The 288,358-nt window shown below is 34.9% G+C and overlaps 9 protein-coding genes across 10 annotated transcripts in view; 2 read left to right on the top strand and 7 right to left on the bottom strand.

The window, feature by feature from the left end:
* LOC127553168 (gamma-crystallin D) overlaps window positions 1–1,303 on the bottom strand; it is a 1,991-nt gene extending 688 nt beyond the window's left edge. Inside the window, exons 1-2 of the mRNA XM_051983672.1 lie at window positions 1,295–1,303; window positions 953–1,195 (exon numbers count right to left, since the gene is read on the bottom strand). Of these exons, the coding sequence (XP_051839632.1) occupies window positions 953–1,195; window positions 1,295–1,303 (252 nt within the window). The remainder of the gene's footprint in view (window positions 1–952; window positions 1,196–1,294) is intronic.
* A 15,071-nt stretch (window positions 1,304–16,374) lies between these two features.
* LOC127553166 (gamma-crystallin D-like) lies at window positions 16,375–18,353 on the bottom strand. Its single transcript, XM_051983670.1, has 3 exons — window positions 18,201–18,353; window positions 17,844–18,086; window positions 16,375–16,705 (listed from the first exon to the last, which is right to left on the bottom strand). Exons 1-3 carry the CDS (start codon window positions 18,207–18,209, stop codon window positions 16,433–16,435), a joined length of 525 nt encoding a protein of 174 aa, XP_051839630.1. The 5' UTR covers window positions 18,210–18,353; the 3' UTR covers window positions 16,375–16,432.
* Window positions 18,354–26,205: 7,852 nt separating this feature from the next.
* Window positions 26,206–28,544, bottom strand: LOC127557033 (gamma-crystallin B). The gene is made up of 3 exons (XM_051990517.1): window positions 28,536–28,544; window positions 28,207–28,449; window positions 26,206–26,533 (listed from the first exon to the last, which is right to left on the bottom strand). Exons 1-3 carry the CDS (start codon window positions 28,542–28,544, stop codon window positions 26,258–26,260), a joined length of 528 nt encoding a protein of 175 aa, XP_051846477.1. The 3' UTR covers window positions 26,206–26,257.
* Window positions 28,545–39,361: 10,817 nt separating this feature from the next.
* On the bottom strand, window positions 39,362–41,433 carry LOC127553167 (gamma-crystallin D-like). Its single transcript, XM_051983671.1, has 3 exons — window positions 41,425–41,433; window positions 41,092–41,334; window positions 39,362–39,654 (listed from the first exon to the last, which is right to left on the bottom strand). The coding sequence occupies exons 1-3, from the start codon at window positions 41,431–41,433 to the stop codon at window positions 39,379–39,381; spliced, it is 528 nt and encodes a 175-aa protein (XP_051839631.1). The 3' UTR covers window positions 39,362–39,378.
* Window positions 41,434–49,872: 8,439 nt separating this feature from the next.
* On the bottom strand, window positions 49,873–52,776 carry LOC127557032 (gamma-crystallin D). The gene is made up of 3 exons (XM_051990516.1): window positions 52,639–52,776; window positions 52,298–52,540; window positions 49,873–50,206 (listed from the first exon to the last, which is right to left on the bottom strand). The coding sequence occupies exons 1-3, from the start codon at window positions 52,774–52,776 to the stop codon at window positions 49,934–49,936; spliced, it is 654 nt and encodes a 217-aa protein (XP_051846476.1). The 3' UTR covers window positions 49,873–49,933.
* A 6,313-nt stretch (window positions 52,777–59,089) lies between these two features.
* Window positions 59,090–96,133, bottom strand: C3H2orf80 (chromosome 3 C2orf80 homolog). Its single transcript, XM_051983669.1, is given in 11 exon segments — window positions 59,090–59,624; window positions 61,740–61,852; window positions 63,498–63,585; window positions 74,662–74,739; window positions 75,828–75,915; window positions 78,816–78,898; window positions 82,987–83,042; window positions 83,045–83,067; window positions 85,800–85,978; window positions 95,836–95,961; window positions 96,038–96,133. Coding segments are annotated over 9 exon segments (684 nt in total). The 5' UTR covers window positions 85,841–85,978; window positions 95,836–95,961; window positions 96,038–96,133; the 3' UTR covers window positions 59,090–59,510.
* Window positions 96,134–115,887: 19,754 nt separating this feature from the next.
* Window positions 115,888–127,310, top strand: LOC127553162 (shugoshin 1-like). 2 transcript variants are annotated; one of them, XM_051983664.1, is made up of 5 exons: window positions 115,888–116,135; window positions 117,452–117,528; window positions 120,628–120,686; window positions 125,260–125,407; window positions 127,008–127,310. In XM_051983664.1, the coding sequence occupies exons 1-5, from the start codon at window positions 116,052–116,054 to the stop codon at window positions 127,105–127,107; spliced, it is 468 nt and encodes a 155-aa protein (XP_051839624.1). In that variant the 5' UTR covers window positions 115,888–116,051; the 3' UTR covers window positions 127,108–127,310. The 2 variants fall into 2 exon arrangements, with proteins under 2 accessions (XP_051839624.1, XP_051839623.1); XM_051983663.1 differs by lacking the exons at window positions 115,888–116,135; window positions 117,452–117,528; window positions 120,628–120,686 and adding an exon at window positions 122,057–124,129.
* Window positions 127,311–130,427: 3,117 nt separating this feature from the next.
* IDH1 (isocitrate dehydrogenase (NADP(+)) 1) lies at window positions 130,428–153,786 on the bottom strand. The gene is made up of 9 exons (XM_051983668.1): window positions 153,526–153,786; window positions 149,778–149,915; window positions 144,852–145,143; window positions 143,001–143,106; window positions 140,160–140,337; window positions 135,965–136,116; window positions 134,176–134,316; window positions 133,259–133,421; window positions 130,428–131,262 (listed from the first exon to the last, which is right to left on the bottom strand). Exons 2-9 carry the CDS (start codon window positions 149,897–149,899, stop codon window positions 131,172–131,174), a joined length of 1,245 nt encoding a protein of 414 aa, XP_051839628.1. The 5' UTR covers window positions 149,900–149,915; window positions 153,526–153,786; the 3' UTR covers window positions 130,428–131,171.
* A 22,870-nt stretch (window positions 153,787–176,656) lies between these two features.
* PIKFYVE (phosphoinositide kinase, FYVE-type zinc finger containing) lies at window positions 176,657–286,363 on the top strand. The gene is made up of 42 exons (XM_051983674.1): window positions 176,657–176,844; window positions 180,923–181,103; window positions 182,118–182,270; window positions 185,898–186,016; window positions 191,389–191,560; window positions 195,085–195,292; window positions 199,495–199,584; window positions 208,509–208,647; window positions 211,436–211,593; window positions 213,204–213,315; window positions 214,531–214,678; window positions 215,193–215,360; window positions 220,796–220,855; window positions 222,330–222,459; window positions 222,823–223,003; window positions 223,623–223,697; window positions 224,711–224,818; window positions 225,731–225,871; window positions 226,646–226,772; window positions 227,027–228,192; window positions 241,804–241,904; window positions 244,362–244,433; window positions 246,816–246,987; window positions 256,029–256,207; window positions 261,319–261,432; window positions 262,354–262,462; window positions 262,578–262,732; window positions 264,218–264,308; window positions 265,676–265,736; window positions 266,589–266,726; window positions 266,935–267,055; window positions 268,816–268,911; window positions 270,013–270,096; window positions 271,489–271,586; window positions 274,202–274,366; window positions 275,462–275,521; window positions 276,142–276,318; window positions 279,222–279,325; window positions 280,354–280,482; window positions 281,035–281,296; window positions 281,509–281,583; window positions 282,473–286,363. The coding sequence occupies exons 2-42, from the start codon at window positions 180,932–180,934 to the stop codon at window positions 282,586–282,588; spliced, it is 6,306 nt and encodes a 2,101-aa protein (XP_051839634.1). The 5' UTR covers window positions 176,657–176,844; window positions 180,923–180,931; the 3' UTR covers window positions 282,589–286,363.
* Window positions 286,364–288,358: the final 1,995 nt, after the last annotated feature.

The following is a 288,358-nucleotide window of genomic DNA, read 5'->3' as shown; positions in this document are numbered from 1 at the left end:
CTATGTAGTCTTCAATCTGTTCATCTCATGGTTGAAAGGACTGCCTTTTTAATTTATTAGCTTAGTAATATTTTTGATCCTTGGCTTAGTTTGGTAGGAAAACCAAGTAAAGCTAAGTTTAATCTATTAAGGCTATCTCCAAAATGAATGATTCAACATTGATTTGAAACTTAAATCTTAGAAAATATTTAGAATGTTTGCATTTATCGAGAGAGTAGGATTCTATGGTATTCTGACAGTGTATATCTAAGTCCCTGTCATTTTTTATTGGGACATCTCAGACTCAAAATACAGATCTTCTTGAATTTAAATATATATATTTCCAAGAACACCAAAGTAAAAAATGCAATGTATTTTAGTGTACACATTGCCTGAAGGAAAGAGAGTGGACTAGTTTAAGGAAAAATTTGACTTCTCTCTTCCAATTTTCTGGTGTGGTGACTACCTTCTTTAGCACTTTTTTTTCTTTCATGTGTTTTGTCTCTTGAGTACTTTTTAAATTCCTTGAAAATAAGGATCATGTCATATATTTTGTAACTACTATGGCATCTATTGTGTGTAGTGCATATACCATGTTTTTGATCAACACTTGTTAATATATTAGCTATTGATCACTCTCTTATTTATTGAAAAACCTTTATTAAATTTGAGTAAAATAACTTCTTTTTAAACTTCTTCTGAACTCTGCCAGATATTCTGAATATTTGCTTGTCAACTCCCCATACAGTTTTTACATGGTTTGAAAATTTCAATTTGAAGTCCACTGGCCTTTTCTTGGTATTATAGTGTTCTAGATTTAGAAATGAAAGGGATCTTTGGGTCCACTGAATCTCATTTACAAATGAAAATACTGAGGACTGTGAAGGTAAAATGAATTGCTCAAAATTTAACTTTTGCCCCAAAATGGCAAGTCTATGATTTGAACCTTTTGAGTCCAAATCTATACACTCACATGAGGGATGATTCTGCAGGACCTGATGGAGTCATTGAAACCCATCCACTCCTGGTAGTCAGGATACTCTCCCCTCCTCAGGTAGTACTGACAGCCTGAATAATTGGGCTGCTCATAGATCATCCAGTTGCCACTGTCAACCCTCACAGAGTTGCAGCGACTGAAGTAGGACTGGAGGTTGGAGTGGTCGCTGCTGCACTCATAGTAACGGCCCTGGAAGCCACGATCTTCGTAGAAGGTGATCTGAAACAGAAGAAAAAGGATCATGGGCCGGATTCCTCACAAATTACATGTGGGCCAATTCCCCAAAGACATTCTGTGGGATCTTCAAGCTTTGCTCACCTTTCCCATGTCTGTGTGATGGCTGATGCTGAATCCCGTGCTAGGGGCAACAGCAGCGACAGTCCCTATATATATAGCAGGTTTGCTGCTGCGTCGGCAAGAACAATACAAAAGAGGCCCAGCGTGGCTAGTAAGGGGATTTTCACGTTCTCTTTTTCCTGTTCTGTATCATCATCCGTAGGGGTTCATTGTATGTTTTGCTCTCATTCTCTCTCGTACATTCGAGTTGTTGTCCTTGGTCAATACAGGGATTCCTATTGAGGTCTTTTAAAGAATTATAATTTGGGACATTGTCTACTTAATAATAGAGGTAGAGCTTCAGCTGTTTCATATAGTCTCTGCTTTTGGAAAATGGCCTTGTGTCAATCACATTATATAGGATAGGAAGAATGGAAAATGTGCAATTAGAAGAAGAATATAAAAAGTTATTTAATATGGGAAATGTGTGTTAACCAGGGGAAACTATTCAATTACCTCTATGTATTAATATTTAATAGTGGATTCCAACAAGAGAAAATGTTAGATTTTGTGAGGGATTTAGGTTAGCTATTAAAAAGAGATTCCTGATACAAAATTATATAAAATATTGCAATGTACTAGTAAGGAAATCCGAAGAATTTCCTCCTTTAAAAAAGGGTAAGAGAGGCAAGTAGGTGTCCCAGAAGACAGAGTACCACCCCATGGGAACAAGAGAATCTGCATTTAAACCCATTCTCATGTCTTTGAAGTTATTAGCTATGTGACTCTGGGAAAGTCATTTAACTCCAATTGTCTAGCCAAAAAAGAAAAAAAAAAGGAAGGAAATTAGGAAGGAAAGAAGGAAGGAAGGAAGGAAAAAGAAAGACAAAGAAAAAAGGCTGAAGAGTAGAACAAACACCTATGTATCTGTTTGATATTGGATCATTTTAGTAAGAATTTTATTAAGAATCAGATGGACTTTTCAAGGTTCTTTCAGATTTCAACAATCCTAGGATTAAAAAGGAAAATGATTTTAAATCAATGCAGAAATAATGGATTTTCTATTTTTCCAGAGTGAGCAATAATTTAAGCAGGCCAGGTCAATAACAATGTTGATTTTATTCATTTAACTTTGCCATATTTGCCTTCACACTGGTCACCCTTCATATCTGCAATGTACTTCCTAATTATGTCAACCTCAGAGAATCCTCATACTTCAAAACTCAACTTTAGCATCCATCTTCTACACCTGATTCCTTCAATTACTGTCTTCCCTCTTAAACTACCTTGTATTTATTCTCTCTATATTTATTCTATATATGCTTAGATAATGTAGTCATCTGCCTGGTAAAATATAAGCAAGAATAGGGATTGTTTCAGTCTTTATATTTGTTATCTTCAATGCTTACTACTCTGCCCAATATGTAATGGGTGCTTAATCAATACTTATTAATTGATTGATTGATTGATTGACTGAATATAGTTTCAATGTCATTCCTTGTGTCTGGAATATACTCCCTGTTCATCTCAGTTTCACAGAATCCATTTGCTTTTTAGTATTGTTATAGAATAGATATATAAAATATATAGAATAGCAGCATATATGGTTCTGTTAATTTTGCTTTTTTTACTTTGTATCACTTCATACAAGTTTTCCTATGTAATAATAAATAGCAAGGATTTACATGATGTCTTATTATTTGCTTTACCAATATTGTCTCTTTTTATCCTAGGATATAGGTGCTATTATAATCCTCATTTTGTAGATTAAGAGACTGAGGCAAATAGGTTAAAAGATTTGTCCAGGGTCACACAACTAGTAAATGTCTGAAGACAGATTTGATCTTTAGTACTAAAGTCCTTGACTCTACATTCAATGCTTTATCCAGTGGGCCAACTAGCAATCTATGTTTCTTTGAATTTCTTAAATTCTTTTTTATATAAAGCAAAACTATTCTGTTACACTCAGACATTATAATTTGTTAGCCATTCTTCAACCATTAGGCCTCCATTTGGTTTCTACTTTCTTTGATATTGTGAAATAGTGCTACAGTGAATATTTTGTTATAAAAATACAAATCTTTAATTCTATCTTACATGAGAGGCATATGGTGTGAATACAGCATCTGAACAGTTTGGGATGCATTTTAATCTGACATATGGGGTTTCTAAGCTGATCAAGTTATAAAATCAAGATACTTTTATGTAGTGAGCCCAATAAGAAGAATATTCTTGGTTGATTATATATTTATCACAGTTCTTATGCCTGTAACCCTCAAGGACTTTAAATGAAGATGAAACAAAACTGGGGTTGGCCAATACCAAGAAGCAATAATTAGAAGCTGAGTATCCAATTATATCACAGATTTATTAGGCTGGAATGAAGACTAAGGGACAGAGAACCAGCCTGGAAATCAGTAGATTTGTGTTCTAAAATTGTCTGTATTATCAACAAGCTCTATAAAATAGCTTGTGCTCTCCTCATGTGCAAAGTGAAGAACCGAGATCGAAAGCCTAAGAAACACTTTAGTTCTAAAATATCCTTTCCAACTTGCAAGGTCATTTAATACACTGAAGACTGGGGGAGGAAGAAAGGGATAGAACATTTAATAAACATCTACCATGTGCTAAGACTTTAAAAAACATTTGATTTGATTCTTGTATCAACTCTGGTAGGTAGACATTATTATTCTCATTTTACATTTGAAGAAATTGAGTCAAAGAGATTAAATGAGTTGACCAGGATCACATACCTATTAGAAAATAGATTTGAACACAGGACTTCCTAACTTCAGACCAGTTTCTCTGTCATTTAGTCGTTTTTAGAATATAGATCAATTGGAATCCATGGAAGTTTTTCAGTGTTTTTGTATCTAGTTTTTTATCATATTAATATACAAGAAACAATTCAACGAGTGTTCATTAAACACCTACTATTTGCAATGCTTATTTCCTTTGTTTCTGTCCGTGACAAATAATTACGACAAAAAAAATGTTCCAGTATATAATGTCCTTAGATTTTCCATAGATAGGAGATCACTAGTTGTGTATGCTAAGAAAGTATATGGTATAAATATTGTAATGTCTGAATCAATAGTCAGTAGGCTCCTTGGAATAAAATTCAACAATGGATTAAAGACAAGTATGGAGGGGAGGGGGAAAAGGAGAACAATGAATAATAGCTAGAGAAACGGAATAGGAAACAAGTGTGTCTAAATCAGAGGCAGAGTGGGCAGAATTTCTCAGTGGATGTGTAGTGGAAATGTTCCAGGAATATCTAAGTAGGAATTGGAAGAGGCAAGTGTTTCATGTAGCTAAAATGGTCAGTTACTAAAAGCTTGGGAATCAATTTACCCTGAATCTGAGGATAAATCCTGTAGAGTTGCAAAGATAAGACTTTGCTTCCTTAAGCATTATAAAAGCTGGTTGACAAGCCCCAGACTATTATTTTGTTGGTGGAATTTAGAAAGAAAAATTAAGCTCCTCAGTGAGTATAGAAAAAGAAAAACCAGGCAACTGAACAGAGGAATCTGGTACTGAGCCATTTAAAGAATTTGTTTTCTCAATATTATTTTCCTAATAAATGTAAAGATAGTTTTCAATATTCTTTTTTTTTCTTCCTGGAATTTAGATTTTATTTTTTGTAAAAACTTTTTATTTTCAAAATACATACAAAGATAGTTTTCAACATTCACCTTTACAAAACCTTGTGTTCCAACTCTTTCTCCCTCCTTTCCTCCCTTGCCCCTCCCCTACACAGCAAGTAATCTAAGGTTAAACATGTGCAATTCTTCTAAACATATTTCCACATTTATCATACTGCACAGGAAAAATCAAATTAAAAAGGGAAAAATGAGAAAGAAAAAAAGCAAGCAAACAACAACAAAAAGGGTGAAAATGCTATGCTGTGAACCACATTCATTTCCTACACTCTTCTCTCTGGGTGTAGATGGCTCTCTTCATCACAAGATCATTGGAACTGGTCTGAATCATCTCATTATTGAAGATGGCCATGTCCAACAGAATTGATTATTGTATAGTTGTTGCCGTGTATAATGATATCCTAGTTCTGCTCATTTCACTTAGTATCAGTTCATGTAAATCTCTCCAGGTGTCTCTGAAATCATCCTGCTGGTCGTTTCTTACAGACAATAATATTCCATAACATTCATATGCCATAACTTATTCAATCATTCTCCAACTGATGGCCATCCACTTAGTTTCCAGTTCTTTGTGACTACAAAAAGGGATGCTACAAACATTTTTGCACGTGTGGGTTCTTTTCCCTTCTTTAAGATCTCTTTGGGATATAAGCCCAGTAGAAACACTGCTGACTCAAAAGGTATGCACAGTTTGATAGCCCTTTGGGCATAGTTCCAAATTGCTCTTCAAAGTGGTTGGATTAGTTCACAACTCCATCAACAAGGCATTAGTGTCCTAGTTTTCACACATCCCCACTAGGATTTGTCATTATATTTTCCTTTCATATTAGCCAATCTGAGAGGTGTGTAGTGGCATCTCAGAGTTGCCTTAATTTGCATTTCTTTAATCAATAGTGATTTAGAATATTTTTTTCATATGACTAGAAATGATTTTCATTTCCTCATCTGAAAATTATCTGTTCATATCCTTTGACCATTTATTAATTAAGGAATTTCTTTCAACCTTCATTTTTATAAGTTTTCTCCCTCCTTCCCTTACTTCCCCGCCTCCCAAAGACAGCAGTTTGATATAGATTATATATGTGCAATCCTTTTAAACATATTCCCATATTTGTCATGTTTGTGAGAAAAATCCAAAAGGAAAAAAAAAGACAAGAAAGAAGAAGCAAACAAGCAAAAAAAATGAAATTATTTTGCTTCCATCCACATTCAGTCTTCATAGTTCTCTCTCTGGTTACAGGTGGCATTTTCCATCACAAGTCTATTGGAATTAGTGTGGCTCATTGTATTGCTGAGAAAAACTAAATCTATCATAGTTGATCATCACACAACCTTGCTATTACTGTGTACAAAGTTTTCCTGATTCTGCGCACTTTACTCAGTATCAGTTCATGTATTTCCAGGCTTTTCTGAAATCAGCCTGTTCATCATTTCTTATAGAACAATAATATTCCATCACTGTTATATAGCTTATTCAGCTATTCCCCAACTTCTGGGAATCCACTCAATTTCCAGTTCCTTGACACTACAAAAAAGAGTTTAAACCATTCTTAAGTCGAACAAAATTAGACTTTGTGTTTACATTGGGTACCTGAGTCATAGTCAAGGTGTTATTTTGGAGTCCCAGTAGTCAGACAGTTAGGATTTATTAAATGCTCACCGTGTGCCAAAATCTAGTCTAAGCAAATTGAACAGATTAGTGGGGCAATATGGCCTCCAAAACCATTTTTATAGCAAGCAGTTACAGAAATAATAGAATTGAACTTCAATGTTTCCCTTGGTTTTATTAATCCTCACCCATGTTACTTGAACATATTTCAGGTTTTTTTTGTATACAAAAGAAATACACATACATTGTGATACAATGTATCACAATGGGGATACAAAGAAAAGGAAAAGCCAGTATCTGCCCTCAAGAAGTTTACATTCTAATGGGGGAAAGACAAAATACTTATGTACATACCACATATATAGTAAGTATGTTTATGTGTAGAAAGAGGAGAGAGAGAAACAGGGAGAGGAGAGAAACACATACACACACACACACACACACACACACACAGAGAGAGAGAGAGAGACAGAGAGAGAGACAGAGAGAGAGAGAGAGAGACAGAGAGAGAGAGACAGAGAGAGAGAGAGAGAGAGAGAGAGAGAGAGAGAGAGAGAGAGAGAGAGAGAGAGAGAGAGAGAGACAAACAAGAGTATAGATTATCCCCAAAGTTTTGGCACAGTTTTGAGTTACTAAAGTTTAGGGAAAGGCACTAATAGCTAGAAGGATTGGGAAAGTCCCCTCAAAGGTAGGATATGAGGATTTGAACGGAGGAGAATAAGAATTCTATTCAAAAGTAAGGAACAAGTAGAGTCAAGCCATTGCTTCCCAATTTTTTGTGTCCCCTTGATTCACTAGATAATTCTATGCTGTGACTAGTAAGCTTTTATGGATTTGCCTAGTAACCAAGAATTTATTTGAATTGAAATAGATATTAGATAATAAAGAAATATAATTTACAGATGAAACATCACGAGCTGTTCTAACAATATAGTAAGAATATTTGGCTTTTTAAAAATTCAGCCTGTCTTCCAGAGAAATACTTTTTTTTTTTTTGCCTAATTTTCAGACTGTTAGTGTGGCACATTCCTTTAGGACCAATTTAAAGATGACCCAGAAGTTAATCATATATTTGACTGATTGGTTTAGTATTCTCTTAGATCAGTTTTTCCTCCTTCTGTATAGTTTTAAAAAATTGAAATATGTTCAAGTAACATAGATGCAGACTAATAAAACCAAGGAAAATATTGAAGTTCAATTCTATTACTTCTGTAACTGCTTGCTATAAAAATGGTTTTGGAGGCCATATTACCCCACTAATCTGTTCAGGCACTTTTTGTTGGTGGGAATAAATTGCAGAACACAGGCACAAAGAATATACATTGAATTATCAATGATATTCACATGTCTACTCTTTCTGCCTTGTTCTTCTGTCTAGTGAATGGTGATATTTAGTTGTGGGAAAGTCTCATAGCCAATTTGACAATTTATTAACCACATAATAACAATAAATCTCTAATTTAAAAAAGCTTGTTATAGAATCTATCTAATCAGATCTCTTATGGATCCAGCTCCAATATGCTTAGAAAAACTTTAATCCTCACCTCATTATTTTTGGGCTTGGATATATCACTAATTTACCACCTCCAAATCTTCCTTTTTCTCTCTCCTCAGTTAAAGGTTAAAAAAGAATCTGAGTTAAAAGAGCATTTTGCTCACATGACTGCAGTGACTGAAGTTTGATTTCCCATCAACCCGGAGTAAACTTAAATCCCTCTACGAGTCATTTCTAGACTAGCTTGGAAAGAAAGGTTGTTATGTAATCAGTCAAAGAGCATTCATCTTCATAATCCTACCACAGAAAATTTGGACTTTGCCTCTGAGATCCTGGGCTTTGATAAGTAAACTTTTGTCTTTCCATGCCACTTCCCAGTCATTTCTATCCTGGTTTCTCCACATTCAGTCATTATATTGGTAAATAAATATTTATTAAGTGCCTACTCTGAGCTGTTCTGGGATACAAAGAAAAGCAAAAAATATAAAAACACTCTCTTATGAGGAGCCAATATTTAGATAACTAGGTACAAATTAGTTAAATATGGGATAAATAGAAAATAATTGACTGAGGGAAGGGACTGGAATTAAAACGGATGAAAGGTTTCCTGAAAAAGATGTGATTTTTGCTGAGACTTGAAGGAAGAGAGGGAAAGAAAGAGAGAAAGAGAGAGAGAGAGATGAGAAAGGAGAACATTTACAGACAGCAAAAATGCCCAGTTTTGTTGAATGGATACTTAGAAAGTAAATGGTAAAAGGATTCAGCCCAGAAAGGGGACCATCTCTAGTGACAGAAGTATAGCATAAGAGGTAACTTGAGATTAAGCCATACAGATGAATTAATTTGTCCTCATATATGTTCATTGCTAGTAAAATCAGTGCTCTGGAGAAGGAACTGGCTAAGCACTGCAATATTTTTGCCAAGAAAATTCCATTTGGGGTCATAAAGAGTCAGACAGGACTGAAATTTATTGAACAACAAAATCAACACTCAATTCCCATTTGTTCTAGTGAGATTTGTTTCAGCTTTAAGTAGGAGCAAGTAAAATAAGTTAGGAGGATCTTGTTTTCTTGAAGGAGGCTGAACAAGCTTGATAGACATTGATCATCTCTTTTCTCTTTCTTTATATAAGAATATTAACCAGTTTACACAGATAAAAAAATCTGTCTGGTTTTTAAAGATCTTTCAAATACAGTTGAATGAACCTTCCAGCTATACTTTTCCAATGTATAAAAATTCACAGCATAAGGAAATGTGTCCTAATTTACAATCCAAATTATTCTTGGTTGCAACTTAAGCACACTTGCTGTTCTGTAGGCTTCAGGGAAAATGGATAATTGCCAGCTGTCATCTTTTGTCGACATTCTTTACACATTCAAATAATGTTGCTAAGTCAACCAGAAACTTTTGGCCTGTGAGTAAGATAGTATCGTTTCCTCTAAGCTTTTAATAATTTTTATATCTTTAAATATTTTTTACGATTCTTGTATTGATGTTTTCTCTCATACTACACTGAAAACGATAAAAGTTTCAAAGTTTATGTCTATGACATTTTACTGAAAGTCTGATTGGTTTGGGCTTTTGGTCTTTGGGTAGCTAATTTCTTCAAGTAGAAGAAAGATCTAAAAATAGAGAATAAGATGAGTGTGAAATCTCTTGCTCCTTCATGAAAAAAAGTCGTAACTTTGTTCATAGAGATTCAAGGTGGTTGGATGACAAATCTCAGTCATGGTAAAATGCTATTGCAATCAGTTAGTCAACCAGCATTTATTAAGTGCCTACTATGCGCCAGGCATTATGATAAGCTCTGGGGACACAAAGAAAGACAACAGCACCTGACCTCAATGAATTAATAGCTTTACAATGAAGATAAATGCTTACCTGCACCATAAACCACATCTTTGGAGGTTTAATTCTACCATCTTTTCAGATTCTCTTCTGAGATCTTGCTATCCTGATTGATGAGCTTATTTGGCTCACTAATTTTTTTTGATAGATCTATTTTTCTTTTTATTTAAATTATAGCTTTTTATTTTCAAAATACATACAAAGATAGTTTTCATCATTTACCCTTGCAAAATCTTATGTTCCAAATTTGTCTCCCTTCCTTCCCTCTACTCTCTCCCATAGACAGCAATATATATTAAACATGTGCAGTTCTTCTATATATATTTCCACATTTATCATGCTGCACAACAAAAGTCAGATAAAAAAGAAAAAATGAGAAAGAAACAAATAAGCAAACAACAACAATTCGTATTCATTCCCCATAATTTCTCTCAGGATGAAGATGACTCTCTCCATCATTAGTCTGTTAGAATTGACCTGAGTCACCTCATTATAGAAAAGAGCCACATCCTTCACAGTTGATCATCACATAATATTGTTGCTGTGTACAATGACCTCCTTGTTCTGCTCACTTCACTTAGCATCAGTTCCTGCAAGTCTCTCTAGGCGTCTCTAAAATCATCCTGCTGATCATTTCTTATAGAGCCATAATATTCTATTACACTCAAATACCATAACTTATTCAGCCATTCCCCAGATGATGGGCATCCATTCAGTTTCCAATTCTTTGTCTGGATGCTATTTCAAACAGGTCCTGGTAATACTTTACTATACTCTGTACTCTTAAGCCATCTCAACAGCCAACTTGATGCCCACTGTGTACTTTCAGCTAGTTAGTGGGGTGATTCAATAGATAGAGGACAGGTCGCAGAAGCAAGAAGACCTGAATTTAAATTTGACTTCATTCACTTATGAGCTAGCTGTGTAAGCGTGGGCAAGTCATTTAATCTAAAGTTCCTCATTTGTAATAGGGTTGTTTTAAAGCACTTAGCACAGTATTTGACACATAATAGATAATATATAAATATTTATTCCTTTTTCTCATTTGCCCCTTTTTATGTCCTGAATTCAATCAACTCTGTCCTTGTTCATGATATATCAAACTACACTCCTATAACTGTCCAATTCACCATCTTTATAAGGAAACATCTCTTCTTGATTGCCACTCTTCTTTGTAAATAGTTTCCCCACTGGAATATAAGCTTGTTGAAGGTAGCACTTGATTTTTTTTTGGTAGCACAGAATAATTAAAAATGCTCCAGATGTGTAAGGCTATAAATCCCATAGGATCTTGAAACTTCATAAACTTTTCTACATGAGACAGATGGAAGAATGAATAAATTGAACAGGAAATATTTCCAAGATCAAATAGATAAACTACTTCTTCAACCCAAATATGATATTGCTTTAAAAAAAGATTTTATATTTTCTTCCATAGTGGAGATGATAATATATTAGAATTTGAAAAATGTGTGGTAGTAAATTTAAAATAAAGTGACCTGAATTTTCACATAACTGTTTTGAGTTAAACAAAGTAAGATCATGAGTGACTATTCAAGCAGGCATTGATTGAATTTCTAAGCTATCAACTCTACTTTCATCTTAACCTGTTCTCTCCTTCAGTGGAAACATTCAGAATTGTAAAGAGAGATTTGGAATTTTGTTTCTCCATTTACTTAGAGTTTCATCAAGGAGTACAGGTATACCTCTATTAATGTTTATGATTGGTTCTATGGAAATAAAAGTGATAGGATATTGTGGTCAAAAGAAGTCACACCACTGTCTGAATTGGGTCCCCAATTCTTTTTTCATGATGGAGTCCTCACTCACTGGCCCATTGGCACAAAATTTCCTTGATTCATATTTTATGTTTATTCTCCTCAGATGCTATTTTAAGCCTTCTCTTCTCTTCTCAAATACCCAATGCTTCCTCCACTTTCTCTGCTCTCAGCAGATGCCCTTGCCTTCCATACTATTGAGAACATAGACTGCTCTGTTATCAGCATCTTCCTCTTTATTTTATCCTACATAACTCCTTAACATCTTCACCTATCCATTTTCTCCAGCCTCTTTAGAGGCCCCTTTCTTCTTTCTTCTTTCTTCTTTAGAAATTCCTTTCCCTGTTCTCTTCATTCTATCTACTCCCAATTCATCTAGAAACATACTCCATCAATTATCCTTCTGTAAATCATTTTTTTGCTAGCCTTATCTACTGATTTTCCCTTTGCTGCCTACAAACATACTTAGTTCTTCCCAAACTTAAAAACAAAACCAAGCATCATTTGATCCTACTGTCTTTTTGACATATCATTCTGATTTTTCCATTTCTTTTCTAAATTTCTGAAAAGAATTTACTTTTGCTACTACTAGGTTATTATTTTTTAAAATCACATTCTAACTTTTCCTCTTCTTGGAATCTACAATGGTTTCCCTTTCACATGCTTGAAACTGATCTCTCAATTGCTAGCTCTGATAAGTCTTTCTCAGATTTCATTATTGTCCTTCCTGAAAATTTTGAAGCTGTTGGTCAGCCCATATTCTTTTCTTCCTGGGCTTCTCAAGCATTCCTTTTCAGGTTCTCAGTCTGTTTGCATGACCACATCTACTCCTTCTTTGTTGGAGATGGAGATTTTCCAACTGCTGCATCCTTAGTGTTTGTCAAGACCTTGTCCAGAAGTTTATTCTTTCATTGAATTCTATGACTTTTCTCTCTTTTTTCTCTTGACTCTCCAAGAAAATTACCAGACGCTCAAGTATCATCTCTAAGCAAATGACTCATAAATTTATCTAAGATACCCTGACCTATAAACCCAAACACACACTGGCTGATTGCTGGATATCTTCTCTCTTACAACTATCTCTAACTCATCATCTTCATTCTATAGCAGAATGGGTAACTGAGTGTTTCATTGATGTGTAGGATTCCAACACCATTGACTAAAGTATTTTGACCCATCAGGACTATCACTCAAAGAAATTGATGAAATGAGTAGTTGGAGTGTAAATTTTCAAGTTCTTTTTCCTAGTAGTGATTTTTTAAAATAGTTTTTTATGTTTGTAAGGGAAACAAAAGCCATTTGCAAAGTGCTTGAAAGGCATAATTTGCATTTACAATTTCCATTCCTTAGAAGTCTTAGTCATAAAGTTTTTGGTCCAGGGAAAAAAGAACCAGGTAATCACAACTGTGGACTGGGCATATATTAGAAAATCCAACAGAAGATGGAGATAAAAGAGGAAGGGAAAGATAAGAAGCAAAAAAATAGGAATAAGGTTAGGAATGAAAGAAAGGGAAAAGATGATGGAGTGATGATCTTAGAAAAGTGGTAACAAGTTCTCATCTATCAATCCCTACTCTAGTCAAGAAGAAAGTTTCTTGATGGTAATTCACTATTTGTATGCTCTGGCTGATAGGGAGCTAGATATGAAGTTGGGAAGAAATGGCTTTGCATCCTGTCTCAGATATTCACTTGCTGTGCGACTCTTAATGTGTCTCAGTTTCCTCATCAGTGAATTGAAGGAGTTGGACTCAATGACTCCTAAGGTCTCTTCCAACTCTAAATCTATAATCCTATGATCTGCTTTAGCAAGGACAAAATATATTTCTTTTCCCTAATAATGGGATAATTTTTAAATGGGGGAGGAGAGAAATAGGATGGCTAGAAGGAGCATATATGTGTCTGAAGATTATTTAGGGAAATATATTAAAACATTTTTATTTTCAAAATATGAAATGAAGAAAAAGCCAGAAGAAATCTGAAAAGTAAATATTATGGCAGCAATATTATTTTTTACAAGCTTTCTGTTAGGAAGAATTTTAATTTCACTACTTAATAAATGTAATGTTTCAATATTTTCAATCATGCCCTGGAGCTAAAAGGTAAATCAGAGTTATTTAGTCCAACTCCCTCATTTAAAAAAATTATAAAAATAAGTTTTATCAATTTTTTTGTCTTGCATCATAGTTATTTGTGGATATAGCATTCCCTCCTCCAAATTGAATTTTCCCTGAAAAAATGAAGAAAAATTATTAAGTAAAACCAATTGGTAAAATGATCACTGGCATTGTATGCAATGTCTTGTCTTTGTAATATCCCATATACCTCCCTAGAAAAGACTTGCTCCTTGAAGAAGACACCCAAGTGTTTTAAAAAGATATTTTGTGCACTTATTTTGCTTGTATTTCTGAGTGATTGTGATGAACTGTTGTTTTCAACAATGTCAGCTGATCCCTGGTGAAAAATATTCACCTTTATCCCTGAAGTCTCCCTAAAATTTCAATAAAGCCTTCCTCTGATTTCCACCAATTGTGACCCCCAAATACTTCACACATACTAAGGATTCTTTTAAAATAAGACATTCATATTAGTTTTTTCTCCTTAGAATATAAGCTCTTTCACAAATAGAAATTTCTTAATTTTTCATACCTATATCTCTAGTATTTAGTACAGTATGTAACTATATCATGATAAAAACAAATTGATTTATTCTTTGGCTTTGCGGAATCTTACTTGTCAACAAGAAAAATCTAATCTAAAATCAGTTACTTTTTAAACAAAGCACTAAGGAATAGAGAAAGATTCCTTCCGTATGTCTTCAATTTTAGGTCTTACCCTTCAACCTTCCATATTAAGGCATATTTGTAATATGTCAGTATATAATAAAGGGGACTGTAGCTTTTTAATTAACTTTTCTCATTATATTGCCTATTTATATTCATCAAGTGAGAGAGATTATGGTAGATTAGACAGAGGCCTGAACTTGGAGTCAAAAAGACTGAGTTTCAAAAACTGCCTCTGATGTGTTCACAATTCAATTCAACAAACATTTATTAAAAGCCTACTGTGTGCCAGGTAGGTGCACAAGGCAAAAATAACAGCAAACCTTGACCTCAAGAAATTTATAATTAATTTTGACGCTTTTTTTGAAGAATTCATTTACTAACTGCCCATGCATGAGAGAATAATTGAACTTTTCTACACTTGCAGTAAGTCTTAAACATATCTCTTACAAGAAACTTTTCTGCATCTTTCTGGTTGTTAAAGCTCACTTGTCACCTTCTCCATTTATCATGTTTATATTTACCTGTGTAGTGTCTTTTATGAAGTCCTTAATTACAAGGATTTATTTCATTTTTTAAAAAATGCTTAGCCAAATGTCTCAAATGCCACAAATGCTTATCAAATTGGGTTAGGTCTTTGGGCATTTACTAAATTAGAAATGAGTTACAATCTGCAATGTTAGAAAGAGGTCTCCATACTTGGAAAATATTAGATTTTTGATGTAGTTTGTATTATACTATGTTTCAAAGTGAGAGGTGCCATGGTGGAGAGGATAGAGAGCCAGTCTCAAAGCCAGGACAAGCTGAGCTCAAGTCCTGTCTCTGATATATATGTTTTCTATATAATCCTGGGCAAATTATTTAAACTCTCAGTTTTCTTGTCAAGACAAGACCTAGATGCAATCTAGGTGCTAAAGTAGAAAGAATGCTAGCCTGAATCAGGAGCATTCATCTTTCTGAATTAAAATCTGGCTTCAGATATTCTATGTCACACTATAACTGTGTGACCCTGGGTAAGTCACTTAATCTTGTTTGCTCAGTTTCCTCATATGTAAAATTATCTGGAGAAGGAAATGAAAAACTATTAAAGTATCTTTGCCAGGAAAACCTCAAATGGGGTCATGAAGAATCAACATGACTTGAAATGGCTCAACAATAGCAACATAAATTGCAGAAAAGAGCTGACCTACATTGATTGGTTTCCCCTTTGGGTATTCCTCACATAAATGAAATCATAGGTTCAAACCCTATTCTCAGTACTTGTAAGTACAATACAAGACTTGGAGTCAAGAAGACCTGAGTTCAAATTCTGCCTTGGACACTTCCTAGCTATGTGACTATGCAAATCTCTTAATCTCCAGTTGACCCAGTTTGGTCTTCTGTGAAATGGGAATAAAAATAGCACCAACCTCAAAAGACTCCTGTTAGGATAAAATGTTTGTAAAGCATCTTGTAAATTCTAAAGTGCTAGCCATTATTTTTATTGTTATTCATGTTATTATTTTAAATAAAATAATCTCTAAAAATTCTCACTACATTCAACTTCTTTTCTTGTTCTGCATCCTGTAATCAAATTTAATAGATTTTGTTAAAATTCAGGTGCCTAATATCCCAAATACTTTTAACATCAAAACTAAATTTCCTAGCACATGTTTCAAGGTTAGCCATCTGCTTCTCATCTAACTATCAGCATCTAATTCATTAGTATATTTCAGTAGAATATACCTACTTCTTATCTTATACTCAAAGTCCCTTGATTATAACCTTCTGCTTTGGCCCGAGATTCAATCTCCTTCTCTTTCTCCTTCTAAACGTTACCCAAGCTTGATGAACCCTCCAAAAGGCAAGTTACCTCCATTCACCCCATAGCTTTTTAGTGCTAAAACATTTACAACTCTATTTTTTTCATAAATAATGTAAAATAAACACCAGAGACATTATATGCCAATAATACAAACTAAATACTTTATTAGGTTCCAAAATGAGAAGATGGTAGCATAGGCATATTTTAGTATAAATCTATAACCCGCCTTAAAGAGCCTGCCTTGGCATTCATGGCTCCCCAGTCCAGGTATCTCCTGTACTCTCCAGGTCTCAACAGGAACTGCCTTCCTCTATAGTTGGGCATCTCATACAGGACCCAGCAGCCTTCTAGCACATTGAAGGAGTGGATTTCATTCAATCGGAAACGGTCATGGATACAAGAGCAGTCATCGGTGAGCTCTGACATCAGACCTTTGTATTCTTCTCTCTCATACAGCCTCATTCTATGGGAGCCAGTCTGCTTGGGCAACAAAGCAGGGAAGGAAACAAAACCCAACAAATTGAGTCCTTTTTAGAATTCAGTTCATTGATAGTTTAGCATGTTAATATATATTAATGGATGAATAGATAAAAGTTAAAATAGAAATTCCAAAATCAGTCTGTGTATTTCTGATATTCCTTCTTTCTTTTTTTTTTGGCCTGGCAATTGGGGGTAAGTGACTTACTCAGAGTCACAGAGCTCGCAAGTGGTAAGTGTCTGAGGCCAGATTTCAACTCAAGTTCTCCTGATTCAAAAGTGAATGTTCTATCCACTACACCACTTAGCTTCCCCTCTAATATTCCTTTGATCCATAAATGCTAAATCATTAAATATTTCTTCTTATGATTTTCTTCTATTTGTTGTATGAGATAAAGAAGCTTGATAGGGGTCACATATAATACAGGAGCAAATAAGAATATATCCTTCTTGAAATTGTGGTTGAAGGTTATCATTTTTAACTTCAACCAATTGACACAGTAGATAAAGTACTGGGCTTGAAATTAGGAAGACCTAAATTCAAATTTAACCTCAGACACTTACTAGCTGTGAGATGCTAGACAAGTCACTTAACCCATCTTTGCCTCAACTTATTCAGCTGTAAAATGGAAATAATAATAGTATCCATCTTTTGGATTGCTTGTAAAGATCAAATGAGATAACATTTGTATCTGGTACTTAGCAGGCTACTATATAAATATTTATTCCCTCGCCCTTATTTCCAAAATGATCCATAGAGTAATTTGTCTACTTTTTACTTTCTCAATTCCTTTACTTCTTTATTTTCTCAACTTCTCACAGTTATTCTATATGTTATTGAATAATTTTTTTTTTGCTTTTCATTTCTGAAAAATTCCTAAAAACTTTTGAAATTATTTCTGGACCACAAAATAATGCTAGCAGATATAACAAAAGCAACTGATTATTTTCTATAGTTATTAACTCCTCCCTAGAATGAACTCAGCATTTGGGGGCATTTTTGCTGTATTTATCAGTTTGGGGACCAAAATTCGAAACTCACTAAACATTTATCTTCTTTTAAAAAAAACTTTCTAGCTCCACAATTTTTAGCTCATGGAGAATATTTCATAAATATATAACTGGAGGCAGAACTCACTTGAGGTATCAGACAACAGGACCGAATCATTTCATTAAAGCCCATCCATTGCTGGTAATCAGGATATTCTCCCCTTCTCAGATAATATTGATGTCCTGAGTAGTTAGGATGCTCATAAATCATCCAGCAGCCACTGTCCACACGGATGGAGTTACAGCGACTGAAGTAGGACTGCAAGTTGGGGTAGTCGCTGGTACATTCATAGCAGCGGCCCTGGAAGCCTCTGTCCTCAAAGAAAGTGATCTGCAAAGGAAGACAAACTTAGGGGTGTTTGTTATTTCCTCCCATTCTGCCCCTTCAACAGTGGCAACTTTCTTTTTGGGACCCTTCTCTTGTCCCCAACAATACTTTACTCACCTTTCCCATGTTTGGTTGGCGAATGATGCAGTGTCCTAATGATAGCGACAACGGCCGCTCCTATATATAGAGCATTTCTGCTGCTGCATTGGCAAGAACAACAAAAAAGGGGCCCAGTTTGGTGTGTAAGGGGATTTTGTGGTCTGCTTTTTTATTCTGCCTTTAGTGGAGAGGGTGCTATGTTTAGCTTTCTTTCTGGTGCATTCTAGTTCTGTACTATACTTGCATCAGGGGAGGAACATAATCATTGGGACAAAGACAATTCATTGTTAACTGACTTTATTTGAATCCTTCTTTATTCTGAGTCATGCAACTCTGCCCCATAAGACAGCAAATTCTCATTTCTTGTTTTTCCTTGATACTTTGACACAATATATGCAATGTGTCTTCTGGAAGTTTTCTCAGGAAAGCCGACATAGTTTGAATGTTGGAGATCTGAATTAAAATCCTGACTTCTAGTTGTGTAACCCAGTGCAAATCACTTAATCTATCTCTGCCTCATTTTCCCAATCTGTAAAATGCAGATATCAAGAGCACCTATTTTCTAGGATTGCTATGAGGATTGAATGAGATAACATTTATAAAGCATTTTGTTCTATATAAGTGCTAACAATGATTATTATTATTAGATTAGATCAAAAGAAAAACAAACTGTGATAAATCTATGTGAAAACATCAAAGAGCTTCTCTGAGAGGCTCCTTATGTACTCCAGAGCAATGGGCCCTATTCTCAGAGTTGTTCTGAATACCAGCTCCCAGTTCTAGTGGACAGAGTGTTGGGCTTGGAATCAGAGAACTTGTTTAAATCCGGGTCTGCCACTTAGTATTATCTCTGTGACACTGGGCAAAACACTCGAGTCAGCAAGATCTGAGTTCAAATTTGACTATGGACAGTTAATAGCTATATAATTCACTGACAAGTCATTTAACTTCTTTCTGCCTCAGTTTCCTCATCCGTAAAAAGAAGATAATAAAATCAAAGTCAGCTAATAACAAACTTGTAATGTTCTTCTCCAAATTATTATATTCTCTGGGAGCAGTTTTCTTGGGGGGTTACTGGAGGCAGCCTTAGTTTCAGTTCAATGTAATAATCACCTCAAATGCAGCCAGTTGTTAAAATCCAAATCCTTTATTGTCTCTTCCAAAATCTTATCTCCTTCACCTGGGGCTCGGCTAATTTTCTGGAGGTCTTCTGAACCTTGATTTCAGTATTCTCCACAGGATAGCCTGCCACCACTTCTCTGTCTGCCTTTGTTCTTCCCAACTGCCTTCTCTGGCTTGTAAATCTCCTCAGTTGAATCCTGCCTGAGGCTCTTAGATTAATATATGCTCTCTTAAAGGTGTAAATCTTATGGAACTGTAGTAAGTACTAAGTACATTTAGAGAACTGTTAAGCACCCTGCTAAACAACCATTGTCTCTATCAATTCCACTGACTTAGCACTTTGTAAGAATTCTAACACAAACTGTCTTTGTCCCAATGCTTGTATTCTTTCCCCAATAGCAAATCTAAAAAATGCTATCATCATCATCATCATCTACTTTCTTTGGGACTCAGTTTCTTCTATTGTAAAATTCCCTCTGAAATTCTTTCCAGTCTAAATCTATGAGTCTATGAGTTCAGTGTTAGAGTGAAATCCAGTTCTGAAGTCCTAAGAACCCCCCAAAAATCAGCTAATAAACTTCTATGGTGGCAGGTGTTAGAGAAAGAGGGTTACAGATAGTATGAAACCACTGGAGACATTTCTTAGATCTAGGTTACTAGTCCTATCCTATTTTTTTTCTTTCACACAGGCCAAGGTTTGAGCTGACTGATCTTTTGGTATCATGGTAACCACACTTTCTTCTAGTTTCTTTCTGCTGAGATCCCCAGAGAGAGGAATAAAAATAATAATAGCTAGAATTTGCATATCACTTTTAGCTTTACAAAGTATTTTATACCTATTATCTCATATGAACCTACAATATCACTGAGGTGCTGTTATTACCCCCATTTTACAGATGAGAATACTAAAAGAAATTAAGTGATTTGTTTAGGGTCGCACTGCTAAATGGAATTTGAAACTCAGGTATTCCTTATTTAAGGACTTGTGCTCCTTCTATTTCCCTACCTACTACTACATATTTCTTGCTTCTCTTTTACTCTTCTTTTTATTTATTTATTTTGCTGAGGCAATTGGGGTTAAGTGACTTGCCCAGGGTCACACAGCTAGAAAGTGTTAAGTGTCTGAGACTAGATTTGAACTCAAGTTCTCCTGACTTCAAAGCTGGTGCTTTATCCACTGCGCCACCTAGAAGCCCTGAAATGTGTTCTCAATATAGAAATACAGAAATAGTAATAGGAAAATTAAGAAATGGATGGGATTGGGGAGAAAGATGAGTCCTACTTTTAAATAGTTTTTATTTTATTTTTCCAATTACATACAAAGTAGTTTTCAACATTCATCTTTGTAAAACCTTGTGTTCCAGATTTTTCTCCCTTTCTATCTTCTCCTTCCCAGGACAGCAAGCAATCCAATATGAGTTAAACATGTGCAATTCTTCTAAATATATTTCCATATTCATCATGTGCACAAGAAAAATCAGATCAAAAGGGAAAAAACACAAGTAAGAAAAAAACAAGTAAATAAATAAACAATAACAACAACAACAAAGCAGAAGTACTTTCCTTTCATCCGTGTTCAATCTCTACCATTCTTCTTCTGGATATAGATGGCACTTTCCATCACAAGTCTATTGGAATTTCTTTGAATCACCTCATTGTTGAAAAGAACCAAGTCCATCATAGTGATCATCACATAATCTTGTGGTTACAATGTTTTGAGTTCTCTTTTAGAATGACTGTAGGACATCTATTAGGCAGGCAATTGGTGATGTGGGACAGGAGCTTGCAAGAGAATCGAGGGCTGGAAATATAGTTCTGGTATTCATCACTATAGATATCTCCTCTCTATACCAAGCTTAGATATGGAACTCAATAGCAAGGAATTGGAAATTAAGTGAATGCCTATCAGTGGGAAATGGCTGAATAAGTTAGGATATGTGAATGTAATGGAACATTACTGTTCTATCAGAAATGATGAGCAAACTGATTTCAGAAAATCCTGGAAAGACTTATATGATGTGATGCTGAGTGAAAGTGAGCAGAAGCAGGAAAATATTGTACACAGTAACAGTAAGATTGTGTGGTGATCAACTATGATAGACTTGACTTTTCTCTGCAATACAATGATCCAAGACAATTCCAATAAATTTGGATTGAAAAATGCCATCTGCATCCAGAAAGAAAACTATGGAGACTGAACGCGAATTGAAGCATACTATTTTTACTTCTTTTTTCTCATGGTTTTTCCCTTTTGGTCTGATTTTTCTTTCACAATATGACTAATTTGGAAATGTGTTTAAAATGATTGTATGTCTAAAACCTATTGTTTGCTGTATTGGGGAGGAGGGAGGTAAGGGAAAGAGGGAGAAAAAATATGGAACTCAAAAATCTTATAAAAATGAAGGTTAAAAATTATCTTTATATGAAACTGGAAAAATAAAACAGGTTTAAATGAAAAAAAGAGATATGAATCCCAAGGTAAGAGTGATATAGAGTGACTGAATCAGAAGCAGATATTGTAGCTTAAACTCACAAAGGTGACAAAAAGGAAGGGCTAAAGTTTGGGGAACCTTGCTGAAGTCCCTTGTATTCTGCCTCTTGATTACATTCTTCCCTTTCAGTTTGGATGCTTGCATTAGATGCTCAGGATTCTACCTTGCTTTGATATCGAGCACTTTTGATCTGTCTGCACTCCAGAGAAACTGTAGCTCTTCACTGGACCAACTTTTGGCTTTGCTTCTTTGGCTGGTGGTTCAGATTTTAGCCTTCAATCTGCAATGAGAGAGCTTCCTCTGGTTCCCTTGCCCCACCCCCCAGACTCCAAAGATAGCAAAAGTTGACTCTAATTAGGGAGATATGACAGTAATAAGTATGGAAAGGAGATACTTAGCTCAAACTCTTATTTCCACAATGAGAACAACAGCAGGTTGAAGAGTCAAATTTTGAAGGTCTCATTTTAATTTTATTTTTTTCCATCCAGGAAGAGATCTTTCAAAGGACTTTTCAGATAGGAAAAGAGAAGGAGCAACAAAAAATGTGAGACATAATTTATTGTAATAAATTTGAAGGATACAAATTAAAGAGCTTGTAAATTGTAAATTATTTCTTTCTATGTATATCTTCCTCCTTCCTTCATTACTCTCAATCTTCCTATTTATGTTTCCCTGTTTACTCCATAGTAAATCTTTTTGTACCTGAGAAAGTTGTGTAATTTTTTTCTCTGAGGCAATTGGAGTTAAATGACTTGCCCAGAGTCACACAGCTAGGAAGTGTTGTGTCTGTGGCTAGATTTGAACTCAGGTCCTCCTGACTTCAGGACTGGTGCTCTACCTACTGCATCACCTAATTGTCCCAGTTGTGTATTGCTTTGAGAAGCAACTGGAAAGGAGGTTAAGAAGACAAGGAATTTTCCCCCTTGAATATAAATCAGATATTAGGAAACTCAAGAAAAGAAATGAGAGCATTACAGACCAACAGGAGTGAAGCTGAAACAAATTCTGTGGCTTTCTGATGCAAAAGAAAAGCAATGGTAATGAGAAAGAAATGGTGTCACTTTCCTGCTAAGGTTCTGACTTTCTTCAGGGTACCACCTTTGTCATTCACATTCCAAGAGTCTTTAGAGCTTAGGATATTTTGTCTTGGCAGATTTTTTTGAAAGAAATGGGAATATTTATTTTATTTTATATTTTTTTGTTTTTGTATTTTTCTCAGTAGTATTTCATTTTTCCAAATACGCATAAAGATAATTTTCAACATTAATTTTTGTAAGACTTTGTGTTCCAAAGTTTTCTCCCTTCTTTCCTTACCTCCCCCTTCCTCAAGACAGCAAGCAATTTGATATTGATTAAACATGTGCAATCCTTTAAAACATATTTCCATATTTGTCATGTTGTGTAATAAAAATCAGACCAAATAGGGGGAAAACATGAAAAAGAAAAAAACAAAAACAAAAACAAAATATGAAAATACTGTACTTTGATCCACGTTCAGTCTCTGTAGTTCTCTCTCTGGATCTAGAAAGCATTTTCCATTCTAAATCTATTTGAATTGACTTGAATATTGCATTGCTGAGAAGAACCAAGTCTGTTATAGTTGAGCATTACATCTTATTACTGTGTACAAGGTTCTCCTTGTTCTGTTCACTTTACTCAGCATCAGTTTATGTAAGACTTCTAGACTTTTCTGAAATCAGCCTGCTCATAATTTCTTATAGAACAATAAAATTCCATTACATTCATATACCAAAATTTATTCAGCCATTTTCCAATTGACAGGCATAGACTCAATTTCCAGTTCCTTTTGACAGATTTTTTGAGGTCATTACCTTGTTCTATGTGTGTCTTGAGCTTTCTTGTCACCACAGCAACTCTTCATGGTTGGATTCTTTTTTTCCCTAATTCTTCCGGTCTACCTAATGACTAAATTTGTGTTAATGTTGGGCTCTGCCCACTTCTGGGGAAGATGTCTGGACTGAACTTCAGTCACTTTCATAGCTCAGTCTGGAAGCCTGCAAATTTTCAGTGTTTCCAAAGTGGAGAACAAAGTGTGTTCATAAATCTTCTTATCTGAACTTTGCAAATTACAGACACAGTTTTGGATTGGTTAGCTTGTATGCATATGGATTTAAGTAGAATGCTATTGGACTCAGTCACTGTTATTTAACTGTTGGCTTTTAGTCCTGGTCTTCCTGTTTTTTCCATTATATGTTTATGTGCTAGACTAAACAGCAGAACTGAGTCACTGGTCTGTCCTTGGGCTCAGAGTCCCATAATTAAGTTTCTAGAATTTGTTTTGTGCTTTGTATTCAGCTAGCCACCATTCCATTCCCAACTCCTCCCAAAAAAACTTTAGAAAAAAAGATTACTAAAACATTATATCTATTCTTCTCTGTCTTGAGCCGATGACCCAGAACTGTGTAATGTGTAAAGGAATTACCAGATGGCACTCAAACATTTCTGCCCCCAGTATTGAACTAATGCTGAACTAGGAGACCTCTAAGATCTTTTTCTGCGCTGGTACTTACTGTCCTAATGCTTTATTTTGATTCCTTTTTTTTTTTCTGTCCCTGGGCACTGGAAGGCTTTTATTCTAACTCCTGCTAAGCTATCATTGGACTGTGCTCCTCTAGTCAGCCTCTGCCCTAATGTCTGCAGACCTCTCTGTCTGTCTTCTGCAATAGACTGAAAAATGACTTACTGTGATTTTTTCTTGGCTTTCCTAATCAGAATTTGGTCTGGTACATTATCTGGAAGAAGTATTTGGGAGAGAGGGACAAAAGTGCTAACCCTCCCTCCAGTGTTTTGTTCTTCTCCCCTCCCTGAGCGGTTTTAATGGAAGAAAAGAGCTCCTCTAGGAAACATAAAGAGATGGAATTAAGAGCACAAGAAGAGACATTGGTTTTGGCAAGAAATAAGATTAGTTCATCAGAAATTTTAGCAATGAAGAAAATGGGAAATTATGTTAAGGGATTTTGAAATGTGAAGTAAGACGAAAGAGAGAATTTGTGATGGATGACCTTCATTTTTTTCCAGTAAAGTAGTAGCTAACGTCCTTGAATGAGAAAGGAAAATGATGTGATGTAGAAGTTTAAGGAAAAAGAAGGATTGGATTAGCTGTTGTGGAGAGTACATTAGAGAATCAACCAGGAAAGAAAGAATAAACAGATTATTATGTGGCAGTAGTGGGGTTCAACTACAATTAGACAAAATTAATTTGTAGTGAGGCAGTCAGCATGATTATATGATTTTATTTTGTTCTGAATTTAAGAAATAAAAATGCTTTTCTATAACTTAAAAGAATGGGAAAAATGACACTTGTACACGATTATGTACAACTTGCTATTCCTTTTAAATATATAATAAAGTTATCATGTAACAATTCTATACATAATACTTTTTAAATATATAATAAAGTTATCATGTAACAATTCTATACATAATACTTTTTAAATATATAATAAAGTTATCATGTAACAATTCTATACATAGTTCTATGTAGCAATTTTTCTCTGGATGGAGAAAGTATATCCCTTCATAGGTTTTTGTAGTTAATTTGGGTTTTTGTAATGGTCAGAATGATTTAGTCACTCAAAGTTGTTCTTAAAACCATGGTTGTTATTGCATACAATATTCTCTTGGTTCTGCTCATTTCAGTCTTCATTATTTTATGCAAATTTATCCATGTTTTTTTCTAATATCATCAAATTCATCATTTCTTATAACACAATAGTATTTCAACACAATCATATGCCACAATTCATTCAGCTATACCCCAACTGACAGGCATTGCTGAAATTTCCAGTTCTTTGCCATAATAAAGAGAACTGCTATAAATATTTTAGAGCATATGTGTTCTTTTCCTTTTCCATGATCATCTTGGGAAATGGACCTAGTATTGATTGGTATTTCTGGGTCAAAAGATATGGGCAGTTTAATAACTCTTTGAGCATAATTCCTGATTGCTCTCCAAAATGGTTGGAATAGTTTATAGTTCTACTAATAGTGAATTAGTGTCACAATTTCTTCCATATTCCCTCCAACATTTGTCACTTTTCCCTTCAGTCATTTTAGCCAATCTGATAGATGGCAAATGATATTTCCACATTGTTTTAATTTGCTTTCCTCTAATCAATATTGTTTTAGAACATAGAGAAAGATTAAAAAAACAGAAAAATACAATATGGCCTTAGTAACTAAACTTAAATTAAACATTTCTTTAATCAGATATGTTTTTGATATTATGACAGTGCTGGGAACATTATCTCCTATACCATTCATTCTACTCAAATACTCATTCCTATCATGTGTGCATATTTTTAATGCTTAACCAAATGTTATTCTTACAAATGAATAATTAATAAGATTGGAAAAAAGACAGGAATCATTTAGTGCTGGAAACACAAACTAAATATTTTATTAGATTTTAAAATGAAAAAAACTGAGAGTAACCATATCTCAGTAAAAATCCATGACCCGTCTAAAAGAACCAACTTTAGCATTCATGGCTCCCCAGTCCAAGTATCTCCTGTATTCCCCAGGTCTCAGAAGGTATTGTCTTCCTCTATAGCTGGGCATCTCATACAGGATCCAGGAGCCCTCTAACACATTGAGAGAGCGTATTTCATTCATATGGAAACGGTCTTGAATAGACTGACAATCATCCATGAGCTCCATCATCTGGCCTTTGAAGTCATCTCTATCATAGAATCTCAACCTATAGGAGCCAGAGTGCTATAAAAATAGAAACAAGAAATCAGTGATGAAACAGAAAGTAATCAAAAATTTCCTACCTCAAATCTTCTTGATTCCAATTTTATTATCAGTACAAACATTTGTGGAAAATTAAATTGTCTCCCCACTTGCTGAATGTAGAGTCAGGAAGACCTGAGTTCAAATTTGGGCTCAGACACTAGCTGTGTGATTTTGGGGAAGTCATTTAACCCTGATTGCTTCAGTTTCCTCATCTGTAAAATGACCTGGAGAAGGAAATGGTAAACCACTCCAGTATCCTTGCCAAGAAAACCTCAATGAAGTCACAAAGAGTAAGACAAGACTGAAAAAGGACTGAACAACAACAATCTTCTATTTGCATAATGATCCTTAGGCATGGCTAGAAATAGAGTCCAGTAATCCAATGCATCCCTTATCAATTTGTCTTTTATGAAATAGCTTTCTTAAAATAAGATTTACTTTTAAAGTAAGATCATTCTTATCTTCAGTATTAGAGGAAATTGCATAAGTAAAGTGTTTTGCAAATCTTAAAGTGCTACATAAATATTAGATGAGGGAAAGTGTGAACTGGAAAGCTAAGCATGAAATATTTTCATTTTAAGTTGAATCATCTTTAAACTATTTCCCTAAGTCCAGGTTTAATAATTTTTTCCAATGCCGGGATTCTTAAACCTTTATTATTATAAGGCTTTTTATATATTCCCTTTTCTCTCCATCTTCACAGCCTTGTCCAGATCCAAAACACCTTGAATGCAGGCTGTTTTATTGATTCCATTTTTAGAATTCTGTGATTTCAACTGGAAAAAGCCTTAGAAATCTTCTCATTCAACGCATTCAATTTACAGATGAGAAAACTGAGGCTAAGAGAGAGGAAATAATTTGTACAAGGTCACACTGATAGTAAATGAAAGAGTTACAATTTGAATTTAGCTCCTCTGATTTCAAATCCATCTACTATACCAATTGTGCTATCTCTGTACAAACTCTATCACCTCTGTCTTATCCCATCCTCAGTAGCAAGAGATATTCTTTAAGCATTATTTTTATTATATTACATTATCTTTCCAGCAAAATATTCAATGACTCCCAGATACTTTCCCCAGAATCACAGAATATATTAAAAGACTTTCTCACCGTGCCCTCAAAGTGCCACTGTACCAGTTTACCTCTACCTCCTCCCCATTTTTTCCCTTCATTCTATCACCACTAAGATTAGTGGTTTTAAGTATTATATCTTCTGGAATGACTGATTGAATAGTGGGAAAACACAAAATATCTGAATACAATCAGAATTTCTAAATTATATTTATGAAAATTTAAGGTACTGGATTTAATTTCAACATGAACCAGAGCAGTTATTCTTTGATAAAACTTGTGAGGCTAATTTTATAATCCTTCTGATTCCATGTCAGTCATTAACTCAAAAATTTTTGTACCTCTCTAATTTCTTTATTGCTTTTAAAATATTGACCCTGGTGTCCTATAACTAAAAGGCAACAGAACCAAAGAAAAATCAATAGATTGAGAGATTTTACCAGTCACTAGACTCCTGAGAGAAACACTTTATTCTCTGAGGCTAGGCTGCAACCACTGGCTAGCTAGATTTGATTTGAGAAAAGAACTAATTAAGGCACTTGACTTTCCAACAAGCTTTCAAATGGAATGATACTTACTTGGGGGATGATTCGGCAGGACCTGATGGAATCATTGAATCCCATCCACTGCTGGTAGTCTGGATACTCTCCCCTTCGTAGATAATACTGGTGGCCCAAAAAATTGGGGCGCTCATAAACCATCCAGCAGCCACTTTCTACCCGGATGGAGTTGCAGCGGTTGAAGTAGGCCTGCAAATTGGGGTAGTCGGTGCTGCATTCATAGGATCGGCCCTGAAAGCCGCGGTCCTCATAGAAGATGATCTGTAAAATGAAATATTGGGGAGGGTTGAGAAAACCATCCTCTTGTATAAATACACGGGTTCAGCATTGCTTTCCTGTGGTCTTACCTTTCCCATTTTGGAGAGAGATTGAGTCGTTCACACAATGCTGTTTGCCGCTGTGGTGAAAGCTACTGTATATATAGCAACCCTTCCTGCTGCCTCCGCAGGAATAACACAGACGGAGCCCATTTTGGTGAGTAAGGGGATTTTCCGTGTTCCTTTCTTTTCTGTGATCGTGGTCAGGGGGAATCATTGAATGTTTCCCTTTCACTCTTTCTGGCGAGTTCGAATTGTCCTAATTCACTAACACTGTTGTTGCTTTTGAAGTGAGAGGGGTTTCCACTCAGAATAATTACATTTGGGAGAAGAGAAAGAATGAGATAGTTCTGCCCCATGACTTCCCTCTATGGAATATTCTGTACAACTAAATTTCTAACTGTGACTGAGCTAAGCAGATTATTCATCCTGGAATATGGATTAAAATCATAATTGATCACAGTATAATGCCCTGTAGGAGAGAGATCGAATAAGATCTTTGATTTGAAAAGTATGAGATTCTTTAATTCATATAATTGCTGTTATAATTACTATGACAATTATGTTTCCTATCAGAACTCATTTAGACAAATTTGCCAAGTTGATAAAATTTATCTTTACTCTCTTTCTACCATGTTTTTTGCCCCCATCTCTCCCTTCCTTCTTCTCACTGCCTTCCACCAGGTTCCATACTAAACTTTGAAGATTCAAAGCTATTTTGATATTCTGCTCATATCTTACCTTAACCAAAGAAACCTGCATTACACAACTCTTTTCTGTTTCCTTCTTCTTTGCATCCACCACAATAAAATTTGCAATTGAATGATGTTTTTAGCTAGATATTAAAACTTAATACACTGAAAGGCAGCGTGGTGTAATGGAAAGGCCACTAGATTTATAGTCAAAGGACCTGGCTTTGAGAACTAGCTCTGTTCCTTACTGTTTATATGAACTTGGACCAGTCCTCTCTGGGCCTCAGTTTCTCCATCTATAATATGATTCTGCTGGATGAGGTGGTGCCTAAAGTCATATTCAGTATTAAATCAATAATTCTATGACTTAATTGTATGACCCTTGGCAAGTAACACATGAGGGTCAGTTTCTGCATCTGAAAAATGAGTAAAATAAAACTTGTATTAGCTACTTTACAGAGTCATTACAACCAAATATATAAATGGATAATGATAACAATGATGATGAAGATGCTGATGATAATTAAAATATTTTAACAACCCTCATTACAGTGAGAGTGATTGAAAAGTAAGTATAAAGAAAATAAATGCAAAATTATTAAATATAAGAGAAAGAGGGAAGGGACCATCAGTTATGGGAATCAGGAAAGAATTCATGTAGATAGTGGTTCATGAGCTTCATGTTGGAGAAAGAAATGAATTCTATTAGGCAAAATGGGCTCCAGATATAAACAGCAGGTATCACTGTGGACAGAAGAGTTTGTCTGAGGACTTTATTTCTTCTGGAAAAAGAAGGAACAGATTGCCAGACTATTTCTATGTCTATATCCTTCTTCAGAGTAAGTTTTGGGCAGAAATTTCTCTTTGACCACTGCTTCTTTTTCATTTTATCCTTTCCACTTCTCTGATCACTTCTAGGTAGTGATTACTATTCCAGAATCACATTGATCCAGAATCATATTGCTACAAACAAAAAGATTAACCCCCTATTTAAACCCAGGAGTAAATTTTGGCCCACAACCTACATTGATTCTTTATTTTAAAGCTTATTAGATTATTAGTAAAAATTGTAGAAACACAGAACCCTCAAAGCTGTGAAAGCTCTGGATGCCAATAAAGATATAATCTCTCATCTATTAAATTCTGTATTCAAATAGACACTGACTCCCCTGACTCTCCATCCATGCTTTCTATGCATTATACATATTAAGAAGGTAATTAAGGTTTGATCTTAATTTTTTCCTAAGCAAAAAAAAAAAATAAAACTCTATCCAAACTACATGTAAATCATTTAAGGGGATAGAGAACACTTAAGACCACATGTAACAAAGCAGAGGAAGACAAAGCAGAAAGTGAATTCGCCAACTCTCCAGCAATGTCTTGGAGTTGGCACAGTCAGTAAATTTTCAGACATTTTCTTAAGATTAGTGAAACAGGGAGCAAGTAACACTTCTGTTACTCAACTCTTAAAGTTGATTTCCATTTATAGAATCCTTCCATTTCTGCATTCTCTGATCATTCCCACATTGATCTTCATTCATTGGTTGCCCAGGTGGAGTATAATCCTACTCATTCTGGTCCAAAGTGCATATGAGTGGCCATCTCTTCCTGAGTTGGTAAGAATGTACCATCTGAGAAACTGAACTACATTTCTAAGGGTGCTAATGCAGTTAAATCCTCAGAGATTCTCTGAGATTTGTTTAGAGATTTGTTGCCCAAAGGCCTCATACAGACATGGGGAAAATTTGATGCAAAGGTATGGAGACAGGAAATGAAGTTTCATGTGAGGAATGAAGAGAAAGCCATTTGGGATGTATCAAAGAGATCTAGAAGAAAAGTAATGTGTAATAATCCTGGAGAGATATACTGGGGCCAGATTGTAAAAGGCTTTAAAAGGCAAACAGAGGAATTTATATTTTATCTTAGAGGAAACAGAAAGAAATTTACTAAAAAGGGATGAGTTCTGTATCTTTGAAAATCATTTAGCAGCAGTGTGGAAAATAGATTGCATGGGGGAAAACTTTTAAGAAAGGGAGTAACTTGTTAGAAGTTACTGAGTTTTCCAGGTAAGAAGGGATCAGGAACTGAATTAATATGGTAACTGGGTGAGCACAGAAAAGGGTTTAGATTGCTAGAACTCCACAGTTAAAACAGATAAAAATAGAGAACACTGATCAAAACTAGCCTTTTCTGATCAAGCAATCTTCAAGCCCAAAAGTTTGTCAAGGGTCAGAGTAGTCCAAAGGAATTAGTAAAGGGTACTTTCAGTGTTATGCACATATTTTATCTCAAAGGCAACTCAGTTTATCTTAGGTTTAGAAAAAAAATCATCCAATCCTGAGCCGATAATAGGAGCCTTTGATTCAACAGGAAAGGATATCCTCTCAAAGTTATGATCAAAGCATCTGGAAGACATTATTAGTTGACAATTAAGGAACAGGGGGTTTCTTTGGGGCATCCATATCTTTGGAGGAAAAAAAATAGTGAGATTTGAGAGCTGATTAGATATGTGTGGTAAGAGAGAATGAAAAATCAAGGATAATGCTGATCAGATGAAGAAATTGAAACTATTTCTAGCCATATGAAAAGATGCTCCAAGTCATTATTAATCAGAGAAATGCAAATTAAGACAACTCTGAGATACTACTACACACCTGTCAGATTGGCTAGAATGACAGGGAAAGATAATGTGGAATGTTGGAGGGGATGTGGGAAAACAGGGACACTAATACATTGTTGGTGGAATTGTGAATACATCCAGCCATTCTGGAGAACAATTTGGAACTATGCTCAAAAAGTTATCAAACTGTGCATACCCTTTAACCCAGCAGTATTACTACTGGGCTTATATCCCAAAGAGATCTTAAAGAAGGGAAAGGGACCTGAATGTGCAAGGATGTTGGTGGCAGCCCTCTTTGTAGTGGCCAGAAACTGGAAACCGAGTAGATGCCTATCAATTGAGAATGGCTGAATAAATTATAGTATATGAATATTGTGGAATATTATTGTTCGGTAAGAAATGACATGACCCTCAGGATGATTTCAGAAAAGCCTGGAGAGACTTACGTGAACTAATGCTGAGTGAAATGAACAGAACCAGGAGATCATTATATAATTCAACAACAATACTATATGATGATCAATTCTGATGGATGTGGCCATCTTCAGCAATGAGATGAACTAAATCAGTTCCAGTGGAGCAGGAATGAATCAAACCAGCTACACCCAGCGAAAGAACTCTGGGACATGACTAAGAACCATTACATAAAATTCACAGTCCCTCTATTTTTGTCCACCTGCATTTTTGATTCCTTCACAGGCTACTAGTACACTATTTCAAAGTCTGATTCTTTTTGTACTGCAAAATAACTGTTTGGACATGTATACTTATATTGTATTTAATTTATACTTTAACATATTTAACATGTTTTGGTCAACCTGCCATCTGGGGGAGGGGATGGGGGGAAGGAGGGGAAAAAATTGGAACAAAAGGTTTGGCAATTGTCAATGCTGTAAAATTACCCATGCATATAAGTTGTAAATAAAAAGCTATAATAAAAATAATAATTATTTAAAAAGGATAATGCTGAAATTAAAAATCTGGAAAAGTGGGAGGATGTTAGTTCTTTTGACAGGAATTGGAAGATGGTTAGATTTGTGGAAGAAATAAAGTTTTCTGAGTTCTATTTTGGACTTGTTAAATTTGATATATGATGTTTTTCCCCTGTCCCACTCACCTCCTAGAGTTATTAGGAGGATCAAATGAAATATTTATTTGTAAGCACATCACAGAAAAATGCGTTTCTTTTCTTCCTTTCTTTCCTGTATTTGACTTCTTCTCCATCCTAGGATATATGCCAAGGAGTGGGATTATCATATGAAGGTGTATAAAGAACTTAGTGAATTTTTAAAAAAAACTTAAGTTCTATATGAAGATCAGTGTGTTACTTAATCTCTCTGAGTCTTTTCTCCCTTTTGTAAAATGGTTACATTATTTCTTTCGCCTTTTATCTCATGGAGCTATGGAAAAATCACTTTATTAACTTTTTGAATTATATGAATGGCTAAGTGAGACTTGGGGCACATGATTAGCTAATACAAGTGAGGTATACAATAATCAGGATTCCTCAGCATATTCCTTTTGCATATGTTCACCACATCCAACTGTTCTATTGTTTTTTGTTGTTTAGTTGTGTCCAACTCTTCATGTTCCCATGGACAATAGTATTCATAGGGTTTTTCCCAGCAGAGATACTAGAGTGGGTGCCATTTCCTTCTCCAGTGGATTAAGGCAACAGGAGTTAACTGATTTGCCTCCAGGATTAAATAGCTAGAAAATGTCTGAGGCTGGATTTAATTGCAGAACATCCTGATTCCCAGCTCAGGGCTCTACCCACTGAACCATTTAGCTGCCTCGATCAATACCCAACATTTAAATATACCATCGAGGAGTTATAACATCTAGCCCTGAAATCAGATGATGCTGTGTCCTTGAGGACAAACACTCTGAACTTTTTTCTTTTCCTAAGAATGTGCTTGTATAAGTGCTAGTGCTAGTAGGACTTTTACACCGGAGGGTAGGGGATACTGATGTTCTTTTTATCAGAAAGATGGCCATAGGGTCCTGTGGTTTTACATACATGCTATCTAACTATTTTTCTCTTTGAATTTCTGCACCAAGAAAAGAACTGAAAGAGTAGCTTTGAAATAGATGGAGGCTAAAATTGGTGGGTAATGTTTCTTTCCCAACTGAGAAGTATCTACTTTGTTACCAATGTTCACAAAAAAATGCTGCTATGGCCCTGCCTGTAGTGGCTAGAAGCTGGAAAATGAAAGGATGCCCATCAATTGGAGAATGGTTGAGTAAATTGTGGTATATGAACGTTATGGAATATTATTGTTCTATAAAGAATGACCAGCGGGATGAATACAGAGAGGACTGGCGAGACTTACATGAACTGATGCTAAGTGAAATGAGCAGAACCAGGAGATCATTATATATTTCAACAATGATACTGTTTGAGGATATATTCTGATGGAAGTGGATCTCTTCAGTAAAGAGAGCTAATTCAGTTTCAATTGATCAAAGATAGACAGAAGCAGCTACACCCAAAGAAAGAACACTGGGAAATGAATATAAACTGCTTGCATTTTTGTTTTTCTTCCCGGGTTATTTATACCTTCTGAATTCAATTCTCCCTGTGCAACAAGAGAACTGTTCGGTTCTGCACACACATATTGTATCTAGGATATACTGTAACCTATTCAGCATGTAAAGGACTGCTTGCCATCTGAGGGAGGGGGTGGAGGGAGAGAGGGGAAAAATCGGAACAGAAGTGAATGCAAGGGATAATGCGGTAAAAAATTACCCTGGCATGGGTTCTATCAATAAAAAGTTATTTTTTAAAAATGCTGCTATGAATCTGGAATTATGCCCAAAAAATTATCAAATTGTGTATACCCTTTGATCCAGCAGTGTTTCTATTGGGCTTATATCCCAAAGAAATACTAAAGAAGGGAAAGGGACCTGTATGTGCCAAAATGTTTGTAGCAGCCCTATTTGTAGTGGCTAGAAACTGGAAAATGAATGGATGCCCATCAATTGGAGAATGGCTGGGTAAATTGTGGTATATGAATGTTATGGAATATTATTGTTCTGTAAGAAATGACCAGCAGGATGAATACAGAGAGGACTGGCGAGACTTACATGAACTGATGCTAAGTGAAATGAGCAGAACCAGGAGATCATTATACACTTCGACAACGATATTGTATGAGGACATATTTTGATGGAAGTGGATCTCTTTGACAAAGAGACCTAACTAAGTTTCAATTGATAAATGACGGACATAAGCAGCTACACCCAAAGAACGAACACTGGGAAACGAATGTGAACTATCTGCATTTTAGTTTTTCTTCCCGGGTTATTTATACCTTCTGAATCCAATTCTCCCTATGCAACAAGAGAACTGATCGGTTCTGCAAACATATATTGTATCTAGGATATACTGCAACATATAAAGGACTGCTTGCCATCTAGGGGAGGGGGTGGAGGGAGGGAGGGGGAAAAAAATCGGAAAAGAAACGAGTGCAAGGAATAATGTTGTCAATATAAAGTAATCATTAAATAAAAAATAAAAATTAAAAAAAAAACAAATGTTAAAAAAATGCTGCTATGAATAATTTGGTGAATGTATAATTAAAAAAAACATTTTAATTAAAGTGTGAATAAGAGGAAAGAATGGGAGAAGTTGAAAACAGTAAAATAATTAGTGAAATATAATTTATCTGGTTATCATTCATTCTTTTTTAAAAATAGATTTAAATGACATTTTCTGTTTTTCATAACATCATAGTTATCTCAAATATATTTCCCCTGCCCTCCTCCCAGAGAGCCATACCATATGACAAATAGTAGAAGGCAGAAACCACAGAAATTGTACTATTAAGTGATTCTGTGGCCAGAGTTGTAAGGAACTGCAAGTATTTTGATACTCAGATGACCTGAAACTCAAAGTTATGCCCATTTTCAGGAAGGATTTTTTTTTTTACTCTTAGTTAAGAAGTACAATCTAAATTAAGAATAAGTATTTTGGGTTATATAAATTATCTTATTTTTATTAATTGTTTCTGTTTTTGCCTTGCCTTCATTTTTGAATGTATCATCATTTCCTGTAGGAAGCCGTTCTTTATAACAAAAGTTAAAAATAAAATGAAAAAGGCAATTCAGCAAAATTAAGGCACAAACTATGTCTAACACAGACTCATGGTTCCTTGCTTCTACAAAAAAGGGAATTCTTATCTTAAGCCAAGTTAGATCATTATAATTGCACAGAATTCACTTTCCTTGGAAAATGAATGGATGCCCATCAATTGGAGAATGGCTGGGTAAATTGTGGTATATGAATGTTATGGAATATTATTGTTCTGTAAGAAATGACCAGCAGGATGAATAGAGAGAGGATTGGCAAGACTTACATGAACTGATGCTAAGTGAAATGAGCAGAACCAGGAGATCATTATACACTTCGACAACGATATTGTATGAGGATGTATTCTGATGGAAGTGGATTTCTTTGACAAAGAGACCTAACTAAGTTTCAATTGATAAATGACGGACAAAAGCAGCTACACCCAAAGAACGAACTCTGGGAAACGAATGTGAACTATCTGCATTTTAGTTTTTCTTCCCGGGTTATTTATACCTTCTGAATCCAATTCTCCCTATGCAACAAGAGAACTGTTCGGTTCTGCAAACATATATTGTATCTAGGATATACTGCAACATATCCAACATATAAAGGACTGCTTGCCATCTAGGGGAGGGGGTGGAGGGAGGGAGGGGAAAAAAATCGGAAAAGAAATGAGTGCAAGGGATAATGTTGTCAATATAAAGTAATCATTAAATAAAAATTAAAAAAAAAAGATAAAAAAATAAAATAAAGAGATTTAGATTAAAAAAAAAGAATTCGCTTTCTTTTATTATTCTTTCTCTTTACATTGTTTTATTTTCTTTCTGTTTACATTGTGGACCACTTATGTACATTCTATTTCTGGTTCTACTTTCTCCATGCTTCATCAGTTTATCTAACTCTTCTTGTTTCTCCGATTCTTCATATTTGCCATTATAATATACCATTCCTTTTCATATGTTGCCATCTGTGTAGCCATTTCCCAATTGATATGCATCTACTTTGTTTCCAATGCTCACACAAAAAAAGTGCTGCTATGAATAATTTGGTGTATGTATTATTAAAGAAGCATTTTAGTTAAAGTATGAATAAGATCTTTGGGAATAAGAATGAAGAATGGGAGAAGTTAAAATAATAAAATAATTAATGAAACATAATTTATCTGGTTATCATTAATTTCTTTTTTTAAAAATAAATTTTAATGACATTTTCTGTTTTTTTTTATCACCATAGTTATCTCAAATATCTTTCCCTTTCCCTCCCAGAGAGCCATATCATGCGACAAAGAATAACTTTTAGAGAGAAGAAAAAATTGGCAGAACTGATTGATACATTGAAAAAAACTGGAAAAAAAATGTGCAATGTGTTACATTTATGGACCTTCCATAAAGGAGGGGGTTGAGGTTATCTTCTCATAGCTCTTCATTTGAATCCAGCTTAATCTTTATAATTTTTGTGGTATTTTTGATTTTTTGATATAATGTTGTTTTTTCCATTTATATTGCTGTAGTAGGTGGCACAGTGTATAGCACACTGGACCTGTTATCAGAAAGAACTGAATTCAAATCTTGCCTCAGATACTTACTAGTTGTGTGACCAGGATAAGTCACTTAGCCTTGTTTATCTTAATTTGTTCACCTGTAAAATGAGCTAGAGAAGGAAATGACAAATGACTCCAGTATTTTTGGTGGGAAATCCTGAAATGGGATCATAAGAGTCAAATACAATTGAAACAACAACAACAAAATTACTATATATTCTTTTCTTGCTTCTGCTTGCTTTATGTTGCACTATTTCATATCAGTCTTCTCATGCTTCTTTGAATTAATCACACATTTCTTCCTTTCTTTCAGCAAGGCAATTGGGATTAAGTACTTGCCCAGCATCACACAGCTAATAAGTGTCATGTCTGAGACCGCATTGGAACTCAGGATCTCTTAAATACAAGGTTGGTATTCTATCCACTGTGCCCACCTTGCTGCCCCCACACATTATTTCTTATAGGACAGTAATATTCCATTATATTCATATACTACAATCTGTTTAACTATTCTCTAGTTTATAGGCATCTACTTTATTTCTGATTCTTAACTATCATAAAAAGTGATGCTAGAACTAATTTGGAATATAGAGGGACTTTTTTCTTATCTATCTCTTCCTTGAGGTATAAGCCAATAATGGAGTTCAAAGAGTATGGATCTTTGAGTCATTTTATTTGTATAATTCAAAATTGCTTTCCAAAATTGTTGTGCTATTTCACAGCTCCACCAACAATGTATTAGTGTGTCCATCTTTCTTGTCCAAAATTGATTGTTGCCATTTTGGGGGTCATTTTTGCTGATTTTCGGTGTGTAAGGTAAAACTGCAATGTTGTGTGTGTTTAATGTGTGTTACATTTTTCTTATTATTAATGATTAGGAACATCATTATTTCTAAATCTTTCTGTGTTTTTAAATATTACACAATAATAATAATGATAATAGCATCTACATAGTGATGTAAGGTTTGCAAAGCAAAGTACATGTTATCTAATTTGGTCCTGAGACAACTCTGTGAGGTAGATGTTATTGTTATGTCATTTTTACAAATAATGAAACTGAGGGTGAGAGAGGGTAAGTGACTTTTCCAGGATCATATAGCTAGGAAATATTTAAGGGATATTTTGAACCTGCATCTTCCTGACTCCAAGTTCTCTTGACCATAGAAACATGACCATAGAAAAGAAAGCCATTCTTTCTGAGAGTTAATTATATTTATACTTAAAACCTGAAGGTCCACGACTCACTCAAAGCCAATATATCCTAATTAAATAAATTCAAATACAATGAACATTTGTTGAGGTCCTATTATATTCAAGGGACTAGGCTGGATATCTCTGACTTCACTCTTCCCTTCCTTTCATTTCTCTACACAATTGATTTTACAAATTAGCTAATGGTAAGTGAGGTCTCATCTCACACTAGTAAAATCCACGTGCTTCTTCTTTAGCTATTCTTAAACCTGTCAGTTTACACATGATTAGGAATATAAAAGACATTGCCAAAGACCCAAATGATCAGAAAAGGTAATGGGGAAGCTATGTAGTGAGAATGAATTACAACAGAGAGACATCTTAAGTTTCATATTACTATCTAGCCCTGTGAGATGTTGGGAGAATAATAGGAAGGATTTTATTGCTTTGGATAGATAATATGTGCAAGATTTATAGGAAATTTTCACCTAAGAGTTACCTAAAATGAGAAGGTGTAGAGAGATTGATGTTTACATCAGTGGAGGGAGTAAATCACAGATTTACTCAAGGACAATGGGATTTAAGTAATTTAGATGCCTAACAAAACTTCTGGGTTACAAAAATAAATATTCATGTAATTCCTTCAGACACTGAGAAAGCATTAATCATATGAACAAAACAAAAAAAGGTGAGCTAAGTGCCAGACATGCAAGGTAATTATTTTATTCACTCTGATATAAATTTAGAGACATTGCATCTCAACAAAAATCCACAACTCTTTTAAATGAGCCCACTTTGGCATTCATGCTTCCCCAGTCTTGGAAGGTCCGGTACTCTCCTGGTCTCAGCAGGTACTGTTTCCCCCGGTAGTTGGACATTTCATAGAGAATCCAGCAGCCCTCTAGCACGTTAAGGGAGTAGATTTCACTGCGATGGAATCGATCCTGGATGCAATGGCAATCATCGGTGAGCTCTGCTATTAGGCCTTTGTAGTTGTCTCTCTCATACAGCCTTATCCTGTGAGAACTAGTCAGCTGGTTTGTTACACACAAGAGAAGGGAAAAATAAATTATTAACCATCTTTCAGTTAGAACCATTTTATTCATTTCCTGGCCTTCCCAAATGAATACTGGCTTAATATACAATAAAATTGAGTCTATTTGGACTATATATGTCTATATAGCAAGAATCCAATGATCTTACAGAACAGTATTACATGTATTCAAGTTCAATGATAAAAAAAATCCCTGAAAAAAAATATATATCATAAAGGCATGATATAGCTTAATTGGCCTATAGGTTAGGTGACTAGTTTAAGAACATCAACATTATATAGAGGTCTCCTCTCTATTTCTATAATCCTTTAAACTCTCTGAGAGATAGTAAATCACTAATCTCTGTTCTTCCTCATCTGCAAAATGAGAGGATTAGACTTGGTAGATTCTAAGTTACATTTTAGCTTTAAATCTATGACTCTATAATGACTTCACATTTGTCTTTGCATTATGTTACATTATCTTTGCCTTGCACATAGCCAGTACTAAATGAATGCTTCTGGGGTTGAGTTAGATTCTTTCTCATATGGCTTGACTCAGAAGTTGATGTTTGTCCTTTGTTCTTGAAGAGGACTATGATATCAAGGAGGTGATGCTATGACATGCAAGTGAAAGGACTTTAAATGAGAATGGACTGTGCAAGGTGATCTGCCTCACTTTCCTCTCCAGAATCATGTAGGTCCAGTGGCAAGATATAGCTCAGGATGACTGGAGATGGCTCAGATGCAATGAGAGACATTGGCCTTCTTAAGCTAGGACTGCAACAGCTGTGGCTGAGGCCACATCTATTCAGTGATTAAGGCTAGGTAGCAATTAAGGCTAAAAAAAATCTCTTTCACGTATATAGATAAATCTAGGAGGGGAAGACCTCTTTTTTATATATGTACACACACACACATATGTGTGTATATAAATATACATACATATATCTCTTCCATATGATTAATGGATTTTGCTATATAAATATACTATGATAGGATTATTCAAATATGGAATCTCTTTTTTTTTTGTCAGTTAAGCCTTTGGAAGTCCTCCAGTAAAGTCTAGAAAACCACTTATTAGGAATGAGATAGTAGGAATTATTTTTATATATAAATTGTATTATTTGGCCAATAGGTCCCTTCCAATTCTGAAATTCTGTGATTCTGTGAATTGAATTCCTTCAGAAAATGTATTTTTTTTTGCTCCAGGGTTCCCTACTGAATTATTTTGGTCCCTGAAGTCAGGTCTGGCATAAACATGATTGATAAGTGTTTTCATATATCAGAACATGCTGACCTTGGAATTTGGTCTAATTTGTAAAATTTCTACTAGTTGCTTTACACTTTTGATTACTCAAGCAAATAGCCTATTACATATATTTATCTGTACCAACTGTATCTTTTTCTTTACAAATTAAATTGAGGTAGTACATACTTGAGGGATACTGCGGCAAGATCTGATGGAGTCATTGAAGCCCATCCACTCTCGATAGTTAGGATACTCGCCCCTTCTCAGGTAGTACTGACAGCCTGAGTAATTGGGGTATTCATAGATCATCCAGCTTCCACTGTCGACCCTCACAGAGTTGCAGCGGCTGAAGTAAGATTGAAGATTGGGGTGGTCACTGCTGCACTCATAGTATCGGCCCTGGAAGTTTGGATCCTCATAGAAGATGATCTGCACCAAGAAAATGCCATTTAATAAAAAGAATCAATCAAAGAATACATTTCAACAAAGCAAGTTAACCAACCCATATTCTTCACTCACCTTTCCCATGTTTGATGCCCTGGAGATGCACAAGTCAGTGTAGTAGTTGGCTGTGATGGGTCCTCCTATATATATACCCCACAGGACTTTTGCTAGGTTTGCAGTAGCAGCACAAAAGCCGCTGAATGTGGCCAGTAAGGGGATTTCTTCCCTTTTTTCCCCTCACCCTATATTATCAGTGCCATTCATTGTATGCATTGCTGCCATTCTCTCTGGTGCATTCGAGGCTTATATCATTGCAGACATAAGTGTTTTGGAGGTCATTGGAGGTAGGTAGTATAGAAATGACAGGTTTAGAAAAGGGAATGGGACAAAGGAAATATTGTAGCTCTTATTGTATTACTTAAGTAAAGAAATGGTGTGAATCAAAATTATTTACTCTAAAAACCCTAAATTATTTTTAATTGTTAATTTTTGAGAATTTATCAATCAAGAGGAATTTCTTCTATTTAGCCTACAAAGTAGTCAGTTCTTGGTGACCTACCAATGGAAGAAGAGAAAAAAAAGAAAGAAAGAGACCTACTATGTACCAGGCATAGTGCTTAGTGCTTTACAAATATTATCTCATTTGATCCTCACTACAAAACTAAGCTATTATTATTATCTTCATTTCATAGTTGAGGAAACTGAGGCAGACAGAGGGTAAGTGACTTGCCTTGGATTATATAACTAGTATGTGTTGGAGGTAGGATTTAGATGCAGTCTTCCTTATTCTAGGTCCATCTCTCTAACTGCTATATCCCCAAATTGCCTCTTCTGAAGGAAGCTATTCCCCAGGATACTTTCTGTGGTAGCAGCACTATCTACTAGGGACCTTACTATGGAGACTAGACTAATTTTTTTCTCTTAAAAGACAAGGAAGTTATATACCCAAGATTCAATCCAGGGGACTAAGGCTTGAGTTATTGGTGTGACTTCTTAGTTACTTAAGGATAGAAGAAAGGCCCATCAAACTTAGCGGAGGTCCCACTGCCTCATCATATTCTGATGCATCTTAGATGCATCTATGTTTGGAGAAAAGGGAAGTTGTATTCACCTGAATCATTACTTTATCTGATTATTAATTATTGTTCATTGATCAGTATGCTTTATCCTTTTTTTAAAAAAAAAAGCTTTTTATTTTTCAAAATACATGCAAAGATGGTTTTCAACATAAACCCTTGGAAAACCAAGTGTTCCAAATTTTTCTCTCTCCCTCCCCCTTCTCCTAGACAGCAAATAATCCAATGGAGGTCAAACATGTGCAATTCTTCTAAACATATTTTCTTATCTAATTAGAATGAAGAACACTTCTGTCTTATTCTATTTTATATTTTTTGCCCTTATTCATAATAATTCTTCACTAAATTTTTTATCTTTTCTGTCTTTTCAGTCTTTTCTGACTTGTTTTTTTTTTTTTTTGGCAAAGATACTGGAGTAGTTTGTCATTTCCTTCTCCAACTCATTTTACAGATGAGGAAACTGAGACAAAGAGGATTAAATGAATTTATCCTTAAAGAAGTCTCTTTTTATTAACTATTAAGTGGCTTGTAATTGTCTCATTTTTTCCCCTCCAATCTCAAACCTGAGTGACCTGGCCTACAACTACCTTCCTATTCACTCTTTAATCTTACTCAAAACTATCCAGCTTTTAAGGCCCAACCCAAGTTCCTTCTCTTTTATGGTTTCTTCTGTTATTCCAATTCTGCATGAAATGATTGTTAGTTATAGTCTATATGGCATCATTTAGTACTTAATTATCAATTGTATTGTATTGTTTGTTATCCTTTCATATGTGTTTTTCTTGCGTCCTCAAATGGATTTTAATCTACTTGAAGGCATGGATTACATCAGACTTATTTTGTCTTTTCCCACTCTACCTGGCAAAGAGCTGAATATATAACAATTTCTCAATAAGAATTATTGGCTGATTAAATAGAAATTGGATAATAGCACAGAGATAAAAGAGGGAGAGAGCACATGGAAAAATAAAAGGAAATCCAGGGTGTGAAGGAAGAATGAAATTTGATCTTAAAGATATCTATCTCATCTAATCTAATTCTGATTTTTTCAGATGAGAAACTGGATTTCAGTGGAGAGGAATGACTTGCTCAAGTTCATAGAGTAAAAAGTAATAGAATCATGATCCAGTTCCATCCACCAAAATTGCAAATTCAGTTGTTCTTGTCATTGGATTATTCCCATTGGAGATTATTTTGGAAGATTAATTTTTTTAAAAAGCTAAGTGAAGTAGTGTATAGGGAACTACATTCAAGAAAAGTGGGCTCAATTCCATCTCTGACAAATAAAGATATTTATTTGGGCAAGAAATTTAATCTCCATGCACCAAAACCTCCCTAGAAATTCCATCTACATCTCAATAGGATTTAAAACGTGTGTGTGTGTGTGTGTGTGTGTGTGTGTGTGTGTGTGTGTGTGTGATCTTCAATTAGAGGTACTTTCATACCTAGAACCTTAAGTAATTATTGTGGCTATCTGACAAGTGTACATTCTATGATTTTTGTTTTGTCACCAGTTTTTCATAAAACATTATTCTATAATATTGTAAATGGTGTGAATACAAATTAGAAATCTACCTGAGTATAATGAGAATACAATGAAAAAGTTGTCTGTTCATGTATACATATATTGTATTTAACATATACTTTAACATATTTAACATATATTGGTCTACCTGGCATCTGGGGTGGGGAAAGGAGGAGAAAAGTTGAAACAAAAGGTTTTGCAATCGTCAATGCTGAAAAATTACCCATGCATATATCTTGTACATAAAAACCTATAATAAAAAACAAGAAAGAAAAAGTTGTCTGTTCCTGGTTTCGTAGGTGGGGGCAGTAAAGTAAGCCAAAATTCTGTTAAGAGTGACTGGGTCCTTCACGTCACAGGTGAATCAATGAAAAAAGGAATACCACTGCAGAATTTCCAGTAAAGTTTTATTTAAAAGGAAGATTTCTTTAACTTAAGAATGCTTAAAACCTACTACCACAAACTGTTCCTCTACACTGTTCCAAAGTCCTAGTACTGTCCTCATTGTCAGCAAATCTCCCAAATGTTGGGCTGGTCTTGTGATTTTCAGCATCTTTGGTTAATCATTTACAATAGTTCTGCTGAAGCAGCAGGAACCCATGATAGTTTGGAGGGCAGTGTGTAGATTTGAATTCTGGTAACTCTTACAATCTATATTCATGCTTTACTCATACATTCTACTTGTTCTCAGAGCCTCCTTGTCTTATGTGTGGATCTTATCTAATTAGAATGAAGAACACTTCTGTCTTATTCTATTTTATATTTTCTGCCCTTGTTCATAATAATTCTTCACTAAATTTTTGATCTTTTCTGTCTTTTCAGTCTTTTCTGACTCGTTGGGGTTCTGTTTTTTTTTTTTTTTTTTGGCAAAGATACTGGAGTAGTTTGCCATTTCCTTCTCCAACTCATTTTACAGATGAGGAAACTGAGACAAACAGGATTAAGTGAATTTGAATTGCCCAGAATAAATGTCCTCAGCCACATTTGTATTCTGGAAGATAAGTCTTCCCACTCCAGGCCCAGCAATCTATCCACTGTGCCAGCTAAGTGTCGTCTAATAAATGCTAGATTGATTGGTTGATTGCAGGCTAGAATACAATTGTAGTTTCATTCATGTGGTTAGACTGAGTGTTTTGGTTAACAACTAAAGTAATTTCTGGTTCTTGACTCATCCACTCATGATAGATTTTCCAAGGCTAAATCATCAATATTTATTAGTTATATTAACAGCCAATATTTAGCCTCGAGTCAGAAACATTTTCCATAAGATTACAATTCTTCTACAACCTAGATTTAGAACTGGAAATGACTAGATGAGGAAACTATTATTCTGAGAGATGAACTGACATAGGCAGTAAATAGTAGAGCTGGGATTTAAATCCAGGTCTTTGACTACACATTCAGCATTCTTTGTACATTGATCTCTAATACAGTTTTCTTATTGCACCTTTAAACATTACTATATGTAATTAAAAGGATGAAATTGGATAGGATTAAAAAAAGGATAAAATTTTTTACCTTATGCCATGTCCAGCTTGATAACATAAAATACAACTTCCTCCCTTCTTAGTTTTAAATAATATTTTATTATGAATTAAAAGAGTGTATAGAAATATATATATAAGATTAAATTAACTAAAATTATTTATTTTATTTTTAGTGGAAAAAAATCTATTCTCTCTCCTTCTCACCTTTCCTTCATTGGAGTGAAAAAATTTAAAACATTTGTAGAATCTAGGCAAAACAAATTCCCATGTTAGCCCTGCCCCAAAGATGTATGTATCTAAGGACTGAGTCAATATGGCAGAATAGCACAGATGAAGTAGAACCACATTCTCCACTACAACTCTTCTATAAAGAGCTAGCAAATGAACTATATGTACAAATTACTGACTGAGAAATCCAAGAAAAATCAGAAACAGTCATTTTTCTGGTTCAGGTCAACATAGGGAGAACACAGTAGGCTGGGACACTAACCATGTCTAACTAGGCACATATCACAAAGTGTATTCCAAAGTAGGAACCAAAAAAGAACTAAGGCCATGAGCCAGGGCAAGAAGAGCTACATGATTCAGCTCAATCTTGTGCAAGCTGCAGGAAGCGATGCCAACTGATAGTTCAATCACTCATTTCCCAGTTCCAGATTACAGATCACCATGAAATTTATATCTTGGCTGGTGTTTTAGGATGAGGAGTGGTTTTAGGATCTATATTGAGGAGGGATAAAGTTCACGAGTGAGCAGCAGCTGTGTGGCTAGAAACTTAGAAACTCATTGGGGTTTCACTTCTATCCCCTAATAACAGTCAGAAATCTTGAGGGGGAATAATTTAGGACAGGAATCCTGGACTAAAAGGGAGCCCACAATTATAAATCTGTAGAATTTTCTAATTGGCACCAATTTCTGGAACTACAAGAGGTAAACTGAAAGATGTTGTTCAGACCCAAACCCAGGTCAGGAATCTGCAGAGCACAGTCCAGGAGAGCAATAATCAGACTTTGCTGTGGATCAGATTATTTTGGGAGTACTGAAAACTTGTAGTTCTCCAATCTGCCCTGCCCTCAAGATCCTGGAAAAATATAATACTCAGCAAGCTCACCCCTGCCAAAAAAAGAAGTAGAAGAACCAAAGAGATTTATTTATGACATTTCCTCCAAAATTACACAAGCTTTGAACATTATTGAAAGTCCAAGTCAGGAAGTAGATAGGAAGTATGGTCAAACAAGAAAAGAACTTGATCATACTGAGCTGGTGATGGGGACACGCAAGACACAAACCTGAAGAGAATGACTTTTAAACTTCTACCAATCAAGCTTCAATGAAAAAAAAAATGGTGGTTTGGACACAAGTTCAACTAGAATTCTTGCAAGAGATAAAGCAAAAGTATAAGCAAATTTAAAATATTTTTAGAATTAAATGAGAATATGAGGGGAAAAATGAGAAATAACAGTAATGGAAGATGATTGGATAGAGAATTAATAGCTTAAAACAAGAGGAACAAAACTTAGCTAAGAAATTAATTCCCTAAAGATAATAACAGAACAAATAAAAATCACTGACTTCACATCAAGAAAACTTATGAAGTATAATTCTTCTCCTTGTCTTCTTGTCAGTCTTCCAAAGGAAGCTCATCCAATGTGTGCTGTACCTTCTGATAGATCTCTTGATAATATATGAATACAACTGAAATATGTGGTCTGTTCAAGGATTATTCAACATATGGTCGATCTGCTTTCTATTTCATTTTTACAGTCTTCTTTCATTTATGGTTGAGTTTATTTCATTGCTATACATAGCATTTATTGTTAATTATGTGCTTTACTCTATCTTCTTTTGTACATTTTCCTCGAATTCCTGCTCCCTCTCTATAAAGAAAAGAATAATGAGAGAGGAGTGTGTACCCTACTCAAGCCCACCATGTTTTTCTCCATTGTCTTTTAGGTGACCCACAACTTTATTCATAGACTGTGGTATTCCATGACTCAAAGAAAGTAAAACAGTATTACCAAAAGTAATAGCATTATTAGAAAAAATTTTATACCAAGAATTCAGGCCATTGATTCAGGGAGACACTTAGAGTCATTAAGAGTAGCATACTTAATAGGTACATACTACAAATAAGTCATTTACAGAAGAAAGTTTCTATAAATACCAAAATATTTTTTAATTTGGTAGTTTCCCTTTCCTCATTGACATTTCTTTTTAAAATTTTGAGTTCCAGATTCTCTCCCTCTTTTCTCTCTCTTCACAATGAAGATGCAAGCAATTGAATATAGGTTATATATATGTAGTCATGGAAAACATTTCCATTATTCATGCTGTAAAAAATATACCAACCACCCCCCCCCAAAAAAAGTAAAGAATTTTATTCTTTATTTGTTATTAAAGAAAATATTTATAAGATAAATATTTATTATTAAATAAAGGGGAAAAATCATGCTTCAATTTGTATTGGATATATGTAGCATTTTTCTCATATGTTCCTCGCAGTTGTCTTAGATCATTATATTGCTTACAACAATTATGTCATTCACAACTGATCATCTTGCTATTCCTTTATATACAGTACATGTCACTTTGCAGCAGTTCATGGAAGTCTTTTCTGGTTCTTCTGAGAGCATGATTTCTTATAGCACAATAGTATTCCATCACAATCACATATCACAATTTATACAGCCTTTCCTAGTAGATAGGCATCCCCATAATTTCTAATTCTTTGCCTCCAAAAAAAAAGCTACTGTAAATATTTTTGTACATTTGGTCTTTTTTCTTTTTGTTTTTTAAATCTCTTTTGAGATATACATCTGGTAGAATTTACCAAAATATTTATTGTAATACTTTTTATGTTAGCAAAGAACTAGAAATAAAATAGATTCTTATTGATTTGGATAACTAAACAAATTGTGTTATATGAGTATAATGGGATGTTATTATGCTCTAAGAAATAATGAATATGATGAATACAAAGAATCATGGAAAGAAATACATTAACAGAATGAAGTAGAATCAAGAAAACAAAATATACAATGTCTAAAACAACTTACATTGAAGGAACAATATCCATAAAAATTGAAAGTGAATGTTACATAAGTACAAAGAGAAGAGATGAAAATCCAATCCATCCATCCAATAAACATATATTAAGCAACTACTATTGCTTGTTTAAGCACTGTGTTAAGGATATAATAAATAAAAAGACAGTCCTTGCCCTCATTGAGCTTACAATCTTGAGTGGGAGACAACACACAAAATAAAGCTGGAAAATGAGGTATGGTGGAAAGAAAGAACACCAAGTTAAAAGAAAATGTTACTAAAATTTATTTTTTCAGGAAAGTGTAGTGTACAATTTAACAAAATGGAATCTAACCTTTGATCATAAAGGGCCCAGAGATGTGCAAAATAGAAAGACATTAAATGTTCGTTGTGGACATATACAAAGTAGATAATCAAGTTCTGGAGTAATGTAAAGCTGACTGATTGTGATGTTAAATAAAGTATATTGTGACATTTTACTAACCTGGGTTTGATGTTAAAAGTCATTGCTGTTTTTAATGCTTCCATATTTCATGAAACTTTGAATCTCATGGGATTCTGATTACTCATTAATATGAGTTTCTAGTTATGATTATATAGCTGTTTTTATTGTTTCAGTAAAGTATATGTTTCCTTAATAATTTCATTTATATGAAGTACAGCTGGTGTAGTGTCTAGAACCCTGGGCTTGGAGATAGGAAATTAGCATTTGAGTTATACTTTATAAAAATACTAGTTTTGTGGTCATGAGCAAGTCACAACTTCTCAGTGCCTCACTTTCTTCTTCTATAAAGTGAAGATTATAATACTTCTACTATCTACCTCCCAGTTAGCACTTTGCAAATCTTGAAGTGCTATGGGAACATAAATTATTATGTTTATCTTCTCTTCTTCTATTAAAGTCTATTTTTTCCCTGAAGATGCAGATTTTATCTTCTCCTTTCTCTCCTGTCCCTTCTTTTGCATGTGGCTTAGGACCACATTTTGTATATTGTTAGTGCCCACTCAACACTGTTTGCCCACCATATATAATGTACAATAAAATAAGATCTATAGTAAAGGTCTTTCCCAACTATGGTATCTTATGGCTGCAGACCAGTGAAGTTTCCATTTTTCCATACTTATGTAGTCCACAAAAGTCCTATTCCAATGGCTTGTTGTGACATTGAGAAGATCATAAATTTTTCATCTCTATGCTAATAATTGAGAGTTCTAGGAGACTCTGTGGAAGCTGGTGATGCTTCATGTATGATACTGCAGAACTTGTGTCTAAAGATCAAGAATAACACTACCTGAATTCATTACCAAAAGAATTGCCTTCTAGGTGATAATTTTCCCCCTTGGAGATCCATGAAATAATGCCATTAACAAAAGGACAAAAGTCAAGTAGTGCCAGAAATACAATCTACACATTTATTTTTTATATCAGTGATAAGAAGAGACAACTTGATTTAGTACATATCTATGACTCTTCTCAGAGAGCCCACTTTGGCGTTCATGGCTCCCCAGTCCAAGTATCTCCTATACTCGCCAGGTCTCAACAGGAACTGTCTTCCTCTATAGTTGGGCATCTCATAGAGGATCCAGCAGCCATCCAAGACATTAAGAGAGTATATTTCATTCAGATGGAAGCGATCATGGACACAAGAGCAGTCATCAGTGAGCTCCATCATTTGACCTTTGTAGTCTTCTCTCTCGTACAATCTCATCCTGTGGGAGCCAGTCTGTTGAAGGGGGAAACAGTGAGAGAAGATGAGAAATAAATTGAAAAGTGTAGTCTGGATTCAGGAAGGAGGCACATAATTAGCTTGTGCCTGCCTGCACACTATCTAAATACATTATCTTTCTTGCTCTCTTTGCTTCCCTTCACATTGTAATGTTGTTTTGCCTGAAGCTAGCATTAAAGATGGCAGTGAAGAGAATACAGCATCTGGAATCAGGGAAACTGACTTCAAATCTGGCCTCAGATTAGTAGCTGTGTGATCCTGGGAAAATCACTAAACTCTGGTCTGCCTCAGTTTCCTCATTTGTAAAATGACCTGGAGAAGGAAATGGCAAACCTCTCCAGTATCTTTGCCAAGAAGGCCCCAAATGGGGTCATGAAGAGTAAGACATGACTGAACAATAGCAATCAAAGATGTCTGATTAGGAACCACGATCAATCAGACGACCTCTGTTTTAAAAGCTTTTCTTGATATAACAAAAACAAAAACAACCTCCCCCCAAAACACAAAAACCCAAAAAACAACCCATGAAATATTCAGGCTAAATGCTTCTTTTTTTGCAGTATTGAATGCTGTAACTACATATGCTGAGGATTACAATTCATAGTTCCTTTGATTCAATTTAATATTTATTAAGTCCCTTCTGCGTAACAGGCAATGCAGTGTAACAGATAGCAAGCAAGCCTCAAAGCCATGAAGGTCATGTGATTTTGGGCTAGTCATTTAATTTCTCAGTGTTCTGGGAAACTCTCTGTTGTAGAAATAATGCCAACCTATATTAAAAAAGGACATTCCTTGTGCAAACTCCCTGCATCACAGAAATCACCAATCTTGTCACTATCCCTTACAAGAGATCTGCTAGATTTCTTATATCCTATTTTTTTTTACATTAAAATTCATGGTATTTATCTTTCCTATCCAAATGAATTATTTATATTTTTTCTGATATATATTCACCTATTTATATTAGCCCATTTTCTGACTTGAATTTGAATTTATTTCTCCAGTCTGTTAATACTTTCCATATAATCAGCAAATATAATGAGCATAGGCTTATTCTCATCATAAAAAAAAATTTTTTTAAGTAACACTAGAGTGAGGCTCAAACCCTGTGGAACTCCAAATAAAAATAGATTTTTCTCCAGGATGACATAATCCTTAATAACTATATCTTTAAAATAAACTCTTTACAGACTTAAACTATATTCTCCCATGTCCTTATCAAGCACATCACAGAGGAATAAAGCACTAAAGTCCAGACAACTTGCATTTCTACTACTTCATCTGAAACCCTGGTTTTATTTCTCTATCACAAATGGAAATTAGATGAGTCTAGCATAATGTTTTTCACCAAACCATAATGAATTTCACCCTTCACTCAGCTGCCTTCTAGAGGCCTCTAAGTTTAAGACCAGATTTTGTCATTGTGTGAGCTTCTAATGTTTTCTAGCCACTTCTTCATCAGCAAAATGAGGAGGCCTCTGAGATGTCCCTTCCAGCTCTAGCATGATGTGAAGCTCATATGGGGTGCTAAAAGACTCTGTTAGCAGCACCCAAACTTCCACAGGCATTCTGAGCTAGAGAGACTGAATAGAGACCTGACAATCTATCAACATCGGGGCTAGACTAGTCAAGGCCAGGAAGGTTGAATATCATCTGACTTCCTTTTTTTTTTTTAATCATAGTAGTAACATGAAACTGTCTAAGATATGATGGAGTATGATATGCAGTTATGGAGGAAGCACCCACACCACTGAAACCATATAATCTTTTGAGTATTTGAAATAAGAAGTATCATAATAGAATATTTATACATTTAGTTTAAAAAATATCACTGTTTACTTAGTTATTCATAGTTCTCTTTTTCAAACACTCAAGGACCTCAAGCAATTCATTTGATCTCTAGTTTTCCTCTTTGTCAAATGAGGAGGAGACAGATTCAATCCTCTCCAAAGCTTGTCAACTCTAAATCAAGAATCCCAAATATTCCCATCCCAGTTACAGCCCCCTATTTTTTTCTAAATTGGAATAAAATATATTTAAATATGAATCCTTGATTATTGATATTAACTATCATGAAATGAAACTCACATAAGGGATTATTCGGCAGGACCTAATAGAGTCATTGAAGCCCATCCATTCCTGGTAGTCTGGATACTCTCCTCTTCTCAGGTAATACTGGTGCCCAGAATAATTGGTGCGCTCATAAATCATCCAGCAGCCACTGTCCACCCGGATGGAGTTGCAGCGGCTGAAGTAGGACTGCAGGTTAGCGTGGTCACTGCTACATTCATAGCAGCGACCCTGGAAACCCCGGTCCTCAAAGAAGATGATCTACAAATGAACATCAAGGAGGTTATTGAACATTCCCTTGGGAATCGTGGTCTTCATTTAAGAACAACAACTTTATGACATCCTCCCGCTTTGCTCACCTTTCCCATGTTTGGCTGGTTAGGATGCAGAGCTCTGTGTGACAGCGGTGACCGCTTGTATATATAGAGCCGGTCTGTTGCTGCATCGGCAAGAACAACACAAAAGAGGCCCAGTGTGGATAGGGAGGGGATTTTCATGTTTTCTTTTTTTTTCCTTCTAGTATCAGGGCAGGGGGTTCATCGGACAATTCCCTCTTGCTTTCTCTGGTACTTTCGAGTTATCCTTGCGCTCCCAGTGAAAGCTATTGAAGTCAGCAGAGCCATTATGGTGTTGGGCACAATAGACCAGCTTCTCATCCTATGCAGCCATATAGAAACCCATGTTTTCATGAGTGGATTGACTTCATTTTGAATTCTGTCCCTATAGAAACTGCTGAGGCTGAGCTATGTCTGCATTGAGGCTGAGTCAGGAGCAAAAGCACGTGAATGGACATATTCCTAAATGACTTGGAGGGTTGACAGACCATAGGGAATCCCAGTGAGTTAACTCCTGGATTTGGAAATTGTGATTCCTATGCTAAAGTTGTGTGTTCTGGAGAGCCCATAAAGTGTTGCCTGAGAATATTAGGAGATATGTAACATGAATTAGTAAGACCACAAAGGGAGACAAAATGCAGGGAGGAGAATGAATTGTGTAGTTTAAATTTTGAGTAGGATTCTTTGGACTTTTGGAAGGGAGCTTGATGTAGTAGATAGAAGACAGGAGGAATTGGGTTCAAATTCTGCCAGACAACTCTCTAAAATCACAAATTATAATACAATCTGCTTTGATAGAAAGAGTGGCCACCCCCCTTCCCCAACTACAATAAAATCATGGGTCTAAATCCCTTATTCCCCAAACAAACTTATACTTTCAGATATCTAGAGGTTCCAAAGATCAGAGAGCATCGAGTCCAATCCCACTTATTATATACATTAAGAAACTGAGGCATTGAGCGATTATGACATAATCAGCATTAAATATAAGTATCAAAAGCAGAATATATATATTCCTGAATACATGTCTAATAATCCATTCTACCTTTTAAAAATAATTTATCATTTTATCCAAAATCCTAACCGAATTTCTAGATTTAATTTGTCTGTATAGGCAATGGAAATTCATCCATTCCTTTGTTTGCTTAACAAGCATTTATTAAACCCATAATTAAACACCCACAATATGTTGGGCATTGTGCTAGACGTTAGAGATAAACCCCAAAATGAAACAAATAGTCCCTGACTTCAAGGAACTGGCACATTTTAACTGAAAACAATATGTACATAGTTTTAAACAAATGCAAAATAAATATAAAATGACTTGGAGAGGAGGAGAAAGGTTATCAGCTATAGCATTAGCTATAATATATTAGTATATTAGCTATGCAGATATAGTTCAGCCTCAGCAGTTTCTATAGCTATAGCTATATATCATGAGGGAAAGGGTAAGTTTAAACTTTGCATAATAACTCTTTGATAAGCAGCTGTGTGGCCTAGAGGATGGAACTCTGGGTAGGTATCAGGAAAATCTGAGTTCAAATTTGGCTTCAAATATGTATTAGCTGTATATATCCAAATAATACAATTGGTATAACTTCTGTATGCCTTAATGTCTTTATCTATAAAATAAGGGCTAATTATAATGTCTACTTCCCGAGGTTGTTGTGAGGATCAAATGAGTTAATATTTGTAAAGTGTTTTGCAAACCTTAAAATGATATATAAATGCTAGTTGTTAAGACTATTAATATTTGATCTATTTTGACAGTTATCCTTCATAATTCAATTCTCTTCTTGCTATCCTGTCATAAACCAACAGATTTTTTTTTTTACAAAAAGCAAGTTTTTAAAAATTGAATTATCTAAATAGATATGTTCTTTTTCTAAAATACCTGGCTTATCATAGGAATTTGAACTCAGGTCCTCCTGACTTTAGGGTTGGTGCTCTATCCACTGCCCCACCTAGCTGCCCCTACTGTAAGGTTTTAAAAAAAAAATTTTTTGCACATGAAACTATAAACCTATTGTATACATCTTTCTTTTCCTTTTAAATATATAATAAAGTTATCAAATAACTTTTTTATCCCTCCCCCCACCCTAGACTTACCATTAGACACACACACATTATATATATATATATATATATATTAAATGTGTGTGTGTGTGTGTGTGTGTGTGTGTGTGTGTGTGTATAAATCCATACTAAACATACTTCTATTTAGCAATTCTTTTTCTGGCTGCAGATGGCATGTACCTTCATAGATCCTTTGTAATTAATTTAGATATTTGTAACTGTCAAAATGACTTGCTTCAGAAGAACTAAAATTTCTTCTTAAAATAATATTGCTGTTATTGTATCCAATGTTCTATTGGTTCTGCTTATTTTGCTCTTCATGATTCTGTGCAAATCTATTCATATTTTTCTAAGATCACTGAGCTTATTATTTCTTGTAGCACAGTAGTATTCCATTATGATTATATACCACAACTTGTTTAGCCATTACTTAATTAATGGGCATCCCTGCAATTTCCAGTTCTTTGCCACCACAAAGAGAGCTGCTATAAATATCTTAGAACATTTTCCTTTTCCCTAGTCATTTTGAAAAACAGACCTAATAGTAGTATTGCTGGGTCAAAAGGTATAAGCAGTTTTATAACTCTGGGCATAATTCCAAATTATTCTCCAAAATGGTTGGACCAATTCACAGTTTCACCAACAATGAATTAGTTCCCAAATTTCCCACATCTTCTCCAATATTTCTCAATTTTTCCTTCTATCATTTTATCCAATAGGTATAAAAAGATAGTTATAAAATTATCTCGAGGTGATTTTAATTTGCATTTCTCTAATCAATAATGATTTATAACATTTTTTTACAATTGCTTTGAATTTGTTTTGATTTACTCATCAGAAAACTTCCTGTTTATAATCTTTGATCATTTATAAATTAGGGAATGATTCATATTCTTATAGATTTGACAGTTATTTATATATTTGGGATATGAGACCTTTATCTGAGAAACTGTCTATAAATTTTTCTTCTATTTTCTGCTTTCCTCCTCATCTTGGCCACATTAGTTTTATTGCACAAACCCTTTTTAATTTAATTTTAAAAATCATCCACTTTACCCTAATAATGCTCGCTATACCTTGTTTATTCATAAATTATTCATCAACTCATTAGTCTAATAAGTAACATGTTCCATGTTCTTCATATTTTCTTATAATATTTCCCTTTATAGCTAGGTCATGTATCCATCTTGATAAATAAGATAGTATAAATCTTAATAATTGCTTCAGTACTTTTTTATCTATTCCCCCCCACAATAAACACATTTTATTTTCTATTACTTCTGACCCATTGGGGAAGAAAAAGAAAAACAAACTCTTATAACCAATATGCATGGTCAGGTAAAACAAATTTATGCAATGATCATTTTGGGGAAAAATGTATGTCTTCAGAATTTTACATCCATTATTTCTGTAAGGAGGTAAGTAGCTTGATTCACCATTGGTTCTTGGAAATCATGGTTGATTATTGCATAGATAAGAGTTCAGAAGTCCTTTAAAGCTGTTGTTTCAAAACCTTTTGGGAAAAATATGAAACTAGCCAGACTATATGTTAAATATAGCTTTTACCACATATGTTCACAAATAATTGTGAATGAATAATTATAGGCAGAATAGGATAAGAATAGTGAAGAGTCTCAGGCAAAATACTATAAGAAAATTATGGGAGAGAATGATTATTTTTAGCCAGAAGGATTAGATAAGGATTCTTGGAAGACAAGACATGAGTGTGTTCTTAAAGTAAAGAAAGATTTTGATAGCTAGTATTTAGGATTAAAAGGAACAGAGACAGGAGAGATGAGAAGAGGAAAGATAATTAGTCTAATATTGTTGGAAAGTATAAGTTAGAGGTCATAGAATTTGGGTCATCTAATTCAACTTCCTCATTTTATAGATGAGAAAACTGGAGTCCACAGAGATTATATGAATTATAAATAGGTATTAGCTCTTTCTTCCACCATTAGAACCCATCTTCAAATTTCAAATCCAAGAATTTTCCCTCAGCAAATCTAAGGGGACTATGAGCATAGGAAGTCTGAATTACTTTCAGATCTCATCATTTGGTTCATGAATGCAGCCTTCTCTCTATCTGTAAGAAAAGGGATGATGTAAGAGAGTGCTGGAAAAGCATTCATCATAGGCAGCAAGATCACAAAGAAATGATTTTGCTGTTTGCCTCTCCTAAGAATACCCAGCTCGCAGGTTCAGCCTGATGTATTGTTCCTTCTGCTGTTTACAGACCATATCCCAGGCTCTTGAACCACCAGCACCAATTATCTAGTGAAATAAAACAGAACTTGTGGCTGATAGAAAATTCCAAGAGCTACCTCAGAGCTGTAGGTATTTGCCTTTGCCATCATGAAAGTTTTATTTGTTATTAATGTTCTTTCTAAAATGTGGCACTCATAATTGACCATGATACTGTAGATTTAGTCTTGACCAGAGTAGTATATAGTGCAATCAGCATCTCTTTATTTCCAGAAACCTTCTCTCTTATAATGCAATTCAAGATCATATTAGCTTTTTTAGTTGCCATATTATTGAGTCACACTGGGTTTCTGTTTTAAATGATTGTAAATGTAATAACCTAAATCATATTGTTTGCTGTCTTAGGGAATGGGAAGTCAAGGAAGAGAGGGAGCAAAAATTGAATCTCAAAATCTTACAAAAATAAATGTTGAAAATTGTTTTTACATGTAATTGGAAAAATAAAATATTATTGAGTCACATTGAATTAACAATGCATTGAAACCCTAATATCTATTTCAGGTGACTTTTATAGCCATATTTCCCACATTCCCATCCCAACATAAAGTTTATTTTTTTCAACACAGTGTAAGACTTTATATTCATTGCCATTAGATTTCGTTTTAATAGATTTGTTACTATATTCTAGAGTATCTATTTTTGGTTTTGATTCTATTTTATAGTTCATTAATCATTTGTTCTCAGCTTTGTGTCACTGACAAAAATGTTAATTATAACAGGGCCAAGCTTAGATCTCAGGGGTATTTCTCTCAAAAATCCCTTGAAAGTTTAAAAGTTAATCATGTTTGTTCTTTAAATATTATGGAATCCATGACTTAAAATTCATTTGCACAAATCTCTCCTCACTGGTGAAGATTTAGTATTTAATGTTCTCTTGCTGTGTCAGAGACAGAATAGGTAAAAGCCTGAGAAAGAAGCGAGACCCTAGTTTAAATTTTAGATTTAAAAGGAGATGTGATTCCAAATACTCTTTAAGTAATAAGTCCAAGATTTTACGTAAATAGTTTTTAAGCCATAGGTTTAAATTATAAGGATGGTAATAGCACCATCTATACACCTTTGGATCTATAGTTTTTTTTTAGGGCAGCATAGAAGCAAAGGAACAAAAATACAAACAGAAGTAATTATAAGGAAATGCATTCATGTGTACTGAGCAGTGCTGGAAAATGTACTAATTACATTCTGCTAAGCCCACAATTTCTTATCTGTTAATTTGGTACTTTATTCCTACTTCTTCCTCTCTTGTTCTCTAAATATAGTTCACAGAAAAATAAGTAATGTTCCATTGTGTTCTGAGGTAGTCACACTCTGAGCAAAATAGATTCTAATAATATTTCCATCCATGACTATACAATGTCACTTTCAACAAAGTGCTAACCCCACAGATATATTTTTAATATGCTACTGAAGTTTTTCAAGCAGCAAAAAACTAGTGGTCATTCAAGACTAACAGCTGGTGACCTGGATTCACCTCCAGTTTAATTCTTTAGGCATGGCTTTGTAGGTGGCAATAAAGAATGCTATAAAATGATTTATATTTTTTATAGAATTTAAAATCTTTTAAAATAAAAACAAATAAGTAAACAAAAATAAATTTAAATAAATTTAAAATAAAAAATTTAAATCTTTTAGAAAATCCTCTTTAAAGAATATTATTAAATTTGTAAGGGTAAAAAGTTATTTTAATACTGGAGAACTACTTGATGGAAGGACTCCCTTCATCAATTAAACCAGAATTCACTCTATAGATATGACATGATGTATGAGTCCTAGGCAAAACTGAGAAGCATAGAACTTAGGTAACTGACTACTCCATCACTTAGCTTAAAAATAACAAAATGAGATGTCCTCTGAAAATAAGACATTTTTATCCTTGATTCTATTATCAGTTCATGAGTCATCTTTTTCAGTTTTGCTTCATGACATCCATGTCTCATCCAAGTCACTGACAAAAAAATGATAATCAGCATAGGGGTAAGCACAGATCCCAGGGACATCTCACTTATGAATTCTTTGCAAGTTGATTCTTTGGCCATTTGGCTAGTTTGCTTTCTGAACAAACCTATAACTGTTCTTTTCTTAATACTAGAACTTTTCCCTTATAAAATGTTCTTGAAAAAAGCCAACACTCAAATATGTTGGATATGTACTTTATTATAAACAATCATTAAATAAATATATCTACATTAAAACACACTAAAAGAAATAACTTGTAACTTGTAACTTTTACTTAGGAAAATTAAGTATCTTAACATTCAGAGGTCAGCATTTGAAGAATGTGCCAAGGAGTTGAAATGTACTGTGACACAAAGCAAGTATAACCAGCAAGTAATTAGAAGGAAAGCTATTCAAATGTACTTCACAGCACCGAATATCTGCAGAGCAGACTAGTTCTATGCCTTGTCAACAGTTCTTGGGAAAACACTGATCAGGATCAGATCCACACCTATTTGAATAACCTGAATCAGAAGAGCACTTTTCTAAAAACCAACAAAATAGCAGAAAATACAAGAGTACAGCCTAGGGGCTGGGCCAGTGTTACTTGGAGCTGGTATTTATGGGAAGAGGGGAGCACAAGGTTTTGTCTTCTCAGATGGTGCTTTTTGATTGTGTCTTGGGTTGTCAATTCTCTCATTGCCTTGATTCCAAGTTTCAACTTCCTTAGAGATCTGCAAAACATAAGACTCTTGTCTCGTAAAAAAGCACCAATCTGAGTGGTCAAGATGATTGTTTTAAATTTGCCTCTAGGTTGTATGAACATAAGACATCAAACAGAAGATGGAAGGGCATCAAATGGAGAAAAAATGTAGAATTCCCCCCCAACTTGGATTCTTTGTCTAGAAGGGATATTGAGGGTGCCATTTCTTATGACTACCTTTCAGTTCAATTCAACAAATTGGCAGAGGTGGGGAAGTGGATAGAAAATAGGCTTTGGAGTCAGGTATATTAGAGTTCAAATCATGCATTTGAATTAGGCTGACTGGACCACTTTACAAGTCACTTAACTTCTTTTGATCTCAGTTTTCTCATCTGTAAAATAGGGATAATAGTAACTACTTCATAGGGTTATTATGAGTTTCCAGTGACATAATAAATATATAAAGCACTTTGCAAATCTTAAAGAATAGAAACTGAAACCACTGATAAAGAAACTCTCTCTGCCGTTGCAGATCAACACCTTCTTGTCAACTTACTGTCTTAGAGAGTTGTCTAGAACTGAGATGTTTGTATGATTTGCCCAGTGTCTCACTGTCAGTAGAGATCAGAGGCAAGATTTGAACTTTTTCCTACTCCAAGGCTGGATGTCCAACCAGTATGATCAATTCATAAATACTAGAGAAACATTACAAATTATTATTATTATTATTATTATTATTGCTGAGGCAATCAGGGTTAAGTGACTTTCCCAGGGTCACACAGCTAGGAAGTGTTAAATGTCTGAGGCCAGATCTGAACTCAAGTCCTCTTGACTTTAGGGCTGGTACTCTATCCCCTGTGCCACCTAGCTGCCCCCAATATTACAAGTTATTGCTAACAAATTTAGGTCAAGCCATTTCTAGAGACCTGTATATGGGAGTAAGATAATGCAGTTATGGAAAAATACCTTCAAAAATATGAAATACAGGAATGTAATGGGGAGATATAGGGACCAGATATGATTTCATTGATATAGGGAACTCTCAAATAAGGAAACTCCTTCTATGATGCAGATACTTATGCACCTTCTTTTCTTTTCTTTTTTAAAATTATAGCTTTTTATTTTCAAAATATAAACATGGATATTTTTCGACACCCACCTCTATAAAACCCTATGTTCTAATTTTACCTCTTCTTTTCCCCACCCCTCCCCAAGTCAGTAAGTGATCCAATAATTGTTAAATAAGTGCAATCCCTCTTTCTTTATTTCCACAAATATCATTCTGCACAAGACAAATCAGATTAAAAAGAAAAAAAAAAGAGAAAGAAAACAAAATCCAAGCAAACAACAACAAAAAGAGTAAAAATACTAAGTTATAGTCCACATTCAGTTCCTACTGTGTCTTTCTTTATTAGTTCATTGGAATCATGAACCTTCTTTTTAATGTATAGTCTGAAAAAGATCCCAACTCTTTTCAACAATGAGATGAGTCAGGCCAATTCCAATAGACTTGTGATGGAGAGAGCCATCTGCATTAAGAGAGGACTATGGGGAGTGAATATGGATTACAGCATAGTATTTTCATCTTTTTTGTTGTTGCTTCCTTGCTTTTTTCTCATTTTTTTCCTTTCTGATTTTAATTTTCTCATGTAGCACGATAAATGTGGAAATATGTATAGAAAAATTGTACATTTTTAACCTATATTGGATTACTTGCCATTGAGGAGAATGAGGAAAAAGGAGGAAGAAAAATTTGGAACACTAACTTTTGCTTTTTTTTTTCTTCCAGAAGAGAAATTTAATCTAACACTAGCTTTTATAAGAATGAATATTGAAAACTATTTTTGCATATATTTTGAAAATAAAGACTATTGTTTTAAAAAAAAGAAAGATGCTCAAGACACTGCAATACTGAGACCTGTCCACAGTTATACATTTTATAGTGAGTGTCAAAGAATTTGAATCTAAATTTTTCTGATCTTAAGCTCATGAATTTATCTCTCTACTGTTCCACACTGACTCTTAGAAATACTTAAAAACTATGGGAATAAGTCTGCTTTTCTTCAACCATTTAGCAACAGTTTAATAACAGTTTCCAATAAATAATAATAGTTTAATAGCTTCCATTTTGGGTTTCTAGACTTACTTTTATCTTTGGCTGTTTTTCTGAGTTCTTTGCTGACTTTGGCTCCATTACCTTGGTTGTTATCGAGCTATTGATAGCATTTCTATGGGCTATTCTCCTTCGTAACTTGATACCTAGGGACACACATAATGATATAATTAATACATCTAAATCTGTACATTGTACACTAATACATCAAAAACTTGTGACTATTATTGATGGCAGTGTTGCCTCCATTGACATAGAAATATTTCCACATCTAAGGAAACAGTTTCATGAATGATGGTAGCTCAAACTCATTACTTGGTTGCCAGAACTTACAACCTAAGCTGGTCCTATGTTATAAGGCTCAAAATCTTTCTAATTTAGTAGTATCTTTCAGTTGTCTCTTCTGGTGTAGGCTTAAATAATCCAGGCTCATTTCTATGGCACAAAGAGGCATGAGTTCAGAGCTCTTTTGCAGGGCCTATATAATACCTAATACTATCAGAAAGGGGCTACCTCACTCATCAAGATTGTCTTATTTCCATTTTCAGTAGCTCTGATAAATAATTTTTCTTTGGTAGAAACTGATAATATTTGTGAATCTGACTCCTATAAATCAACTAGGGTTAGTTAATGAAAACCTAATTGCCTACAAACTTTTACTCTAATTCATAAAACTTATTACCCTATTTTTCTTTTTAAGTAAAGCAAAATAAGGACCTAAATGATAAAAAGAATATCCCCATACTTAGCAAAATATATATAGCAAAATAAAAATATATTTATAGCAAAAAATATTATACACTTTTTGTGGTAGCAAAGAATGATGTCCATTGATTAGAGAATTCTAGTCCTATTGGAATACATGAATATAATGATATATTACTGTGTAATTACTGTGTAAGAAGTGACAAACATAATGAATTCAGAGAAAAATGAGAAAACTTATATGAACTAATGCCAATGAAATAAACAGAACTAGGAAAATATGCATAATTAATACAACAATGTATTGGAAAGGACAAAATAATTGAAACTAAATGATATGAAATGTCAATGCCCAAGCATTGACAAGATATATGAGAAGGCATTTCTTCCTGTTTCTTTGAAAAACCTTATCCCTATAAGGCTTAAATTCCTGCATGTAATATCAGATTTTTTTAATATGTTAGTTTCTTTTAACTCTTTTTTATTCTAAATGGATGAATTTTTTAGAAGGAAGAAATATTATGAAATGTAGATGGTATTAAAAACAAAAGGTGGTCAATAAATTCCTTCTTGGCTACTACTCCACAGAAGATGCACCTGATAGGTTACACTCATGGTTACTAATCTTATCACCATGCTCAACTAAGCCTTGATTAACTCCTTTGGCCTCCTCTCTCTTCTGTCTGAAGAACTGGAGGGTGAACTATCAAACTTTTCTCACTATTTTTTATACAGAGTAGAAACTGGGCTTTTCAGCTCAATGTATGCTGTATCTACTATTATCCCCGTTTTCAACTTCAAAGGACAAAATGTGCACATAAATACCTCCTATTTCCCCATATATCCATTGTTTTTCCAACTCCTTTTGTGTGTTGTATCCCTACATTAAATTGAAAGCTCCCTCAGAGCAGAGACTATCTTTTTATCAATTGTATCTCTAGCACTTAGGAGAGTGCCTGACTCATTGTAGGTACTTAATAAATGTTTAATGAATATCAATAAAATCAAATAAACATCAAATAAAATTTTAGAAAATCAATAAAATTGATTTTTAAATTGAGAGTGAGTTGAAATAAATAAGCTTACTTTGTTTCTGAGCATGTTCTACTGCCTTGGAAGCTGTTAGCATGGCAAAAGGATGTGATGAAAGATGAATGTTTTGAGCTCTAGGAACCTGAAAGAAAAACAGTACAACTTTAAAATGATGAATGTATTTGTATCTTGAAGAGAATTTGCTCATTTGCTTTGACTTATTTAATCAATCAACAAACTAGTATTTATTAAGAGTCCACCATGTGGGGCAGCTAGGTGGTACAGTGGATAGAGCACCAGCCCTGAAGTCAGGAGGATCTGAGTTCAAATCTAACCTCAGACACTTCCTAACTGTGTGACTCTGGGCAAGTCACTTAATCCCAATTGCCTCAACAACAACAACAAAAAGGAGTTCACCATGTGACAGACACTGTGTTAGGTACTAGGGGTATAACCACAAAGAATGAAAAAAAAATTTGTTTGAATTTCAATCACTCTCTTAGTTATTAGATATAACTAATGTTCCATTTTATATACTACATTTTATATTTCAATGTAAACTTCATTTCTATTCAGCTAAGTCCTGTTCCTCCTCAAGTCTATTTTAATATGGTTGTCTCTTTTCCCAACTTTTTAAGGCTACTAGAATCTCTTCTTTATGCTTAATAGACTCCCCTATTGTATCTTTGAATGGTTCAATCCTTCCTAACAAAAGCTTGTTTTTAGAGTGAGCATGATGTATTCCTTACAACCTTCTCCATTGGATTTCTCTCCTGGAACTTCCTGACTTGCATCCTCAGGAAGAGTTGCCATATTCTTTCCAACCCATTACTACTTCCAGACCATTCCCTTATTACAGGGATGGGGAACATCCAGCCTATGGGGCATATAAAGCTCATGAAATCATCTGCCAAGACAACCACAGGCAATGATGAGCTGAAAGCTAGGTATAACAGCTTCCCACTGTTTGGGTTCTATAAGTTGATAGTTTGGTATGGCCTGAGAATAATGTTATAAATATCCAAATGGCCCTTGGCAGAAAAAAGGCTCCCATACCTGCTTTATTGCCTCTAAAGTTGATCTGATTCATTTATTTCCAGTTCTTCTGGGTGTTACTTTTCAACCTCCAGGAGAGTTTCCCAATTTACAGACTTATCCTTATCCATAAGACTAATCATGTTACATTTCCTTTCAAAATCCTTTAGTAACTACCCATTGTCTAACAAATATAGTTCATTCTCCTTTGTCAGGGTATTCAAGAGACTACACATTCTGACAGTGAATTATTTATTCTACCCCCAAATGCAACTTGCGTTTTTTCCACATCAGTGTTTTTGCTTATGGTTTTTTTTCTTCATGACTATAAAGACCTCTTCTCCCTTCACACTCGAAGTTGGAATTTCTGTCCAATTTTAGAGCTCAAACTCAAAGAGCATCTTCCCTGATCCTTAAGTGATTAGATCTTTCTAGGAACTATTCACCTCTCTTACAGCCTTGTGTATCATTTGGAATTACATTTATTTATGTGCTAGCATCCCCTTTTAGGCTGTAATTTCAATCCGGAGATTGAACAAAATCTTATATTCTTCAATATAAATAGTATTGAAGTTATATTGGAGACTAACAATATCTTATATAAACATTGCATTTTATTTAGAGTGCTCTGCACCAAATAAGAATTGGATGAAGATTTTCAGATTGAATTGAAATACTTTTCTAAGTCTGTGATTTCACCGAGTTTGGTATTCCCCTCATTTGAAGACTGTCTTCTGCTAAATTGCTAGGACCAAAACTAATTATCTGGGAGCCAACCTTTAAGGGTTGAGCCTCTAGATGAATGTAGGCTAGAGGTCAAATACACAGTCTGTCAAAGTCTTTACTCAAAGCCTTTCCAGTTTAGAAAGCTTTTCCAGCACTTGCATTTGGTTATTATAATCTTAGAAAACTCAGGTTTGCATCTTTGTCACAAGCAAACAGAAGAACAAAACTTTTGTAGAAAGCTGTATTTTTTTAACTGCCTTATAATTTTTCTTTATCATTTATATCACCTCTTTATATAGGTTTTATTCCACTTTAGCCTATGATAGTTTTAGCAGGATCTTGTCTCATCCTACCAGTGAGAAAGAGGTTAATTGCCAAAATGAAAATGATTAATGGCTGAAAAAGTTGAAGTATATCTTTGACAGACAATTTTTCTGCTTTCTCAATGTTCAGTCTCTATATTCACAGCATGGATCCTTTCACTCCAAATCTAGATTTCTTTCTACTGAACCATCCAAGGACAATAGGGAGAAAAACATTAATTTAAATTCCTAATCAAGTGCTTGCTCAGCTCTGTTCTTGGCAACACAGGCAAATACCTAATCTTATATCTCCTACATATATAGTAATTCATCTTATAATGCCTTGTGCAGAACTCTACACAATAAGCCTTTAAAGATCAGAGACTTTCTTGGGAAGAATTAAAAATTGTCATGAATTTTAATCCATAGGCAGACTTATTTGCCCCCATACCTGGCTAAGAATTGATCAGTTAACTTTCATTTGGAATGATGGATGACATTTTGTTATTTCTTCCATATCCTATCTTATTACAAATGATGGTTTCCACAGCTTCGTATCACAAGATTGTAGATTTTGAATTAAAGTAATTTTGGAAGTCTTCTAGTCCATATCCTGCCTCCCCCCATTTTGCAGATGAGAAAATTAATGCTCAGAGAGATTTGGTAGTCAATTTGTTCAAGGTCATATAGGTAATGAGTTGCAGAATTAGGATTTGAACTTAGATTTTGACTTAATGAACTATATTTTCTTCCTGTTTCCTTCATATATATATGCATGTATATGTGTAATATGCATACCTATATAGAATTCTATTTTATGTATTTTAACAATCATTAATATATAATTACCTATATGATTTAATTTTAATTGAAATTAATGGTTAATTATTAAATTCCCAATTATTGCAGATGATGATTAATTATGTTAATTATTCTATGCTTGATGACAGCAGAAATTGCAGGCCTCCTTAGAGTATATAAAACAGAGACTCAAGGCCAACAATGTGAAATGTTTGGACTCAATGGGACTAGATTATAAAGCAACTGGTTTCCAATTGCTTCTGCCTGTCCTTTAATAAACATGTTTGATCTTAAAACTATAAGTTTTTTCATATTTTAATTTCCCATATCTTGTTATTCAAATTTAAGCAATGATTGGCTAATACCTAAAACTAAAATGTAATGCAATTCAATTTTTACTGAGTACTTACTGTGTGCAAAGCATTGTGCTAGATTATTTGTGGGATATAAAGAAAAAAATCTTCATTCTACCTATAGGAAACTTAAATTATATACAAGATATTCACAAATATAAAACTTCATTATTGACAATTAGTAGTGTAAGGCAAGATAAAAATTAGTGAGGCTTTCATTTTTGTTTCTGTTCTTTTGTATAACTAAACTGGAATTTTTGCTGTCCTTGGTACTGAGAGCAAACTGAGTCCACTAGCTTGATATTTACCTCTGAACCATTATGCCTAATTTTCAGAAAACCAGGGTGAACCCAAATAAATACTTCCTGTTTGACTGAAAACCATCTCAGTGATCCATCCAATTCCTTCAGCCTAAGATACTGATAAATTTCTGATTTTTATCAATGGAGAAAGTTTATACATTAGAAGATTCCAATGTTGATGAAATCAGAGGTTTAGCTCACTTCCTTCTGTCCCCCTCCCCACCAAAAGCATCTATCACAGTTTATATATTCATACTTTTAAAAAATCTTGACAACAAATTCCTGAGTACCTTAAAAACTAAGTTGTCTCATATTAATTTTTTTCTGTATATATTCTGTCAAATCTTGCTGCCTCTTAACATTGAGTCACTGATATACCCTCCCAGAATATATGAATGAAGTTTAAAGTCTAAATGTGACAGTTCTATTCTCATTACTGATGTAAAAAGATTGGCAAGTCTGTTCCTTTTCATCTTTGTTGCTTTGTTACTTCCTTTTGGTTTCCTCTTCATATGTTCTTAGAATCAACTGACAAATTTAGATCTGATGTCATGTCCCTTGAAAGTTTGTTTTCCTTTCCATTGCTTTTTACTTTTTTTATGCAGTGACATTGCTAATCTTCCTTCTTTCTCTTCCTTATTGTTTTGTTAATATGTTTGTAGTCTATGTTACCTTGGCTGCCACATTTAAACACTTGCCAACTAAGATAGTTTAATCTGTCGACCTCTCTCAAATTGAAACTATTTTGCCTGAGGAAACTTCTCTAAGAAATAGTCTTTTTCTTTTTTTTTTCAGTTCTCATTTTTTTTCCTAGTCTTGACAGCATATCATGTTGGATGTCCTATGAAAACATTTAATGCTGTTGTCCCATTTTTATTTTTTATTCTAGTTATATAGGGATTCCCTTTTCTTCTAATTTGATACAAAGATTTTGAATATGGGACAATAGAAAGGATTTTAAACAGATCAAGGTAGGGGTGAAAGCTGCAGAGAGAAAGGTCTGCTAGAAGAATTTGGCATGCTAGACTCATTCTAATTTTTTCCCCTTTTTTACCTAGTATTCTCCATCTCACCCCCTCTTTTAGTTATCTTTTTATTTTTTTCTCCCCTTCTTATTTCTGTTTTATTCCCCTGAACTATCAGTTTTATTCTCTCTACCTTAAATAACAATATGTAGCTTAAATATGGATATATTTCCCATAGTTCTTAAATTTTAAAGTGAATGAACAGTTTAGCTTTACCTTAACTTTCTTCTTTCAAATAAACCTAAAAGATATATATTGCGTTTATTTTTATTGTTTATTTGAAGTTCTCAGTTGCTCAAATTTTTCTTTTTTAATTCTGTGGACAAGTAACCAGTAAAAATTGAGACAGAAAACCCAATTCAGTCTCAGTATATTACTGAGACTGAATTGTATTAATGCTAGAGTTACACTAGATGGCAGTAAAGGTTAACAATAGGGGCCATAAAGATTATCCTGTACCTTCCAGTATTGATCAAATAAGATATTTATAAAGTACTTTGCAAACCTTAAATTACTATGCAAATGCTAACTATATTGCATTCCAAATACTAATTGTGAATTATTTAGAAGAGTATAATTAAGGTTCAGTGAGGGGTAGAGTACAATGGAGTACAATGTTTTGCCACCTAAGCTATAATGCCAATCAACAAAATTTGCAAATTTTCCATATTGGAGCTCTCTGCCCTCTGCTAGGTTATGTTTTAAGTTCCCAAAAATCTAAGTAGTGAGAATATTGGTAGTTTGCCACTGATCTTCACTGGGTTTCAGTGGTTGGGAAACACTGTTCTTAAAAAATAATTAGTCCTTTACATTTCAAGTTTTATAGCACATTCTTCACAAGCTGCCTTACCTGGTACATACTTGGTTTATCATAGGCAAAGAGGGGTTTCCTAGACATACAGGTTACTTTGACTCTGCCACATATCTGTGTATCACTTGCTTAATTTCTCTGACACTCAGTTTCATTATCTGTAAGTTAGCAGAATGGACTAAATGAGCTCTAAGTTCCCTTCTAGATTTAAAATCTCATTTTCAGTCATTGCCCTTTAGCAGTTGCCTGGGTGACTCTTTATTTTAAAAAAAGAGTCATAGTTATTCATACAAGTAGCTAATGATAAAAGGCTAGATCAAGAGTCACAAAAAGATCTGAGATCAAATCCAGCCTCAGACACTGGCTTTATGACTATTGGTAGATCACTTCATTTCCACCTGTCTCAATTTTCTGATCTATAAAATGGGAAATGAAAATAGGCATCAACATCACAGGGTTGTTGTGAAGATAGGATGAGATAGTATTTGTAAAGTACTTCATAAATTTTGAAGAGTTATATAAGCTATTTTATTACATAAAATCTAAGCAAAAACACAGTGGAATTATCTTTTTAAAAAACAAGAATATTTCCTGTATGTAAAAGTATTATAATAAACCTCTAATAAATCCTTTAAGAGGCAATGGTCATTTAAATCTTAAATAAATGAGAAATTCCAAATGAAATTAAAAATTTTTTTTCATATAGTTTTTCATTTTCCATAAAAGTTATGACACCTAGTCAGTGCTTAATCTAATGAATAACTGCTATAAAAAAGAACTGATTTAGTTTCTGAGATGCTGGGTTCTAGTTAATCAATCAATAAAAAAGAACCTACTTTGTGTCAAGTACTGTGCTAAGTCCAGGGGATGTCAAAAGGGCAAAAAAAATAGCCCCTCAAGGAGTTTACAATTCATAGGGGGAATTATCATCAACTAATATTCATCTTTTCATCCACTGTAGAAATTTGTTCTACAACATTCTTGATAGCTGATTTTTCAAAAGCTATTTAAATATTTCCACTGGCAAGGAGCTGACTAGTTTTCAAGGAAGTGTATCTCTCATAAGATCATAGAATCATAGCTTCACAGCCCTAAAGGATCTCAGAGATCATTTAAGTCTAACTCTTTGCTTAATTATTTTACATAATAATCAACCGAGGCTTAGAAAAATTGTCACTTGTCCAATGTCACATGGCTACTAAGTTACAAGAGCCAGAATTCAGATTCCCTCCATGTAATGTTCTGGTTAGCTTTCTAGAGATCTCGGGGCCAGCCTTGGTTTCAGCAGAATAGTCACTCCGAGAATAGTGAGGGATAAAGTCCAAAGTCTTTATTGTCTCCTTTAGTCTCCCAGTCTAAATCAGCAATTTCAGTCAGTCAGCCAGTTCAACAGTCTGCACATCCAAATGTAATGTCCTGCTTTCTAAAGACCCCAAATAGGGGTGACAAAACACACCATTGCTTTCTAGAGTCCCCACATCAGGGTGGATTAAAAGATATTGTCCAGACTAGGTCTTTGGAGGATCTCAGGACCAGCCTAAGTCCTTGGTCTTAGTGGAGCAGTAATGAAGGCAGGAGAGCTACCATGAGGCTGGTCAAGTCTTCTTTTCTGTGGCTGAGTTTGTCCCCAGTTTATATATTCTATTACAATTAAATGAATACTGTGTATAAGCCAATCATATACCACTAGGTAATCATTATTTATTGTAAAATTAAATCAATTATTAGTCACCAGTTAAACTAGATAACCATTATATTATCAATTCCACTGAGTTAACACCTTGTTGTAAAAATCCTTGTTTCAAGTACATTTCTCCAGAGTTCTGGCCCATTACACCTCCAAACTGTGGAAACTTTTTACTAAATCACAGATATCAAGGAGAAATATGCTCAATTAACTTACATTTATTCATCTTAATTCTTTCTTCTAGAGCTATATAAAGTAAATCTATTCCATTTATCCACACAGGCTTTCGAATGATTGAAGATATCTTTCATCTCTGGTCTTGTTCTTCTTCATTCCAGCCTAAACATCTCAGTTTCAGAGTTTTCAGACTTATCACTATCCTCATCACAGTCTTCAGGATACCTGCTTCTTTGATACCTAACAAAATAGGTATCTCAGAGCAGCTAGATGGCACAGTAAATAGAGCACCTATCCTGAAATTAGGAGGACCTGAATTCAAATCCGACCTTAGACATTTAACATGTACTAGCTGTGAGACCCTAAGCAAGTTATTTAACCCCAAATATCTTGCCAAAAAAGGAAGGAAGGAAGGGAGGGAGAGAGGGAAGAAGGAAGGAAGGGAAGGAAGAAGGAAGGAAGAGACGGAAGAAGGGAGGAAGGGAGAAAGGAAGGGAGGGAGGGAGGAAGGGAGAAAGAGAGGAAGGGAGGGAGCAAAGGAAAGAGGGAGGGAGAGAGGAAGGAAGGAAGGAAAGAAAAAAGAAGGAAGGAAACAAGGAAAGAAGGGAGGGAAGAAGGAAGGAAGAGATAGAAGAAGGGAGGAAGGAAGGGAGGGAAAAAGGGAGGAAGAGAGAAGGAAGGAAGGGAGGGAGGAAGAGAGAAAGAAGGAAGGAAGGGAGGAAGGGAGGAAGGGAGGAAGGAAGGAAGGGAGGAAGGGAGGAAGGAAGGAAGGGAGGAAGGGAGGAAGGAAGGAAAGATTTTTGCCCGTCAATTGTGAAATTCTGAGTAAGTTATATAGTAAATGAGAGTTATAGAATATTATTATTCTATAAAAAATGATGGACTGGCTGATTTTAGAAAGGTTTTTTTTTTACATGAACTGATGCTGAGTGAAACAAGCAGAACCAGGAAAACATAGTACACAGCAACAGCAAGATTATGTGATGATCAACTGTGACAAACTTGGTTCTTCTCAGCTGTTCAGTGATATAAGGCAATCCCAATAAATTTTAGATGGGAAACACCATTCATATCCACTGAGAGAATTATGGAGACTGAATGTAACTCAATAATGCTGCATTCATTTTTCCCCCTTTTCTTCTATTTTTTTCTCTTATGGTTTTTCCCTTTTGTTCTGATTTTTCTCTCCCAGCCTGATACATAAGAAAATATGTTTAAAAAACGAATGTACATACATAATCAAAAAATATTGTTTTTACATGTAACTGGGCAAACTAAAAATTAAAAAAGGATAGTTATCTCAAACTGATTGCAAAATTCTAGTTTTAGTCTGGGAACTACTTGGGATTAATACAACATAAAATTGCATTAATTTTTTTTTTTTGAGTAGTTGGATCACACTGTTGGCTTCTAATGAGTCAATCAACTAAATCTCTACATCTTGTTCATACAAACGGCTATTAAGCCAATTCTCCCCCACTCTGTACTTCTGTAATTGATTTAAAAATTTTTTAAAGGAATATATCTTCTAGTCTGCCCACACTGAAGTACAAGGATTACTCATGGGCCTAATCCCACTCTGATCAGTATTGGAACTTTAATCTAATTTATTTCTGATATGGGCTAGTTGCCCCTCTTTAGACAAGCTGATGGCCTCCACCATTGCAGAACCTCATCATACCAAAACTGAAATTAAGCCACACAGCAAACAAAATTCAAGCTTGAATTGTTTTTATTTATTTGTTTTGGGAAGGCAATTAGGGTTAAGTGACTTGCCTAGGATCACACAGCTAGAAAGTATTAAGTACCTGAGGATAGATTTGAACTCAAGTCCTCCTGACTTCAGGGCCAGTATTTTGACCACTGCTCCATATATCAGCTCTTTGATTTATTGTTTTATTAATTGCCCAGACTTAAGAAGTTAATATAGAAATGCGAACAATGCAAAATAAACTTTAAAGTGTATCATGGTATATTTCCCCCCTCCAGAGAGCCTGTTGTTAAATATTTACCAGCATATCCCTATATAAAAGCCATCCTCAAAAATTAGTATTAGTGGGAAATTATATAGACCAATTGTGTAATGAGGGTGAAGGAGAACAGAGAACTGTGGTGCTGGAGGAAGACTTTTGAGAGTCTCTTGAACAGCAAGGAGATCAAATAAGTCATTAATTAAAAGAATTTAATTCAGTCTATGCATCGGAAAGAAAAATACTGAAGCTGAAGTTTAAATATTTTGTCTGCATAATGAGAAGATAGAGTTCTTTGGAAACAACCTACATTCCCTACATTTCCCTACATTAGTAGGGAAAGATTGAAGGCAAAAGGAGAAGAGAATGTAGAGGATGAGATGGATAGATAGCAACATGGAAGCAGCAAAAATGAGCTTGGACAGTCTTTGAGAGAGTAGAGGGTAGTAGAGATAATGGAGAACAGAAGAATCTAGTGTGCTGTGGTCTATGGAGGGAGGAAGATTTGGATACAAGTGAATGAATGAACAGCAGTCCAATAGAAAGAATGGTCTAGTTCAATGGAGAGAACATTAGGACTGGAGTCAAAGAACAAAGAACCTTGCTTCAACTCTTGTTTCTGTGAGACCCTGGAAAAGTTATTTCACTTCTCATTAGGGTTTAAGTTTTTCTTCTCTTAAAAAATGAGATTTCACTAAGAGAACTCTAAAGTCTCTTTTATCTCTACAACTATCATGCTATGACTACTACCAAGATGGCTGTATTGTGTCCCATCTTTCATGATTGAAATGCATCTCTTCCTCAGCTTCAGCTATTAAAATTTTCTTTTTTCCTAGTCTTTAGGAATCCCTTTTCACCATGAGACTTCTTTTGAACCATCATCCCTCCTGAATCTCTCTTGCTCACTATTAATGGAAGACTAGCTCTACTTCTTTAAACATCTACATCATGCTCTCATTTAGAATACTAGAGACACTAAAATGGAATCCCAGTATCTCATGGGATGGTCTAAATTTCACATCATGGTGAAAGGTAGAAATAAGCTGATTCTATATTCACAGGGTTGTAAATAAAGAATTAAGACAATTATCCAGTAGCTCAAAAGAAAAAAAAAACACACTGTTCAATTATTTGGATAGTTCAGGAGAAACTAGCAGTTTAATAGTTATTTGAATAATTGTCTCAATTTTCCATAATTCATCACTCAATTAATAAGCATTTATTAAATATCTACTGTTTATTAAGCACTGTGCTAAACAGTAAACATGCCAAGGCAATAATGAAACAATCCCTGCATTCAAGAAACTTAGACTCCATCAGATAGGGGAAGCAACATGTTCATATATGTTAATAAAAAATTTTTCAAATAAATCCAAGTATGGAGCTGGAGAGTATACAGCATTTAATCTATCAAAGCATTCATATCATATTTCTTCACAATAATCCTAAGAGAAAAGTTAATTGATTTGTTCAGTTATACAGCAAATTAGAGAATTGGATCTAAGTCTCTAAGATATATATTTAATATTCTTTGCACTGTACAGAACTCCATATATTATATGCAAGGGAGTGTCAAGGAAATTTCACAAATTTCATTTAAGAAAATTTTATTGATCCAATAATATTTTTGATTTTTTAAAATATGCTTTGATCAAATGTTAATAATTTATATCTTTGTCTTGGAATGCAATTTTATTTATTGAAAATAAAGGCAAAATAGTGAGGAGTGGGGGGAAAGTAAAAGGCATAGAGTTATAAAAAAAAGAAAAAAGAAAAGAGGCTACTGCAGCATTTTCCTTTTAATGCACAGAAAAGAACAATAATAGTCACAGCTTTGAAAATTATATGCTGAATTTATCACTTTCTTAAAAAGAAAACCAAGATGCACATATAGAGATTTTTGTTTTGTATGCAATTTTCTTTATTCTACTATATATAAGGAAAAGCTCATTTTATCTAGATTCTATTAAGTTCAGAATAAAAATGTTTTTTTAAAGAAAGATGGATAGGCAATTTATTAATGACTTACCTTCTTAGCACCAGGCCAGTTCTTTGCAGAGGGGTGATTATCATAAATTTCAAAGATTTCTTCAATTGGGAGACTGTTCTATTAAATAAATTCATATGTCAAGTTTGTCTACATCTCAAATATCATGTCCCTAATTAATATCAAGAATCTTTTATGTTTCTTAATCATAAGGTTTAGAGTATTAGTTATCTCACAATGATACTACAGCTATGATGTTTTTTTAACACTTTACATTTTAAATAAATGTTGTTAAAGTTCCCTATTAATAATACTTAAACAGGTTTCTTAAATAATAGGAAAATAGAACTTAGAATCACTGAATCATGAGATTAAATTAGTAAAGGATCTTGGAGATAATCTAATCCAATTCCTATCCATCGAGTTCCTTTCTTCTCTAATTGTGGATAATAAAACTGGGATCAGAAAGGTTGATTTTCAAAAGATTATTTAGCTACAGGAGGGTCTGAATTTGAATCCAGGTCATAAAACCTCCCCAATACAATGCTTTTTCCATTACACCAAATTCTTTAACTTTGCTTTTAAAAGTGTCATGTGTTGAACTGATTCTGAGTGAAATGAGCAGGACCAGGAGACCATTATATACTTCAACAACAATACTATATGATGATCAATTCTGATGGACCTGGCCATCTTCAGCAATGAGATGAACCAAATCCGTTCTAATGGAGCAGCAATGAATTGAACCAGCTACACCCAGTGAAAGAATTCTGGGAGCTGACTAAGACCCATTACATTGAATTCCCAATCCCTATATTTTTGCCCGCCTACATTTTTTGATTTCCTTCACAGGTTAATTGTACAATATTTCAGAGTCTGATTCTTTTTGTACAGCAAAATAATGGTTTGGATATGTATATTTATTTTGCATTTAATTTATACTTTAATATATTTAACATGTATTGGTCATCCTGCCATCTAGGGGAGGGGGTGGGGGGAAGAGGGGAAAAATTGTAACAAAAGATTGGCAGTTGTCAATGCTGTAAAATTACCCATGCATATAACTTGTAAATAAAAAGTTATTAAAAATTTTTAGAAAGTGGGGTGTGTGTGTGTGTGTGTGTGTGTGTGTGTGTGTGTGTGTAAATTAGAAACATTCAACAAACAATAGGGATAAACATTTCATAAAATTTCATTTCCTTCCTTACCATCAGAATCCCAGCATAAAATGATAATATAATAGCTTCTCGTTCAAGGCGGTTTGGAAATACATGCCTGCAACGGAATGGTACCTTCCTGGAAAGAGAAACAGATAAATAAGTTTGTCTATATGACCCCAGATTGAAGATGATCATTTATAAAGTAATTATATGCTGCTTAATTTGCATATCAAGATAATATGACTCATTTGACCCACTATCAGTGAGTAGGTCATATATTAAGCACTATTCTCCTTCCCATTCTCTGTAGATTTACATTGATTTATCATAGGTTTTCCACTCTGTCTTCACTGTGACTAAAAATTTACATTTATAAAATGGCCTTCCACAATAAAGTTGCCCAGTTTGAGACCATGAAAGAAACTGGCTACAGGAACTTTATCTGTGACCGAAATTTTATCAGGGTGATACTCTAAACTAATGATTGCCAAACTGGGGGCTTTCTGATCACATAGAGAACTGTGACCTGACCTTAAAGGATGTGGGATCAACCAATCACAGGTTAGGAAGAACATTTTCCTCACAATAATCAGTTGTTGGTCTTATCTCCAAAATAAACAAATCCACTCTTATCTCCTAAAACTACATTCTTCCCTCTACTGTTCAAGCTTCAACCTCCCCATATTGGGGTATCAGTTTCTCTGGGCAGTTTTAACCTAAGGACAACCTCAAATCACAGCAGCTGTTGAGCAGACACATTGGGAAAACTCTCTTCCCTCTAATGCCCTATATCTGCCTTCCACCAATCTCCTGAACATATCCTTCTCCCATCCTCAGATCGCCTTGTGGCTGTAGAATGCTCTGTTTAGAGAGAAAACCATGTGATCTGGAGGTAATAATTAGTAAGACCCCCCCCCCCATTTTTCCCCATTTGGGTGGGAAAGAATAAGTAGGCCAGGAAAAGAAGACAACAATCATAGACTGCAAACCTAGAGCTGGGACTGGCCTCATAAACCATCTAGTACAACTTCATCATTTTCCAAAATAGAAAATGGAATTCCAGAGAGGATCAAATGAGATACCATATGTGAAGTCTTTGCAAACCTTAAAAAGCCATTATTGCTATTATTATTGTGCAGATAATAGTTGGATTATGGTCTGCATCCCAGATCTTATCACATTATCTTAGTCCCCAAATCTTCCTTTCTTCCACACTTCCCAATTACTGTCAAGAACATTGCCATTCTTCCAAGTCACTCAAATACACAATCTTGGGGTCATACTTGAGTCTTCACATACAATGCTATCATTGTTAAAAAAAAAAAAAAAAAAGAAAGAAAGAAAAAAATTTCACAAAGTCAGAGAACCTGAAGTAGAGTGATAACTGTGTAAGTAGAGAAGAGGGAACAGAATACCAAGTCCTTAGACTCTTTTATTAATGATCCTTAAGAAACTAATGCTATTATTGAGACGAAGAATAAGACGAAGAAGACGAAGATGATGATGATGATAAAGAAGAAGAAGAAGAAGAAGAAAAAGAAGAAGAAGGAGGAGGAGGAGGAGGAGGAGGAGGAGGAAAAGAAGAAGGAGAAGGAGAAGGAGAAGAAGAAGAACAAGAACAAGAAGAACAAGAAGAACAAGAAGAACAAGATCATAGCCACTAATAAACAGGGATTTTTATATCACAAAAGTTATTCCAAGTTTCATCATATTTTTGAGATAGGGTATTGTTATGATTTGATTTGACCTTTTTTCCCAGTAGAAAATTAATTAATTAGTGATATTCAAGGCATAAATGTAGTCATTTCCCAAGTCAATGGCAATATGAATTTCTTCCAGTTTTGTAGAACTCGGAGCTGTAAATGATAATTAGAGCTTATCTAGATTTAACTTCATCATAATGTCTTATAAATAAGGGCTACTTTGTGGGCCCAAAAAGGTTTAAGTGATTTGCTGAAGTTCACATAGTATAAGACTATGGGTAGGATTCAAACTCAAGTTTTCTGATTGGCAGCTACTATTCATTCCACTCCAATCCACTGCTTCTCAAGCATAGTATCATAGAATGATAAGGCCCACATCTAGGTGTGTGGGGAAAAGGTGAAGAACTTACAGATCAAGTATCTATTGATCAGGGACTGTTATCTAAAACCTTAAATGCCTCAGTTTAGGAAACATATGATTTTAGATAAGGCCTGGACTACATTCCACTGTCTAAAAGAGGATCATGGTGAGGAAGAATATGATTTTGGATAAGGTCTGGACTACATTCTATTGTTCAAAGAAGGACACTGGTGAGAAAGCTATACATCTACTACATTCCCCTGACCAAATAGGGGAATAAAGACTTATGTGACCAATCACATCATATAGAGGCTGGGATTTGGGGGGATCCCTGTCTGAAATAATATAAAAGCTGTGAACATTTTCAAGGGAGTGGCTCTCTCCTGCTGTGAAATTGGCTCACAGACCAGGATGGGGTCTGCTTCTCGAGATTCTAACAAATAATTCTGCTTTCTATGAGTGATCTCTGTAGTAGTCAATTTGGGTAGGTCTTTTTGTCCCAAACATAAGGAAGAGAGTTGGGGGAAGGAGGGGAAAATTTGGAACATAAGGTCAATGTTGAAAAATTATCCATGCATATATTTTGAAAATAAAAAGCTTTCAAAAAAAAAAAAAAAAAGAGAGAATTGCTTTAAATCATTTTATAAGAGAAATACAAATAAAAAAAACACTGATGTACCAAAAAAGAAAGAAAGAAAGAATTGTTGTGAGAATAAAAGAACAATAAGTTTAAGGGATTTTGAAACATAAGAAATACTTTGCTCAAAATAAAATGTTATGAAATACATATGCATATATATATAAAATACACACATATATTTATATGGATGTGTAAAAATAATACATTGCATACAAAAAAGAGAAAGAATGATAAGGCTCAGAAAAACCCTTAAGATCTCCAACAGGAAAGTGATTTTCAAACTCAGGAGTTCTCTTGAACCTCTAAAGCAAAAAGAATCTCAAGATACTCACACTTTCTCCCAATCCAAATGTATTTGGTCTTCTTTGTAACCAAGCCATTGTAAAGCAACACTGATGGTCAAATCATAATGAGCCTAAAAGCAAAGATATTTTGCATGAAAAGAAAATAACAACAGGGGTTAGATACTCACACTTTCTCCCAATCCAAATGTATTTGCTCTTCTTTGTAACCAAGCCATTGTAAAGCAACACTGATAGTCAAAGCATAATGAGCCTAAAAGCAAAGATATTTTGCATGAAAAGAAAATAACAACAGGGGGCTGCAACACCAATTTAGCAAACTGTCAAGATATCTATATTTGTCAAAAACAAAAAGTGTATATCATAACATTTACAAAATACTTTGAAATGTGTGAAGTGTTCTAGGTATCGTAATGTCTTTAAATGTCCTCAATACTAATATATTCTTAGCCTATTATTCCTTAATGCTTCTTTACATTTTTGGATTGTGAATTTTTATCTAAAATAGACAAAAATAAGCATATTTTCTTCAGATCATCTCAAAGGGAGAATTATTTGGAGAAATAATAGTATTATTTACTTAGAATTCCTTTCTACTGAGACTGGTGGATTGCTTGGGTTTAGAAATTCTGAATTAAAACAGAGTTAAATCAGTCAGGTATCCACATCAAGTCTAGCACTAATATGGTGAGCCCCCCAAGAGTGGAGACTTCCAAAAGAAGGGTGAATCAGCACAGACTAGGGTTGAGGAGGACAGAGGAAGAAAAGAGGAAAGGAATAAGTTAAAGCTTTCAGGCTGATCAATGTGAGAATTGTATCTGTGAGTGGCCACTGTGCTTCCAGCCTACATGAAATAATGAGATAGTTCAAAAAATCAAATATAGTTTGCAAAGTATTTTTATACATTACTTTGTTTGGTTTGCAACAGTGCTATTAAACTGTTGTGTTATTCTCATTTTAGAGCTAAGAAAACCGAGGCTTAATGAGACAAAATGATTATCCACAGTTATTCAACTGCTAAGCGTAAGACTTGGGATTTGAATTCATATCTTCCTGATTCCAATTCCAACACTGATGCTGCCCTTTGACAAACAACTCCTCCCCTTCTATTGTCATTTGGCTCAAAGATTATTTCAACATTTTAAAATCTTCCATTTCCTCCACTATGCAATTTAGGAGTTGACTATATTTAAGAGCAAAGATAATCAGTATTTTTTCATTGTTTTAAAAAAATAAGAGAAAAAGTATGACAATAGAAAATGAAATGATTTAAAAGTCAGAAGATCTGGACTCAAATCTCAGCTCTTACTATCTGTGGGACCTTTCTCATTCTAGAGCCTTTCTAGGTTTTAGGTTTAAATGTGTAAACTCAAAGGTTTAGACTTGACTTATAAGGCCCCTTTTAACTTTAAATTTATGATCCTATTATCTATTAATATAGTGAAGAGTATGACAATAAATGAATTCTCATATACTTAATCTTGATCTCACAAGAGTTATTCTCCCCTGCCACTAACCCCATGCCAACAAGTTAATGATGATAATATACTGCTGGCCTCTTGGGTAGGTTATTATTGTCCTAAGAGTTGGGAGAACTGAAGTTTGAATTTTGCTTAGACATCCTTAGTTAAGTAACTTAATTTTCCCTCAGATTCAGTTTCTCCATCTGTAAATGGAAATAATAAATCATTTATCTTACAGATTTTTCATGATAACTCACTGAAATACTATATATAAAATGTTTTTAGCATTAGCTACTTATTATTTATCATCTTGTTTTCTATCTTCCTTCTGCACAGAGTGGTCACAGAGAATTAAAATGAACGCCGGTCCTGTGGTAGGAAAAGAGAAATTTCTTTAACTGGTAACTAGGATTTATATGTGCAAAGCACTTTACACATATATTTTACTTTATTTCCATAATAACCTTAGGAAATAGGTACCATTACTATCTCTATTTACACATGAAGAAACTGAGGCAGACAGGTTAAGTGACTTGCCTAGAGGCCCACAGCTAGAAAGTGTCTATATCTGAGGTTAGATTTGAACTCAGATTTTCCTGATTCCAGCCTTAGTGCTCTTTCCATTGTGTCACCCAGCAGCTTTAGGATTAAGATCAGGATTTACATCCACCCACACTTAACACCTTATACCAAGATAAGGTCAAAATGGGTTCATGACCTAGGCATAAAGAATGAAATTACAAATAAATAAGAGGAAAACAGGATAGTTTACCTCTCAGACCTGTGGAAGAGGAAGGAATTTATGACTAAAGAAGAACTAGAGATCATTACAGATCACAAAATAGAAAATTTTGATTATATCAAATTGAAAAGTTTTTGTACAAACAAAACTAATGCAGACAACATTAGAAGGGAAGCAATAAACTGGGAAAACATTTTTGCAGTCAAAAGTTCTGATAAAGGCCTCATATCCAAAATATATAGAGAATTGATGCTAATTTATAAAAAAATCAAGCCATTCTCCAATTGATAAATGGTCAAAGGATATGAACAGACAATTCTCAGATGAAAAAATTGAAACTATTTATAGACATATGAAAAGATACTCCAAATCATTATTAATCAGAGAAATGCAAATTAAGACAACTCTGAGTTACCACTATACACCTGTCAGACTGGCTAGAATGACAGGGAAAGATAATACAGAAGGTTGGAGGGGATGTGGGAAAACAGGGACACTGATACATTGTTGGTGGAATTGTGAATACATCCAGCCATTCTGGAGAGCAATTTGGAACTATGCTCAAAAAGTTATCAAACTGTGCATACCCTTTGACCCAGCAGTGTTACTACTAGGCTTATATCCTAAAGAGATCTTAAAGAAGAGAAAGGGACCTTTGTGCAAGAATGTTTGTGGCAGCCCTTTTTGTAGTGGGCAGAAACTGGAAACTGAGTAGATGCCCATCAATTGGATGGCTGAATAAATTGTGGTATATGAATAATATAGAATATTATTGGTTGGTAAGAAACGACCAACAGGATGATTTCAGAAAGGCCTGGAGAAACTTACACGAACTGATGCTGAGTGAAATGAGCAGGATCGGGAGATCATTACATACTTCAGCAACAATTCTATATGATGATCAATTCTGATGGACACGGCCATCTTCAACAATGAGATGAACAAATCAGTTCCAATGGAACAGTAATGAACTGAACCAGCTACACCCAGCGAAAGAACTCTGGGAGATGACTAAGAACTATTACATTGAATTCCCAATCCCTATATTTTTGCCCGCCTGCATTTTTGATTTCCTTCATAGGCTAATTGTATACTATTTCAGAGTCTGATTCTTTTTGTACAGCAAAATAACTGTTTGGACATGTATACTTATATTGTATTTAATTTATACTTTAACATATTTAACATGCATTGGTTATCCTGCCATCTAGGGGAGAAGATGGGGGGAAGGAGGGGAAAAATTGAAACAAAAGGTTTGGCAATTGTTAATGCTGTAAAATCACTCATGCATATAACTTGTAAATAAAAAGTATTAAAAAAAAAAGATCAGGATTTAGATTTTATAGTTTCTTATATGAATTTATACTAAGTGAAGTAGAGCAGAACCTAGAGAACATTGTACGCAGTAACAAGATTATGTGATGATCAACTCAGATGGACTTGACTCTTTTCAACAATGAGGTGATTTATTCATTCACAATGGATTTGTGATAAAAAGAGCCATTTACAGCCAGAAAGAGAATTGTGGAGATTGAATGTGGCTCTAAGAATAGTATTTTCATCTTTTTTGTTATTCTTTGTTTGTTTGTTTGTTTGTTTCTTTCTTTAGTTTTTTTTCCCTTTTGACATGATTGTTTTTTTTTTTTTTTGCATGCATGACAAATATGGAAATATATTTAGAAGAATTGCACATATTTAACCTATATCAGATTGCTTGCTATCTTGGAAAAGAGGGAGGGAAGAAGAAAAGGAGAAAAGTTTTGAACACAAGGTTTTGTAAGTTGAATGTTTAAAAACTATCTTTGCATGTATTTGGAAAAATAAAAGACTATTAAAATAAAAAAAAAACTTAAACAATAAAATATGTAGCTTACATTGAAAAAAAGGATTAAGATTAGAGCTCTATTATATCTTTTATAGTCTCATCTACCATGTCCTATTAATAACACATAATAAATAACATAAAAATGATTAGTACAAATGTTTCTTTCTTTACCATTTCATCTAGATAGGTGAGTTGCCTTCTTCCCTTTGGGTCAAATTCATTTTCCGAAGTCTGATGCCCACATAATCACACCTTAAAAAGAGAGTATTATTAAGCCATTGTACATGAGTAAATCCTGCTTTCATACTCCCCTTTCCTCCCAGAATAAAGAGGGTTTAATCACAAGTATATTTAAATTTTGAATTAGTTCTTGATTTTTATAGGTTCACAGAATTATAGATTTAAAGCTGGAAGGAATCTTAGAAGCTATCCAATCCAACCCTTTTCTTTCATAGAAGCCTAGAGTTTATGTGGCTTGCCTAAGGTCATATATCTAATAAGAGGCAGAGGCAGAATTTGAACCCAGGTCCTCTGAGTCCAAATCTAGGACAATTTCCATTGTACCACAGATCTAAAAGAGTGAATTTTGGTACATTGAAACATATCCTAGGGGATATTGTGAGATTCTCTGAATCCTGTAAAAATAGGTTCTCTAAGTCTCAATGAAATCCCAAGTTAGCTTAAAGAAAGCTTTCCCCAATTCTTTTGGGGTGTTCTCACTCTGTTAATTATCTCCTAGTTTATCTTTCATATGGCTTATTTGTATATATTTGTTTGTATGTTGTCTCTCCCATTAGATTATGAACTATTTGAGGGTAGGAAATGTCTTTTGCCTCTTTTTGTATCCCAAACACTTAGCAGAATGCCTGATATATAGTAGGCATTTAATAAACATTGAAACATTGATTTTTTTTATTGATCTAAATATATGGCATAGAAACAAATATTGAGAAATCTTAGTAAAAGGGGAGGGAGAGGAGAAAAGAGGAAGACACTCAGAAGCAAATGAGCAATGCCACCATTTACTCCAGTAAAGTTGAGACTCACCAGTCTAAAAATATATCACCTTCTCATCCATTTATATTGAAAAATATTAAGAATAGAACTGCCAAAACCTGAACTCCCACAATCCAACATTCATTCCCTTAGCTTCTGGAGAGCAGAAACAAGTGAAGCCTAAGCATACTTACTTGTATCCTTATCAGATCCTTTCTGGAGAGCAGATTTTGGCAGCAGAAAGGTGCCCTGCTAGAGGTGGACCTCTTTAAGTGGGAAAAGATGTCACAGAAATGAGTGTCTTGGGACACTGAAGTCAATAATAGGTTGGAGGTGCAGAAAGAAGAAGCTAGGGGCCTCAAAGAATATATTTGCCTACTTTCATAATTTTGCTTAAGGCTAATCCTGTTTATGAAAATACAAATTGTGCCAAGGAAGTTAGGCCAAATAATTCTGTGGGAGTAGATTTATTATGAGCTCTAAAAGACTTTGATTTGGGTCATAAGATTTGAAGGCTCAAGTAACCATTGCAGATTAATGGGTCTGGAACATTTTTTTTTCACACTCTCAGAATCCAGTTTGTTTTATTACAAGTAAAATGGACATTGATCATAAAAACAAACTTATCTGGTGTTTAGGTTCACAAAACATTTCCCCTAAAACAACCTTTGAAGTAGATAATGTTATAATCATTCCTATTTTGTAGATGGGAAAACTGAGGTACAAAGAGATTAAATAAATTGTCTGGATTCACACAAATGGTAAATGTTGAATCCAAAATTCCCAATTTCAATTCTAGTATTCTTTCCACTGTATGCTTTAGATTATATAAATAAAATAGCTGAAATAAATGCTTACATTTTGCTTCTGATTGCCTGAGTCTGATTTATACAACTCCTGCTCCTATTTTCATTGCTAGAGGCATAACTACTGCCCAAATGGCCTCTGAAATTCTTGGGAGTACAGTGATTCATTCAACAATCATTACTAGGATATAAAGACAAAAAACAAATAGTTCTTGTCCTCCAAGAGCTTAAGTCCTACTGGAAAGACAAGAAGAGTCCCTTAGAATACAAGGAAAGGGCATAGTTTGACTTAAGGTTCATTCCCAACACTATCTTTCTGATCTCCCCAACTCCTTGAGGATTTTTGTTTTTGTGTCTCTAAGATCTAACATAATGTAGGTGTGTTTAATAAATGCAATCATTTGACAGTGGGCTAGAAAAAGAACCTTGGCAACTTTGTCACTGATATGCATTGTTGGTTCATGAAATAATAATATTGGCTTCCCTCCTCCTCAATCAATATTGCTAAGTCTTTCTCCCATTACCACCTTCAATCTCTTGGCCAGAAAATTAATCAGAGAAAAAGTATTTGAAGAAACAAATTATCAGCCAGGGAAAACCTGATTTTATCCCAGTCATTTTGTTTCTGGATCTGGAAGGTAGAGGCCATATGGAAATTAAAAAAAAAAATTGATAAAATATAAACTTCCTGAAGAAAGAGACTGTTTCTTTTTTTATTGTTTACTCTGTAACTTAAGCATATGATAGAGTTGAATAAATAGCTTGTTGACTAATTGTTCAGTCAATAAATTTGACTAAAAGAAAATCAGTGATTAGAGTTTAATCCTGGACCTTTGGAAATAATCTTCAAAACTGACTCCTTTATTTTGGGGAATTTTAAACTCAAAATATTCTAAGTAGAGAGAGGTCCCATGATTCCCTGTAAACAATAAACTGTGCAGGTTTTGTGTCTGGAAGGAGGCTAAAGAATGAGAAAGTTAGGATGGGTTGTCCAGCCACTAAGTGAACTTCCTGATGGAAATGTGAAGCCTTCTGCCTCTATAGAAAATGCCAAAACTTTTGATTCTTATCACAGGAAGAGATTTCTTCCCTTAAGTGTTTTATAAACAATCAGATTGTTAGTCATAAAATCCACCAAATTCAGAATGAAAATATACATTTTTTTTCCAAATTCATACTTACAGAAGTTTTTTAATTTCTCTTTTCAGAAGTCTTCTTTCCATGAGTAAAAATTTATCTGATGGATTAGAAAGATATTGCTTCTACTGGGACACTTTGGGTAGCAGATAGCAGAGAATTTGGAGTCAGATTTACTCCTCAGATCAGTCATGGAATTCAGACCTTTTGGATTTGGAAGGGATCTGAAAATATACAGGATTCATGAAGAGTGTTAGAGATTCTAGACAGTATCTTCACCTAAATCAACCAGCGAGGGATATTTACAGACATTGGTTATTCTATGAAGGTTACATCTTATATTTACATGGCCCTTTGTCCAAATACTTTGTATGTATTAGATAATTAGATAAAATAAATTAAGGCACATGGGAGATATGCTAGTATTGCACTGTAACTACAAATTCAACATTACAAAGTTCTTGCTTTCTTCCCCTCTCTCCTCCTTCCTTTTTGTTACATGTTTAGTCACTATTCTTGGTAACTTCAGGGAAACTGGAGTATACAAATATCATCTTCCTGCCTCAGGCTATGAATGACACCTCTAGATTCAGTTAGTCTTTGATTACTGAACTAGAACTTCTGGTGTGTACTAAAAAAGTACTTTCTCTTCTTTTCCAGCTCCTAAATATGAGGACTATTATGGATTTGGGCCAGGAAGAGACAGGTAGGAGGATGGTAGAAATTTTTATTTACTTCCTCCCTCCCTCCCTTCCTCCCTCTGATGAGGTCTAGATATGGGGTACCTAAATGAAATTAGGTTTTATTTGAGATCTAGTGGCAGGTTTGGGGTACAGGGAGTCAAACAGAGCTCCCCTGCAATCTCTTTGGATTTGGTGCAAGGATATGGAGTTAAATGAGGTCTATTAATGGCGCAAGAGTCCCCTGTAAAAGAATTTACAGGCCCCAAAAGCTAGATTGATAAAAGAGATTTATTATGGGTTTTGGAAGTAAGGTTAAAGTCTAGTTAAGGAAATAGGTGAGGATAAAGAAGGGGGGCACCAGAAACAGGGTTCCAGTGGACAGAGGGTTCTTGGGATGCCAAGCATGGCATAGCTGGCATGTTTTGACCCTCTGCAAAGAGAGGGCTCCAACTTAACTCTTTTATAAGGAGAGATTTATCTAAAGGAGCCTGTGGGTGGAATCCCACGTTGGCTCCTCAATGGATTTCAGTGGGGGCTTGAGTTCGCTTGATGGGGGTTGGGAAACCTGAGCAGATCATTAGAATGGGGGCTGGGAGGGCCCAAGTTGGCTCAGATCTGGGTTGGGGCTGGGACAGGCCTGGATCTTCTATTGGAATTCAAAGAAGTGCTTTTGACCAGGATTTGTGAATCAAAGGTCCTATCTTGCTGGATTGATAATTCATCAGCTAGGAGAAATTGGGAATCTGAAAGAAAGGAATAAATCAATTCTTAAAGGGACCACAACAGCATCATCTCTCTCCCTTCCTTCTCTCCCTCCCTCCCTTCTCTCCTTCCCTTGCTCCCTCACTTCCTTCTCTCCTTCCCTCTTTTTCTCTCCCTCTCTTTCTCTCCCTCCCTCCCTCCCTCCTCCCTCCCTCCCTCCCTCCCTTCCTTCCTTCCTTCCTTCCTTCCTTCCTTCCTTCCTTCCTTCCTTCTTCCTTCCTTCCTTCCTTCCTCTTTCTTTTCCAAAAGAGTTTACTTATTCTTCTTCATGGAGAAGCATGATAACTAACAAATTATTTTTTATATAATATCTTTTTATCTTTTAAATACATGCAAAGATAGTTTCCAACATACACCCCGTGTATTCCAGATTTTTCTTCTTCCCTCTCCCCCCTCCAAAGACACAAAGTAATCCAACATAGGTTAAACATGTGCAGTTCTTCTAAACATATTTCAATATTTATCAGGCTGCAAAAGAAAAATTAGATGAAAGGGGAAAAAATGAGAAAGAAAAAACAAACAAGCAAGCAAACAACAACAATAAAAATGGTGACAATATTATATTGAATCCACATTCAATCCCCATAGCTCTCTCTCTGGATGCAGATGGCTCTCTCCATCACAAGTCTGTTAGGCCTGGCCTAACTTACCTCATTATTAAAAAGAGCCAAGCCCATCATAATTGATCATCACATATTTTTCTTGTTGCTGTGTACAATGTTCTCTTGATTCTACTCACTTCACTTAGCATCAGTTCACACAAATCTCTCCAGACCTTTCTGAAATCATTTTGATTCATCCTTATCGAACAATAATATTCCATTGCATTCATATACCATAACTTTTTCAGCCATTCCCCAACTGATGAGCATCTATTCAATTTCCAGTTCCTTGCCCCTACAAAAAGGATTGCCACATTTGTGCACATGTGGATCTTTTCCCCTTTTTAAGGATTTCTTTGGGATAAAGACCTAGTAGACACCACTGGATCAATGGGTATGCACAGTTTGATAGCCCATTGGGACAGTTTCAAATTTTTCTCCAAAATGTTTAGATCAGTTCACAACTCCACCGACAATGTATTAGTGTTTCAGTTTTCCTACATTCCCTTCAATATTTATAAGTGGTATCTCAGAATTGTCTTAATTTGCATTTCTCTTAGTGCTTTAAAGCATTTTTCATATAATTAGACATGGCTTTAATTTCTTCATCTAAAAATTATCTGTTTATATCCTTTGATCACTTATCAATTGGAGAAGGACTTGTGTTCTTATTTTATTTTATTTTTTTAATTTTTATTTAATAATTACTTTATATTGACACTCGTTTCTGTTCCGATTTTTTTTTTCCCTCCCTCCCTCCACCCCCTCCCCTAGATGGCAAGCAGTCCTTTATATGTTGGATATGTTGCAGTATATCCTAGATACAATATATGTTTGCAGAACCGAACAGTTCTCTTGTTGCATAGGGAGAATTGGATTCAGAAGGTATAAATAACCCGGGAAGAAAAAACAAAAATGCAGATAGTTCACATTCGTTTCCCAGTGTTCTTTCTTTGGGTGTAGCTGCTTTTGTCCGTCATTTATCAATTGAAACTCAGGTCTCTTTGTCAAAGAAATCCACTTCCATCAAAATATGTCCTCATACAATATCGTTGTCGAAGTGTATAATGATCTCCTGGTTCTGCTCATTTCACTTAGCATCAGTTCATGTAAGTCTCGCCAAGGACTTGTGTTCTTATAAGTTCGAATCAATTCTCTATATATTTTAGAAATGAAGCCTTTATCATAGACCTTGGATGTAAAAATTTCTTCCAGTTTTTGGAGTAGCTTTTATTTTCTATCTGGTTCTATATATCTATGGGACCTACCTAGGCTAGCCTTGTTATCTGGGAGAGAAATACCTTTTTTTCCCTCTCCTAATTACATACTTAAGCAACAACCCAGAGAAGAATGAATTCAAGTGATTTTGTAAGTTTGAGAAAGAAGTAATATCCTGCAATATCCCACAGGTGATCAATTTTAGTTGCTATGGTAGCAGAGTGGATTAGTGCCAAGGGAAGAGTCAGCATTAGAGGGAGAAGGCCAAACATAAAGAGCATGCTTGAGTCACACTTGGAATTTGATCAGACTGTTCTCAATTGAGATGGAAGTTGAGATGTGAAATAGCTAATCAGGAGAATTGCCAAAACATATTAAATCTTAATGAGGTTTACTGCCAGACTCCTAGCAGACTGTAACCCCATTGTAAACTGATTTTCTGAATTCTGTTTAAAGCATTCTGTTAATGTACACTGTGATTCTCTTTTGCTTATTATTGCTTTCTATATGGGAATAAAACAAACTATCCTATACCAATGCTTTGAATATTTTTTTTTTACTCCCCCCTTTCTTTTGAGGGGAAATCCTAGACTACTGATAAATAAAACTATCCCCAGAATACCTATGTATTTAGTCATTTTTTTACTCATGTCTTACTCTTTGTGAGCCCATTTAGTGTTTTCTTGGCAAAGACACTGGAGGAGTATGCCATTTCATTCTCCAGCTCATATTACAGATGAGGAAGCTAAGGCAAACAGAATTAAATGACTTGCCCAGAGTCACGTGGCTAGTAAGTATCTGAGGCCATTTTTGGCCTCAAATCTTCCTGACTGCAGGGCCAACATTCTTATCTACTTCACCACCTAGCTGCCCTAAGAATGATTGGGTTAAAGGTAATAAGACAAATGAGAATATCAATTAGGGAATCTATTTTTCTGATTGAGAAGTTTGGCTTGCTCAAAGCAAAATTTTGAATAAAATATATGGCAGGAAAATATAAAATTTGTTATTATATATATGTATGTGTGTGTATATATATATAAAACAAAACCTAATAAATATAGGTTTCTGTAATCTCAAATAAGCTGTGCCTACTAGCCACTATGATAAATTTATCTATTTGTTTTCAGGTGATCTCAGGGTCAATGTTCAATTTGATAATTGTTCAACGTTCAAATTGATAATCATTGAGAAAGCCTTAGTTATACCATTTTTCAGATGTCTCATGGAAATGTTTGTGTACTGCACCAAGAAATATGTTGGCCTCTCTTCTGAATTTGTGTGAACTCTTCTGTGTGCACTCACAATTAATTCAGGAAGAAAGCACTATGGTAGTAGTGGTGATGGTAAAGTAGTAGCAGTGGTAGTGGTGGTGGTGGTAATAGTAGTAGTAATTGTAATGAGAAGCCATATGGCATAAGTGAATAGAGAGCCAAACTCCAGTCAGGAAAACCTAGAATTGCATTTCTTCTCTGTATTTATTTGCTATAAGACCCTGAGGTAAAATGTTTGGTCCCTTAAAGCCTGAGGTAACTTTCTAAGACTATAAGTTGCAGAGAAGATGTTGACCTGCTTTAATAGATGAGTGTTTCCTAATTGATATTTATCTCTACCAATGAAATCCCAAGCTTTATCTTCTTCCCTATCCTCTCAACCCTCAATCAACAACTTTCATTTTTATAATGTTTTAAAGTTTGTAAAATGCTTGACTTCACATATGTTTTCTTATTTCAGCTTCAAAGTAACCCTTTGAAATAGCTGTTAGAATGATTGCTATCATCATTATCACTATTAATGTTTTAGAGATGGATTGGCAATCTGAGACTCAGAGAGAGAGAATCCAAGAAATTCTACCCATGTACAATGATGGCTATTATCATCATCATTATTAATGTTTTGACATATATATTTACAACTTGGATCTCAGAGAGAATCCAAGAGACTTTACCTATGGTCCTATAGCTTATAAATATGGCAGAGGCAAGATTTTAGTCTTGGTCTTCCTGATTCCAGTTCCAGCATTCAACCCTCCATGCTAACATGTTCTGGGGAAATGATTCATGTAGAATCAATGAATAACTGCTCTGCCTACATACCTGGTGTGACACATACTCTAGTCTAGCACAATAAAATTTCCATCCTTTGCTTGTTGAAGTCAGGTTCCTAAGTCCTTGCTTTGAGTGGATATTAGGAGGCACCTAAAAGAAGAAGACCTAGAGCAGTGGTCTAAACCTGAGACTCATGAACTATTCCAGAAATGAAAACAGAACCTCTCAAAATCAAGTAGATTAATTTTTTTAATAAAAGTGTGTGGCTGACATTTTAATTTTCATAATTTTTTTTGCTATTGCTTAAAGTAATATATATATATATATATATTAAGTACTGTAACTCTGATGTCTCTACTGTGGTTTGGGGTTATAATATAAAATCAGACAAAATACATAGATAACAGTGAAAATCAAAATGATCAAAAATTTTAAAACACTAATGGTAACTTATCATGACAGGACTGTGATTATTATTATTTAAACAACCACTATTAGCTATCAACAGCTACATTGTATTTAGAAATCTAAAACAACATTGAGTAAAATAATGTTTTTCATCAATGTGCATTTAGGTATAGATTCCAACATGACTTTCTAATTCATTCAAAGGTGAATAAATCCATCATCAGTTTCTTTAATTAAGCATGAACACGTGACTCTAATTACAATTAAAGTCATCCAGCTGCCATTAAATTAAGAAAGGTATGGCAATATCCATGAAAACTCCCAATCTATGCAAATGTGGAGTTATTTTTTCCATGCAGGCAGGTGAAAACATTCTATGAAATCAGGTCCCACAGGAGAGAAACAAACCAATGGTGGTCCAAAGAAACAGAAGGAAATTTGCACCATTTCCAAACCTCTTTATGGCAGAGGTATACACATTTACCAGGTACAAACATCTGCTCTGTTAGGTACTGTTGAGAAAGCTGTTAGTAATTGTAGTCATGCTCAAGGAACCCCAACAGAACATGGGAATATCTCATGAACATTCCCAATATGTCAAAACATCAAGGAATTGTTATTTGTGCTTTACCAGCTCACAGATCATAATTTAATAGAAAAAGTCTAAGGAAAAGCTTGAACTAGAGTATATGAAAGCATTTATTAAGTGCCTACTATGTGTCAGGTGTTCTAGACCCTACAGGGGTTGGGTAGAGTTAACACAACTACATATAGATTATAAATAAAAAATTTAGCAGTGATGGATATGGGTAGCAATAAGAACTGGGGGAAAGGTCTATGAAAGAAGTGGTGCTGAAGTTGAGACTTCAGTGGAGGAGATAGAGATGAGGCAGGAAAGACTTCCACTACAAAGATGGCCTTGAGTTTGGAGAAAGAATGTTGTGGTGAGGAAACAGGATCAGCAAAAAAGTCCTTTTGCCTGGAACAGAGTGTGAGACCATGATAAAATAGGGAGGAATCCCATCATGAAACATTTTAAATGGCCATCCCAGGGGTTGATATTTTGTCACAAGGACAATCGCGAGTCCTGATGGCTTCTTGGCCAATGAAGTGATATGATACATTTCTACAGCTCAGATCTATGCCCTGTCATGGATTAAGGAATTTCCTCCAACAACATAAATTCAAACCCCTCTATGCCAGTTTATCCTAAGTGTTTCTTGCCCATGTTTCCCCAAAAGTTTTCAAGAAAGGTCCATCCAGTATCCTGGAGGCCTTTTTTGCCATGTCCCAACATCAGTGAATCACTTTGGCTATTCACCTGTCACTGCTCATTCTTGCTACGAACAGGAGAGAGTTTGGGGGACAGATTTGAGTTTGATTTAGGACCTGTTGAGTCCAAGAAGTCTATAGGATATCCAGTCTGAGATGGTCTTTGGAGTACCCCTTTGGTTCTATGTAGCAGCCAGCCCATCTCTATCTGAGCTTCTCACTGCTCTCTATGCCCATCTAGAGTACTGGGATGCCATGTCTTGCTGTCATATAACACGTCACCAAAATGTGAATTTCTAGAACACTTTATTTCTAGCCATGAAGCTAGTAATAAGAAGTAAAAATAGTTAACATTCATACCATGCTTTAAGGTACACAAAGCCTTTTTACAGTCATTATTTTATCAGATCCTCATTATAATCTTCTGTGGAAGTTGCTATTATTATTCCTATTTTACAGATGACAAAAATGAAGTGTAGATAAGTTCCATGACTTGCCTATGTTCTTATAGCTATTAAGTGTCAGAAGAGAGGAGTTCCTGACTCATTTTCTTCATCTCTAAAAAAGGGTTAAATAGGGTCCAACTCAGAGGGTTGCTTTGAGAGTGACAAAAGACCAGACAGGTATAGTATGTATTTTTCTAACCTAAAAACTCTGTAAAAGGTATTTTTGATTGTTATTACCATGATTATTGGGCAGCTAAGTGGCACAGAGGGTAGAACACTGGGCCTGGAGTCAGGAAGACTCATCTTCCCAAGTTAAAATCTCACTGCAGACATTTACCAGCTATGGGACCCTGGACAAGTCCCTTAATCTTATTTGTCTCAGTTCCCTCATCTGTAAGAGAGCTGGAGAAGAAAATGGCAAACCATTCCAACATCTTTCCCAAGAAAACCCTAAAATGGGATCACAAAGAGTTAGACAAGACTGAAACAACTCAACACCATCACCACACCACCGTGATTATTATTGATGTTAACAATAGGACACTGTAAAACCTCTTGTTAACAAGGGGAATATACAAAAGGGGAATATAAGCTGTAATCACATGTTCAACCCAACTCAATTGCACCAACTTTTTGCAAAGCATCATGCTAAGCATAAGGGATAGAAAGATGAACATCAATGATTTTCCATTCTATTGTATAGAAAAAAATGTTATTCAAGGAAAAGAGCAGTGAGATGTGGCAACTGATGAGTAGGTAATGAGAAAGATTTCAAATATACTTAGCTTAAGAAATAGACATATTTGAAAAGAATAACATAAAGGTTAGTTTGGACCTTGATGGCTCAAGATATTTATAAGTAGCAATTGTTTTTGTTTTGACCAGAGACCCTGAGAATCTTTCCCTCCCAGGATGATTTTTCAACTAGATAATAGAAACCATGCATTGCCTCGTTTCATACCTAGCCTTAATCCATAAATGGGAGTTGTCTCAATCAATGAGACCTGGGAAACACCTTAACTTAAAAAGGTCAAAATCTTCCACTATATCAGGGGCCATCTCCAGTTTTCCTGATGCATGTATCTTCATACTAGCCTCAGATGGCTCAAGAGCAGATAGTGAAGCTGGTGACTTTGCACAGTCCTCCCTCACTTTAAGCCAATTCACTCAAAAGTCATGGCAGCATTTCCCTGATGTCATGGTCTTCTTTGAGAACAAAGAAAAACAAGAACAAAAACAATCCCCCATGAAGACACAGCAGAATACCTTACAAATGATCAAGTACTATATAAAAATTACATTATTGTTGTTGTTAGATAGGGATAGAGTTCAGTTAGTAAAATGAATAGCTAAGAAAATAATCTTATATAATAGGTCAGTTGGGACAAGGACACAAGGGGAAAAAAATCCTAGATTTGAAGCCAGAAGACATTGGTACAAATACTAGCATTGATACTATTTAAGTTGTAAGAATGAATGGGAGAAGGGGAAGGAAAGGGAAGGAGGCATTCATCAAGAGCTTTCTGTGTTTCAGGAACTGGGAACAGAGTGAAGGAGTATCAGACTCAAAGAGCTGACATTGTGATAGGTCATACATATAGGAGACTTTGGGTCTGGAGAATCACAAGGAAAGTGAGCAAAACTTAAAAAAAACTATTATGAATAGGACTGCAAAGCAAAGGGGCAGATGCTTGGGGAAGCCCTGATTTCATGAAAGACCACTGTTGGACTGGGAGGGGGGACATAATGGTCCATGTGAGTTTGTTCTTAATCACTCATCAATCAACATTCTTTGTCCCACCACAGAGAATTCCAAAGCCAAGTAGATTAACTGGGGGTGAGAATAGGGGTTAGGAAGGAGTATAAATGATAGAGAAGAAGGAGCCAAGGTCATTTGGTTATGAGAGAAAGAATAGAAGGGTCCTGTGAAGAATGTTTTTCATTTCCTTCATCATCTTTTTTAATAGATTAATCAATATACAGTTACCATATTGCTTTGAATATCAGTTAAGAAGATTATGGATTAGATCTTCTTTTAAAAGGAAAAAAAAGATGTGAAAGAAAGTTAAACAAAAATATCCCATTAAAAGAGAGAATATAGAAATCAAAATAAAACCAAGTTTAATGGTACCATTTACAGGAAGGATGCATTTTCCTATCCAAAGAGTCACAAATAATTCCAGTGAGAGTGCCCTAATTTCCAGAGTTCCCATGCCATAGATACATGCATCTTACATAAGCATGACTACATTTACCTTTCAAGAATCAATTCTCCTCTATTTCTCCCTTTTTACTCATATCCCTCGGATGTTGAAATGCTTCTTTGTATCTGTTATCTGTGACAGTCAAGCAGGGAAAGGGTCCTTGGGACTGACTTGTCTTGGTTGAGGAAGATTCCTAATATACTATAAGGTATTGTCCTACTTCTCTCAAGAGCCAGAATTTTCTCAACTGCCCATCCTTCAATTATCCCCACATCAACTCCCCCCTCCCCAAAAAAGAAAGAAAAATGAAGAAAAGCAAAAGCCAAAAGGAACAAGACTATTATTGAGAAGAGTTTGGCAGAAACCACCTCAATACCCAGGAATCATCCTAATGGTGTCCCCCAACCTTAATAGAAGTAGTATTTTAGAATTTCTCACCAGCTTGATCCTTCACGGCTTGAAGCCTCCCTTCTTTTTTTCTTCTGAAAGCCTGCTTTCCTTCTCTCCTTTCTTCAGCTGCTGCTCACTGACATCAGGGGGAAAAAGGAAGCATTTCCCTGGTTGCTAAGAAACAACATGATAGAATTAAATGAAATGTTAAAAAAAAAAAAAAAAGAAAGAAAGAAAGAAAGAAAAGCACCTCCAAACAGTAGTGAAACCAGTTCAGAAGTCTGTGCCAGGGTATTGCTATCCTGACCTTGAGTTTACATTATTATTATTATTTTTAACATATCCAGGCATTGGATTTCTCAGCTAAATGATTAACCTGAAACATTTATGAAGGCTGACAAGTGCAAGAAGCACATCTCCCTGGGACTCCTGAGACTATTTGTATATTGACGGTTGACTAGATTTAGCAAACATAGCTGGGGAAAATCTGTACAGCTTCTAATAGTTTCATTCTGTAATAACAGACCATGTTCTTTTGCACATGACTGAAAATCATTCTGATCTCAAATCATCCCCTCCCCACCCCTAGCTGCCATCAGGGTTAAGCAACTTGCCTAGGGTCACACAGCTGCTAAGTTTCAAGAGTTTGAGGCCATATTTAACTCAGATCTTCCTGAGGACAGAACTGTTGTTCTATCTACACCGCCACCTATCTCTTACCTTTTTAAATAAACCAGACATGCAGGAGTAGTAAGTAAAAGAAGTAGAAGTAGAAGAAGAATTTTTTTTAATAATAAGATCTTAGGTCCCATTTAATCATAAAAAGCAATTGTTTGATTCTTAGGTGTAATAGTGTACAGCAAATGATATAAAGAAATATTGCAAGACAATAACTTTGTCCCAGGATCACTTTTATTTGAATTCCATTGAAACAGATGAGACTGTGATGAATAAAAATTACTTGGTATACATGTATAGCATCATTTTATATTATTCCACCAAAGATGTATTATTAAATGGTTCTTTCAGTCTTTCTCCATCATACTAAAATATCATTTGGACTTGAGTATAAAATTCTTAATGTATAGCAAATAAAAATAAATACTGAAGGTGCTGACTTTGAATTTGGAAGTCAAGTTGAACCAAGGGATAAAAGTTTTATTTCCAAAAAAGTCGTTTCCAGGGAAGACAAATTGAGCCTAAACAAGGAGAGTTTGTCAAGGGATATACAGGTAAGCTGAAGTAAAGGAAGATAGGAATTCTGAACATGTTTAAAGTAATTAAGAATCATGAAAGACCAGTCCAAACTTTGGGAATAATAAAGTGAGCATGAGGGTCAGAAAACATCTTAGCAAAATCATAAAATAATAATGAAACTAGCAATTCAGCTAGACAGGTGAAATTTCCTCATCAAAAAGCAAGATTTGTAGATATTCCATGAATATCTATCTGATCGATGTATTAAAAATTTACTGAAATACTTTGGTAATAGATATGATGCTAAAAAAACAATTGACTGTTGATTTTTTCAAAATGATGTTCTGTCACTGAATAACTGTAACAGCCAATGTTGATAGAGAGGTTGGGGAAGTGGAACTTGGAACATGAAGTCACTGTCAGCTGCTTTAGCTTAATTCTGCTTTGCCAGCCAACAAGCATTCATTAAGCACTTACTATGTGTCAAGCACTGGGATTAGTATTAGGTTTACAAAGAAAGTCAAAAAGCAATCTCAACTCTCCAGAACTCAACATGTGCACACTTGTATACAAATGGGCAATAGAAAGGTATATTGGAGATGATCAACAGAAGGAAGGTATTCAAGAGGAATCATGTTCCCATAGAGATTCAGCAGGGACTTGAAGGAAACCAGACAAGCTTGGAAGTAGAGATGACAAGGGAGAGCGTTTTAGGCAATATATGAATGTTGGGACAGTTAGATGGCACAGTGGATAAAGCACCAGCCCTGAAGTCACCTGAGTTCAAATCTGACCTTAGACATTTAAAACTTCCTAGCTGTGTGACCCTGGGCAAGTCACTCAATCCTAATTGTCTCAGCAAAAACAAACAAACAAGTGAATGTGATGAAGAGAGAATTATGAGAAGGTTTATATGAATTGATGAAAGATAAAAAAGTAAAAGTAAGAAAACAGTATACACAGTGATTAATACTGCATAAATGGACAAGATAATAAAACCAGTGAAACTGAATGCCACACAATCTTAATGACCAAGTTTGTCCCAAAGCAAAAATATGAGAAAATCTTTCTTCCCCCTTTTTTTGTATATATACATACACACACACACACACACACACACAAACATACACATTCATCCACCAATGTTTTATCATATACTTTTTACATAAGTAAAATGTGTTTTCAGGTTAACTTTTCTCTGCATCAAGAACATCAATCTATGAGCGTTTATGAAGAATCTACTATGTACCAGGCACTATACTAGGCATATACTCCACCAAGGTTAACATAAAAAGAAAGGTCTCATGTAGACCAAAACACTTATTGCAACACTTTTTATAGCAGCAAAAAACCATAAACAAAGAAGATGACCACTGGAATACAAAGACCTTACATTCTATAGGGGGAAAACAAGTACAGGAAATTATGTAAAAACTATATACAAAATATAACATATTGTAACAATTTTGTAAGGATGAGGCTAACAGCTGTGACTAGGAAGGATAGAAATTATAATAGCTAGAATTTATATAACACTTTAATGTTTACAAAGTATTTTTTACAAAAATTTCATTTCATCTCACCACAATCCTGTTAATGTGGGTACAATTATTATTTCTATTATATAGATGAAGAAATTCAGGCAGATTGAGATTAAGTGACTCAAGCAGGATCATTCAGATTCTCTGAGGTCACATTTGAACTCAGGTCTTCCAGACCCCGATTCCTGTACTCTAGCCATTGTATCATTTACAACCATAGTAAATGATACAATTTACAACCTGGGAAGTGATGTTTAAAATGAACTTTGAAGGAAAGTAGGTATTTCTAAGAGGCAGAAGAAAGGAAGGAGTATATTCCAGGCACTGGAGACAGTTTATGTCATGAAACTCAGTAATTCCCACAAGTATGATCCATAATCTACTCTAAGGGAACTACTTTTCCACCTTATAATCTCTATACCTCTATATTTCTATATTAGACATCTAGATCATTAGGCTCCAATTTTTTTTATTATGTACCCCAATGGAAAAAAAGAACATCCCCCATATATATTTTTGTTATATCCATGCACTACTGTACAAATAATATTCTACATTATAAAACTTCTGTGGGAAATAGAGAGATAAGGTAAAGAATTTATAGGAATGTATGAATTCTTTTTCTGTGTTTTATTTTCATTATTTCTGTGTTTCCCTTATGACCTGTATAATATGTGCAGGCTCATATCTACTTGGGCCTTGGCCAGCTAGAAACATATTTACTTAACCTGAGCTGATGACATTTATTGGTATTTGACATTTATCGATATTTAGTCTGTTAGCTTGACCACAATCTGCTTGATTAAGCCTGAAGGCCTGATTTTCTGTTTCCTAGAAATCAGAAGATTTCGGGGAAACAGAAACCTTCCATTCCAATCTCTCCAGATAGCAACAACCAATTAGATGCCTCCCCCTCCCCTTCTCAATGCTCTCTTACTTGTGATGTAATTTCTTGTATAAAAGCTATGTATCTTTGCCACTTCTTTAGCCCTCTTATCACGAGCTTTCTCTTTCTTATCTCACGATGGGATGGCTCATCCTCCGGAGGTTTTCAATAAAAATAAGGAGGTTTCTGCCTTCTACTGAGTGATCTCTGAGTAGTCATTTTGGGGAAGGATCTTCTACATCCCTCACACTTCTATCCAAAAGGAAAATTTAAAATGCAAAGATAAATACATCGATACTATTTTCATCCCTGAGTTAATAAGAGCCACTGGAGTTTATTGAATAGGAAAACAACATGATCAGACCTGCAGTTTAAGAAAATCACTCTGGCAGTTGTATGGACAAGGAATTGCCTTGAGGAAAGACCAAGTAGATAAAGAAAGCAATTAGGAGGCTATCATGGTAATTTGGTAAGAGGTGAAGAAGAAATGTTCCAGGTGGTGCTTATGTGATTAGAAAGAGAGGAACAGATGTTGAGGAGATAGATACAACAAGATTTAGCTACTGAGTGTATATCTGGAGTAAGGGTATTTGAGAACTCTTGAGATGATATTATGATAGGGAATCTAGGGGACTGAAATGATGATAGTACCTTTGATAATGTGATAGATGCCTACTCATCATGTGTAACTGACTTGTTCTGTCCCACCAAAAATTAAAAAGGGTTTATTTACTAGCCACTGCCTCAGAGCACAGAGCCAGCTGAGGGGAATCCACTTGAGCTATAAGGTAATCTGGGAGGTAAATTGTAGATATTCTAGGGTTGAGTGGGAGGTGAGATGAGTTTTCCCAAAGACATTTGTGCCCATTGCAGTGGGTGCTTAGGCTGAGTTTAGGTTATTACTGCCTTAAAGGGCCTATGCCAGATAAAAAGTGGACAGATTGAAAACTTGCAGAGCTTTGGAGGAGGCAGAATGGAGAAAAATTGGACAGATGGTCAGTGAAAGGAATGATGATTCAGTGTTGGCAACAAGATTGAGGATGGTTCATCTTCCCAGTCCCTGATTGATTGATTGATCACCTATCCTTTGGGGTCTTGCTGCAGTCCACAGGAAGCTGTCCTCACTCCTTACTTTGGAGACCAGTGACCTAGGATAATAGGAATCTTATTAAGTTATTTTGAATGTCTCCCAGTATACCATAGGTACTCTCTTAAGCTCTTAAACTAAAAGCAATAGCACCAAGAAATAAGTTCTATAGTAAGTTCTAAAGTAAGTTCTTTTAAAATCTGGCTTTCCAAACTGTGCTAGATTTAATGTAATATTTTACAGTGAATGCCAAAGTGGGATTACTTTTTACTATAGACAAAAGACCAGCAGACCAAAGATATGACCTATAAACAATGAAGGAAAATACGAATGAGATAATAACCTTATTACCCAGACTGCTTTAAGATAAAGCTTTCTCTATATACCTAGAAAGTGACATCATTACTGATTACAGGCATCAGTTAATATTAAAAGACAGGAAGTAACCCAGGTAAGTGAAGTAAATGTAGTTTTGCAAGGCTTCTCTTTGACTCTAAGAAGAGAAATCCATTTTATTTTTCTTCCTTTACTATTGTGTATGATCTTCAGCAAGAGGGCAATAAGTTTTAACTTCTGAAGATTTTTATTCAATCTGAGTTAACTCATTGGTAAGTGATTTTCTAGTCTTTTAAAAAGGAAATCTCAAAGTCCAAGTGTTAGAATAGACTTGGATTTGCAAACTAATGTTTTTTTTTTTTACCCAGAAGGAAATTTAGGGATCATCTAACCCAGCCTCTTCTCCCCATTTTGCAGAGAGGAAAACTAAGACCCCTAGAAGTTAACTGAAGTAATTTAAGGTTATATAGCTAGTTGGTGGCAAGGACAGAACTAGATTCTCTAAGGCCTAGTCTATCTTTTTATTAGTTTGGTTCCTTTTTTGACTTTACATGATAAAAAAGAAAACTTTGTCCTACCATGCTTCTTGAAATATGATTTGGATATTGATTAATGAGCATTGTAAGAAATAAATTCATTCTTCCTGCCTCTTCTAATCTTCTTTGAAGCTCAAGGTTTTTTGTTTGTTTGTTTGTTTGTTTTCCCCATCTTCTAAGGTTTTCCCTCAATAACAACAAAATTATCTTGAATTAATTTTGTATATACTGATATGTATATATGTTGCTTCTGCTGATAGAATCTAGACTTCTTAAGGCTAGGGACTATCTCATTTTTACTTTTGTCTTCAGCACTTAGCACAGTGCTAGGTATGTAAGAGGTAATTAATGTGTGCTTGTTGAGTGATCATATGAATTTCCTTAACTTTCCAAAATGTTATTATAAAGTTTTAGTTTGATAGTTTATTTAATAGATGGTACCATGTGGAAAGAACCATATATATGCACATGTGTATAAGTATATGTGTATATATATGTGTGTGTTTGAGAATTAGAATGAGATTTAGAATTGGATGGATGTGTGTTTGTTTTGGGATTTGTTTGGGTTTTTGTTTGTTTGTTTTGCTAATATGTGGTTTTTTTCCTACCACATCTAGTTTAGCCACAAGAGGAAACCGACAAACAAAATTACCAGGTTTTCATGTGCATTTTTTAAAAAAAAGCATTCCCAAAAATGAATAGGCACCAAATCCCTAGGTGCTTTTCCCACAGACCTTTTGTTCCTTCTTTAAAACTTTATTATTATTTGCAGTGAAATATTAGACAACCCAGTTATTCCTCACAATCATCAAAATGGAAGGCACTCTGACTTGGGCTTCCTAATCTTAAAATAGATTATGTGTTACCCTAAAGAGAAATACATGTATTATTCATCTTTGGAGGTTGCCACACAATCTTGGGAAACTTGATCTTATTTTTTCTTCTAGAGTGTTCCTAAGCAAGCTTTCCTTAAGAAGGTTCATTCTGTAGCAGACCTAAACCTGTCCTTCCTTCATGTGCTACCCATAAGGAAAATATACCACCTGCTTGGAATTTAGTTTGAGGGTACTTTTATTTTTCCTCCTCTAAGAGGTTCATGCAACAAAAATAAGCAGCTAGGCTTCTTATCTGATTTGGGTACAAATTCAATGCTGAATTCATTATCTGGGTTTTAGGAGATACTGTTTAAAAGATATCTAAATGATATTTTTAGAAGATATTGTTTCTTAGTCCAGGCTAGAAGAATCAATACCCAAAAGTATCCAATCTCAGTATTGAAGATTAGTCATTACTTGCTTCTGCTGTTCATGTAGATTTTGATTAGACATGTCCAGGACACCTATAATCATTACTTTTGGCAGGATGATCACTTACAGAATGGGGTTGGAGGGAAGGGCAGGACAGGGTGTATTTCTAGACACAGAAACCTAGAGTGGTTAAATACCTTCATATCCTAGCTGAGGATCTCTGGACTTCCTTTCCTACCCTTCTGGCTTCATCTTATTATTCTACATATTTTAGAATATTACTCTCCTTCAGTTAACACTTGAATTCCTTCAAAGACCTTATTTTGCTATTCAAGGCCATTTTCTCTCATTTCCCAGAGCCTACCTTCTACCTGAAACCTTTCCTTCTGACTTGTCTCAACAACTGTTTATCTGCCCTCTTCTCTAAAGATATTTTGTAATTGTAGTTATTTTCATGTAATCTAGTTCGGTGAGGGCTGAAAATGGTTTTGCTTTAAAATTCAATGATTTACTTGTGGTCACGATCACAGTCTTCAATCTTAATGGAAGCCAAGTCTTTCTATATTATAGGTCTAGTGTTCTGTCTACCTTAACATGTGAAGGAAAAACAAATATTACAGAAGTGGAAAAAGAAAATAAGAAATAAGGGGGAAAAAAGGAGTGGAGGAGAAACTAGATGTAAAGGAAAGAAAGAGCACTCTTCTAAAGTCAATATCTAAAGGGAGGTTTTGTAGGACAATCTCTCAACCTCTGCTTTTCTGTTACAAAACATTCTTTAAGAACTAGAACAGCAATGCAGAGTAGGTTTGGCCACAGACTTGGGCTTCTTCAGACTTAGCTCTAGATGCCAAAGTAGGCCATACCTTTAACAATCTAAGGATAAATATATTCACATTAAGAAACATTGATATGAATGTTTAAGATACACTAATCAATTCAATTCATCAAATGAATGTTTAAGATGCAACAATCCATTCAGCTCATCATTTTATAATCATAAGAAGCAGGATTTGAAACTGGAAGGGACCTTCAAAATCATGTCCTTCATTTTATAGATAAGAAAATTGAGGCTGAAAGGGAGAAAATGATTTACTCATTGTTGATAAGTGGAATGAGATCACTGAACTGCCCCCTCTATGATACTTGTTTTGAATGATTTTTGGAAAGAGAATGATGAATTTTTACTGACTTCACTCTGTTATCTTCATATTCACTTTATATCACTGTTGTTTGAGTCTTATTTCTCCCTGTCTTGTCTTCACCCCCAATTAGATTGAAAGTTCAGAGACCAGATCATAGCTGATTTTGTATTTGTAATGCTTAGCAAATGGATAATTAATCAGAAAGCTTTCTTTCATCTGGTCTCCCTTGTAATCAAGGATATATAGTCAAAAGGAAGAAGGTGATTAAGCTTAAGTAATGCTATTTGAATAGTCTAGATCTCTGGTGGTCTAGAGCAGGGGTCCTCAAACTACGGCCTTGAGTGCCAGATGCAGCAGCTGAGGATGATTATCCCCCTCACCCAGGACTATGAAATTTCTTTATTTAAAGGCCCACAAAACAAAGTTTTTGTTTGTACTATAGTCCGGTCCTCCAACAGTCTGAGGGACAGTGAACTGGTCCCCTATTTAAAAATTTTGAGGACCCCTGGTCTAGAGGCTAGTGGCTATAAGAGAGTTATCAAGAATCCCCATTAAATCTGCTGCAAGTTCTAGGAGTGGAAGAATTCACTCATTCCCGAATATTAGTTGCAAAATGAAAGTTTATTATTAGATAGAAATCAGTTTAACCAGAGACTGACTTCTATAGTGGCAGATCTATGGAAAATGGAGTTTTGCATTGAAAATGCAGTTCTCGGTGGACAGAAAGTCCTGGTAGCTGAGTGAGCTGCCGAGGTCCATCTGCAAAGACTTTAGTTGATGGAAGCTCATTATATTGGGTGCCTTGGTGGAGGTTGGGAAGCCCGAGCAGATCAGAACCAGTCGGGGCTGGGACAAGCCTGGATCTCCTATTGGAATTCAAAGGGATGGTTTTGATCAGGATTTGTGAATCAAATATGCCTCAGCCAGGAGGGGCTGGGAATCTGACAGGAATCACATATCAACAGGAAATACAGTTTCTTAAGGGCCTGTATCATAAGAATTTTGCCTTGTGTACATGAAATAGAGCAAAACTAACTGATTCATTTAAATAGAGAAATAAGAGCTTGGCTTTGTATAGTGTTCTAACCAGTTAGACTGGCTGTTTTGGTATTGAGCAGTTCATTAAACTGTTGATCAACTAGACTGATCTAAATGGGCTGAGATTTTATGGGCACAATACATGCATGCAGTTATATATGAACTTTTAGCCTGATTATTTCACATATCGCCTCCTGCGGCTGTGATTCTACATTATTGACTTTGTATCCATGAAAAACAATGGTTCCATATATTTTATAGATCAAATATAAGCTTCCCTTACTGTATTTCATTGGTTGAGGGAATTCTCAGATTAGAAAATTCCCTTTATTAATATAGGTCAGGCAGTACCTTTTCTGCAATTTGTAATTTTAGAGATCACTTATAACACTGAGAAGTTAAGTGAATTGCCTGAGGTCAAACAACCAATATATGTATGTCAGAGGTGAGATATAGATCATCTTTAAAGGGCTTTTAACACTAGCTCTCTGTCCACTGTGTCACACTACCTCCTATGTCTATTCTTTTTTTTTTTTTTCTTTAAATCATTTTAGTGAGGTACAAGTAACAAAAGGTAGGCAATCATATGGAATGAATTCACAGACTCAAATCATCTCCAGGCCCAAGGACATCATAGATTTATTATGATGTTTACCAAGTGAGACTGTCTAACATAAACTTGACCTATACTATGATAATTTGCAACCTTGCTAACTCACATAACTAGCATAATTAGCATATCTTGTTTAGGGTTCTTTCTCATAAAAGGTCCTACCTTCTTCCTTGTTAATTGTGAGTTAATTAGAAAATTTTCTGACTTGCTAAGGGTATAATAAAGCTATTCCCCTTGACCAGGAGATGATTTGCATCTGTAAATTCATTCTGGACAACTCCTCATCTTTCATGACTTGTATCTCATCAATTTATTTGACCTCTCATTTATATCTTCTTAAACATCTGTAATTCTCATTAATTTCTTGCCCAGAAACTGGATCAGGGAAGAAGTATTTGAGGAGAACACATTAAAGTTGTCCCTTCCACATTTTAATCTTCCCCCATTGGGCTTTTGCTATAATGTGGATCAGCATAAGAAACTAAATGGGAACTTATAAGGAGTGTGGAAGCTGCAGATGACAGAAAAAGTTTAGAAGCTCAAAAATGCACAAAATACGTGTTTGGCACCACATACATATCAGTATATTTTATCTTTTAATGACAATAATTTGAACTTCTATGGTACAAAGGAAGAGCCAAAAAAATTTTATGTGGATTTTCTAGATGCTCTAAGTTGTGGGAGGGATAGTTATATCATTAAGGGAAAGGTCAATTTCATTTTAGTCAGTTTGTTTCAGTGCCTTAAAAATAGAGAGTATATAGAAATAAGTTGAAGGCAAGGACTTGTATATTGATATCTCCAGCAGCAGGAGGAAGTTAAAGGTTTCTGGATTGATGTGTCCTTCAGGATTTTCAGGAAGGTTGTTAAAAAATTTATTGGGTAAAACCAGTAACCTACAAGGAAAGGTTTCATTTATTTAAATTGTAGACAATTAAGTTTAGAAGTAGAGGAAAAGGCAAAGAATTTTTGAAAGCAGAAACAATTCAAAAGATGTGACTCTGGCAGTTAGTTAATTCTTAGAAAAGAGGGAAGAAACTCCCTTTTGACTACAATCCAGACTTATATAGTTAGGATTAGAAATAAGCAGTCTGTACAGTTTTCCAGGATGCATTGAACAATGAAGTGCAACAAGGGATCCTTCTTAACACAGATTTTTTAAACAACACTAAGACTTTTGGGATACCCTGATTTACTTTATAGCTGTACACATTTAAAATGCTAGAAACAGCTACAATTTCATTCTATAATGGTGCATAAACATTTTTGTAGTGTTCATTTGCCTGTATTATAGAGACCCAACTTTATCACTATCTAAGGAATACAGTTTTCAAAAATGGGGCAGCATAGGATTTTCTAAAGACCTCAGACTCATAGATGCTTTGTTTAGGCTCTGGAGCAAGGCTACCAATCTGAGCACCCAGAATTCATTGTTTTGCTCTCCTCCTCCTTTAGCGCTTCAGCAAAAAGTTCCAAAAAGAATATGACTGTGGCCTTGATATACCTGAAATTTCCAATGACCCTCCAAGTGTCCTTAAAAAATTTTTCATGTTCTGCCTTTGCTATACATATAAAATTGCTAAGTAAGCCTTTAAGAAAAACAATGAAAATTGTTTCCTGAGATTAGAGTTGAATATCTGATTTTGGAGAACATGGGATACTAATGGCAAAATGAGTGGAAGGAATTGATTGTGTGCTACAAATAGTTATTTGGAACCCTTTCTGGTTGGTGCAAGTCCTTCATCAATGAATTTAAGAACCAGAAAAGTTAAACTAGCAAAAGAAATTTATTATTAGAACTGAGAAGTTGGCTTTTGCAGGCTGAGTTCCTTAGTGGCAAGGTCCTGACAGAGAAATAAAGATCTACCAGAGAAATCCAACAGAGAGGTAAAAGGGGCCTGCTGGGGAAATAGGTGAGAGAGTTAAAGAGGGAGTAATTCTCTCTCTCTTTTTTTAATATTTTATTTTATTTTATTTAATAATAACTTTATATTGACAGAATCCATGCCAGGGTAATTTTTTTTTACAACATTATCCCTTGCACTTGTTTCTGTTCCGATTTTTCCCCTCCCTCCCTCCACCCCCTCCCCTAGATGGCAAGCAGTCCTACATATGTTAGATATGTTGCGGTATATCCTAGATACAATATATGTTTGCAGAACTGAACAGTTCTCTTGTTGCACAGGGAGAATTGGATTCAGAAGGTAAAAATAACCTGGGAAAAAAAACAAAAATGCAGATAGTTCACATTCGTTTCCCAGTGTTCTTTCTTTGGGTATAGCTGCTTCTGTCCATCATTTATCAATTGAAACTCAGTTAGGTCTCTTTGTCAAAGAAATCCACTTCTATCAGAATACAACCTCATACAATATCGTTGTCGAAGTGTATAATGATCTCCTGGTTCTGCTCATTTCACTTAGCATCAGTTCATGTAAGTCTCGCCAGTCCTCTCTGTATTCATCCTGCTGGTCATTTCTTACAGAACAATAATATTCCATAACGTTCATATACCACAATTTACCCAGCCATTCTCCAATTGATGGGCATCCATTCATTTTCCAGTTTCTAGCCACAACAAACAGGGCTGCCACAAACATTTTGGCACATACAGGTCCCTTTCCCTTCTTTAGTATCTCTTTGGGGTATAAGCCAGTAGAAACACTGCTGGATCAAAGGGTATGCACAATTTGATAACTTTTTGGGCATAATTCCAGATTGCTCTCCAAAACTATTGGATTCGTTCACAGTTCCACCAACAATGCATCAGTGTCCCAGTTTTCCCGCATCCCCTCCAACATTCATCATTATTTTTTCCTGTCATCTTAGCCAATCTGACAGATGTGTAGTGGTATCTCAGAGTTGTCTTAATTTGCATTTCTCTGATCAATAATGATTTGGAACATTCTTTCATATGAGTGGTAATAGTTTCAATTTTATCATCTGAAAATTGTCTGTTCATATCCTTTGACCATTTATCAATTGGAGAATGGCTTGATTTCTTATAAATATGAGTCAGTTCTCTATATATTTTGGAAATGAGGCCTTTATCAGAACCTTTAACTGTGAAGATGTTTTGAGGAAGTAATTCTCAAAAGAGAATGTCTTTTCAGTGGGCAGAAGGTCGCAGCTATGCCAAGGAGAGAGAGAGAGAGAGGTTCTTTGGCATGATTCTGCTTTTGGCCTTCTGCAAAGAATTGAGCTGAAAGAAGTTTGTTATATGGGTAGCTCTTGGTGGGGGCTGAGAGCAGTTTGAGTTGAAATCAGAATAGAAAATCTTCCAATTGAATGTCCCTGGACTAATCTCCAACGCAATAGATTTGGATAGAAATCTAGATCTCTAGCTGGGGCTAAGTAGGAGTGATCCTGGACTCAACTAGTCCCACCCAGATAACAGAATGAAACCATTTTATCTTGATTCCCTCGGGCAGATCTCTCAAGGGAGAACTTCTCTGAGGGAGTTTCTCAAGCATTCCCCAGCAAAGTCCCAGAGAGAGTGTTTCAGGCTCCCCTTGTCAGTAATGTCTAGCTAGGCTTATTATGTGAATTGACATAGTTGAAAATCAGTCAATATAAATAGAACAGCAACCACACAATTAAAAATGAATGTTACAAAATTACAAAGAATAAGCAAGGCTCCACTAAAGAGATATGAGAAGAGAATACCTTTTACTCCTTTGTAGAAATGAGAGTCCATAATTATGAAATATTATGTGGAGAGGCCAGGAATCAGGAATGCAGTCACTTAATAGTTTTGTGATCCTGGACAAGTCCCTTAATTTCTATCTACCTTATTTTCTCAGGGTAAATATGATGATGATGATGATGATGATGATGATAAAAGCACCAACCTTCCAGAGTTGTTGTGAGTTAAATGAAATAATATTCGTAAAGAACTTGGCACAGTGCCTGCCACATAGTAGAAGCTTAATAAATATTTATTTCCTTCCTTGGAATATGGGTTGGGTCCCTGGGAAGGAACAGAAAAAGGGATATGAGAAAAATTTACAGAGGTCAATAAAATTTTTTTAAAAAGTCAATTGGTCAAACATGTATTCATGCTTTTTGTGTATGAGATATCTGGTAATCTTAGATATTAACTGATTCTTATCTCTGACCTATGAATCACCACCAAAAAGCTTTATCCAATATAGAATAGAAGACCTTTAAGTCTTCTAATGTTTTAAGGATGGCAGTGAAACATTCTAACTGTTCTCTCTCATTGTTACTTTTTGAGCAGCCCACTTCCTTTAATAGCCTGACATGTCTTTGATCATGCTTTTTAAGTTACTTCTTGCCCATAAGTCATCACTGGCAGCATCTTGCAACATAAAGTTACCATATAATTCTTCATTGCTCTTTGTGTCATCTGTGATTTTGATTATTTGACTGAGAAGCTACTCTTGGCAAAAAGAATTCTTTGGCAAGCACTTTGGAATCAATGAAAGTGCTGAACCAAATATAATACCAAATAAAAACTTTTTTTTTCTATTGGCATCATTACCTTGGAAATGTTAATGGTATCTAATGATATCAGATTAGTTGTATATTACATTAAGGAAAATCTCTTCATTTACTTGCTGCGGCTGAATATGTGTGTGTACACACACACACAGACACACAGACACACAGACACACACACGCAGGAATGATAGTATAATAACATTTGATCACTTGGTTAGTCTTGGGTTTAGGGTATTAATCTGTCAAAATTACTAATGAATATTCCTTCCTCTCCCTTAACTCCATTTCCATTCTCTACAACTACTCCCAACTAATTCCTGCTTAGATGTTAGCTGGTTAGGGTAAATCTTAAGGGTGCTAGGTCTCAAGGGTGTTTTCATTAGAGACCTCTCCTTTTCAGCCTCAAATAATCCCTAAAGGTACTAGAAAAACTGTCAGATTTTTTAAAAGGAGGAGTGGTAGGAAACTTCTAGTCTCCCTCAAACACCTGCAGAAAAATATCTCTGAGCACCAAAGTTTAGGAAGGATACTGTTGAGCGGGAGAAAAAGGAAGGAAGAGAATTTTGTATGATATGTGAGGATCAGTCGAAGGACCTGGGGGGACATTCAATCTAGACAAGGGAAATTTCAGGGAGAAATAATAAATGTCTTTTAAGTAGTTGAAAATTTGGCGTCTAGAAAGTGGATTAAATCTTTTCTTATTGCCCTGAGGGCAGGATTAGTATAAATTGATAGAAATTGAAGAGAAACAAAATGAGACTAGCGGTAAAGAAAGAACTTTCTAATAATTAAAGCTACCCCAAAGTAAAATAGGGCATCTTCAGACATCCTTTTATTAGAGATTTTCAAGCAAAAATTAGGTGAATACCTGTTGAGTATATTGTAAAAGGGATTTTTTGGGGGGTGGCCCTGAAGGGTTTTCTGATTCAGATGTTCTGTGATTTGTGTGATTCTCACTTCCTTATGATCCAGACAATGCTATTTTCTTTTATAAAGGTGTTTGAATGACTACATTTCTTTCCAGAGGTAGGTGATTTAACAACAACTGTGGGGAGGGAGCAGTACAGAGGACAAGTGGTTTTTTGGCTGATAATTGAATAGTGCCTGTCTGTGCTGAAATGATGAAACTTAAAATTCTAGTTTGGAAAGTTGTTTTTAAATGACTTTAAATGTGAGTCTTGGTTCAGTGACTGTCACTTTTTGTCCTGACCCAGCTTGCCCCGCTGAAAAGTTAATAGCTTTATTTTTTAGGATATAATTCATGTTGACTTCATATCTAAGGAACAACAAATATCCTTTAGCTGAATTGACTGTTATTATTTGGATTAGAGTAATAAGAGGTGGCATAGAAATTGAATGATAGTTGCCTGATAACCTATAAGTAAAAGTCAAAAGTGTTTATATTCGATTATTTTTAAACATTTTCATTTTTGCTAGAATAAGAATTATGGACATCCAAGTAGCTACTGATACTACCTCCAAGCTATGCATTATTAGAGAGAAGATGAAGGAGAAAAGAAATGGATCTTTGAAAGTTGCAAAACAGAATGCTTCTCTTGCATCCAAAATAAAAAATAAAATAATAAGTAAGTTTCATTTCATGTAAATAGTGCTATTATTCTTTGTCTTAAGAATAGATCTGTGGATGGGGGAAGGGAAATATATTGGGAAATGAAGGTTTTGTTAAAAAAGATATCAGCAAAAAATATTCAAATAGAATAGTTGGTAAACCTTGACAGCTACCTATGTTCTTCTAACATTTAAGAAAAGAGAAATTCTAAAATGCAAAATACCTATAAAGAAAAATTTATATCGTATTTACACAGTGATTTTATGATTTTCAAATTTTATTTGATTATCTCCAAGTAAAATGACTTGTTGTGTTCAAATAAATTTTGACTGATTCATTCAACTGAAAGAACTGGACTTGTCGATCTCTGAGTTCTGTTCCAATATTAAATCTATTTTAGGATTAGGTCTCCATTCTACATTAGAATGTTGCCATTGCTCAAATTCATTTTTTTCTTCAAAATTCATCTTTTGGATTTGCTTTCAGAACCTATCAAATATTCTTGTTAATATCCTGTATAGCGGTGGATCTTCATGTTTCAAGGGTGGATTTCCATTAAAGAAAGAAAAGTTAAATGGGACCAAGTGTGATCAGTGAGGCTGGCAATCAAGCCAAGTAATATTACTTTGAGTTAAAAACTGCAATATGCTGAATAAAATAACAAAGTTGATGACTTCTCTTATAAGCCTGAAACTGTCTTTTAGCACAAAGCTTCTTAAACTGTGGATCATGTAACTGAATGTGGACTTCACAAAATTATAATTTATCATCAGTAAATGTTTGATTTGTATACCTATTTTATATGCCTATATACAATGGTTGCATAAAAATTCCTCAGGTGAAAAGGAGTCACAAGTGAAAAAAGTTTCAGCTTTGTTTTAGGGCAACTCCAGAAATATCTTGAGGTGGCTGTTCATCTTCCTTTAATATCCACTTATCGCCCAATTCTCACCTGTAGTTCCAAGAAATTGTAGCAGCCATACCTCAATAAAATAAGGCAGCTGGGCTAAACCAGGTTGAGGGTACTGACAGGCCTCAAACCTGTTGATGAATTAGGAAGATGTCTACCCAAGAATGTGAAGACTTTCCCCAGGGTGGATGAGAACAGCCCTGAAGGCAGCTGAAGCCAGGATTATGGAGTACTTTAGACCTTGGTCAGATAATGAAGATGCCAGGGTCATTTACTGGTTCCAAGGTCATCACCAGTTGACTTGAATTTTGTTCTAATATTAGATTTCGATGATTCTGGAAGTGAGAGTGAGAGGGTGATAACTTTGTGCAACTTTTTCTCAAATCCAATTGAAGCAGGAGTCAAAATATCATGTCATTGGTCCCCTTTGAAAACAAAGACCAAACAATAGCAGAAAGAATGAAGATGGAGATGTTTATAAAGTAGTGCAGCTGATTTAAAGTAAAATTCCTGTTTCAGACTTCTTAGAGTGAATTGATACATTTTTTATTATGCCTGTAGCCATATTTTTTGCAAAGCTGAACTGACTGTTTCCAAGGAGGCATAAATCCCTAAAAACCCTATGGGTTGAATTTTTTCCAAGAGAAGAAAAAAGGATAGATTAGCGTCTTGTGATTAACATGCGGTTGGATCATTAGTGGAAGAAGAAAGTTTCAGTGCCAGGAGGATGAACATAACTTGGAAATGGAAATCAGGCAGTCTACTATCACCTACCACAGTGTGTGTTTCTATTTTCCTGTGTTTGCAAAATTATAATCTATCATCAGTAAATGTTTGATTTTTTATTTATATACTTATATATCCAGGTTTGTATAAAAATTCCTTGGGTTGAAAAGGAGTTATGAGTGAAAAAAGCTTAAGAAGCCCTATTTTAGGGGAGCTCCAGAAATACCTTGAGGTGAGGTATTATATGGAGAATCTTAGATGAAACATGGATAGAGTATTAGAACCCAGGTCAGGAAGCATGATTCAAATCTAACCTTAGACATTGATGTGACCCTAGGGAAATCATTTCACCTCTGCTTGCCAAAATTTCCTCCTTTGTATGATAGTAACATCTATGTCTCAGGGATGCTGTGAGGATCAGTTGAGATAATATTTGTAAAATGCTTTGCAAACCTTAAAACATTATGTAAATGGTGTCTGTCATCATTATCATTTTAAGGAGATCAGGAAGTACATTATTGGTTGCATGAGGTATACATATATGTGTTTGTGCCATCTCTGGGTTAAATATCAGATGGAATTATGTCTACATAGTTTTCTTTGCAAAGCAAAGCCTAATAATTTAGGATAATAATTATCCTTTTAAGCCAATTATTTCTGAAACTGACAGTATCCTGATTATGGAAAGTAAAGATTTCATTAAAATAATTTGTTTTTTAAAAAGGTCCCCAGTTGATGAAACACATTAAGTCCACATTATTATTGATAGCAGGTGATTAATCTTTGAAGCTAGTAGTCTATTTAAAATTTTTTGTAATTATTTCTTTGAGTATTCAGAGAAAATATTTTTGATGATACTGAATAAAAAGCAACTTGCTTTAAAGTTATTATGGCTTTTGTTCTTTCTTGAAGCACTATCATTAGAAAATGTAACCTTCTCTGCTACTTCATTTTCTCCTCTATAATTTCTCCTAGTCTTTATAGTTAAGCCAGCAAGCCAAAAATTATTAAGGGCCATATTTCTAAAGGTTGGTAGTATGAAACAAGTTATTCACAAAGAACAGACAAATGTTCTACTATGAGTCCCACGCACTTTTGTATAGACAAAGAATTTAGAATGAATGAACTCACTATTCTACTGAGTGTGTGAGTGTGTGTGTGTGTGTGTGTGTGTGTGTGTGTATGTGTGTGTTTGGTGGGAGAAGAGGTTGTAGACCTGTTATTTCATCTATGTGGGGAACATCTGGTATGGAAATATTCTCCATATATAGATCAGCAACTTGTCTGTAACTTAGAACAAGAAGCTGATGTAGAAGTTAAACGGAAAAGAGGCAGATGACTCTTGGAAACATTCTTTAACCTTCAGTTTTCAGAAATATGGGTTTACACTAAAAAACATGTATTTTAGCTAGGGCCAGCAATTCTAGACTAACCTGTGTCTAGCTTTTTTATCTAGAGGAGCCTAGTAGGATAAATATCTAAAGAGAAGAAGCCGAAGTAGAAATCCCTTGGCTAAAATGTTTTGTTTTTGTGTGTATTTGTCACTTGGTCTACAGACAATTCTTCTATCATTAAGGTATCTTTGAAACAAAACAACAAAGCTTTGGCCCTTGCCCTCAATTCTGAGAAGTTGCTCTGTCAGAGGCTTACAGAAGACAACAAGCTTCTGATGAAAGAAATTGAGGCGGAGATGTTCATGAACGCCAGGCTCCGGAGAACCATTTCTTATGTGGTAGGAAGTCAAGGAATCTTTCTCATTATGTTTTGCTTGATTCCTAGAACTTAAGCAATATATAATATTGGGTCATCCAATATTTCTGTTTAGAAAATAATAATAAGTAGGGTATAGAGCAGGATTCGAGAGTCAATTTTAGCCTCAGGAAGATCTGGATTCAAGTCTTCACCAATAGGTAAATCAGTGCTTCAGTGCCCTAACCATCTGTATGTGTGTATGTATGTACACATACAAATATACATATACAAATACAAGTATACACACGAGTGTATATATTCTTATACAACCCATAAGGTAATATGTATATAAACTATTGCATACACAAATGTGCATGTTAATATATACATATATACATAATACAAAAACTTATCTAAATGTGCATGTACAATACAATGTGTATATATATATATCCAAAGGTAGATATAGATATATATCCACTCATGCACATATACATGGATAATATAAAGTGAATGTACCCAAATATATATGTGTATATCTACTCGTGACATGCATATACATCTATTTGATTTTGAGAACTGGTTTTACACTAAACTTCTCCTCCTGTTTAAGTCCCTGCCTTCAATGCCTTCCTATCTATATGGTAGCTTCAGGTATAAAAACTTGATCTTGATTTTTGTGATTGGGAACACATGCCATGGGTTTGCTTCTTTGGGTTAAATTCACCACAAGAATTCATATAGCAAATCAAGATTTTTCTGGGTATAACATGTTGAGAAACATACAAATTAAGGCTATTTCCCATATAGTTCACTGAGTATCCACTGTAATACTAAATGCTGCATGAACTTTGGCTTTGAAGTCAGAGAACTTGGAAAAAGCACAGAGCTTATAGTAAATTTAAGTAACATTGCAATCCTGGATCAATTTCAGAATCTCATAGAAGAATATGGTCAGCGGTAAGAACATCAGCTTTTCTGACTCAGCAGCCAATCAGGGAAACTCCTTATCATTTGCTCCTATGTGGTCTCCAAGAGTGGCACTGAGCATGTTCCACAGGGGGTAAGGGAAAAGAAGACAAGTTCTTTAAGGATTAAGAACTATGGTCTGGAAGTTCTGAATTTATGGCAGTTGCTATATTGGCCTGGTCCCTCTTTTACTTAGCTTTCCTGATGAGCCACGTGGCATCTATTGTATATTTGTAGTATGTGTGTGTGTGTGTGAATAAAAATATAACCAGTTGTTTTTTTCAGTGGGATTAACTCTTTTTTCTTTTCTTTTATGCAGAATAAGATCCTCAGAGAATTGGAAACCTATATAAGTGCTAAACTTCTGTGGGCAATCAGAGAGAGTGATCCCTTTATAGTAAGTGCCAATTGCCTGAGCACCATCCAGGGGAACTGTACTTGGAAATCTATTACTTGCATATAATATACTCTAGTGCAAAACTTCTTAAACTGTGGGTTGCCATCTCATAGGGCAGTGGTTCTCAAACTTTTGTTCTCAGTATCTTCAAAACTATCGAGGATCTGTTCAAAGAGTTTTTGTTCACATGGGTTATATTTATAGCTATTTACTATATTAGAAGTAAAAAGTGATTTTGAATTTGTAGACCCTCTGAAAGAGTTTCAGAGACCCCAGCAATTCTTTGGACTACACTTTGAGGACCACTGTCATAGGGGGTCACATAATTGAATATAGGGATTGTGAGATTATGATTTATTATCAGTACATGTTTGATTTATATTCCTATTTCATATATTTATATTCCCAGGCTTGTGTTAAAATTTCTCAGACAAAAAGGTGTCACTAGTGGAAAAAGATTAAGAAGTCTTGCTCTACTGTATGGTGTTCTGCTGTATGAGACATTAGATTGTACGATGGACCAGATCAAGCAAGTCTCTTTCTTCAAGGAATACAGGGCATCTTTCTATTGCAGCATAGGATACCTCTTTCAGATATATTATCCTTGCCCATACTCATCCTGCTGCCTTTTTTCACAGTGATTCTGGTTAAAATAGCCCTATGCCTGATTTGGACCCTTTTCCTCTACCTGATCAACTCCTTTCTTTGAAGCTCCCTGTTTTTTTTTTTCAAGGTCCAGCTCAGCTACTTTCTTCTCCATGAAGCCTTTCCTGATTCATAGGATCATAACTTTAGAACCTGACAGGACCTTGTCTAACTCATTTTCTTCTTTATGGATGAAGAGCTGAGTCCCAGAGAAGTTGTGATTTGCCTAAAATCATACAGCAGATTGGCAGTTCAATCCTAGGTCCTGTGATTCCAAATTTTCTACCTGAAGTCATTTCTCCCTCCTTAACTTTCTGGATGAGTCATTTCTATTTATTTCATAATCCTTTGTATGCTAGTCATTTGAATATCTATCCTCCCACTGTCATCCCCATGAAATCATAAATTACTTGAGAAGAGAACCTGTCATTATGATTATAGTTATAACTTTTAGCATGTTCTTATTGATCATCCCTTCTCAATTTTTTCTCCAGACCTTTGCTAGCCTGTGTGAACAACTCCATGACATTAGTAATTGGAGTTTGTAATTTAAATGGGAATCATCTTAACTCTTGGGATAATGTTCTGCTGATCTCCAACCTCCTTTTCTTATGTTTATCAACTATGTTTTTGCTATCTTTGTTTAAGTTGGCTCTTATTCCTTTTTATAGATTTCAGAGGATATCAATATAGAAAATTTGTTCATTGATGATAATACAGATAAGCACAGGACCAGCTTGCCACATGGGTAGGTATAAAATGTTAGATGTTATATCTTTGGGGGAGAGGGTCTAATCTTTATACTTTTAGGATAGTATTACACATCCTATTTAGTGGCCTTTTCTCTATTTTGATCTACTTTTATTCTTCTCTTCCTTTCAAGTCTTTCCACCTTGTTTTGTAACATTGTCCCATTCTCTTTCTGTCTCATATATGGTTTCTTGTCTTCTCTAGCTCTGCTTTTCTCTCCTTTATACTCAGATGTGTGCATATCCTGAGACCCAGTCTCTAGTTCTCTCTATTCTTATTCTAGGTTCTCTGTATCTTTTGGGGTGTCTTTATAAATATATGCAAATAACTCCCAGATCTACTCATCCAGATCTTGTCTTTCTCCATGGAACCTTCTAGTTGCTTTCTGGGCATCTTTACCTATATGATCTCATATTACCACCAATAATTCTATTATATTCTAAATCTATGACCAAACCATTTTCATCATTTTTCCTCTAACCCTGGCTTCTTCTCTGGACTTCCTTATTTATTGTTGTCTGACTTATTCAGATTCAAACTTTGGAGCAATCATCAATTTCTTTTTCCTCTGCTTCTACCTCCCTTTAGTCATAGAAACATATTGATTCCTCAACAGTTTGCTTCTGTCTCTTGTGGTACTAGTACCACTATCTCACCACCCTACCATCCATTATCCCTTATCACCATGGACATCATCTACTGCAATATCATAATTGATCTTTCTGCTCTCACTCCCTGGCCCCTCAGCCACTTCTGTTTATTGCTATCTAATTTTCCTAAAACATTTGTGCACAGAAACCTTCAATGGCTTTTGATAATGGTCAGGTATTCAAGGCTTTGACAATTTAGTCCCTATCTAACTTTTCAACCTTACCTTTTACTCTCTACCAAATAAAACTTTCATTCCAGTCAGACAGTTCTATTTATTTTTCTTCAAAATAACTCTGACCTTTCCTTACCCTTTATCCCTTGGAGTCTTCGTTGAAGGCATATTTTTGCCTGCAATGTATTATCCAGCCTTGATGCTCCCCTAAGTCTTTTTTTCTACTTCCAAGACCTAACTAAAATTTTATTGCTCATTTCTCTAGCCCATGATGATCTCTCTTCTTAATTTCCATATAACTTGTTTATATCACATATTTAGATCTTAACATATTCTCCTTCAAAATATGTAATTCACCTTCCTATTGTGACTTTAGGTATAGGAACCACGTATTATGCTATTTTGCAATCCCATACAGCCTAAAAAATCTTCCTATGCATACTTAGGGGCTCAGTGTTAGGAATGATAGTTTTGTAATATTCTGCAATAGAATTTAGAGTTTCTTGATGAGGTCTAGATATGGGGTACCTAAATGAAATTAGGGTTTAGTTGAGGTCTAGGGGCAAGTTTGGGGTACAGGGAGTCAAACAGAGCTCCCCTGCAACCCCATTGGATTCGGCACAAGGATACGGCGGTAAATGGAGTCTAGTAGCGGTGTAAGTCCCCAATAAAGGCATTTATCGGCCCAAAAAGCTAGATTGATAAAAGAGGTTTATTATTGGGTTTGGAAGCAAATTAAAGCATAGCTAAGGAAATAGGTGAAAGTAGAAATAGGAGGGCACTAGACAGTAGGTCCAATGGAAAGTCCTGACATGCCAGGCATAAGGCTGCCATGTTTGGGACCTCTGCAAAGAGGGGGTCCCAGTGTGGCCCCTTTTATAGTGGGAGATTTAGCTAGAGGGGCCTGTGAGTGTAGCCTCAAGTTGGCTCAGATCCGTTTGGGGCTGGGACAGGTCCGGATTTTCTATTGGAATTCAAAAGGACCAGGATTTGTGAATCAAAATGTCCTGGATTGATAATGCATCAACTAGGAGGGGTTGGGAGTCAGAAAGAAAGGAATCTTAGACCACATCCACATCATTTCTTAGCTACTGATCAGGATCATTCAGCCATAGGTCCCTTTGGAGAGGTTTCTTCTTTGACCCTATCCAGGTAGGTTTATAATTGGAACAAAAAGATTGTGACAGTCATATTCTGACATTAATATGATTACTAGATACTTCTCTATTTGGTGATTAGGGATACATGTAGAAAATGATATAAATCAAGTTTTCCAGCCCATCCTTATTTAGTTTTCAGGAATATGTTGGAACCAGCTTAAACCTGAGGGAGAACAATTAAATTTCTGGCATGAGCAAACACCATAAATCAGGATTTGGTATTGTTTTATTGATTATTTGAATAAAGAAAATATAAAATAGCTTACCCTAATTAAAAAAAAAAACTCAAATGCTGAGAATTGAAAAGGTTTTTTCTTGTGACTTGAGAATTGTGTTATCTTGGTATATCTAGAATAAGTTTTGTTTCTTTGCTGATTGAGTTCCCGTCAGTAACCTATTCTAAAGCTTGGTTTCTATTCAGCAGTGATAGAGAAATCAAGTTAGATATTTATTTCTCTACCCATTTCTAAAACCATTGCAGAATGGTGTTACATTTAAAATTATGTTCCCTGTTATTATTCTATAAGAAATGATGAGCAGGCTGATTTCAAAGAAGTTTGGAAAGACTTACATAAACTGATGCTGAGTGAAGTGAGCAGAACCAAGAGAACATTGTACATAGTAACATCAAAATTATGAGATGATCAACTTATGATAGACTTAGTTCTTCTCAGAAATGTGTTGATCTAAGCTAATTCCAATAGACTTGAGGTGGAAAATGACATCCACATCCAGAGAGAGAGAACTATGGAGACCAAATGTAAATCAAAGTACAGTATTTTCACCTTTTTTTCTTATTTGCTTTCTTGTTTGCTTCTCTATCATGGTTTTCCCCCTTTTGTTCTGAGTTTTCTTGCACAATATGACAAAGATGGAAATATTTTAAAAAGTATTATACATGTATAACCTATGTCAAATTGCTTGCTGTCTTGGGGAGAGGAGAGTTAAGAAAAAAAGAAAAAAGTTGGAACACAAATTCTTGCAAAAATGAATGATGAGAACTATCTTTACATATAATTGGAAAAATAAAATACTATTGAGAAAAAATATATTTGTGTATATAATATAATAAATAATAAATCAAATTATATTCCTGACTATTTTCTTATTTCAGGTTAACCAAGTCATCATTGAAGGATCCAACTACTGATGTGGAAAAGAGGAAACAGCCAGGTACTGATCTCAAAGATCTCTTCCTTCAATAGACAAAAAGCCTCCAAACACAATAACACATGGGGTTGAAGAAACTTTCAAATTCTAATGGAGGTTAAGTGAATTGAAAACAAAACAAACAACCCTCCCCTTCCCTCCTTCCCCCACAACATTCTTGTTGAACTCCAATGTATTATTTGTTTCCTTTGTTCTTTTATTTCTCTTCCCTTATCATGTTTACATTAACCTATGGCATAATATCCATACGCCTAAAACATATAATAGGCATCCATTATCAAGAAGATTATATATATCTCTAATAGCTCTAAACTTAAGAATTTATGAATCTGTGTTGATTTACTTAAAAAAATTTAAATATACCATATATATTTGACATATGGAACAGAATGTAAAAAAAGGTGGATTATCTGAACAATGGATGTTTGGGAGATTTCTGTTTGCACTGGATAAGGAAAGGACAACTAGCAGCAATCAATCAATGGGTTGAAGAGAATCCAATTTCTATACTCCCAATGGCCAGTTCAACCCTGGACTCACCTCTGCAGAGAAGGGTATAATTCAGTCTGTAGTAAAGGATCCTATTGCCACATGTACTACAAAATCATTCCTATCATTAAAATAATGATCACAGATCAGATAGTGGGACCAGCTTTGGAGTCAGGAAATTGTACATTCAAAGCTTGACTCTGGGACATAGAATCATAGATTCAAAAGTACCAAGTAATCTCAGAGGGCATCACATCCAACTCCTTCATTATACAAATGAAGAAATTGAAATATAGAATGGAAAAGAAACTCAGACACTATCTAGATAAAGATACTATTTGATACTTACCAATAAGGATACTAAGGCCTAAAGTGATTTATTCAAGATTATGAAGGTGATAAAGAAAGCTAGGTGGTAGTGTAGATAAGAGTGCCAGGTTGGGAATCAAGAAGACCTGCATCAAATCCAGCTTCAGACACTTAGTAGCTGTGTGAACCTCACAACTCACTTACCCTGTTTGACTCAGTTTCTTCATCTGTAAAATAAGCTGGAGAAGGAAATGGCAAACCACTCTATTATTTTTGCCAAGAAAACCTCAATTGGAGTCACAAAGAGTCAGAATGACTGAAAAATGACCAAGACAGAGGAAGGATTCAAATTCAGGCCTCTAACTCTAAGCTAGAACCACAACGTACAGGCAAGTTATTGTTTTAGGACAGAAGGTATGTCAACACTGAGAGTTCCCTACACTTATGACATCAAAGCTCCAGTTCTCTCTCCCCTCTACCAAATTAAAATATATTTATGTTTAACATATTAAAGGCTTTTGCTCTGTGAGAAAGGAGAAGATACACTACTCTTTTTCCAGTTAAGGTTACTTCCAGTAAATGAAATGTGTTCTGTTTTGTTTTGTTTTTTATAGAAAGGATGCAGGTGAATGCCATACAGATCTTGGAATCTGAAGTGGCTGATGTTTTATCTGTAAGGAAGGACCATAAGTCTGGGGATCTCTGTTATGAAAACCAGTCACCGTTTTGGGGAAACATCACTCAGAGGAAGAAGTGGGCCTCTTCCTCTTACCTAAACTGTCAGACTACAGCTGTGAACTTTGAGACATACACGTGTTCAAATCGTTTTTCCCAGTGGACCACTGATCCTGGAAGTCCTGGGGGAGAGATGAACAGACAAGAAGCTTCCACCTTCTTTTGGCTCTCTGATCCCCAGTGTGATTCCAACAATAATACCTCTCTACTAGAAGCAGCAATTCTTTCTGGGTGTGTCTCAGAGGAAATAACTTGTAATAAAGAAAGGTCTTTCAATACTAATGAGCAGGACAGATCAGTCACAACCTTGTCAAAGAACCAAAACAAAATCAATGATGGTGCTGATAAAGATATTGCTTCACCTTTGAGATCTGTGAAGTGTGTTTTTATGGAACAGGAGGTCCAAGACACAGTTGGAATACATCCAATTAAGGATTCAGACAATAATAGCAAAAGACTATCCCAGAATCTTATAACACTGAGATCCTCAAGTAAATTAGCACTTGTATCACCTATGTTTCCAATGGAGATGGATTCTTTGGGAGAAAACTCAATCCTTACAAATATTGGACCTCCTGAGGACCAGCTTTACCAAGTAAGTGACAGAATTAGAAAATGTAAGCAAACCTATCTGGGGAATAAGGTGTGTTCAAAAAGACAAGAAAAAGATCCAATCCCTCCTTCTGGGAAAAGAAGGAAAACTTTTTCAGAAAAACGAATCAAGGGGGAAAACCAGCACGGAAATTCAAGCTGTGATGTAACTTGTAAATCTTCGAGGTCTGGTGCAAAGCAATTATCTCAAAAGAATAAGGTCACTGACAAGAAGATGTTTTCAAATGAGATAAATAAGGAAATAAAACAAATAAGAAAAAGGTTATCTGCTGACTTACACAACACTAAGAGCAAAATAAATAACTACAAAGAAATAAAAGAGTCAGAAAAGATAATGATAAATGTGGATCAGCAGATCCCAAATACACTGAGAACACTCAGTATGAAAGTTGTGCAGAAAATGACCCACAGGTCTTTAAAACAGGAAGGAAGAAGGATTTATGACACTAAAGCCAGTGACTTCAGAAAGTTAAATCTGATTCCATTAGAAAGCAACTTGAAACCTGATTCTCAAGAATATATGCCTAAGTACAAAACTAAAGAAAGACAAGTAAAATGTAGTAAAATCCACCCAAAAAAGGCAAGCTCACTGAATACTAAAATGGAAGTTTTTAACTCAGATAGCAAACAAAGCAATATAGGGGATTCACTGGGTAGAAAGAAGCAAGGCCTCAAAAGCCACATAGGCAATTCTAGAATTCCTATCTTGGCTTCCTACTCTGTAAAACCAGGTTTAAATAACATGTGTCATGCTTCTGTTAAGAGTAAGAAGGACATACAAAATAACGTAAATAAAAAACAGATACCATCAACTGTTCAGATCAGTGCAACTAGGGATGGGACAGGATCAATGACTAAAGCAAAGCAAATAGTTGAAAACGGTCTTTCAACCAAAGACCAATCTGATTTTGGAAAGAAAGTTGTTTCTGAGACTGTTTCAGGAGAACATGAATCCACAAAAGTTGTCCAAGTGATACAGAATGAAGTACATAATCGCCTTTCTAAAACAGGGAAAAACTTCTCCCAGAAGACCACCAAAAAATTGGTCCCAAATAGTCCTAGATCTTTGGAAATTTCCTATGTGACCTTAACCCAAGAGCAACCTGTCAGGACTTCTTTAGTAGACTTCCAAGTTCTGGAACCTCATCTGATAAATGGCAGAATTTTAACAACCCCTCCTCCTGGGCTAGAGAATTGCCAAATCACAAAAGGAAGGAACTTCCCGTCGGGCCCAAATGATAGTTGGAGTATGGCAGTTCTTCCTAGAGACTCTTCTCTCAGTGAAAAAACTCCAAAGAAAGGTAAGAAATGAGGGAGGGTGATCTTGGACAAATCTTGTTGCCACCCAGTAGACTCAAGATCTTTTTCTCACCAAATTACCCAAAAGTTCAAAACATCAAATTTGAAGATTTTCCAGTTGGGTTACAATCAGAATTTTGCCTTTACTACACCATCCACTGATTTTTCTTGTGCAGCATGATATTTGTGGAACTATGTATAGAAGAATTGCACATCCAACATCTTGCCATCTAGGGGCAGGGGTGGAGGAAAAGGAGGGAAAAAATTTGAAACACAAGATTTTGCAAGGGTGAATGCTGAAAATTATGCATGTATATATTTTGAAAATAAAAAAGCTTTAATTAAAAAAAATACACCATCCATTCACTTAATATAACCCTTGATCTCTGGCATCTGGACTTCTACTCTGAACTTGGTTTTGCCAAGGACTTTTACTCAATCTTACACTTTCTTATTGCTCTTCTCTGCCATTGGTTCATGTTATTGCTACTCTTTAAGCATAGATGTTATCCAAGATTCTATTCTAAGCTTTCTCTTTTATGAAAAAGGAATTAGTGAGAGTGGGGGGTTAAACTCTTCAATAAGATGAAACTGGATTCAAGGACACGAATGGAGGAATTAGCTGTGACAGAAGGAATGGTTTCCCTTTCTGATATGGGCACAAAAAACGAGTGATAAGTAATGAATTTGGAGGGTATAGAGTAATGAAACTGAAAAAAAGCACAAGACAATTGAGATGTCAGGGTTTGAAACTCCAAGTAGCCTTTTCTTGTGGGTGAGCATTTTGCTGCACCTTAACCCCACTCTGCATCCTTTATCCTTTTCATTCCCTGTACTGTCAGTTGGGTTATTATCTTTACTTAAGTTGATTGTTTATATTCATACATGAATATGTATGTGCATCTAATTTGCCATATAAGTTGTAAGCTTACAGGGACTGTCTTATATTTTGGTATCTGCTACAGTAACTAGCATGATGCCACAAAAAATGGGTATACAATGGGTGATCAACAAACTGCTTGATTTGACAGTTATAATTCTATTCATTAGCAAATTCTATAATTAACAAATTAGTTTTGATTTGTTTTGGAAACATTGTAAATGTCACTTATATGTGTTTGTGTGTACCCAGAAAACCAAGAGTCATACAACCTGGAAAACACTAGCTTTTCTTCCCCTATTCCCACATCAAAATTCTTGAAAGAATCTAGAACTACCTTGAGACGTTCATCAAGAAACAAAGAAAATCTTGTTAGCTACCGAGAGCCCCGACTCAATTGGTGAGTAATATTTTTATTATTTTCTCCCTGAACTTTTACTAAATGTCTTTATTTTGGTTTGGAAGTGTCTGGCATCATCACCTGCTTTTGATTGTACCAATTTTTTTTACCGAAGGTCTAGATTTTTCAGATCCTTGATTTTGTAGCAGCTTTCAGCACTATCAATCACCTGCTTTTTCTCAATAGTTTCCTCTTGATTTTCATGACAATTCTACTTCCTAATTATCCTCCTATCTTGTTTGCTCTTAGAAATAAACTGCATCTTCTTTCTGCTGTATTATTGCATGTTTATGCCTTCTGAGATTTGTTTCTTCCCTTCACAATGCTGTCTAACATCAGATTTTTCACTGCAGATTGAGACCATAACATAAACCAAGTCTTCATTATGATAATTTTATTACCTTTCAAGAAGTAAATGTAGAAGCAGCTAGGTGGCATAGTGGATAGAACACTGGCTCTGGAGAGAGGAACATCTGAATTCAAATTTGACCACATATATTTACTAGCTGTGTGATTCTGGACGAGTCACTTAAACCTCTTTGCTTCAAAAAATAAAAGTAAATAAATGTAGCCAGTTTCTTAGCAAGGCAGCATATTATAGATGAGGGTGAATATATGGGCCACTTTTCAATGTCTCTGAATGATTTCCCATCATAGTTTCATGGGAAGCAGCATGCCATGTGGATAGAGAAGTAGCCTTTAAATTGGGACCAAATGATGTCAAGTCCTGCCTTGGCCACAGACTTGCTATGTTGGTGCTGGAGCTAGCTCAATCTGGCTTAAGAATCTATTAAATTTTTAATGAGAATATTTTCATCTTGGAAATGGGTCAACACTAAAAATTAAAGCTTGATGTATAGTTTGATAATTGTTTAGATTTAAATGATGGGAAAAAATAGTAATTCAGATTAAAAATTTTTTGAGGAAAATTGGTTATAAAAACATTTAAGAACATACCCCTATGTGTAATTCTAAACATCTGTTAATTTTTTAATATTCTAGGCAACTCTCTTAATAATTTAAATTAAGGAACAGTTGTCATCTGCATTGAGAAAGGGAGTTTTCTCACTGGGTACTGTCTACATCATTGAAATCACAGATTTAGTCCAAGAAATTTCATAGTATTTTAAGATCAAGTCCTGGGAGGAGCCTGATAAATCATTTAACCCAACACTAATACTTCTTAGACAAGGAATACGAAACCCAGAAAGGGGAAGTGATTACCCATGGTCATGCAGCTAGTAAGTAGAAGATGCAAGATTTGAACCTAGCTCTAGTATTGTTTGGCAGGTATACCACCTACCAAAAAAAAGGTATCCACATGTGGGCCACATTTACGAAATGCCTGAATCTTAGTCAATAATTTCCAGGTGAGTTTTCCAGATTTAGGTTGGAGCCTCAGGTTGGGTTCTTTAAGTAAATGAATGATTAAATAAAGGTCAAAAAGAATAGAGAATGTGCTATAATCATTCAGAAATAAAACTCCTGTCCACAAAATCTTACTGAATCAGGACTTTCTAAGTCAGTTACATCTTTCTGCATTAAAATAACTTTATGCCAGGCAAAGAAGAAAAATGATGGTCTTTTTCCTGTTCTGCAGCAAATTGAGGCGTGGAGACCCGTTCATAGATGCAGTGTCTCTTCATTCTCCAATAAACAGAAAAGAAGAAATAATGAAAAATAGCAAAAATACCAAATAGAGGAAGAACTATGAATGACAAAATTTAGAGTTTAAAAGGTTTCAATTTATTTTAAAGATTATTTTGACAGATAACAGATTTTGAACCAGTGGCATTTTAAGGGTTTGATGGTATCCTGTGGCTTATTTCTTCACTTCATGCTTTTAAAATATATGTAAATTAAAACTAAAGTTTAAAATAAAGACAAATATTTTAATTCCCAATTTTATGTGAAAGGGTTTAACTTTTTTGTTTGAAGCTTTTTTTTAGATATAGATTAATAGTAAGGAAATAGATTCTAAAAATAGTTATAGTAGGGAAAACATATTTTATTGCCATCAATTTAAATTTGCTCATTAAATTTTAAAAATTATCCCATTATCCAAATTTTAAAAACTATCCATAATAATTCAAACAATTCCTGAGTCCTGGAAGTCATATTCATTCTAAAGATTCACCAACATCAAAAATATCCCAATGGAATATAAGTCTTTTCAAAATCAAGACTCTCATTTATTTATAACTCTGGCACCTAGGATGATGTCTATTATACAGTAGGTACTTAACAAATGCCTACTGATTGATAGATGTTGTGCAGCCATTTTTTTAACTTGTTACCAATAGGAATAGATCATTCTTCAATGATCTGAAACATGCTTTTGAAGATGGCTCCTAGAAAGTCAGATTTTCCATTCTTCGTATCACCTGCTAAGTTTTGATGTCTTTAGTAGGGGATATTTGCACAACAGTTGTTTTTTAAGATCAAAAGAATAATTTTTTTTAATAAAAGGATATAATCTATGAATTTATAAATTGCTGAACAAACAAATGGGTAAATGACAGAATTTATTAAGCATTTCCTATGAGCAAAGAGGACTGCATTAAATTCTAGGGCTTAGGTTTAACCTGTATCGATTACCTGCTATCTTGGAGAAGGAGGGAGGGAGAGGGAGAAAAATTTGTGAAGTGAAAATCATCTTTGCATGTATTTGGAAAAAATACTATTTAAAAAACTCTATGGCAACAATTAGAAAAGCAAAGATGGGTTTCTGCCAGGAGTTTACATTTCAAGAGAGGGAGACAATGAATATAGGGGAGAGGTGGACAGGGAAGATTGCTTTCTGAAAAGTTAGTGAGATGGCTATAGGGACCATAGAGAATTACATCAACATACTCCATCCAGACACAATGGTATAGTTGATTTGTTTATCATTCCAGAATATGGGCCTTATGAAGAGCCAAGATGGCAAAATGGTTAGTGATACTATAGGGAATATAGTCAGAGAATAGGAAGATGGTTTCCATAGATACAAATATTAAGATAAAGATAATTTATTAGTACTTACTATTAGCACTAATACACTGTGCTAATTGCTGAGGTTAGAAATGCAAACTATTCCCAAGAAATGTATATTCTAATGAAGACAACACTTAAAGGGAAGCTAGAAAGGAAAATAGGATTGGAATTATGCATATCCTGGCATAGTTTGAGGCTGGTGGCTGAGAAATCAATGAAAGCCTAATTTTCAGCAAGAGAAGGTAAAAGCTCACTTATCAGAAACTAAGGTAGTTCCAGAAAATGGTCTAGGAAAGGCAGTTGCCAATCTAGACAGCAATTCGAAATAGGTAACTAATTTAAAGAACATCTGCTGTTGAGCAGACATTTGGGATAAATTTCCATATGTTTCTTTATCTCTTTCTTCTATCCAAGGATGGATAGCTGGTATGGTATAGTAGAAAAAACACTAGATTAACAAAAGACACAGGATCTAATTTTAATTACCAACTAGTCATATGCTTTTATGTTTTTAGTAATTAGTAATTAGACTTTTATGTTTCTTTATAAAATTAGAAATAACAGCTGCTCTACCTATCACCAAAGGCTCTTGTGGGGATCAAAAGAAAATGAAAACACAAAAGTCACTTTGAAATGCATAACATTATTTCATTGGGAGAAGGAAGGGGAAAAGGATACCATAACAAAATTTGGGCAACTAGGTGGCATAGTGGATAGAGTGCCTGATCTGAAGTCAGGAAGCCTTATAAATATCCTGGGGTCTAATCCATCCTCAAACATTTACTACCTCTCTGACCAGACAAGTCTCTTCATCTTTAAAATGAGCTAAAAAAGAAAATGACAAACCATTCTAGTATCTTTGCTAAGAAGATCCCAAATAAGTTCGTGAAGGGTTAGACATGACTGCATAATAACAAAGTATAATTTTATAAAAGCAGTAAGTTTGAATGAGATAAAAGTGTGGGTAAAGTTCGTTAAAATCATCTTTGAAAAGAAAATTTGAGACTGATGAAAACCTTAATTGCCAAAATTTTAGCGAGTGTATCCTTTAACTGGAACTGTTGAGGAAGTAATTTTTCCAGACAATTGAAACTTGTTTAGCACTTAACACAATGCTTGAGAAATAATAGAAGACAGCTAAATGCTGATTGGTACCTTTTAAGAACTCCTTTTAAAGTTCATTATTTTAAATGGCAATTGTTCAAAATGCAGATTTCTTGAAAAGAGCACAACTTTTTAAAGGAGAGTTGGATAGAATCATAAGGATATACTATATTGAAATAAGAAACTTAAGGCCTAGGAAGAGAGAGACTTGGCTCATGATTTAATAGATAATGAAATGCAGAGCCAAAGGCAAATCCAGGTCCTCTGACTCCATGTAGAAATCTTTCCAATGAGCTCATGACTGGGGCTCTTCTTTTGATGAGATCAGCTCATGAGAGATCCCTTTAGAACTGGCTGAGGGCAATACAGTGATCTAAGACAATTGCAATAGACTTATAATGGAAAATACCATCCACGTAGAAAGGAAGAACAATGGAGAACTAAATGCAAATTAAAGCACTATTTATGATTTTTCCCTTTACAACAATTTTTCTTTCACAACACAATTAGTATGGAAATATGTTTAAAATGATTGTACATGTATAATCTAAATCAGGATTATTTGCTCTCTTGGAGAGTGGGGAGGGGAGAAGAAATCTAGGAACTCAAAATCTTACAAAAATGAATGCTGAAAACTGTCTTTATATGTAATTGGAAAAAGAAAGAACTATTAAGTAAATAAAAAAAGGAACTAGCTGGAAGACAAAAGATCAGGGAAATACTGGGGTATTCTCAACATGATGACAAACACTTTTTAAAAAACACTTCTATTTCTGGGACTCTTGAGATTCAGAACAATAAGGACTATGGTTAAATTAACTTACTTAATTTTAATTCAAAATTACATTACAGTTCAGACAAAGACTAGCATGAAATTAGTGTTTAGCAATAATTCTAAAATATCACAGTTATACAAAAGAAATAAACAGGCCAGCAGAGGTCCAAAAAAAGCAGCTTGTTTTATTGCACCTGGGTGAAATATGCCATTTTTGGTAGCATAATACTTATTGCACCACATAAGGAAAGGAGGGCAACCTGCAGGTCACCATTGTTCTAATATCCTAACTCATATGGGTCCTTTTAAAGAAAGTTTACATCTCTAAACATTGAAGAAAAGCTCTTTTCTAAGGCTTTGAAAAAAGCCTTCTTTCTTACAGTCATGCTTTAATTCCTGATTTATATAGAAATTCACTTTGACAAGTCTACTTTTCACATGATGCAATATCTGCTAAAACCAGAACCATCCAGTGACCTGATCCTGAAATGGGCCAGGAAGAAAGGAAAGCTCGATCTTATTTACAGCTGATTTTACAACACAGTACCATGACTGCCGTTTCTCCTTTCGTATTAAATACTCTTGATTTTGGTCATCTACTTTTGGGGATAAGGAAAAGTAACAGTGAGGATAATAACAACAACAACAACAACAACAACAAAATCAGTAAGAAAGTAATCCTTTGACTGCTATGTAAAAAAGGTCTTTCGTCACATTAAATGTGGTAGGCAAACTGGAAATAACAGGAGCCATATAAAAAAGATCGTAAACTCATAGAAAAGATAACTTGTTGCCTAGAGAAATTAGAAACTGATTTCATTTGAATTTTGAGTGTCATACAGAAAAACTGTAAACCAAAGAAACTAGTTACCCCATGGGGTAGCCTCTTTGTTGAGTAGAAATGTGATATTAAAGTTTAGCCTGAGACAGTTTGGCCTTCAAGTTTTCTCCAAGTTTGTCCATGAATTCAAATGTGTTCAGGTAGTCAGATCGCTGCACACTAAAGGAAGAAGGAAAAAAACAAAACAAAGCCCAAAACATTTGGTGAGTCTAAGTCATAATGTAGTAACATCCTACAACTGAAGGAGCAGGGAAAAAAACAAAACCACCGAAAAATATCTCCAATTTATTTTTCATGTATGTTGTTTGTACATCCTTGTTTTCATGTTGCTTCCCATATTAGACTCTTGCCTTTGTTTGTATCCCAGAACTTAGCATAGTGCCTGATATATAGCAGGTACTTAATAAATGCTGACTGAGTTTGTGACAGAACCCAAATGATGCAGACCAAATGCCTAGTCACTAAACTGTTCGTAGTTTTATCAAGTCAGGTACCTAGCAGCACCTTGAGATTGATTTATTTCCACCTTAATGCTGGACTTCTTTGCTCTTTTGGGTCAAAGCATTGCCTAGCTACAGTTCAGCAAGATAATGGTCACTGCCTTAGATAATTTTGGCTATCATACTTTAAAGCCCACTCACTACTACTACCCCTTTCATTCATATGCCAGGAAGCTCTTAAATGTCCCTGAAATCATTGCAGGGCTGACATTTCTATCACAAGAGTAAAGACTGGCTCCAACACTGCAATATACCTGTGTCTATCCTCACAAGCCAAATGGGTATTTCTTGCAATAAGTTGTTTTGTACCTCAATAAAGGAATGATAAGGTGATTTAAAAAATTCAATATTGCTACTGTAATGTAAGATATTTTTTTAATTAAAGATTCAGTGGTTGGCTATTCCCATATTGTTGGTGGCATTCATACAATTTCAGATTAGGTCTGTTATAGAATAGGGTTCTGGTTATATTTCTGTTAATTTCTTGAGGAATCCTTTGGGGATGAGGGGTGGAGATGTTTTGTATCAGGGGAGGAATAGCAAATCTTTACTAGAGTGCTATGTACTATATACTACTGTATGCATACTCAACTACTATATAATAGGCATTAAGACCTTAATGAGAAGGCAATGTCCTGTACCTATGTCACTTAGAAAAATCTACTAGTTTCCTCATCTACTAAATTATGATTTAGAGATTTTGCTAAGATCCTTCTCAATGAAATTAAATAGAATTTGGCCACCAGATGATTTTCAAATAAATAAAATATATGAAATATATGATTGGTATTTTTCTTTTCTGGTCCTTTGACTTCATGAACTTCCAAACCATACTACTATTATCATCTCATCTTGGAATTTCCCTCAGGGCCTATGGTTGCCTCCTCCCAGAACTTCCTACCGCCCCTAAAGCTTTCTCACCATGGAATAGCCCCTTTCTAAGGCCTGCCTCCACACTGGTGAGTTCATCCTGGACTTTCCATTCGTGAAGGGACCCTATTAGATAATCTGTCTATTCCTCTTTCAGACCTATTCATGAATTTATGAACTTAAATCATGTCCCCATCAGATATCTTCCTTCCCCCATTCCTTGGCCCCTGCCCCCACATTTTTCAGTTGTGTTTTGTGTGTGTGTGTGTGTGTGTGTGTGTGTGTGTATTTTTTTAGTATTAACATCTTGTTACTCCAGGGCATCTGAGTTTACTGAGGTGGGTGTGCCCTCCAACAATACCAGTTGCACTCCATTCCATGCTTGCCCATCCCATGCAATTCTTATCTATGAATTTTCATAATTCTTCCAAAAGGAGTCCACTCAATGTGCTGGGTTCTTCCTTCCCCTGTCCAGCACCTTACAGTTTAGAGAACACTTTTATATTCATTTTCTCATTAGATATATATAACCATATCATATTGGATATATACAATCATAAAGTAAATAGGGCAGGAATTATTCCCACTACTATCTCCAATCTGATGATTAAGAAACTAAGACTTATCTACAGTCACAAAGGTGTGGGTGAGTCAGGATTTGGAACCATTCTACCTTTTTATCTTATAACAATAGAATTCCAATAAAACATTAGTGTTCTGGATCAAGTTTTGTTTCAGGCAAGGCAGCACTTTCAACAGAAAAGAGAAGAAAAGCTTATACTTACTTGGGTAAACCTTTAATACAGGCAGCTAAGTCCTTGGTCATGAAACCAGATTCGATGGTCTCAATACAAACTTCTTCCAAAATTGTTGCAAATTTACTGAGCTCTGCATTGTTATCTAGTTTAGCTCGGTGAGCCAATCCTCTGGTCCAGGCAAAAATGGAGGCTGTTGAAAAAAAGAATAAGGCTTGATAATAGAAAGACCTAGATATGGCATAGGTCATGGAAGTCTGAAATACTTGTCTAAGAAAGTTTGGATACCAACCTTTAAAAAGACTCATACCAGAGATAAAAGCACATACAGAATTAAACTTAAAATTTTCAAATACATTATTATAAATGACATTTCTTTTTAAGGGAGGTTTAAGATTCAACTAAAATATGGTATCAATAGGTTTGTTTTCCTCACTAGGGTAGTAAATACTGGACATTTAGGATATATAAGGAGCTGGCAAGTTTGTCTCTCTCTCTCTCTCTCTCACACACACACACACACACACACACACACACTGTCTATATCTGTCCCTTCTCTTCAGGCTACAATCTCTTTTCAGAGAGCTATCCTTGAAACTTGAATGGCATTTAGAGAGTTAACTTCATATTATCTTATGCTGAATAGGAGAAGCATGATCATTAATTATCCTTTGTGTACATATATGTGTATATATACATGCACTTATTCATTCATTTATATGCAGTACCATAGAAATTCTGTGCCACAGAGACATGCATAAATGAGTCAGCGTCAAGAGAACAGCTAAAAGTGTTCTTGTGATCTGGGCAAACTCCAAAGGTTAGCATAAAGTAACACTTAAATGAGGGACATGCTGACAACTTGGTTCAAAGAATCTAACAAGAACAGGGAACCATTTTAAGATCAGCATTCTCTCTGGTCAAAAATAGAGCAGAAGGCATCTTACCAATTGGATTAGTGGATGTCTCTTGACCTTTCTGATGCATGCGGTAGTGACGTGTTACCGTACCATGGGCAGCCTCTGATTCCACTGTCTTGCCATCTGGGCAGATCAGTACACTAGTCATCATTCCCAGAGATCCATAGCCTGTAAGTAATAAAGCACAGGGTGTCAAGTTCATCTGAAAATAGTATCATTGAGCTCTTGGTAGAAGAGGGATGGGAAGGTGAGGAGAATTGGGATAAGGATATAAAAAGACCAAAGCAAATAATTTCCCTTTCCATGAACAATGACTATTCTGCTAATGATATTCCCAGACATGCCATGGCTTATAGGATCAAAATTGGGTTGAGCCACTTAGGTACAGAAAAAGTTAGTTGACTCAAGAATTGTACTTGTTTTGCGAACTGACACAGCCTTTCTGGAGAGCAATTTGGAACTATGCCTAAAGAGCTATAAAACTGTACATAACCTTTGATCCAGCAATACTAATATTAAGTCTATATCCCAAGGAGATTTTTTTAAAAGGGGGTAGGAAACATATTTGTACAAAATTAGAAATTAAGGAGATGCCCATCAGTATGGGAATAGCTAAACAAGTTTATCATGGTGTAAGATATAAGATACTTGTCTAACCATAGTTTTTTTTTTTTTTCAAATTGCTTTCTAGTTTTCTTTGTGGTTTTTGTCAATAAGGAGTTTTCTCTAAAACACAGATATATTGTTGGTGAAGTTGTGAACTGATCCAATCATTCTGGAAAGCAATTTAGAACTATGCTCAAAGTTGTATCCAACTGTGCATACCCTTTGATCCAGCAGTGTATCTACTGAATCTATATCCTAAACAGGTCATAAAAAAGAAAAAAGGACCCACCTGTAAAAAAAAAAAATTAGCAGCCCTTTTTGTAGTGAAAAGGAACTGGAAATTGAATGGATGTCAATCAGTTGGGGAATAGCTGAAAAAATTATGGTGTATGAATGTAATGGAATATTAGTGTTCTATAAGAAATGACAAGCAGGTTGATTTCAGAAAAGCTTGGAAAGACTTACATGAATTGATGCTAAGCAAAGTGAGTAGAAATCAAGAGAACATTGTATGCAGCAAAAAGATTATGTGATGATTGACAAACTTGGCTCTTTTCAACACTGAGGTAATTCAAGGCAATTCCAAAAGATTTGTGATGGAAAGAGCTATCTGCATTCAGAAAGAGAATTATGGAGATTGAAGGTAGATCAAAGCATATTTTCAGCTTTTTGTTGTTGTGTTTGTTTTATTTCTTGTATTTTTTTTTCCTTTTGATCTGATTTTTCTTGGGCAGCATGATGAATATGGAAATATATTTAAAAGAATTACACATGTTTAGCCTATATTGGATTCCTTGCTATCTAAGGAAGGGGAAAGAGGAGGAAAAATTTGGAAAAGTTTTTGCAAGGGTGAATGTTGAAAACTATTTTTGCATGTATTTTGAAAATAAAAAAACTATTTTAAAAAAAGAATGTTCTTTTCTCATTTAAATCTATCATTATTTGGTTATGGTACTAACTCAGTAGTAAAGTAGCTAACCAAAACAATATAGCTACCTGTTAAAACCAATCACTGACCTGAAATAATGCTGTTTGAAGGCTTAGCCTATCACATTGAGGATGAAGAAATGGCTTCCTCCTTTCAGTCCATGATTGTTTTGAGAACCCATTAATACAAAATCTCTTCACAAGCCTTATTTACTTATTTCCGTATAAGTCATTTATCCTATGCACTTCTGAGATTTGCCCATGCTATTCAGAGGTTCTTTACCTTGTGCAATGGAGTCAGACTGCACATCTCCATCATAATTCTTACAGGCCCAGACAAAGCCTCCCTCCGATTTCAGAGCTTGGGCTACCATGTCATCAATGAGTCTGTGTTCATACCATATCTTCTTGGCTTCAAACTGGGATTTGTATTGCCTAAGAAATGAGAAGAACAATAATAAATGGAAGATGGAGTTACAAAAGATCATATGAGGGAAAACTGGAGGAAATCCATGAAATTAACAAAAAAATGTCTTGAGCATTATTGTCCAATATTTCAGTTATAAAACTGAGAATGACATTTCTGAGTTGGACCATACTGAGAACAGTTCTATTCCTTTATTCTATCTATCAGGGTATTATATTTTGGCAACAGGTCAATACTAAAAGGGAGAAAATAGTCAAAATATCACTTTATAGGTAATTCCCTTCTAAAACCTGTTCTCAGTGACAAAAGGAAAGATTTCAAGTCACTATAAAATGTTAACACAGTTTCTCTAAGTACTATGCGCAAAAACCAATGACTTTTACAGTTAAGGAAGGCCTGTAATTCTAGCTCACTGTGCAATAAACACTCTCCTCAATAAAGTAGGAATAATAAAATCCATTCTGCCAATATCATGGGTTAGTTGAAAGGATCAAATGATATATCCACTCATTCATTTGACAATCATTTATTAAGGCCTGCTATATGTTAGGTATTCTGGAGGTGGCGATAACAATGAAATGGTTCTTGCTCTTGAGGAAAAGTTTACCTTCTATTAAGAAAAAGAACATGCACTCATGTAAAACAAATATAACACAAAAAAAGTAACTTTAGGGTGTATTAGCACTCCAAAATTACCCTGGGGTAGGGAGGATTTAGAAAGTCCTTATAGAATAGGTGGCAGTTGGGGATTCTAAGAGGCAAGTGGGGGGGGGGGGTAGGCGGGGGAGGGAGGAGTACAACACAGCATGGAAAACAACCTGTGGAAAGGCATATAGATGGAATGGTATATACCAGGAACAGTGAAAAGGTCAGACTGACTGATTGGAGAGGGTAGAAAGGAGAATAATACACAGTAAGCTTTTGAAAGGTACAGGCTGGAGCCATATTATGATGAGCTTTAAAAAATGCCAAACAAGGGGATATGCATTTTGTCTCTGAGGCAACAGGGAGTCATTGCACAACTGGAGCAGTGAGGTGACATGGTCAGAAATATATTTTAGAAATATCACTTTGGAGTTGTGTAGAAGATAGACTACAGAAGAGAAAGGCTGTTGCAGTGGTCCCATTAGATTGATTGTAAGGTACCTGAGAGAGGCTCTTGTCTTTTGCCTCTTTTTGTATCCCCAGTACTTAGCACAATGCTTGGCACATAGTCGCAAGTATAAAAACATTTATTAATTCTTGATTGAATGCTCCAGGAGATGAGTTGATACAGGTTTGAATTAGGGTGATGTTTGTATGAGTGGGGAAAAACAAAGGAAACCTAGGGCAGCTAGATGGCGCAGTGGATAGAGCACCAGCCCTGAAGTCAAAGACGACAGGAGTTCAAATCTGACCTCAGACACTTCTTAGCTGTGTGACTCTGGGCAAATCACTTAACTCCAATTGCTTCAGCAAAACAAACAAACAAACAAATAAATAAAGACTTATGGAAGATGTTGAGGTTGAATCAACAAGGATGCTAAAGGTATGAAATGGGTGAAGGCAAGAATGGTGATGTTCTAGACAGAACTTAGCAAAGCAGGTAAAGAGGATGAGTTCTGTTTTGGATCATGTTCCATTTAAAATGCTCATGATATATTCATAGATGAAATAAGGACAACTATCACCTGCTAAATTAATATAAGGCTATTGATGTTACTAACACCATTGCAACCAAAGGCAATTTGAAAATCATTAAATCCTCCAGTTTCAGCAGGAATGGAATCAGGCTATTGCAGGCAAGTGGGCCATTTCCAAAATATGAAATACAATCTATTGCTAATGATGTGTTTCATTCAAAAAGCACTAATAAGAAACTAGGTTCTGATAAGAAGATCATTGTACTCTGCAACATTAAGATTATATAATGATCAATTCTGATGGATGTGGCTCTCTTCAACAATGAAATCATTCAGACCAGTTCCAATTATCTTATGATGAAGAGAGACATCTATACCCAGAGAGAAGACTGTGGGAACTGAGTATGCTTCACAACATAGCATTTTCACTCTTTTTGTTATTTGCTTGTATTTTATTTTCTTTCTCATTTTTTCCTGTTTGATTTGATTTTTCTTGTGCAGCAAGATAATTGTATAAATATGTATGCATATATTGGATTTAACATAAATTTCTACCATGTTTAGCACATATTGGATTACTTGCCATCTAGGGGAGAAAATGGGGAAGAGAGGGAGAAATTGAAACACAAGGTTTTACAAGGGTTAATGTTGAAAAATTATCCCTGAATATATTTTGAAAATAAAAAGCTTTAATTAAATTTTAAAAAAGAAAAAAAAGGAAAAAGAAAGAAAAAAGAAACAAGGTTCTGAAAAAGATATTGAATGTTTGTAGAGGATCACAGTCAGTGGGTAAACTCTGAGTAAGGTATAAGATCCTTAAGCCCAGAGCAAATCTGCTAACAATGTCTGGTTCCGCTCCCCATCTCCCCTAAGGGCTCTCGGCATTCCTGAGAAGTCAGGGGATGGTGACAACCTGGGTTGAGACTGAAGCAGAGTGACACGAGGTGGCAAACTATGTACAACAGCAAGTTGCTGAAGAGTTTGATTTTGTGAGGCAGAGATTGCCAGACTCACTCTCTCCTCAAGTCATCCAAGTCCAGTGGCAAGACATATAGGTCAGCATAAACCAAAAGCAACTCTAATTCACTCAAATCTTAGTTTTGAAATCTTAGACTTTACTTTGGTTCTTCCTTCTCCCTAAGTTCTCATACCCAATAGGTTACTAAGCCCATTGATTTTTACCTCTGAAAAATTTCTTCTTCCTAACCTTTCTTGTCTCTTCCTATGTTAGGCATGTTCATTCAGGTGCTCATTATTACCTGCTGGACTACTTCTATAGCTTCCTATTGGGCTTCACCATTCTAATTCATCTTGTAAACTGCTAAATAATTTTTTTAAATGAATGGATCCGTTTAAAAATTTCAATGGTTCCTTACCACTTGAAGCAATCCTCTTTATCTGACGTTTTAAGAACCTCCATAATAATCTAGTACCATTCCATATTCCAGTCTTCCTTTCTATTGTTTCATTTTACTTACTCCAAGCTTTATCCAAAGTGGTCTACTTTATGCCCCCTCTCCCTCAAATACACTTATATATCCTTTTTACCTATTACCAGAATATCCTTCAACCCTGATTTGGTCTATTGAAATCCTACCCAATCTTTTAAAACTATATTGAAAAATTATTTTAAATATTTAATTATATATATATATATAGATATATATAAAAATATTACTCATATAATTGCTAATTATATTTAAAATTATATTTATTTTAAACTTAAATACAAATATTAAAAGAAAAAAACATTGCCATGAGCACAGCAAAACATAAGAGAGGATTCAAAATATAAAGCAAAAAACTCCGTTTCAAGAAAGCCTACTAACTTTATTACTCAATCTTTAAGGCTCAACTTAAAAAACCAACTAGAGTGCTAGACTCATAGTCAGCAAGAACTTAATTATAATCCTTCTGGGATACTAGTTGAGTGACACTAGGTAAGTCACTTAACCTCTCAGCCTCAGTTTCTTCATCTGTAATAATTCTGACCACTTCTGAAATCTGACCACTTCACAGGATATTTTGATTATCAAATGAGTTAATATATGTAAAATGCTTTACAAATCTTAAAGCACTATATAAATGTTAGTTGTTTTCATTATTATTACCACATAAAACTGAAACTCCATCTTCTTTTTAAACTTCAGATAGCTCTGTTTTTTAATTCTCTAATGAATTTATCTGTTTGTTTCTTATCTCCCTACTAGACAGAGCTGAAAAATGGCAGGGATTGTGTTTTAACAAAATTTGGTAACATCTTGACAGCAAACAAGTTGTTACTTCATAAACATTTGATAAATGTTGTTACTATTGAATCTTGACAGTAGAAGATGTTACTATCTTTTCCCCAAGGCAACAAAGTATAAAGATATATCTGCAAAAATCATTGGCTTATAAAAACAAAAAGAAAGGATTGCTTTTATTACTTGTCATATATTTCCTGAAAGATGTCTTTAAAACGCCCATCGTATTTCTTCAGGATAGTGTTTTTGGTACTCATGTACAGAGGCCAGCCTTTAGATAGAGCCATCTGGAAGGAACTGTGTGCAAAGTCCTTGATTGAATGGTCAAGATTGTACATTCCCATGGCAACACCACCACAATCTGTGAAGAGAAAGAAAATGGGAGACAGAGGTGAACAAGAGCATTTATAATGGGATCTGGCTGTAAACAGACTCCTTCACGCTTAAGTACTCTCTAGTTCTGGTCATTTGGCCACTCAATTTCTCCAGCCAGGCTTATAAAATGAAGCTTTTTGGATATATACCACAAGCTTATTAAAGTATCCAGCAGGAAGAAAGCTAATTTTTGCAACAAAAATCATTCTCACTTTAGCTTTCAAAGAGCACCCTTCTTAACAAGTTAGAAGACTTGGGCTACCATTTCCTAGTGACATTGGGATAGACAAAATTATCACGCAGAAATGCAAATATATTCCATGTCAAAGGATAACTTTAATTTTTAGCTTGTCATTATGCTAATGACCAACTTGCTTTCCTCTAGGGCTTGGGAACTTGTTAATAGAAATTATAGTTAGTGGAAAAAACTAGGCTGTGTTTCATGAAAGAGACAAAGAGTATTTTAAATCATTTTATTTCATTAAACTTTTAAATTCGGGTTCAAATTCATTAATTTTTTAAGCACAGAAGAGGAAGTACCAAATTTAGATATGCATGACCCCTGATATTTCATAGAGCTTACATTCCAGTTAAAAGAGCATAGAACATTTAATTATAATAGGCAATATGATATGACAAAAGAATGATAAAATAAAATCTAGAAATGTAAGATGAATTGGAGAGTTTTAAATGCCAGATAAAATAATGTGAAATTTAGACAGTGGGGAACCACTGAATATTTTTGAAAAAAAGTGACACAAAGATTATTCTTAAATAGCTTAAAAGACAGGCCAGCTATTTGGCACAGTGGATAGAGTACTAACACTGGAGTCAGAAAAACCCAAGTTCAAATATAGCCTCAGACACTTAACACTTAGATATGTAAACCTGAGCAAGTCAAAAAAAGAAAAAGAAAAAATAAAAAGAAAGGTAATCACTTAAAAAAAAAAAAAACTGATTAAAGCAGGGAAGGCACTGAGACAGTAAGATTTATTGAAAGTCTAATGTAATAGTCCAACCTGGTGGTAATAAGGTTCAGATATAATAGTTCAGAACTATAAAAACAGCAATAGGAATAGTGATGTTGCCTACTTATTACCTCTTGGATAAGAAAAAAAGGGAAGAGTCAAAAATAATAAGAGCTAGGATTTACATAGTACTTTTAGGTTTGCAAATATTATCTCATTTTATCCCTCAAATATACTTTAAAACAGCACTTTACAAATATTATTTCAATATATCCTCACAATAATGCTGTGAGGTAATAAGTTAGTCTTCAAACATTTATTAGGCACCTACTAAATGCCAAGTGAGGCAGCTATATGGCTCAATGGATAGACAGGTCTAACAAGAGCTAGAGTGAGGAAGATCTTCAATCAAAACCGATCTCAGACACTTACTGTGTCTGTGTGACCCTGACAATCATTTCATCTCTGTTTGTCTTAATCCATCAGGGATGGAAAGGGCAAACCACTCCAGTATCTTTGCCAAGAAAACCTCATGGACAATACTGGTGTGCTATGGTCCATGGGATGTCACACACACAGAGTTAGATAGAAATGAATGACTGAATGAATGAACAACGATGTGCCAAGGACTGTACTAAGGATTGGGGATATAAAGAAATTTAAAAGACATGCTCACAGAAGAGTCTAATAACAATGTACAAACAAGGAATATACAGGGAAAGTTGGATTATCTCCATTGTATTAATGAGGAAACTGAGGCAAAAGTTTAAAGGCTTGCCATACAGTTAGTAAACATTCAGAGGCTTCTTAGTCTTCCCCCCCCCCCATGTGTTTAGTTCTAGGCATTTAGTAAGTGCTTAATTAATGCTTGTTGGCTGAGCATCTGCCCCAACAGGGGTAGGTTATTTGGCAATAACCAAAACCAAGCACATTCATCAGCCGATTCTACCTCTATTATTTATCCTCCCTTGTTCAGAACCTTGTGTTTAATAAATAAGAGTTTTGGATAAAGCCTGCTCTCCACCTTTTGTCAAAGAGGTGATGGACTCAGGGTGCAGGATAAGATATATATTTTTTGGACGAGAACAACACAGAAATTGCTTTTTTCTTGACTATGCATAATTATAATAAGGGTTTTGCGTTTCTTTTCTCTTTTTTTCAATGGGGGCATTAAGGAAAGAAAATATGTACTTGTTAATTGAAAAGATTGATCAGTATGCATTTATTAAAGACTTAATATGTGCCAATCTAGATGCCATTAATACAAAGATAAAAACAAAAATCTCTCTTTTTTTCAAGAAGCTTATATTTTATTATGCAACATGACATATATATATTTAAGTACTGGAAAATAATATACAAACACAAAGTTTTTACTTTATATATGTAAAGTAAAAACTTTGTGTTTGTGTGTATATATATATATATATGATGCATAGGAAGTCAAAGAAGTTACAAAATAACCTTTTGCTGTTGGAAGGGGAAAGTTTCTGACTACTACAGAATTCAAAGTTTGACCTATAATCTATATTACAAACATTAACTTGTTTATGTAACTGATCCTACAAGGTTTATGAGTTGTATCACATAATAATTCTTACATAAATAATGATACAATTAAAACTAACCTTAATTTTTTTTCTTAAAAAGCATTAATTTCTCATTGAGGTGTTATACCTACCTTCAAAATCATGGACCACGTATGTCATAGGTTCACCCCCATCACTTGGTGTATAGGTTATTTCCACTTTTCCAGGTCCAGGAACTACAAAATCAGTTGCTCTATACTATTTAAGAGAGATTGCAAAGTCTGAGAGAATTTAATTCAACAAGCCCTAAATGAAAATACTATAATTTGATTTCTTGAGAAATTACATTAGAATTACAATAGAATATTGGATGTTCATGTTTCTTAAATGTCATCATTTTATATAGAATAAACTGAGGCCCAGAAAAGTGACATGGTCAAAGGTAGTTGGTGGCACCATTACATTGCCACAAACATTTCCTGACCACTTATTATATACAAAGCACTATCTAGTCCTGTGAAGAGTATGAGAGAAGCATCAGATGTGGTCTCTGCCCTGAAGAAACCATTAAGAGATAACATATAACTAACAAAACAGGCAGTGTATAAGTACAAATGAATGCTATCAAAAAGAGACACTCACAGGCATTCAGAGAAAGAAGAATAATCTACACTATAAAAGATGAAACAATATAGAAATGTCCTGGCAATACCGGAAGGCAAATAGGATTAACTTTTTATTTTTTATTTTTACACGGAGAAACAAGATTCAGAAAGCTTAAGAGATTTATTTAGTCATGTAATCAGTGGTAGAACTGACTTGAATTTGGACATTCTGACTCTTAAGTAATAATAATGATAGCTAGCTTTGTACAATTGTAAGTTCTAAGTGATTCTTAATTTAATCTGATTAGCCCGGGGTGGGGAAGGGGCAGCAGTATGGACAGACTCATCTTATTATGTTCAAATTCAGCCTTGGAAACTTATTAGCTGTGTGATCCTCGGCAAGTAATTTAACCCTATTTGCCTCAATTTTCTCATCTGTAAAATGAGCTGGAGAGGGAAATGGTAAACCCCTTCCACATCTTTGCCAAAGAAAACCCTAAATGGCCTCATGAAGAGTAAGACTAAACAAGAAAGTAAAATGACCTCCCACATAATTAGGATGGAAGAATGTCTTTCATAATTTAAAAAAAAAAAGATAGCTTCATTTGTTTTGATCTGTTTTTCCTGTGTAAAAAATATTCTGTATGGATCCATCCGTATCTCTTGTCTGATGTCTCTTGTGAGCTACAGCCTATAGCTGACTGGCGTGGGTTAAAGAGGCAAGCTGTGGTAATGGAACAGAGGGATGCTTGAACTGAAGTAAAGAAGCAGGTCCCTTTGGCACAATTCTCCATCTAGCCAAAGGCTAACTAAGAAATATTTTATTGGCTGATCTTTAAACCTAAGTCAACAACTTGCCTTATATCAAAGTCTAAAACTAGAGTTTTGTCACAAGACTTGGATTTTGCTTAGTATGCACTTTGTGTTTAATTTGGCAATGGATCCATTTTTGCAGAAAAGGCAACAATGAAAATGTTTCTAAGCAGGAAGAAACAACTTAAAGTGCTTTTAAAAATGATGCATTGGGTAATTTTGTAGCCCAGAGGTGGAGCATTTAAAGTACTACCTTGATAAAAGAAGAAAGGTAAAGAAAATATATTTGTGGAAAATCAAGTTGAAAAGTTAAAATTAGGTAAGTGTATATTTACATCTAGCTCTGAGACTCCAATTTTCCCTTCTATTCCTGTTAGGAAACAGAACATCCTTAAAATAAGGATGACCTGAGTTCAAATTCAGCCTCAGATTCTAAGGTGAGGCACAATCCCTACTGCCTCTCCTGCAAAAAAGAAAGAGACAAAGAGTGGGAGGGGGCATATATGCCATGATTGGATTTTTTTTTTTTCTGTGCTTCTAAAAATAGAGACTTGACAAAAATGAGATTATACCAAAGCCACTTACTTGATCCCCATAAGCATGACGGCCTATAATGATTGGTTTAACCCAGCCATTCACAAGCCTGGGGATGTTTTTGCAGATGATTGCTTCCCTGAAAACGGTCCCACCCAGGATATTTCGGATAGTCCCGTTTGGTGACTTCCACATTTTCTTCAATTTAAACTCCTCAACTCTCTTCTCGTCAGGGGTGATGGTAGCACATTTGATACCCACGTTATATTTCTTAATAGCTTCTGCAGCTTCAACAGTGACCTTGTCATCTGTTGCATCACGATTCTCCATTCCTAAGTCATAGCTTGGGAGAGAAGTGGGGGCAGGGAGAAAATATAGGACAGAAATTTCATATAAACCATTGAATTATTGATGGCAATTTAATTCAATAATCATTTATTAAAGCACATTCATAGTACTCACACTAGATATTACACTAGGAGCTGGACAAAACAAACAAACAAACAAATAATAGCAGCCCTTAAGGACCTTATGTGTTAGGAGGCAGTCTTACTTAAAATAAAAGAGAGGTGTATTTTTACTCTTTAGACGAATTAAGCATGAGACCTATTAGGTTGTAATGTCAGGATAATTTAAAAGTAATAAACTGAGAAAGCATTGGAATATGAGTAAGCTTTGTGTAATGGGAAACAACAGAATTTTAAAATTATTTATTTGGTTTTACAAAGTTGTATAAAAATGAATAATGAAAACTATTTTTACATGTATTTAGAAAATAAAATACTGTTAAAAATTTTAAAAAAGAATTAAATATGCTATTTCTGAAAGAATACTTGTAAGATGGTATTTTACTAAAATTTCTTTAGAGAACAGAAAAATTAATGGATAGGATGTTTTCAAGCTACTATGGTTATTACTATGTAATGTGATATATTTTACACATAAAGTGTATTAGTATTTGTTTTTATAACTAAATCTTAAGGCATCTAATCCTTTTAAGTTTTATTTTTTTTTCACTTCTAATATTATAGTAACATCAACACAAAACTACCTTTAATACATTTGGATTAGTTCTCCATTAGAGGTTAAAAAAATTAAACTTAAAAGGATTAGAAGCCTCAAGATTTGTGTTAATACTACCATAATATTAGAGATGTTAAATGTACTAAAAATGTATTACGTTATTAAAAGTAATAAAGCTAAAATCTTAATAAAAATGTTTTTTTTTTTGCTTTCTCTCTAAAACAGAACCATAATTATAATTACTAAATACCTTTAATAGTATTTTAGCTAAAAAAAAAAAAAATTAGTGGGGAAAAGGTAAGCCAAGTTGGCATTTTATCTTTCAAGTAGTGAAAACTTTCCATGAGGCAGTTATTGCACAAACATAGAAATCTGTCAGTCAACTGAAGTCCATGACCCTTTCCCGAATTCTTGAGTAATTTCCTTTTGTTCTGGGAACTATGAAGCTTTACTACTGCCAAGGCTTCTGCATATATTTGGAGTGGCACAGTCTATAATATGCCCACCCACTAAATCTGGGGCTCATTCATCATTTAAAAGTGGTTTTCTGCTCAAAGTTCTAAAAGTTGGCTAGACCAGGCAATACTTAAGGACAAAGCTTGTCAGCTACAGGGGAGCTGTCTAAAGTGAAGGAAATCAATAATGAAAACAGACAGCCATTCACTTTTCTCTTTAAGGAAATAGTTTGGAATTATTTCTTTGGCCTGTAGCATACCATTCCAGCTTTCGTACATTCCTGTTCTTGGAGGCCTCCACTGGCCACCCATGCACACAGAAACACTTTTGAGCCACTTTTCAAAAGAAAATATTTTCAAAACCTTTCAAGGTCCCTCCCAGTTCTAAATCTATGATTTAATTAATGTTGGGCAAGAGGGACAGACAACACATCCTCTTTATCTTCTGGAGCTGGAAGTAGCATATTTACAATTTTATCTTATGAATCAATGAAATATATTCATTTTCATTTAGTTATGAATTAAAATAGTTTAAATTTCTGTGTTGGAGGTTTTCATTTCCTTAGGATATGGCTATGACCTGAGGCCCCAGTGTGAAGTAAGACAGCAGAATTTAGTTTATTCTCTTATATGGAATTTAAGTAAGAAATCCAGAAGTCAGGGACAGCTAGAGGGTGCAGTAGATAGAGAACTAGCCCTGAAGTCAGAAAGATCTGAGTTCAAATCTGTCCTCAGATAATTAACACTTCCTAACTATGTGACCCAGGGCAAGTCACTTAACCCCAACTGCCTCAGCAAAAAAAAGAGAGAGAGAAGAAATCAGAAGTCGGTTGAAGAAAATGTACAAAATAAACAACAAAATAAGATATTTAATAGCAAAAATCTTTAAATCGGTAAAAATTAACAGTCCATACACATTGACAGATCTTTTCTAGCCCTTCTCATTATAATTATTTCCTCAGACTATTCTCCAAGTCACTACTCAGGTAGACAAGTTAGCATAAACTTTTTTATTGAGGACTTAAAAGGAGGTATTCCTTTGGTCATGTAGTGAGAATGATTGTCTTGAGAGACACAGCCCAAGTGGTGCTTTCGTAGCCCTGGATTAGAAAAATAGAATAACTCTTTTCCATGTTGGCTGGATCTTTTTTTGGAGGATTTATGGAGCCAGGTAAAGCACAACTGTAATCCCTGATATACAGAAAACTGATTATTGGTGGATTGATTGATCTCAGGAGTTGTGAGATGAAATAGAGGTAAAGCTCAGCTGGTTTCTACACTAAATCTAGTATCAATATGGTGAGTCCCTAAAAAAACAGGAGGCAACCAGGATACCTAAGGAAGGGCAATCTGATTAGGAAGATCAAAGGTCCTCTGTGAACCAGGGAGGGATTGGGCTCCTAAGTGACTGCTTGATACATTTTCAGCCCATATAATATGGGATTGTTGTTCAGTCAGATCTGACTTTTCCTTACATCCATGGACATGCCATTAATTTGCAAAGATACTAGAGTGGTTTATGATTCTCTCCTCCAATGGTCTAAGACAAACAGAGATTAAGTTACTTGCCCAGGGTCAAAGAACTATTAAATATATCTGAGGGCAGATTTGAGTTCAGATTTTCAGACTTCAGGCCCAATATGCTCTATCCATTGAACCATCTAGCTGCCTAAGGTGGGCAAACAGCCTCAAATGATAAGTAAAAAAAAAAAAGAAAAAATAAATTATTTGAAAAAAAAGTCAATAGAGTAAAAATATTTCTATGTAGCAAATATATTAAAGCATTCCCTCAAAAATTTCACATGAGAGTTTACTCATGTCTTCTAAAGTTATTAGAAGGTTGAGCAAAGCCAGAACTTTGTACAGAATAACAGCAAGATTGTGTGATCAACTATCATAGACTTGTCTCTTTTTAGCAACATGCTGATCCAAGACAATTTCAAAAGACTTGGGGTGGAAAATGCTATCCACATGCAGAGAAATAACTATGGAAACTGAATGTAGATCAAAGTTTTCTATCTTCATTTTTTTGTTTGCTTATTCTTTCTTGTAATTCTCCCCTTTTTGTTCTGATTTTTCTTTCACTATATTATTAATATGGGAATATATTTAAAATGATTGTAAATGTATAACCCATATCAGACTGCTTATTGACTTGGGAGGGGTAAGTAAGGGAGGAAGGGAGAAAAAATTTGGAACACAAAATCTTACAAAAATGAATGTTGAAAACTATCTTTACATGTAATTGGGAAAAAATAAAACACTATTAAGTGAAAAAAATAATAAGACATGACAAAAGCAAAAGAGCAGATAAATAAAGGTATTAGAAGGTTTTTTTTTTTTAACAGCTTGATGCACTTTATGATTAGTTTGGATATGTAAGCATTTGCTTATTTTTATGTTTATAAACATAAAACTATCTAATTTGCAAAAGCATAGATATTTTAACAGTACTTATCTGCAGAATAAATCACACACACACACACACACACACACACATACGCATATCCCAAATAGATCTCCTAAGAGCTTTTTGGATTAGTAACTAGACTAAAATAAAATTTACAATTAATAATCATTTTACTGAAATAACATTGTTCAATTCTGATAGTATTTACTACGCTTTCAGGAGGTATATTGCCCAACAAATATTTATAAAATGTCTGCCTCATACTGTGTTGGGGAGATACAAAGTTTAGATAAACCTTGATATTTGCCTTCATGGTGCTTATTGTTTAGTAGGAAGATTAAATAACCAAGTCAAAGATAAATCAAGTGCCACGTGAAGTCCAAAGACGTCATTATGTTGGGGAGAAGAGGAGTGGCAAAATTGACAGAGCAGATTTTTTAAAGAAATGTAGAAGGAGATAATGTGAGTGTAAAGCAGAATAGGGCATTCCATAGAGGGGTGGGAAAGTATAAGATTTAATCTTATTTCTTCATGAGTTGTCTGAAGTGGGGATATTTGATATTATGACCCTGTTCAGGGTCACTTTTAATTACAAGATGGTGTAATAGGCAGAAACAGCAAGAAAGGTCGAAAAAGAGTATTAACAATACACAGTGACCAAGATGCTACCAGTGGTGACAAAATATTTTACAAAAATACATTTGACTTCACTGTTTCATTTGCATATTATTCTCCTCTAAGAGAGTACAAGAAGAAAACGTTCCAAAACATGTTATTGTTCCTTAAAAAAAGATAAATCAATCTAGCTACAACTTATGTGTGAAGATATCTCAAATCAACAGTCTTAGAGCTAATTTTCTTCATTTTAGTGACCTATCATCCCCATTTTCTAATACAAACAGGAACTCTAAAGAGTTTCCTATTATTATGTCAAGGTGACCTTTCCAATGAAGTTTGGTATTTGTCTACTCCCCCAGAAAATAACCCCCACAAAAACTTTCCAACAGAATTCTAGATAGCAATACTAGAACAGAAACTAGAAATGGAAACATTTAGTTGTGCATCCCATTGGAAAAGATAGTCAATTACCTGTGTAAATCCAAATTCACATACGGGAAAATGAGTTTGTCCTTAATCAGTTCCCAAATGACTCTAGTCATCTCATCTCCTTGCATTTCCACCACAGAACCGCCATTGATTTTTTTGGACATGTTGCTTTCAATTTATCTTTCAAAAAAAGAAAAAAAAAACAAGCAATTTTCAAGGATAAATTTCATTGCAAAATGTAAAAATGACAAACACATATTTTTTAAATTATAGAGACCAACTCAAAATGAAATATTATAGGAAACATAGCATTAAGTTGGCACAGTATGTACAGTGAATTGAGTACTAGATGTGAAGTAAAATCTGGATTCAAATCTTGCCTTCAACAAATATTAGATTACATATATATATATAAATATATGCCTATGTGATTTATATATGTATGTATAACACATATATACATATTGCCTCTTAGTCTCACGTGTACAAAGTTCTTCAAGCAGATGAAATCACAGGTTCAAATCAGAAAAACAAAATCATCAGGCTGAAGCAGTAGATGGCTATCTCTTAAAACATTTGGGCCTGAAAAAAGTCTTTAAACCCAGGTCTTCATGGTTCATGGGATCACAGATTTAGAGATTTAGAGGACTTTAGGTTATCTATTTCATCATTTCCCATATGAAGAAGCTAACTATAGTCCAAAGACAAATTCTGACTTGCCTACTCACAAGGAATAGGTGGCAAACCCAGGAAGTGGACCTAAGTCTCTGATTCCAAAACTAGTACTGGATTCACTGTTACCTTTTAAAAAAAGAAATTTAACCCAACTCCTAAATATTAAAGGACATATTTCTTTGCTCATCTATACATCTATATTCAGATGACAAGGAAGAGATCTTAATAATTCTGAAAAGGTTTGTGATCAGGATAAAAAGAATAAACTAAACAAAAAAGAAATGGTCACATTACCAGTATAAATTACAGAGGTAGTAGAGAGGGAGGGAGAAAAGAAGGGGGTAGTGTTAAACTCCAAAGCTGGAGTTTTTTCCCCCTATGAATTGGTTCTAATGAGCAATTATTAACATGGAATCTTCTTCTAAAAATTACTTCTAATATTAAAATAAGTACTAGCAGTATTTTTAAAAAATAATTTAATTTTATTTTGTATTCCACTTTTACATCTGTTCTGACTTAAAAAAATTTTTTTTAAATTAACACAAAGGACCCAATACCTATTGCACAATAGTAATGACTAGGCAAATTTTTTTTAAACACAGTAAACAGTAAGCTAGAGTTTCTAGCTATTTGAAGTACTTTAAGTTCATTGTTTCCTTCCCAAGAAAAATAGTAAAGTCTCTCTATTTTCTTTCTCCAATCCACTAATACCAGATTAAGATAGTCTAATTTTCTTTTACTTAGCTCAGAGAGTACAGAAAGCCAGCCTCAGTCAGGAAGAACTGAGTTTAAATTCTGTCTCTAAAACATATTGATAGAAACTTCCGGCAACTAGATTCTCCACATTCAGTCAAGGCAAATCTCAAGTAAGGTGCCTCACCCACTTGCAGTGATAGAGAAGAGCTTCCTATTTGGAAATCACTTTTGGTAAATATCCCAGCTCCTATCCTACATTTTACATGGCTTTTTTCTCAAACTTTTTTTCTGCCTTTACTATTTTAACTATGAAGAAAATATATAGCTCTGATGCAAATCATCATATAATATGTACATTACTAGGATTATCATGCTCACATTCATTGACATTTCAAGTGCTTCTCAAGTGATTATTTTTTTCTGTGCCAACCACAGCATTATTCATTTAACATTTAAATAAATGTCCCCAGTTTCTCCTTATACACCTAACGTGCAAATGACCACTAGTAATATTTAATTTAATCATCCCCAAACTACTTGCTATCTTCTGACTAGTTTACTTCTTTCTAGTCAGAGGAATAAGAAACTTCAGAGCAGCCCCTGCAGAACCTTTCTTTCTCATTTCCTATCTTCTCCTAAACCCTGGGTAACAAAGATCTCCCTTCCAAGCCCCACAAACCCTAAAGCAGATAACTTTCAATCTTCTGGCACACTCCTGCAGTTTAAGGGGGAAAAAAAATCAACCTGGAATTACTAAGTAGTTCCCGGAGAAGACTTGCTATGCATTATTATCCCCCTCCTTATGCTCTTTTCAGAGGGAAATATTGGGTGTAAAGCTTTCAGTTTATGCAATTGTCAGCCTGCCAGGATGAAAATGGTCCCTTTTCTGAAGCAATTTCAGACAAAATAGAGCTAAGAACAAGAGCTGTGATTTCAGTGTCAAAAGTAATTCCTGGTGGAGGAAATTCATTCCTTCTACCAATACACAGTCAGCCAATGTCTTCTCAACAGCTTAGTCTTACAGCTCAGAGAAAGGAAGGTTAAGGGGCTCAGGGCCAAATAGCCAGGAAGAGTCCCAAGAGGACTGGGAGGATATGTTTTGCTATTTACATCACACTGCCTTTCTTAAGCAAACCACCAGAAAAGAAATGCACTCTCCCCCGCACCCCGCCAAAATCCCATCAAAACGGTAGTTGCAGTGCACAATTACTTCCATGTCACCACTGCCCTGCCCTTCGGCAGTTCATTCCACAGGACAGACAAATTACAGTATTAAACAAAGAATTCAGCGCCAGAGGATTAACCATGGAGCCTTTATTTATTTATTTATTTTTGGTTATTTATTTTAGCACCTTAAGGAGGTTCTCTAGTAAAAGGTCCATTCATATCATTTGCGATAACAGACAATAATAGCATCACCAGTTTGGAGGTGCACCAACGAGATACGAGGATTAATAACTGGAGACAACAGATTTCAAACCTCCGTCGGTCTCTAAGCTATACTCTCCCGTTCTCAGTTTCCTCATTTGTAAGATAGGGAAAGCGCTGATCCTCAGAGTTGAGAGGATCAAATGGGATAAAGCCCCTTGCAAACCTTGGAGGTTATAGTCAACATCCCAACCTTCCTTCTCACATTCTCCACCGCCCTATCCCGGCCAACAAAAGAGCAAAAGCAAACAAAAAGAAGAATCACTTACTCCTGGGAGAACAAAATTAGCACAATCTTCCCCTCCCCCAAATAAAACAGTAAAGAAGAGATCACAGACCAGTTCAAAAGACCCTCGTCAAATTCAAGTTACGTTTCTTAGAGTGGGGACTTCTAGCTTTGGTTGGCTTAGGGTCAAGTTTCATCTGGAGGGGGCAAAGGGCACCTTAGAGTTCCCGAAGCATTTTTCAGTTAAAGGTTAAGGGAACACGATAGTCTCTTTGTGCATACGGGTGTCCACGGGCGTGTCCCCGTGCACATCCGTAAGTAGGGAACGTTCGCGCTCCTCAATAAGTAGGGGGGTGTGAGTCAGTGTGGTCTAGTGAACCCAAGTGTCATCTGTCTCCATCTGGCTGTCCCTTGCTTATCTTTGTATCCCCCAGCCATTAACACCAGGCTTCCGCTCGCGCCACATACACTTGACACAGTGCCTTGTACATAGTAGGGGCTTAACAAATATTTATTGCGTGCCTGACAGCTGCAAAGAGGACGTAGGCAAGCTCTGGATCACTTCCTCATTCCTGGGCGCGCGCCCCACTCTTTTTCTGGGAGCACAGCCTCCCCACCCGCTCGGATGCACTAAAGCCATAAAACAGGAGAAGCTCTAAGGGGGAGGGGCGGGACTCAGAGTATTGGCTTCTCGGCTCCTCCCAGTCATCCAGCTCCCCACTCCCGGCCCGCAAGGAGCCGGTGCCCAGCCCATCGTTCAGTTACCTGCAGCCAGGCAAGTCGGCAGGCGAAGCGAGGGCCAGAAGGTGGAAGCTCCCAAAGGGTCCAGTTCACGTTCACGCTCCGCTCCGGGGATGCAGGTTCCAAAGTCTAGTCAACGCCAGCAGGAACGCCGAGGTGGAAACTGCGGGTAGCTCTCTGGGCCCCTCCTCCTCCTTCTCCCTGGCTTTGTCCCCTCCTTCCCTTCGAACCCACCCAGCTCAGCCCACCTCCCGAGTCTCCGCCCCTCCGCCCAATCCGGCTTCCCAGTCCGGGGGTGTGGCGCGGCCAGTGCCTGACCTACAGTCTGGAAGAGCGGGAGGCGGGAACCTGGGAGGAGAAAAGAGAGGAAGATCTACCCACTGGCCTGCGGGGGCTGGTCCTGTGCAATCGGACCACAAGAGCTTTCACCGAGAAACCAATGAACGCTGACTACTAAATCAGCTGGAAGTCAGTCCGGCCTCTAGCTCCCAGGATTTCGGGGTACTAGAGACCTTAGAGAGCCTTATTTCAGTAAAGGGGAGCAAAATACAGTAAACCCTAGGCAAGTCAGGTCTAACCAACTAATATTAATGAGCGCATAAGATGTGTCAGGCTAAACGCTGAGGATAGATACACCAAGAGGCAAAAATGCAAGTCCTTTCCCTTATGGAGCCCACAATTCGAAGTTTCTTTACTTACCTCTCCTACATAAATAAAGCCTTTTCTGATCTTACATCTCTAGTTCCCCTTCTGCCATATCTATATTCATTTCTATAAGCTTATAAGTGTATAACAAAATATAAGGCCCCTGGGGGAGGAGGAGGGGACAGGACTCTCTGATGAAGGGTGATTTCATGGAGTTTCAACAGCTGGATTGTAACCAGGTTTGTATTGGAGCCAATTCCTATGGAGGAGTGAGAGGTATTGCTAAATTTTCAGTGCGAGTATTTACATCTCTGAAATCAGCAAATGCTAATTGACTTGATTTATTATTTTGCTGATTATCCAGACTTAAAAAAGCATACGAAAAATATTAATGCAGAAAATGTCTTTTTCTTTCTTTCTTTCTTTCTTTCTTTCTTTCTTTCTTTCTTTCTTTCTTTCTTTCTTTCTTTCTTTCTTTCTTTCTTTCTTTTTTTCTTTCTTTCTTTCTTTCTTTCTTTCTTTTTTTCTTTCTTTCTTTCTTTCTTAGAGAAAGAATACATTCCTGATTCTAATTTATAATATTAGAAAATTTCCAGGAAGATTGAGAAGTTAAATGACTTTTCAGGATCCTGCAGCCTCACTATACTGCCTTTCAATAGTTAGGGTAGGGTATATACTAAATGTAGTCTGTCTGTCTCTGTTTCTGTCTCTGTCTGTCTCTGTCTGTCTGTCTGTCTGTCTCTCTTTCACACCCACACATACCTCCCCCCCAACACCCCTCCCACAAACACACATCACTTCAGTGGATCCCATTATTTAGCTCTCTTTCCTGGTGCTGATTGAAAACCAGTTTTCTCTTCCTGTTCTTTATGATTCTTGCCTGTGGCCTTTCATGATCTTTCACTAGGTCTACTGGATGGAGGCCTTCTTTTTTGTCTTTTAATATTTTCCAGCTGTCAGTGCCACACTACTGGACAACTGGTTGTCTGGTCTTATTTCTGACTCTTGGTAAATGATAACTTTTTCTCTCTTCCTAAATGTATACTTTAAAAACTCAGCTACCCTTTGTCTTTGAAGATAATGCCCTCAAAGGAAATTGTTCTCTGTTTTTAAGTGTGTCTGAAATAGAAGTATAAAGAAAGTTTTAGGAGATTGGGATGGGAAAAAGATAAAAGGGAAAATGTGGAGTTGAACAAATTGCAGGAGAAACTGCAGTTTTAAAAAAACATAAAAATATGGCATTCTCTAAATGGGACTGCAAAAAATATAATTATTTTTCAGTACTGCCTGGAATTGTTACAAAAATTGATCCTGTACGAGGGTACAGAAATATTGTTTAAAATGCTATACTTTGTCAGCCCATAATGATGTAATAAAAATAGTCATTGGTTCTGAGAACTACAAACAAAAGAGAATGTCCTAAAAAGAGATTTAACAATGAAATTTAAATGAGTGTATAAAAGAACAAATCATTTAAACAATAATTATGTGAAAGAAAACAATTTTATTAAACAAAATGCCAAAATTTCTGGTATGCAGCTAAAGCATTCCTCGAAAAATATTACCAAAAAATTCATTTTTAAAAATTAGAAAGCCAACAAATGAACAAAACTAAAATAAGCATAAAATGGGAGAATAATAATTAGAAAAGAAAGAGATAGATTGGAAACACCCTCCCCATAGAAATGACAACTAAAACTAAAAACTAAGTCTCTGAAAAGACTAATAAAATCGATAAATCCTTATGTAATCTGATTAAAAAGGGTAGAAAAATCACATCAATAAAACAGCAAGAGAGCAAGATGAAATTACAATAAAACCAAAAGAAATAAAAAGAATAAACTAAAAGCAGAAATTAAAGGCATAAAGTTATAGCTAAAGGCATAAAGAGGAGATATTTCAATTTACTAATGATAAGATGGTATGCTTGGAATCAGCAAAAATACTAATCGAGCAAGTAGCTTCAGCAAAGTTGCAGCTACAAAATAAATCATGATAAGAAAGAAAATGGTCAAATGGGAAAAAAATATCTATATATCAATTTTTTCTGATAAAGAGTTTAAGATACCTGAGATATAAACAATTAATAAATGTAAAAATAATAATCATCCCCCAATAGAAGTGGTCAAAGGATATGAACAAATAATTTTCAAAAGAAAAATTGCAAAGTATTCACAACTACATGAAAGAATGCTCCAAATCACTAGTAATAACTATAAATATAAATCAAAACAACCTTGAGATTTCACTTACTACAAATTACTACAAATTGCAAAAATGGCAATAGTAAATGTTGATAGGGTTGTGAAGTGATATATTTGTTAATATATTGTTGATGGAGCTGTGAAATGGTATAACTATTTTGGAAAATTATTTGGAATTATTGTAAAGTAACAAATGCCCTTTGAACCAGAGATTTTTTTTTTTTGTTGTTGTTTACTGTTTTTTTGTTTACTAGTTTATATACAAAGAAAGTCCCCATGTGCACCAAAATATTTTTAGCAGACTTTTTTGTGATATTAATGAATTAGAAACAAAGTAACTGGCTGTCAACTGGGGAATGGTTAAATAAATTGTATATTGATGTAATGAAATATTGCTATCCTTTAAGGAATGATATAATGAATATGAGAAACATGGAAAGATCTATATGAACTGATAACATAGTGAAGCAGAGTCAAGAATACAATATACATACACAGTAATTATAACAATGTAAATGGAAAGAATAACTATACATCAAAAAATCAACAATGAATGAAACAAAATTATAAAGATTAAGAAAAGATCTGAGTTCAAATCTAGTTTCAGACAGTTAACACTTAGTAGCTATATGATCCTGGGCAAGTCACTTACCTCCAATTGCCTTTCAAAGGGAAAAAAAAATGAAAAGGAAACACTAATATCTTATGTAGGAATCCAAGGAGAAAAGAAATGTACATGGCATCAATGATCAGCTGCCTCCTAGGGGCCTTATCTGGAATAGCTACTTAAGGTGCAATTTCTTGATTAAATATAAATTAGTTTTTAGAAAGAAAGGGATATTTCAACATAGAAAACATAGAATGGGGGCAAGTAGATGGTGAACTGGACAGAGCACTGGCCCTGAAGTCAGGAGCACCTGAATTCCAATCCGGCCTCAGATACTTAATACTTCTAGCTGTGTGACCCTGGGCAAAATCACAATCCCAATTGCCTCAGGAAAAAAAAAGAAAGAAAGAAAGAAAAAAGAAAAAGAAAAAGAAAGAACCAATGTAGGGGAAAAAATCACTCCCTCAGGTCCCCTTATCCCATTTTCTCATCAATTAGATCTTATATTCCATCTATTGAGTGATATATAGGCATGTGCATTTGAACAATAATACAGCCATGTCATATAGGTGTGTGTTTCTACTGTTACCCAGAAGTCTGACTGACTAAATGAAACAAAATAAAACTTGTTTCTTCACCTTTAGTTAGTTCTCCATCAGTTAAGTGCTGGATTATTTTTTGGCTGGTTTGAATCGCCAATGTCCCTTCCAAATTAGCATACTGTTTGTGGCCATTAGCAACTATAGACAGATTCACATCTGTTCTGTCTTTAAGAACTGCCTGAGAATAACTACATTAAACATTGTAATTTGTTGGGTTTTTCAGAATATTTTGTTTGGGGAAGTGACGTAGTCTTTTGTCTGGTGGGTCTTAGGATCCACTTTTGTGATCAGTTGTAGGGGAATAAATTGCTTATAGAGGGATAAAATAGGGAATGGATTTTTTCTAGGAGTTTAGCTGGGAACGGGAGTAAGGAAGTAGGGTAGTAAGTAGTAGCTTTAAAGCATGAGAAAAACAAATGAAGGAAGGTTTTTTTTTTTTTAAGGTTTGGGGAATGCTGGCAAAGTTTGTAGGCAGGCAGGAGCCAATAGATAAAAACAGAAGACTAGGGAGAGGGAATGATTGAAGGGCCATGGTCCAAGAGGAAAGTTGCTTTTTAGTTCTTGCTACTAAAATAAAATTCTTTGGAGAGAGAACACTTCTTTAGGCAAGTTTGTCTTTTTCTTTTCAGTCTTCTTGTATTTTTTTTTTTCAAGAGGGATAGGTCAAAATAGAACATTTGGAGAGTCAAGGAGTGAAATGCCAGAAACCATTAATTAAGTAAATTGTCAAAAAGTCATCATTTAGTTTATTGGGGTATTTAAACTTTAGGGGATAGATTTTTTATAAGCAGCATACTAAAGTACCACCCAGGGAGATGCATGCAGGAAAGAATAGAAGGTTCAGAACTTAACAGCTAACAGATTTGGACAGCCTTTATCAGCTGGGTAGCATACTTCTGCCTCTTCCTTCTTGGATGGGGAGAGGTCATGATTCCCTGAACACAAGAGATACCAGCGAGTCTTGTAAGATCTTACCTGGGAAGTTGGCAGCTCAATACAATGTAAAATGCATTACTTTTAGTGTCAAAAATTGGGGTTTAAATCCTTCCTCTGATGGGTAACAATGAGCAAATTTTTTAACTTCACCAGGTCTCAGTTTCTTTATCTCCAAATTAAAGTGTTGGCCTAAATGGCTTCTGAGGTCCCTTTTAGCTCCAGTGTCTAGATTCTAAGGATGTGGAATATCTCATCAAAGTAGGATGGGGGTGGGAGGTGGGGTGGAATGTAATTGACTAGCAATGGGCAAAGATCTAGGTGGCTACTGATCTGGGATCCTATGATTTGCTCACTTAAAAAGTCCCTCTCTACCATTGACTTGGAAGGAATAGGATCAGAATTAGCTTCCTTAAAAGTTTTCTTGAGAATACTTGCCAATGAGTTTTGAGTGACTTCTGATTTCCTATTTCGTTCATTTAAATATAAGACAAGGTGTTTTCCTTTGGGTCACCAGAATTTGGGAAGGAGATGAAAATCTTATGAGCTTGGGAACAAATATGAGTGATAAACTTATGAATTATCATACAGTGGTGAATTTACATTTTAGACCCTAGATAAACCAGGCAGGGAGTAACCCAGAAGGAGCATGAGAGGGCTACCCAGAGCATGCACAGAGATCCAGACATGACGCTGCTTGTCCTGATTGTTTTTTGTCCATCACTGAAGAGGACCATGACATGCAGGTGAGCTGAATTTAAGTGAGGAAAGGCTGTATAAAGAAAGTCACCTGCCTCACTCTCTTCTTCAGAGTCATCTGGATCCAGTGGCCAGATATAGATCAGGGTGTCTGGAGATGGCTCGGCAAGTAGTGGGGGACCCTGATCTTTCTAAGTAAAGATATTTAACAGGTCTCAGTTTGACTGAGGCAATGCCCATGCAGTAATTAAGGCATGCAGTAACTGAAGCAAACTGAGATCTCTTTTACCTATACTAAAAAAAAAAATCCAATCTTGTCCAGGTAAGAGACTTACTGGAAGAGGACTAGGATAATTTAGCTAAATTGAGTTCAGGTGCCACTTGGTGGTTTATGTAGAAATTGCACTTTAAGTAGCTATTGCAGATCATTCCCCCTAGGAGGTATCTGGGCATTGGTGCCACTTACATTTCTTTTCTCTTTGGGTCCTTTTATAAGGGACAGTGCTTCTTTTCCTTTTTTTGCAAGACAGTTGGGATTAAGTGACTTGTCCAGGGTCACATAGCTAGTAAGTGTTAAGTGTCTGAGACTGGATTTGAACCCAGATCCTCCTGACACTAGTTTGTGTAATCTATCTACTAAGCCATCTAGTTGCCCTGAGTGTTTCTTAACAATGGAAAACTACCTATTTTTTAAGGAGAGGGTATGATTGAAGGAGCATGCTCCATGAGGAAAACCATTACTGAAATAAGATATTTTGAAGAAGTAATACTTGCTTAAGCAGACTCATCTCTTTCTTCATAGTCCTCCTGTATTTTTTCAAGATGGACATTATACCTAAATAGGACTTTTAGAAGGTCAAGAAATGCAATGACAGGAACTAATTTTTTTCGCTTGCTGAGGCAATTGGGATTAAGTGACTTGCCCAGGGTCACATAGCTAGGAAGTATTAAGTGTCTAAGACCAGATTTGAACTCAGGTTCTCCTGATTTCAGGGATGGTGCTCTATCCACTACGCCACCTAGCTGCCCCAATGCCAGGAACTATTAACTAAGAGAATTCTCAAAATGCCATTAATTATATTGTGAAGCCACCTTGCATATGGGGAAGAAGATACCCTTCATTTTACAAAGATATCTAAATTCACTTAGTTTTTGCATATGTCAGTCTCGTTAACCGTGAAATAAATTTGTGTCAGGACAAAGGAATAGATTTAAGCAAGTGTCAAAGAAACAACAATGATTAACTGTAATGATAATGACTTTTTCAATTGTGAAAATTTATTTGAATTGAGGATTCCTAGATCAATTCAATTCAATTCAACAATAGTTTCTGTATCTAACTTACAGTTACAGTTATCAGTAAAAGCCAGATAATGTGGAAAGTCCTATATTCAGCATGATGTGGGTATGGAGGCAGAGCTGAGCCAGGATGGCTGACTAAAATGAGCATTTTTTCCCTGAGCTTTCCCAATTCAACTGTCTAAACAGCTTCTAAAATCCTGCACACTGAATTTTGATCAGGATAACCACTACCAACAAAAATCACAGTGCATCATATTTCAAGCCGAGAGAGAGATCTTCAGATACATGATTGGGGGCTGATTGGGAATATGGCACAGTGAAAGTGTAAGTAGCAGTAGCCGCTTTGGCAGCTGCTATAAGTAGCTAGAGGAGAGGGACAATAAAGGAACCTAATACCTGGTGAGAAAGCTATTAGAGCATCCTTGTGCTACCACTGGGTGTAGGACTGGATGCTATTTGGCAGCTCCTTCACCCATCTAGACACAGTTCCAAAGTGAAGAGAAGCAGTTGTGATCATGAGGTAGCAAGAGGAGCAAGAGCCCTATCTGGGGAAGAACTACAGCCGAGACAAGAAAGGCAGTAAAAGAGTAAAGTTCAGACAGTTAATTCACCCACCCCACTTGGTGAGCAAAGCTCAGTTCCAAAAGTCTAAAGTCAAGAAATAGGGAAAACAAACTAATAACAACAACAAAAAAAAAATAAGCAGATTATAAAAGCTACAATGGTGGTAAGGAAGCTCAAAATACAAACTCAGAAGACAGCAATGGCTCGTAAATATCTATAAACAAAGACTCCAAGAAAAATGCAGATTGGAAAGATCAACATGAAAGAGTCAATAAAAAATAAGAATCAATGAAAGTCTTTTTTTTAAGAGCAAAAATTATTTTAAATATCAAAGAAAAGTGGTAGAGGGAAAATTGGGAAAGGAAATGAGAGCTGTGGATGAAAATTATGAAAAGAGAATTAACAGCTTGGGAAAAGAGGCATTGAATAGTAAAAAAAGTAACAAAAATACTGAAGAAAATAGCTTCTAAAAAATTAGAATTGGCCAGATGGTAAAAGAAGCACAAAATCTTATTGGAAAAAATAACTCATTAAAAATTAGAATTGGCTAACTATGGAGACAGTATAGGGAGATGAGAGTCAGAATGATTTCTCCTGATTATTAAGGTGATCTTGTGTGATATGGTATAACTTCTAGGAAAACATAGTGGTAGTTTTGAGGTCTTCAAGACCCCAAAACCTTGGCAATCTATCTGATTCCAAAGTGATGAGTCAGAACTCCATTTTTCCTCCATCCTCAAGAGTCCTGCCTCATCACTTCTCCACTAGGAAGTGATTATTTTATCACCCCAGTGTCAGGGCTCTAGAAAGCAATGGTACATTTTGTCACCCCAGCTTGGGGGCTCTAGAAAGCAGGACACAACACTCCCCAAACTAGAGGAGTTTCTCTTCTGACATTTTTTGACAAATTGTTCTGACAATTTGCACAATTCTGGATTTACCATCAGCATATCAATGCTTCTGTTTCTCAGCTAATTTCTTTTGGAAATTCAGCCTGCTATTTAATGGCATTACAATTACAATAAACTTTGCCCCTTGACTAGGAAATGGGTTCAAGCCTGCAAATTCTTTTGAGACACCTCACAACACTGGACTATGACCCCAAACTTTTGGTGTCCCCCTTTCCAACCTCAACATTGGCAAATCATCTTGATAGCATTCTAATTGTTGCCCCTCAACCCACCCTAGCCCAAACCTGCCCCTAATCTTGAACCCCTCAGAAATAATTAATCATGGATCTCACTAGAACCATGAGGAGGTACCAGCCCTGAAATCAGGAGGACCCGAGTTCAAATTTGACCTCAATCACTTAACACTTCCTAGCTGTGTGACCCTGGGCAAGTCATTTAACCCCAATTGCCTCAGCAAAAGAAAAAACAAAACAAAACAAAAAAAAAACAATGAGAAGGCCAGCATATTTTGTAACCCATGTTACTAGGTTATTATGTGATAGTTACCAGAAAACATAACACAGAAATCTGCAAACCTCAATAAATCTTTCCTCTGACATGATGTCTTTACAATTGCTCTTTTTGCTGTTCTTGGCTGAACCTATGATAGTTATAATATCATTACCATAAATTAATACTCCCTTAAAGTGAGCTTTTCTGTATGTGTGTGGAAAGGTGAAGAACTTACAGATTAAGCACATATTGATCAGAGACTCTTAACTGAAGTAGATCAGGCCTATAGGCCCCAGTCACGTGATTTTAGATGAGACCTGGACTGCATTCCATTGTCCAAAGAAGGAATTAAGTGGCCAAAGCTATATATCACCTTTTTCACTGCATTCCACTGACCAAATAGGGAGATAAAGGTTTATGTAACCAATCACAGCCTGTAAAGGGTGGGATTTGGGGGGTTCTTTGTCTGAAATGTATAAAAGTTGTAAGCATCTTCACGTGAATGACTCTCCTCCTGTGGGTATCTTTGCTGTCCTTTCGGGCCCACAGGCCAGGACGGTCTGCTTCTCGAGATTCTAATAAATTCTTTCTGTACATCATTTGGAGTGACTCCTGAGTAGTCAGTTTGGATAGGTGCAATTGCCCCAAACAGTTTTGGGGGCTCGTCCGGGATGGTGTCTTTTGGGGAAATGGGTGCACACCTTGAGCGGAGGTGGGCGCCCATGGAGAAATTTTTCCAGTGGTCTCCGACTCAAGCATGTGCGTCCTCCTTCCCTATCAGACAATGGACCGAAGCAGGGGGACTCAGTGATGTACAGAAACTAATATTTTGGAAGGAACGAATGTCCTGACTGGCCGGCGCAGTTTAGAATCCGCACCATGTGGCTCGGTAAGCTCTTGGAATAGTTTGGGGGTCTTATTGGCTGGGTTTTAGGGAACTTGAGGGAATAGCCCTCGCTAAATTTTGTGGAGTGCTGGACTGTGACAGGCCCCAGTGGTAAAGAACTGCCAAGGGAGGCTGCCGAGAAACTGCTGAACTTAGTTTGAGGAACTAAGTTAAATGAGGAAATCACAGTCCAAAAGTGAGTGTCAGGACCTTAGCCATGGAATTCTAGTCGACAGCCCATTAGGAAGTCGACTTAAGGACTGGGAGGAACTTCCCAGATACAAAGGAAAGGACAAAAGAAAGATCGTTAAATATTGCTGCTTTGTTTAGAGTGGCTAAAATATTGGTGGGAGAACGATTTGGCTGAGATTTGGTTCCTCCGAGGATTGGGGATGTCAACAATTGAATTTGTATGTGAATGGTAAAGACTCTTTTAACCCAGAAGAATCCACCTGTGCTAATCTTTGGCTTGATGAGTCTGCTAAAGTCTTTTTGAACCAGCCCCAGAGTTAGAGTCAGAGTCAGAGAAAACAGAAAAGAGTCAGGGGCTAAAGAGAAAGTAGTAAAAGAAGAGAAGCAAGATTGGGACCCTTTAGAAGCTCTGCCCTCTCCCCCAGGGGAGGCACAGCCGGTTGAGGCCCAGTTCATGGCTAAAGCTCCAGGAGAGCAGATAAGAGAAGGGCCGTATTCTCCTATTTCCAGGGAATTGCACCAGGTGCAGAAGGATATTCAGAGCCTCCCCTTTAGGGAGGAGGCAGGATCACTCCCAAGAAAGACACGAAGTTCAGTGGGAGATGTAGGTAGAGAGGTGTCCCTCCCAGCGGAGGATGCCGATATGTTTCCCCTCAAGGAAGTCCTATTAGGTGGGGCTCAAGGGGGCATTGGATATGTGAATGCACCCCTATCAAGAAGTGAGGTCAGGGCATTTAAAAAAGAATTAGTTTCTGTTATGGAGGACTCAGTTGGGGACATCAAAATAGTTAGATCGATTCCTGGGCCCCAGTTTATATGCTTGGGGGGAATTAATGCATGTATTGTCAATATTGTTTACTCCTTAAGAGTGCTGCTCAATTCGGGCACAAGCCTTGTGGAAATGGGAAAGGAGGCACCCACCCCTGAATGATGGGGCGGTCCCCATCACAGAAGTATCCTGTGAATGACCCAGGGTGGGATGGTAATACTCAGGTGCATAGACAGAATATGCAAGATCTGAGAGTTAATGTTAGTTGTGGGGTTGAGGGATGCTCTCCCAAAGAGGCAAAATATAAGCAAGGCCTTAGCTATCATCCAAGAAAAGGACGAGTCACCAGCGCAGTTCTTAGAATTAGAGAAGGAATAAGAAAATATTTAGAAACAGATCCTGATAGCCCAGAGAATGAACAGATGTTAAAGGTGCAGTTTGTATCTAATGCCTGGCTGGACATAAATAGGAAGTTACAGAAGACTGAAGGGTAAATGCGGTCTTCTTTGGAAACTTTATTGGGGAAACTACTAAGGTTTATGTAAGGAGAGAGGACCGGGCTAAGGAAAAAGAGGGGCAGAGAAGGGAATGGTAAAGCACAGGGATAAGAGAGAAAGAAAGAGAAATAGGTTCATGATTCAGCAGATCTATAACTCGGATGCTGCTAAAAAGGAATATAAGGGACTCAGCAGGGGCTGGGAGTCTGAAACAATAAAGGAAAGGGTGCATTGAGGAATCCAAATTTAGAATGTTGGACACATGGAAAACAAGGAAACATAATTGGGTAATTTGTTAACATTGTAAGTTATGCTTTATGGAGTTTTTCTAGCTATTCACTATGTTGTGAATCTTAAAAGTTCTGAAGGGAACTGGAAGGAAGAATGCAGGAGATTTATGAAGGATTGATTTGTAGGAGCAAATTGAGACCCTGAATGATATCAAAAAGGAATCAGTTGGAAAATGAAAGGAAATAAACTGATTGCCTAAATCTTGAGAAGGATTCCTAAGTGGGAAATTGAGTAGAGAAACAGGAGGGAATCCTTTGTCTAAGAGTGCAGGAGTGGGGGAAGGGTGGCCACATGGAATCCTCTCTTCCCCTCCTCCCCCTCACCAAGTGCGTTCCAGTCACTTTCTGTACTGGCTTGGTTAATTGACTGAATATTTGTTTCTTTGAAACATAATGGTTTTCTTGTTTAAGGAATATGATCATAAACGCGATCTATAGTTTGAAAGTATTATTTCAAAAAGTTTAATTGATGTTTTAAAGAACTTTTCAGATTCTTTCATGTGAAAATAGGAAGTTTTAATTAACTGTATTGATGCCAATTATTTAAAGGGATTCCAAGGATAATAGTTTTTGCCTTTGTCCTTTTGAAAAAGTTTTTGTTATAGACAATATGTAGCTTGGGATTTTTCTGTGTATTGGGTATTTTAAAAACAAAATGATTGGTATACTATTCAATTTATGAAACATCTACTTGGGTATGTAAGAATTGTGTGAACATTCTGGGATAAATTTCTTACTGTTAAAAGTCTTATAATATGTAGATGATCCTTTTGTGGCAAGAAGGAAAAAGAGTGACCTTGTCCAAATCACTATCAATTTGTTAAATTATTTAGGAGCACAGGGCCTGAGAATTTCTTAAGACCAAATGCAATTTGTGAAATGCGAGGTAAAACATTTAGGTCATTGTATAAGTGAAGGAAAAAAGAAATTAGATCCTATAAATTACTTGGGGGAAAGAATGGAAATAGAAAGGTAAGGGATTGGCACACAGGGCATTGGTCACTGAAATTTTGACTAATCTTATGTCACCTAAGAACATTGCAGTGATTCATGTGCAGGGGCACCAAAGAGGAGATTCATTTGAGACAAGGGGAAACTGCTTTATGGATGAGGAGGCGAAATGGGCTGGAGGAGAGGAATCTGTAAGCACGGAGGAGATGAAGGTGCTAATTCTGGCATTCTGCCTCTAGTGCCTCTACCTTCCCTTACTCCAGAAGAGAAGCAGGATATCCAAAGCCTTGGCGCTCAGGAGGATAAAGAGAGGCACTGGCTCCTCCCTGATGGCAAAGAGGTACTGACCACAGCAGGTATGGGACATGTGCTCCAACATTTAATACATCAGGGCAGTCCTTGGGGTGTCCGAGGTCTGTGTGATGCCGTGCTGACCATGTTTGTGGCACCAGCTTGTACACACTAGCAGGCAACTGGTCAGTGGGTGTCCTGTTTGTCAAAGGATGAATAGGGCGGCCCAATGACAAGCCCAAAAAGGAGGAAGGCCCTCTGGTATCAGGCCTTTCCAAAGCATTCAGGTGGATTTTACCGAGCTCCCATCAGTGGGGCATCTCAAATACCTGTTGGTCATAGTGGACTATCTGACCTCATGGGTGGAGGCCTTTCCCCTTACCTGGGCAACTGCCTCAGCAGTTGTAAAAGTCCTCCCTGAGCATAATCACTCCAGGGTATGGGATTGTAGAGCAGGTAGATTCGGACCAAGGCACCTGTTTCACAGCTAAGATCCTCCTATCTGTGGCCCATGCTCTAGAACTATTATGGGTCTTATATATCCCATGACCTCCGCTCTCATCAGGTAAAGTGGAAAGGATGGATAAGGAAATTAAACAGCAACTGACTAAATTGGCATTAGAGACACAATTGCCCTGGACCAAGTGCCGTCCCCTTGCCTTATTAAGAATAGGACAAAACCCCAAAGGGAGGTGGGATTATCACCTTATGAATTATTGTATAGTTACCCTTATCCAAAAGGGATTCAAAATTCTTCCTGGAATCCAATATTTGAGACCAAGGATTTGTTTTTAAAGAAATATGTTCTGTCTTTACTGTAACATCTGAAAGCTTCAAAACTAAAAGGGCTTATTGCTCAGACTCCTCCCTTAGGATTCACAGTGCACAAGTTTTAGCGTGGAGACTGGGTCCTGGTTTGGACGTGGAAGGAGGACAAGCTGACCCTGAGCTGAGAAGGACCATTCCAGATCCTGTTGACTTCAGATACAGCGATACACACCAAAGAGAAAGATTGAACACATCACACTCGAGTCAAAGATCCCGTGGATGCGCCAAAGAAGTGGGTAGTAGAGACTGATCCAGGAACTTTGAAAGTGCGGCTGAAATTACAGGAAACTTAGCAAAGACTGATGAATTGTGCATGTAAAATCTTTTTGACTTGTCTCATTTGGGGAACTCTCTTGGGACTCTTCTTGTTTGTATTAGATATTACATTTTGTTGAACTGTTTTGTTAGGATTAGGGATATTATATGCTATCAGGAAGAATGGGGTGTGAACCAAACCCAAAGGGTTGGAAACTGTGCCTTGTATATGCATGTATGATGTTATGTGGGTATATCTTTTGTACTGGTACCTTGAGAGCAGTGGGGCATGCAAATACCTTTCAAACCCTGATCCAAACAATAGCCACTAGCTTTAGATCGATTGACTGTTGGATATGTGGGGGACCTGATCAACTTACACGGTGGCCCTGAGTTCCTGTTCCCTTGTCTCCGGCCTGAATCTCGAGCAACAGGTCAGTAATACATAATGGAATAGGTTTCTGGTCAGCAGAAGAAAAGCATCACTGGACTCTGACCAGTACAGTTTTAGGGAGAGATTGCCTGAATCAGTCTGGTACAGGGCCATGGATGAGAGAAAGTGAATGTGCATGGACATTTACTCACAGACCAGAGAAGGGAGCTGTCATAGACTGCAGTAGGTATGTGAATAGATGGCATCAAACCAGTATAACTTGTTATGACAGATCAATGGTTCGCTGTATCCAACGTTCTGATAGTAGTGAGGAGTGTGCAAGGAAAATGCCACATGCCTGTTTAATCCCTGACCCAGAAGGACCCCAGATATGGACATGTATAACCTTGAATAGCACAGCACCAGGTTCAACTTACACTTCAATGGAATGGAAGTGGGAGAATAGAGAAGGCATTGTTAGGAAAATGTTTAATAATTTCTGGAGTCGTCAGGATCTTACTGGGGAAAATGGTCGCACCTGCCAATGGATAGTTGAAAGTCATCTTTGGAGATGACGGTCCCTGGGATGTCAGGTATTTTCCACCTTCAAGTGGACCTGTTATATATGTTATATTTTGGTATGAAGATAATCGTGCCCTGAAGGGGCATTATTGGATCTGTGGTGAGGGGGCTTATACCCATTTACCTAAAAACTGAATTGGGGTTTGTTATGTAGGTATAATTAGACCTAAATTTTTCTTTCTCCCATCATGCGTTGGCAGCAATTGGGAATATGGTTATATGAAGATTTGGAAAGGGAAACACGAAGTGCGGATAGCTCCCTAACTTACATTGATACTTCTTTGACCCAGACAAATGATGCCAATGGGTGGGAGATGCCTGGGGAGAATTATGAAAGAGTACGGACCAGCAACATGGGTCCAGGATGGTAGCTGGGGGCACTGAACACCAATATATGTGTTAAATCGGTTGATTAGGCTACAGGCAGTCCTAGAGGTAATAACCAACCAAACTGCTCAAGCCTTAGACTTACTGGTTGATCAGGCAACTCAGACAAGGGAAGCAGTGTTACAACATCCCCTAGTCCTAGACTGTTTGCTAGCCGAGGAAGGAGGGGTCTGTGGGAAACTGAATTTGTCTGCCTGATGTATGCAGATTGATGATAACGGGCAAATTGTTAAGGAAATCACGAAGAATATCCGTAAGGTTGCACATGTACCCATGCAGGTTTGGAAACCTCCCTTTACAAATGGCTGTTGGTCGTGGTTCGGTGGAAGCTGGTGGAAACAACTGTTGGGATCTGGGTTAATAGCTATAAATGGAATCATCCTGTTGCCACTATGTTTGCCCTGTATGATTACATTGGTAACAAAAATAGTTCAGAAGTCACTGTCAAGAATCTTACAGAGGATGCCATTAAAATGATGATTTTACAAGAGGAGGGATGGGAGACGGTAGCAAGATATGATCCTGATGAAGGGATTAACAAGCAATATGTAGAAATGTTAATTGAATTTGACCACAATGTTAGTTCTTCATGAGGAAATATATACACATATATATTTATGAATAACAGGGGGGATTGTGTGGAAAGGTGAAGAACTTACAGATTAAGCACATATTGATCAGAGACTCTTAACTGAAGTAGATCAGGCCTATAGGCCCCAGTCACGTGATTTTAGATGAGACCTGGACTGCATTCCATTGTCCAAAGAAGGAATTAAGTGGCCAAAGCTATGTATCACCTTTTTCACTGCATTCCACTGACCAAATAGGGAGATAAAGGTTTATGTAACCAATCACAGTCTGTAAAGGGTGGGATTTTGGGGGTTCTTTGTCTGAAATGTATAAAAGTTGTAAGCATCTTCACATGAATGACTCTCCTCCTGTGGGTATCTTTGCTGTCCTTTCGGGCCCACAGGCCAGGACAGTCCGCTTCTCGAGATTCTAATAAATTCTTTCTGTACATCATTTGGAGTGACTCCTGAGTAGTCAGTTTGTATAGGTGCAATTGCCCCAAACATATGCATTCTGAGCAACCACATTTATAGTTTCACCAAAGCTTTCCCCATGTTAGCAAATTCCTCCTATCACCTTACAATTCACATATTTTGTGATGCAATCAGCACTATTTACTCTATAAAAATTCTTGTCTTGCTTTGCTGGGCTGCTGACTCCTCCAGTGAGTTTGGCCCACCAATCGAATGTGTAAATCTCATTAAAATACTTTTGCTTGGGTTAGAGACTAGCTGAGCCTAAATTCTTTTGACACCATGACACATACCTCAACATTTTCATCTTTTGGGTTTCTGTTTCTTATTAGTGGTTGGACTAAATAAACTACATGGATATGTCTGACTGTAAAATTCTAGTTGCACGTATTTTAAAATTCTCATCAAAATTAAGCCTTTCTTACTTAAAAAGCAAAACAAAACAGCCAAACCTCTGATTGATTTTTTTTTTTTTCTGTCCACTTGGCTAGTTTTGATTGCCCTAGGAATCCATACATTCTAGGAGCACCTTATTCTCCTGAATTCTTTAGAGATCAACACTGCCACCTTAGCAATGACATTTGTCTATATTTTAATCCTGTAGGAGAGTCTCAACAAGGCAGTCTTTCTTTTCCTCCCTGTCTTCCTTCCTTCCTTTTGACTATGCTAGGTAATGGGGCTAAAACACACAAAGAATAACAATCTTTATTTTTATGGAGATTACTTTTTGGGGGCCTGAACAGCTTGTACAAAGATAATTAATTACAAAATGGTATAATTTTGGTGGTAGCTAGGGAAGAGGAGAACATTATTAGGTCTATGATAAACATTATTTTAATTAACTTTACTGATTTCACAAATCCCAAATGGCAGACCAGATTTAAAGTTGACTTTTTATAACTAAAATAAAAATTAATTGTGACTTGTAATTGAATGGAAAAATTTTTGAATTAAATGTTTCACTAAGTGGAGCTTTAGAGGGATATCATATTTTCTTCTTGATCTCTGCCCCACTTCCGTTTTTTACTATTTCTGTTGTCTTATCAAGATAGCTACAGGGTATCCAGACGCTGAGGCTTTCAAAGTAATCTATATAGCAGGTTAGTCAAAAGAGAAAATGCTTGTGGTAGAATATTGTGTTATATATCTTTCCCAGAAGGCAAGGAACACGAGAGTTTAGATGTAAACTATTGCCCCTCTCCACCTTTAATATACAAGCTGGTTATTAGAAAGGACATGTGTGGGACAGTATCAAGGAAAGAGTAAGAAAAAACAAAAAGGGATTTATTCTGATTTTATGAGAAAGGGCATCTTCCATCTCACAAGATGTTTTTCAGTGAAGGAAGTACAAAATATAAATTGCAAAACAACAAATTAAATAGTCTGAATAGCAGAAGCCTCCAAAGATCCCCTCTCCCACCACCACCTTCTCTCCCATTGTTTGGGGGAGACCAGGCTTACATTTTAATCGTGGAAATCAAACCCAGAAATGAAAGAATACAAGTCAATAATAATAAACTTTACCCTAGAGAACTGACATACTATCAGATATAGAAACCAAAGCCATAATCATCTTTAAAAGAAGTACTTAAATGCTAATTAAGAAGTGGTGGGAAATCACCTACAATTTTTAGCTATAACTCTATCTGTTGTTATACAATCTCATGTCACAATTAAAGTATAGTTTAAGGCTATGTTCCCATGAGAATGTCTTCACTCAGGCAGAAAAAAAGTATTTATAAAGAAAGAAGTAATAAACCAATTTGGGAAGAATATTTAGAGAAGAATGTAATTGATTTATTTCTCCTTTTGTTTATTAAAAACTTTACCAGCATTTGTCTAATAAGAAAATGGTAGGGAAAAGCAGGAAAGCAATTGTAATGCTACAGAAACTAAGGCAAGACAGAAATTGGTTTTTAATGTTTTAATTGTGGAGAATTTAGACTAGCCAAGTTTGGAGCTAGCCAGCTGTAATGGGACTCTTCTTCAAAGGATTCAGCCATGAGCAACTAAGCCAAGAGATTTTTATAGCTACAATCTTATAGGGGAAACAAAGGCAGATAAGGGTGGCGAGGATACTGGATGAGTAGACAAGCCATAGTTCCAGGAAGGGATCTGTAATATTCTCTCTAAAATGTATTATCTTCTGTTGAGGTTTTCTTGGGCTCTCTGGAGGCAGCCTTCGTTTCAGTTCAGTAATCATCACTCGAGTAGCCAGGGATTAAAGTCCAAATCCTTCATTGGCTCCTTCAAAGTCTTACCTGTTTCACTTGGGGCTGGGCTAGTTTTTTGGAGGCTTTCCGGATCTTGGTTTCAGTGGAGAAGTGAAGGAGGAGAGCCTGCTCTCACTGTCTTTGTCTTCCTTCATTCTGATTCTGGCTGAGTATGTCCAAGTTTATATGCTCTCTTATCATAGGTGTTATGAGCCAGAACTTGAAATAAGGTGATAACTCAATGGAATTGATAGAAACAATGCTTAAGTTAACACCTTTGAGAGTTCACACATTAGCTCACAAGTTTGGGAGATTTCAGGGTTCAGTATGAGTTGCCCAAATTCACACCTCCCATAATCCCACTCTTAGAGGAGGAGTCAAGCTTTGAGTTTATACCTCTAAAAGAGCATAAAAACAGTTGAGCTCAGTCAGGAGAGTTCAGTTGAAAAGATTGAGAGGGGAGTGTCAGTTGGAAATTGAGAAGCCATGAGTCGGAGTTGAGCTAGAGGCAGAAGCTGTAGAGCTAAAAGACAAGTTGCAAGAACTCTTGGAACCAAGAAGGGGAGAGGCCTCTAAGAAAGCTAACCCAGCCCAAGGAAAGAAATAAGACTTGGAAAGAAAAAAAATAAATGTTTGGATTTTATCAACTGGCTGCATTTGGAGTGATTATTACTTTGAACTGAAACCAAGGCTGCCTCCAGAAAACCTCCCCAAGAAACCTGCTCCCAGAGAACGATTATATTTTTAGAAAAGAAGAGAATACCACACATAGGTGTGAATCTTGTAGAACTATAGTAAGTACTAAATACATGTACTGAACTAGAGAACTGTTAAGCATCATGCTCAACAACCATTGTCTCTATCAATTCCACTGACTTAGCATTTTGTTTCAAGTTCTGGCCCATAACAAGAATCATAACTTAATCCTGACAGGATAAGAGCCAAGATAAGAAGGTCATGTGCAAGAGACAGCAAGGCAAGGGGCAATACTCAAACGGAGGAAAATTCCTAGCAAGGAATGAGATAACGCACCTGGAGTTTATGATTTAATGGTATGCCAAGGACTTTCTTTTCTGATGCAATTCTCCCAGCACTAATGGCAAGGAAAAGGGGAAGGGGGCGGTGTGTGTAATAACTTTATTCGGGGCATTACACAAGTAGTAGAGAAGCCTCTTTGTGTGGTATAGATTTTCCTGAATGGGACCAATATCTCCAGGCAAGTAGTTGTGAGTTATGAGTTACCCTGAGCACATGTATTTCCTTTCTCATATCCTTTGCTGTCAGATTTCTATAATGGTCAGCCCATTGTACTCCTCTTTTCCAGACACCAAGTACATTTGTGGGAGAGTGTGACCTCCACAAGGACAGTGATGGGAAATGTTCATTTGTATTCTATAATGTATGATTTATTCCTGCATCTGCTTTGCTATAATGTTTATGTTTGCCTTTGCTTTATTGTTAAATAAATATTTATATTTAATTGTCATCATATGAATAGGTTATTTATGTAAGTAAGAATTACACTGAAGTGGATAGGGAAGACAGACCTGCCAATGTGAGGGTAGATTGAGGTGAACAAGTAAAGGCAGAGATTCGTAAATAATTACAAAATCTTAAAGTTGGTGATAATTTAGATGTCATTTTATCCAACCTGTATCTGAACAAGATTCATCTCTTTAGATTCCCAATAAATACTCATCCATTCTTTCCTTGAAAAGTTTTGATGAGAGGAAATCCACTTCCTTTTATTGTAGCCAATTCTACTTTTTAACAGCTTCAATTGTTAGAAAGTTTAGTTTTGTTTTAGCTTTAAATGCCTCCCTCGGATGTCTATTCATTGCTACTACGCTTTTCTTTTGGAGCATAGAAGACCAAATCTAATCCCTCTTCTATCATGACACACCTTCAGATACTTGAAAATAATTATCACATTTCCCATAAAATTTTCTTCTCTGGACTCAAAAAACTCAAAAATAAGACGGTGCTGTACATTTTCCAGAAGGAGAGTTTAAATGCAACTTATTGCCCCTAACCTCCTTTAATATACAATTTGATTGTTGAAAAGGAAAGAAAAAAAGCTTTTTTTTTTTTTTTTTTTTTTTTTAAGGATTCTGTTTTTTAATCCATTCTGCTATTTGCTTCTGTTTTATGGGAGAGTTCATCCCATTCACATTAACAGTTATGATTAGCAGTTCTGTATTTCCCTCTTTCCACCATGTCCTTAATCATGTTTTTTTTAACCCACCCACCTTATCTTCTATCAACCCTATCCCCTTTTTCTTACCTTTTCCCCTAGTGTTTCTGCTCTCCCTTCTATCCTGTCCTCTTTTCTTTTCCTCTTTCTCCTCCTACTTCTTTATAGGGTTAAATAAATTTCTTATACTCAACTGAAAGATTATGTTATTCCCTCTTAGAGCCAAGAAGCCCCATGTGTTTGCAGGGGTTAGTTTTGCCTGCTCTTTTCAGGAAACAGCCAGGTTTTCCAGAGTTTGCCTTCTGAGCTGCCCCACTGATATGCTCCTCTATTGAGCCAGGACTGAGGGTCTTTGCTGATTTGCTGGATTAAGAGCCTCTCACTGGCTTTCCCAGAGTCTATCTGATCTGGACTGAATACCTTTTCACCCCAGGGAGACTGACCTTTCTTGAAGTTTTTCCATTCTACCTTGAGCTGGAGAGTGGTTCCATTCCATTCTGTTCAGAGGCTTAGTTTCATGTGGTCTTTCAGAAAAACTGGGAGAACTTGAGCAGCTTCCTGACTTTACTCTGCCATCTTGACTTTACCCCCAGAACCAGAAAAAAAAGTATTTTCATATTCATAAGTAATAAAACAATTTGGGAAGAATATTAGGTAGATAAGAAGGATCTCCAATCCTCCCAGCATTTATCTTTTTCATCCTTCAACTTGACACTCCTCTTAAAACATTGTGCCAGAATTGAACTAGATACTTCAGATGTAGTCTGACAAGGGCAGAGTAAAGCATAAGTATCACTTAACCACATATTATTAATAATTAAACAATCAAATATATGCTTGATGATAAAAAGATACTTGGTGAATGGAATTTAATTATAAAGAAGCAGGAATTTACATAGTAGGAATAAGGAATAATAGACACTCAATCTAGCTGTTTAAATGACATAATTTATTGCAACTGTTCAGCCAATGGAAAGAGGCTGTTCTGACCAACATAATGGGATAATAAGTCTTTTCCTAGAAAGTAGTCCCAGGTGTCTCCCGTGTAACTGTCTCCATGCTTCATGACCTGGGATGAATAAAACATAGTTTAGTCATACTTAAGTTTGTTTTTTGTCTTTCCCCAAATGTGATTCCCTTTCATATATATATAAAACCTATATACATATAAACACATGCATATCTAAGTTTGCACTGTGAATTTGTATTTATATATAGGTTTTTTGTGTATATACCTATATCTAAGTATGGCTACATATATATATACATATATATATATATATATATATATATATATATATATATATATATATATATATATAGCCATACCTATATATAGATTTATATATGCCTCTACATAGGTATATATACCTATATATAGATTTTTATGTAGGCATATAGGATACATACAAATAAATTTTGGGAACATATATGTACATATATGTGTATATATATATATATATATTAATTTTTAAAATTTTCAATTAAGTTAAATTTTAATTCCTTAATAAATGCTTATTAACTCATCATTGAAGGAAGGATTGAATGAAAGTGAATCTCTTTTTTCAGATAGAAATTTCTCACTCAGAGCAGACTTCCATCTTCAGGGGGGGAAATTTCACAGCAATTAAAAATTCTGATTTCAAGATTGAGCACTGTTTGGACAAGATTTCCCTGACCAATATCTGCTACTCAGGACTATAATATTAAGGCATTACAGAAAGTATGCTGGATTTTTGAAGGATTTTGCTTTAAGTGCTGATCTTCTCTTTAATAGTCTTTTTCCTCAACTGCTTTAAAAAAAAAAAAAATGAAGGGGCCGGGTGGCTCAGTGGATAGAGCACCAGCTCTGGAGTCAAGAGAATCTGAGTTCAAATCCAGTCTTATACTTGCTATATAACCCTAATTGCCTTTCAAGTTTAAAAAAAAAAAAAACTGGGTTAGATTAACTGGCTTCTGAGGCCTCTTTTCCATCTCTTGATCTATGACCAAGAGCGAAAACCCGTGTTTTGTTAAGAAGTATTATGCAAATGCTAGCTATAATTACAGTTGCTACTATTGTTATTCGCATCCCATGATTGTATTTTAATAATCGTTTTACCACCTCAGTTGCCTAAAAATCAGAAAACAGCCTAAATCCAGCAATAATAAAGTCATCCACTCACATAATTAGTGAGTTCTCTGTTCTCGCGCCTGACAACACACAGAGATACGTAGACGCCGACTTACAGACATGAACTATAGCCACCGGAGAACGCATGCGTCCTGCTGCAGGTCTCTTCTCCTTGCTCGGCGGATAGATTGTAGATGCCTGTTCTTTGCTCTCCGCTCTTCTCGTTGAGTCTGGGCCGTGGGGGGCGGGCGAAACCGCCTGAGAGGCGGGACGAGGTCGTGCTCCGGGGACAGGAAGCGGATTGGGAGGAGGAGGAGGAGCCAGCGGAGGGGGCGGGACCTGGGAGGGAAACGAGAAGCCGCATCAACCATGTAAGCACTGCTTCCTGCCGCCGTCGCCGGTTGCTGCCGAGGGCCCCTGCACCGCTTTGGTGGTGCCTTACTGTCCCCTCCCCAAGCCTTAACTAGAGAGATTGGGGAGGTGGTCGCGGTCTGAGGGGCGCGGGAGAGAGAAGGAGCAGGTGAGGGGGCAAGGGAGGGGACCGCTGCGTACGGGAGCGGGGAGGGAGAAAGGGAGGATGAACTGGGGGAGAGGGTCCGACTGTGGGAAGGGGTGTCCCGGGAGGGATCGCGAGGTGGCGAGCCCGTGGGACGCGGAGGGGCGGGGGGGGAGCGGCGGAGGACTCCGGGCTGAGTCCGGGTCATGTGCCATGTCCGGACGGGCGGGGAAGGCAGGAGGGGGCAGGGGAAGGGAACCTGACAGGTCTCTGGCTCCTCTCCCGGCACCCCCGGCGTGGCCTCTTGGGGTGGGGGCTCCCTTCTCCGGCACCACCTTCTTCGGGGAAGTTTTCTTTCCGCCGCTCCCCCTGACCTCCCCTCATCCTGCGATCCAGATTGCAGGTGCTCGAGAGCCGATGTCCATTTGCTTTCTCGCAGGGGTGTTTTCAACCCTGCACTGACAGAGTTGGGCTTGGGGGTAGCCCCTGACTTCCATTGTACGAAACTCGAATTGCAGGGAAAGTTTTGGATTGCAGAAACCGGCTACATGCGAGGAGGCTGCTGATGTGTTTACCTGGGATTCTGTGGTTTTTTTTTTTTTTTTTTTTTGAAAGCCGTTCCTCCCTTCAAACCCTTCCAGGTTTCCTGTTAATTGGATTTGGGTCACCTGTTAATAGGTTTTCCTAATTGGTGGTTTTAACTTTAAGTTGGAAACCATTCAATGAAAGAATGACCGGGGCGGGAGATGGGGAGGAGGGGGAAAAAGCATCTTATGATTTGGAGAAAAGATAGAGAAATTAGGATCTTCCACCAATTAAAAACAGAGATCCTCTTTGTAAAATATTCACGCACAATGTAAGAAGTGCTGGAATATGGCTTTAAGAAACTTATTTATCTTGATTATCTTGGGCCGATTGGTTTCAGTGCATGGATGCATGAATATTTCCATGTCTCCTCGATTCTATATATCCCTTATTCTTAAATTGCAACAAATATATACTTCTGTAATAGGGATGTATAGAGATTAAATTTAAAATACATTTTCTTATTTACAAATTTTTTGAAGTTTATTTCCTGGTGCTTGAAAATAAACTTAGAAAAATGAAATTGCATTCAAATACTCTCAAATTACATAAGAATATGCTTAGGATTCTTGTTTACTGTTATTTGTTGAAGGGGGCTAACAGGCGAAGGCCTAGGAACAGATAATAGGCCCTTCTTTATGGTACCCAAATACTCTTTCAACTTCTGCACAATAATCCTTTATCATAGGAGTGACAGGCAGTTTTTTTTTCTACTAATGGGAAAAAAATGTTACACTGTGGTTTTTCTACTTCAGTGGCTCCATCAAAAACAAATGAAAGATCTTTAATGTTCTTAGAAGTTAAAGTTTAGAATGTTTAGCTTTCTTGACAAGAGAGGTTCTTCTGAATCTTTTTAGAAATTTATTTGTAATAAGTATTTGGAATGTAATAGGAAAATATTTTTTCTTTTAACTGCTAAAAACATCTTACCTAAGTCAATTTCACTTAATTTCTATTTAGGTCCCTGATAACTTTTGAATATGTGTAATTTTGCTTTTTGAAGTGGGAAATCTGTTAAGTGTTGATGATAAAAACTCATTAGTGTTTCACTACATAGGGCAGTATTCCTAAGAAGTGACTACTAAGGAAGTAATTAGTCTGTATTTCATAAAGAACTATATGTTACTTTTGGAAGGTACTCAGTTTTTCTTCCAAGAATTTTGGAAGCATCCCATAATACTTAGGTTTTTTTTCCAACAGCATTTTTAAAAAAAATTTATTTAATAATTACTTTATATTGATAGAATCCATGCCAGGGTCATCTTTTTTTTTTTTTTTTTTTTTTTAACAACATTATCCCTTGCACTCGTTTCTGTTCCGATTTTTCCCCTCCCTCCCTCTACCCCCTCCCCTAGATGGCAAGCAGTCCTATATATGTTAGATATGTTGCAGTATATCCTAGATACAATATATGTTTGCAGAACCGAACAGTTCTCTTGTCCAACAGCATTTTTGTAATTTTTTTTATCTCCAAATTGACATAATAAAAATTTTCATTTACATAGGAAAATGGGCCCTCTAAAGTAAAGGTGATCTTGTAGGAGTGATAACCAACACCATCTGGGAAGGTGTTGTCAATCCCTGTTTTATTGTGATTTGGTGATTTTCATAAATAATGCAAACCAGTTTTCTGCTTTCTGAGAAAGTCAGTTACCTTATGTTGATAAGTGTGTATGAATGTATTGGTGTTATTGATTTTAATGTCTAAAAGTTCTTAAAATTGTATTAAGGTTGCCTCCATGTTTATGAGAGTTCTACCTGTCTACTCCACCTATGCCTTATTTTACTGAATTGCTAAAATAGACTACTGGAGTTTAAAATCCTATTTAAATCACTAGTTAGTCGTTAGAAGTATCTTGGCTTGGAATACTAGTGTTCAGATAAATTAAAACTGGACATTTCTAGAATCATTAAAGGATGTTGGTCTTATGTGAAATACCTGAAACTGGGAATAAAATTTGACTTCTATCTTTCCCTCTAATTAGCAATAAGAACTTGGGCAAGCCATTTAATCTTTTCCTGACTATTCTTAATTGCTGCAAAGAATAATGCTACAATGCCTATATATTTATCTTTGGGTTGTTGGGAAGATAAAATGAGATAATAACACAAAGGACTTTGGAAAGTTGAAAGTGTAATACAAAAGTAAAATTATAAAATCATAGAATATTAGTGTTGGAATTAGTGTTGAAATATTTAGTCCAATTCTTCCTTTTTAGAGACGAGGAAATTGAGGCAGAAAGTATTATTTACTAAGTTCTTTCTGTTAAATAATAAGCTAACTATCTTATCTAGATAACAGGTAGGGAAACAAAAATTTTCACATCAAAGTGTTGTATACTTGTTATACTCTTGAAACAAATTAGAGAAAAGCAGAAATTTTGTATCCCTAAACTGTTCAGGCTGTGAGTATAATTGACCTATTTTAAAATCTTCCTTCCCTCCCCCCATCTTCCCCACCATTTTTGTAATTATTCCCCTCAAATGACCCCAAATCCCCCAAGTCCCCAAGAATTAAATTAGACTGGTATAGTAGAGGTATATGGGATTTGGAGTCTGAAGACTTTATTTAATGAAAAATAAAACTTCAGTTAAAAGGGTTTTTCCCCAATAAATTTTAATATAGACATAACTTTTTTAAAGTTATACACTTATATATACACTATATATATATATAGTTAAGTCTACACGCAACTTGAATCCTTATAAGTTGTTTGCTCTTGATTTTATCTCATTGTGAAAAAGCAGAATTGCCACATTAGCTTCACTTCCAGTTCTTTTTTTTTTTTTTTTAATGTAATGTTTGTTTGGTTTTGAGTTTGGAAGGAATGTTTTTGTGATTTTATTTAGAGGGCTGCAGATGGTGGGGGAACTCTAAGTGAGGTATAAGACCCTTCAGCTCAGAGGAAATCTGCTAAAAATATCTGGTTTGGCTCCCCATTTTTCCCTTTGGAATTTCTTATCTATCCTCCTGAGAAGTCTGGGAGGGTGTGACCACCTGTGTTCTACTTGAAGCAAAGATACTTACAGCAGGGTGCTTATAGTTAAGTACTTAACTCAGTGTGATTTGATGAGATAATGGTTCTTTAGTTCACATATACTTAGTGTGATGTAATGATGTAATCAGACTGAGGTGTATAAGGGCTGAGAGGACTGGAGACGAGAGCTCCAGCTCTAGCTCGATCTCAGAAGAGGATTCAGACACAGAGGAGACACAGAAGATGGAGGAAGAAACAGATATCCTCCTGGTGGTTCTTCTACCTTCATCACTTCTCTACCTAAGACCAAGGCTCCTCCAGAGATCCTCCAGAGAGCTAGTCCAGACATTGCAATTTTAAATTACATGTCTCAATCTAAGATTAATGTACTATGAGTACAATTTAATTAACATCTTTTTATGGACTAGAAATCTGTTTTTATGTATGAATTTTCCCTAAGTTAATCATTAACCTGTTTGTTGCTGATTCTTGGGTTTCCAAGAGATCTTGAAGTTTTCATTTTGTCTTTGTTTTCTCAGACACATGAAATGGCCACAGATGACAAGACATCGCCAACATTGGACTCTTCTAATGATCTGCCTCGGTCTCCTACCAGTCCCTCTCATCTCACACACTTCAAGCCTTTGACTCCAGATCAAGATGAACCTCCTTTTAAATCAGCCTATAGCTCTTTTGTAAATCTTTTTCGATTCAGTAAAGGTAAAACTTTAGATTATGAAGGTCAAGGAATCTACATGAAATGGAGGAGTTCCTTTCTTTAACTTTTTTTTATATGCCTTTTTGAAATATCAGTAAGCGAGAGCTTTAATTCTTCAACTGCCAATAAGGAAAAACTGCTTAATTAGGAAAAGGTGGCATCATATATTAAATCTCCAGCAGTAGAATGTAACATTCTTCAGATATGAGGTTCTGAATTGAAAACTTAAGAAGTACCTTAAAGGAAAAAAAGTATTATACTTAATGCTTCCTTTTTCATCCTAAAGGTCTTTTTCTTACCTCAGAAGAAATTTCTCTTGGTTTTTAAGTTTATAGAACAGACATTTGCTTGTTCTTTATCTCTCTCCTCCCCTATCCTCCCTAGCTTTCCCTTTTCCTTTCTCCCCCCTCCTCATCCCCCAACCCCCTTTCTCCTCTCTCTTCAGAAATAGCCATAAAATTCTGATTTAAACAGTAACAGATTAAAGATATGGCCAAAGGTAGCAATTCAAAACAAGTTTTTTTTTTTTTTAAATCCAGGGAATTATCAAATATATTGCCGATTAAATCATAGAGATTGAGGTTCAACTCTGATAGATTACTAGTGTGACAATGTTTAAAGTTCTTGTTTTCATAACCAAAGTTTTCTTGTGTAAGGGGAAAAGAGTTTGGGGTGTGTGTGTGTGTGTGTGTGTGTGTGTGTATAAATAATTTTTTTTTTTTTTTTTTTTTTTTTACTTTTGTCAATCTGAGTGACCAGTGTTTTAAGAATTTATGAGACTTAATTCAGTTCAGTTCATTTAGTTTTATGGAAATATTAATGACATCAATAAAATGTAAAATACTGTCCTTAATGAGTAAGATTAACATTTGCATATATTAATGCAGTTTAAAATGAAGTTTAAAGTGTAAAAAGCAAAGACAAGGATAACTTAATTTGTCTCATTCTCCATTTGTTTTGTCTTCAGTATCAGATTGTAGTTTTTTCAGATGATGACAAATTATCTTCTTTTACAGAGAGACCAGAAGGTGGACAGGGAGATCAGCAGTCTCTGGGTGGAAGTTGGGCTAGTCCTCAACATTCTTCAAGAACACAATCTGTGAGATCTCCCGTAGCCTATAAAAAGCAGCTAAATGAGGATTTACATCGTCGATCATCTACTATCTTAGGTAAAGAATCCCCAAAACTCAAATACTTTGTGTGATAATAAAATGTTGTTCTTTTAATGATTATTTTCCCAGATTGTTTTTTGATTGATCTTTCTCCTTGATATAAAGCAATTAGAGACTGTCTAAAATGAAGTTCATAGACTAGTTAATTGAAGAAATTTATTTAGTGTTTTAAAAAAAAACATTCTTGGTGTTTATTACACTTCAGACCATGTTAAGCTGAGAGCTTCCGATTGACTTTTGAGTTACTTGCTTGAATTTCAGTGGCATAGTTTATAGCATCTTCAAAAGAAAATCAGGCTTATTTTAACTTCAAGCATGAATTCTGTATTGATGCGTTGGGTGCCTAGTTTCTCCTGACATGGACTGCTTTCCCTTTAGAGACCTTGTTCTTCTGTTATCCCTTCCTTGTTCCTGTTTCCTCCAAGGTGGCAGAACAGATTCAATTTCTGTTGTCACAATCTGTCACTCTTTTTGCATTTCTACTTGATTCTTCTGTCAAGGATTTGAATCAGAGCTTGAAATAATAACTAATTAAGGAAGAGATCTTGAAGACTTTGCTTCTTCCTCTCCCTCTTCTTATTTAGCAATGTGGACAAGTCTTGTTGTTTAGCTCTCACTCAATCTTTTTTGTGCCTTTTCCTTGGGGGAATGGGGAAGGTAGATGTGGAGAGAAGTTGTTATCATTTCACTGGGGTGGTTCCCCTACATGTGATTCTTAGAAGTCAAATGTAGATAGCTTTTGGGATGGGAGATTGTACATAACTAAGAATCCACTGTGATCCCAGTAGCTTCTTTTTATATCTCTCCCTTACTTGTTAAATCACAAATACCAGACTGCTACCTTGCTGCAGTCATCCTGTGACTCAGAAGAAATTGTACCTGGGATTTTTGCCATTCTTTATAGGGCAGTGCAGCCAAAGTGTAGGAAAAAATTATAAAGTCTAATTCTTTAAAGAGATTTCTTATAAGTTTTTTTCCATGTTTATGTCTTTTTATTCCTTTTCTAACTTGATCACAATGCATATCTTTTTTCCCACCTTTGCCCCAAACTTTCAGGTATATAACGAACACTTTCTCAGAATTAATGATGATAAAGTATCAAACATTTATTATATGCCAGACAGTGTATTATTAAAGCCTGGAGATACAAATAGAAGCAAGCAAGAAAATCCCTGCTTTCAAGGAGCTTATGTTCTAATGAGAGAAAGATAGTATGTAAAAGGAAGCAAGAAGGTGGGTGAAGGAGTAGGCATTTGGCAGCAAGATTTGGACATGTTTGGCAAGTGATGATGAGCTCTAGTTATCAGCAAGAAATGGTGAAAACTCACTTATCAGAACCCCAGGATCCAGGGACAGAGACCTGATGGGAGAGAGTTGAGGAGGGTGAAGTGAAGGCAATGTGATATAAAGATGGTATGGAATGTAACTAGCTTAGTGTAACCCATGGAGTTTGGGGGATCTTCTATTTTGCGTGGTATATGTATACGGTAGTGAGTTACTGGATAACTGCAGAGAAGTTATCTAATATGGAACCCTATACATATTTTTTAGACGTTTTAGATATGTTCATCTCTTTTCTTTCCTTAACTTAGTGACCTTAAAACCGGGCAAATCTGTGGGTTCTTTTGTATTTCTATTCTAATTTTAAATGCTATGCAGTGGAATCAGCAGGCTAGGCAGTTCTGGACAGGACAGGTAAGGCAAGGCATCTTAAGTAATCAGAGAGGCCTTCTGAGGACAATTAAACCAGGTCAGAACTGTTCTGGGGATATATTTTAAGTTCCAAGAATCTTTTGGAGTTTTGGTCTATCGTATGTTTGGATTATAGATGATCTGGTTTATTCTTGGTGGCACATCCTTTTGGTAGGGATGGACAATTAATTTGCTCATGAAGAATTTCTGATTGTGACCTCTACAACAGAGTTCAAGAAGTAAAAGGTTTAGGCTGGAATGGGATTTCAATCATGTCATTTTGCCTTGCTTTTTAGTCTAGCATTTTCCTTTTTTTTGAGGATGCTTGTTATAAGCAATGCCAAATGACCCTGTGATTTTGGTAATTTTAACACTTTGTTTCTCTCACCCTTTTTTCTCCCTAATCTCTTCCTTGGGCTTAACATTTTCTATTCCTATAAGAATAGGAATCTGGTCCCTTATGAAACTATTTCCTATAATTCCATAATTTATAAATTGTTATTAACCTCATAGGTAATTTTAAATTAAAATTTTTTTTCCATATACTTAGAATTTTATGCTAGTCTCAATCTGTATAAGATTTGGTCCAAACCTAATTTTTTAAAAAATAAATGCTTCGAATAAGAGGATAGAAACCTTGAAGAAACCAGGGGAAAACAAGATATAAAGGAAGTAGATTCAGTAGTACCAGATCTTAAATTATATTAGAAAGCAAGAGTATTGATGAAGTAAAAAATAATTTTGATTATTTTGAATTAAATTTCTCATAAATAAGATCTGTATAGCTAAGAACAGAAGAAATGCAGAAAAAACTTTCATAGATAATCTGTCAGAATATGATTGGGTTGTAAATATTGTGGTGGTGTACGAAATGATGAACTGGTTGATTTAGAAAAACAGGGAAAGACTTGGACTTGGATTTATGAAGGAAGATGTTATCCTATTAGAGGAACAGATGATAGGAAGAAATAAATATAATATGATCTTACATATATGTGTATTTTATAGACCTTTATATTTATGTCTATGTCTATATGTATAGCCATGCTTAATTGTAGTCTTCTTTATGGTGGTAGGGGAGGGAAGGAAACAATAAAGTAAAAAGTACACAAGAGAGAACAAAAGAAAACCCATAAAGAAACAAAGACTAACTGGGCAGCTTTGAAAACAAATGAGTAGTGTTTATTTTATAGCTTTCCTTAAAATGGAAATTGTTTTATATTGAATCCTCTATTATGGTCTGGTATGTACATGGCAGTGTTTTTTCCCCCTCATTTTGTATTTAAGTTTAAAATAAATTTACCAAAAATACTTATGTTTTAAAATAAAGGCATACGTATTTATCAGTAACATGAGATATATTGAAAAGCAGGTATACTTTGTGCATACATATGCTGAAGAATCTAAGTGTTTTAATATTTTTAAATTCTGAATTTAACAAATGCCAAAAAATTCCATATAAAGACCAGAAAATGGTATTCTATATCAGACCAAAAATTTATTATTTATTTTCTATTAAGTATAGATTGCTTTTTTTAAAAAAGTATGTAATGCTTTCAATTTGTTACTTTCAGAGATGTCTTATTGTCTTTATTTTCCTCCAAACTTCCTTCTGTTTCCTTCTTAAGATTCTCTGATGATTCTGTTATTTCTTTTTTTTGACAATATGCTCTGACTTTTTTTTTCCCCCTCTCTTTAGTGCTCCCTCCTCTCCAAGGAAAAACATAAACCTTGTAATAAGTAGAATTAAGCAAAACAAACCACAAATTTACTATGTTCCAAAATATGTCTCATTCTGCCTTTGGGGATCCTCTCTCCATTGTTAGGAGGTAGCTGTCATGCTCCATCTTTGGTCTGCTGGAGGTTTTTCATTGCATTGATAAAAGGTCTTAAGTGTTTCCAACTTGACGGAATATTTTTAATTCTTTTCAGACACTAGAAGGAAAGCAGAAGCTGTTGTGGGAGGCCATGATCCTCGAACAGCTGTCCAGCTTCGAAGTCTCAGCACAGTATTGAAGCGTCTTAAGGAAATCATGGAGGGGAAAAGCCAGGTATTGCCTAGAAGCTTGGGACAGTTAATAAGCAGCTCTTTAGGTAATGCCATGATCATTGAAAATATTCTATGAATGTCATCTGAAGGAAAAGGTCATGCTAATGCTTGTTTCAGCAGTTAATGCTGTTTGTTCCTTATGCCACCAATATCCTGAATGGGCAATTGAACAGGGAGGAACATACAAGAAAGAGAAATGGTATGTGTTCTCTCTTTCTGTTTGATCCTCCTAGCTTAAAGCAACAGTAGGCAGAGACTTTGATGTCTTAATAAAGATGAAACATGTAAATGTAACAGTTTCATTCTAGGAGTGCAGATAATGTGATCTTATTCTTGAGCCAGAAAAAAATGGGATACATATTTTTTGTATTAATAAATCAGGCCACATTCACAGTGATAATATTTTGGTAACAATTGTCTGGGGAAATGGGTTAACCCAGACTAAGGATAATCAACAGGCCTTAGACCTATGGTAAGTTAGAGGGATATCTGTCCCAAGCCTGTGAAGACTTTCCTTGGAAGAATGGGCAGATGAGAAAAGTTTGTTTCAGTGACCATAAAGGAACAGAAGTAACAACTGTGGAGGACCTAGAGCTTGATCATTTAACCAAGAAGTTAGGGTCATCTAGGCAATAAATAGCACTCCTGACTTTGGTCTTGTCCTTGGACTCTGACTGGTTGATTGAAGATTGATGACTGCTGTTTTGTCTCACTTAAATCCTATTTATGTTCAGATTGAGACATCGAAGTGATGTCATTGGTCCTTTTCAGAAATGAAGGGTCACAAGATTAGAAGGGAAGCAATAAATTGGGAAAACATTTTTACAGTCAAAAGGTTCAGATAATGGCCTCATTTCCAAAATATATAGAGAATTGACTCTCATTTATAAGAAATCAAGCCATTTTCCAATTGATAAATGGTCAAAGAATATGAACAGACAATTCTCAGCTGAAGAAATTGAAACTATTTCTAGCCATATGAAAAGATACTCCAAGTCATTATTAATCAGAGAAATGTAAATTAAGACAACTCTGAGATACTACCACACACCTGTCAGATTGGCTAGAATGACAGGGAAAGATAATGTTGAATGTTGGAGGGGATGTGGGAAAATAGGGACACTAATACGTTGTTGGTGGAATTGTGAATACATCCAGCCATTCTGGAGAACAATTTGGAACTATGCTCAAAAAGTTAAAAAACTGTGCATACCCTTTGACCCAGCAGTATTACTACTAGGCTTATATCCTAAAGAGATCTTAAAGAAGGGAAAGGGACCTGTATGTGCAAGAATGTTGGTGGCATCCCTCTTTGTAGTGTCCAGAAACTGGAAACTGAGTGGATGCCTATCAGTTGAGAATGGCTGAATAAATTGTAATATATGAATATTATGGAATATTATTGTTCGGTAAGAAATGACATGACCAGCAGGATGATTTCAGAAAAGCCTGGAGAGACTTAAATGAACTGATGCTGAGTGAAATGAGCAGAACCAGGAGATCATTATATAATTCAACAACAATACTATATGATGATCAATTCTGATGGATGTGGCCATTTCCTTCAATGAGATGAACTAAATCAGTTCCAATGGAGCAGGAATGAATTAAACCAGCTACACCCAGCGAAAGAACTCTGGGAAATGACTAAGAATCATTACATAAAATTCACAATCCCTCTATTTTTGTCCACCTGCATTTTTGATTTCCTTCACAGGCTAATTGTACACTATTTCAAAGTCCAATTCTTTTTGAACAGCAAAAATAACTGTTTGGAGATGTATACTTATTTTGTATTTAATTTATACTTTAAAATATTTAAAATGTATTGGTCACTCTGCCATCTGGGAGAAAGGATGGGGAGAAGGAGAGGAAAAGTTGGACAAAAGGTTTGGCAATTGTCAATGCTATCAAATTACCCATGCATATAACTTCTAAATAAAAAGCTAAAAAAAGAAGGGTCATTAAGTAGCATGTCAAGCACTCTTCTAGGCACTGAATATACAGTTGTGTGTATTCTGTATTTCCCTAAATAATTTCTTTGCCTATTCAACTCTTCACCCTTTTCCAAGTAGTCTTTCAAACCTAAAAGTGAGTTGTACACCAAAATTTAATTGTCTTAGAATTATAATGCATTTTCCTGTAGCAACAAAATAATAATTTAAGTTTACAAGTTAATCAACAAAAGTTTAAAATTAAAAATTTTTTAAAATGTTTAATTTTTGTTAGTTTAAAAATATTAAATAAAATAAAAAATTTAAAGTTTAAAAATTTAAAAAAAGTCTAAAATTTAAAAAATTAATAATATAACTGAAGTAAGTCTTAAGTTCCTCTTTCTTTTAAACACATCCATAATATAATTTGAAGTCACATTTAAAAATATATATAATATATTTAAACATAAAATTCCTCAAAGCACCTTAAAAACAAATGATTTTTCAGTTTGTAGAATACTCTTATGGAACTGAAAAATGTACAATTATGAAATCAATAATTTTATATGTGAATAAATAGTTTTCAATATATCCTTAATGCTACTGATAGGAAAAAAAATGACAATTTTAGGCAGGAGATTGAGACAAGAATTTTTTGGAGATTCTGAAGATGATTTATGGGTCTCCTTAAGGATTTTCTTTTGCCATAATGTGCATAGGTATGACTCTAGTGCTCCTTGTATGTATATCAAATGTGATTTTTAATTTTTTAAATTAATTTAATTTAATTCATTGTGTGTGTATGTATGTATGTACATGTATGTGTGCTTACACAGTGAGTATATAGTTTTTTCATTCATCTGTCAGTGTCAGAAATCTATTTTTTTAGTTGGGATGCATGGAACCAAATTTTTCTTGACATTCAAAGCAAGATTTTCCTTTTTATTTTTTTCCTGATTGCTTAGTATTCTTCTCCACTTATATGTCTGAATTTTGGTGGCAAGATCTATGTGTTTCAGATGTTTACATCCTGGCCCCACAGTTGATTTCAGAGCTAATTCAGTGGGCTCTGTTGACCTTGTATCTCCTATTTCCTGGGTTTTCAATCTTGCTCCAGAACAAGTTTCACATTTGGAAGTTAAAGTCTGGGTGATGTAGCTAGCATGGGATTAGTGGTGATTAGAAACAAGCCTAGGTGCATTGTCTGCTCTCTTGGGTCTCATGCTGGGGGTGTGGATGGGAGATGCAAGGGGAGCTTTATCATGAGGAAATTGAGCTGGAGGTGAGGAGTAATGATTAAAAACTCTAATTTGCAAAACTTTGCAATGGTGTCTTGTCCGATCCTTTTAACAGCCCTTGGAGACAGGTGCTGTTATCACCATTTTACATATGAGGAAACTGAGGCTGAGAGTGGTTAAGTGATTTGCTCAGGGTCAGCCAGTTTAGGAAGGGTCTGAGACAGAATTTGAATTGAGGGTATCCTGAGTCCAGAGAGAAGGAAGGTGCCTAAGGAGCTCTTAGCCTGAGGCTGGACCCTGTACAGATGTTTGTGGTTTTTATAGTGTTTTGTCTTTTTTATTTCTCACTTTTGTTTCTTTCCCAGCTAGATGATAAGATCTTCATTGACAGGTTCTCTCATATTTCTTCTGCATGTGTTTCAGTGCCTATTCTTTTTTTTTTTTTTTTTCCTGAACTGTAGGTTTATTTTATTTTATTTTTTAATTTAATTTAATTTTATAATAACTTTTTATTGACAGATTCAGTGCCTATTCTTGCAAGACCTTCACCTGCTTGTAGGATTCTAGGATTATAGCTTCAGGGTTATAGATTCACCTGTAGAGATTGAAAGTCTAGAGATATTAGGATCTAGCTCTAGAGCTGTCAGATCACAGACAGGGACAGAGACAGTGACGTCCACAGTTCTGAAGTCACCCAGAAAGGAGAGGCCAGGACTCTAGAATGGTAGAGAGGGATTATGACTCTAGAGTTAACAGGAGGGGTCACAAGCAGTAGAATGGGAGGGAAGATGATAACTCTATATTTGACTGTGTAAGGCAGGTAGGTGTGAAGTGGATAGAGCACTGGGTATGGAATTGGGAAGACTTCTTCCTGAGTTCAGATCCAGCCTTTGCCACTTTTTAGCTGGGTGACTCTGGGCAGGTCATTTAACTCTATTTGCCGCAGTTCCTCATCTGCTGAAGAGCCAGAGAAGGAAATGGTCAACCATCCCAGTGTCTTAGCCAAGAAGAGTCAGAAACAATTGAAGAACAACAAATTTGATTGTGAGGGACCTGTGGTTGCCTTAGGACCTCAGAAGTTATCTCATTCAGACCCTTGTTTGCCACAGAGGAAACCAAGGCTCCTTTTACTTAAATAACTTGTTGCAGATCTTAGAAGTAGCATGTAGCTTTAGACATTATTTGTGTGACCTGGATCCCTTTAACTGTCTGGTAAAGCCTATGTCAAACCCTTCTCAACCTAATGTTTCTAAATACCTAAAATAAAATATATGGGATTACAGAGTAAATTGATTATATTAGAATTCAGTTATTCAAGTATTAAATGAAAGTTCAAGGACCCAGTGATAGGATTTTCAAAAAGTTGGTTGAGAAACATGGTAATGACTGGTGGTGGCATTAATGCCTTCTTTCCTGGCTGTGTTTTGACAATGCTCTTAGTTGCCATGGACACTTGCCTAGATACCAATTTAAGGGAATTGAGTTAAATGGGCCAAGTATTATCAGTGTTCCAGTGATTTATTTCAAAGATAGAAAATAACAGAAATTACAGAACTTGTGTCTTAGTGTGTTCCAGACTACTCTTTAATATCTAAAACATTTGTACTTCAGTAGTAGGAGTAAAAACAGACTGGCTGTATGTGTGTAATTGTGCATTTTCTGTATATGAAAAACACTTGAATGTTCTATGCAGTGTCTTTTTAGAATATTAATCAGCTTCTTTAAAAGAGCAAAATGTTTTTTTACATTAAAAATTTCTTTTTGTATCTTTCTTGCATGTCAAATGCTGAATTTGGATTATGAGTGTTTAAAAAATAGTAGTAAAAGCATATATAGAAACCCATTCCCAATTTTCAAATTAATAATCTGCATGGAATGAAGCAGGCTAAGATACTGGGTCAGGAGCCATCCTTGATTCTTGACAGATGCAGTTCCAGGGAGGGCAACCTTAGATAGCAGCCTCACATGTGCTGTTGTACTTCTTAAAGTAATGGCAAAGCCAGTGATAAAACTCTACTCTGTGTACTTGGATCCCAATGTAAATTTTTGAGGAGAGAGAATTGTGACATTTCTGGGATGGTAAATATATGCTATTGCTTTTTAAAAATTGTTTCCTTCATTGAGTCTTGAATTTTTTTTTTTTTTTCGGTGATTTTAAAAAAAAACCACAAACAAATCAAACATATTACTTTTTGTTACAGGATAGTGACCTGAAGCAGTACTGGATGCCCGATAGTCAATGTAAAGAATGTTATGACTGTAGTGAGAAGTTTACTACCTTTAGGCGTAGACACCATTGCCGGCTATGTGGTCAAATCTTCTGTAGTCGATGCTGTAATCAAGAAATCCCTGGAAAATTTATGGGCTATACAGGTAAGCCTGTACTTCTGATAGTCATGATCATTTTTATAATTGATATTTTTTGGCAGTATGTAACCCATCCTTCACTTATTCAACAAGTATTTGAATGTGAACTATATAAAAACAAAGGTAAATTACTACTTCTTCCACTAAAGAATCTTGCATTTAATAGACAAACTAGCAATAATAATACAAGGCAGCACAAGTAAATGCCATCAGAGTGGTATAACCTGTAGGATTTTTATGATCAGCTAAGAAAATGAAATTCACAGTACACTGAAACCTTATATTTGAGTTGATGTCTAAAAATATGTTATATAAAAATATATTAGGAGAAATGTATATTAATTTATGTAGCTTACTATATATCAAGAAATTTGCTGAAGGCTCTTGAAGAGAGGTTATTCCCAGAGAAATCTAAATTATTTTAGCTTGTTACTAAAAGGTGAGTCATCTGACTCTCAAATTAATTGCCTTAAAGAAATAATGAACCTTTTTGAAATAAGGGCAGCTAGGGGGCATAGTGAATAGAGTGTAGGGCCTGAAGTCTGGAAGATTCATCTTGACCTTGACCCTGGGTAAGTCACATAACCCTGTTTGCTGCCAGTGTCCTGTAAAAGGAGCTAGAGAAGGAAATGGCAAACCACTCCAGTCAATATCTTTGCTAAGAAAATGAAGAGTTGGACATGATTGAAATGATTCAACAACAAATTTGAAATAAGACTAATGGTATGAGCTGCTTTATTATTTATTTCCTATTACTCTTATGCAAATTTATTAGATGCTAAAATAAGTTTTTGCAAACTTCATGAACTATAGATTTAAGGATCAAAGAGACTTTATTGGATAAAAGTTGCCCTGAACAAGTATACATTTTAATATTCCAAACTTTCAAGTTTATTTCCCTAAAGAAGGTAAAACCATTACACAGAAAATAATGAAACTTATTCCTGTTGAAAGGTGTATTTTAATTTCTGCCTTTTGGGGATTTTAACCTATGTTTGTGCTATTTTTAATGCATTCTATACATTAAATACGCAGAAATATTTGTAGGAAGGAAGGATGTACTCACTCATGCTGCTTTTTTCTTATTTTAACAATCATTTTTCTCTTGTCACTGTTTAAATACCAAGATTTTGTATATTCTTATATTGTAACTTATGAATCTGTACTTAAATTATGAAGATATGGCTATTAGCCAACTTGATGATAATCATGATTGAAAATAAAATATGAATTGATGGGTTTCTGTCATCAATAATTTAGCTGAAAAAATATTCTCAGAATATTTAAACTTGTGGGATGACTTTAGGTGTTATGAGAATTGATTTTATTTTAATCTCCCCATATTATTTCTGTTAGAAGAATGGAATCTTATTATGTTATTCTTGAATATGTTTGCTTAGTAAAATATTAATAAATACTACCATTAAGTTCATCAGACACCAGATTTTATGGTCTTCTGGTCTCTGTCAAAAATCACCTTTTATAATAAAAATGTTTTAATCCAGAGATCATAAGTCTCTCTGAGGAAACTTAAATACTTTTAGGGAAATATCTTATCTTTTTTGGGGAGAGGAACTTATATTCTGTTAGCAGTTTTTGGGAAGAGACACTTAGCAGCTTGGGGGGAATTAGGAAAAACTTACTGTTTGAGATGTTTGTTGCATTTCCACGGAATATTTGTTTGAATTTGCAAAGGATCTGTGATTGCATTAACATGGGAAATTATCAGTATGGGTACTCACTCCACTGAGGCAGATTTTAGTCTATGATTTAGTAGCAAAATTTTTAGGCAGAGACTTAAAGCATATAGAGGGTATATGACATAGCTCATTCATAACAAGTCACTGTCAGGAATGAGCTTTGAATTCTGGCTTTTCATGGATTTACTCTACTGTGGCTTAGGAATCATGGTTTGCCAACCTCTTCTCTGAGCAGTATCACTTCACTGTGTTATGTAAACATATTTAAACAGGGAGCATCATAACACTGAACTGAGAGTGGTTGGAGAGGGGATACCAGTGAGATCAAAGTGAGCTGAAGGAGAATAGGTCAGGTCTGCAGGCACACTTTGCAGACTTGTCCTGTTAGGAAAATAGCATCTGAACTGCCAAGAATGGATTTATAGTCATTGCATCTATGTATGAGATGTTAACAGCCACTGTTAAATACATTGCTTCTGTAGTGTTTTTTTTTTTTTTTTTGTTTTGTTTTGTTTTGTTTTTTTAGGACACTGATAAAAATCCTGTCTCTTATGGCTCACATTTGGATAGTCAAAAAGCCCTTATCAAACACACTTACTCTATTCTATGTTAGGGGCTAGGAATACAGAGATTAAAATGGCAGAAGCAACTTATACCCATCTAAGTATATGATAAAAGTATGTATAAAGCATTAAATACTAGGTCATTTCTAGGGAAAGGGACTACTCTCATATAGAAGGTGGTACTTTCAAAGTTGAGCTTTGAAGGAAAGTAAGAATTCTCAGAGGCAGAGGTGAGAAGATTGAGCATTCCAGGCTGAGGAGCAGTCTGTACCAAAACATAGACATGGATGATGGAACAAATTGCCCATATGTTAAGAACATCCACTAATCCAGGAAGTTGGGAAAGGTAGGGTGGATGCTGGGACTCACAGAGGAGAAGAATATAGTTAGATCTCTGCTTGAGGAATATTGCTTTGGCTCTTGTGAGGAGGCTTGCTAAGAGACTGAGGCCCTGTGTTTGCTCTGTTTTTCTCTTATGTCAGCTTCCATGTGCAGCTTTGTAGTCTAGATGCACCAGCTCCTGGCACAAACAAATTCCTCTGGACTTGCTGAATTAGGGATATTTTGCCCTTAATTAAAGTTATATTTCCTGATGACTTTATTATAAGAAATGTTTCTACATTGTGACTGAAGCTCCAGCTGTATTCTAGTATTTTCACTTATGGTACATTACATGAGAAGCTCCTTTTCAAGGCCTAATAACAGTGAGATTAATTGAAATTTTTTCTTCTTTCCTTGTAGCTTACAGCCAAATCTTTTCTGCTTTGTTTAACAATTACTACCTAGTCTTAATCACTGAATGGATGCGGCCACAGTCAAATGAGACCTGTTGAAGACCTTAACTTAAAAAGGCCAAGGTCTCCTGCTGCATCCAGAGCTACTTCCTATTGTCTTGCTCTCTAGCTGGCCACTAAACCCAGATGGCTCTGGTAGGCAAAGTGAGACAGGTAACCTTGCCCAGTCCTCCCTCACTTAAATCCAATTCATTTGCATGTCATGGCAGCACCTCCCTGATGTCAAGATCAGCTTCAATAGGCACCTGATTAAATATTGAAATAAGTAGTTTACATACCTAAATATTGGTTCTTGAAATTTGTAAAATAATAAGCCGGTTGAATACTTAAAAGATTTTTTCCTTTGCTTATTTATGTTAACTCACTGAGTCTTCTGTTTACTAATTAGAATTCATGACATTAGCTTTTAACCTAAAAATATAAAATCTGTGTGGCAACATTTCTAATCATGTTCTTTTCAATTTTTCCCTTAGGGGATCTTCGAGCTTGCACTTATTGTCGAAAAATAGCTTTAAGTTATGCTCATTCAACAGATAGTAATTCCATTGGGGAAGATTTGAATGCTCTCTCAGATTCTGCTTCTTCTGTTTCTATACTTGATCCCATTGAACCACGAACACCTGTTGGTAGTCGAAAAGCGAGCCGCAATATATTTCTAGAGGAGGATTTAGCCTGGCAAAGGTATTGGAAATCCTATATTTGTGTGTGTGTGTATGTGTCTGTGTGTGTGAGCATCATGGTAGTGGTGGTGGGGAAGATGGTTTAAAATTTTAGTATTTTGTGCAGCTAGGTGGCACAGTGGATAGAGAACCAGTCCTGAATTCAGGAGGACCTGAGTTCAAATGTGGACTCAGACACTTACCACTTCATACCTTGTGATCCTGGGCAAGTAACTTAACTGCAATTGGCTCAGCAAAAAAAAAAAAAAATAGTATTTCGAGATTACAATCTAAAGTTATGTGATTTTGTTAGACTAGAGCTTTTTTACCTTTTTGTCTTGTGGTCCCTTTTGGCAGTCTGGTGAATCCTATAGACCCCTTCTTATAAGGTTTTTATATGCCCAAACCAAAATATGTAGAATTACAAAGGAAACAAATATATAGAAATAAAAGATAAAGTTTTTCTCCCATCTAAATTCATGTATATCTTGATGTTTATACCTCCACATCTATGGATGCCAGATTAAGAACTCCTTGCTTAGAAGATACATTTCCTTTGAATCACTTTTTCAAATCAGCCTTACTTTTTTTCTTTTTGTCTTGATTTGCCTAAAGGAGATTAACATAGTTTATGAATAAGACTTTTTAAAAAAATTACCAACCACTTTCTTTTCCTTGAAATGACATTATCAGCTTCACTTCCTACTTTTCACCACCCTTCCCCCCCCATCTTCCCCCCTCAAAAAAACCCAACAACAATAACAACAACAAACTCTTCTGTTTATATGAATATAAAAGGATATTGGTGAATCTCTTCTGGAAGTTTCTGTAAGTGCTCTAAATAAGAATTCTGTTTTAATCAATTTCTGGTTAATGTTTTCTTAAACTACTTTTTCTCAGTTTAATATCAAAATTTTGGTTAGCTCAAGGAGTCATATCTTAACTGTTGGTTTTCAAAGAAATATTTTTGCTTGTTACTTTAGACTACAAATAACAAGTATCTAACTTGTTAATATAAATTAGACGAAATAATTATTTCTAAAACAAGATTCTTTGTTTTGGAGTAGTTTTAGACTATGATTTCATGAAATAGGATGCTGAAAATATTTGATGCATAGAGCATTTAATTTTCAGAATGTAATGTGAGTAATTATCTTGAAAATACATAAAATACATCTTTAACATGTATTGGTCAACCTGCCATCAGGGAGAGGGGATGGGGGGGAAGGAGAGGAAAAATTGGAACAAAAGATTTGGCAATTGTCAATGCTGTAATTGCATTGTATATAACTTGTAAATAAAAAGCTATAATAAGAAAATACATAAAATGAACTCTAAAGACTTCTGTAGGCATTATACTAGGAATCTGACTTAAAGTAACCTATTTGTGTATCAAGTATGAAGGCCTTGGCCTTCTTTTGCATGCCCAGGGAGCATGTTTGAATCAGTATCTTTATTATGGTATCACTCTGTGGGAATGGAGAATCAGATTCATTCCTAAATCAATTATAAATCCATTTAACTATATAAATATTTTTTGTTAGAAGAGTGCTACAAAGAGAAAAAGGCATAAAAATTGAGGGAGTATTGTTGTGGTAGGAAGGGAGGGACATTTTCTTCTCCAAGAAAGGAGTGATAAATGAATTTATAAACATAATTTTTTCAAGATAATGTGAAAATATTCTCAGCTCTTTCGAGTTTGCATTATAGTCTAAAATTAGTGATATGTGAAAAGTCGGTTAAACTTTTATTGTAGCACACAATATCTCATTTATTTTCACGTTTGTGAATATTTTCTGCAAAATGCTCCATTCCAGATCACTATCAAATTTTGCGTATACATACATACATACATACATACATATATATATAATATAAGTAAGCATGTTAGCTAGTATATTTGTGAAAACCAGCACCTGTTTGGTGTATCTGATAAGTCATTTCATCCATAATATTCTCTTTATCTCTATCATCTTCTAACCTGCCTAACTAGCTTCTTATTTATTTTTTTATTTATTTATTTTTTATTTTTAAATATTTTATTTTATTTTATTTAATAATAACTTTGTATTGACAGAATCCATGCCAGGATAATTTTTTTACAACATTATCCCTTGCACTCGTTTCTGTTCCGATTTTTCCCCTCCCTCCCTCCACCCCTTCCCCTAGATGGCAAGCAGTCCTATATATGTTAGATATGTTGCAGTATATCCTAGATACAATATATGTTTGCAGAACTGTTGCAGAGGGAGAATTGGATTCAGAAGGTAAAAATAACCTGGGAAGAAAAACAAAAATGCAAACAGTTCACATTCGTTTCCCAGTGTTCTTTCTTTGGGTGTAGCTGCTTCTGTCCATCATTTATCAGTTGAAACTCAGTTAGGTCTCTTTGTCAAAGAAATCCACTTCCATCAGAATACATCCTCATACAATATCGTTGTCGAAGTGTATAATGATCTCCTGGTTCTGCTCATTTCACTTAGCATCAGTTCACGTAAGTCTCTCCAAGCCTCTCTGTATTCATCCTGCTGGTCATTTCTTACAGAACAATAATATTCCATAACATTCATATGCCACAATTTACCCAGCCATTCTCCAATTGATGGGCATCCATTCAATTTCCAGTTTCTAGCCACTACAAACAGGGCTGCCACAAACATTTTGGCACATACAAGTCCCTTTCCCTTCTTTAGTATCTCTTTGGGGTATAAGCCCAGTTAGCTTCTTTTTTTTAATACTTCATCCCATAGGATGGTAGGGAGGAGAAAAGGAGATTAGTTAGTTAGTCCTATTCCACTCCCCTTTTCATGTTCAGTTGCCATAAGGGAGTTCCCTTCTGGGGAAGATATTGAACCTTTTCTCCAACTTCATCTTCTATCCAATTTTTTATTATGACAGCTGTAGCCAGACTTGCAGGGCTAAGAAGTAAAGCAACTAGAAACTTACCTTTGCTCCAGAGGGAAGTTCCTGAGAGACTGCTGAACTGTTAGTTTTCAAAAGCTAATTTATTCAAAGGTGTCTTGACTCAGCAAGGTATGCAGCTCTCTCAAAGTCTTGAAAATAAATTATTATTGACTAATAGAATGAATTTTAGTTTAATACAGATCTGATCTTAAAGATATGTAGATTCTTTAGAACTAGGAATAGTATAGAAAATTCTCATTTTATATAATAGTTTAAATGAAATACCAATTTTGGATATGGGAAAAGCAATTAATCTATTTTGGTTAGAATAAGAATATACGGTGAAGAGTGGGATATCAGTCTTCCAAAGTCATATTGTCGAGGGACTTAACTATTTGCCAAAAGAATTGGGAAATTACTCACAGTTACAGAGTACTCTTAAAGTTTTTTGAATTTGGAGAAAAAGATTAGAATTATGATTTAGGAAACAATTTAGAGGCCACCTTAGGAAGTGAGGTAGATAATGAGGACCTGATTTAGTACCTCATCAAATGAAATTGAATGGAAAAGGAAGATTTGCATACTGCTTATCAACTTTATTTGTGATAATTAAAATTGGGTTTTTGTGCCCAATATTCTCACTAATAACTTGGCAAAGATAGCTTGGGTTTCTATCCTTGCCATAAAATTATGTTTTACTGTAATTTTGGTGAATGAACCAAAGTGATCTGAAAATTGTAATATAATCAAGTTTATTGTCTGTTTTGTTATTTCAGATAGCTGTATTCTTTTCTTTGGGAGAAGGCATAAATTGAGACCTACTAGTTTCCTACTTTGCATGTGTGACCTGCAAATATAAAAAAACTTGTGCTGTGTTATATCTATATACTGGAAAATGACTATGGAAAGCATTGATAAATTAGATTTCTTTTAGAGGCAATTGGGGAATAAGTAACTTGCCTAAAGTCATCAGAGGTTTTTTTTTTTTTTTTTTAGTCCTTCATTCTTTTAGTAAAGTATGTTTAATAATTATCCTCATTGTTTTATTTATAGATTGATTATAAATTAAAATTAGATTTATTAAAGCCACATGTGTGAAAGCCACATTCATTATAATTAGACTTCCTGAATTTCTGTTCTTTTATTTGTGTTATTTAATTTCCTTGTTTAATACTTTAAAAGAATATTTTCTGACACTTAGATATTTTTAGACTGGGGGATAATATTTTAAACTTAATTATAGAGACTTTTTTTTTTTAACAGCTGGTTCACTAATTTCATTGTTTGTGATAAAGATTTTTGATTTATTTATTTTTTTAGTTTGATTCATCCAGACTCCTCAAGTACTACTCTCTCAACAAGACTTGTGTCTGTTCAAGAAGATGCTGGAAAATCTCCTGCTCGAAATAGGTAAAATAGCGAATGGAACCTCTGTAGATTACTTTTTATATAGTGTTGGAACCAAGGGTACAAAGTTCTGATTCATTTATGGTATACTTTCCCCCCAGTTCTTTGGAAGCCATTGCTTCAGTTATCTGGTAATATTAATGATAAAAATTTATGTTTATGTAGCATTAAGATTTGCAAAATATTTCCTTTACAATAATAGGTTATCTCAGTTTCATAGTTAGGGAAACTTCATCTTTGAAAGGTTAGTAATTTGCCCCTACTGCTGTTAATAATAAATATCTTAAGTGGAATCCATTCTCAGGACTCCATACTCCAAGCTGAGTGTCATGTTCACTGTACCAAACTCATTTTACCTCTCATAAAGGCACAGTATTTTTTTCTTAGCAATTATTTGTAAGTAACAAATAGGATCTTGCTCCAAATTTATAAAAAAATGATTTTATAAATGCTCACAGTTCATAGAACAATTTTTTTCAAAATGCAGCCAAAAAAAAATCTAAATTTCTTCTTGTGAGAAATTCTGGATAGGTTATTTGATAGAACTTAAATCACCCTCCCTGAAATTAATTAGAATCAAAATATTAGAACTTGAAGGAACCTTTGGAAATAATCTTTTCACTTCATATGTGAAAATGTCAGCCTAGAGAGATTTAAGACCTCTTCACTGATTCCTTGCTTTAGTGGCAGAGCTGAGGTGACAACCTGTTACTTGACCCTCACTTTCTTTCACACTGTGATAACTTTTTTTCCATTTTTTTTATTAAAGCTTTTTATTTTTCAAAACTGCAGCGATAATTCTTTGATATTAACCCTTGTGAAACTTTGTGTTCCAATTTTCCCCCCTTCCTCCATCCCCTTACTTAGATGGCAAGTAGTCCAATATATGTTAGACATGGTAGAAATATGTTAAATCCAATATATGCATATATATTATGTGATAATTTTTCAAAAGCAGTTTTTAGAGAATAAATTCAAAGATTATGGATCTATTGCATATTTTCCATTGTGTTATAACTGCTTTTGTGTGAGGTGCTAGTCAGGGTACTAGGCTTCTCATTAAATCTGCCTTTTTGTAGATAATCAGAGTGATCTTGGCATTTTTTTTTAAACTTTCATTTTAGAAACCAACTTTAAATAAAAGCTTAAACTTAGTTTTGATTTCATGGGATATAGTGAAATAGTGACATTTTATAATATTACCTATCATTTAAAACTTGTTAGCTACTCCAGTAAATGTGACTTTGAAACTATTTTTGTGGGAGAAGATATATATGGAATACATTAAATTGTCTTTTCATTAGCCATATTTGGACACATAAGAATAGAAAATGAAACATAATCCACCTGTAAATTTCCTAGCAACATTAGTGATTGGGATTTGTTGGCTCATATCTAAAACATGTTTTTTTTTCCCCTAGATAATGTTGTAATAAATCATCAGTCTATGAAAATCTCCTTAGGGCTCTGGGATCACAGTAAACATTTTAGAGGCCATCAGTGCCAAAACCCTTCTTAGAGAAATGAAGAAACTGAGCCACAGACTGCTTAAATGACTTAGTCCATTGGGGCAGCTAGGTGGTGCAAGGGGTAAGAGGACCTGGGCTCAGAAAACTCATTATCCTGAGTTCAAATTTTGCTTCAGACACTTATTCGCAATGTGACCTTGGACAAGACACTTAACCTTGTTTGCCTCAGTTATTTGTCTGTAAAATGAGCCCCAGAGAAGGAAATGGCAAACCTTTTGAGTATCTTTGCTAGTAAAACCCCAATTGGGGTCATAAAAGATTTGGACTTGAATGAAATGCCCGAACAAACAAAAGCCCTTTTTGCTGCACTATGATTCTACATAGAAATTTTGACCTTTCTTTTGTACTGTAATCTGCTTCTGCTTTTAAAAATGCTTCTTTCCAAGAGAATATTAGAGCTTTTCATGAATATCCTCAGCTAAGAGTGAATTTCCCTTTTTGAGTCTCTTGTGTCTCTCTGATATCTCTTATGCACATATTCATTTAAAAGTTCTTAATGTTTATGTACATGTTATGTCCCTATCTAGTGCATTTGTAAACTCTGTGAAGGCAGAGACTCATTATAAACTACTTTCAGGACACACACACACACACACACACACACACACACACACGTGTGCGCGCGTGTGTGCGCGTTTACACTCTCAAGGGAAATGCCCCCACGAAGGGCATTGATGATCAAGGAGGGGCATTTTGTTTGCCACTCTGAATATATCCCATGTGCACAGGTGGCTTGATCTTGGTTTCCTGAATTCCATTGGGAAGAATTCCCTCCCCTACTTCATTAGGCTCAGGCTTTTTGGGAGTAGTTTGTGGAGAAGTGGCAAAAGAGGGAGGTGAAATTTGTGAGATTTGGAGGTTGAGCTAAGATTTTTGGTAGAGATACGGGTGTCTCTTACATAGATCACTTCCTTCTTGGATATGCTTGATCATTACCAGCAGAAGCACAATAATTTTAGTGACACATTAAAACAAGAATCCAAGTATATGGTTAAATAGGGAGGAAATGAATACATAGATTTTTGTGTAGCAAATTTTAGGAGTTCATATTTCAAATAAGGTGATTTTTAGGGGAATGGACCATAAAACTATTATTTTGATATACTTTTTAAATTTAAAAAGTATGTTTTGTTGATATTTTTGTCTGTATTTGTCACTTCAATTCACCCAACAAATTGAACTTTCCTTTGTAACAAAGAGAAATAATGCTTTAATAAAATTTAGACTATCTTAACTTGAAATGGTAAGGACTATATTTTTGTTTTTAATTTGTATTTGTCACTTCAACTTACTCAACAAATTGAACCTTCCTTTGTAACAAAGAGAAACAATGCTTTAATAAATTTTAGACTATCTGTATGTTTGAAATGGTAACAACTATATATTTGTTTATGATCTTTGTGAGATCATGACTCTCACATAGAATCATAGAATTCTATCTCATTGCAACTCATGGGCTAAAATAGAAGGTTCTTTACAGAGTTAAAACATTCCACCATTAAGGTGACAGAATTCTGTCAAGTGGGCAGTGAATATGGGGGAAGATGACTAAATGGTAATAATAGAAGACTCAGACTTTGAAAAAGAAAACTTATGTATGGCATAATTTAGATGGGGTAAAGTGACAGTTTTCCTTCCTGTGTCATTAATAAGTTAATAAAAAACCAAACAAACTTCCTTAAACATTTAATCCTAGTGGCTTTATGAAATAATGAAATCCATGTTTACCTCATAGAATTGTTATAGGACATTATAAAATATTTTGCACAGTGTAGGAATACATCTTTTCAAAATAGAAGTTATAGAAGTTTTACTGTATTTGAATTCATGGGGGCCTGAGAGGGAAGACACACCTCCATTTATTTGCCTCTTCAAAGTGTGTGAATGAGGGTGGAGCCAAGATGGTGGAACGTAGACAGGGACTTGTCCTACCTCTCCCCAAAACTGCTCCAAATTCTTTTAAATAATGACTGACAAATTTTAGAGCAGCAGAACACACAGAAAGATGAAGTAGAACATTTTTGAGTTGAAGGCAATTTAGAAGCACAGCAGAAAAGGTCTGTTTTACCAGAGTGGGAATTCAGTGTGCAGTCCAGATGCTTAGCGCTCTGGTGAAGCCCCCAGTGCAGCCCCGGCCTGGGTCACCCTCTGAATCAGTGGGTGCTGGAGGCTTCTGCACCTCTCAGCCTGGAATACCAGGAAGAATGCAAAAGGTCAGTGAGAGGTTCTGTGGCAATGGAGTGGGAGTCTGGTATGCAGTGCCAGTGCAGCCCCAATTAGCAGAGCCCCAGCCCCAACCAGCATACTAGATCTTACAACTACAGTGGGGCAGAGACAGCAAAGAGTGCTTGTGGTCAGATTCCTAGAAGGATTTCTGAAAACAGCTGCACAAAATTCCTGAAACTTGGGACAATACTCTACCCTGGAAAGAGCCCTACATTATCAAAGAGTAATAAATAGGCTAGGAAAATGAGCAGAAAACAAAGTTTCTGACCATTGAAAGTTATTATGGTGACAAAGAAGATCAAAGCACATACTCAGAAGATGATAACAAAGTCAAAACTCCTACATCCAAAGTTCTAAGAAAAATGAGAATTGAGCTCAGGCTATGGAAGAGCTCAAAAGGGATTTTGAAAATCAAGTAAGAAAGAGAGGAAAAATTAGGGAAAGTATTGAGAGAGGTGCAAAAGTAAATATGAAAAGCTAATGAAGAGAAGAATACCTTAAAAGCAAAATTGGCCGATTGGGAAAGGAAATGCGAGAACTCACTGAGGAAAATAATTCCTTAAAACATAGATTTAGCAAATAGAAGCTAATGATTTTACGAGAAATCAAGAAACTACAAAGCAAAACAACAAAAAAAAAAAAGAAAAAAGTGTAATATCTCATTGGGGGAAAAAAATAACCTAGAAAATAGATCCAGGAGAGATAATTTAAAAATTACCTAAAAGTCATGATCAGAAAAAAAAAAAAAGCCTGGATATCATCTTTCAAGAAATTATCCTGATATTCTAAAACTAGAGGGGAAAATAGACATTGAAAGAAATTACTAATCACCTCCTGAAAGAGCTCCCAAAATAAAAACTCCCAGGAATATTATAGCCGAATTCCAGAACTCCCAGGTCAAGGAGGAGATATTGCAAGCATCTAGAAAGAAAGTATAATAGAGCCACAGTCAGGATAACACAAAATTTAGCAACTTCTATATTAAAATATTGGAGGACTTGGAATATGATATTTTGAAGAGCAATGGAGCTAGGATTGCAACCAGAAATCACCTCCCCAGCAAAACTGAGTATAATCCTTCAGAGAAAAATGTGGTTATTCAGTGAAATAGGATTTTCAAGCATTCGTGATGAAAAGACCAGAGCTGAATAGAAAATCTGATTTTCAGATACAGGACTCTGGAGAAGCATAAGGAGGTAATCAGAAAAATGATATCATAAGGGACTTCAAGGTATATCTGTTTACAATCTGCCGTGGGAGGATGGTACTTGTAATTCATTAAACTGTTCTCATTATTAATGGCAGGATGAATATATATAGATAGGGTATGGGTGTGAGTTGAATATGAAGAGATAATATCTTTTTAAAAAAATGATGAAATTGATTTGTGAGAGATTGAGATAGGAATGTACTGGGAATAAGGGAAAGGACAAGTGGAAGGGTGCAAATTATCTGCCATAAATATAAGGCAAGAAAAAGCTTTTATAAAGTGGAAAGGAAAAAGGGGGAGGAGAGGGTGCGTGAATCTTACTCTCATCATTATTGGCTCAAATAAGAAATAACATCCATATTTAATAGGGGTATAGAATTCTATCTTGCAAGAAAATGGAAGGGGAATAGGATATGAGAAAGGGGGAGCATGATAAAAGAGGGGGCCTATTAGGGGAAGGAGTGGTCAGTAGCAAAACACTTTTGAGGAGGGACAGGATGAAAGGAGATAGGAAATAAATGGGGGGAATACAATTAGCAATAGTAATTCCAAAAAAGTTTTTTTCAAAAAGTTTTTTTCCAAAAAAGTTTCTCTGAATATTATTATTACCTGGGAAATAATGAGCATGATGCACTCAGGAAAAGAAAAAAACCTTGGAAAGTCCTTCATGAACAGAGTGAAATATATAGTATGCAAATTAATAGCAGTGTTCTGGGATGACAAGCTGTAAATGACTTGTTATTCTCAATAGTACAATCATTCATAACTACTTTGAAGGATTTAGATGAAAAATCCCTATCCATACCCAGAGAAAGAATTTGTGTCTAACTTGTGTCTAAATACAGATAGAAGCATATTCTCATTCTCATTCTCTCTCTCTCTTTTTTCTCTTTCTCTATTTTAACTTAATTTTTCTTGAATGTAGGAGATTTGTTTTCTTTCAGAACTTTTATGGAAATGTTTTGCATGTGGTTCCTTAATTGTGGGTAGAGATAAGGGAGAGAACCTACAACTTAAAAACAAATGTAAAAAGAATTGTTTTGAATACTGGGAAAAATATTAAATAAGAATACAGAATGCTCTTTTGCAGAATAAAGATGAATTGAGTATGTAAATAATCATAAGTACAATAGAAAAAAGTAACCTTTTTTGTAGTGGAATGTTACGCCAAATCAATGAGCCATTGTCTGGAATTTTGGTTTTTAAAAGTGTGTGTGTGTGTATGTCTATGTGTGTTAATTGGATGGTGGGATTTAATCTTGTGATAAATGGTGCACTTGCATGAAAAAAAATGTGATTAAATTCTGTAGCATTTTAAAACTGAGTGAAAAAGCAAGAGGCAGGGAATTTTAATGTTACACAGTATGTCCCTAAAGTCTTACACCAAGACTTTTGTAGCACCCCATACAATTTTCTCTTATTGAATTTTGATTAGTATATTTAAAATTCTCTACAGTATTTATGAATGAAGAGAAAAGATAGCTGGCTCATATGTCTGGTGTTGAAAGATTGTATTCCGTTGTACCCACGTACTGAAATAAGAGTATATGCAAAAGAATTGGAAATTCTTGTATCTTTCTGTAAGTGAACCATGAAGATAGTATCTAATCAGGTATTTCTTCTGACTTTTCTGTTTTTGCAGAAAGTCCTGATTTTTTAAAAAAATATTTTATTTTATTTTATAATAACTTTATATTGACAGAATCCATGCCAGGGTAATTTTTTTTTTTTTTTTTTTTACAATATTATCCCTTGCACTCGCTTCTGTTCCGATTTTTCCCCTCCCTCCCTCCACCCCCTCCCCTAGATGGCAAACAGTCCTATATATGTTAGATATGTTGCACTATATCCTAGATACAATATATGTTTACAGAACCGAACAGTTCTCTTGTTGCACAGGGAGAATTGGATTCAGAAGGTAAAAACAACTCGGAAAGAAAAACAAAAATGCAAATAGTTCACATTCATTTCCCAGTGTTCTTTCTTTGGGTGTAGCTGCTTCTGTTCATCATTTATCAATTGAAACTAAGTCTTTGTCAAAGAAATCCACTTCCATCAGAATACATCCTCATACAATATCGTTGTTGAAGTGTAAAATGATCTCCTGGTTCTGCTCATTTCACTCAGCATCAGTTCATGTAAGTCTCTCCAAGCCTCTCTGTATTCATCCTGCTGGTCATTTCTTACAGAACAATAATATTCCATAACATTCATATATCATAATTTACCCAGCCATTCTCCAATTGATGGGCATCCATTCAATTTCCAGTTTCTAGCCACTACAAACAGGGCTGCCACAAACATTTTGGCACATACAGGTCCCAGAAAGTCCTGATTTAAAAAACAAATAGTTAATCAGAATTTAGGACAAGTACTACTTGAAGAAAATATCCCACTTGCTTTCTAGGATGTCAAATCATCTCATTTTCTACGTGAAGTATAAGAAGGATTTTTTCATACTAAAAACAAGATTGTTGTCTAAATTTGATGTATAAAAACTTGCTTGAAAAACTTTCTCTTTGTTTCACTTTGAATATTATGCTTTATGGGAAAATTTAAAAGTACTTATTTAATTAAAATTATTTTTATTGGTAATTTTTCTTTGAATATTCTGTTTTTATTAAACATTTCATTAAAAAAATTTTCATTTAAAAAATCACTTTTCTTTATCCAAAAAAGAATTAGACATAGTCCTATATCTGAAAATCAGATTTTTCATTCAGCTCTGGTCTTTTCATCATGAATGCTTGAAAATTCTATTTCACTGAATACCACATTTTTCTCTGAAGGATTATACTCAGTTTTGCTGGGGAGTTGATTTCTGGTTGCAATCCTAGCTCCATTGCTCTTCAAAATATCATATTCCAAGTCCTCCAATATTTTAATATAGAAGTTGCCAAATTTTGTGTTATCCTGATTGTGGCTCTATTGTACTTTCTTTCTGGAAAGAGTTTTTGATGACTCTTATTTCCATCTCCCCCGCTCTCCCCCCAATTTTGCCTGTTTTTTCTCTCAGTATTAACTTGTTTAGATTACAACACAGTTTCGCATTACTGTTTGTATTCTACTTTTTAGCTAAGCTTTATTTTTATTTCACCTTATGATTGATGACACACTGATGTAAAGACACATATCCATTTTTGGTTGCATATAAATCATTGACTAGATTCCTAATAAAACAAGTTTCCAAATATTTTAAGACCGATCACCTGATATAGTTTTTTCGTGACAAGCACCCTAGACTATTAACCCTGAATTCCTCAAAACTTGGCACCCTTACCTAAATGGAGCCTTCCCTGCTCCTTGGAGCTCCATCTGCCCTACTGAGACATAGCATCCCAGAGTCAGCTGTCCATTTTCAGATAGATCCCTTCTTCTCCATCTATAGAGGTATCTCATGTAACAAAGAATAAAAAAAAGGAAATTTTAAAAATTGTTCATAAAATGATCAGTACACCTGACAGTATTGCAATCTCCAATGCTTCTCTGCAATGAAGGGAGGCTCATCTGTTTTCCAGTAACATATTTGATCATTATAATTAGGCAACATTTAACTTTCTTCCTTTTTTTTGGTGTTTGATGTTGACTTTGTAGCAACCTTGTATCTTGTTTTCCTGGTTCTGTTTAATTTCATTGCATCAGTTCATGTAAGTTTTCCTATGTTTCTTTGAATTCTTCATAATGAATATTGCAATGATAATCCATTTCATTCCTCTATCTCTATTGTTTAGATCTTTGTTTTAGTTCTTCACTGTCACAAAAAGTTCTGGTAAATATTTAATGTGTGTGTATATATACGCACACACACACACACACATACACATATGCATACATATACAGGTATATCTGTAAATTTATATTTTCACAGTTCCATCAGCAAAATGTTAGTGTGCCTTATTAATTAAATGATGAAAGACATCTGTGTATCGAGACTTCTTCATATTTTTGTCTTTTGTTTTCAGATCAGCCAGTATTACTAACCTGTCATTGGATCGGTCCGGTTCTCCCATGGTTCCCTCCTATGAGACATCTGTCAGTCCCCAGGCTAACCGAACATATGTGAAAACAGAGACCAGTGATGATGAGCGCAAAATTCTTCTGGTAGCAGCTCACTTATTCTTGACCTTTTAATGATTAAAATGATTGTCTTTTATATCTTATTCTCACAAGTTTAAAAGATTTATGGATTAGTGGAAATGAAAAACAAATAAAAACAATCACTAGTTTATGTTTTTCATTGACCTGATAAAGGAGATTTGCATATTTCAGTATTCATTATTTGTCCATTTCTCTTCTTGGTTCCTTTCTTGTAGAAGTATATAGCCTTGTTTAACTGACCACAATATGGGTTTCTAGGTTGCATAGAGATTATCTTGAATTTTGGTTATTGGAGGAAATTTACATAATTGTTAAATATGTGGAAATGTTGTTTTAAGTAGCAAGGAACTTAATAATTTTATATGATTGCCTTAAGGATCTGATTTTTTTTTTATTTAAATTTTTTTTTCCAATTTGATTCTTTGCTGATCCATGTCACAGACCTTTTTGCCTTTCTCACTTCATTTTTGTCAGTTTCTGAAACTAAAATTATTTTTACTCTGTTGACAAGGGTAAAGGCTTTTACTGAAAAACCTTTCTTACCTCAGCTGCACTTGTCTCCCCAAATCAGTCGTTCAGTACTTTGATATAGGATCTGCCAGAAATTGTCTTCCAGGGGCATCCAGAGTCACTTTAATACAATTATGATTTGAGTGTGACTTCAGTGGATGAGTGTTATAGAAATTAGCACATGTTTTTTGCATACTTTCATGTAAGATTTGAGGTGGAGACTGGAAAAATGATGCAAAAAACCCCTGTGAAATGGTCTTGATCTTCATGAATTCTAGCTAGATAAATGAGAATTGCATTGTTGATTATTTTTCATACGTAGAAGATATAAGATGGTAAGTACCAAATACATGATTTAGAGTTAGTCTTAGAAGAATTCAGAGGTCACATGTCTTTTGGAGTGGGGTTAATTAGAATAGGGAAGGCTTTACTGAGGATTTAAAACTTAAGTTGGGCCTATGAGTAACAGAGAGATTTGGGTAAAAAAATAGGGAAGGTGTTTTCTGAAAAAGTAGGGTGGGGGCAGATTACAACAGAAGAGAAAACTGAGACAAGAATATTCTAGGTGTTTTCATCTACTATCTTTGGACTAGATGGTACTAGCTAAATTCAGATACTAAATTTTACTAGACTGGTCACAGAGGTTGTGAGTTTTTTGGCTTCAACCATCTGAAGCTATCATCTACTACCCAGGTTCTTAGGGGTCTCATAATTGAATGTGGGGATTGGAAAATTATGATTTATTCTCAATAAATATGTTCGAGTTGTTTCTTTTATGTGTAAAAATTTCTTGGGCAGAAAGAGGTTGGGAATGGAAAAAGTCAAAAAGCCTAAACCTATTAAATCATAGAAAAGTGGTGATTTACAACCTGGAAGGAAAGCCCAGCACAATCGTAGATTTTTCATTTATTAAATAAATAAGGATTGAGGGTCAATGAATAATTCAATCCAAGGGTTTGATTTTGGAATAATAGAATTTTGAGATTGATAAGGTAGTTTTGGATATTAAATCCAACATAAGAAGTTTAATGAGAGATAGTGGTGTATTTTGTAGTAGAAATGGATTATGATCCAAGGTTAAGAGATCTAAGTTCCAGTCAAGATTCTGTCACTAAGTAGCTTTGAGAATTCTGAGCTTCAGTTTCTCATCTGTAAATTGAAAGTAGTGTTCTAGATATCATTCAGCAGATCCTTGTTTAGTCTGGATATATGGCTTTGTCCAGTTTAAAAATTTTATCCCTCTATGACTGTCTTGACCACTTAACATTTCAGGTGAAGTGGTTTAAAATCAAAGAATTTTGAAGCTGATAGAGAAATGAGAGATCTAGTTTTTGTTTGAAAATGGGGAAACTAAGTCCCAGTGTGGATATGTGACTGACTTGATGTTTTACCTAACTAAAGTGGCACTGTAGAAAGATGGCGTGATATCAGTGTGTCAGACATGAATAGGAGAAGAAAAGACTATTTGACAGGATATTTCAATGGCCTACAAATGAATTGGAGAAAAAATTTATAAAAGCTGTGAAGTAGTTTATCCTTTCACTCATTTACTTCTTCTATCCAAAAACAAATAAGATTTTGGCATCTGAGTGACTTGATGAATGATGGTAATTACCAACAAAAATGAGGAAATCAGGATGGAGGAGGACCAGAGCAGTTTGAGGGCTGGAAAAGAGATGCTTTCTGTTTTAGATATCTGAGTTTTGGGTAGCAGCAAATGTACAAAGTAAAAATGTCCGATTATGGAAGATAGATTAGGATAGAAACCCTGCTAATAGGTTAAATCTCCTAAGAAAATGTATATAGAGAATAATAGACTTTCAGTTAATGCATAATAGTTTTCAGTTGGAGAAAGAGATGCAAACAAGAGAGAAAAAGAAGCTGTCAAGATTATTAAAAGATAGGATAATGTGGAGTAGAAACCAGAGGAAGAGAGTTTCATGGGATGATTTATTAAAAAACCACTAAAAAAGTACTTAAGAGAAAGCAAAGAGAATGATTATTGAGAAAAGGATATTGATTTGGTGAATTGCTTTAATTGTTTGCATTTATCAGAGATCCAGTACGTTGTAGGTTAGTCCAAGAAGGAGAGTACTTCATTTGTCCCACTTTTTGGTACTAAATAAGTTTTATTGCTGTGCATTCCAATTTGAAATTTAGTTTTATGGGCCTAGCAAATGGTTTAAAGATTTGTACGATGCTCTTTTCATAAGTAAATTAGTTGGCAGTTAATGAACTGGTACTTAGCAATACACTAAACAGTTGCAAATGTTTTTTTCAGGACTCTGTTCAGTTAAAGGACTTGTGGAAGAAAATCTGCCATCATAGTACTGGAATGGAGTTTCAAGATCACCGCTATTGGCTGAGAACTCACCCCAACTGTATTGTAGGAAAGGAATTGGTCAATTGGTTAATTCGAAATGGACATGTAACCACAAGGTATTCAGATCTTTGGAAGTATTTTTATTTGTTTATATCACAGATGTTTTAGTTTGTATTGCTTAAGTAGGATGAAATGTATTTTTGGACGTAGCAGCAGAATAAAACACCGTTTAAGTGGTTCTTATTTAATGGCCCACATGTTTTAGGTACTTCTAGAAGAGGATTGGCAAATGTGACATGGATTAGGTGGCTCTAAAATTTGTAATCATAGTGGAGAAAGAAAATAAGCATAAAAATAGCATCTGATGCTTTAGAATATTGTTGGGAAATTTAAAGGCAAAAGTTTTTGAGAAGCTATATTGCTCTGTTGCCTTTGCAATGAATCCTTTCCTAATTATTAATATTATTTCCCCAGAAGAAGTTACCATTGCAAATTACTACTGGGTGATTACAAAGATAATATTAGGGTTCTGAGATAACTTGAGCTCATAAAACTTTTATCTTGAGAGACTTTCTTGAACATACTCTTTAGTCAAAATGTTACTTGAACATAATTTTTTAAAAACATGAAGTCTTTAAGATTTTATATGTAGATCTAAAACATTTATTATTTTTGATTGTTGGGTAATGCATGATAGGCTGGATAAAGAAATAAATTCTGCAAATAATCTCAAATCTTATTTTAAGCCACTGTTTTTCTGTCTGTTCCTCTTAACCTTTCATCAGATATACAGACAAGAAGTAAAATTGACTGAAAGAGTAGGAACCAAGTTTACAGATAGGTACAGTTGTGGGTTGCCTTAAATTATACTCAATACAATTAGACTTTTGATAAATGATATGATACTTTTTGATAGTGTGTTGTATTTCTTTTTCCTTCTCTAAGTCAGTGAAAAAAGTGATGATAAACATTGAAATGTTTAACTGACAGATAGCTAGAAGTATGAAGGACAGGCAAATGCAGCTATGATCCACAAACCATATAATGAATTCCTAAAGAATTGAGAGCTGACTAATTAGCTAAAATAGACATACTATTCTTTGATATACCATCCTCCATAGGTGACTTAACATTTCTTCTGCAATACTTTTGCAGATGACCTGCGATCTATATTATCCTTCCTCTTTTTTTTTTCCTCTTCCCTCCCCTACTTCTAGCGTTCTCGCTCCTTCAGATACCAAGTCAAAACTGATCTAGGAAGACTCCCATAAACTTAAATTTACTAAGTATTATTTAGTACCATTTCTCATTTGATATCAGTTATTGCTATTTTCTTTACTTTATCTGTATTTTGTTTTTAAATTACAATTTTGTTTCTCACTTATTTTACAGGTAAATTTATATAGGTGTTTAATGTCTTTCCAGTAAGATTAAGTAGAAAGTATGGCAGCTTTTATTTTCTTAAAATATCTGATATTAGAGAACATAGGTATTACTTATCATTAAAAATCATTCCATAGTGATACAAGGAGCTAGGCTAACCTTTACATTCAGCTCCAAGGGTCTATCTCTTGTTATTTGTCACTTAGCCAGATAGTATGCTTAATTTACAAGTCTGCTTTAGCCTTAAAAAAAATAAATTTGTATATATCCTCATCTTGTGTCTCATGGAAATTTTAGTTTTGTTTTTTTTTTAAAGCATTTATTTTTGCCTATCTTTACTCAGAGCTCAGGCCATAGCAATTGGACAAGCAATGGTTGATGGACGTTGGCTAGACTGTGTCAGTCACCATGATCAGATCTTCAGAGATGAATATGCCTTATATAGACCACTACAGGTAAATGGATAATCCTGGTGGAAAGCTTCTGTGGTTTTAAATTTAGAGCTTATATCTTTTGAGATATTTCTTTTTATATTTTTCAACATGATTGTTAGACAAGTTAACATAATAAAATACTTGCTATAAAGAATATTGTTCTTGAACTCTCAAAAGCTTTCTTTCCATACAAATACAAATAGGAAAAAATTATTGAACTAAAAATTCTTACTATTTTACATTTCAACTTTGGCTGGAAGGTGAAACATTGATTTATTTTTAAGAGAGAAAACTGATGAAAAACGCTGTGGTGAAATAGATTTTTTTTTAACTCTTTAAGTGTTGAAATATTAGTAAAAAGTTTATGAATGTTCCAACTACAGCATTCATCAAGAGAAATGAATCTTTGCATATATTCACGGATATTAGAGATATGTAAAAAATGCATATCTAAGCAGAACCTCAACTAATTAGAATGAAATGGGACATTTAATTTTAGGAAGAGAAAGAAATGGATAAGAATGAAATATTGTAACTTAAGATTAGAGCAATCCTCTAAGCTTGCCTTCTATATAATCACAATAGGTATTAAAAATGAGAGAATCTGAGCTCAAGTGCCTATGATGCCTATTCCCTTTGGGACCTTGGGTGACTTTCACAACTTTCTAGATTGCATTGTCACCATATATAAAATGAAGGGTGGAATGGTTGTGGTCCTTTATTTTTGAAGAGGACCCATATGACATCAGTATGTTAGGGTCGAGTTACAGTGTGTCTGACTATGGCTGATTAGACCCATACGAGCTCAGAATGCTCTGCCACAGGTCAGACACAAACAGTTGCTGTGAACATTTGGGTAGCTTCTCTAACATTGTATGTTTAAGGTTTTCTTTGTGCTAGTTCAGTCCTGTTTTGCTTATAGAGCCCAGTATCTTCTGTGATGAAGGCATGCCATGCTGTTGAGTTGTCTATAAAATCCTCTTTTCAAAATAATTCAGCTAATAGAAAATTTTATTTATTTTAGACAAGGAAGGAAAGGTTTTCTCATTATGGTTATAGACATAGATTATAGATGTGTCATTCCGAAAGACAAAAAAAAAAATTTGTTCAGTCTCAATCTAAAATTATGTGACAACCTCATGATACAAGCTAGAATATAGTAGGAATGTTGTAAGAAATTTTTACTTTACAGTTGTTGACACTGAGGGTAAATTTTTTGGATTTTGATCCTTTCAGAGCACAGACTTTTCCGAGACACCTTCTCCAGACAGCGATTCAGTAAACTCTGTTGAGGGACACTCTGAACCATCGTGGTTTAAAGATATCAAGTTTGATGACAGTGACACGGAACAGATTGCTGAAGAAGGGGAAGAGAACTTAGCTAGTGAGTTTTTGCTTCTGAGGAAGCAGTTTCTGTGACTGCTTTGTTTCACTGGAATAATTCTAGGCTTTAAGGATCAAATTAAATAGACATCTCATAGATGTTGATACAGTATTTTCTTGAATTATTGTCTTTACAGGTTACCAGGAAATATTCAATTTTTCTTAATTTCTAGTCCAGCAACTTAAAGATAACTTTGTGCTAATAATAACCTAGTAGTATCAACTTGCTCATCTCCTTACTTTGATACTAGGCTTGGCTTTTTTTTCTGCAGAACTTCCCATATTCCTCTTTATTTTTTAAACTGATTTTATAATTAACTTTATTCAAAATTTTGGTGAGATACTGTTTCTAAGTTTGCTCAAAAATACATGAAAATACTGTATCCATTTTGGTATTGCACATTGGGCTTGTATATTAAAAACAATTTTTCTCCTTTCCCCAATACCCTGATGATACCAATTTTTTTACTCCCCTCTCCTCCCTATATTTCTTTCCCCTTCCCCAACACTAAAAGATTCTGCCAGTCCTAGCAAGCGTACATCAGTCAGCAGCTTCCAGTCCACAATGGACAGTGACTCAGCCGCTTCTATCAGCCTGAACGTGGAGCTGGACAACGTGAACTTCCATATCAAGAAGCCCTCCAAGTACCCACATGTGCCCCCTCACCCTGCTGACCAAAAAGGTAGGAGGTAGTCACCATCTGAAATCAGAATACAGGATGGAGACTTTGGCCATGAGATTTCATTTCAGGATTTTCTCCTGTGCCCTCCTCCCCTTATGGCTGAGGGCATTTGGTGTGGGTCTTTTTCCACCCCCTCTTTTCTTTTCCTTTTTTTAAGTTAATTCCTCCTGCTTCCCCACCTCTTCCCATGGCCCCTTACCTCCCCTCTCCCAAGTCCACTTTTAAGCCTATGGCTTTTCAAAGGAGATTTGTCCTATAGCTCTAACTTCAGCATAATGTGCAACTTCCAAGGTGGTATTTCTTTGCAGTTCTAATGTGGATGTTCTGCTCTATTCTTTCCTTGTTTCTCCATTAAAAATATCTTAGAGTTTTTTTCCAGATTTAGTAGCTTATGCAAATAACTTGCAATATAGTGCTTGACAAATCTGATGAAATTCTTCACATTAGTTTTCTTGAAAAACAGAAACCTTCTATTATATTTTAAGATGTTTATTATTTCTATGGTTTAAAAAATTGATTTTTTTATTGATATCTTTTGTTTGATATTAACTACATTTCCTTCTATAACTCTATATCTTATCAGAGAGCCATCTCTTATGATAAAGAATAAAAAGGGGGAGGGGAAAAAGAAAAAATTTCAGGAAAACAAAGTGACCCATCAAGAAAGTCTGCTGTTATATGCAGTGTTTCACATCCATAGACCCCCATTCCCTTAAAGGAATGGGGAAAGATATTTTCTTATGTCTTTTCCCTGGGGTCAAGCTTAGTCATTATAATTTCATATCTTTTTTTGGTTGTTTTGTTCTTTTTTTTCTACTTATATATATTATAGTCATTGTGTATATTACTTTCGTGGTTTTATTTTTACTTCTTTCTGCATTGGTTCATATAAATCTTTTCATGCTTTTCTATATTGCCATTTATATTTAAGAAAATTTCTTCCCAAACTAAGGAAATGAAAAATTCTTTCTTTAATACCATTAATTTTTTTGAGAAAATATTTTTCTTTATTGGTCCAAGTATGGGAATGATTATATATATATTTTAATTAAAACTTCTTATTTACAAAGCATATGCATGGGTAATTTTTCCAACATTGACCCTTGTATAACCTTTGTTCCATATTTTTCTCTCCTGCCTAGCTGGCAGGTAGTCCAATCATGTTAAATATGTAGAAATAGATCCAATATATGTATACTTATTTACACAGTTATCTTGTTGCACAAGAAAAATCAGATCAAGAAGGAAGAAAAAGAAAAACTGAGAAAGAAAACAAGATATGTTGTGTTCCACACTCAGTTCCCATGATTCTCTCCCTGGTTTTAGATGGCTCTCTTCATCACTGCACAAATGGAGCTGGTTTGAATCATCTCAATATTGAAGAGAGCCTTGTCAATCAGAATTGATTGGGAATTATCATATTTTAAAGAAGATATTTTAAATGATCTAGTAAAAGGATGAAATACTAATATATAGCTAATAGACAAATATATGGCATTTAGCACATCACCACTTTCATATTAGAGATTCACTACTTACGGTTGATAACATTTAGCCTTTTATCTATAATTAAACACTAAAATATAATGAGAAAGTGGCATAATAAATAATAAAACAAGCATTTGCAAATCATTACATTGTGTATCAGTTTAAGATAATGTACCGATAATATTTTTATCTTCATTTTTTAATTCTTCTAAAGTTGATTTCATCCCTTCCTTTTTGTTTATAAGTTGATCTCCCATTTTGTCATTCCGTAATTACAATTCAAAATATTTGTTAATCTTTAGAGCTTTATACATCTATACAAAAAATCTTGAATAAAATAAAAAATTTAAAACAAATAACTTGGGGTATCACTAAAGTGAGATACCTGAAATAAAGGAATGTAAGTATATATATTGTTATGAGAAAAATATGTGATAAGAGGAGGTAAGTAGCCTCAAATGTCTGAAAGATAAATATGTATTTGGTATCAAACTACAGTGGAAAAAATTTAGATGAATATTAAAAAAAATTCTGTATAACCTGGAGTCAGGAAGAGTCATCTTGCTGAGTTTAAATTTGGCTTCAAACACTTAGTAACTGTGTGACCCTGGGCAAGTTAGTTAACCTTGTTTACCTTGGTTTTAGTAATAAAGGATGTAATGAGGTAAAAGACTTAATTGTTTTAGGAAATTAGAGGATAGAAGAAAATTACTTGGAAGAATGAAAGGAATTGAGAAACCTTAGGCACTTTCTGAAGAGTTAAGTATGAGTATCAAGCAAGATGAATCCCTGGGTAGAAAAAATAGGGGACCTTGGGTAAAAGATCAAAAAAGGAGTTATCTTGTGATGTTTGGTGATGCTGTCTACCAAAAGCAAAACAATTTATATTTATTTTCTTTAGTGAAAGATGATTCCTCTTCCAAAAGGCAAAAGAAGCAACAAGGAGAAATTTTATTCTGGGAACTTTTTTTTTTAAATTACCAACAGGGAGAACTTGGTTGTTGTTGTGGAACAGGATAAAAGTCTTGGAGATAAGTAACCATTACATCTTAGAGTTTGTTATACAGGAGAGCAATGTTGAGAATAGTATGCCATGCTCCATAGACTTTGGAATAACAAATTTCAAAGTTTTCAGAGGAAAAAAATCAAGAGTTATTTGAACATTTCAAAAATTCTGAAGATCCAAAGAAAAATAATTAAAAGAAGGAAAAAATAAGGTAGCTAAAAAGTTCACACAGGGAATTCACCAACTTAGATTTAAAAACATAGTAATTATGACACTAGCTAACATATACATTGCATTTCAAGATTTTCAAAGTACTTTACATAGAATACCTTGATTGATTAAAAAAATTTTTTTTCAATAGTATTTTATTTTTGTAAAAATAGTTTTCAGCATCCATTTTTGTAAGATCTTGTTTTCCAATTTTTTTTTATCCCTTCCTTACTTCCCCTCTCCACAAGACAACAAGCAATGATATAGGTTAAATATGGCAGTTATTTTAGAACATATTTCCATATTTGTTATGCTGCACAAGGAAAATCAAAACCATGAAAAAGAAGAAAAAAACAAAGTAAAAATACTATGCTTTGATCCATTTTCAGACACTAGAGTTCTTTCTCAGATTGAAGGATGACATTTTTCACCTTGATTGACTTTTATAATGATCCCGTGAAGTAGGTGCTCTTACAATTCCAGTATTACAGATGAGAAAACTCATGCTGAGATATAAAAATAATTATACAGCGTCACAAGCTACTGTGGATCTGAGGCAGTTTTCTTGATTCCCAAGCCCAAGGCCATAATTTACTGTGTCACCCACCTTATTGACCTTAAAAAGACATTAGAATTAGGGGAGCCGGGCTAGGTAACAGTGGTACCATAACAGGCTGTCCTTTTATTGAGGAGGGATCCACATTTATATTTTATCTGAAGGTCTTTCTGTGTTTCCACTCTAGTGCTTACTTTTTCTGAAACTCACTATCCTCCTTGATAAAAGGAGAATAATAGCACCTGCCTGGCATCATTGAATGCAGTAAAGCACTTTAGGAAAGAGAGCTGTTATTAAGGGAAATGTCAGGAATGCTGAAGCGGCAATGAGAGAGAAGCATCACCTGGGGCTGTTGGGAAGGTGATGGATTGAGATGCTCAGTATACTTTTTTTCAATATGCTTTTTTAAAGGTTGACCTTAACTGGGCAGTAGGGAATGGAAGAGCTAAGAAGGAACTAACAGTGAGGGGCTTTTTGGGAAACACCCTTATACTCTGGATGAGTTGAAGTTATTTCAGTTAGAGCTATATCTATGAGATGGCTGGGATAAGATAAAACTCATGTTTCCTGTTATCTGACCTTTGTAGCTGAATATTTTTTATCAGTGAGTTGGATAAAGACTTAGGAAACATGCTTATAAAATTTGCAGCTGACAAAAATGGTCAGCTAACACACTAGAACTTAGACAAATGGGCAGAGATGAAATGTGTAGAAGAGGGAGTAGATTAATTTTACTTGATCTAAAATGCAGAGCGAGAAACAGTGGACAGTAATAAACAGGAGATTACTAAGTGGATGTAGGTAAATTTCTTGGACCAAAATTGGAATGGACTAACTTGGGAGATAGAGGATAAATATTAACTATGTGATAGCTAACATTTATATAGCAGTCCCTGTGTGCCAGGCACTATGCTTTATACTTTTTATCTGTTTAGTCTTTACAACCCTGGGACATAGATGCTTTTACTATCCCCATTTTAAAGATGAGGAAGCTGAGGCAAGGAGAGGTTAAATGGCAAGGAGAGGTCAGGTTTTTTGCCTATGGTTACACATTTATTATCTGAGACTAAATTTGAACTCAGGTCTTCCCAAGTCAAGCTCCTGGTACTTCATCCACTGTGCCACTTAACCATAATCTATCTGCAACTCTGGTCTTTAAGTGAACAATATAAGGTGACTTGGTAGAGATATTGTGTAGGTAATTCTTGTTTATTAAAGATTAATCCAGATGACCTTTGAGTACCTTCCTAATTCCTAATTCTGAAATTTTTCCTGATTCTGGAATTCTTTGATTTTGTGATTTTCTGTGCTTGTGTTTATCTTGTCAGTCTATCTTGTATCATGATCAATTCTAGGTGGCATATTTGAACATGGATTTTGGTTAAGTAGAGCAGAGGTGTCAAGGGCTGACGACACTCTTGGGTGTTAGATTAAAATGATTAAAATGTGTTGGGAAATACTTAGTATAAATTAAAAAATTAAAAATTTAGTGTAAATTAAAATAAAACTAAACATAGGTGACATTAATATGTAGTTTTTAGGTCAATATTTGGCTTGCAGAGATCCTTATGTATAACTTAGTGACCTTCATTGTTTGTATTTGAGTTTGATACCAATGAAGTAGAGCATTTCCAGAAGAGGGCATTGACTAAGTGTCTTAATATATTTTAAGGGGGCAGCTAGGTGGCTAGGATAGAGCACCAGCCCTGAAGTCAGGAGGATCTGATTTCAAATGTAGTTTCAGACACTTAACACTTCCTAGCTGTGTGACCCTGAGCATGTCACTATACACCAATTGCCTCAGCAGAGAAAAAAAAAAAAGAATTTATTTTAAGAATTAAGACTTCAGTATATTTAATTCTGGAATAAGAAAGACTTTGTTGCAGTGAATTAGAAACCCATATATGGAAGTTCATAGAGTAGAAAGTTGTGGTTCAGGTAGGGAAGAACTTCTAAAATGACTTTCATTAAATTAGGAAGCATTTTCTCAAGTGTCTGTTATGTATGTATTTCAGTCTCAAAGTAAAAAAAAAAAAATAGTCCCTCCCTAAAGGAGCTTATATTTTATGACTAATGCCTTCTATATATGGAGTGGGTGTGTTGGGTATAATTGTAGCAGCATGTTAGTCATCTCTTAACTTTGCCTTCTCTATTTGCTTTCTTCCTGCTATTCAGAGTATTTGATTTCTGACAATGGAGGACAACAAATCTCAATAAGTGACGCCTTCATTAAAGGTAAATTAATATTTGAGAAGTAGAGGAAGCTACTTGCAGATATGTCTATGATTTTTAATGCTTCAAGAATCAGCACTGTATATGCTTTGACTTATTTTGGGGTAAGGATGATTAGTCTAATTTGAATAGTAGTTTTTTCTTTTAAAGTTGACTAGGGAAACTATTTTGCTCATTCTGAGGTTTATATAAACTTTTACTTTTCCATGAATGTAATATTAAGTACTTTCTTTTTCAAGTATTGGCCATATTGGAACCAATAGACAGATTTGACCCAGTTTGATATTGTCACGAGAGGAAAAGTAGGACAGGAAGAATGTTTCCTTGAGTATGACTTCATGGGGCTATGTGGATGTGGGGATCCAAAGCAGCCACCTTCTAACCCCTCCCTAACCACAGTGTAACTTCTGGCTTCTTAAATGCAAAGAAATGAGCATGATAATATGCTTTCTTTCTAATGAAGGACCCTGGGGGCAGGAGTCTTATACAAGAAATCAAAGGTTTCCTTTCTCTGTTTTTTCCTAGCCTTGAGGATTTCAGCCAAGAGAGGGGTAGGACGTGTTAGCACAAAGAATGCTAGTTATGTAGTTTCAGTCTTTTGGAAATCCAAATTCTGGGCTGTAGAAAGACCCTCTATACCTCAGATTTTATAGATTTGATATATTTATTGTATTAGATGAGTGGATTTTGTATGTGTATGTCTGTCTTTGGAAGGGTGGTTTTTTTCCTTTTTTCCTTTTTTTTTTGGAATATAGTTTGGAAGCATTTTCTCTCCCTCTAACTTGTCTGTTTTTATATATATTCCAAAAACAGTGCTGAATTTCATTATATTTTAATATCATTTGGTAATTTTCTTTTATATCAAGTCTTCATCATGAGGGAGAGATTAAAGGTATAATTTTTAAAAAGTAAAAAAACAAACAAACAACTTGGCTTATTAATAGCTATTTGCTCTACTTCAATTCTCCTTTTTTCCTTTGCCTTGTGTTAAACCTACCAGAAATGTTGTAGATTATTGAAAAAGAACTTTTTAGAATCAGTGGTTTTTTGAAGAGACATTTTAGATTTGTTATTTGGCTTTAAAACATTTATGCCAGAGTTTTCACTCTTTAAAGTTCAACACCCACACAATTGCCACATGTAGTTTTGTCAGCATTTAGATTTCTTTTCTTTCAAACTTTATAATTTCTTGGAATAGGGGAGATTCCTCTTTTTCAGCTTTCTTAGATAAATAAGAGGATTGTTAAAGTCACATGATCCACAATTTTATTTGCTTTTCAGAAATAGCATTTCAAGAATGTGGCTTGAGCTACTGTATATACACACCCTTATTAAAAGCTTATTTCTGATTTTGTTGCTTCAGTATTTTATTATCATTACCTAATACATAGGTTTATACATTAAACAAACTTCTAAAAATGTGAATTTTTTAACAAAGGTATGATTTTGGAGCAAAAAATTATTTTATCTTTTCTAGAGTCCCTGTTCAACCGGCGAGTAGAAGAGAAATCCAAAGAGGTGCTTTTTACACCTTTAGGTTGGCATCATAGCAATCTGGAGCTTCTGAGGGAGGAAAATGGGGAGAAACAAGCTATGGAGAGATTACTGTAAGTCAGTAAGCTATTTTTATTTTCATTTCATTTAATGAGTTGTTTTGCAGAGTCTCTGTTCTTAAATAAAAACTCTTAGGTGAAACTTGTGAATGAAATTCCTTAAACAGTATAGCACAAAATTGCTTAACTACATTTAGCTATTTTGTATGGTGAAATATTCCAGCAAGTAGTTGACTTCAAAAAGAAGACTTTTGAAGTTTGAATTAAACTTCCACTTACGGACAAGAGATAAAGAATAACCTGATCTTAAAGAACTTGAAGAACTAAATCTTAAATATTGCTTCTTATAAGAAGTATGGACTAGAAATTACTATTAATCTTTTTCCCTTTTTTCCTACCCCATTAATATTTTTACAGTTCAGCTAATCATAACCACATGATGGCACTACTTCAACAATTACTCTATAATGACTCATTATCACCATCCTGGAGAGATATCATTGTGCCAGTGGTCTGCCAAGTGGTTCAGACTGTTCGACCTGATGTCAAAAATAGGGATGATGACATGGATATCCGTCAGTTTGTCCACATCAAAAAAGTGCGTTTTATTGACTGTAATATTTTTTCAGAATTGGGAGTGAGGGTACTAGGACAGTATCAAAAGAATGACAGATTAGTGTGGGGGAATGGGACTTTAGATTGCTTTTGTTCTAGTCCCTAGAGATACTATGTTGCCCAGGGATTAGAAATGAAAGAGGAACTGAAAAGAAAGGGTTGAGAGATGAATTAGAGGATTATCAGAAATTTTACTTGTACATCTTCTAAATTATCCTTTCATTACTGTAATAAAAGGCAGTGGAGTGATTACTATTTGAATAGATAATGTTGAAAGTAGTTTTGTTTCAATATTTAACTTAAATCTTTTTTATAAAAAGCATTTAATTTAAAAAATATTATAGTTGATTTTACTTGATTGGTTTCTGAGTCCAAAAGTGTCCCCAGTTTTTTAGTTACTAGAAATAGTAATATGAAAATCATTCTAATATTGCCATTAATCATATAGAATAAAAGAATTGTGATATGGGAGATATTTTTCTTTTTTTCATACAGTAAAATTTAAAGTATAAAAAAGTAATCCCTATAACATAATCTATTATATCTGACTAAAATAGAAAATATTTTGCCTTTAAAAAAAAAATGACAATTTTTACTGTTAGATTCCAGGTGGAAAGAAGTTTGATTCTATGGTTGTCAATGGCTTTGTGTGTACCAAGAATATTGCACATAAAAAGGTATTGTAATTGTAGTAGAAAATTATAGGAATTAATTTGACTGATTTTTAATCAGAGTTAATAATGATCAGTTTTTTTTTCCTCCATGTACTTGCCAGCTGTTAATTCCTTGATATGTAATAATTAATGATGAAGAAAGTCCATTCTTAGTAAGAAGTATGATTAACAAATTGAGAAACTCTAGCTTTGTGTTCATTCCTGTCTTTGTTAAGGTTCATTGTTTCTTTGAGAAAAATAATATGCTTTACTAAAATCATAATTGACTGTTAAATTGAGTTTAGTATATTTGACTTATAGGTGTCCAATTTTCATGTCATTTCTTTAAGGACAGAGATGCAAACTCAGTTAATTCTTTATCTTTATGGTCTACCCATATTCCCCACAGAACGATAAATCAAACCAATTGTTACCCCATGAATTTGCTACCTGTTCTTTGAATTTGAGCAGTATCATAGTTATATTATGTGAAGCTTTGCTTTAAGTTTCTTCATTTTTTCCTATACTTGTTACTGTAATAAATGCTTGAAACTCATCACTAGAAGTGTTCAAAATATTTTAATTTTTTTTCTTCTTAACTTTTAGTAAGGTTATATTTAACTGAAATGCCCTTTTTAGACTGAAAATAGAAAAACGTTTAAAAATATTTCCTTAAGGTCTAGGAATAGTAAAAAAAAAAATTTAGAATATAATATACCTTCATTCTTCCTGTAGGCTAATATTTTTTTTTTACATTTCATGAAATGATACTATTTGTTATAATAAAAACATAGTTGGAAGATTGAAGAAGGATTTCCAAGGTAAAATGAATCTGCCATGAGAATATTGAAACACTACCTTAGTGTCATAATATGTAAAGTCAGGAGAATTTAATGCTTAATAAAGATTATTATAGTAAGGGAATAATGTTTTGTAGATGGGCTACACAATCAGGGAAGAGTGGATTAAAATTGTGTTATCCTTTCAAGTTTCTAAATGCTTTACATAATTAATTTTCTGCTTGTTTTTCTTCCCAGATGAATTCTTCTATTAAAAATCCTAAAATCCTTTTATTGAAGTGTTCCATTGAATATCTCTATAGAGAAGAAACCAAATTTACATGCATCGACCCAATTGTTCTTCAGGTTAGAATTTGTTACAGAAATATATATAGGACAGCAGTTATCATTTTATTTTTATTGTTGTTGAGTTGTTTCAATCATATCCGACCCTTTGTGATCCCATTTGGGTTTTCAGGGTTTGCCATTTCCTTTTCCAGCTTATTTTACAGATGAGGAGACTGTAGCAAACAGGGTAAAGTTGTTTGCCCAGGGTCACACAGCTAATAAGTGCCTGATGCCACATTTGAATTCAGGAAGATAAAGTCTTCCTTATGCCAGGCTTGGCATTCTATCCATGTGCCATTTAGCTGCCCTATCATTTAACTAGATATTTATTCTTAAGTGAAGCAAAGAAAATAGATTAAGTTTTATTTAATATAGTTTGTCATGAATTGCTTTTGTAGTAAATTTTCCTAAAAGATGTTCTAAAATGAACATTACCAAGCAAATTAATCTGAAAAAGTAGAATCCCAGATTCCTGAGTTCTTTTTCTTAGCAAGTTTTTAAAATTTACTATGTAGTTTCGCTCAATTTATCAGCTTTCCCATTGGTAGAATATAGTGATATAATTTCTGCTAGAAGGATGCATTTTTAATAAATTAAGCACATTTTCCCAAAGAATGATTATAACTTCTTGTAAGATAAGTATGTAAATGAATAGGACTTTTTACATTCTTTTTGTTTGTTTGTATCCATCATTGTCTGGCCCATAATATCTGCTTAATAAATGTGTTTGATACAAGACTTGAAAGAGATACCTTAGAAAATTTTCTAAAACTTTCTAACACATTTATGATATTAAAAAGAATTGGAGGCAGATATTTTAGACTTTCATGGATGAAACAACCTTAATTTGTTGAGATTAACATTAATAACCTCATTTTATTTTTAGTTGGCATTGTAATGGGCACATTTGTGGTTTATTATGTTAATTAGGAAAGAGAATTCTTGAAGAATTATGTACAGCGGATAGTCGATGTTCGGCCTACTTTGGTTCTGGTTGAAAAAACTGTGTCTCGAATTGCCCAAGATATGTTGCTGGAACATGGTATTACTTTAGTTATTAATGTAAAACCGGTGAGTAGTAGTATTTCATAAAACTGTAGACATGATTTTAATATTATTGCTGTTTATTTGGTTATGTAGAATTTCTCTTACTTTTCCTGTTTGTTTCCCCCATATGTGGATTAGAAGTGGGAATAAGGAGAAAATTTGAGTGATAAACAAAATTTGAAGGCCATAGCACAGAAGAAATGGTTATTTTCAAAAGAATTATTTTCTCCCTCTTCTTCTTTTTTTATTTTTTTATTTTGTCTTCCCCAAGAATAGAAAGCTCAGATTTTAGAGAATAACATTTTGAAAATAAATATTTGTGATTTTAAAACATTTGCCATATTTACTTAAGAGGTCATGGTGATGAGTGTTGAAGTCAGTCAGTATTTATGTATGTGAGTACCCCTATTTGAAATTATAGAATAAATAGAAAATACTCTCTTCAGTGATTTAAAGTAGGGGAGGTAGATCAATCACCTAGGGAAAAATTCCATATAATTTCCTTTGGGTGTAGCACTTTGAAAAAATTTGCTTCTTTATAATGTTCTTGATGCTGATATGATAGAAAGTATTTTAGTGTTTTGTTGAATAAATTAGTGTTTGATTTTAAGGAAAGAAGACCAAAAAATTCTTATAAATTATTCAGCTATAATGAGTAATTACAATGTAATTATAATGAAAATTTCCCTTTGATATTAAAATGCAACTGATTTAACTTTTTGTTACTTTTCTGTGTCATCTTTAATAAGGCTGTAGTATTTATTCCACATTTGTGATAAGGTCATTTTTGTTTTCTAGCAAGTTTTAGATCGAATAAGTCGGATGACCCAAGGTGACCTAGTGATGTCAATGGATCAGTTGCTCACAAAGCCACACTTAGGAACTTGTCATAAATTTTACATGCAGATATTTCAGCTCCCTAATGGTGAGTAACATGTTAGCATATTTCACTAAGGATTTAGAACATATAAAATTATCATTGTAGTATACTCAAAAGTAATTAAAACTATTGATTTACCTAAAAACTAGTAAACACAGATTACATTATTTATAGGCATTTTAAAAGCCTTTTCTATGTTTAAGGATATTCGTTTGTTAGTTGATATTGTCCTTTTGAATAGTATAATATATTTGTCCTAAATGCTACCTAACTTTTTCTGATTTTTTTTGGACTTATAGATCAATCAAAAACACTAATGTTCTTTGAAGGCTGTCCACAGCACCTGGGCTGTACCATCAAATTGAGAGGTGGCTCTGATTATGAGCTAGCAAGAGTGAAGGAAATCCTTATATTCATGATCTGTGTGGCTTACCATTCACAACTGGAAATCTCTTTCCTTATGGATGAATTTGCCATGCCTCCAACCTTAACAAAAAATAGTTCATTGCATTCTCTAATTGAAGATCAGGCAAATGATGGTGGTCAGCAGGACCAATTTAGTGGGAGCCCCCTTTCTAGGGAGGCTGACTTTCTTCCTGACAAATTGCCCATAATATCTGAGTCTTTATCTTCTGATGATAGTAATCAGTTGGAATCAAGGACCCTGTTTGAGAAGGACAGTGAAAGTGTTCCACAGGACAGTGCCTCTTTGAAACATCAGGAGCATTTCACAACACCTGGACCATCAGTGATACCTCCTTTTTTTCCATCAGTACCAGAAGCATTGTTGCCTATTCACATTGAAGAGCAAGATGATGCTTTTGATAATGAATCGGAGGCCGTATCTCAAAGAGATAAGATACAGGAGCCCAAAAATCAGATGAGAGTCTTCAGAGACCCTCTCCAGGATGACACAGGATTTTATGTTGCGGAAGAAGTGACATCTTCTGAAGATAGGCTCAAGACTTATTCTTTAGCCTTCAAGCAAGAACTTAAAGATGTTATCCTTTGTATCTCTCCAGTAATCACATTCCGGGAACCCTTCCTCCTAACTGAAAAAGGCATGAAGTGCCCTACACGGGACTATTTCCCAGAGCAAGTTTATTTGTCTCCTTTACTCAACAAAGAATTAAAGGAGCTAGAGAGCAGAAGAAAGAAACAACTTTTAAGAGATCTTTCTGGACTTCAGGGTATGAATGGAAGTGTTCAAGCAAAGCCTATCCAAGTATTACCATCCCATGAGTTGGTGAGCACCAGAATTACTGAACATTTGGGTGAGAGTCAGAGCTTGGGTAGAATGTTGGCAGATTACCGGGCAAGAGGAGGACGGATACAGCAGAAAAATGCAGACCCTTTCGTTCAGTCAAAGGATGCATCAGATAATTCTGGTGGACGATCTGGAAGCAAAACTGAAGGAGATGAAGATAGAGTTCCAAGTCATAGCGATGCAATATGGTCCACAAAGGTAAGTGAGAAGTCTTTGTGGGTAACTTGATATTTTAGGTCATTTTTGATTTTTTAAAAATAATTATATCAGAGGGCATAAATTTATGAAATGCTTTCCTTCCTAATTTTATTCTTATTTGATTTAAGCATGTCAACTCCACTCCTGTGCCACTCATTTAAGTAATACAAAAAAAAGCAGCAATATTGATTTGACAAGCCACAGGGGAAAAGGGGTTTTTATTGTAAAATTGGATAATTTATAATATAGGGTAATTATGTGGCAGAGGGCAGAGAGTGGGCCCTGGAGTCAGGAAGACCTAACTTTATTTTTTATTTATTTATTTTTAAATAACTTTTTATTGATAGAACGCATGCCAGGGTAATTTTTTACAGCATTTTTTACAGAACTAGTTCCAGAGACTTCAGAGGGCTCATGGCTCACTCTCCACTAGCAGCGTGGATAATTTCTCCTCAGCCACATACTAGCCTTCAGACTGGGAATGAAGCCATGTCCAGGAATTGCAGACAGTAGGAAGTTTTCCAGCATCGGCTTGCTTACACCCAGCTCCACCTGTGTTCAATCCTACACACGTTCCATTTAATTCTTCCCCATTTCCTGTAGAATTTTGGGTGTTTTCGCTTGGCAAAAACTCTTGAATATTCTTTTCTTCTCTTTCAGCTGTTTGGCTTTCGCATTCACTTCTGTTCCGATTTTTCCCCTCCCTCCCTCCACTCCCTCCCCCAGATGGCAAGCACTCCTTTACATGTTGAATGGGTTGCAGTATATCCTAGATACAATATATGTGTGCAGAACTGAACAGTTTTCTTGTTGCACAGGGAGAATTGAATTCAGAAGGTAAAAATAACCCGGGAAGAAAAACAAAAATGCAAGCAGTTTATATTCATTTCCCAGTGTTCTTTCTCTGGGTAAAACCTAACTTTAAATGTAGCCTCAAATAACTTTTTGCCTCAGTTTCCTCATCTGTAAAATGGTGATAATATTAGCTCTTATCTCTTAAGGTTGTTGTGAGATTCAGATGAGATAACACTTGTAAAGTGCTTAGCACAATGCCTGACACACATATATGCTGTATTCTTGTTATTCAGTCATTTTGAGTTGTGTCTACTCTTCATGACCCTATTTAAGATTTTCTTGACAGGGATATGGAGTGGTTTGCCATTTCCTTTTCTAGTTCCTTTTATACATGAGGAAACTGAGGCAAGTGATTTGCTCAGGATCACAATAAGTATCTGATGCCCAATTGGAATTCAGAAAGATGAGTCTTCTTGACTCCATGTCTGACATTCTGTATATTGTGCCACCTGGCTGCTATATAAATGTTAGCTAACATTAACTAAGAAGAATATATATTTAGGGCTAGGTGACACCTCAGAGATCAGTACCCTCATTTTCCAGGTAAGAAAACCAGATATTAAGTGACCTGTTTCAAATCAACACAATTCATTTATGTGGCAAGATTCGAACTCAATAGATTTTTGAACCCATTTTTCTACTGCTGCTCATAAGAACTCTTTTGAAATATGAGAAGATGGACCAAAATCTAAGTTTCTTATTCCATGATGTAATAGGTACTAAGAAAATACTTAATTCAGTTCAGCTCATCATAATCTGTTTGATTATGCAAATGATTTTATGAACCATATTAGGCTGGAAGTTCCCTATCCCTGATTTATATATGTCATTCTCCAGATTCTCCTTTATTGCACAATTAATAGAAACTGAAGCAAGATTTTGGGACTTCCTCATGTTAATTTTTATTCTGCAACAATATTCCATAATATTTCAGTTCTGAAATTTTATGCTAGTTTCCAAATAATGGGTATGGTTTTTTTCTATTCAAAAATATGCTATAAACATTTTTGTTTATATAGTATTTTTCTTTGTGGTATTGACTTTACAATGTATGTCCGTGTCTAGTATTGCTGAATCTCAAAGAGTATGACTAGTTTAGTAACTTTTATTATATAATTCCAGAATTCTTGAATTAATTCACAGCTTCACTGATGCTTGAGTTTTAATAGCTCCTCTAATAGGGGCTATTTTCATTTGTTGTCATATTTGCCTGTCTGTCAGGTAAAAGCTTTTAAGTTTTAATTTTTACTTCTCTTGTTAGTAATTAGAACATCTTGAAGTGTTTATTAGTAGTTTGTATTTCTTCTTTTGAAAACTGTTATCCTTTTATTCTCTTACCTGTTGGGAAATAATTTTTAATCATATTTGTATCTGTTCTCTACCTGTCTTTGATATCAAGTTTTTATCAAAAATATTTGGTGCAAAATTGGTTTTTATACTTGACAACTGCGCCTTTCTAGCTGCATTGATTTTGTTTGTTTTGAAGTGTTTATATTTTATATACATAAGAATATTGTGTATACTGGCTTAGAGAGTCATCTTTGGAGTCACCTAGGTGTAAGGTATATTCCCGTTTTGCATACTAGGAAATTTAGTTCTGGCTTTTCATATTTTTATAATTCTTCTAACTTTTACCATACAATTCACTTATTCCATATGTTATAATAGATTTGTGACCATGTGCAAAATCATGTAATCTCTTAGTGCTCCCAAGCAAGTCTCTGAGATTTTAAGTTAGACATGAATTATTTTTTACAAGATGTTTCCTAGTTTATCTCTAGTCAGTTGAAGTAATTGATTTAGATTAATTAATCTTCTCCAGGTCCCAACAAAACAAAAGCAACACAACTATTTTAGTAGTACATAGTATTTTTAGGGTTTGCAAGAACCTTGTGAAGTAGGTATCTTAAAATTTTTTTTCCCTTAATACTTCTTCTTTATTAAAATGTTTATCACAATAATCTACATATATGGATCAGGGGTATTTTTAGTGAAAGAGAATAAGTAACATTTTGCACATGTCTTTTTACAGTATACCATAGCTTTAAAGTTATGATTGATCAAAAGATATAGAAAATAAATCATTATACTGTTTATTTTTGTTTAATTTCCAAAGATATATTTTATTTAAAAAATAGAATAAGAAAAAAGAAAAACAGAAAAAGGAATATAAATAAAAAGAAATAAAGCAAAAGAGAACATTGTCATGTGTCTTGCAGAATATCAGAAAGATTCAAAATATATAACAACAAATTATCAGATCAGCAAAGTACATATATATTTGTAGAAGAACTTATATTCATGAGTGTCCACTCTTTCTTTACTGCCTTGTAAATTGTTTTGTTCTCTGCTGTTGACCTTTTTTACTTTATTCTTTTTCCCCCATATTAAAACCTCAATCACTCCCAAGGAGGTTATAGTTAAGAAAGGATTTATTTATGTATTCATGTGTAGATATATACATACACACAACCCACCCATATCCCCACACATACACACACTCTGCTGTCTTTGCTTTAATTCTGTTCCTAATTTATCTTGCTATTACTTAACTTCCCCTACTCATGGATCCCACCCTTATCTTCTTCTCATACCCTACGCTTCCTAGTCCACCCATCCCTTCCCTCTTATTGCCTTAGAGATTTTGAAGGATGCTATACCCTTCATGGTATATATGTAGTGTTGAACTACAAGCCCTCCTTGGATGCCTCTATGTCCATTCTTCCTTTGCACCTCATTGGTATAATATAATTTCTATTTTTACCATATTTCTGCCCCGATCTTTCTCTTGAGCTGCCCTATTGTTGTCAATCTTAAACATAGGTATTTATTTCCCATGTTAAAAAAAAAAAATGTTCATGTTAAGTTCCTTAAAATCAATCTTTGATATTGGCTCATATGTTAAGTTTTCTATTAAGTTCTGGTTTGATTGATTAAAAAGGCCTGAAAATCTGCAAGTTCATTGAATGTCCATTTTTTCCTCAATGTTATAGACAGTTTTGGTAGGTATGATATTTTTTGGCTGCAGGCCTAGTTCTTTTGATTGTCGATAGATATGATTCCAGCACCTGTGGTCTTTTATTGTGGCTGCTGCTAAATCCTGTACAATGCTAATTTGAGTTGTTTTTTTCTTGTTTTTTTGCAAAATGTTCTCTTTGAGCTGAGGATTTTGAAATTTGGCAATAATGTTCTTATGTGTTTCACAAAGGATCTTGTTGAGGCAGTGATTTTTTTCTATTTCTACTTTCCCCTTTCTATCACTTCAGGACAATTTTCTTGGTTTATTTCTTGCATTATTGTGTCAAAATCCTTGTTTTTTGGTCACAATTTTCAGGGAGTCCAATTATTCTTATATTTTCTTTTCTTGATCTGTTTTCTCCAGATCTGTCATTTTTTAAATAAGATGTTTCACATTCTGTTTTATCTTTTCCTTTATAATCTGTTGTCATTTCTTGGCCTTTCATAGCTTCATTGGCTTTCCTTTGTCCAATTCTAATTTTCAAAGAGTTATTTTTGTTTTTGAGAGTCTATATCTCTTTTTCTAGTTAACTTTTTTTTTCATAATCTTTTCTTGGATGGTTTATTTTTTAGTTTCTCTTCAATATCTCATTTGATTTTTTAAAGTTCTTCTATAAATTCTATCTGGGCAGGGAGCCATTTCATAGTACTCTTTGAGGTACAAACTTTTTTTTCTTTTACTTCAGTGGCCTCTGAGGATGAACCTGTCTTCCCTGTTCCTATAGGATGTTGCTCTGGTGGAGTTTTTTTTTTTTTTTGGAGAAACAGGGTGGGGAGAAGGTATTTCAAACCTCCCTTCAGCTCTCCCTTCTAACCAGGAACCCCAAATCAAGAGCCCCATTCTCTAGTAAGTTCCCATAGACAGCAGCATCCCTGCCCCACTGCCTCTACACTCACCGGGTGCTGGTTTTTTCTCACCCAGGGCTGTGTTCCTGTAGCACAACTGGGACCCACGTTCCCAATCAGCCGAGATTCCCTCTGTCTTCCAGGATTCAGACCTGGACTCCTCAAACTGTCCTGGAGGTGAAAGTCTCTGTGGTAACTGCTGAGGCTTCAGCCACATCCAGCTCACCCCAAGGGTCCCCACTTGGTGTTTTCTGTGGGGCTAGCCTGGAGGTGTTTGCACTTCACAAGGGTTAATTCTGGCCTTGGTCTTCAGATCTTCTTGAGTTATACCTGGAGGACCCTTGTTCTATCCCACTTTTCCCACATCCCCTCCAGCATTCATTGTTATTTTTTCCTGTCATTTTAGCCAAATCTGAGAGGTCAGTAGGTATAATTTATTAAAGATTGACCATGTGACAGGCAGATGTTCCAAAGACTGGAGATATAAAGAAAGGCAAGAGGTTCACACTCTCAAAAGAGCTTACAATTTAATGGAGAAAAGAACATGCAGATAACCATGTATAAGAAACATTTTTGCAGGATAAATTCGAGATAATTTCAAAGGAGAGACTTTGACATTAAAGAGAATCAGGAAAGGCTTCTTGCAGAGGGGGAATTTAAGCTGAGACTTGAAGGAAGCTAGGGAATTCAAAAGGCAAAGGTGAAGAGAGACAGTATACCAGGTGTGGAGGACAGCCAGTAAAATGCACAGAGCTAGGACAAAGAACTTCTGGATTGCATTGTATGTAGAGAGGGAATTTGTGTATTAGAAGTAGAGCCGATCAGGTTGTAAAAGGTTTTAAAAGCCAAACAGAATTTTAAAATTTATTTTAAACCTAAAGATACGTAAAATAAAAAAACCTAAAATAAGAAAAGAGGAAAAAACCAAACATTGCCATGTAAACAGTAGAACACATGAGAGGATTAAAAATATAAAGCTATACATTTTCATTTCAAGAAAGCTCATATAATAAATAATATATATTGTGTTCAGAGCTGTGCATCATCTTTTTGCTTCCTTGTAGGTTTTTTTTTTTTTTGTTCTTTTCCATGCATTTTTTATTTTATTTTTCCCCCTTTCTTACCTCCAAGAAGGCTACACATCTAATCAAAGATACAAATACATACATATATATGTATATATATACACACACACACAGATATACATATATACACATGTATGTACATACCTATATACATATACATTTATGTAAAATTGTACTGTTTTCTTATTTTCACTCTGTTTCTCTGAAGGTGGATAACATTTTCCTTCGTAAGCCCCATGCCTTTCCATATTTTTCTAAATCCACCATTTACCATTTCATCTCAGCAATATTCTAACCTTAAACTATCTGGTTATTCTAAATAATCTAAAACAATATCGCTTACTATGACTGACATTATAGTATGGTTGCCCTATTTTTCTCTTCCAATTAAATGCTTTAGCTTAAACTTTATCCGAGAACATGATTATCACTGCTACTTTTGTACATAATAAATTATACTCCTGATCTTTATGTTTGTGTGTTCACTCTTTAACCCAGATCTATTGTGAACGAAGTTCTCTCTAAAAAGCCTTTCCTTACTAATGGACAGTTTACATTTTTACATGTATTAAAAAGTAAGCGATTTGTCCTTATTGAGTCCTTTGTAATTAGTCTTTGAAGTTTACCTTAGATTTCTCTTAAATCTTATATGTCAGATTTTCTATAAAGTGCAGTTGTTTTTCTAACAAAATCTTGAATGTCTGGCTATTCACTGAATGCCTTTTTTTTTTTTTTTTTGGTTTGTTCAGGATTATGCTTAACTACTGGATGTGATATTTTTGGCTTCAGCTCCAGTTCACTGGAGTTTGCTCTTTGATATATAGTATTGTAAGACCTGTAATCTTTAGTTTAGCCACTGCTAGGTCTTTTGTAATTCTAATTGTGGCTCCATCATATTTGAACTTTTTTTTTTTTTTAGTTGCTCATAATAATGTCTCCTTAACCTAAAATTTATTCTCCTAGGATCTCTTTCAAGTGATGATTAGTGGATTCTGCTTTCTCTTCTTGTTCTAACAGGACAATTTTCTTTAATTCTTGTATTATTGTATTGATTTTTTTTTTTTTTTTTGATTGTAGCTTCCAGGTAGCCTGATTATTCTTGATTTTCTTTTTGATCTGTTTTCCAGATAAATTATTTTTGCTATGAGATGTTTCATCTTCTCATTGTTTTTCCATTCTTTAGATTTTGTTTTATTATTTCTTTGTATCTTACAACTTCACTGATTTCCCTTTGTCCAATTCTTATTTTTAAGGAATCATTTTCTTCTTTAAAATTCTGGATTTCCTTTTCTAGTTGATTGACTGTCTTTTCAGTAATCTTGCGTTTCTTGGATTGGAGTTTTTGTTTTGTTTTAGTTTTACTTCAGCCTTTCTCATTAAAAATAAAATATCTTAGAACCAGTCCTAAAGTCAGGAGGACCTGACTTCAAATCTGGCCTCAGTTTAGGACTTAACAAGTCCTAACTGTGTGATACTGGGTAAATTACTTAACCCCAATTGCCTCAACAGAAAGAAAGAAAGAAAAAAATAAAAAAAAGAAAGAAAGAAAAAGAAAATGTTTTTTAAAAGTCTTTTTTTTTACTTTTTCTGTGAATTATTTTTGGACAGTTGACTATTTGACATCATTCTTTAGGATAAGTGAGGCTTTTTTCCTTTTGAAGATGAACCCTGGTCTTTTCTGTTTCCTTAGTAACTGTGTTTGGCATCTTTCTCTTTTGCCTGCTAATTTTTGTTTTCTTTTTTATTTTATAATCACCTCTGGGGTGTGGAGGATGGTGCTTATGGCATCAGATTCTTCTTCTTTTTAATTTTTGGACTGTTATAGGCCAACTTCTGTACTCCTTTTCCCTAAGCCACAGCTAGGGCTCCTTAGCACCTTGTGCTGCTCTTACTCCCTGAGAACTCCAGTGGCTGTAACCTTCAGTTACCCCTCTGGCCTGAAACCGAAACTAACTTCGGCATACTATAAGTTACCACATGTCCCCCCTTCTCTCACTGGGCTTGTGCTAGGGCTTTCTCAGCAGAGATTTCCTCAATCTTTTTGGGCTTAGAAACTGGACACCCCGCACAGTCTGAGAGGTAAAAATCCTGTGGCCCAAGGAAGGCTATCCCCCAATCCAGCTAGCTCCAGGGTTTAACATCTGGTGTTTCAACTGAGCTAGTCACTTCACAAAGGCTGCACCATAGTCCTGCCATCTTTGGATCTTTCCTGGTTTGTCTTAGAAGGACCACTGTTCTGTTCCAACTTCTGTTTATTTTGTTGCTCTGTATTTACCCTGAGGTTCTTGTTTGTGGAGAATATATGGAGAACTTGGAATTTTCTGACCTATTCTGTTATCTTTCCAGAATCCTCTCTTTTTTGCTATAGCATTTTAAATTTGATTTTAGAGGCAATAGGCAGCCCCTAGAGTTTTTTTTTTTTTAAATAACTTTTTATTGATAGAACACATGCCAGGGTAATTTTTTACCGCATTATCCCTTGCATTCACTTCTGTTCTGATTTTTCCCCTCCCTCCCTCCACCCCCTCCCCCAGATGGCAATCAGTCCTTTACATGTTGAATAGGTTACAGTATATGCTAGATACAATATATGTGTGCAGAACTGAACAGTTTTCTTGTTGCACAGGGAGAATTGAATTCAGAAGGTATAAATAGCCCAGGAAGAAAAACAAAAATGCAAGCAGTTTATATTCATCTCCCAGTGTTCTTTCTTTGCGTGTAGCTGCTTCTGTCCATCTTTGAGCAATTGAAACTGAATTAGCTCTCTTTATTGAAGAGATCCACTTCCATCAGAATACATCCTCATACAGTATCGTTGTTGAGGTATATAATGATCTCCTGGTTCTGCTCATTTCACTTACCATCAGTTCATGTAAGTCTCGCCAGTCCTCTCTGTATTCATCCTGTTGGTCATTCCTTACAGAACAATAATATTCCATAACGTTCATATACCACAATTTACTCAACCATTCTCCAATTGATGGGCATCCATTCATTTTCCAGTTTCTAGCCACTACAAACAGGGCTGCCACAAACATTTTGGCACACACAGGTCCCTTTCCTTTCTTTAGTATCTCTTTGGGGAATAAGCCCAGTAGAAACACTGCTGGATCAAAGGGTATGCACAGCTTGATAACTTTTTGATCATAGTTCCAAATTGCTCTCCAGAATGGCTGGATGTGTTCACAATTCCACCAACAATGTATCAGTGTCCCTGTTTTCCCACATCCCCTCCAACATTCTACATTATCTTTCCCTATCACTAGCCAATCTGACAGGTGTGTAGTGGTATCTCAGAGTTGTCTTAATTTGCATTTTTCTGATTAATAATGAGTTGGAGCATATTTTCATATGTCTATAAATAGTTTCAATTTCTTCGTCTGAGAATTGTCTGTTCATATCCTTTGACCATTTATCAATTGGAGAATGGTTTGATTTCTTATAAATTAGAGTCAGTTCTCTATATATTTTGGAAATGAGGCCTTTATCAGAACCTTTGATTGTAAAAATGTTTTCCCAGTTTATTGTTTCCCTTCTAATCTTGTCTGCATTTGTACAAAAAAATTTTCAATTTGATATAATCAAAATTTTCTATGTTGTGGTCAATAGTGATCTCTAGTTCTTCTTTGGTCATAAATTCCTCCCTCTTCCACAGGTCTGAGAGGTAAACTATCCTATGCTCTTCCAATTTATTTATAATCTCATTCTTGATGCCTAGGTCATGAACCCATTTTGACCTTATCTTGGTGTATGGTGTTAAGTGTGGATCAATGCCTAGTTTCTGCCATACTAATTTCCAATTTTCCCAGCAATTTTTGTCAAATAATGCATTCTTATCCCAGAAACTGGGGTCTTTGGGTTTGTCAAACACTAGATTATTAAAGTTATTGGCTGTTTTGTCCTTTGGACCTAACCTATTCCATTGATCAACTAGTCTATTTCTTAGCCAATATCAGATGGTTTTAGTAACTGCTGCTTTATAATATAATTTTAGATATGGTATAGCTAGGCCACCTTCATTTGATTTTTTTTTTTCATTAATTCCCTTGAAATTCTTGACCTTTTGTTTTTCCATATGAACTTTGTTGTTATTTTTTCTAGTTCATCAAAGTAGTTTTTTGGGAGTCTGATTGGTATAGCGCTAAATAAATAGATTAATTTAGGTAGTATTGTCATCTTTATTATATTTGCTCGCCCAATCCAAGAGCATTTAATATTTTTCCAGTTGGTTAGATCAGACTTAATTTGTGTGGAAAGTGTTTTGTAGTTTTGCTCATAAAGTTTCTGATTTTCCCTTGGCAGATAGATTCCTAAATATTTTATACAATCAGTAGTTACTTTAAATGGAATTTCTTTTTGTAACTCTAACTGTTGAGTTTTGTTAGTGATATATAAGAATGGCAGCCCCTAGAGTTGATTGATTTTGTGGCAGGGATGACATGGTCATAATGGTGTTTTAAAAGGAAGATCACTTTGATAGCTGGATGGAGGTTGGATTGACATGGGGAGATACTTGGAACAAGGAGACAAACAATTCAGGAATGAGTCCGCACTAGAGATTAACTTTAACCAAGAGAGAAGAGAGAGTATTTGAGAGAGGTTGCAGAAGTGGAACAAGAGGACTTGGCAAAAGTCATACAGATAGTAGGAGAAGCAGAAGAGAGCAGCAGCGTGGTAACCTAGAGAAAAGAATATCAAGAAGAAAGGTCAGGTAGGATGAGTATAGAGAAAAACCGTTTAGATTTGGCAGTTAAGACATAATTAGTAATTTTGGAGAGAGCCATTTCATTCAAATGATGAAATTCAGAAATTGGAATTCAAAGAGTTGAGAAGAGAATGAGAGTAAGGGAAGTGGAGGAGGCACTTTTAGACAGCCTTCTCCAGTTTAGCCACAAGTTTCCAAATTTGTCAGGATCTTTTTTGGTTCCTTATTCTGTTGTTCCTATATTCTAGCTGAACTTCCCAGTTTCATTGAATTTGAAAATTTTAGAAGCATTCCCAACTTATTGATGAGATGTTGGCCATCAGGGACAAGTACATTTCTTGAGAATAGGGACTGGGCTGTGTCTGTAATACTTTTCTCTAAATTTAAATAAATTCTCTAAATTATCCATTAATATCTATTTTTTGAGTCTAATCATTCAACCATCCCACATCTTCTTAGAATCTCCATTTAAGGATTGGGCCTTGGACAAATATTCATCATTTCTGACTTGGCTGCTCTTCTGGATGCTGCCATTTTTTCCCCATCTTCCTGCAAAATCATATCAACTCTGAAGTTCACACTCAGTAATAATCCCTACCTCTAGAACCTCTTTCTCCCTCTGATTGGAGAGGTTGGAGGGTGGTCATTTGAAGAATCTCTCACATATTTATGTCACATCTATGTCAGTCTTGGAACCTTGTCAAATCAAATACATGCATGATAAAGTTTGACTGCAAGACATTTCCAATAAAGCCATACTATATTTTTGTGATTATTACTTTTCTAGATTTGTTGTTGTTGTTCAGTTGTTTTAGTTGTTCAGTTCAGTTTTGTGACCCCATTTGAGGTTTTCTTGGGAAAGTAGTTTGCCATTTTCTTCTTCACTCCATTTTACAGATAAGGAAACTAAGGCAAAGTGACATATGAAGTGTTTGATATCAGATTTTAACTTGGGAAGATGAGTCTTCCTGACTCCAGGCCCGTTACACTCTCTGTTGTGCTTCTTAACTGCCCTTGTTCTTTTTTAGATAGAGATTCACAAACCACATACATTTGCTTTTTTGTGGTCTAGAGATGGGAAGTCAAGCTCACTGACTTCTAATTTATAGATCCCATTTCTCTTGTTATTTGGAAAATCAGGACATTTGCCCACAAGATGCTTTGTCTTGTGAATTTAGCTTTGAATTTCTAGATTTTTTTTCAAAAGGAAGTGTTCATAGATATAACAGAATCAAGCTATCATATCTTTGTGAGTGAGTACTCACTCCACAATATATCCACAAAACTCTAGTACCATATTTTCAGTTCTCTGCTAGATATTGCTATCTAGAAGGCCTGCCAACTTCCAGTTTAACATGATGAAATTGAATTATCCTCCTTTATAAACTGGTACATAGTAGGTACATCTCCTAACTTCTCTGTTCCTCTTGATTTTCCTCAAATTGCAGGGATGAATTACTCCTCATCTCATACATCCAATTGGTTGTGAAGTCCCATTGCTTTTACTTCTGCAGTACCATCAATACTTCTTAATTTCTACCACCTACTCTTTCAGACCCTAATTTGTTCTTGCCTATTGTATTGCCATGCCCTCTTAAATGTTGATTGCCTCTAATCTTCCCCTTTCCTTGACATATTTCACACTTCTGCCTGAATAGATAGACTTCCTAAATACACTTCTTAGATATGGTTAATTCCCTACTCAAGCTCTTGTCTTCTTTTTGCCTACTGAATAAAATGTAAATTCCTGATTCTCTCATTTAAGTTCCTCCACAGTTAGATTATTGCCTGTCTTTCTAGCTTTTTTGTATTGTACCTGTCTGTGTATTTTATATTTTAAGCAAATGTTCTAACAATCCTAAGTTACAACTGTTTCTCATTTATGTCCTTTCCGCTGCAATTTTCATACTTTTGTATAGTATCCTGAAATAAACCTAGAATATCCTATTTTTCTTCTTTACCTGATGAAACTCAGATCACATACTTAATTAAAAAAAGCAAAAAAGAAACCAAAACCCAAAGCAGAACTTTCTAAAATTTTATTCTCTCTGTGTCCTAATTGGTCTTTTTCCCAGATGCTGAATTATGTCATTCTATTCTTCAGAACCTAAACTCTCAAGAGCGCTCACGCTCCTCCATGGCTAGAATGAATTAACTCTCATAGATGCCATTTCTTTTTGTTTCAATCTATCTCTTTAAGTCCCTGTTTTGTCTTCTTCTCTGACTCTGTCAGGTAAATAAAAGTTGTCTTTCTCTTCTATATATCATAGCATTTTATCTGGATTTTCTTTTTCATTTATTTTATTTTCCTTTATATTATAATTATTTCTGTGTGTATGTTTGTCTTCTCATTAGATTGTAAACTCTTGGAGAGAAGGGCTTATGTCAGATATCTTTGTATCAAATATTAATGTTCAGTGCCTACACTCATTAAGGGCTTAATAAATATTGGATGAAGAATAAATTAATATTTAGCCATTTTGTTTATGGGTGAAATAATATTGAAAATTTGAGAAATGAAATACGGGAATTAACAAAAGTGTAATGGCACCTTATGTCACAAAGTTCTGTATACTAGAAAAGACTGTAGTACATATCAATTTTTACATATTTATGTCAATGTAAAAAATTAAAGATCTGGCAAAAACAATACTATAAAATAAGTTCATAAATCTAAGTACATTTCAAAGTGACATAATTTTATTGGCTTGGATACTTTTCACATTGAAAGCAGTTGCAATTCCTCCTTAAGAGAGATGGTTTTCCAGAGTGACTGTGGTGTTATATTCAATTTATCAACTTGTAGCCCACTGTACAGATGAATCTTTCTGGACTTAGATTGATCATTGATCAATAAACATACATTGTGTCACTGGTCCATAATTGGAAGGTTTTTTATGTGGATGGAAGTATCTTTTAGTTTGTCTTTAAGCACTGCTGTTAAAGCTTTTAGCAATACAGGTTCACCTGTGTGACACAGTGAATTATTGAAGTGGGAGTTTAGTATATCTCACATTAATGGATATTTTTTCTTATTAATTTTTAATTAAATTTTTAAAATTTACACTTACTAATTACTAAGCTGTTACTTCATTTTTTTAGGTGGACTGTCTGAGTGCTGTCAACCACCAAAGGCTTTGTGTGCTTTTTAGTAGTTCCTCTGCCCAGTCCAGCAATGCTCCTAGTGCATGTGTTAGTCCTTGGTAAGAATTTTTCCCTGTACTTTTAAATTTTGAGTCATTTTTCTTTGAGTGAATGAGTAGCATTTATTAATTTTGTGCTAGTTACAATGAATGTGCTGTTTTTCCACATGGTTGTCAATTCTAGATACAGACATTAGGAATTATTTTTATTTTTAAGAATTAATTTATGCCATATTGAAGGAATTGGATCTAAGGCTTTAAGTACAAAAAAGCCCACCTTTTTTTTTTTTAAAGTATAGCTGAATATTTAAGAAGTACAAAAACAAACACTGTGGCAAGGAATTGGTGCAAGTTTGAGAAATGGTTGAAAATTTTTCAGTTCATATGTTTTGAAAATAAAAAAATTCAACAGAAGAATTTTCAGTTCTGATTAAGTCCTTTCAGATATCAGTTTTATAAAAGTAGTATAGGCATACCTCATGTTACAAATAGATTATGTTCCAATAATCTTTTTGGTTAAGTGGCTTGACATTCAAAATAGCTTTTACTATAGAATCAATATTATTAATAAAGGTGTTCTCTCTGATAGGTCTCAAAAGTTTGTAGCTAAGCTATTGTCCACATTATAGTGACTAGCTTATGAGACTTGAAACCTTGCTACATAAAGATCAGGTGAAGGAACTTGAGGTGTTTATTCTGGTAAAAAGAAGCTTTTGATAAGAACTTAATGACTTTAAGCATTTGGAGAATAATCATAAAGGAATTAGATTTACTTTGCTTGGCCCAACAACAATTATAATCATGGTAGCTAACTTTATGTAGTCAAGGCTTGTAAAGTGCTTTACAAATGTTTTCTCATTTGCTCCTTTCAACAATCCTGGGAAGCAGATAAAAAAATTGAGATAAATGGTAAGTGGTTTGCTCAGGGTGACCCAAGTAGTAAGTGTCTGAGGCTGCATTTGAACTCAGATCTTTCTGATCAAGGTCTCAGCACTATTCACTGTATCACAGAAAACCTTAGGTAGCAAGGATTGGAGATTGTAAAGAGACTTAATATGAGAGAGTTAAAAAAAAATCCTTTCTCAACAATTAGAACTTAGGATGAGAGGATCATATATTTAAAACTAGAAGTTTTTTAGAAGTAGAAATGGCTTTCTAGTACACTTTTTATTTTATGATTGAGGAAACTATGCCTCAATTAAGTCACTTGTCCATTAGTCGATTTAACCACAACAGCACACACAGGGCTAAACCTGGGTTTTCTGATTCTTTCCACTCAACTAGGATCTTATAAAAAGAATTCTGAGGTTCCTTGTAATGTTGTTAATCTAAGACTCTTGCTGAATAGAACTTAATTATCATTTATAATATTGTTTCTGTGAGAAAATGCATTCTTGGTTTCAGCTGAGGATTCCAAGGGCACAAATTCCAAGGATTTAGAACTTTGGGAAGGAATTCCATCTCTCCTAATCCAAGTTCTTGGTAGTGTTGTACCAGCTTTAGTATGATTGAGAAAAGCTGTTTGCAATAAGGGAATCAATTAGTGAGATCATATTTGATTCATTTCAGTAAGTATTTATTAAGTGCCTCCTATGTGCTAGGTACTGTGCTAAGCACTGGGGATAGAGGCAAAAGACAACCACTGCCCTCAAAGACTTTACAGTTTCTTGGGGGAGACAATATACAAACAAATACATACAAAGCTAGTTATATATAGAATAAATAGGAATTAGAGGATGGAAACCACTGAGATTAATTAACCAGCCAATTAATGAATTAGGGAAAGTTTCCTTTAGAGGGTGGATTTTAGTTGAGGACTTAAAGGAAGTCAGGGATTTCAGGAGTCAGAATGTAGGAGGGAGAGTGTCTCTAGATATGGGGAAAAGGCAAAGAAATTTCCAGAGCCAAGACATCATAGATCATTGAATTTGGAAAAGGAAAGGATCTCAAAGATTATTTAGTGGAACTCTTACTTTTTACAGATGAGGAAATTAAGGTGTAGAGAAAGTATGATCTCCTTGAGGACAGGGACTGTCCCTTTCTTTTTAACTTCAATACTTAGAAAAGAGTCTGACTGTTAATAGCACCCAATATATATTTACTGATTATTGACTATTAAGAAAGTTGTATGAAAGAGCCAGGATTCTAGATCTTGGGTTTTAAATGCCAAATTCAAAGCAGTAATCAAGAGTTTTATTACATGTGATCATATTTAATTAGGTTTACTTATTGCTAATAACTAATATTATATTTATTTCTCTTTATTAACTAGGAATGGAGTCAGATGCCATAGATTTATCTAGTTTGAGCTAGTTTTTCCAGATGAGGAATTAGTCCTTTTTGGAATTGTTTCTGTTAAGGCTGTATTGTAAATACAGCTTTTTCTAATTCTTAATGCAATTTATGTTTGGAAAGCCTAAAATTGCACTAAGACTTTTGAATACCTTTTACTCCTAAAGAGAATACTCAGAATTTCACTCTGAATTTCGTGTGTATTTCTAATATTTCTTTCTTTAGGATTGTGACCATGGAATTTTATGGGAAGAATGATCTCACTTTAGGAATATTTTTAGAAAGGTATTGTTTCAGGTAAGAAAAATTTTCCCATTCTGTGTACCTTTCCCTTCATACTCTGAAGTACAATAGAGAAGAAATATAGATTTGTGATTTAGGAAGTCACATTGAATATGAATTTAGTGGCATCCTTGTTCAGATATTTTTCTGTCCTGATTCTGTACCTACATATCACAATATTCTGTACCTATATATCATAATATATAGAAGTTACCTTGTCCTTCCAAGTATCCTTTCCTACCAAGTCCTACCAAATAGTCTTTTCCTCAATTCTGTGTCATTTTGATGAGGTTAGTGGCAGTCTGAGAGTTGTTGTACCAAAAATACCAAAAATCCCTTTTTTGGTGAGCTGCAGGTTCAAAGTGAAAGAATTCACTTAATCAGGAAATATTAATTAGCAAAAATGAAAGTTTTTTGTTGGACAGGAAGCCAGTCTTGCTAAGAGACTGACTTATCCTATTAGGGAAATGGAGTCTGTCACTGAGAAGAGAATGCCTTCTCAGTGGGCAGGGTCCTAGCAGCTGAGCAAGCTACTTTGGGCCTCTGCAAAGAGTAAGTTTAGAAACTGCCCTTTAAAAGGAGTCTTGAGGCTTCAGGAAGCCAAGGTTCCCAGGCCTGGATGCTTATCAGTATCCAGCCCAGATCTCCTATTGGAATTAACAACACCTTCACAAACCAGGATTTCTAATTGAATCAAAGACTCTGGCATTCCCAAAAGATAACTTATTTGGGGGGATATGCCTTCCCCAGGAGGGGCTGAGACTCCAAAATGGATCACAGATCAAGAGGGAACACAGTTTCAGTAAAGGGAACAGTTTCCCTCCCCTTCAGTCTGAGTAAATAATTGGATATCAAAGATTCTGAAGGGATGAAGCTAAGCTAGATATCTTCAAATCTTTCCCAAATCTTTCTTTGATAATGAAAACAGCAACCTTTGTTACAGCTTCGAACAGCTTTGTGAGACAAGTAGTGGGACTATCCTCACTTTTCTGGGTGAGGACACAGAGGATAGAACCAACAATAATAGAACATGATGGCAAATCCAGGTCTTCCAAATTTAGATTTTTTTTTTTTTTTTTAATTCATTTCATCAAACTTGTGGACCAAGAAGAGTCAGGGATGACTTTGGGTGAGGCAGAGACTATAAGGTACTTACAAATCTTTATGTATCTCAGGTTTGTCATTTTGATCTTTAGCTTCAACAAAGGATTTATTGTAATTCAATATAATAAATAAGCAAACATACCTTAATAGAATGTGTGAATTTATTCATTTAAAATGTGCATCACTATTTTTAATGTATATAGATATTGTGATTTATAAAATATAGATTTGTTTAGAATCATTAGCGAATTCTTCCTTTTTGTCTTTTTTTTTTTTTCTGTTAGACTATTATAAGAGTTCTCAGTTTTTTTTGATGAGGGAACCTCCCTCATACTTGAAAAATTTGGAAACCACTGTATTATTTCATGTTGTTGTTGTTATTTGTCCTTCATTCTCGAAGTTGATCATGACATCAGGGAGGTGATGCCATGGCATGTAAGCGAATTGATTTCAGTGAGGGAGGGCTGGGCAAGGTCACTTGCTCTCTTTCTTTCCTGAAGCCATCTGGGACTAGTGGCAAGATACAGATCAGAACAATTGGAGATTATTCTAGATACAGGTGGGGGACCTTGACCTTTTTAATCCAAGATTTTTAACAGGTCTCAGTTTGATTGAGGTAATGCCCATTCAGAGATTAAGTGAGAAGAGATGAGGCAGACTCTATAGCCTTTTTAACCTAATTCCAAAAAAAAAAAAAAAAAAAAAAGTCACTTCTTTGAATGGATTTAAAAGGTTTTTTTTACTTTGCTCTTAGTACTGGGTTGACACAGTTTTCTAAAAGTCTTAGTCAGTTTATTGCTTGGAAAGCCTAAAATTTCACTAGATTTTTGAATACCTTTTACTCCTAAAGAGAATACTCAGAATTTCACTCTGAATTTCATGTGTATTTCTAACATTTCTTTCTTTAGGATTGTGACCATGGGATTTTATGGAAAGAATGACCTCACTTGAGGAATATTGACATTGTGTTTTTCTTAGGATATATAGTTATTATGATAATCTAGAGAGGACTTTATTTTTTCATGAGTTTTCTCTACTTAATTTAGAAATCTGAATGATTTTACTTTCTAAATTCCTTCATTGTTTCATTTGAATGTCACAGTTAGTGCATTAAGTTTGTTTAGTGTTGAAATTTGTAGTAAAACTATTCATAGTTGCTAAATTTTCTTGACATGATGTTTATTATATTATCTATATCTTTCTATCTATATATAATCTTCTATCTATCTATTATATCGCAGAGTTTTCCTTTTTATGACTTAGGAAAGAATTTGCTTCATTTATTTGTTACAGGCCTTCTTACCATTGTCCCAGCATGTTTTGTGATACTCCTATGGTACATCATATTCGTCGATTTGTGCATGGGCAAGGTTGTGTCCAGATTATACTTAAAGAATTGGATTCTCCAGTGCCTGGATATCAACACACAATTCTTACCTATTCCTGGTGTAGAATCTGCAAACAGGTAATGTAGTATAGTGTGTAATGTTTTTTAACATTTATTTACCTCTTTGTCTTGTCTCAATCATTTTTAAAGCCCTTAATATGTAATATTTGGAAATAATCATCTTTATTTTGCTAATTTTGTTTTATTTTCCAGTTAATGCTAACACAAGGGTTATATATTTATTTTGAATGTTATATTTTTAGAATTTATCAGCTGCCTGCAACTTTCAGTAGCCCTAAATTTTTTTTTAAAGTTTTTTATTTTCAAAACATATGCACAGATAATTTTTCAACATTGACTCTTGCATAGCTTGTGTTTCAGATTTTCCTCTTCTTCCCCCCACTCCCTCCCCTAGATTTTAAGCAATCCAAAATGTTATACATGTTAAAATATATGTTAAATTCAATATATGTAAATGTATTTATACAATATATCTTACTGCATAAGAAAAATCAGAGCAAAAAGGAAAGAATATGAGTAAGAAAACAAAATGCAAGCGAACAACATCAATAAGAGTGAGAATGTTATGTTGAATCACATTTAGTTCCCACAGTCTTCTCTCTGGGTGTAGATAGCCATCTTCATCACAAGATCATTGGAATTTAGCCCTAAATAATAATCAGTTAAAAGAAAGCTTGTTTAGAGCTATGTATGGTAGAATTAAATAAATATCAAATATTTCTTATGGATATCCTTTAGGCAAGGCTTCTGTGCAACTAGACTTTAGAGATACAAAGACAAAATTTAAATCATCCTTGTCCTCAAGCAGCTTATTGTGAACATCCAGTACATACAGAGGTAAGTATAACATGAGAGGGAATGAAAGTAACAAAGGTGAAATCAAACTGCTCTATTAATTGTAATTCTAGGCAATTCTGGTGAAGAGTTCTGACACAGCTCACCAGACTTGCATTGTTATTATGAGGGTCTCAGAAAGTGAAACTATTTCAATGAAGTATTTAAGAAGAAGAGAATAATAATAAGCAGGGATAAGTCAGAGGCTAAACTAAGCAGGGAAGAGGGTCAACACAGATTTTACCTGTAGACTGCTGAGACTAGCAGCTTGGAGGACCAGAGAAATTTTTTAAAGGTGGGTAGCACTCAAATTGAATCTTGAAGGATTAGGATTCTGAAAGACAAAGGGAAGGATACGGAATACATTCTAGGTAGAGGGAAAACAGGGAAGCAGTGGTTGGAATATAGAGTTTGAGAACAACTAAAAGTGAACTGACTGGAATATCGAGTTCATGATGGAAAGTAATGGGAAGTAACTTTTTGGAGGACCCTAAATCCTATGCTAAGAGATTTGTGTTTTATCCAGATGTATTAAGGGATCTCTGAAGGATTTGAATAGGGGAGTGATTCTTAGACCTCTGTTTAGTCAGATCGTTTGGGCAGCTATGTGAAGGATGTGTTGGGAAAGGGAGAAGCAGGAAAGACGGAAACCAGTGTGGGAGGTTCTTAAAATAATTGAGGACTGTTATGGTTTTGAGAACCTGAACTAGGATAGCAGCAGTTTTGAATGGACAGGAGCCAAATGTGAGGGATGCTGTGGAGGCAGAAGGAAGAGGGGATGAAGTCAGGAGAATGTAAGAAGAGTAGGAATGCCTCTGTGGTTTCATATCTGAGTGACTGGGAGGATGGGGCCCTCAAAAAGTGAATGCGTCTAAAATGGAACATAACTTTTTTTCCTCAAATTCATTCTCTTTTTAGTTTTTATTTCTTTTGAAGGCTTCATATTACTTTCAGTTGTGCAGGTTTAACACCTTGGAGCCATCTTTAATTCCTCACTTGCCTTTACCCCTTATATCCAATCAGCTGCCATGTGTTGTTGAGTGTACCTGTACACTTTTCCTTTATCTGCCTCCTTGCCCTCTCCCCTTGTCCCCTTCCCTCCCCTCCAATAGCTACTACACCACTTTTGGTTCTTTTTGCCACTTAATTAAATTATTGCAAAAAGTCCTTAACTAGTCTCCTTGCCTCAAGTCTTCTTCCTTCCTTCTCCTTCTTTCTTCTTCTTTCTAACTCCTCCTCCTTCTTCTTTTTCCTTCTTCCTTCTTCCTCCTTCTTCTTTTTCTTCTTCTGTCTTCTTCTTTCTTCTTCTTCTCCTCTTCCTCCTCCTCTTCTTCTTCCTCTTCCTCCTCCTCCTATTCTTCCTCCTCCTCTTCTTCCTCCTCCTATTCTTCCTTCTCCTCCTCCTCCTCCTCTTCCTTCTCTTTCTTCTTCTTCTGCTTCTGCTTCTGCTTCTTCTTCTGCTTCTGCTTCTTCTGCTTCTGCTTCTTCTTCCTTTTTTTAGTTATAGCTTTTTATTTACAAGTTATATACATGGGTAATTTCACAGCATCGGCAATTGCCAAATCTTTTGTTGCAATTTTTCCCCTGCTTTCCCTCACCCCTTCCCTGAGATGGCAGCTTGACCAATATATGTTAAATATGTTAAAGTATAAATTAAATACAAAATAAGTATACATGTCCAAACAGTTATTTTGCTGTACAAAAAGAATCGGACTCTGAAATAGTGTACAATTAGCCTGTGAAGGAAATAAAAAATGCAGGTGGACAAAAATGTAGGGATTGAGAATTCTATGTAATGGTTCTTAGTCATCTTCCAGAGTTCTTTTGCTGGGTATAGCTGGTTCAATTCATTACTGCTCTATTGGAACTGATGTGGTTCATCTCATTACTGAGGATGGCCAGGTCCATCAGAATTGATCATCATATAGTATTATTTGTTGAAGTATATAATGATCTCCTGATCCTACTCATTTCATTCAGCATCAGTTCGTGTAAGTCTCTCCAGGCCTTTCTGAAATTGTCCTGTTGGTCATTTCTTACCGAACAATAATATTCCATAATATTCACATGCCACAATTTATTCAGCCATTCTCCAATTGATGGGCATCCACTTAGTTTCCAGTCTTTGGCCACTACAAAGAGGACTGCTACAAAAATTCTTGCACATACAGGTCTTTTTCCCTTCTTTAAAATCTCTTTGGGATATAAGCCCAGTAGAAACACTGCTGGATCAAAGGGTATGCACAGGTTGATAACTTTTTGAGGATAGTTCCAAATTGCTCTCCAGAATGGCTGGATGTGTTCACAATTCCACCAACAATGTATCAGTGTCCCAGTTTTCCTACATCCCCTCCAACATTCTGCATTATCTTTCCCTGTCATTCCAGCCAATCCAGGTGTGTAGTGGTATCTTAGAGTTGTCTTAATTTGCATTTCTCTGATTAATAATGACTTGGAGCATCTTTTCATATGGCTAGAAATAATTTCAATTTCTTCATCTGAGAATTGTCTGTTCATATCCTTTGACCATTTATCAGTTGGAGAATGGCTTGATTTCTTATAAATTAGAGTCAATTCTCTCTATATTTTGGAAATAAAGCCTTTATCAGAACCTTTGACTATAAAAATGTTCTCCCAGTTTATTGTTTCCCTTCTAATCTTGTCTGCATTAGTTTTGTTTGTACAAAACCTTTTTAATTTAATCAAAATTTTTTATTTTGTGATCAGTAATGATCTCTAGTTCTTCTTTGGTCATAAATTTCTTCTTCTTCCACAGGTCTGAGAGGTAAATTGTCCTATGCTCTTCCAATTTATTTATAATCTCATTCTTTATGCCTAAGTCATGAACCCATTTTGACCTTATCTTGATGTACAGTGTTGTGTGGGTCAATGCCTAGTTTCTGCCATAGTAGTTTCCAAATTTCCCAGCAATTTTTGTCAAACAGTGAGTTCTTATCCCAAAAGTTGGGATTTTTGAGTTTGTCAAATACTAGAGTATTAAATTTATTGACTGTTTTGTCCTTTGAACCTAACCTATTCCATTGATCAACCAGTCTCTTTCTTAGCCAGTACCAAATGGTTTTGGTAACTGCTGCTCTATAATATAATTTTAGATCTGGTATAGTTAGGCCACCTTCATTTGATTTTTTTTTCATTAATTCCCTTGAAATTCTTGACCTTTTGTTTTTCCATATGAACTTTGTTGTTATTTTTTCTAGTTCATCAAAGTAGTTTTTTGGGAGTCTGATTGGTATAGCGCTAAATAAATAGATTAGTTTAGGTAGTATTGTCATCTTTATTATATTTGCTTGCCCTATCCAAAAGCATTTAATAATCCCAAAGCAATTAATTTATTCCTATACTCTCAAGTGTTTTTATTAGGAATGGATGTTGGATTTTATCAAAAGCCTTTTCTGCATCTATTGAGATGATCATATGGTTTTTGTTAATTTGGTTATTAATATGGCCGATTATGCTGATAGTTTTCCTAATATTGAACCAGCCCTGCATTCCTGGTATAAATTCTACTTGATCATGGTGTATCATTTTGAGGATGATTTTCTGTAATCTTTTTGCTAATATCTTATTTAAGATTTTAGGTTCAATATTCATTAGGGAGATTGGTCTATAATTTTCTTTCTCTCTTTTCAACCTACCTGGTTTAGGTATCAGTGTCATGTCTGTGTCATAAAAGGGATTTGGTAGGACTCCTTCATTCCCTATTTTTCAAATAGTTTATATAGCATTGGGGCTAATTTTTCTTTAAATGTTTGGTAGAATTCACATGTAAATCCATCTGGTCCTAGGGATTTTTTTTTAGGTCACTAAATAGATTAGTTTAGGTAGTATTGTCATCTTTATTATATTTGCTCACCTATCCAAGAGCATTTAATATTTTTCCAATTGGGTAAGAGAGTCAATAAATTTAATACTCCAATTCCAATTTCCAAATTGATTTTATTATCATCCTTTTGATTTTTTTTTTACTCATTTTTTTAAAGCCTTTAGAGTCTGCCTTCAGGGCAAGGAGGTTACCAGCTTCCTCTGCAAAGCAGGGAAAGGTATAAACTGGGTGCAAAGAGCAGCAAGGTACTGGAGTGCTCTGTGAAAAAGTTCCCCAGTGGAAGTGATTCAGATCTGGTTAGCACTGGCTGAACTGCAGAAGTGCCAAATGGAGTACCCCACTGTGCAGCTTAGCGACTGCCCTGAGGCTAGAGATTGAGCAGTGAAAATGTCACTACTCCAGGCCAAAGTCCACCGTGGGGCTGTGGATAGTAGCAGCTGACCAGCTAATAGGCCCTTCCCTTTCCTGCCCCCTTCTTCCTCCCCCTCCATTCCCCCAGCACAGACTGGAAATGTCTCTGCCCCAGAAGCCCCAAGAAGTACAGCCCAGCTGTGGAAATTCTATTGCCCCAGGCTGAGCCCCCACTGTGCAGATTAGAGGCTGCCTGGGGCTGTGCCCCCATGTGGCCAGGTTCAGAACCGCACCAAGAAAAAGCCCTATACTGTGGATTGGGGCTGCACAGTTCTGCTGTGATCTGTGCTGAGTCACTTCCAGTTTAGGGTGGGTATAGCCAGATCCTCTTAGGTTCTGGTGTTTTTTTTTAGAGTGACTTTGAATTTTCTGCTAATCTACTGTTTTGCAAGCAGAGCAGAGCAGGCAGTCTATGCCAGAGTCGGCTGTGTAATTTTTCTAACCACAGAGACCACCCCCGCCCGGTCTGCACAACTTGTTAGCCTCTAGTTCTCTCCCTGCTTGCTCTGATCTGCTCAGGCCCCTCAGGATAAACCTTTTCTGGTGAAATTCCAGATTATCTTTGACTGGTGAGTTGTCATACTACTAATCTTCATGGGTTTTACCAGTCAAGCGCTATTTTTGAGGCCGAATTTAATAATTGGTCGTGAGAGTATGAGAGAGCTTAGAAAGTTGCATGTGCCTTCTCCGCTATCTTGGCTCCTGCCTCAAGTCTTCTTTCTAAATTCTCTTCTACATAGTTATCAAAGTGAAATCCTTAAAACCTATGGTCTGATCATGTCATTCTCCTATTCTATAAATGCCAGTGACTTTGTTATCCCTAGAAGCCTTTTACAGCCTGGCTTCAGTCTTTCTAGTTTTATGCAGTACTCTTCTAGTCTTCTTGCTTTTCCTTTTTTGACTCAGCACCTTTGCACAAATTATACTCCATGTACAAAGGCACGCATTTCTCACCTTAGCTGCTTAGGATCCCAGCTTCCTTTAAATTAAGTTCAAATGACACTTCTTCCTTGATGCCTTTCCTGATTCCCTCAGCTCCTGTTATTTTTCTCTCTTGTATCTGGTATTATTTATTTTGTGTATACCTTAATAAACAGACATCTTGTGGTTTCAAGATTACCAGAGAAATCACAGGTTTTGTTATTATTATTATTTTTTAATATATGTTTCTTGTTTTTCACAAGCTCTTTTGTGGACAATTTTTTTTTGTGACCCTAACATCTAGCTAATTGCCCATACTACAGTAGTAGCTTAATAAATGCTTGCATGATTAATTGGAGTCTTAAGAGGAAAAAGATTAGTTTATTTAGGACATAATGGATTAATTATTTTAAAGTCCCAGTTTTACTTTCAGTGGTCATATTATTTATGTTTCTGTGGATGTTAATGAGTCTTATATCTGTGTTGTAAATTCTTTGAGTCTATGGGTCATTTTGCATTTATAGAATGTTTTATGTATATTACTTCATTTTCACAACAACCTAATAAAGAAAATAGGCAGTGAGAAGTTCAGGTATTGTTCCCATTTTTAAAATAGCTAATGAAACTGAAATTTGGGAAGATTTTGATATACCCAAGTTCCCAAAGTCAATAAAGGGCATAACTAAGTCTCAAAACTAGACTTCCAGAATGGATTTTTTTTTCCTGTGCCTCACTGTCTTTTCCTCTGTCCCTTACTCTAAATCTATGATCCTGTGACCCTTCTCTCTTGTTTTTACTGGGGTGCAAATCACAATTTTAACACATAGTAGAAGCTAATTGCATATTTCAGGAACACTTATCCTACATGAGACCTATTCTCTCTCATTGTTAGTTCCCCCTGTTTCTTGAAATTACCTTCAAGTATTTTGTATTATCTTTGTATGTGATGTTGCAGTCTCCCTAGCATAATATTAAAATTCTAAAAGGCAGGAGTTCTTTTTTGTCTTTGGGTCCTCAGAATGAAGCACAGTACTTAGTACATCTATAACATATACTTTGATAAATGGATGTTGAACTGAATTGAATTGTGTATGGGATAGCCACAGCATTGTTTTAGCATGAGATTGCCAAACTCTGGCCCTCATCAGTGTAGAACATCAAGTGACTGGGAAGTGACACTCATCACTTATAAAACTAAGTATTAATTCAGAGCTTAAAGAAATCTAGGCAAAAATCTTGACTGACATAGCTTTATTATTGCCATCATTATTATTTTGCACCCGTTTTTATGTTCAATGGAGTACAGCTAGATAACTTAATTTTATTTTAGTTGATTATTGACTATATCAATCCAACTACTTGCAACAATCATGACTCATTATTTTAAAATGAAAAAAAATTTATAGTTCTTTCAGTTTTCTATAAAACCTGTTCGTGACAAAATTGTTTTAGTAAATTAGATTGACCATATCACTCCCCTGGTCAAAAAACTTAAGCTGTAAGTTTTACAAAGTTACCTTTGTGAAAACAAATAAACAAAATATTCCCAAAACTAAATTCATTAGATAAAGCCTTCTACATTCTGACTTGTAACTATTTTTCAAGTTTTGTTTAACATTACTCCCCCTCACATTCTAGGTTCTATTTTTCATTCATATGCCTAAGTTCTACAAAAAGCAACAACAACATCTTTAAAGAGTATTTAATTTTTTCTAAATGGATTTTCAAAAATTAATAATGTAAATTAGAGCTCACTAGTGGCCTGCTTGCTTTGGCTTTTTTCTTTTTAACTACCTTTAAAATATTTCTGTAACTGATTAGAACAGGTAAAGTTTTTTTTTTTTAATATTTTATTTTATTTTATTTTATTTAATAATAACTTTATATTGACAGAATCCATGCCAGGGTAATTTTTTTACAACATTATCCCTTGCACTCGTTTCTGTTCCGATTTTTCCCCTCCCTCCCTCCATCCCCTCGCCTAGATGGCAAGCAGTCCTATATATGTTAGATATGTTGCAGTATATCCTAGATACAATATATGTTTGCAGAACTGAACAGTTCTCTTGTTGCACAGGGAGAATTGCATTCAGAAGGTAAAATAACCTGGGAAGAAAAGCAAAATTGCAGTTAGTTCACATTCGTTTCCCAGTGTTCTTTCTTTGGGTGTAGCTGCTTCTGTCCATCATTTATCAGTTGAAACTGTTAGGTCTCTTTGTCAAAGAAATCCACTTCCATCAGAATACATCCTCATACAATATCGTTGTCGAAGTGTATAATGATCTCCTGGTTCTGTGCATTTCACTTAGCATCAGTTCATGTAAGTTTCACCAAGCCTCTCTGTATTCATCCTGCTGGTCATTTCTTACAGAACAATAATATTCCATAACATTCATGTACCACAATTTACCCAGCCATTCTCCAATTGATGGGCATCTTTTCATTTCCCAGCTTCTAGCCACTACAAACAGGGCTGCCACAAACATTTTGGCACATACGAGTCCCTTTCCCTTCTTTAGTATTTCTTTGGGATATAAGCCCAATAGAAACACTGCTGAATCAAAGGGTATGCATAGTTTGATAACTTTTTGGGCATAATTCCAGATTGCTCTCCAGAATGGTTGGATTCAGAACAGGTAAAGTTATAGAACATTACCCGCCTTTTCCATTGTTCTACCATTTGTTTATGTTTTTACAACATCACATGACAGATTTTAAAAAATATTAATAGTGTGTAGTAGAAACTGGTGTTTTAATTTGCACAAAAATAAAATGCTAATTTATCAAGTTCCTTCCTCTAACCCCAGAGAAGGTATTTTTATATTTCCTTGTGATGAAAGTAGTTGTACATAGAAAAACTGGATTTCCTCTTATTCTCAATTGTAATATTTTATGGTTATTAGCTCATTTACTATCTGCTAAATGTTTAACAATATTTTTCAGTGAGATATTGAAGCAGGTATAACACATGGATTGAATAGGATATGCATATAAATAAATCTGCTTGATGTTCATGTCCAAAATGTCTTATATATTTTGTTTTAAAAATCCAACTACTTACATTATCTAAATATATTCTAAATTTCAGGTAACACCAGTTGTTGCTCTTTCCAATGATTCCTGGTCAATGTCATTTGCAAAATACCTTGAGCTTAGATTTTATGGACATCAGTATACTCGGAGAGCTAATGTTGAACCATGTGGTCACTCTATTCACCATGATTATCATCAGTATTTCTCCTATAATCAAATGGTGGCTTCCTTCAGGTAAGATATGGAGAACTAACTATGTTTTCTAAGGTCATGTTTTACTTGAAACTCTCCATGTTTTAAAGTAGCATTTCTCTTATATTGAGAAGAATTATTAATGGATTCTAACATGAGAAAAGTTGGCTTCATATCTCTTACATGTTTTTAGAGGCTTTCTTACTCCAAGCATATTTTCCAGGAAGGAAGATCAGCTTGTGCTTAGATCAATGAATATAGTGTTGGAGAGCAGTGAATATCCAGTTTGGTGATGTATGGTATGAGCTAAAGGAAGTATTGTACCCTCAGCCTGGAAAGAGTGTCTGGAATCAGATTGTGGAATTTAGGTTTCAAGCAAGAATTGTATTTGATTCTATATCTGTTCAAGCTTTTTGAGCAGCTGAGTGATATGGTTAGACCTTTTTTTTTTTTTTTTTTTAATTATTATTAAATAACTTTATTGACAGAACCCATGCCAGGGTAATTTTTTACAGCATTATCCCTTGTACTCACTTCGGTTCTGATTTTTCCCCTCCCTCTCTCCACCCCCTCCCTCAGATGGCAAGCAGTTCTTTATATGTTAAATAGGTTACAGTATATCCTAGATACAATATATGTGTGCAGAATCGAACAGTTCTCTTGTTGCACAGGGAAAATTGGATTCAGAAGGTAGAAATAACCCAGGAAGAAAAACAAAAATGCAAGCAGTTTATATTCATTTCCCAGTGTTCTTTCTTTGGGTATAGCTGCTTCTGTCCATCCTTGATCAATTGAAACTGAATTAGCTCTCTCTATCGAAGAGATCCACTTCCATCAGAATACATCCTCAAACAGTATCATTGTTTTTTTTTTTTTTAAACAAAAATTTTTAATAGGCATATGTTAAAAATTAAGATAATACAAAAAAAATAATTAAGATAATAGGCACACATTAAAATTAATATATAACATACAGCACAAAGATTGTTAATAGGCACATATTAAAATTAACACATAATATATAACACAAAAGTGTTAATAGGCACATATTAAAATAAACATATATAACACAAAGGTTGCTAATAGGCATATTAATAAGGGCATTTTGGGTGGCACAGTGGCTAGAAGGCTGGGCCTGGCATCAATAAAACTTCTCTCTGGTTGTTGCTCAGTTGTGACAGCTATGTCCAGCCCTTGTTGTCCCCATTTGGCCTTTTCTTGGCAGAGATCTTCCCTAGTGGATCCAGTGGATCCATTTTGTCAGATAGTCGGAGGTAAAATGACTTGTCCAGCGCTAGGCAGGATGTGAGGCTAGATTTGAATTCAGTTCTTCTTGACTCCAGGTCCTGTGCTCCATCCCTTTTTTTTTTTTTTTTTTTGCAAGTGGGTTGGGGAGGAGAAAACAGTATCATTGTTGAGGGATATAATGATCTCCTGGTCCTGCTCATTTCACTTAGCATCAGTTAATGTAAGTCTCGCCAGTCCTCTCTGTATTCATCCTGCTGGTCATTCCTTACAGAACAATAATATTCCATAACGTTCATATACCACAATTTACTCAACCATTCTCCAATTGATGGGCATCCATTCATTTTCCTGCTTCTAGCCACTACAAACAGGGCTGCCACAAACATTTTGGCACGTACAGGTCCCCTTTCCCTTCTTTAGTATCTCTTTGGGGTATAAGCCCAGTAGTAATACTGCTGGATCAAAGGGTATGCACAGTTTGATAACTTTGAGGATAGTTCCAAATTGCTCTCCAGAATGGCTGGATGTGTTCACAATTCCACCAACAATGTGTCAGTGGGTCAGACCTATTCTTTAGGGATATCACTATGTGGAAGTTGGATAGGAGATTTGAGAGATGAGGCAAGGAGATTAGGGATGAGCCTATCAAAGTAAGTCAGAGAGAGGGCCTGAACTTGGGGCTGGAAGTGGATGCAAGAGATGTTGGGAAGAGAGAGAGAATTGACAAGCCTGGACAAAGGAGGTGAGCAAGAGTGAAGAAGTGAGGATAGTTCTGACTGTAAGCAATGTGGGGCCCTCAAAGGAACTAGGAAATTAGGATTTAGATGGCAAGATAATGAATTTGTTATTGAGCTAAGACAGTTTGAATGGTCTAAGTATCATCAAGGCACAGATGTCTAGCAGGCATTTGAAGATATAAGATGAACTCAGGAGAAATTTAAAAACTGGAAATACAGATTTGAGAATCATCAGAAGATTAGCAGAATTTGAAATCAAGAGAACTGATGAATTTGCTGAGGGTATAGAGAAAGGTGCCAGGACAGAACCTTGGGACACATTTCTCTATAAAGAAAATGGGCCATGGGTAATGATGATCCTCTGAGGAGACTAGATAGATAGATAGAAGAAAATCACGGTAGATCAATATCTTATAAACCTAAAGAGAAGAAAGTATCCAAAAAGGGTAGGGGAAGGTGTAGCAGGACTGGCAAATAATATCAAACATTGGGTCAAGAATGATGAGAAAGGTCAGTTTTATTCAGGATAGAGGGATAGAGTCAAGCTAAAAGGGATAAGGAAGAGAGTGGAAGATAAAAGTGAGAACAGACAACTTTATTTCCTTTTTTTTTTTTTTTTTTAAGCTTTTTATTTACAAAACATATGCATGGGTAATTTTTCAACATTGACCCTTACAGAACTTTCTGTTCCAAATTTTTCTCTCCTTCCCCCCACTCTCTTCCCTAAATAGCAGGTAGTCCAATACATTTTAAATATATTAAAATATATGTTAAATCCAATATATGTATTTTTAAATTTTTATTTATTTATTTTTAAATTTTTTAATAGCTTTTTATTTACAAGTTGTATGGGTAATTTTACAACATTGACAATTGTTGAACCTTTTGTTCAAATTTTTCCCCTTCTCCCCCCTTCACCCCTTCCCCTAGATGGCAGGATGACCAATAGATGTTAAATATATTAAAGTATAAATTAGATACACAATAAATATACGTGATCAAATCGTTATTTTGCTGTACAAAAAGAATCGGACTCTGAAATAGTGTACAATTAGCCTGTGAAGGAAATCCAAAATGCAGGCAGGCGAAAATACAGGTATTGGGAATTCAATGTAATGGTTCTTAGTCATCTCCCAGAGTTCTTTCTCTGGGCATGGCTGGTTCAATTCATTATTGCTCCATTGGAACTGATTTGGTTCGTCTCATTGCTGAAGATGGCCAGGTCCATCAGAAGTGATCATCATATAGTATTGTTGTTGAAGTATATAGTGATCTCCTGGCCCTGCTCGTTTCACTCAGCATCAGTTCGTGTAAGTCTCTCCAGGCCTTTCTGAAATTGTCCTGTTGGTCATTTCTTATCGAACAATAATATTCCATAATATTCATATACCACAATTTATTCAGCCATTCTCCAGTTGATGGGCATCCACTCAGTTTCCAGTTTCTGGCCACTACAAAGAGGACTGCCACAAACATTTTTGCACATATGGGTCCTTTCCCTTCTTTATGATCTCTTTGGGATATCATAGCCCAATAGTAACACTGCTGGATCAAAGGGTATATACAGTTTGATAACTTTTTTGAGCATAGTTCCAAATTTCTCTCCATAATGGCTGGATGTATTCACAGTTCCACCAACAATGTATCAGTGTCCCTGTTTTCCTACATCTCCAACATTCTGCATTATCTTTCCCTGTCATTCTAGCCAGTCTGATAGGTGTGTAGTGGTATCTCAGAGTTGTCTTAATTTGTATTTCTCTGATTAATAATGATTTGGAGTGTCTTTTCATATGGCTAGAAATAGTTTCAATTTCTTCGTTTGAGAATTGTCAAGCAGACAACTTTCTAGGGTTGGCCTATTAGAAGAATGTTCCGGGAATGGAAAGGAAGGTAAAATATAGGATCGTAGAAGAGTCATTTAAACTTTTTTAAAGGGTTGTATGGTATAGGCATATTTATAGGCAGTATAGAAAGAGTAAGGAGGTAAGGGAAGGTACAGGTAAGGAGAGGCTACAGATTTGAAGAGAGGGATAATGAAAAAGCAAACTGCTGGGTGAGATTGGAGGTTTTGGGGTGAAGGGTACCAGTAGAAGGGTTGGGATTCATAAGGATTACTTTTATATCCTCTGAGACTGGAGCAAAGAAAGAGAGAATAGGAGATGATAATGAATTGGCTTGAAATATGAAATTGAGACGAGAGCGCTTATGGTAAAAGCCAGGTCTTCAATTCATTGGGAGGGTGATGAAGGTGGGGAAGGTAGCTTGAGAATAGAACCAATTAGAGAAAAAAATGGGATACAGCATTAAGGACCCAGTTGAAATTGGATAACAGATTTGTAGTAGATTTAATTAGCTTGGTCATATAATGTGATTCAGCTGGGATTTTAATAGCATGTGAGTAGGAGCAGAAGAGGCTGATAGAGTAATCTAGATTGGAATTTGGAAAGCAGTGAACAGCCTAGTATAAATTCAGTTGTGAAGTGGCTTTCTTGCCATAATACCTAAAAGCAAGATACTAGTGGTTTTGATAGAAGAGAATGGATAGGTACATTTAGATCTAGAACAGGCAAATCTAGATGGAGCAAAAATACATTTCTTTTTTGGAATCTCCTGTGAAAGAAGAAGAGTAGCTGGGGAAGAGAGAGAAGAAATTAGATGTAAGAAGAAATTGCACTGAGACCTGTAGAGGGCTATGAAGATAAAGAAGCTTTTGGACCTCACCTTTGTTCTTATTGGTAGAGGAAATGATCTCTACCAGTGCAGATTGGCTCCTTCTTTGAAACATTTAACAGAGAATGGACTAGCCTGTGACTTTCTGTGGGTTAAACAGTCTTTAAATCTCAGGTGAGATTTGAATGCAAGTCTTCGTTATTGTACATCTGATCATTTTTGTAAGAGGAATCTCATCTGTGAAATTTATTAAGTTTTTACTGCATGCTAAGATACATGGTATATGAGGGCATTGTGTTATGCCTTAGGTGTTTTATGATTTCATTTTGATAACAGCTAAAAGTTATCTGCAAGATTATCATTGTCATTCTTATAAATTTCACTTGTGTCTCAGGATTTAACTGAAGATAACACTCTGAGTAGAGTACATAAAAAATTCCACAGCATCCAGAATAATCATGAAAAGTATATGACATTAATTGTCTTTTCTACTTCCAGTTATTCTCCCATCCGGCTTCTTGAAGTATGTGTTCCATTTCCCAAAATATATATCAAACGTCAGGCCCCCTTAAAACTGTCCATTCTTCAGGATCTTAAGGACTTCTTTCAGAAGTAAGTTTTTTTTTTGTGGGGCCCTCTTTTTGTCTATGTTTTCTTTAATGACATTTACTTTGGAAATTTACACTAGAAGGAATATTCCTATTGTTGCTGTAGAAATTAGAGAATGAGATATTGTTAATAAGAATGGATGAAATGTCAGTTGGATGAAAATTTTTTAGTGAAAAACGTTTCTTCAGATTTTCTTAAATACTATCTTTTTGTACAAAATGTTGGAGCACTTGGAGCTTTTAAATTATTCTAACCACAAAAATAGGAACTGCAATTTCTTTCACATAGAGAACCCTCAGATGAAGAAATTTCTTTATCAATTCAAGCCATCATCTTGTTTGCAAATTATTGCTTTAGGGCATCGAAAGATTAAGTGACTTTGCAGAAGTCACAGACTCAATCTAGCAAGGAAATAAATCCTGTTTTTCTTGGCTATGAGGACAGTACTTGGTCTACTATACTATGGTGCTTCTCAAATCTGTTCACAGTCAGTAGAGATGGCAAAGAATTCACATGATTTTTGTCTTGGTAGTGAATCAATTGCTTCAGAAAGCTAAATATAGTTATCCAGTTTAATTTCTTTGACTTTATTGTAAGAAAATATATTAGTAGGGAGAGGAGTTGAACAAAGAAAGATTCTGTTACTTTGAATTTTTTTTCTTACAGTTGGGTAGGGCTTCATGGTATTTATTTTTTTAGCTTTTATAATTATCAAATTATGTAAAGATCATCATAAAATAATCAGTTACCAGCAAAATAAATAAAATGTGTTTTCATTAACAGTTATATGGTCAATTTTTTTTTCAAACTTTCTTTTAAATTTAAATACTATAACTTATTAAAAATTTTTTTTATTAGTTCTGTGATGATAGAAAATTAAATGTAAGTCATTGAAATATATTTGGCTTCATTTTCTTTTTCAAGAGTATCACAGGTATATCTTGCTGTTGATGAACGACTTGCCTCCTTGAAAACTGACACGTTTAGCAAAACAAGAGAGGAAAAGATGGAAGACATCTTTGCACAAAAAGAGGTAACTGGTTGAGATGGCTAAGAAAATCAATTATTATCTCATAATAATAATAATTTTTCTATTATTTATTTGGAAAGACTCTTAAAGTTACTCAAAATAGCCATCCTCTTCATAGATGGAGGAAGGTGAGTTCAAGAACTGGATTGAAAAAATGCAAGCAAGACTGATGACCTCCTCAATAGAAACCCCCCAACAGCTACAGTCAGTCTTTGAGTCTCTAATTGCTAAGAAACAAAGTCTTTGTGAAATGTTACAAGCCTGGAATAACAGGTAAATTAATAATAACAATAATAATAGTAGTAATAAAAATGAATAAGATTTAAAAAATGTTAAGTTTAGTCATTGATTTTTGCTTTATTCTCAAATTTTCTTATACTGTGACTTTTAATTTAAAAAAAAATCTCTGATTAACAGTCTTCATTTTAAAAAATTGTACTTAGCTTCAAGTTTCACATACTTTTTTTTATTATGTCATCATTGAGGTTGCAAAGTACCAAATAAATTTTTAAAAACTGAAAATAACTATTTTAGGTGTTTTAGTAAATATATTTTATTTTTATGGTATTAACTTTTAAGATTATTTAAAGTTTATGTATTAAAATTTCAGTATTGCAGTATTTATATTTTTAAAAATTTTCAATGGAATGTTTTTCTAGTAGGAGCCTTTTATATACTTGGCTTTGAAATGACAGGATATTCAGAAGTAAGAGAAAAATTTAATTCATATAAATGAAACTCTTTTTTTGTATATCCATCATTAGAATTTATTTTGCTTAATATTAATTCTTTTTTTATAGCTTTTTATTTACAAGATATATACATAGGTAGTTTTTCAACATTGACAATTGCAAATCCTTTTGTTCCAACTTTTTCCCTCCTTCCCTCCATCCCTTCCCTTGATGGCAGGTTGACCAATATATGTTAAATATGTTAAAGTACAAGTTAAATACAATATGTGTATACATGTCCATATAGTTATTTTGCTGTACAAAAAGAATTGGACTTTGAAATAGTGTACAGTTAGCCTGTGAAGGAAATAGGATAAAAATAGAGGGATTGGGAATTCTATGTAGTGGTTCATAGTCATCTCTCAGAGTTCTTTCCCTGGGTATAGCTGGTTCAGTTCATTAATGCTCTATTGGAACTGATTTGGTTCATCTCATTGTTGAAGAAGGCCACGTCCATCAGAATTGATCATCATATAGTATTGTTGTTGAAGTATGTAATGATCTTCTGGTCCTGCTCATTTCACTTAGCATCAGTTCATGTAGTCTCTCCAGGCCTTTCTGAAATCATCCTACTAGTCATTTCTTACAGAAAGATAATATTCCATAATATTTGATAATATTCCATAATTTATTCAGCCATTCTCCAATTGATGGGCATCCACTCAGTTTCCAGTTTCTGACCACTACAAAGAGACCTGCCATAAACATTCTTGCACAAACAGGTCCCTTTCCCTTCTTTAAGATTTCTTTGGGATATAAGCCCAGTAGAAACACTGCTGGATCAAAGGGTATGCACAGTTTGATAATTTTTTGAGCATAGCTCCAAATTGTTCTCCAGAATGGCTGGATGTATTCACAATTCCACCAACAATGTATCAGTATCCCAGATAAATGAAACTTTAAAGCTTTATTATGTATGGCTCACCTAATCATACTGTATTTCTGAGATGTCAACAAATATTTGTAAGCAAAATTGAGTGTACTGTAGACAAATAAATCTACTTTGCTTTTTGTTCTTTCATTGTAGATTACAGGATCTTTTCCAACAGGAAAAAGGTAGGAAACGGCCCTCTGTTCCTCCAAGCCCTGGAAGAATGAGACAAGGAGAAGATAGTAAGGTAATGAAATTTGGCTTTGTGTATTTGGCCTTTGACATGTATATATATTAGTATATATTATAGTAGTAATAAATACTTAAGATAGTCTTAAGTACTTCCTAAGTATTAAGGAGTATCTTTAAAATATTGATGCTGAAAGATAACTAGCCTATTTTACAGAGTATGAAATTAGGCCATTTCAAGAAATATGAGCCAGACTACATTATCACCAAACTTGTGTTTTAATAAGATCTATTCTAATAGAATTCTGTTTTCTTTTACAAAGTTGATGTTTTATAGTTTGTTCTGTAAGTATTATTGAATGAGTAATTGTGTGCCAGTGAATGCACATTAACTTTTTAATAGTATTCATGGTATTTTGCCTCAGACACTACTGTGGAGCTGTGGGAAACACACTCAGCCTATCTCAGACCCAGTAATCAGTATCTACCTCATAGTTGTTGTGAGAAGAACGTGAAATGGTAAAGAATTTGCAAAATGTTTCCCATGCAGCACTTCATTTTTATCTTAACGTCAACCTTGTCAGGTATTCTTTTGGTTTCCTAGATGAGTAAGCTGATACTTAGTCAAGTTCAGTGACTTGTCATTACACAGGAAGTACTGCAGGCAGAATGCACACCCATTCTATTGCTCTGCATGGATTTCTAATGTCCTGCTTGATAGGAACTCTTTTTGACATATTTGTAAAAAGTTGTGACATTTCAGGTATAATATGAGTGTTTTTTGTAGAATATTTACTATAGTACCAAGTGTGGAATATTCCACTTGAGGATATTTCTGTTGGGAGTTGGATCAGAGTAATACTAGGTTTCAGTTAGATTAGCATGGGTTCTTCATTTTTGTTTCTTTAAGCTTTAGAATAGTGCTTACTGTATTGTTGTTTAGATGACAGAAGACTAGTAAAGGAATAAATTCAAATGACCATGGTTCATAGAGTATTATTTAGAATGCCTGGAAGTCAGTAATGACTTAGCAGAATGACTAAGTAAGTTTGCTGTCTTCCTGATTCCACATTACAGAGGAAATGCTTCTTGGTCAGTTTGTATATATTTGAGACAGAAACATAACTTTAAGCATAACCATAAGGAATTTAATTTGAAAGTTCATTGAGGATTATTCATATAGTCTTAATACATAATTTTCATTAAAAAATTTGTGAAAACATATAGTGTTGATAACATCCTGAATGTTGTTCTTAGGGAATGGAAGATCTCCAGAGCCATTTAGGGTAAAAAGATTGTGGAAAGGTTTTGTGGGATGGAATAAATAAATCAAAAAGAGTTGTTAGATACTAGAATAGTAATTGGAATCAACAAGCCCACATGCTAATGCTCCTCTTATTATAACAAGTATTCTGTTCTCTACAGATAAGTGCAATGGATGCATCTCCACGCAATGTTTCTCCTGGACTTCAGAATGGAGAAAAAGGTTTGTCTTTAAATTGAAATGTCTTATGTTAACCTTGAGGACTTTTAAAATGGTCAATGTAATTCTTTTCTTTCTCTGGAATTAGTGATGTGCATTTCATTTCTAGGACATTTATTACATTATTAACTTTAAAGAATCATATATTAGATGCAAATATGAACAAGGAATTGGGAATAAATTAAAATTTAACTTCTAGCTAAAGAGCAGATTCTCAGGTTTGATTCTTTTTTGATTCTTTTTTTTTCTCATAAATCTTTTTTTTCCCCCACACTTTTTTTTTTTTTTTAAAGATTAGCTTCAGTTTTTTAAGTCACTAATTTGGTGACTTTGTAGTCAAATCTGTAGAAAAAAATTATTTAGAAATATTTTCCCAATGTAAATATCTGGATTTAGGGTAGTACATCTTAGTTATGATTAAGTGAGATTAAAAAATTTTTTTGAGGTGATTTTTGATTAAAAAATGATTTAATACATTTTAAAAATAGTATCCTTGTTTTATGCATTATTGTAGTAAAGGAAGTTGTCTTATGGAAAGCTGAGTGGCATAGCATTATTAACAGTAGATTAGGATTTAAGATTATATTTGAAATTCTAATGAATTTGAGTCAGCTAAAAACAAACTCAGATTATGTATAAAATCAGGTTGTCTAGCTGATGTTTTTCACTTTTAGTTTAAAAATCACATTGGATATAAATAATCTTGTTTTTCTTTTAAAAATATCAGATTAAAAATAGAATCATTATAGATCTGAAATCTAAACATCATAATAATGAATAACAAATATAAAAAATAATTTAAAACAATTCAGAGGTTTAAAAAGCTTGTCAAAATTTCTTTTCACTTTTCTTCAGAGGATCGATTCTTAACAACCTTATCAAGTCAGAGTTCCACGAATTCCACGCATCTCCAATTGCCTACTCCTCCTGAAGTCCTGTCTGAGCAATTGATGGGAGGGTCTTCTGAAGCAGATACAATTAGTAATTCAGAAGGTAGAGTTAAATAATTCTGCATGATACATTATGATCTTTCCCTTTTTCTTTCTCAAATCATGGAATAATTTTTTCAGGCTATAACATTCAACTTTATTGATATGTACAATATAAAAGACACATTATAGGAAGAAATCCAAAATTAAAACTATATATTTTGTACTGTATAGAATATTAGATATACATGGAGTACTCTTCTTCATTCCAGATGTATTTGATGGACATTTATTGGGATCTACAGACAGCCAAGTAAAAGAAAAATCAACAATGAAGGCTATCTTTGCAAATTTGCTTCCAGGAAATAGTTATAATCCTATCCCTTTTCCTTTGTGAGTATTAGTCTAATACAAGTTCATTGGGTTAAAGGTTTGTTTATTATATGAGTTACTTTAATTTAAAATATCCCAATTTTTTTTTTACTAGAAGCATTACTCTCTTACTATACTTAATATAAATTGACATAGATTTGCTTGACTTTATTAGTTTGAGATGATGTGAAATAGTTTCATTATTTATATATTACATAGAAATTGATTAATTGGCCTGGTATACTTTATGCCTATTCATTAGTTTGAATTATTAGTGCAGAAAAATTCTCTTTTCAGGACATGGACAAAGGAACAGAAAAAAATATAAAAGATTTTGATATTTGTTCCTATTTTATACAAAATACTATTACTTTGCAAATATTTGTATTTTCTGTAAGGTTTAATGTGTTTGAGAATGGAAGGTATTGAATTTTGTGATGAAATGTACATAACTGAAATTTGATTTTTGGTGGTGAATTATCACTTAGATACAGAAAGGGAGATTAATTAATTTAGCCAGCAATACCCTAGGCTATAATGATAACAGAAAAAAATGTTAACTGTTCTTCCCTTAATAAGATATGTAATTCACTTTGGGTAATTGTATTTTAAGAACTGCAAAAAATCATGACAAATTATATTATCTACATTTTGATATGTTTATATAGTTTTTGAAGTCGGAGGCAGCATAGTGTTGGTCCTGACCTCTTGATGAAGAAACTTCCTGCAATTGTTCAGCAGCTAAGAGTCTCAAATAGTTGTCTCAGATAGTAAGAGGTTAATGATTGTTTGGGTCAGTAGGTTGAAATTGAATCCAACTCTTCCTGATTCCTAGGCTGACTGGCTGCTACGTAACATTTATTGAAGATACAGTTGTGTCCTGTGGACCACCTAGGTGTTTTCATAGTACTTAAATTTTGTACTTCATAGATTAATTTGAGGCTACTTGATATCATTAGCTGAAAATTTTAGTGTCCTTCATATGGGTGCTTATTTTCCCTGGGCCTTTTGTACTTTTACCTAATCTCTTCTTTTGTACAACTGCTGGCCTGAATTAGGAGTTTAATATTGGTAGTTTGATTTGTGTGAAACTGATTGACTTGTATGGGAATCCAACATTGGTCTCACTACCATGTACATATGCAGCTAAAAAGATATTCTTATTTATAATGTTTTTTGCATGGTGTATAACAAGAATTTTTTTTCTAGCTAGAGAAGATAGTAACATTTTTGCAGGATGTTTTGCTGTTTTCCTTTTTCTTTGTTGGGTAGTGCAACTTTGACTTAAATTGAATCATTTCATCCTTCAGTTTCTGTATACCTTCTGTATACAGCCTCTTTTGAGTTTATTGCAAAACAGATTGTTTTGGGAATATATTCTTTATTGCCCATCCTTATTAATACAGCCACAACAGACATTGTGACAACGAGCACAGTTTTTTGTTGCTGAGATGACTGCTTTAGAATCTCCTAATTGGAGACCTGTGCTTGAGTTGTCATTTAAAAAAATCAGATTATTAGACTTAAATTTGCAGTATCTGATTAGGAAATTTACATTTGTAGTTAGTAGTGTTTAGGTAATTTATAAGTTATGAGTTTTCTTAAAAAACATTTTTTGCTTTAAAATAAATAAATAAGTTAAATTAAAAATAAATAAATACATTTTTGCTTTAAAATAAGATCATGATTGTCCTATTTTTGTGGCTGAACATTTCTATATTCAGGCAAAACTAACTTATCATTTTTATCATTTATTATTTTTACCACATTTTTCTGTTTAGTGACCCAGATAAACATTATTTAATGTATGAGCATGAACGTGTCCCGATTGCAGTCTGTGAGAAGGAACCCAGTTCCATTATTGCTTTTGCTCTCAGGTAATTGATTTTTTCAGATATAATCCTTGAAATCATTCACTTCTGTTTAAAGCAGTAGTTCTTAACTTGAACTTCTTTTAAAAAATATTTTGATGACTGTATTTCAGTATGATTGTTTCCATTTATAATCCTATGTGTTTTATTCTGTGCATTTAAAAACATTTTTAGTAGGGGGTCTATGACACCAAAAAAAAAATTAAGCAAAATCATTAATTATAAATAAGTAAAGTTTTTTTTAGGATGTATTCATATGATTGAAATATCTTTTTAAAGGTAACATAACTATTGTTATTTATCAGTTAGCTATGGAGTCCAAGATAATCTTTTAACCTAATAATAACTAAACAAGTTAAAGAGTCCCATCCATCTTGTTCTTTGTATTTTCCAATTTTCTTATTATCTTATTCCATAGATACTCTATGATAAGACATATGCTTTAAAGGTACAATATGCTGTGCAGCCAATTATTTATCAGTTTTTCCTATTTTCCTAGCAATTTCACTTAGCAGACTTGACAGTATATTTTGTTCCATGATATGTGCCTTGTGCTATAAGTACTACCCATGATATTTTCCTGCCTTGTAAAAAGATGAATAATTTTCAGTGCTTTTGAGTCTTTTGTTTTTCCATTTATGTGTTGTATCTAAAATGATATTTGAATGTTTATTTTCTAATTGTTGATATTAAGTGTCATTAACATGACTGAATCTAAAATTGTCTTTTTTATTTTAAATATTATTTCAATGGGAAGTCATATGTCTTTTTGTGTTTAAAAAGGTGATATTGTTTCTTTGTGTATGAATATGGAAATATCTGCTTCAATTGAAGGTTATTGGCTAAGCATTTGTAATTATCAAGTATTTTTATGGAGTTAGAGGGAGTTATGAACAACTATGTGAACCATATTCTTTCCTCAAGCTTAGATTTCCTTAGGCAACCTAGATGAACTTTTGAATTATGGTTCCCTGACAGCTTGTATGTTTGCTTCAAGTGGAAAGCCAAGCTATGAAATGAATAGATTGCATTAGATGATATTCTAGTTGTAACATTCTCTGTTCTGTCAAATGTTCTAAATAGTTTTCTGCCTCTTTCTATTTTAAGTTGTAAGGAGTACAAAAATGCCTTAGATGAATTATCCAAAGTGTCTCTGCGAAATACTACTGAGGAGGTGCTACAAGCAAGCAGGTTTGTAAATTTTTTTCTAAAAATGAAAAGTCATTATATATAATAATATTATATAAGATATAAGTTTTTATAAGTATATTAAATATACTTATTTGATAAAAATCAGAGTTACAGAAGATTGCTCACTTATTTTGAGCGTTATTTGGTAAAACAATTCTAGTATAACAAATAATAGAATCCTGAACAGTCTTTTGGAGGATGGTGTAGTGGGATTTGCCCAGTAATTGCTTAATTATTCAAGTCTGCAGGATTTTGTTACTCCCATTTGTTTGTTTGTTTATTTTTCATTTAGAAATGTTACTGTTTTATAATATAGTCTGACTTTCCAAAAAATTTTTTTAAAAAGAAGATAATTTTCTGAAAAAGTTTGAGAAACTTTTTGGGAATTAGATCTTGTTTGGTCTTGTTTAATGTTCTGAAATTTGATATTGTCACTGCAATTGAAATTGATTTGACAGCTTGATAAATAAAATATTTAATTTCACTTAATGGTAGCATTATATTTTAAAGTGATTTCTATGATCAGGTTACTAACAGGCAAGCCTAATTTCTTTCCCCTTAAGCTGAGAATTTTTTCTTTGTCATCTAAGGTTAAACCTACGAATTCACTGATTTTTACTAAATTAGGTTTACCAATACAGTTTAGCTAGCTGAAGTGAAAGAACTTGTTATTTGGTTTTTTTTTTTTTTTTCAATTAAAACTCAAGATTTATTGCATGAACTCAATTTATTCAAGAAGAATGAAGAAAAGAAATCAGTCACTGAAATAGTTTGTGGCAAAATTTTGTCTTTGTGTCTTAAGCAGTATAATTAAAAAAAAAATTAATGACTTTATCACTTAGTTTCCTTCCCAATCCTGAAAAGTCTCTGACATATTCTTCTCAAATTTTACTTCATCCTCAAGTTTGTTACCTCTGCATTGTGTCCCCAAGATCTGTCTGCCTTACAAAATGGTCATTGTCCATCCAAAACAATTTATCACTTAGTGGCCCACCTTTTGGAGATATTATTGTCCAAACTTAGCTCGTCTGTGCCCTCGACGTCAAGAACAGTCAGTTTTCAGGCTGTTTCTAGCTTGATAAAACATGCTAGAACTTTTAATGTACATTCGAATCCCTTTAACAGTGTTGGGCTACTACCATGCTGGATTGAAGTATCTAAGTAGGATTTTCAAAGTTACAACTAAAACCATAACCAAGAAAAAGTTCCTGATTCTGAGATAAAAATTGAAAGAACTATCAGGGGAGCAAACAGCTTATTTAATATCATCTTATTTTCTTTTTTTGCCAGTTAAAAAATCCTTTTTTTGTTTTTCAATTTTCTATGTTTCTGTAAGCTATGAATTAAATGTATAAATTGATGTCTACAATTCATTTCTACTTGACATTTCAGTACTTTGGACAGCAGACCCAAGAGTAGCAGTCCTGTCAGATTACCAGAGATTGCAGGGGGATCAACAAGTCGACCAGTGGAAGCCGAACCTCATCCAGGTAAGATTGTATAGCTGCTGTGTTAGCACAAATACTTGGCTTAGTTTTGTTATTCTAGCTGCAGTAATATGTACTGATAGGTGTTAGTGAAAAAGGAAAAGCAATCAAATGAGAAATAATCAACAAGAGCATTTACTTCTTTTGATATTTAGTTTTGAAAATTTGACATAGGTTTTTTTTTTGCCTGCTTTGCACTTGTCCTGGTATATATTGTATAACTGTTAAACCTTGTGATGTAATGTAGTAGAAAGATACTAGATTACTATCAGAATATCTGGGCTTGAACCTGGCTGCCACTTTTGTGACCTTGGACAAGCATTTAGGATCTCTTCCTCTGAAGTGTTTTTTGTAAAATGAAGGGTTTGGATTAGATACATACTCCTTCCAGCTCTAAATCTTTGCTTCTATTGATGTAAACAGTTGAACAAGAATTTCAAGCACCTGTGCTTGCCCAGATGCTATTCAGAAGGATAATTCTTTACTTATGGAATTTTCAACTTAGAGTCTCTGCTAAAGGAACTATATTATCATGAAACCATTTTCTGTGAGCTTTCTCATATCCCTATCTATCATAAAACCCCTTGATATCAATTCTCTATTCTTTCCTTTATTCCAGTTTCTAATGTGACCATCCTTCTAAACAAAGCCAACTTCTCTTCGTATCCTGTATTCTATCTTCCCATTTTTTTCCAGCATAGTGCTTCCTCAGTCACTCCCTTTTTCTCTCTAGTTTTTCTCCCTGCTGCCTGTAAATATATGCATGTCTCCTCATGCTTAATAGCCTTCTCTTACTCCACTATGCTCTTAAGCAGTTGCTTAATTCTTTCTCAGCTAGGGTCTTAGAAAAAACTAACTACATATTCTTTGCTTCCAATTCCTTATCTCCTCATCCCTCATTCCCTTCTCAAATCTTTGCAATTTGGCTTCCCCAATCACATCACTTAACTGGTACTGTTTTTCTCAAAGTATTAGTGATTTCTAACTCTGATACCTTTTTTCTCATTCTTAACTTTTCTGCTACATTTTATACCAACCTTTCTTGGCTATTGCCACTTCTCTGTGTTTTTGTGACACTTCTCTCCCCTATTTCTCCTCCTTCTTGCCTTTTTACTCCTTCTCAATCTCCTTTGCCTGACTCGTCATCCATGTCATGCTTATTAAATTCTCTGTGTACCCCAACTCTCTTTGCCCTGTTCTCTTGCCTCTTTTTCTTTTGCACTTATTTATTGACCATAACAGTTCCCATGAATACAAGCAGATGACTGGCAGACTTCCATATTATCTTCCTTGGCCTCCTATGCTCCAGTTGTCTATCACCAGCTGCCTTTTGGACATCTCATTCTGGATGTCCCATAGACCTCTTAAGTTCAGTCTGTCCAAAAAAGAACTTTGCATATGACTCCCCAGACCTCCTTGTTCTAAACTTCACTTCCTGATAATTGCACCATCATTCTTTTTTCTACTTGTCCAGTTTCTCATTTCCAAACTGCCCTTGGTTTTTCTCACCTGTGTGTCTTCTGTACCATTCCTTTAGGACTCAGTTTATGATTTGCCTACTACACAAAGATTTTCCTTGTCTTCCCCAAATGCTAGTGCTTTCCCCTCACTGTTGTATTAATATTTATTCCACACATATTTAAATATGCATACATTGCATCTCGGGGCATGGAAGTTCCTGGGGAATAGGCACTGTTTCATTTTATTGTTTTTGAATACTCAGCACAGTGCTACTGATTTGTTTGATTTGTACAAAATTCCTCTGTTATCAATCTTATACCTCCTTATTCTTTTGAGAAGTGGTTTTGAAGCTTAGTTATGTAGTATTGCCTTAGTCTCCTAAAATTATGGAATTTTAAATAACCTCTTTTCACTTGTATAAACTATTTTGTTGTCATGCTGCTAGCGAATAATTGCCTTTTTTCTTGTACAACCATAAGCTCTTCATAAACCATGCAGTTTCTTGTAGATTTATATAAAGAACAAATGATCTGAGGTCACACATAATAAGATGCTTAAAACCAGCAATAGTTAATGCTAAAGTAAAAATGAAGTCCAGTAAAAATAAGAGCAAAAAAATCATGCCGTATTTCTCACTCTAAACACATGTAGCAAAAATAAAACTTTATTTTTACCATCCTTCAGAATGATTACAGATATTACTAAGATTAGTGTTTAGTAATTGTAAATTCTCCTATTATTAAAAAAATTGTTAGTTGAATTATTAGAACTTTGACTATAAGCTTTTTATGTTAACTGGCTGATGTAAAGTATAATGTTGTTTTGACTGATAGTCATTGTGTTGGTTCTCAGGAACTGCTGTCGACAGCGTATTATGGGTCTTGTGGCTCAGAGTAGTTTCTCTTGTTCCATGCCTCTTAACTTATGAGAACAGCTGACTGACTGCACAGGGCAATGGAGCATATTACATATAAGAAATCATAAAACATGAATCTGAGAGTTTCAGTAAAACTCTAAATTCCATCTTTGTATAATACCTCCTTCCATTCAGAAATTATTTTAGATATTTGAATTTCAGGTAACGTGATAAGATGATGATGATTAAAATAATTATTAATTTATTAATTTAAATTAATATTCATTTATTTTGTTTTTAGCCAAAAAGGCTTCGGGAGTGTTGTCTTTCTTCCGTGGTACAGGAGGGAAAAGCCCTGATCTGTCTTCCCAAAAGAAGGAGACTTTACGCGGAGCAGATAGTGCCTACTACCAGGTTGGGCAGATGGGTAAAGAAGGGGCAGAAAACCAAGGAATGGAACCTCAAGGTGTGTTCAGAGTTGTGAAGTTTAATAAAATATTTTTCAGTTTAGTTATTTTACATTACTTGGATGGACAGTATGTGCTTATTACTCTTATGATAAAGCTTTGAATTTATAATCTAGAAAGCTGAATTTTGCCAGAATCTTCGAAATAATGTTGTTTACTCAATAAGATTTATACTTCCTTTTTCATAATTCACTGCACAATTTAGAATATTTTTCTCATTTTGATTTTTCTTTTACTATTACCTATTGAATATTTTGGGTACAGAATTAGAATATGAGTAGATGGTCTAAAAATAACCCTGAAGAATAATTTTGTTGCCTTTTTAAAAAAACTCAAATTTAAATGGACTCTCCAGCTCTTATTTAATGGGTTGCTTATGGCATATAAAATTAAAAGTATTATCCTTAAAGTATTGTTCTGTTTTGAAAGATAAATTTTGAAATGTAGAAAATACAAAAATAAAAGCTTACTAATTGGCTATTTGTAAATGATTAACAATGTTTGCAATCAGTTTAATTCAGTAAACATAAGTGCCTACTCTATGCCAGGCCTTGTAGTAGACAGAAAAAAAAAACCCAAAACAATCCTTACTCTAAAGAATTAAAGTTTTACTGTGGAAATGGATTCATGAACAAATGAACAATTACAGGGGATGATAATTTCATTGGAAACTGGGGAAAACTGTCCCAATAGGGGCTATCAGGAAGGACTTGCTGTTAGGAAATATTATGAGATAAGCCTTGAAGGGAACTGGAGATCCAAAATTTGAGGAGGTGAGTCAAGAGAACATTTCATGCGTGGAAAGAGAAATGAATTTTTAAGTTATTTTTTTTCTTAAAATAATATATTCTGCAGGGCAATCTTTAGAGAAAGATTGCCTTTCAATTTGCTGCAGTATGGGTAGAATTTGTATTTTAGCTAGAAATTTAGCTGAGCTGATAATTCATTTGATTTGTTGGTTTAAATATAAGCCAAGAAGAATAAGTTCTTCCTAAGACTAAAACTGTATTATGTTATGCTATTGATTAATTTTGAAAATTAATTGTCTTCTAGTATGAAAATTACTTTATTTGTCCCTAAAATAATTTTTTCAGATGAAATAGATGGAGGAGAAACCCAAAAAAAGCAACTTGCAAATCCTCATGTGGAGCTTCGTAAGTATAGAATCGTTTAGGGCAGTTTTGAGGGTTGTAGTCATACAAATTGTCATCTCCAGATCTTCTGACTTAAAAAAACAAATAATAGCTATTGGTTATTTTACCATATGTGATAAAAACAGATAAATAAGCCTATGCAAGCTGATGTGAAACTTGTTAAAAGGGTAACTTTATATTTAAGTAGCAACTTCATATATGATGCAAGATTTCATGTAGTAATTGACATCTAATATCTTTTTTTGCTGTAAGACATTATTAAGATAATTTTATGAAAATGGATGATTTTATAAAAAATGATAAGAATAATTTAAAATCATAGTGTGTATGATTTTAAAATAAGATTCAGAACCACTGTAAAAAGAGGTAATTGGTTTTTGACTCTGCTTTGCTTTGTTCTTAATTGTCCTAAAAGTATATGCCTGTTCATAAAATGCCCTTTATCCTTTCTGAACATTTCCTTGGCAGAATTATTATAATGCTCTAGAAAAATGGTCTTAATAATGAAACTGTCATTTTGCACATAGCTTTGGAAGGAATGAATTGTTTGTATTTTTTTAAGGTAAATGTTTTATTTTTGATTTATAAAGTTTTCTTTCCTCCTTTGTATTTGTTCATAGAGTTTTCTGATGCTAATGCCAAATTTTACTGCCGACTCTATTATGCTGGAGAATTTCATAAGATGCGGGAAGTAATCTTGGGGAGCAGTGAAGAGGATTTTATCCGTTCCCTTTCTCACTCTTTGCCCTGGCAAGCCAGGGGTGGAAAGTCAGGAGCTGCATTTTATGTGACTGAAGGTAAGTTAGCCGTTTACTTGGTTGATAGTGTTTTATCTTTTTTTTTTTTTTTAAAGGTGTGTATGACCAGAAGAAAACATTGATTCAGTGGAAAATAAAACTTTGGAATTGAAAGATCTGAGTTTGAGCTCTAACTACTCATTACTATCCTACTGTTTTGATCTTGGACAACTCATTCACTCTTAGGAGATTTCACTTTTTTCATCTATGAAATGAGAGCCTTAGACTATGATATTGCTAAAATTGTTCCTCTAAATTTTATAATCTTATGGCTTAGGAAGCAACTTGTATTGAGGTATATGATACGAGAATTTTGTTTTTTAGAAAGAAACTTTTTTTTTCCCTTCTTGTACTTGAAGGTATAAATGACATAGCAAGAAATATGCATTTTATGGGATGTAATGGTTAATAAACATTAGTTAAATACATATGTTTGATTCTGGGTTCCACAAATTAAAATGGAATGGAATACTTTGGAGAGGGCTGAAAAGGAAAAATTGAGTAGATTAATGAAGAAAAGCTAAAATAAATCAAATGTATTTAACTTGAAGATGAGGAAATAGCTACATCATTTTATGATGATGGTACTGAATTTTCTTCATCTCTACCTAAAAACTAGATGACTTGAAAAGGACTTGGAGAAAACTAATTTAGATTAGTAAGAATTTCTGTTGTGATGATGTCATAGGCCATTAATTTCTATTAAACGTTGCCCAAGCAGGCTATATTTCTTTAAAGAAAAGAAAAAGCCTAGATTATCATGTGTCTAATGGGGATATGGGTGTGGTTTGGGGCTCAATTTTGTTTTTTTTTTTTATCTAACATGTGATTCTATCAGTACTAGTGAAGAGCTTCCTCTATCAGTGTCGGTTGCCCCTTCTCTCTAACTTTAGTTTTGGAGAGTTACTTAGAGCACTGAAGGATTAAGCTATTTTGCTGAGGTATCTACCTGTCAGAAGTGAGCCCCCTACTCAGGTTTACCTGACTGTAAGACCAGCCTTTTGCCACTAAGTCATACTCCATTAGCTAAATGAAAGTTTTCATATGTTCTTTTAATGTTCTTTCTAGCTCTGTAACTAAGAAAATAATATTCTGCTTACAACTTTTCTCTATATTTTAGATAATAACCATTAAATAGATGAATGAATTATTTTGTATTCTGTTAAAAATGGTCTCATGTAAAACCATCAATTATCTGTAATAGTTTTAGATCCCTCAGGGTTAGATGTATCTATATGTATGAACATATAGCTATTTACAAACAAGTTTCTCTTTTTCTATGTATATTTTTTTTGTTTATATTTAATTCTTTTTTTGAGGGGGGGAATCTGAGGCAATTAGGGTTAAGTGATTTGTCCAAGGTCACACAGCTAGGAATTGTTAAGTATCTAAGATCAGATATGAGATCAGAGAAGTCTTCTTGACTTCAGGAGAGAGCTTCAGTGCTCTATCCACTGTGCCACCTAGCATTTATTCAATTCTATATTCAATTTACATTCAGTTCTGTGGACATTAAGCATCTACCAACCCTGGGGATACAAAGACAAAAAGGACACATTCTTTTCCCTCTTAGGGCTTAAATTTACTGGAGGAGCAGGGGGACGTTTAGAAAGATAAGCAAATATTAGGCAGTTTGAGGGGAGAGAGAATACTTATCAGTGGAGAAGATCTGGTTATCTGCAGAGCAGAGAGGAACATCTGAGTTGAGCTTGTAAGGAAGATATTGATTCTCAGAGATGGACAATAAGGAAATACATTTCAGGATTGGAGAATAGCATGTGTAAATGTACAGAGGTGAATAGTGGAATGCTGAGTTTGGGAAATATGTAGGCAGTCCAATTTGTCTAGAATGTAGACTGCAGGAAAGCGAGTAATATGAAATAAGTTTACAAAGGTAGTTGGGGGCAAGGTTGTGATGCGAGGAGGAGAAGTTTGTATTTTATCCAGTGGTAGGGAGTCTTTGAAGGTTTTTTTAGTAGGATTTTGAATCTTAGTTATATCTGAGTCTTAGGAATGTTATGTGTGAAGGATTACTTGGAATACTACTTAGAATATTTCTTTCATAAATAAGAGAAATAGTAATGAAGTACTGAACTTAGATCATGGTTTTATGAGTGGACAGGAGAGAGAAATGAAAGATGTTGGATACATAGAATGGAAAGATCTAAAATCTAATTGGTTATAGGAGATAAGAAACAAGGGAGAGGCAGGGATAACATTGTATATATGAATGTGGGTGATGGAAAGATGGTGCCTTCAAGCTTAATAGGAAAGTTATAATGGCAAGGAATTATATATATCTGCTTGCTTTGGTTACCTAATCTTATATATCATATACCATTATAATATAAAATTATACATGGATATTCATATAAACATGTATACATTGTTAAAATTAGAGAGCTAAAGTAATTGATATAGATTTGTCCAGCATTTTTGAAATGGTTTACATTGAGTCCCTTCAAGATTTAAGCACTGTCAATATATAGATATATTTATAGTAAACCATTTCAGATCCTGAATCATTTATCTAATTAAATGACCTAATTTGTTTATTTTCTCAAGTGCAGAGAAGTTGGACATAAATGTAGATATTGCACATTTGTATTTATGTTTTACATACATCCCTATATGTTTACATAGGATCCATGATTTTATAGGGACTCCTACCCTACCTCTGGGGTAACAACAACCTTCTTTATGCTTAAGTAGATGTTTCCGGAATTTCTGGGTACAAAGGGCCATCATCTTATGTCTAACTTTTGACACACACACACACACACACACACACACACACACACACACATACGCACACACACACACACACACGCGCACACACATACGCACACACACACACCAGTGAGAGAGAGATTTTGTGAACATATGAAATTGGAACTTTTCAGATGACAGATTCATTTTGAAGCAGATGCCCCGCCTGGAGGTCCAGTCTTTCCTTGACTTTGCGCCACACTACTTCACTTATATTACTAATGCTGTACAACAGAAGGTAGGAACAAAACGGACTTTTTAAATATATACTGGATTTTTCTGTGCTTCTCTGCTGTCCTCCTCCAACATCTCCAACATGGAGCTTTGATTTAAAAAGGATAAAAATAAAAATCCAGATAGATATGAATAGGATATGCTTGGAATGGAAAGATCTAAATTTTGTCTTTGGAAAAGTTGTGTTCAAATCCTAGCACACTAATAGTGTAATGTCAGATAGCTCCCTTCACCTCTAGACTTCAAATTTTCACCTGTAAAATAGGAATAAGAATTTTTCTGCTCTTTGCTTCAGAGAGTGGGTATAAGGATCATATGAGGTAGTCCAGCTTTCATTCTACTCTGATCACCAGCTTTTTATCTATCCTACTTCTATTGGGTGTGATCATCTTTTCTCCTTTGCCCAGACTTCATCTCCTAGAATGTATATTCACTAAGAACAGGCATGATTTTGCCTTTTGTATTTGTATCTTCTCAGTACTGCTTGATGTATAACAAGGGCTTAATAAATATTTTTCATTCTTGTGTCTTACAAAAGAAAATGTTGTAAATTCTCAAATGTCATTTTAGCATCAGCACTTTTTCTTATCAAGTACTTGAATCTTTGATGTGGATATCTTCTCCATCAGTGCGAATTGAAACTCAACCATGCTTTTCCATCCTTCTACATTCTCCCATGTACCCTTAATGTTATATAGGATTTTTTAGCACCATACAGCTATTAAGGCAGCACTTGGACTATATATCTTTTATCTTTTGAAAAACAACATGCCTTGAAAAATCTATCAAAGCATTCGTATTGGGTAAGATTGATATAGAGAAACAACTTACCATTTTATTATTTTTCTTATTATATTCAAATATGTAATTCACATAATAGAATTATCTTGAGTTCTCAGGCCATCTATCTAACTTGTTAGTAACAGTTGAACATATTTTAGGATTTATTAAAACACTAAAATGCATATGTTTATGTTTTAACAATTTTCAGATATTCTCTTTGAATGATTTTTTTTTTTTTTTTTGCTTTAGAGACCCACAGCACTGGCCAAAATTCTTGGGGTTTACCGAATTGGTTATAAGAACTCTCAGAATAATACTGAGAAGAAGCTAGATCTCTTGGTCATGGAAAATCTCTTCTATGGAAGAAAGATGGCACAGGTAAGGTATTCTGGATTATATAGATTGGCCTGTTTGGTACTTTTCTGCAGACACCTCAATGTAGTAAGTTATAATAAACTTTTTTATGTGAAGTGATCCAGTAACAAGATTGCTGACCAATTTCACACTAACTAGTTCTTTATGGCAGTTGTTAGAGAAACTTTTAACCTGCTGAACCTCTTGAGCAAATCATAGTAATATACATTTCCTACAATTTAATGATATAATTCATGCCAGTAAATTGATTATGTTTTTTAGGTGTCTGTATAGATAATGCTAAATATATGGTTATGTTTCACTGATTTATTAAATGGCCTCTTGTAGGAGATGGGTGAGACTAGATCTGTGATTTATGTAAAAACTCTCTTCTGTCATAGATGCAGCTGCCTTTGCTTGAGTCATGCAACTTGTATGTGTCTCAGAGGCAGAATTTGAATCTACAAAGTTCTCCACATTTTTCATTTCATTACTTGACAGTTGTTACAAGATATAATTAAACACACCAACTTCAGAGGGTTTTAGTGAATTAAAATTTTTCTTTTTTTACATCAGGTTTTTGATTTGAAGGGCTCTCTTAGGAATCGTAATGTGAAAACAGACACTGGGAAAGAAAGCTGTGATGTTGTTCTACTAGATGAAAATCTCTTAAAGATGGTTCGAGATAACCCTTTATACATCCGGTCTCATTGCAAAGCTGTGCTGAGAGCCTCTATTCACAGTGACTCCCATTTTCTATCTAGTCACCTCATTATAGACTATTCTTTACTGGTGGGACGAGATGATACAAGTAATGAACTGGTAGTTGGAATTATTGGTAAGTAAATATGTAGTCTGCTTTTATTAAGATGACACAAATTGAAATGTATACTGTAGATTAATCCTGAACCCTGAGGAATAATGACTTGTTGAGTTTTCCCCCAAAAGTTTCTTATCTTCTGTCTTCTACATTTTCCCCAAAGTCACAATTTTAAAAACAAATTGCATTTCTAAATTCCACTTTATTGTTACCTCTTTTTCTTTTGACAGATTACATTAGAACATTTACATGGGACAAAAAGCTTGAAATGGTAGTGAAATCATCGGGAATTTTAGGAGGCCAAGGTGATTGGACATTTCTTTGTACTTATTTCTTCACTTTTCCTTTACTCCCTGAAGATAGGTAGGGCCAGTGTTTGCTTTTCCTTATAATCTCCAGTTTTTGCCTGAACATAGTTAATTACCTAGCCAATACTTCGTGATTGATGGATCCATCAATTCTTATTCCTTTTCCTTAATACTAAGACTTTACAGTCATCTTCAAAAATTCATAAGAGTAAATGGTTTAGCCCTCATTTCTCCCATTCCTAGGATTATTCAGGTTATGCCCTTCTTTGTTATTGCTTCTTAACTTCAAGGAAGCATTTCTTACTATAGAAAAAATTTCATTGAATATGCCTTGTATAGTCAGGCAAGACTATGTTTAGCTTTTCTGACAAGACTTCCTTAGCAAAATGTAAACCTCAAATCAAGAATCTCATATAAAATGTTTTGTACATGTTTTTATTGGATCTTCACATTAAATTTGTGACGAAGATGCTTTTTTTATTTTCTCCATTTTATAAATGAGGAAACTGAGGTCAAGAGAAGTTATTTATCTTGGTCCAGAGTCGCATAGCTTGTTAAGTATCTCCCTGAATTCAGTGTAGATTTATCTACTATATAACCTAATAAGGTGACATATCAGCTTAGTTGATTTGTTAATTTAGTTCAAAATTAATTTGTTAATTTAGTTCAAAATTAATTCAAAAGAAGTTGTTATTCTCTAATAATAAAGTCATGGTGACAGAAAATGTGCTATTACATTAGAAATATCTAAATGGTATTAGAGATCTGAGCTTTTCTGGTGTGTGTGGGCAGCTCATCTATAAGAATGAACATTATCTGCTCTAATAGCCTGCTTGTCAATTGATTGTTCCGTTCTTCCCTTCCCTCCCTTATCTCTTTTTCTTAGGTAAGATGCCAACAGTAGTCTCTCCAGAATTGTATAGGACTAGATTTTGTGAAGCAATGGATAAGTATTTCCTAATGGTGCCTGACCACTGGACAGGACTGGGTCTCAATTGCTGAGATGAAATCCATGTTTTGAAGCGAACTAGAAAAAATAGGAACAGAAGAAGAGGACCAAAAAGAAACTCCAGGCTTTTCCTGTCCTTCACATTCACCACTATATGCAAAAGGCCTCTTATTTCAATACTTGTAGAGGCCAAATGTACCTGAAATGTAAAATCTGCATCTTAATTTGCACTTTTTTTTTTCTGATGCAAAGTGAATTAGCTGTACACTATCAGAAAAATTGATTGATACAACCTCTCTTCCTCATTTAAATTGAAGGACAGAGATATATCAAAGGGCTAAAGGTAAAATGTACAGTTAAAGGCCAGTAAATAAGAGGATGGGGCTTATGAAACATAATTATTGCCTAGCTTAAGAACCGAATGGTGACCAACATATTGTGCTGTCCTTATCTTTTTAAACATTTTTGGTGAGTTATTTTGCATTTTTGGTATACATCCTAATATCCATTATCCTCAGAATTTTAAAATAGGTAAATATTTGCCTAGTAGTTGAGTTTTTTTTTTTTTTTTAATGCAGTATTCCATGAATGGCCAGTCAAATAGGTCAATATAATGTATTACCATAGCAAAAAGATTTGACAGAAGGTGGTTTCTATTTTTTCTGTAAAAATTGTAGCACTTGTAAAAGTAACTTTTCCTTACTGAAGTATTTATGATGGTTTACAGAATCAGTCCTCAGGCTTTTATAAGTGCTGCCATTATGAGCATTTTAGCTGATTTGATGACTACAACAATCACCATAAAACATTTTGCAGCACTAACTTTTTTTTTATAAAGATTTTATGCAATTTAATGTATTTTAACTATACTATACCTCATTTCTATGCCCCTCACTATTTCATCTTTTCCTTCTAACATGTTCAAAAAAGTCAATCAAGTCGAGCAATGCTAAACAAATCTCTGATCACTTATTAAATTTTGAATGGAGTGTTCTTACTTTAGCCTCCCCAAAAGCAACCTGATTTCAGCAAGTGAAGAAGAACTCCAGTGTTTGTTTTAGGAAGGTTAATCAATTTAAATTTCTTCCAATGCAAAGCAATTCATGTTGAATCTGTGGGATTTCAGAATTTCTAGTGTTTTAAAGTGAATCTGCATCCTTCACCTAACCCTATTTTCTATCTTCTTCCTGCTAGTACTCTAAGAAGTTGGATAAAATATTACCTCTCAGGTATATATAATTCCATTTCATGGTTCTTTTTTGCTAATTGTTTAGTGAACTTAAAAGAATAAAAGCAAGGAATACTAGATTTTTTCCTTAGGAAATAAATATTTGGATATCTTAAAGAATACTTTAAAAATACTTCTTTGAAATCAGATTATTGCCCCTGGATTTTTTCCTTCATTATGAGTGGTTGAGCCATGATTATTTCAAGTAGCTACATTTCCCTATATTTATTCAGCATATGTCTTCATGTAAAAAAAAAAATATTGGATATTTTAAAATTACATATAGTTCAGATATCTGGATACCTGAAATAACAATTCTTTTGAAAGTTTGTTTTGGAAAATCAAAGCACTAATCAATTAGTATTTACTAGAACTTGTTTGCTACAATAGGGATTTATGAATTGCTGTAATATGAAGATAAGCACTTACTTTTTCTTTAAAAAAAATTGTGTTCCCTTTTGTAGATGTAAAAAATAGTGGTTTAAGTTTTGATATTTTACTAAAAATGAAGAATCTGTACAAAGATGAGAAGTGTGGGCATCTTAAATATATAACAAAACAAGTAGTAAAACTGTGCTTTATTGGTTCTTATAAAATGGGTAACAGAATCCATCTACTTTTCTGTGACACCATTAGACATAGTGTTCTTTATTTTTTAAAATGGATAGAAAGGGTAAGTCCAGATTAAAATTCCCCCAGTAAATTTGGCCCAGTTTCTTGATTCCTAAATATAGCTTGAGACTGAATTGCTATTTCAATGCCTTAGTGAATTTCAGATATTATATTGCCATATTCTAGATTGTAGAGAATGGTAGTGAAGAGATTTGGAAGATAGCTTTTATAGTCTTTTGTCAAATTATCATGTTTAGTCATTTTCCTCTTCTGTAAGACTCACTTTTTAATGGGAAGGAAAAACCCAACTAAATTAAGGCATTCATATATTCAGTATTTATTTAGAATATTGATGTACATGTTAATTTCAATAATTCATTTCAACAAACGTTTTTACCTGTTAACATGCTCAGGAAAGACAGGTTTTGAATGCAAAATAAAGCTTTGACTTGCTACTTATATTTCTTGTTCAGCTATATGAGGATTATATGATCAGACTATGTTTTCCTACTTTAGAATGCTTTAATTTTTTCCCCCTACAATCAAAAATGGTCTTTTTTTTTCAGTATCATATGCAGCAGCTATAGTACTCTATGGATATGGTTGATGATGCCTTTTTTTTTTTTTTTTTTTTGTACTAAACAAAAACATATGAATGCCATTTTTAAAGCATCACGGTCTAGTAAAATTCAATAGAAGCTTATACTACCATGTTTTTATTTTATTTTTCAAGCTAAATCTTGAAACAACAGAAACAGTTGCCTTCAAGCAATGACCTTTATTTTTAAAACTAGCTTTGAAGTTGAGAGTAAGAAACATAAGATAACTTTAATTAAGTCACAGAACAAATTTGCCTCAATTAAAATCTAAACCTTTTTCTTTAAATAAAGCTTAGGGAGTTTTTGTTACTGTTTTTTCCATCTGTAACCAGTTTTTCAGATATAGTAATAACTGGAAAATGAATATCTAAAAATGACTGAACTCTTTTCTGTCCTTCCCTGTCATTGACTTGAAAGTATTAATATTTAAAAGTTAGGGTCCAGGAAGAAATTTTCATGTTTTTGTTCTTAGGATAAAAACTTTATGAAAAATGAATATATAGTTGATGAGTGAAAGTAAACTGTTACTTTACAGTAGTTTTTAAACAACTTTATCAAAATGCATAGTTTTTACTGGCATCAAAGATCGAAAAAAAGTTTGCCAAGCAATATCTAAGGGTAAAGATAATAAATGGTACCATCATTTGAGTGAATAAGAAATTTCTTCAGCACTTTTGGACATTTAAATACTTTGAACTTATTAATCCAAACAATTACCATTACAAAAAAGAGTCTATTAATTATGCCCTTGAAACAGATATAGATTTTTTAAATTACTTTTAATACTGTGGGTAGCTGAGCTACATTAATTTTTGTTGTTTCAGTCAAAATCTTCCCTTTAGCCATTTAAAACTGACTTGGTTAAAATTGATTAGGAAGGAAAGATGTCCATACTGTTTTTAGAGCCTGATGAAGGAGCCAAAGAGAGAACTGAAAAAAAAAAAAAATTATGTGATCCTGACTGGGGCAACAGATCTGGTCATGAGGCCTGTCGGTTGTTGACAGAGCTAACGTGGATTAGGCATTATTGTCGAGTGCAATGTCTTTTTTTCTTTTAAGAAGGGTGCATTGTATTATAGGAAAATCAATTACAATCATGGGCAGTGTTTTGCAAATCACTGCTTTTATCATTTTTGTAAGATGAATTTTTGACAAAGTTAATTTTAACTAGGAAAATTGTGTTGTATATCACAATAACTTTTAATTAAAGGAGATCCAGCTAACTGTTGAAAGCACTTGATGTATTATAATTGTATATATTTCTATTCTATCTTGGTTCTAGCTGTTTTATATGATTGACATGCTAACTATTTAAGTGATATTTCCCATGACTTTGGAAAATTGTACTGTATATAAATAAGAGTTACAATAAATTAAGATTTTATTTCATTTGTTTTGCTTCTTGAGCCATTTCCTAAGGGTTCCCCTGCTGAACTATTATATGCTCCACCTTCTGTAATTCAGCTCCCAACCATATTTTCTTATTTTAGATTAAAGGGTTTTAAGATTAAGTAGGTGGGACTTCCGGCCAAGATGGCGGAGAGGAGGCACACAGCTGTGTAAGCTCCACATTTTCTCTTACTATCCATTCCATTACAAGCCTCTGAATTAATGCTTGACTGAAAAAAACCCCACAAATAGTTACCAAGAGAAGACATCCTTGAGATTCGCCAAGAAAAGTCTGTTTTTGCGTGAGGGCTGGGACAGTTTGGGATCGGGCGCAGGCTGAGGGCAGCGGCAGCGAGAGCACAGGAGCAGACTGGAGAGGGGGTGGGGTGCTCAGCCATCTCTGCAGGGGGAGCTTTGCTACAGGACTGGATACTTTGCCCTGGCCCAAGTCAGCAGCCCAGCAGAGAAGCTTAAAACACGGGGGATGAAGAATACAACCCCAAACAGCTGAAGTCTCTCAGGACCTGGCCACTCCTCCTCCACAGTGTCTCAGCACACTCTTGGAGTCTCAGAGCGCAGGCGCAGCACAGTCCTGCTAGTGCCTCGCTGCTGCCCCGCAGTCTGTAGAGGAAGCTCGGTAACACCAACCAGCCCCTCCCCCCAAAAAAGCAGACTCCATTTAGGGGTTTTTTCTTTTTTTCTTTTTGCTAGTTTGTCTTTGATTCTTCTCTGACAAAATGAGCAAAAAATTGAAAGGGACCTTAACTCTTGACAGCTTCTATACAGATAGAGAGTAGACTCTAAACCCTGAGGAGATTAAAAACAGACAGTCTCCAGGTGAATCCCCAAAGGAGGAGATCATCTGTTCCTCAGCACAGATGAATCTCATAGAAGAAATTAAAAAGGCTCTCACAAGGGAGCTAGAAGAAAAATGGGAAAAGGGGAGGGAGGCTTGGCAAGAGAGTATGGAGAAGTCATCCCACTCATTTAAAGACAGAGTGGATAAAGAAATAAAATCCTTGAAAAATAGGATTAGTGAACTGGAAACAGAAAATAGCTCTCTAAAAAATAAAATTGGCGAAATGGAAAAAAATTCCATAGAACAAAAGAACTCAATTGGACAATTAGAAAAAGATATTTAAAAAGTCAGTGAAAAAATACCTCATTGAAAATCAGAATTGAACAAATGGAATTGAATGACTCAAGGAGACAAGAAGAATCAGTCAAGCAAATCCAAAAAAATCAAACAATGGAAAAGAATGTGAAATATCTTCTGGGGAAAACAACAGACCTGGAAAATAGATCCAGGAGAGACAATCTGAGAATCATTGGACTTCCAGAAAAGAATGATGAAAAAAAGAGCCTGGACACTATTTTCCAGGAAATTATCAAAGAGAACTGCCCAGAAATCATAGAAACAGAGGGTAAAATAGACATTGAAAGAATTCATCGATCACCTACTGAAAGGGATCCAAAAATCAAAACACCAAGAAATATAGTGGCCAAATGCCAGAACCCTCAGATGAAGGAAAAAATACTGCAAGCAGCTAGAAACACCCAATTCAAGTATCGAGGAGCCATAATAAGGATCACCCAGGATCTAGCAGCATTCACATTACAGGATCGAAGGGCCTGGAATATATTTCGAAAGGCTAAGGAACTTGGTATGCAACCAAAAATAACTTACCCAGCTAGAATGAGCATCTTTTTCCAGGGAAGAAGATGGACATTCAATGAAGTAAGCGAATTTCACCTATTTTTTATGAAAAAGCCAGAACTTAACAAAAAGTTTGATCTACAAATATAGAACTCAAGAGAAATCTAAAAAGGTAAAGATTAATCTTGGGAACTATATTTCTTATATAAAGATGTATAAAGAATACATGTATACCTTGTTCTAGAAACCAGATGTGGAAAGGACATTGCACCAGAAAAAGGGTAAAGTGGGGGCACTACATCTCATGAAGAGACAAAGGAAACCTATTATATCTGAAA

The sequence above is a fragment of the Antechinus flavipes genome, chromosome 3, assembly GCF_016432865.1.
Source record: "Antechinus flavipes isolate AdamAnt ecotype Samford, QLD, Australia chromosome 3, AdamAnt_v2, whole genome shotgun sequence".
Taxonomy (NCBI): Eukaryota; Metazoa; Chordata; class Mammalia; order Dasyuromorphia; family Dasyuridae; genus Antechinus; species Antechinus flavipes.
The sequence above is the reverse complement of the archived record's forward strand: the minus strand, read 5'-3'. Positions and strand labels throughout refer to the sequence as shown.

What these genes read in the sequence shown, in the direction of transcription:
- LOC127553166 (XM_051983670.1), bottom strand. An exon ending in CCTGTTGTCTGATACCTCAA is followed by an intron (nt 16,706 to 17,843) that starts GTGAGTTCTGCC and finishes TTGCCCAAGCAG; the next exon opens with ACTGGCTCCCATAGAATGAG.
- LOC127557033 (XM_051990517.1), bottom strand. An exon ending in CCTGCCGAATCATCCCCCAA is followed by an intron (nt 26,534 to 28,206) that starts GTAAGTATCATT and finishes CTATTTTTATAG; the next exon opens with CACTCTGGCTCCTATAGGTT.
- LOC127553167 (XM_051983671.1), bottom strand. An exon ending in CTTGCCGCAGTATCCCTCAA is followed by an intron (nt 39,655 to 41,091) that starts GTATGTACTACC and finishes GTAACAAACCAG; the next exon opens with CTGACTAGTTCTCACAGGAT.
- LOC127557032 (XM_051990516.1), bottom strand. Translation starts at nt 52,776, where the DNA reads ATGAAAATCCCCTCCCTATCCACACTGGGCCTCTTTTGTGTTGTTCTT. An exon ending in ACCAGCCAAACATGGGAAAG is followed by an intron (nt 52,541 to 52,638) that starts GTGAGCAAAGCG and finishes GTTCATTTGTAG; the next exon opens with ATCATCTTCTTTGAGGACCG. An exon ending in CCTGCCGAATAATCCCTTAT is followed by an intron (nt 50,207 to 52,297) that starts GTGAGTTTCATT and finishes CCCCTTCAACAG; the next exon opens with ACTGGCTCCCACAGGATGAG.
- LOC127553162 (XM_051983663.1), top strand. Translation starts at nt 122,101, where the DNA reads ATGCAGGTGAATGCCATACAGATCTTGGAATCTGAAGTGGCTGATGTT. An exon ending in TGAAAAAACTCCAAAGAAAG is followed by an intron (nt 124,130 to 125,259) that starts GTAAGAAATGAG and finishes GTGTGTACCCAG; the next exon opens with AAAACCAAGAGTCATACAAC. An exon ending in CGAGAGCCCCGACTCAATTG is followed by an intron (nt 125,408 to 127,007) that starts GTGAGTAATATT and finishes CCTGTTCTGCAG; the next exon opens with CAAATTGAGGCGTGGAGACC.
- IDH1 (XM_051983668.1), bottom strand. Translation starts at nt 149,899, where the DNA reads ATGTCCAAAAAAATCAATGGCGGTTCTGTGGTGGAAATGCAAGGAGAT. An exon ending in GTCTGACTCCATTGCACAAG is followed by an intron (nt 134,317 to 135,964) that starts GTAAAGAACCTC and finishes TATTACTTACAG; the next exon opens with GCTATGGATCTCTGGGAATG. An exon ending in GACATCCACTAATCCAATTG is followed by an intron (nt 133,422 to 134,175) that starts GTAAGATGCCTT and finishes TTTTTTCAACAG; the next exon opens with CCTCCATTTTTGCCTGGACC.
- PIKFYVE (XM_051983674.1), top strand. Translation starts at nt 180,932, where the DNA reads ATGGCCACAGATGACAAGACATCGCCAACATTGGACTCTTCTAATGAT. An exon ending in AAAATTTATGGGCTATACAG is followed by an intron (nt 191,561 to 195,084) that starts GTAAGCCTGTAC and finishes TTTTTCCCTTAG; the next exon opens with GGGATCTTCGAGCTTGCACT. An exon ending in GAGGTGCTACAAGCAAGCAG is followed by an intron (nt 270,097 to 271,488) that starts GTTTGTAAATTT and finishes TTGACATTTCAG; the next exon opens with TACTTTGGACAGCAGACCCA.